Source organism: Mobula birostris, chromosome 5 (genome assembly GCF_030028105.1).
Source record: "Mobula birostris isolate sMobBir1 chromosome 5, sMobBir1.hap1, whole genome shotgun sequence".
NCBI classification, from domain to species: Eukaryota; Metazoa; Chordata; class Chondrichthyes; order Myliobatiformes; family Myliobatidae; genus Mobula; species Mobula birostris.
The window spans coordinates 199,732,841-200,021,198 of record NC_092374.1 but is presented as its reverse complement, the minus strand read 5'-3'; the positions used below and the strand labels follow the sequence as shown (position 1 = coordinate 200,021,198).

General features: G+C 45.3%; 4 protein-coding genes and 1 long non-coding RNA gene across 6 annotated transcripts; 1 reads left to right on the top strand and 4 right to left on the bottom strand.

Annotated features, from left to right (window-relative positions):
* Positions 1–41,729: 41,729 nt before the first annotated feature.
* On the bottom strand, positions 41,730–77,937 carry LOC140198468 (E3 ubiquitin-protein ligase TRIM11-like). The gene is made up of 8 exons (XM_072259553.1): positions 77,520–77,937; positions 77,345–77,440; positions 76,270–76,503; positions 62,575–62,597; positions 62,360–62,478; positions 55,173–55,996; positions 47,874–47,966; positions 41,730–41,840 (listed from the first exon to the last, which is right to left on the bottom strand). The coding sequence occupies exons 1-8, from the start codon at positions 77,928–77,930 to the stop codon at positions 41,730–41,732; spliced, it is 1,911 nt and encodes a 636-aa protein (XP_072115654.1). The 5' UTR covers positions 77,931–77,937.
* Positions 77,938–90,987: 13,050 nt separating this feature from the next.
* On the bottom strand, positions 90,988–145,951 carry LOC140198467 (uncharacterized). Its single transcript, XM_072259552.1, is given in 14 exon segments — positions 90,988–92,519; positions 105,549–105,667; positions 105,755–105,777; positions 107,077–107,310; positions 115,816–115,908; positions 115,988–116,439; positions 117,311–117,442; positions 134,526–134,574; positions 134,576–135,087; positions 143,563–143,681; positions 143,778–143,800; positions 144,871–145,104; positions 145,340–145,435; positions 145,519–145,951. Coding segments are annotated over 14 exon segments (3,030 nt in total). The 5' UTR covers positions 145,930–145,951; the 3' UTR covers positions 90,988–91,986.
* Positions 145,952–167,727: 21,776 nt separating this feature from the next.
* LOC140198466 (uncharacterized) lies at positions 167,728–287,477 on the bottom strand. Its single transcript, XM_072259550.1, has 19 exons — positions 287,061–287,477; positions 286,884–286,979; positions 285,846–286,079; positions 284,735–284,757; positions 284,520–284,638; positions 277,050–277,589; positions 275,218–275,285; positions 269,603–269,774; positions 238,951–239,420; positions 236,727–236,749; positions 236,516–236,607; positions 230,080–230,548; positions 194,737–195,062; positions 188,967–189,463; positions 188,783–188,878; positions 187,224–187,457; positions 180,332–180,354; positions 180,118–180,236; positions 167,728–168,336 (listed from the first exon to the last, which is right to left on the bottom strand). The coding sequence occupies exons 1-19, from the start codon at positions 287,469–287,471 to the stop codon at positions 167,804–167,806; spliced, it is 4,545 nt and encodes a 1,514-aa protein (XP_072115651.1). The 5' UTR covers positions 287,472–287,477; the 3' UTR covers positions 167,728–167,803.
* On the top strand, positions 207,661–219,617 carry LOC140198245 (zinc-binding protein A33-like). 2 transcript variants are annotated; one of them, XM_072259296.1, is made up of 6 exons: positions 207,661–208,080; positions 208,153–208,248; positions 208,632–208,865; positions 216,689–216,711; positions 216,804–216,919; positions 217,685–219,617. In XM_072259296.1, the coding sequence occupies exons 1-6, from the start codon at positions 207,670–207,672 to the stop codon at positions 218,269–218,271; spliced, it is 1,467 nt and encodes a 488-aa protein (XP_072115397.1). In that variant the 5' UTR covers positions 207,661–207,669; the 3' UTR covers positions 218,272–219,617. The 2 variants fall into 2 exon arrangements, with proteins under 2 accessions (XP_072115397.1, XP_072115399.1); XM_072259298.1 differs by lacking the exon at positions 208,153–208,248.
* Positions 240,680–258,623, bottom strand: LOC140198258 (uncharacterized). The gene is made up of 3 exons (XR_011886147.1): positions 258,102–258,623; positions 249,202–249,361; positions 240,680–242,151 (listed from the first exon to the last, which is right to left on the bottom strand). It is a non-coding gene; the product is annotated as an uncharacterized lncRNA (long non-coding RNA).
* Positions 287,478–288,358: the final 881 nt, after the last annotated feature.

Below are 288,358 nucleotides of genomic sequence, written 5' to 3'. Positions count from 1 at the left end.
CGATCCTGGGCAACACATCTTGATACAGTTCGATCCTGGGCCACACACATTGATACAGATCGATCCTGGGCCACACACATTGATAAAGGTCAATCCTGGGCCACACACATTGATAACGATCGATCCTGGGCCACACACATTGATGACGATCGATCCTGGGCCACACACATTGATAAAGGTTGATCCTGGGCGACAAACATTGAAAAAGGTCGATCCTGGGCCACACACATTGAAACAGATCGATCCTGGGCCACACACATTGATAATGATCGTTCCTGGGCCACACACATTGATAACGATCGATCCTGAGACACATACATTGATAACTATCGAACTTCTGCCACACACATTGATAAAGATCTATCCTGGGTGACACACATTGATACAGATCTATCCTGGGCCACACACATCGATAACGATCAATCCTGGCCCACACACATTGATAAAGGTCGATCCTCGGCCCCACACATTGATAACGATCGATCATGTGCCACACACATCTATAATGAACGATCCTGGGCCGCACACATTGAAAACAATCTATCCTGGGTCACACACATTGATAACGATCTATCCTGGGCCACACACATTGATACAGATCAATACTGGGCCACACACATTGATAACGATCAATCCAGGGCCACACACATTGATACAGATCTATCCTGGGCCAGACACATTGATACCGATATATCCTGGGCCACACACATTGATACAGTTCGATCCTGGGCCACACACATTGATAACGATCTACCCTGCGCCACACATCTTGATACAGATCGATCGTGGGCCACACACATTGAAAAAGGTCGATCCAGGGCCACACACATTGATACAGATCAATCCTGGGCCACACACATTGATAGAGATCGATCCTGGGCCACATACGTTGATAAAGATCGTTCCTAGACCACACACATTGATAACAATCTATCCTGGGCGACACACATTGATAACGATCGATCCTGAGACACATACATTGATAACGATCGATCCTGGGCAACACACATTGATAAAGATCTATCCTGGGTGACACACATTGATACAGATCTATCATGGGCCACACACATCTGTAATGAACGATCCTGGGACGCACACATTGAAAACAATCTATCCTGAGTCACACACATTGATAACGATCTATCCTGGTCCACACACATTGATAACGATCTATCCTGGGCCACACACATTGATACAGATCGATCCTGGGACACACACATTGATAACGATCGATCCTGGGCCACACACATAGACACAGATCTATCCTGGGCCACACACATTGATAACGATCGATCCTGGGCCACACACATTGATAACAATCTATCCTGGGCCACACACATTGATAAAGATCGATCCTGGGCCACACACATTGACACAGATCTATCCTGGGCCACACACATTGATAACAATCTATCCTGGGCCACACACATTGATAAAGATATTTCCTGGGTCACACACATTGATAAAGATCGATCCTGGGCCACACACATTGATACAGATCTATCCTGGGTCACACACATTGATAACGATCTATCCTGGGCAACACACATTGATAAAGATCGATCCAGGGCCAGACACATTGATAACGATCGATCCTGGACCACACACATCGATAAAGATCGATCCTGGGCCACACACATTGAAAAAGGTCGATCCTGGGCCACACACATTGATACAGATCGATCCTGGGCCACACACATTGATAACGATTGATCCTGGGCCACATACATTAATAACGATCTATCCTGGGCCACACACATTGATAAAGATCGATCCTGGGCCACACACATTGATAAAGATCGATCCTGGGCCACACACATTGAAAAAGGTCGATCCTGGGCCACACACATTGATACAGATCGATCCTGGGCCACACACATTGATAACGATTGATCCTGGGCCAGACACATTAATAACGATCTGTCCTGGGCCACACACATTGATAAAGATCGATCCTGGGAAAGATACATTGATAAAGATCGATCCTGGGCCACACACATTCATGACGATCGATCCTGGGCCACACACATTGATGACAATCTATCCTGGGCCAGACACATTGATAGCAATCTATCCTGGGCCACACACATTGATAACGATCGATCCTGAGACACACACATTGATAAAGTTCGATCCCGGGCGACACACATTGAAAAAGGTCGATCCTGGGCCACACACATTGAAACAGATCGATCCTGGGCCACACACATTGATAAAGATCGTTCCTTGGCCACACACATTGATAACGATAGATCCTGGGCCACACGCATTGATAACGATCGATCCTGAGACACATACATAGATAACGATCGATCCTGGGCCACGCACATTGATAAAGATCTATCCTGGGTGACACACATTGATACAGATCTATCCTGGGCCACGCACATCGATAACGATCGATCCTGGGCCACACACATTGATAAAGGTCGATCCTCGGCCCCACACATTGATAACGATCGATCATGGGCCACACACATCTGTAATGAACGATCCTGGGCCACACACATTGAAAACAATCTATCCTGGGTCACACACATTGATAACGATCTATCGTGGGCCACACACATTGATACAGATCGATACTGGGCCACACACATTGATAACGATCTATCCTGGGCCACACACTTTGATAATGATTGATCCTGGGCCACACACATTGATAAAGATCGATCCTGGGCAACACACCTTGATACAGATCGATCCTGGGCCACACACATTGAAAAAGGTCGATCCAGGGCCACACACATTGATACAGATCAATCCTGGGCCACACACATTGATAGAGATCGATCCTGGGCCACATACATTGATAAAGATCATTCCTAGACCACACACATTGATAACAATCTATCCTGGGCGACACACATTGAAAAAGGTCGATCCTGGGCCACACACATTGAAACAGATCGATCCTGGGCCACACACATTGATAAAGATCTTTCCTGGGCCACACACATTGATAACGATAGATCCTGGGCCACACACATTGATAACGATCGATCCTGAGACACATACATTGATAACGATCGAACTTGGGCCACACACATTGATAAAGATCTATCCTGGGTGACACACATTGATACAGATCTATCCTGGGCCACACACATCGATAACGATCAATCCTGGCCCACACACATTGATAAAGGTCGATCCTCGGCCCCACACATTGATAACGATCGATCATGTGCCACACACATCTATAATGAACGATCCTGGGCCGCACACATTGAAAACAATCTATCCTGGGTCACACACATTGATAACGATCTATCCTGGGCCACACACATTGATACAGATCAATACTGGGCCACACACATTGATAACGATCAATCCAGGGCCACACACATTGATACAGATCTATCCTGGGCCAGACACATTGATACCGATATATCCTGGGCCACACACATTGATACAGTTCGATCCTGGGCCACACACATTGATAACGATCTACCCTGCGCCACACATCTTGATACAGATCGATCCTGGGCCACACACATTGAAAAAGGTCGATCCAGGGCCACACACATTGATACAGATCAATCCTGGGCCACACACATTGATAGAGATCGATCCTGGGCCACATACGTTGATAAAGATCGTTCCTAGACCACACACATTGATAACAATCTATCCTGGGCGACACACATTGATAACGATCGATCCTGAGACACATACATTGATAACGATCGATCCTGGGCAACACACATTGATAAAGATCTATCCTGGGTGACACACATTGATACAGATCTATCATGGGCCACACACATCTGTAATGAACGATCCTGGGACGCACACATTGAAAACAATCTATCCTGAGTCACACACATTGATAACGATCTATCCTGGTCCACACACATTGATAACGATCTATCCTGGGCCACACACATTGATACAGATCGATCCTGGGACACACACATTGATAACGATCGATCCTGGGCCACACACATAGACACAGATCTATCCTGGGCCACACACATTGATAACGATCGATCCTGGGCCACACACATTGATAACAATCTATCCTGGGCCACACACATTGATAAAGATCGATCCTGGGCCACACACATTGACACAGATCTATCCTGGGCCACACACATTGATAACGATCGATCCTGGGCCACACACATTGATAACAATCTATCCTGGGCCACACACATTGATAAAGATATTTCCTGGGTCACACACATTGATAAAGATCGATCCTGGGCCACACACATTGATACAGATCTATCCTGGGTCACACACATTGATAACGATCTATCCTGGGCAACACACATTGATAAAGATCGATCCAGGGCCAGACACATTGATAACGATCGATCCTGGACCACACACATCGATAAAGATCGATCCTGGGCCACACACATTGAAAAAGGTCGATCCTGGGCCACACACATTGATACAGATCGATCCTGGGCCACACACATTGATAACGATTGATCCTGGGCCACATACATTAATAACGATCTATCCTGGGCCACACACATTGATAAAGATCGATCCTGGGCCACACACATTGATAAAGATCGATCCTGGGCCACACACATTGAAAAAGGTCGATCCTGGGCCACACACATTGATACAGATCGATCCTGGGCCACACACATTGATAACGATTGATCCTGGGCCAGACACATTAATAACGATCTGTCCTGGGCCACACACATTGATAAAGATCGATCCTGGGAAAGATACATTGATAAAGATCGATCCTGGGCCACACACATTCATGACGATCGATCCTGGGCCACAGACATTGATGACAATCTATCCTGGGCCAGACACATTGATAGCAATCTATCCTGGGCCACACACATTGATAACGATCGATCCTGAGACACACACATTGATAAAGTTCGATCCCGGGCGACACACATTGAAAAAGGTCGATCCTGGGCCACACACATTGAAACAGATCGATCCTGGGCCACACACATTGATAAAGATCGTTCCTTGGCCACACACATTGATAACGATAGATCCTGGGCCACACGCATTGATAACGATCGATCCTGAGACACATACATAGATAACGATCGATCCTGGGCCACGCACATTGATAAAGATCTATCCTGGGTGACACACATTGATACAGATCTATCCTGGGCCACACACATCGATAAAGATCAATCCTGGCCCACACACATTGATAAAGGTCGATCCTCGGCCCCACACATTGATAACGATCGATCATGTGCCACACACATCTATAATGAACGATCCTGGGCCGCACACATTGAAAACAATCTATCCTGGGTCACACACATTGATAACGATCTATCCTGGGCCACACACATTGATACAGATCAATACTGGGCCACACACATTGATAACGATCAATCCAGGGCCACACACATTGATACAGATCTATCCTGGGCCAGACACATTGATACCGATATATCCTGGGCCACACACATTGATACAGTTCGATCCTGGGCCACACACATTGATAACGATCTACCCTGCGCCACACACCTTGATACAGATCGATCCTGGGCCACACACATTGAAAAAGGTCGATCCAGGGCCACACACATTGATACAGATCAATCCTGGGCCACACTCATTGATAGAGATCGATCCTGGGCCACATACGTTGATAAAGATCGTTCCTAGACCACACACATTGATAACAATCTATCCTGGGCGACACACATTGATAACGATCGATCCTGAGACACATACATTGATAACGATCGATCCTGGGCAACACACATTGATAAAGATCTATCCTGGGTGACACACATTGATACAGATCTATCCTGGGCCACACACATCGATAACGATCGATCCTGGGCCACACACATTGATAAAGGTCGATCCTCGGCCCCACACATTGATAACGATCGATCATGGGCCACACACATCTATAATGAACGATCCTGGGCCGCACACATTGAAAACAATCTATCCTGGGTCACACACATTGATAAAGATCTATCCTGGGCCACACACATTCATAACGATCTATCCTGGGCCACGCACATTGATAAAGATCGTTCCTAGACCACACACATTGATAACGATTGATCCTCGGCCACACACATTGATAAGAATTTACCCTGGGCCACACACATTGATAACGATCGATCCTGGGCCACACACATTGATACAGATCGATCCTGGGCCACACACATTGAGAACGATTTATCCTGGGCCACACACATTGAGAACGCTTGATCCTGGGCCACACACATTGATACAGTTCGACCCTGGGACACACACATTGATAGCGATCGATCCTGGGCCACACACATTGATAACGATCGATCCTGGGCCACACACATTGATAACGATCTATCCTGGGCCACGCACATTCATACAGATCGATCCTGAGCCACAAACATTGATAACGATCGATCCTGGGCCACACACATTGATAACGATCTATCCTGTGCCACGCACATTCATACAGATCGATCCTGGGCCACACACATTGATAACGATCGATCCTGGGACACACACATTGATAAAGATCGATCCTGGGCCACACACATTGATACAGATCGATCCTGGGCCACACACATTGATAATGATCAATCCTGGGCCACACACTCCTGGGCCACACACATTGATAAAGATCGATCCTGGGCCTCACTCATTGATACAGATCGATCCTGGGCAACACATCTTGATACAGTTCGATCCTGGGCCACACACATTGATACAGATCGATCCTGGGCCACACACATTGATAAAGGTCAATCCTGGGCCACACACATTGATAACGATCGATCCTGGGCCACACACATTGATGACGATCGATCCTGGGCCACACACATTGATAAAGGTTGATCCTGGGCGACAAACATTGAAAAAGGTCGATCCTGGGCCACACACATTGAAACAGATCGATCCTGGGCCATACACATTGATAATGATCGTTCCTGGGCCACACACATTGATAACGATCGATCCTGAGACACATACATTGATAACGATCGATCCTGGGCCACACACATTGATAAAGATCTATCCTGGGTGACACACATTGATACAGATCTATCCTGGGCCACGCACATCGATAACGATTGATCCTGGGCCACACACATTGATAAAGGTCGATCCTCGGCCCCACACATTGATAACGATCGATCATGGGCCACACACATCTTTAATGAACGATCCTGGGCCACACACATTGAAAACAATCTATCCTGGGTCACACACATTGATAACGATCTATCCTGGGCCACACACATTGATACAGATCGATACTGGGCCACACACATTGATAACGATCTATCCTGGGCCACACACTTTGATAATGATTGATCCTGGGCCACACACATTGATAAAGATTGTTCCTGGGCCACACACATTGATAACGATAGATCCTGGGCCACACACATTGATAACGATCGATCCTGAGACACATACATTGATAACGATCGAACCTGGGCCACACACATTGATAAAGATCTATCCTGGGTGACACACATTGATACAGATTTATCCTGGGCCACACACATCGATAACGATGAATCCTGGGCCACACACATTGATAACGATCGATCCTGGGCCACACACATTGATAATGATCTATCCTGGGCCACATACGTTGATAAAGATCGTTCCTAGACCACACACATTGATAACGATTGATCCTGGGCCACACACATTGATAACAATCGATCCTGGGCCACACACATTGATACAGATCGATCCTGGGCCACACACATTGAGAACGATTGATCCTGGGCCACACACATTGATAACGATCGATCCTGGGCCACACACATTGATACAGTTCGAACCTGGGCCACACACATTGATAGCGATCGATCCCGGGCCACACACATTGATAACGATCGATCCTGGGACACACACATTGATACAGATCGATCCAGGGCCACACGCATTGCTAACGATCGATCCTGGGCCGCACACATTGATAACAATCGATCCTGGGGCACAGACATTGATAACAATCTATCCTGGGCCACACACATTGATAACGATCTATCCTGGGCCACACTCATTGATACAGATCGATCCTGGGACACACACATTGATAACAATCGATCCTGGGCCACACACATTGACACAGATCTATCCTGGGCCACACATATTGATAACGATCGATCCTGGGCCACACACATTGATAACAATCTATCCTGGGCCACACACATTGATAAAGATCGATCCTGGGCCACACACATTGATAAAGATCGATCCTGGGCCACACACATTGATAAAGATATTTCCTGGGTCACACACATTGATAAAGATCGATCCTGGGCCACACACATTGATACAGATCTATCCTGGGTCACACACATTGATAACGATCTATCCTGGGCAACACACATTGATAAAGATCGATCCAGGGCCACACACATTGATGAAGATCATTCCTGGGCCACACGCATTGATAACGATCGATCCTGGGCCACACACATCGATAAAGATCGATCCTGGGCCACACACATTGAAAAAGGTCGATCCTGGGCCATACACATTGATACAGATCGATCCTGGGCCACACACATTGATAACGATTGATCCTGGGCCACATACATTAATAACGATCTATCCTGGGCCACACACATTGATAAAGATCGATCCTGGGAAAGACACATTGATAAAGATCGATCCTCGGCCACACACATTCATGACGATCGATCCTGGGCCACACACATTGATAACAATCTATCCTGGGCCACACACATTGATAGCAATCTATCCTGGGCCACACACATTGATAACGATCTATCCTGGGACACACACATTGATAACGATCAATCCTGGGCCACATACATTGAGAAAGATCGTTCCTTGGCTACACACATTGATAACAATCGATCCTGGGCCACACACATTGATAAAGATCGATCCTGGGCGACACACATTGAAAAAGGTCGATCCTGGGCCACACACATTGAAACAGATCGATCCTGGGCCACACACATTGATAAAGATCATTCCTGGGCCACACACATTGATAACGATAGATCCTGGGCCACACACATTGATAACGATAGATCCAGGACAACACACATTGATAAAGATCTATCCTGGGTGACACACATTGATACAGATCTATCCTGGGCCACAGACATTGATAAAGGACGATCCTCGGCCCCACACATTGATAACGATCGATCATGGGCCACACACATCTGTAATGAACGATCCTGGGACGCACACATTGAAAACAATCTATCCTGGGTCACACACATTGATAACGATCTATCCTGGTGCACACACATTGATAACGATCTATCCTGGGCCACACACATTGATACAGATCGATCCTGGGACACACACATTGATAACGATCGATCCTGGGCCACACACATTGACACAGATCTATCCTGGGCCACACACATTGATAACGATCGATCCTGGGCCACACACATTGATAACAATCTATCCTGGGCCACACACATTGATAAAGATATTTCCTGGGTCACACACATTGATAACGATCTATCCTGGGCAACACACATTGATAAAGATCGATCCAGGGCCACACACATTGATAACGATCGATCCTGGACCACACACATCGATAAAGATCGATCCTGGGCCACACACATTGAAAAAGGTCGATCCTGGGCCACACACATTGATACAGATCGATCCTGGGCCACACACATCGATAACGATTGATCCTGGGCCACATACATTAATAACGATCTATCCTGGGACACCCACATTGATAAAGATCGATCCTGGGCCACACACATTGATAAAGATCGATCCTGGGCCACACACATTGAAAAAGGTCGATCCTGGGCCACACACATTGATACAGATCGATCCTGGGCCACACACATTGATAACGATTGATCCTGGGCCAGACACATTAATAACGATCTGTCCTGGGCCACACACATTGATAAAGATCGATCCTGGGAAAGATACATTGATAAAGATCGATCCTGGGCCACACACATTCATGACGATCGATCCTGGGCCACACACATTGATGACAATCTATCCTGGGCCAGACACATTGATAGCAATCTATCCTGGGCCACACACATTGATAACGATCGATCCTGAGACACACACATTGATAAAGATCGATCCTGGGCGACACACATTGAAAAAGGTCGATCCTGGGCCACACACATTGAAACAGATCGATCCTGGGCCACACACATTGATAAAGATCGCTCCTTGGCCACACACATTGATAACGATAGATCCTGGGCCACACAGATTGATAACGATCGATCCTGAGACACATACATTGATAACGATCGATCCTGGGCCACGCACATTGATAAAGATCTATCCTGGGTGACACACATTGATACAGATCTATCCTGGGCCACGCACATCGATAACGATCGATCCTGGGCCACACACATTGATAAAGGTCGATCCTCGGCCCCACACATTGATAACGATCGATCATGTGCCACACACATCTATAATGAACGAACCTGGGCCACACACATTGAAAACAATCTATCCTGGGTCACACACATTGATAACGATCTATCCTGGGCCACACACATTGATACAGATCGATACTGGGCCACACACTTTGATAATGATTGATCCTGGGCCACACACATTGATAAAGATCGATCCTGGGCAACACACCTTGATACAGATCGATCCTGGGCCACACACATTGAAAAAGGTCGATCCAGGGCCACACACATTGATACAGATCAATGCTGGGCCACACACATTGATAGAGATCGATCCTGGGCCACATACGTTGATAAAGATCGTTCCTAGACCACACACATTGATAACAATCTATCCTGGGCGACACACATTGAAAAAGGTCGATCCTGGGCCACACACATTGAAACAGATCAATCCTGGGCCACACACATTGATAAAGATCTTTCCTGGGCCACACACATTGATAACGATAGATCCTGGGCCACACACATTGATAACGATCGATCCTGAGACACATACATTGATAACGATCGAACTTGGGCCACACACATTGATAAAGATCTATCCTGGGTGACACACATTGATACAGATCTATCCTGGGCCACACACATCGATAACGATCAATCCTGGCCCACACACATTGATAAAGGTCGATCCTCGGCCCCACACGTTGATAACGATCGATCATGTGCCACACACATCTATAATGAACGATCCTGGGCCGCACACATTGAAAACAATCTATCCTGGGTCACACACATTGATAACGATCTATCCTGGGCCACACACATTGATACAGATCGATACTGGGCCACACACATTGATAACGATCAATCCAGGGCCACACACATTGATACAGATCTATCCTGGGCCAGACACATTGATACCGATATATCCTGGGCCACACACATTGATACAGTTCGATCCTGGGCCACAAACATTGATAACGATCTACCCTGGGCCACACACCTTGATACAGATCGATCCTGGGCCACACACATTGAAAAAGGTCGATCCAGGGCCACACACATTGATACAGATCAATCCTGGGCCACACACATTGATAGAGATCGATCCTGGGCCACATACGTTGATAAAGATCGTTCCTAGACCACACACATTGATAACAATCTATCCTGGGCGACACACATTGATAACGATCGATCCTGAGACACATACATTGATAACGATTGATCCTGGGCAACACACATTGATAAAGATCTATCCTGGGTGACACACATTGATACAGATCTATCCTGGGCCACACACATCGATAACGATCGATCCTGGGCCACACACATTGATAAAGGTCGATCCTCGGCCCCACACATTGATAACGATCGATCATGGGCCACACACATCTATAATGAACGATCCTGGGCCGCACACATTGAAAACAATCTATCCTGGGTCACACACATTGATAAAGATCTATCCTGGGCCACACACATTGATAACGATCTATCCTGGGCCACGCACATTGATAAAGATCGTTCCTAGACCACACACATTGATAACGATTGATCCTCGGCCACACACATTGATAACAATTTATCCTGGGCCACACACATTGATAACGATCGATCCTGGGCCACACACATTGATACAGATCGATCCTGGGCCACACACATTGAGAACGATTGATCCTGGGCCACACACATAGAGAACGATTGATCCTGGGCCACACACATTGATACAGTTCGACCCTGGGCCACACACATTGATAGCGATCGATCCCGGGCCACACACATTGATAACGATCGATCCTGGGACACACACATTAATACAGATCGATCCTGGGCCACACACATTGATAACGATCGATCCTGGGCCACACACATTGATAACGATCTATCCTGGGCCACGCACATACATACAGATCGATCCTGAGCCACAAACATTGATAACGATCGATCCTGGGCCACACACATTGATAACGATCTATCCTGTGCCACGCACATTCATACAGATCGATCCTGGGCCACACACATTGATAACGATCGATCCTGGGACACACACATTGATAAAGATCGATCCTGGGCCACACACATTGATACAGATCGATCCTGGGCCACACACATTGATAATCATCAATCCTGGGCCACACACTCCTGGGCCACACACATTGATAAAGATCGATCCTGGGCCTCACTCATTGATACAGATCGATCCTGGGCAACACAGCTTGATGCAGATCGATCCTGGGCCACACACATTGATAAAGGTTGATCCTAAGCCACAAACATTGATAAAGTTCGATCCTGGGCCACACACATTGATACAGATCGATCCTGGGCCACACACATTGATAAAGGTCAATCCTGGGCCACACACATTGATAACGATCGATCCTGGGCCACACACATTGATGACAATCGATCCTGGGCCACACACATTGATAAAGGTTGATCCTGGGCGACAAACATTGAAAAAGGTCGATCCTGGGCCACACACATTGAAACAGATCGATCCTGGGCCACACACATTGATAACGATCGTTCCTGGGCCACACACATTGATAACGATAGATCCTGGGCCACACACATTGATAACGATCGATCCTGAGACACATACATTGATAACGATCGATCCTGGGCCACACACATTGATAAAGATCTATCCTGGGTGACACACATTGATACAGATCTATCCTGGGCCACGCACATCGATAACGATTGATCCTGGGCCACACACATTGATAAAGGTCGATCCTTGGCCCCACACATTGATAACGATCGATCATGGGCCACACACATCTTTAATGAACGATCCTGGGCCACACACATTGAAAACAATCTATCCTGGGTCACACACATTGATAACGATCTTTCCTGGGCCACACACATTGATACAGATCGATACTGGGCCACACACATTGATAACGATCTATCCTGGGCCACACACTTTGATAATGATTGATCCTGGGCCACACACATTGATAAAGATTGTTCCTGGGCCACACACATTGATAACGATAGATCCTGGGCCACACACATTGATAACGATCGATCCTGAGACACATACATTGATAACGATCGAACCTAGGCCACACACATTGATAAAGATATATCCTGGGTGACACACATTGATACAGATTTATCCTGGGCCACACACATCGATAACGATCAATCCTGGGCCACACACATTGATAACGATCCATCCTGGGCCACACACATTGATAATGATCTATCCTGGGCCAAGCACATTGATAATGATCGATCCTGGGCCACATACATTGATAAAGATCGATCCTGGGCCACACTCATTGATACAGATTGATGCTGGGCAACACACCTTGATACAGATCGATCCTGGGCCACACACATTGAAAAAGGTCGATCCTGGGCCAGACACATTGATACAGATCAATCCTGGGCCACACACATTGATAGAGATCGATCCTGGGCCACATACGTTGATAAAGATCGTTCCTAGACCACACACATTGATAACGATTGATCCTGGGCCACACACATTGATAACAATCGATCCTGGGCCACACACATTGATACAGATCGATCCTGGGCCACACACATTGAGAACGATTGATCCTGGGCCACACACATTGATAACGATCGATCCTGGGCCACACACATTGATACAGTTCGAACCTGGGCCACACACATTGATAGCGATCGATCCCGGGCCACACACATTGATAACGATCGATCCTGGGACACACACATTGATACAGATCGATCCTGGGCCACACGCATTGATAACGATCGATCCTGGGCCGCACACATTGATAACAATCGATCCTGGGACACACACATTGATAACAATCTATCCTGGGCCACACACATTGATAACGATCTATCCTGGGCCACACACATTGATACAGATCGATCCTGGGACACACACATTGATAACGATCGATCCTGGGCCACACACATTGAAAACAATCTATCCTGGGTCACACACATTGATAACGATCTATCCTGGGCCACACACATTGATACAGATCGATACTGGGCCACACACATTGATAACGATCAATCCAGGGCCACACACATTGATACAGATCTATCCTGGGCCAGACACATTGATACCGATATATCCTGGGCCACACACATTGATACAGTTCGATCCTGGGCCACACACATTGATAACGATCTACCCTGGGCCACACACCTTGATACAGATCGATCCTGGGCCACACACATTGAAAAAGGTCGATCCAGGGCCACACACATTGATACAGATCAATCCTGGGCCACACACATTGATAGAGATCGATCCTGGGCCACATACGTTGATAATGATCGTTCCTAGACCACACACATTGATAACAATCTATCCTGGGCGACACACATTGATAACGATCGATCCTGAGACACATACATTGATAACGATCGATCCTGGGCAACACACATTGATAAAGGTCGATCCTGGGTGACACACATTAATACAGATCTATCCTGGGCCACACACATCGATAACGATCAATCCTGGGCCAGACACATTGATAAAGGTCGATCCTCGGCCCCACACATTGATAACGATCGATCATGGGCCACACACATCTATAATGAACGATCCTGGGCCGCACACATTGAAAACAATCTATCCTGCGTCACACACATTGATAAAGATCTATCCTGGGCCACACACATTGATAACGATCTATCCTGGGCCACGCACATTGATAAAGATCGTTCCTAGACCACACACATTGATAACGATTGATCCTCGGCCACACACATTGATAACAATTTATCCTGGGCCACACACATTGATAACGATCGATCCTGGGCCACACACATTGATACAGATCGATCCTGGGCCACACACTTGAGAACGATTGATCCTGGGCCACACACATTGAGAACGATTGATCCTGGGCCACACACATTGATACAGTTCGACCCTGGGCCACACACATTGATAGCGATCGATCCCGGGCCACACACATTGATAACGATCGATCCTGGGACACACACATTAATACAGATCGATCCTGGGCCACACACATTGATAACGATCGATCCTGGGCCACACACATTGATAACGATCTATCCTGGGCCACGCACATTCATACAGATCGATCCTGAGCCACAAACATTGATAACGATCGATCCTGGGCCACACACATTGATAACGATCTATCCTGTGCCACGCACATTCATACAGATCGATCCTGGGCCACACACATTGATAACGATCGATCCTGGGACACACACATTGATAAAGATCGATCCTGGGCCACACACATTGATACAGATCGATCCTGGGCCACACACATTGATAACGATCAATCCTGGGCCACACACATTGATAAAGATCGATCCTGGGCCTCAATCATTGATACAGATCGATCCTGGGCAACACATCTTGATACAGATCGATCCTGGGCCACACACATTGATAAAGTTCGATCCTGGGCCACACACATTGATACAGATCGATCCTGGGCCAGACACATTGATAAAGGTCGATCCTGGGCCACACACATTGATAACGATTGATCCTGGGCCACACACATTGATGACGATCGATCCTGGGCCACACACATTGATAAAAGTTGATCCTGGGCGACACACATTGAAAAAGGTCGATCCTGGGCCACACATATTGAAACAGATCGATCCTGGGCCACACACATTGATAACGATCGTTCCTGGGCCACACACATTGATAACGATAGATCCTGGGCCACACACATTGATAATGATCGATCCTGGGCCACACACATTGATAGACATCGAACGTGGGCCACACACATTGATAACGATCTATCCTGGGCCACACACATTGATAACGATCGATCCTGGGCCACACACATTGATAGAGATCTATCCAGGGCCACACACATTGATAACGATCGATCCTGGGCCACACACATTGATAAAGGTTGATCCTGGGCCACACACATTGATAAAGGTCGATTCTGGGTCATACACATTGATAACAATCGATCCTGGGCCACACACATTGATAACTATCTATCCTGGGCCACACACATTGATAAAGATCGATCCTGGGCCACACACATTGATAGACATCGAACGTGGGCCACACACATTGATAACGATCTATCCTGGGCCACACACATTGATAACGATCGATCCTGGGCCACACACATTGATAGAGATCTATCCAGGGCCACACACATTGATAACGATCGATCCTGGGCCACACACATTGATAAAGGTTGATCCTGGGCCACACACATTGATAAAGGTCGATTCTGGGTCATACACATTGATAACAATCGATCCTGGGCCACACACATTGATAACTATCTATCCTGGGCCACACACATTGATAAAGATCGATCCTGGGCCACACACATTGATACAGATCGATCCTGGGCCACACACATTGATAACAATCGATCCTGGGTCACACACATTGATAAAGGTTGATCCTGGGCCACACATATTGATACAGATCGATCCTGGGCCACACACATTGATAAAGATCTATCCTGGGCCACACACATTGATAACGATCGATCCTGGGCCACACACATTGATAGAGATCGAACGTGGGCCACACACATTGATAACGATCGATCCTGGGCCACACACATTGATAGAGATCGAACGTGGGCCACACACATTGATAACGATCTATCCTGGGCCACACACATTGATAACGATCCATCCTGGGCCACACACATTGATAGAGATCGAACGTGGGCCACACACATTGATAACGATTGATCCTGGGCCACACACATTGATAAAGATCTATCCAGGGCCACACACATTGATAACGATCGATCCTGGGCCACACACATTGATAGAGATCGAACGTGGGCCACACACATTGATAACGATCGATCCTGGGCCACACATATTGATAACGATCGATCCTGGTATCACACACATTGATAAAGGTTGATCCTGGGCCACACACATTGTTACAGATTGATCCTGGGCCACACACATTGATACAGATCTATCCTGGGCCACACACATTGATAATGATCAATCCTGGGTGACATACATTGATAACAATCGATCCTGTGGCACACACATTGATAAAGATCGTTCCTGCATCACACACATTGATAAAGATCGATCCTGGGACACACAGATAGATAAAGATCGATCCTGGGCCACACACATTGATAACGATCGATCCTGGGCCACACACATTGATAAAGATTGATCCTGGGCCACACTCATTGATACAGATCTATCCTGGGCAACACACCTTGATACAGAGCGATCCTGGGCCACACACATTGATTAAGGTTGATCCTAGGCCACAAACATTGATAAAGTTCGATCCTGGGCCACACACATTGATACAAATCGATCCTGGGCCACACACATTGATAAAGGTCGATTCTGGGCCACACACATTGATAACGATCGATTCTGGGCCACACACATTGATAAAGGTTGATCCTGGGCCACACACATTCATAAAGGTCGATTCTGGGCCATACACATTGATAACGATCGATCCTGGGCCACACACATTGATAGCTATCTATCCTGGGTCACACACATTGATAAAGGTTGATCCTGGGCAACACACTTTGATAAAGATCGATCCTGGGCCACACACATTGATAAAGATCGATCCTCGGCCACACACATTGATAATGATCGATCCTGGGTCACACACGTTGATAAACATCGATCCTGGGCCACACACATTGATAACAATCGATCCTGGGCCACACACGTTGATAAACATCGATCCTGGGCCACACACATTGATAATGATCGATCCTGGGCCACACACGTTGCTAAACATCGATCCTGGGCCACACACATTGATAATGATCGATCCTGGGCCACACACATTGATAACAATCGATCCTGGGCCACACACGTTGATAAACATCGATCCTGGGCCACACACATTGATAATGATCGATCCTGGGCCACACACGTTGCTAAACATCGATCCTGGGCCACACACATTGATAATGATCGATCCTGGGCCACACACATTGATAACAATCTATCCTGGGCCACACACATTGGTAACGATCTATCCTGGGCCACACACATTGATAACGATCGATCCTGGGCCACACACATTGATAGAGATCTATCCTGAGCCACACACATTGATAACGATCGATGCTGGGCGACACACATTGATAACAATCGATCCTGGGCCACACACATTGATAAAGATCGATCCTGGGCCACATACATTGATTATGATCGATCCTGGGCCACACACATTGATAAAGATCGTTCCTGGGCCACACACATTGATAAAGATCGATCCTGGGCCACACACATTGATAAATATCGATCCTGGGCCACACACATTGATACAGATCTATCCTGGGTCACATACATTGATAACGATTGATCCTGGGCCACTCACATTGATAACGACCTATCCTGGGCCACACACGTTGATAAACATCGATCCTGGGCCACACACATTGATAACGATCGATCCTGGGCCACACACATTGATAGAGATCTATCCTGAGCCACACACATTGATAACGATCGATGCTGGGCGACACACATTGATAACAATCGATCCTGGGCCACACACATTGATAAAGATCGATCCTGGGCCACATACATTGATTAAGATCGATCCTGGGCCACACACATTGATAAAGATCGTTCCTGGGCCACACACATTGATAAAGATCAATCCTGGGCCACACACATTGATAAATATTGCTCCTGGGCCACACACATTGATACAGATCTATCCTGGGTCACATACATTGATAACGATTGATCCTGGGCCACTCACATTGATAACGATCTATCCTGGGCCACACACATTGATAAATATCGATCCTGGGTCACACACATTGATAACGATCTCTCCTTGGCCACACACATTCATACAGATCGATCCTGGGCCACATACATTGATAACGATCGAACCTGTGCCACACACATTGATAAAGATCGTTCCTGGACCACACACATTGATAGCGATTGATCCTTGGCCACACACATTGATAAAGATCGATCCTGGGCCACACACATTGATGAATATCGATCCTGGGCGACACACATTGACACAGATCTATCCTGGGTCACATACATTGATAACGATTGATCCTGGGCCACACACATTGATAACAATCTATCCTGGGCCACACACATTGATAAAGATCGATCCTGGGTCACATACATTGATAACGATTGATCCTGGGCCACACACATTGATAGCGATTGATCCTGGGCCACACACATTGATAACAATCTATCCTGGGCACTCACATTCATAACGATTTCTCCAGGGCCACACACATTAATACAGATGGATCCTGGGCCACACACATTGTTAACGATCGATCCTGGGCTACACACGTTGCTAAAGATCGATCCTGGGCCACACACATTGATACAGATCGATCCTGGACCACACACATTGATAAAGATCTATCCTGGGCCACAGACATTGATGCAGATCGATCCTGGGCCACACACATTGATAATGATCGATCTTGGACCACACACATTGATAGAGATCGAACCTGGGTCCCACACATTGATAACGATCGATCCTGGGCCACACACATTGATAATGATCCATCCTGGGTCACACACATTGATAAAGGTTGATCCTGGGCCACACGTATTGATACAGATCGATCCTGGGCCACACACATTGATAAAGATTGATCCTGGGCCACAAACATTGATACAGATCGATCCTGGGCCACACACATTGATACAGATCGATCCTGGGCCACACACATTGATAAAGGTTGATCCTGGGCCACACACATTGATAAGGGTCGATTCTGGGCCACACACATTGATACAGATCGATCCTGGGCCACACACATTGATACAGATTGATCCTGGGCCACACACATTGATAACGATCTATCCTGGGCCAGACACATTGATACAGATCGATCCTGGGCCACACACATTGATAAGACACAGAGGATGCAGAAGGGGATCAGAAAGTCGAGGAAATAGGACCGGGTCGAGACAACAGAGACTTATGGAGAAGAGGAGTTCGGTGGGTAATAAAATGGACGAGTTCACGACACTAGCCAGGCGTCAGAGAACATTTCAGGATTGGAGTGTTATGTGTTTCACTGGAACGGGGCTGCACGAGGACATACCCGATCAAAACTTCTCCATGGATGGCTTGGGAGTCCTTGTACAGAATTCCCTTAAAGTTAACCTCCAGGTTCAGTCGGTAGTGAAGAAGGCGAATGCAATGTTGGCATTCATTTCTAGAAGAATAGAGTATAGGAGCAGGGATATGATGTTGAGGCTCTATAAGGCGCTGGTGAGACATCACTTGGAGTACTGTGGGCAGTTTTGGTCTCCTTATTTAAGAAAGGATGTGCTGACGTTGGAGAGGGTACAGAGAAGATTCACTAGAATGATTCCAGGAGTAAGAGGGTTAACATATGAGGAACGTTTGTCCGCTCTTGGACTGTATTTCTTGGAGTTTAGAAGAATGAGGGGAGACCTCATAGAAATATTTCGAATGTTAAAAGGCATGGACAGAGTGGATGTGGCAAAGTTGTTTCCCATGATGGGGGAGTCTAGTACGAGAGGGCATGACTTCAGGATTGAAGGGCGCCCTTTCAGAATAGAAATGCAAAAAAATTTTTTAGTCAGAGTGTGGTGAATCTATGGAATTTGTTGCCACGGGCAGCAGTGGAGGCCAAGTCATTGGGTGTATTTAAGGCAGAGATTGATAGGTATCTGAGTAGCCAGGGCATCAAAGGTTATGGTGAGAAGGCGGGGAAGTGGGACTAAATAGAATAAAATATATCAGCTCATGACAAAATATCGGAGCAGACTCGATGGGCCGAATGGCCTACTTCTGCTCCTTTGTCTTATGGTCTTATGGTCTTATGGCTTCCAGACCATTCCGGCTGACCGGAAGTGCACTGAGAGCGGTAAGTGAAAGGGAGTTGGGTGCTTACTGTTCTGCTTAGCAACAGATGGTGCAATCCAGGTCATATTATGATCGAGGAACGTGTTTGTAGACCGGATATTGAACTTTTTACTGTTGAACTTCGGTCACATTCCACCGAGATTCAACACTGGGCGGCACAGGAGGTCATTCCTGCCTGTGGCCATCGAACTTGCAGCTCCTCCCATGGAGGGTCAGACACCCTGAGCCAATAGACTGGTCCTGGACTTATTTCCATTTGGCATAGTTTGCATTTTGTTGTTTGATTGTTTGTGGTTTTTGTATTGCTATGTTTATGCTCTATTCTTGGTTGGTGCGGCTATAACGAAACCTAGTTTCCCTCGGGATAAACAAATTATATCTATCTATCTATCTATCTAAAGATCTATCCTGAGCCACACACGTTGATCACGATCGATCCTGGGCCACACACATTGATAAAGATCGTTCCTGCACCACACACATTGATAAAGATCGATCCTGGGACACACACATTGATACAGATCTATTCTGGGTCACACACATTGATAACGATTGATCCTGGGCCACACACATTGATAACGATTTATCCTGGGCCACACACATTGAAAAAGATTGATCCTGGGCCACACACATTGATAAAGATCGTTCCTGGGCCACACACATTGATAACGATCAATCCTGGGCCACACACATTGATAACAATCGATCCTGGGCCACACACATTGATAACGATCTATCCTGGGCCACGCACATTGATACAGATCGATCCTGGGCCACACACATTGATAACGATCAATCCTGGTCCACACATATTGATAACAATCTATCCTGGGCCACACACATTGATAACGATCTATCCTGGGCCACGCACATTGATACAGATCGATCCTTTGCCACACACATTGATAACGATCGATCCTGGGCCACACACATTGATAAAGATCGATCCTGGGACACACACATTGATAAAGATCGATCCTGGGCCACACACATTGATACAGATCGATCCTGGGCCACACACATTGATAACGATCGATCCTGGGCCGCACACATTGATAAAGGTTGATCCTGGGCCACACACATTGATAAGGGTCGATCCTGGGCCACACACATTGATACAGATCGATCCTGGGCCATACACATTGATAAAGGTCGATCCTGGGCCATACACATTGATAAAGGTCGATCCTGAGCCACACACATTGATAAGACACAGAGGATGCAGAAGGGGATCACAAAGTCGAGGAAAGAGGATTGGATTGAGACAACAGAGACTTATGGAGAAGAGGAGTTCAGTGGGTAATAAAATGGACGAGTTCACGACACTAGCCAGGCATCAGAGAACATTTCAGGAGTGGAGTGTTATGTGTTTCACTGGAACGGGGCTGCACGAGGACATACCTGATCAAAACTTCTCCATGGATGGCTTGGGAGTCCTCGTACAGGATTCCCTTAAAGTTAACCTCCAGGTTCAGTCAGTAGTGAAGAAGGCGAATGCAATATTGGCATTCATTTCTAGAGGAATAGAGTATAGGGGCAGGGATGTGATGTTGAGGCTCTATAAGGCGCTGGTAAAACCTCACTTGGAGTAATGTGGGCAGTTTTGGTCTCCTTATTTAAGAAAGGATGTGCTGACGTTGGAGAGGGTACAGAGAAGATTCACTAGAATGATTCCGGCAGTAAGAGGGTTAACATATGAGGAACGTTTGTCCGCTCTTGGACTGTATTCCTTGAAGTTTAGAAGAATGAGGGGAGACCTCATAGAAACATTTCGAATGTTAAAAGGCATGGCAGAGTGGATGTGGCAAAGTTGTTTCCCATGATGGGGGAGTCTAGTACGAGAGGGCATGACTTCAGGATTAAAGGGCGCCCTTTCAGAACAGAAATGCGAAAAAATTTTTTAGTCAGAGTGTGGTGAATCTATGGAATTTGTTGCCACGGGCAGCAGTGGAGGGCAAGTCATTGGGTGTATTTAAGGCAGAGATTGATAGGTATCTGAGTAGCCAGGGCATCAAAGGTTATGGTGCGAAGGCGGGGCTGTGGGACTATATAGAATAAAATGGATCAGCTCATGATAAAATGGCGGAGCAGACTCGATGGGCCGAATGGCCTACTTCTGCTCCTTTGTCTTATGGTCTTATGGCTTCCAGACCATTCCGGCTGACTGGAAGTGCACTGAGAGCGGTAAGTGAAAGGGAGTTGGGTGCTTACTGTTCTGGTTAACAACAGATGGTGCAATCCGGGTCATATCACAATCGAGGAACGTGTTTGTAGACCGGATATTGAACTTTTTACTGTTGGACTTCGGTCACATTCCACCGAGATTCAACACTGGGCGGCACAGGAGGTCGTTCCTGCCTGTGGCCATCGAACTTGCAGCTCCTCCCATGGAGGATCAGACACCCTGAGCCAATAGACTGGTCCTGGACTTATTTCCATCTGGCATAGTTTGCACTTTGTTGTTTGATTGTTTGTGGTTTTTGTATTGCTATATTTATGCTCAATTCTTGGTTGGTGCGGCTGTAACGAAACCCAGTTTCCCTAGGGATCAATAAAGCATATCTATCTATCTATCTAAAGATCTATCCTGGGCCACACACATTGATAGAGATCGAACCTGGGCCACACACATTGATTAAGATCGATCCTGGGCCACACACATTGATACAGATCGATCCTGGGCCACACACATTGATAAAGGTTGATCCTGGGCCACACACATTGATAAGGGTCGATCCTGGGCCACACACATTGATACAGATCGATCCTGGGCCACACACATTGATAAAGGTTGATCCTGGGCTACACACATTGATAAGGGTCGATCCTGGGCCACACACATTGATACAGATCGAACCTGGGCCACACACATTGATAAAGGTCGATCCTGGGCCACACACATTGATAAGACACAGAGGATGCAGAAGGGGATCACAAAGTCGAGGAAAGAGGACCGGGTCGAGACAACAGAGACTTATGGAGAAGAGGAGTTCGGTGGGTAATAAAATGGACGAGTTCACGACACTAGCCAGGCGTCAGAGAACATTTCAGGAGTGGAGTGTTATGTGTTTCACTGGAATGGGGCTGCACGAGGACATACCTGATCAAAACTTCTCCATGGATGGCTTGGGAGTCCTCGTACAGGATTCCCTTAAAGTTAACCTCCAGGTTCAGTCAGTAGTGAAGAAGGCGAATGCAATGTTGGCATTCATTTCTAGTGGAATAGAGTATAGGAGCAGAGATGTGATGTTGAGGCTTTATGAGGCACTGGTGAGACCTCACTTGGAGTAATGTGGGCAGTTTTGGTCTCCTTATTTAAGAAAGGATGTGCTGACGTTGGAGAGGGTACAGAGAAGATTCACTAGAATGATTCCGGCATTAAGAGGGTTAACATATGTGGAACGTTTGTCCTCTCATGGACTGTATTCCTTGGAGTTTAGAAGAATGAGGGGAGACCTCATAGAAACATTTCGAATGTTAAAAGGCATGGCAGAGTGGATGTGGCAAAGTTGTTTCCCATGATGGGGGAGTCTAGTATGAGAGGGCATGACTTCAGGATTGAAAGGCGCCCTTTCAGAACAGAAATGCGAAAAAATTTTTTAGTCAGAGGGTGGTGAATCTATGGAATTTGTTTCCACGGGCAGCAGTGGAGGGCAAGTCATTGGGTGTATTTAAGGCAGAGATTGATAGGTATCTGAGTAGCCAGGGCATCAAAGGTTATGGTGAGAAGGCGGGGAAGTGGGACTAAATAGAATAAAATGGATCAGCTCATGATAAAATGGTGGAGCAGACTCGATGGGCCGAATGGCCTACTTCTGCTCCTTTGTCTTATGGTCTTATGGCTTCCAGACCATTCCGGCTGACCAGAAGTGCACTGAGAGCGGTAAGTGAAAGGGAGTTGGGTGCTTACTGTTCTGGTTAACAACAGATGGTGCAATCCGGGTCATATTACGATCGAGGAACGTGTTTGTAGACCGGATATTGAACTTTTTACTGTTGGACTTCGGTCACATTCCACCGAGATTCAACACTGGGCGGCACAGGAGGTCATTCCTGCCTGTGGCCATCGAACTTGCAGCTCCTCCCGTGGAGGGTCAGACACCCTGAACCAATAGACTGGTCCTGGACTTATTTTCCATTTGGCATAGTTTGCATTTTGTTGTTTGATTGTTTGTGGTTTTTGTATTGCTATATTTATGCTCTATTCTTGGTTGGTGCGGCTGTTACGAAACCCAATTTCCCTCGGGATCAATAAAGTATATCTATCTATCTATCTATCTATCTAAAGATCTATCCTGGGCCACACACATTGATAGAGATCGAACCTGGGCCACACACATTGATAATGATCGATCCTGTGCCACACACGTTGATAACGATCGCTCCTGGGCCACACACGTTGATAAAGATCGATCCTGGGCCACACACATTGATAACGATCGATCCTGGGCCACACACATTGATAAAGATCTACCCTAGGGCACATACATTGATACAATCACATACGACACTGCAGCGCTCTACTTCATTTGGAGTTTGAGGAGATTTGGATTGTCTCCAAAGACCCGTGAAGATTTCTGCAGGTGTAAGGCAGAGAGCATTATGGTCAAATGTGGAGTATCGAAAAAGTTTGCAGACTCGACCAGACCCATCACAGACATGAACCTCCCCACTAACGATGTGTATTGAAAAGGCGGAGCCTTACATGCCGTCTTCTCATTACTACCATCAGAGTGGAGGTACGGGAGCCTGACGACACACAGCCCATATTTAAGAAACAGCGTTTTCCCCTCCGCCATTAGGTTTCCATACAGCCCATGAAAATCATGAACACAACCTGGTTATTCCTCCTTCGCAGTATCTATCTATTTATCTAACTGCTTACTTACTTCCCTATTGACTTCTCCATTTGCCGATTTATTTTTCGTTGTTGTAACCTATTCAGTGTTAATGTATTGTACTGTGCTGTACTGCAGCCACCGCAAAACACTATGTATGACACTGCGAATAAACCCGATTCCAGTTCCAGTTCTCTCTCTCTCTCTCTCTCTCTCTCACACACACACACACTTAGGGAAATTAATTTAATTTGCTAAGGAAAATCGATTGAAGTTGGTTGCAAGTAAATTCGAACTAAAGTCAGTTCTATTCACGATATCGTGAGGAGTGGAACCTCGAACAGTGGGTTTCGGACTCCAGATAATACAGAAAGCACCACTCCTTTATGCGTGTACAAATCGGTTGCAAAAGCAAAAGCTGTTCGATGAACCTTGTGAATTAGAAAAGATGAGCTAGGTTCACATGCAGTTCTCTTGTGATAAACTATACCCATAGCAAACGCCAAAAATTAAAAAATCAGTCCTGTATACAACTTTGTGTTAACAAACAGCTTGCCTCATATCGTTGAGTCTAATTCTTACAAGATAAGGTATTTTTCTAAGAATCGTCTCTGTTGAAAGAAAAGGCCATAACTCAGCTGCAAACTGCTTTCCATATTCAAAAAGCCTTTGTCTATGAAAATAATTAGCTCACAATATTTTCCTCCACTCAGACATCCTCCGAAATCTCCGTCAAGTGGTAATTCTGTCCAAACGGGTTTCCTGTGCTGAGATAACCTTGCGTCGCCCCAAGGGCGCTGGTTGAACGCCACAGTTGGGCTCATACAAATTTCCGGTCGCTTTCACAGTGCATTGCCCTCGTTTAGCAGCGGGATCTCTCTCTCTCTCTCTCTCTCTCTCTCTCTCTCTCGTTTACAGCGAGAGTGCGATTAAGGAAGAGCGTGAGAAAGTAGCTGCAGGAACTTCCAGCTATTCTGACAACAAAGGAACAAACTCCGCTCTTCCATCCGACTGACATCTCTCGCTCCCGCCCCCAGGCACACTTACGCCCAATCGGTGATCCGGTTCTGGAGCGGCCGTCTGTGATTGGTTGAATCGTGAGCACCGCGGTTCGCTGAGCGCTCGGAGCTTGGAACCGGGAGCTGCTCCTCGGGCAAAGGCTGCAACACCGGCCGGGGCTGCGAAACCTCTCAGAGGCGCGGCGAAGAGAATCTAGCCGAGAATCCGTAAGATGTTTCAGCGACACGGAGGGTGCCCGGCTTTCCCCACCGAATCGTGGCCTGTTTGGCTGCAGCTGCCGCCGCCTAATTCCACATCCTCCTGCTGGGAGTCGGGAGCTGCACCGCAGCAGCTGCCGACGGATCTCTGGTGCTCTCACCGCTGCCCAGTGCGACCCGACAGGCGGAAGGCCAAGGGAGAACAAGGCGCAAAGGTAAACTCGTGTTTAAGAAAATAAGAAATAGTAGCCTTCGGCCCCTTCACTCAGAACATGGCTGATCTTTGACTTCAGCGCCACTTTCCTGCATTGTCCCCATAATCGCTGTGCCCCTAAAATTCAGAAATCTTGTAGAGAGAATTCGAAAGTTTTACCGCACTCTGGATAAGGAAATTTCTCCTCATCTTACTCCTGCTGAGATGACCCCATATTTTCAGATTGTGAACCCTTTGTCTCAGAGTCAGGTTTACTATCACCTGCAGGTGTTGTGAAATGTGTAAACCTAGCAGCAGCAGTTCAATGCCATACATGATAATATAGAAATAAGTAAATTACTTTCAATATATACGTACATTGAATGGATTAAAAATAGTGCAAAATCAGAAATAATATACTTTTAAAAAGTGTGGTAGTGTTCATTGGTTCAATGTCCATTCAGAAATCGGATGGCAGAGGGGAAGAAACTGTTCTTGAATCGCTGAGTGTGTGCCTTCAGGCTTCTGTACCTCCTTCCTGACGGTAACAGTGAGAAGAGGGTATTCCCTCGGTGATAGGCATGAAGGATGTCATCGCTCTGCGGCACCGCTCCATGAAGATGGATGCTGGTACCCAAGAAGTAGCTGACTAAATTTTACGAAATTCTGTAGCTTCTTTTGGTCCTGTTCAGTAGCTGCCCCATCATCCCTCTGTACCAGACAGTGATGCAGTCTGTCAGAATACACTCCATGGTACATCTATAGCAGTTTTTGAGTGTTTCAGTTGACAGACCAAATCTCTTCCATCTCCTAATGACATATAGTCGCTGTATTCCTTCTTTATAGCTGCATTGATATGTTGGGACCAAGTTAGATCCTCAGAGCTCTTGACACCTAGGAACTTGAAATTGTTCACTCTCTCCACTTCTGATCCCTCTGAGGACTGGTTCATGTTCTTTCGTCTTACTGACGTTGAGTGCAAGATTGTTGCTGCAACACCACTCACCTAGCTGATATCGCTTGCTCTGTATGCCCTCTCATCTCCGTCTGATATTCTAACAAGGATTGTATCATCAGCAAATTTATAGATGGCATTTGAGCTGTGCCTAGCCACACAGTCATGGATGTAGAGAGAGTAGAGCAGTGGGCTAAGCACACACCCTGAGGTGCACCAGTGTTGATCATCAGCGAGGAGGAGATATTATCAACTTTAAGGTAAGGGGTGGGAAGTTCAAGGGGGATATTAGAGGAAGGTTTTTTACTCAGAGAGTGGTTGGTGCGTGGAATGCACTGCCTGAGTCAGTGGTGGAGGCAGATACATTAGTGAAGTTTAAGAGACTACTAGACAGGTATATGGAGGAATTTAAGGTGGGGTCTTATATGGGAGGCAGGGTTTGATAGTCGGCACAACATTGTGGGCCAAAGGCCCTGTACTGTGCTGTACTATTCTATGTTCTATGTTTATATATGCACTTACTTTTTCTCTCTCTCCTTTTTCTCCCTCTGTCCCTCTCACTATACCCCTTGCCCATCCTCTGGGCTTCCCCCTCCCCCTTTTCTTTCTCCCTGGGCCTCCTGTCCCATGATCCTCTCATATCCCCTTTGCCAATCACCTGTCCAGCTCTTAGCTCCATCCCTCCCCCTCCTGTCTTCTCCTATCATTTCGGATCTCCCCCTGCCCCTCCCACTTTCAAATCTCTTACTCACTCTTCCTTCAGTTAGTCCTGACGAAGGGTGTCGGCCTGAAACGTCGACTGTACCTCTTCCTAGAGATGCTGCCTGGCCTGCTGTGTTCACCAGCAACTTTGATGTGTGTTGTCTGAATGAGGATTGAGAGACTACCTCTTATTCTTATAATTTTGAGACAGACCCAGTCAGTACAATTTCTCCAATGACACTACCTCTCCCCACACCCCCAATCAATCTTGGAAATCTTCTCTTCATTGCCTACGTCCCACAGGCTGACTCTGGGAGGGAGATCAGACCTGCGCACCATGTTCCATGTGCATTCTCACCACAACCCCGTATATCTTCATAGGAGGTCCTTATTCTTGTATTCAAACCTTCCTTCACCTTCAACGCTCTTCGTTTAATATCAAACAGTGAGCAGATAAAACACATCCTCAGTGATGAATGTAAATGGGGTAGGTGTTGCAACATCTCAATCTGTGCACCTGGACTGTACCAAGCAGAAAGAAAATCCCACTGGGTCGGCTACACAATCCTTGTTTAGGTCACTCGTGTCGCAACGTCGTTGGAGTGAGTCTGAGTGAAAGAGACAGAGGAGAAAAGGCACTGGAAAATTTGGGTGGTGGCGGGGGGGAGTTGTAGAATGAAATCCAGACTGGGATTGGTGTGTGAGGACCTTTGACCCTTTGCTCTCTGGTGGGGACTTTTCAGTTCCCAATGAGATTCACCGAGCTGGAGACTGAGTGAGTGGAAAGGACTGAGGTGGACAGTCACATGGAGGAGGGGTGAGAGAGGGAAGGGGGTAGTGCTGATGCAGAGAGGCCAGTGATGGGAAGGAGAGATCTCTGCGGGAGAGGGCCACGTAGCAAGCAGGGGCCAGTAAATGGAGGGGTGTGAAAGTGTTGGAGGTCTGGAAGATGTCTGAGGAAAGGTAGACTGAGGGGAAGCAGCAGGGGAAATCCCAAAGGACAGGAAACACAAGGATGAGGAGGATCAACGGTGAGAGAGTTCCAGGTGAGGCAGGGTGGAAGTGAAGAAGAGGCAGTGGAGAAAGGTAAATATCCGAGCCCTCTGTGAGTATTTGTGTGTGGTGGAGACAGAGAGAGAGCCTGAGACTTGCTCCAGGCTCCCCAAGTAGATGCAGGGATGATGTTCCTGGTAACGGGGGTGTCAGGATGAGGAGGCACAATGAGGGGACGACCATTCAGAGGTGAATAAATATATTTACCCAGCTCATAATCTAATGGTGCTCTGCACATTTACACATCGACTATGTTGAAGAGAGATGTGGATGGAGTTTTGGATACAAAGTGAATCAGTAGAAAGAGCATTAGTACAGGGAAGTGGATTTAATCTTGTCTAATGGGAGAGCAGGTTCTGTTTCTGTTTCTGATGTTCTTCAGAGCAGTGTACAGACTGACCAGAGGGAGGATAGAAGGGTCTGGGGAATAAATGGAGGTGTAAAGCAGGAGGGTGAAAAGGTGATTAAGTATCAATTATTTAAATTGTCAGGCAAATATCTTTGACACTGAAATGGGAGATCTTAATGCAGCAGAAGATTGTGAGGTGTCGGATACACTGGGATTACTCAAACACGGATGCAGGATAACTTCCTGACCTCACCCCTGTACAGCCATGCTCTGATGTGTGGTTCCACTCCACAAGACTGTGGGAGGGAGACCAGACCTGTGCACAATGTACCATGTGCACTCTCACCACAACCCCATATATCTTCATAGGAGATCCTCATTCTTGTATTCAAGAATAGCCATGGGTACCCGTATGGGTCCCAGCTATGCCTGCCTTTTTGTTGGCTTTGTGGAACAGTCCATGTTCCAGGCCTATACTGGTATCTGTCCCCCTCTTTTCCTTTGCTACATCGACGACTGCATTGGTGCTGCTTCCTGCACGCATGCTGAGCTCGTTGACTTCATTAACTTTGCCACCAACTTTCACCCTGACCTCAGGTTTACCTGGTCCATATCCGACACCTCCCTCCCCTTTCTTGACCTTTCTATCTCTGTCTCTGGAGACAGCTTATCTACTGATGTCTACTATAAGCCTACAGACTCTCACAACAACCTGGACTATTCCTCTTCCCACCCTGCCTTTTGCAAAAATGCCATCCCCTTCTCGCAATTCCTCCGTCTCCACCGCATCTGCTCTCAGGATGAGGCTTTTCATTCCAGGACGAAGGAGATGTCTTCCTTTTTGAAAGAAGGAGGCTTCCCTTCCTCCACCATCAACTCTGCTGTCAAACGCATCTCTCTCATTTCACGCACATCTGCTCTCACCCCATCCTCCCACCACCCCACTAGGAATAGGGTTCCCCTTGTCCTAACCTGCCACCCCACCAGCCTCCGGGTCTAACATATAATTCACTGTAACTTCCGCCACCTCCATCGGGATCCCACCACTAAGCACATCTTTCCCTCCCCCTCTTTCTGCTTTCTGCAGGGATCACTCTCTTGTCCATTCGTCCCCCCATCCCTTCCCATCGGTCTCCCCACCAGCACTTATCCTTGTAAGCAGAACAAGTGCTACACATACAACAGGAATTCTGCAGATCCTGGAAATTCAAGCAACACATATAAAAGTTGCTGGTGAACGCAGCAGGCCAGGCAGCATCTATAGAAGAGGTGCAGTCAACGTTTCAGGCCGAGACCCTTCGTCAGGACTAACTGAAGGAAGAGTGAGTAAGGGATTTGAAAGTTGGAGGGGGAGGGGGAGATCCAAAATGATAGGAGAAGACAGGAGGGGGAGGGTTGGAGCCAAGAGCTGGACAGGTGATAGGCAAAAGGGATACGAGAGGATCATGGGACAGGAGGTCCGGGAAGAAAGACAAGGGGGGGGGGACCCAGAGGATTGGCAAGGGGTATATTCAGAAGGACAGAGGGGGAAAAATGAGAGTGAGAGAAAGAATGTGCGTATAAAAATAAGTAACAGATGGAGTACGAGGGGGAGGTGAGGCCTTAGCAGAAGTTAGAGAAGTTGATGTTCATGCCATCAGGTTGGAGGCTACCCAGACGGAATATAAGGTGTTGTTTCTCCAGCCTGAGTGTGGCTTCATCTTTACAGTAGAGGAGGCCGTGGATAGACATGTCAGAATGGGAATGGGACGTGGAATTAAAATGTGTGGCTCTGGGAGATCCTGCTTTCTCTGGCGGACAGAGCGTAGGAATATAATATAAGAACACTTTATATTCCGTCTGGGTAGCCTCCACCTCCAACCTGATGGCATGAACATTGACTTCTCTAACTTCCGCTAAGGCCCCACCTCCCCCTCGTACCCCGTCCCTTATTTATTTATTTAATTTTAAAAAATATATTCTCCCCCCCCCTTTTTTTGTCTCTCTCTTTTTTCTCCCTCTGTCCTTCTCACTATAACTCCTTGCCTGCTCTCCACCCTCCAGGCTCCCCTCCCCCCTTCTCTCTCTCCCCAGGCTTCCCATCCCATGATTCTCTCCCTTCTCCAGCTCTTGGCTCCATCCCTCCCCCTCCTATCATTTTGGATCTCCCCCTCCCCCTCTCACTTTCAAATCTCTTACTATCTCTTCTTTCAGTTAGTCCTGATGAAGGGTTCCAGCCCGAAACGTCGACTGTACCTCTTCCTATAGATGCTGCCTGGCCTGCTGTGTTCCACCAGCATTTTGTGTGTGTGTTGCTTGAATTTCCAGCGTCTGCAAATTTCCTCATGTCTTGTATTCAAACCTTCTTTCACCTTCAATGCTGTTCCTTTAATATAGACCTCAAACAGTCAACAGATAAAACACAGATAGAGGGGGTGGGTGTCGCAACATCTCGAGCTATGTAGCTACACCCATGTACCAAGCTGAAAGAAAAATCCCACTGGGTAGGACACATAATCCTTGTTTGGGTGACGAGTATCCCAACTAGCATCTGAGCAAGGGTAGACTAGGGTAAGGAGCAGCGGAATTCCAAAGGATGGGAAACACAAGGAGGAGGAGCATCGGGGTGAGAGAGTTCAAAAGTGAGAACTTAACCTAGTAAGCGGGATAAGTGCCACACCTGCCCCTACACCTCATCCCTCACTACCACTCAAGCCCCAAACAGCCTTTTCAGGTCAGGCGATGCTTTACCTGCGAGTCTTTTGGGGTCATCTCCTGTCTCCGATGCTCCTGGTGAGGTCTGGCGTAGATTGGGAGACCACTTCATCCTTCTCTCCGTCTGCCTCAAAAAGCCATATTTTCCGGTGGCCACCCATTTCAATTCTACTTCTCATTCCCTTTCCGACATGACAGTCCATGGCCTCCTCCACTGCCACACTCAGATTGGAGGAGCAACATCTTACATTCCATCTGGGTAGCTTCTAACATCGATTTCTCAAACTTCCGGTATCTACCAACACCCCCCCCCCCTCCCCCCACCTCACCATTCCCCATTCTTGTTTCCCTCTCACACCTTCTCTTCTTCCCTGCCAATCACCTCCCTCTGGTGCTCCTCCCCCTTCCCTTTCTTCCATGGTCTTCTGTCCTCTCATATCAGATTCCCTCTTCTCTACCCCTTTTCCACCAATCAACTTCCCAGCTCTTTACTTTACCATCTCCCCCTCCCGGTTACCACCTTGTGCCTCTTCTCACCCTCCCTCCCCCCCACCTTCTTGTTCTGACTTCCTTTGCAGGCCTGATGAAGGGTCTCCGCTCAGAACCTCTCCTGTTTTTTCCCATCGATAGGTGCTGCCTGATCTGCTGTGCTCCTCCAGCACATTGTGTACTGCTCTAGATTTCCAGCATCGGCAGTGCCTCGGTGTATGTGAGGGGGTTCCAGGCAAGGCTGGGTGGAAGTGAAGAAGAGGAAGTGAAGAAAGGTAAATGGCTGAGCCCTCTGTGTGTATTTGTGTGTGGCGGAGATAGAGAGAGAGTCTGAGACTTGCTCCAGGCTCCCCAGGTAGATGCAGGGATGATGTTTCTGGTAACAGGGGTGTCAGGAAAGTTGAGCCACGGGTGAGAGGATGGCCATTAAGAAGTGAATAAATGTATTTACCCAGCTGTCTCTTGAACGTAGAGTTTTGGCTAAGAGGAATCAGCGGAAATAGTACAGTGGTATTAATATTATTTAATGGGAGAGCAGGTGTGAGGGGCTGAATGGCTACTTGCTTTAATTCCTGATGTTTTTCGGAACAGTGGACAGACTGATCAGAGAGAGGATAGAAGGGTCTGGGGAATTAATTGAAGTGGAGGGCAGGAGGGTGAAAAGGTGGTTAAATACCAATAATTTAAACTGTCAGGCAAATATCTTTGACGCAGAAATGGGACATCTTGATTCAGTGGAACATTAGAGGTGTCAGATACACTGGTAAGTCCTCAGGGATGGCTGTAGAAAAACTTCCGAACTTCACCCCTGTACTGCCCTGCTCTGATGTAACACTCCCCAGCGTCCTGCCATTCACTGTGCATGTTCTGCATTGGTTTTAACTTCTCGAAATACAATTCTTCACACTTGATTGAGTTAAAGTTCTTCTTCATCCCTTTGCCCACAGTCCTGGATTGACGTCCTGTTGTACCTTTAGACAATCTTCACTGTCCACCACATCACCAATTTCAGTGTCAATCACAGTTTACTCCTCATGTCACCTACATTCTCATTGAGAAAGACTCAAAGATACAATTATGTGATTCATTACTAGGTGAATATAATTTCAGTAAGGTATCTATCAATTCAACTTGGAATAAATACCCACCGACTCTCAAACTTCCCAATTATTACTCTCAGTTTTAATTTGAAATCTCGGTCTGAAGGCCTGAATTACATTCATTCACCCTGTAACCATATAACCATATAACAATTACAGCATGGAAACAGGCCATCTCAGCCCTACTAGTCCATGCCGAACTCTTACTCTCACCTAGTCCCACCGACCTGTACTCAGCCCATAACCCTCCATTAATTTCCTGTCCATATAGCTATCCAATTTTACTTTAAATGACAATATCAAAACTGCCTCTACCACTTAAGCTGGAAGCTCGTTCCACTCAGCTACCACTCTCTGAGTAAAGAAGTTCCCCCTCATGTTACCCCTAAACTGTTGCCCCCTAACTCTCAACTCATGTCCTCTTGCTTCAATCTCCCCCACTCTCAATGGAAAAAGCCTATCCACGTCAACTCTATCTATCCCCCTCATAATTTTAAATACCTCTATCAAGTCCCCCCTCAACCTTCTACGCTCCAAAGAATAAAGACCCAACTTGTTCAACCTTTCTCTGTAACTTAGGTGCTGAAACCCAGGTAACATTCTCGTAAATTTTCTCTGTACTCCCTCTATTTTGTTGACATCTTTCCTATAATTCAGTGACCAGAACTGTACACAATACTCCAAATTTGGCCTTACCAATGCCTTGTACAATTTTAACATTACATCCCAACTCCTATACTCAATGCTCTGATTTATAAAGGCCAGCATACCAAAAGCTTTCTTCACCACCCTATCCACATGAGATTCCACCTTCAGGGAACTATGCACCATAATTCCTAGATCCCTCTGTTCTACTGCATTCTTCAAGGCCCTACCATTTACCATGTATGTCCTATTTTGATTAGTCCTACCAAAATGTAGCACCTCACACTTATCAGTATTAAACTCCATCTGCCATCTTTCAGTCCACTCTTCTAACTGCTTAAATCTCTCTGCAAGCTTTGAAAACCTACTTCATTATCCACAACGCCACCTATCTTAGTATCATCTGCATCCAGAATGAGGGGAAGCCTTTTAGGACTGAGATTAGGAAAATCTTCTTCACACAGAGAGTGGTGAATCTGTGGAATTTTCTGCCACAGGAAACAGTTGAGGCCAGTTCATTGGCTATATTTAAGAGGGAGTTAGATATGGCCCTTGTGGCTATGGGGATCAGGGGGTATGGAGGGAAGGCTGGTACAGGGTTCTGAGTTGGATGATCAGCCATGATCATAATAAATGGCGGTGCAGGCTCGAAGGGCCGAATGGCCTACTCCTGCACCTATTTTCTATGTTTCTATGTTTCTATACTTACTAATCCAATTTACCTCCCCATCATCCAGATCATTAATGTATATGACAAACAACATTGGACCTAGTACAGATCCCTGAGGCACACCACTACACACTGTCCTCCAATCTGACAAACAGTTACCCCACTATCTGGCATCTCCCATCCAGCCACTGCTGAATCCATTTTACTACTTCAATATTAATACCTAACGATTGAACCTTCCTAACTAACCTTGTGGGGCCGTGCTGTCTCATCGGGACCCCCATGTACGAGATGGATTAAGCTCACCTGCATTAAAATTAATAGGCTGACTATTGCCTAGTTTTGTTGTCAAATTTTAATCCTCATTGATGTTAATTCAGTAGAAAACTCAGACTGTGTACATATAAAGCACATCCAGGATCCAGTTGCAGAGGGAGATACTGAGGCCCAGGTTTTGTAGATTATTGATTGGAACTGCAGGTATGATTGTGTTGAACGCTGAACTGTAGTTGATAAATAGCAGCCTGATGTAAGTATTACCATTCCCTGGTGATCCAAGGCTGAGTGGAGAGCCAGTGAGACTGTATCTGCTGTTGAGCTATTGTGGCAATAGGCATTTGCCGTGGGTCTAGGGCTGTGCTTAGGCAGGAGTTGATTCTGGCCATGACCAACTTCTCACGATACTTGAGAGTGCTACTGGGCGATGGTCATTAATGCAGCTCACCTTGCTTCTCCTGAGCACTGGTAAGATCATTGCCCTTTTGAAGCAGCTGGGAACTTGTGACTGTAGCAATGAGAGGCTGAAAACATCTTTGAACGCAGCTGCCAGTTGGTTGGCACAGGTTTTCAGAGCCCTGCCAGATACCCTATTGGGTACTCTGATATGAGGCTCCACTCTCCGGAGCTAGACGAATGGAGATAGACAGCATGAACACCGGCCCTTCGGCCCAACACATCCCTGCCAACCAGGGTGTCTTCCTCAGCATATTCCTGTTTGACTGCATTGGCCTGCGCCCCTCAATATATTTTCTATCAAGATTGTATCCAAATGTCTTGAAAATGTTTCAATTCTCTCTGCCTGTACCATTTCGTCTGGCAGCTCCTTCCACTTACCGACCACCATCTGTGTGAAACACTTGCTGTTAATCTTTGCCCTCTGAGCTTAAATCTATATCCTCTAGTTTTAGACTTCCCTACCCTGGGGAAAGACTGTGTCCATTGACTTCATCACTGCCCTGCAGGATTTCATAAGCCACAATATTCTGCATTGGTTTCAAGTTCTCGAAATACAACACTTCACATTTTTTCTGCCATTCCTTTCCCATATTTCCAGTTGATTGAGGTCCTGTTGTAACTTCAGACAATCATCACTGGCCTCCACATCACCAATTTTGGTGTCGTCCACAAGATTAGTCATCATGTCACCAGCCTCCTCATTGAGAAAGGCACAAAGGAACAAGGATGAGAAAATCTGCAGATCTGGAAATCCAAGTAACACACACAAATTGCTGGAGGAGCTCAGCAGGCCAGGCAGCATCAATGGAAAGATTAAACAGTCGACGTTTCGGGCTGAAACCCTTCTTCAGGACTGGGAAAAAAGGATGAGAAATTAGACAAGAAGGTTGATTATCTGATTCATTATTGGGTGAATATAATTTCAGTACGACATTTACTCAATTCCACTTGCAATAAATGCCCACAGATTCTTAACCTTCCAATTATTACTTTGACTTTAAATTTGAAATCTCGGTCTGAAGGCCAGAATTACATTTATTCCCCAGCTGGGGCCATGTTAGGTGTTCCATGTGTGGTCTCATCGGGACTCACATGTTTTTCCTTGGATTAAACATGCCTGTATTAAAGTTATCAGGCTGATAATTGCCTGATTTTTCTTGTCAAATGTCAATCTTCATTGAAATTAATTCAGTAGGAAAACTCAGACTGTGTACATATATAACACACCACTTCCCCATTATTTATACCAGCTGGTGTTGCAATATTTTAATTTCCATCCCTGGGTCTGGACCGTGCCCTGCACACAGAACACACACCATCACACTTGGGAAACCGTGCTGTCCTCATTGAGGTGACTGATGTCCCAGTTTCCCAAGTGACTGATGGAGAGTGACAGATTGATTCTGTTTGTTTTATGTTTGAGATGTAAAGCATGGAAACAGGCCCTTCGGTCCCACTTCTTCAAACTAACCCAGATGCTGTTCTGGGCATTGGTCTGTATTTGGCCCCGATCCCTGTAAACCAGGGGTTCCCAACCCGAGGTCTATGGCATTAAAATGGTTGTGAACCCTTGCTCTAAACCTTTCCTATCATTGTACTGTCAATTTAGCTATTAAACGTTGTCATTGCACCTGTCACTACCTCCTCCTCTGACAGTTCATTCGATTCACACCCACCGCCTTTGTGTGAGAGTGTTGCACTTTAGTTCCCTGTTAAATATTCTCTTGCTCACTGACTAACAATGCCACCTACATTGTCCTCCAAATTAGTAATATAAATCACAAACAATGATGGACACAGCACTGAACCCACGGCTCAGCACTGGTTACAGGCCTCCCATCAGCAAAACAACCCTTCACTACCACCCTCGGCTTCCTACCACAAACTGATTTAGTACTGAGTTGGACAGCTCACCTGGGACCCCATCCAGAAAGCCTGTACCTGTGAATCAGAATCAGAATCTGGTTTAATATCACTGGCACATGTTGTGAAATCTGTCATTTTGCAGCAACAGCACCTTGCAATACACAGTAATAAAACATGTAAATTATTGCAAGAAGTAACTATAAAAAATAAATTATATTAATTGTGCCAAAAGAGAGGGGAGAAAGACACTGAGGAAGTATTCATGGGTTCATTGTCCATTCAGAAATCTGATTGTGGAGGTGAAGAAGCTGTTCCTGAAATTTTGACTGTGTATCTTCAGGCTCCTGTATCTTCTCCTTGATGGTTCCAGAGAGAAGAGGACATGTCCTCTGTGATGGGGGTCCTTCATGATGGAGGCCACCTTTCCGAGACATCGCGTGTTGAAAGTGTTCCGGATGCTCGGGAGGCTATTGCTCTTGATGGAGCTGGCTGAGTTTACAACTTTCTAAAGCTTTGTACGCCTTTACCAGTGAACAGCCTCGACCAACCAACCATTACATGTTCCTGTCTGATACCATCAACATCAGCCTTGTTCCAATTCAGGACAAGTCCACAAGTATTTCCATAACTATTTTATATCTGACAAAATGATGATCACCGGTCCCAATGTGCACCCCCCCCCCCACATTGTCATGTCAAACACTTGTCCAGACTCATGTTCTGAGAGGAGGTTAACTGTGACCCCTTCTCTAGTGGAGAGCTACACGTTGCTTGTGAAACCATTCCAGACCACACTTCACAAATTCTACCCTGTCAAATCCCTCAGCACTATGTCTGTCCCAGTCAATATTAGGGAAGCTGAAGTCTCTGACTATCACAACCCTGATATTCCAACATTTATCCATATTCTCCCTACACATGGGCTCTTCTGATTCTCACTGACATTTGGGATCCTAAAGTACAATCCCAAAAGTGATCATCTCCATATTTCTAACTCCTACCAATATACTCCCACTGGCCGTTCCCCACAAGGATCTCTAAGTGCTGAGGTGATGTTCTCCCTAATCAACATCACAACTCCCCCTCCTCTCTGACCTCCACCTCTGTCACGTCCTTTGCATCTGTAGCACAGTGAGGTGGTTTAGATCTTATCCTATGGGACAGCAGGTGTGAGGGGCCGAACAGCCTCCTCTTGCTAGTATTTCTGATGTTCAGGGCAGTGAACAGACTGAACTGAGGGAGGATAGAGTCGTGTATCAGGGGAAAGCAGCTGGGATCAATCAAATCCCTTGAGCAGTAGAAGCCTTGAAGGAGTACCTGAGATGGAAATCAGGAGGGTAGAATGCGGACATGAAATAGTTTGGTAGGTAACATAACAGAGATTCTACAAAAGATTCTATAAGTCTGTGAAACAAAAGAAAACGAATGTGGGAATATGTCCATTGAAAAATTTGTGTGTGAAGACGCAGCAGACGGGCGAGGTCTGAAATAAATATTTCTCATCTGTATTTATTGTGGAGAAGGTGATGGAAGCTGGGGAATTCAGGGAGGGGAATAATAATGTCCTGAAACATGCTGACATTACAAAGAAGGCTGACCAGCTTAAACACATAAAGCTGAATAAACCTGGGGGTCTGACCCAGTGTACCGTCTGACATGGTGGGAATCCAGGGAAGAAATTGCTGTGTTCCGTGCTGTGATATTTCAACACTGAACAGAGAACAGTTCAGCATAGGAACAGGCCGTTCAGCGGAACATGTACTATTCTTCTAATTTTGAGTAATTCTCCACAACCCCGGCTGGACAGGGGGAGCACTGAGTGTGGGCTGGCATATAGTATATCACATTCCGTCCCGACTGGGTGAAAGCAGAGTGAGAGCGCGAAAAACTGGAGCAATTCCGCCACCTGCTGGCCGCACAGGGTATAAAAATGATATTTAAGATTCGTTATGTGTTATTTTCTGATTCAGCTCAGGGTATTCACATATGCATTCACAGATAAAGCTGATGCTGCACACGTGTTCAAGGCCAGAAGAAAACTCGTTGTTAGAACCAGCACAAATGCAGCACAGAAAGAAAAACAAAAGTCTGCAGTAATAGTACAGAAATCAAAATAATACTTAGCATTCACTGAGCCTATCTCTGCAATGTCAAAGGGCAGTCACAGATCCGACAATCTTTCATACAGCTCTCTCTCTCTCTCTCTCTCTCTCTCCCTCTCTCCCCCCTCCCTCCCCCCCAACTCTTATCACTAACACCAGTGGTGATGTAGCCTCAGACAAAACTCTCCCACTACACAAAGAAAATGCCCCTTTTTATACCATTTAAGATTCCATCAAAGCATAACATAATTAACACCCCCGTATTTTTCCGTAGCTTGGTACCAGCTGCACCCTTTTATCTCTTATGACATTCAGCTCAGACACCTAATTTCAGAAGAAGGAGACAACCTGTCTGTAAGGAGGAAAACATTCTTCATCAGTATTTCACCTTCATGATGTGTATTCAAAAGAGACAAGACATTGGTCAATACCAGGGAGAACAGACTATTATCACATCCTAACCTGACACCATTTTGTCTTTGAACCTCCATTTTATTTCGACGTGTACCAAGGAGGAATCACAATTAACTTTCCTTATGCAGGGAAATGCACCATCTTCTCCAGCAGTCTCCCAGAACGGAGGTGACTGATGAGGCCAATCTGGGAGCCACACTGTCAGATTAGTGGAAGTGGGTGTTTAATGGTTGGTGGGTCTTGCTGGCTGAAGACCTGTATCTGAGCTGCATTTTGTGTATCAAAAGTAAAATTTATTCACAATAAAAGTACATACGAAAGACGAAACAGTGCAAAAAAATTGCATTATTAATGTCACATAGTCAATACATTCAGTCAGGTAAACAATGTTGAACCATTGCCACACATTACACTGTGGATGATTTATTGTTTTAGTGGTTGAGGGCCTTCCTCACCCGGCTCAACGCCTCCGTGTACAGTAGCAGAAGGGTCTCGACCGTGGTCTGGTCCTAAAGAGCCTTTACATTGGCTGCACTGAAATTCAGTTCATCTCTCAGCTCATCCTCCTGCAATCTGGACTGTGCCAGTCGGCAGCGTTCCCTTACAGGCATCTCGCTGTGCTGGGAGACCCACAGATTTCAGGCAAATCCAAAGAGCGTCCCTCACTGAGCTGATGATCTTCCAGCAGCAGCTTCCATGCTGAATGACTCAGTGACAGTGAGATCACCAGAAAGAGGGACATCAGCACTGAGGGAGGCATGTCTGCTGTCCCTGCTTCTAAGAGGGAGTCTGAAGTGTTGTACCCCGCAGCAGTACTGGCCTTACGTTAGTGTCCTGCTTTCTGCAATATCCCACCTTCGAGGGGAGGGATTTGGATTTAAGAGTTGTGCAGGGAGAGTGAGGGGTGGAGGGGATCGGAGGGACATACGAAGAAATAATCACGTATCTGGGAAGGTGAGATGGTGTTGGAGCAACTGGGGGGTGTGGGTTCAATGGTTTGTTTAGTGAGGGTCAGGGGAACAAGAAGATCATTCGTGGAGTATGAGGAATGCCAGACAGCCGACACATGGGTCTGGAAGATTACCCAACTTTTTCTGATCAGAGACCAGGTAACTGGGGAAGATGCTGGACAAATAATTGGAGAGGGGTTTGAGGATATTGGTAGCAAGGAGGATGGGGGCAGTCAGTAAGGTTGGAAGGTGAGATTAGACAACTTCTACCTTTCAGTTAATACCATTGTGGTCCTGTATGTGTGATGGAAGTCCAGTCAGGATCAGTCACACAGCCCCTCTGCCACCTGTCTCCCCAGTAAACAAGGGAAACGACCTGGCAGTATTTTACATTACCAATGTTTAACAGGGCTTTGCAATCATAAGAGAAATGTTCAAGACAATCGCTCAATGTTGGATTGCATGTCACCTTCACACACCGACTCCTGTGCCTTTCTGTAGCAGACAGTAACACAGTCCGCACCAAGTCCAGCTCGTTCATCAACGAGCAGTTCACTGACCTTGTAGTTTTTCATGCCCAGTATTGTCTTGTGACTGTAAAACAGATGTTTAAAAAAGACTAAGACACCTTTTGTTGTCTCTGGAATGGCTGCTGCATCCACTCTTGGCACCATTTTACAGGAGGTCCAGAAGGGGCAGTATTCAGAATAAGGATTGAAGCTGAGCTGGAGCCTGGTCGTACATGCTTTCAGGCTTTGATATCTTCTGCCCGAGGGGAATCGGGTGAAGAGAGAATGTCCAGTGTGTGCTGGGTCATTGATTATGTTGGATGCTTTACTGAGGCAGTGAGAAGTGTAGACAGAGTCCATGGAGGAAAGAATGCTTTCTGTGATGTGAGCTGTGTCCACAACTCTTTGCAGTTTATACAAGAGAGTGAGGAGATAGTCAATCTCCTCATTATAGGGAAGTAGTCTCACCCGAAGTTGCAGGAGGTGAGCAGCTGGGTGACTCTCAGGAGAAATGGAAATGTGAATAGGCAATTGGTGCAGAGCTCCCTTGTGGCCATTCCCCTCAAAAATAAGTATATCGCTTTGTGGATCCCTTTGTAGGAGATGAGCTGCCAGGGGGATGCCACGGAGACCATGTTACAGGCACTGAACAGTGTGCTGTGGTGCAGAAAATAAAGGGGAGAGCAGGAGAGCAGTAGTGATAGGGGACTCAGAAGTCAGAGGAACAGACAGGAGATTCTGTGGATGTGAATGGGGCACCCAGATGGTATAGAACATAGAATAGTACAGCACAGTACAGGCCCTTCGGCCCACATTCTTGTGCCGACCCTCAAACCCTGCCTCCTTAAATTCCTCTGTATACCTGTCTATTATGTTGTCTCACAGGTGCTAGAGTCAAGGATATCTCAGATTGTGTCCACAGCGTTTTGGAGTGGAAGGGAGAACAGCCAGCTGTCTTGATACATATTGGTACCAATGACGTAGGAAGGAAAAACAATGAGGTCCTGAAGAAAGAGAGCTCGGCAGAAAGCTGAGTAACAGGACTTCCAAGGTAGTTTCTGGATTGCTACCTGTGCCACGTGTCACTGAGGGTAAAAACAGGATGATTTGGGAGATAAATGTGTGGCTGAGAAGCTGGTGCAGGGGGCAGGGCTTCAGCTTCTTGGATCATTGAAATCTCTGCTGGGGAAGGTATGACCTGTACAAAAGTGATGGATTGTTCCTGAACCCGAGGGAGACCAATATCCTTCTGGGCAGGTTTGTGTTTGTTAGAGCTGTTGGGGAGGGTTTCAAACTAATTTGGTGGGGGAGTGGAACCAGAAAGAGGGGACTCAGGACAGGATGGATGGTAAAAACAAGCAAAGATAATGTGCAGTCAGACTGTCAGGAAGGACAGCCATTTGATAGGACAAGATTGCAGCCACCAGTGTAAAATCAAAAAGGGTAGCAGATACAGCACTCGAAGTGTTATATCTCAGCGCATGGAGTATAAGAAGTAATCTGGATGATCTTGTTGCACTATTACAGATTGTCAGGTATGGTGTTGTGGCCATCACTGTATTCTGATAACAGTGTAATTAGGAGCTGAATGTTCAAGGTTATACATTGCATCGGAGGGATAGGAAGGTAGGCTGAGCGGGTGGAAAGACACACAGGGCAAGATAGCATGAAAGGGAAAATCCTGCCTGATAAACCTGTTGGAATTCTTTGAGGAGATTACAAGTAGGATGGATAAAGAAGATGCAGTGGATGTTGTATGTTTAGACTTTCAGAAGGCCTTTGACAAGGTGCCACACATGACGCTGCTGACCAACTAAGAGCACATAGTATTACAGGAGAGTTACTATCGTGGTTAGAGCATTGGCTGATTGGGAGGAGTTAGCGAATGGGAATATAATGATCCTTTCTGGTAGGCTGCAAGTGACTAGTGGTGTTCCACAGGAGTCAGTGCTGGGACCACTTCTTTTTATGCTGTGTAGCAATGATTTAGATGATGGAACAAATGGCTTTGTTGCCAAGTCTGCAGATGATACAATGATTGATAGAGAGGCAAGTAGTGTTGAGGGAACAGGTAGGACGCAGAAGGACTTCGGCAGATTAGGAGTATGGGCAAGAAAGTGGCAAATGAAATACGATGTTGGAAGATGCATGGTGATGCACCTTGGTAGTAGAAATAAATGTGCAGACTATTTTCTAAATGGAGAGAAAATCCAAAAATCTGAGATACAAAGGGACTTGGGAGTCCTTGTGCAGAACACCCTAAAGGTTAACTTGCAAGTTGAATCAGTTGTGAGGAAAGCACTATAGATTCAGGATCAGGTCCTGTGGATTGGAGGATGGATAATGTTGTCCCTCTCTTCAACAAGAGAGGAAGAGAGAAAACAGGGAATTATAGACCCGTTAGCCTGACGTCGGTGGTGGGAAAGACGCTGGAGTCAACTATAAAGGATGAAATTACGACACATCTGGATAGCAGTAACAGGATCGGTCCGAGTCAGCATGGATTTACAAAGGCGAAATCGTGCTTGACTAACCTGGAATTTTTTGAAGATGTAACTATGAAAATGGACAAGGGAGAGCCAGTGGATGTAGTGTACCTGGACTTACAGAAAGCCTTTGATAAAGTCCCACAAAGGAGATTAGTGGGCAAAATTAGGGCACATGGTATTGGGGGCAGAGTACTGACATGGATTGAAAATTGGCTGGCTGACAGAAAACAAAGAGCAGTGATTAACGGGTCCCTTTCGGAATGGCAGGTGGTGACCAGTGGGGTACCACAGGGTTCAATGCTGGGACCGCAGCTCTTTACAATATATATTAATGATTTAGATGAGGGAATTAAAAGTAACATTAGCAAATTTGCCGATGACACAAAGTTCGGAGGCAGTGTGAAATGTGAGGAGGATGTTATGAGAATGCAGAGTGACTTGGACAGGCTGAGTGAGTGGGCAGATGCATGGGAGATGCAGTTTAATGTGGATAAATGTGAGGTTATCCACTTTGGTGGTAAGAACGGGAAGGCAGATTATTATCTAAATGGAGTCATGTTAGGAAAAGGAGAAGCACAACGAGATCTAGGTGTTCTTGTACATCAGTCACTGAAAGCAAGCATGCAAGTACAGCAGGCAGTGAAAAAAGCTACTGACATGCTGGCCTTCATAACAAGGGGAATTGAGTATAAGAGCAAAGAGGTCCTTCTGCGGCTGTACAGGGCCCTGGTGAGACCACACCTGGAGTACTGTGTGCAGTTTTGGTCTCCAAATTTGAGGAAGGACATTCTTGCTATTGAGGGAGTACAGTGTAGGTTCACAAGGTTAATTCCCGGGATGGTGGGACTGTCATATGTCGAAAGATTGGAGCGACTGGGCTTGTATACTCTGAAACTTAGAAGGCTGAGAGGGGATCTTATTGAAATATGTAAGATTATTAAGGGATTGAACCCGCTGCAGGCAGGATGCATGTTCCCGCTGATGGGTGAGTCCAGAACTAGAGGCCACAGTTTAAGAATTAGGGGTAGGCCATTTAGAACCGAGTTGAGGAAAAACTTTTTCACCCAGAGAGTGGTGGATATATGGAATGCTCTGCCCCAGAAGGCTGTGGAGGCCAGGTCTCTGGATGCTTTCAAGAAAGAGATGGATAGAGCTCTTAAAGATAGTGGAATCAAAGCCTATGGGGATAAGGCAGGAACTGGATACTGATAGTGGATGATCAGCCAAGATCACAGTGAATGGTGGTGCTGGCTTGAAGGGCAGAATTGCCTACTCCTGCACCTATTGTCTATTGTCTATTTCAAGAGGTCTTGAACACAGGAGAAGGGATGTGATGCTGAGACTTTATAAGGCACTGGTGAGGCCTCACCTTGAGTATTGCGTACAATTTTGTGCTCCCCATCTTAGAAAAAGTGTGCTGGCTTTGGAGAGAGACCAGAGGCAGTTCACAAGGATGATTCCGGGAATGAAAGGGTTGACATGCGATGGACGTTTGATGGCTCTGCATCTGTACTTGCTGGAATTTAAGACAATGAAGTGGAATCTCATTGAAACCTTTCGAATGTTGAAAGGCCTAGACAAAGTAGATATGGAAAGAATGTTTCCCATGGTTGGGGAGTCTAGGACAAGAGGGCACAGCCTCAGGATAGAGGGGCGCCCTTATAAAACAGAGATGCGGAGGATTTTCTTTAGCCAGAGGGTGGTGAACTTGTGGAGTTTGTTGCCACAGGCAGCTGTGGAGGCCAGGCCATTGGGTGTATTTAAGGCAGAGATTGGTAAGTTCTTGAATGGACATGGCATCAAAAGTTACGGGGCAGAGGCCGGGGAATGGGGTTGATGAAGGGGGAAAAGGATCAGCCATGATTGAATGGTGGAGCAGACTTGATTGGCCAAATGTCCTAATTCTGCTCCTATGTCTTATGGTCATTTGGACTTATGGTTTTCTGTGGTCTTGGGCAGAGCAATTCACCAATCAAACTATGCATCTGGGTAGGCCCCGATCTGATAAATAGGCGGGAAGATCCTGAAGGGCTGAATAGCTTCCTCAAAGTACTCTCATTGTATTTCTTGGGTTGTGTAGAACATAAGAACATAAGAAATACGAGCAGGAGTAGGCCATCTGACCCATCGAGCCTGCCCCGCCATTCAATAAGATCATGGCTGATCTGTCCGTAAGCTCAGTTCCATCTACCTGCCTTTTCCCCATAACCCTTAATTCCCTTACTATGTAGTTTAATATTTGTCATTCTACGCCATGTGAAAAATAAATTGAATTTTTGCTGGTCATCCTTCAATGAAAGAGATTTGATCTCACTTGAACTTTCACTTTCTGGGATCAACTGGGAGTGGGATTTCCACATTGTGGTCTTCTGGGCCTTGCTTGGTTTGGCTGACACATAAAGTCAGCGAGACTTCTGTCTTTTCTCCTTTCAGTTCTGCAGTTGAACCAAGAAACAGCATAAAATTGGGAGGTTTGGTCGGAGGGTATCTCTGAGACGGATTGTGGGTTCATTTCGGACATTTACACACTTCATTGCCTTGCTGGGCGGGGGTATATGTCTCAACTCCTAGCAGGAATTCCCTCTAAACAGCACTTCCTCACACACTGCCCCCACACCTATGCAGATGCATGTCAACTTCCTGAGTTTCGAACAGTTCTTTCCAAAGGCTGGTTTTACTTTGGTGCCAGGTTCACCCACGCTTACCTGACCTTGTCCTTCTGCAGAACCAACTCCTGAAGCTGTGGATGACCTCCTGGTGAAGGTGAGCACCAGAGGCCAGAAACACAGCTCACAAACCTGAGGAGGTGAGGGTGACACAGTCACGTAACAGCTCGCGTAACGCTCCAATCTGCCAGCAGTCAGTGTGTTAATCCCACCGCTGTCTGTGAGGAGTTTGTACGCTCATGTGTGACCGCGGGCTTCCTTCGGGTGCTCCGGTTTCCTCCCACAGTCCGCAGACGGGCGGGAGAGGGTGAGTAAGTTGTGGCCATGCTACGTGAGTTCCAGAAGCATGGTGTCACTTCTGGGCTGCCCCTAGCATTCTTGAACTGTGTCGGTCATTGACGCAAATGAACCATTTCAAAGTTTTTTTCAATGTGACAAATAAAGCTGTTCTCACCTTCACTTGGAATAAGGCTATGGACTATTTTCTAAAGAAAGAGGGAAATAGGAAACCAGAGATGCAAATGGACTTGAGAGACAAATAAGTTAATAGGCTGTAATTCAAAATGCATGTGAAGTGTGCTGAACAGGTAAACAGTGGATGGCTTTCCATCCTAGTGACAAGACCTTAGTGGAGGCAGGGTATTCATTAGTCTCACAGCCTGAGGGTAGAAATTGTTACCTAGTCTGGCAGTCCTAGTCCTCATGGTCCTGTACGTCCCTCCTGGTGGCAGTGAGTCAAACAGATTGTGGGATGGGTGGTAGGGATTCTCAACAATGCTTTGAGCCCACCATGAACAACCCTCTCAGTAAACGTCACAAATAGGGGACTGGGGTAGTGGAGACCACAGTGATCCTCTCGGCAGTTTTCACTATCCTCGGTTGGGTCTTGTGATCCGATGCCTTGCAGCTTCCATCTTCCAGATTCCACATCGAATGACAGAACAGACTCGATGGGCTGAATGGCCTAAATCTGTAGCTGGTGGAAATCCTGAGCAACACACACACACACACACAGACACACACAGAATACTGGAGGAACTCAAACTTCAAAGCAAAATTATTAGCAAGATAAATTTCTGTTCACTATATACTACCCTGACATTCATTTTCCTGCAGGCATTCATGGTAGATACAAAGAAGCGCAATAGAACAAATGGTAAACTGCACAGAAACAAACAACATACAGACAAATAATCAAAAATAACAAGCCTGACTGTGGTTACAAGAAAAAAATTAATAATAATAAAGTAATTTGTTCATAAATGATACTGAGAACATGAGTTGCAGAATCCTCGAAAGTGATTGTGGAGTCAATTTAATTGTTGAGAGACATGAACTTATCCACACTGATTCAGGAGCCTGATGTTTGAAGGTTAATAAATACTCCAGAAACTGTTGGCATGGTACTTTAAGCTCCTGTGCCTCCTTCCCAATGGCAGCAGCGAGAGGAGAACATGGCCTGGGTGGTGGGGATCCTTGATGATGGACGTAGTTTTTTTGTGACAGCAATCCTTGTAAGATGTGCTCAAAGGTGGGAAAAGTTTTTCCTGCCATGGTCTTGGCCATATTCACCATGGGCATTAGTGTTTCTATACCAGCTTGTGATGCAGGCAGTCAGGATACTCCCCACTGTGCATCTATAGAAGTTTGTCCAAGTTTTAGAAGGCAGGCCGAACTTGCTCAAATTTTGAAGACAGTGGAGGCACAGCTATGTCTTCCATGTAATACCACTTATGTGCTGGTCCCAGGATAGATTATTTGAAATGATAACACCAAGGAATTTAAAGTTACTACCCTCTCCACCTCTGATGAGGACTGGCTCATGGACCTACTGCTCCTTCCTCCTTTAGTCGATAATCAGATTTTGCTTTTGCTGACATTGAGTGAGACGTTTTTTGGTGGCACAATTCGGCCAGATTTTCAGTGTCCCTCCTATATGCCAATTTGTCGATACCTTTGATTCAGCCAACAATAGTGGTGCTGTCAGCAAACTTACTATGTCATTGGAGCTGTGCTGAGCCTCAGGGTCAACAGTATAAAGTGAGCAGAGTGCTAAGCACAAAGCCTTGTTGTGCAAACATGCTAATGGTGATTGTGGAGGAGATAGAAGCATAGAAACATAGAAAACCTCCAGCACAATGCAGGCCCTTCATCCCACAAAGCTGTGCCAAACATGTCCTTACCTTAGAAATTACCTAGGGTTACCCACAGTCCTCTATTTTTCTAAGCTCCATGTATATATCCAGGAGTCTCTTAAAAGACCCTGTCGTATCCGCATCCACCATTCCATTCCATGAACTCACTCACCACTCTCTGCGTAAAAAAACTTACCCCAGACATCTCCTATGTACCTACTTCCAAGCACCTTAAAACTGTGTGCTCTCGCGCTAGCTATTTCAGTCCCGGGGAAAAGCCTCTGACTATCCGCACGATCAATGCCTCTCATTATCTTGTACACCTCTATAGGGACACCGCTCATCCTCCGTCGCTCCAAGGAGATAAGGCCAAGTTCACTCAACCTGTTTTCATAAGTCATGATCCCCAATCCCAGCAACATCCTTGTAAATCTCTACACCCTTTCTATGGTTTCCACATCCTTCCTGTAGTGAGGCGACCCGAATTGAGCACAGTACTCCAAGTGGGGTCTGATCAGGGTCTTATATTGCTGTAGCATTACCTCTCGGCTCTTAAACTCAATCCCGCGATAGAGGAATGCCTTCTTAATGACTGTCAATTGCTGGATTCCAACATCTGAAAAATGCTCAGGCTGATGGTTTGAGATGTGTCTATTTTAATGCAAGGAGTATCATGAACAAAGCGGATGAGCTTAGAGCCTGTTTCAATACTTGGAGCTATGATGTTGTGGCCATTACAGAGACTTGGATGGCTCAGGGCCGGGAATGACTACCTAGAGTGCCAGGCTTTAGATGCTTCAGAAAGGACAGGGTGGGAGGCAAAGGAGGTGGGGGCGTGGCGTTGTTGATCAGGGATAGTGTCACGGCTGCAGAAAATGAGGAGGTCATGGTGGGATTGTCTACTGAGTTTCTGTGGCTGGAAGTTAGGAACAGGAAGGGGTCAATAACTCTACTATGTTTTTATAGACCACCCAATAGTAACAGAGACGTCAAGAAGCAGATAGGGAGACAGATTCTGGACAGATGCAATAATAATAAGGTTGTCGCGTTGGGAGATTTTAATTTCCCTTATATTGACTGGCATCTCCCTAGAGTGAGGGGTTTGATGGGGTAGAGTTTGTGAGGTGTGTTCAGGAAGGTTTCCTGATACAATATGCAGATAAGCATACAAGAGGTGAGGCTGCACTTGATCTGGTATTGGGAAATGAACATGGTCAGGTGTCAGATCTCTCAGTGGGAGAGCATTTTGGAGATAGTGATCACAATTCTATCTCATTTGCTGTAGCACTGGAGAAGGATAGGAACAGACAAGTTAGGAAAGCATTTAATTTGAGTAACGGGAAATATGAAGCTATCAGGCAGGAAGTTGGAAGCATAAATTGGAAACAGATGTTGTCAAAGAATTGTAATGCAGAAATGTGCCAAATGTTCAGGGGATATTTGCGTGATGTTCTCCATAGGTAAGCTCCAATGATTCAGAGAATGGATGGTAGGGTACAGCAGGGGTCCCCAACCTTTTTTGTACTGCGGACCGGTTTACTATTGACAATATTCTTGTGGACCGGCCAACCGGTGGTTGGGGGGGGGTGCGGGGGTAGGGTTGCCAACGTATAAGAGTAGCATCAAATACGTTGTTTACCCTGAGAAAGACTACCATGACCATGAAGCCTTGCGCAGGCACCTGTGTGCGCATGCGTGACATGCGCATGCGTATACGTGCTGATTTTTTTCTACAAATCATTTTTGGCCACTCTGTACCGGGGGTGGGGGGGGGGAGTGTAAATCACAACCGGAATATAGTGGCTAACACACTCAATTTCATTTCTAAAAGGGTTTATCGAATGAATTTAATATTAAACACAGAGCATATTTTCCTCGCATGAACACAAAATAATCTGCAGATGCTGTAAAAGATCAAAGCAACACTTTCAGTATGCTGGATGAACTCAGCAGGTCGGGCAGCATCAGTCAGAAACGATGAGTCGACCTTTCGGGCCAGAACTCTTCGTCAGGACTGAAGAATGAAAGATGGGGAAGGATTTGAAGAATGCTTGTAGCGTCAGTTGAAAGACCAGTAATTTGAAAGACAAAGGGGTGGGGGAGGGTAAGCATTGACGTCATAGCCCTGAAAACAATGGGTAGTAGAAGAAGGAGGCGGAACCATGAGGGAGCTGGGGGAGGGGGTAGAGTGAAATAGGGATAGAGGAAGGGAGGGGGAGGGAATTACCGGAAGTATGTTCATACCAAGGGGCTGGAGACTACCTAGACGGTATATGAGGTGTTGCTCCTCCAGCCTGACTTTAGCCTCATCATGGCAGTAGGGGAGGCCATGTATGGACATATCTGAATGGGAATAGGAAGCAGAGTTGAAGTGGTTGGAGACTGGCAGGCGACAGTTCACCTGCAAGTCTGTCAGGGTCAGCTAGTGTACCTGATGCTTCCTGTGCAACCCCTCCCTCTACATCGGTGAGATCCAACATAGGTTGTGGGTGAAGCTTCTTCAAGCACCTTCACTTTGTCCAACACGAAAGCCAGGGTTTCCCAGTGGTTACCATTTCAAAATTGGTTCCAATTCTCAATCCCATTCCTACAAACATACATGCCAGCCCATGGCCTCCTCCACTGATATCATCATGAGGACACACTAAGGTCAAAGATGAAACACCTCTGGGTAGCCTCCAAACTGGTGGCATGAACATCGATTTCTCTAATGGTCCACTCTCCTCTCCTATCAGATTCCTTCTTTTTCAGCCTCTTCAAAAGGAACTTAGACTGCACTCTACTTTTTTCTTGACTCAGATGCTTGAAGAACTAAAACAAAACAGAAAATGCTTGCAATCCACAGCTGGACAGGCAGCGTTTGAGAGGTTTTGGGAGAGGTCATCGACGTGGAATCCAAATGTGTTCCTCTCTCCACAGATACTGACTGACCTGCCGTGTTTTTCCTGCATTTTCTGGATATAAACTGTGTCCAAAACTGAGTATCTGATTCAACGTAGAGCTTCCGGTTCTACTTGTCTTGAAAAATGGAGGAAGCGCTCCTCGTGTTCCGCCAGGGCAGTCTGAAACATGCCGGCATGGACACTGAATTCTCAGATTTCCGGTAGTCACCCACCCCTCATCACTTCTCCTATTTAATTTTTCGGTCTCCTCCTGATCGATCAGCCCCCATCACCCTATCTCTTTCCCCTCTTCCCCACACTCTCTCCATCTGCCCATCACCCCCACTCTTCCCCACTTACCCCCCCCCTTATACTGGGCTCCACTTTTCCCTATGTCAGATTCCAATCTCTTCAGCCCTTTGTCAGTGACAACTCTCACCTCCCAACTTCTGACACATTTCCACAGTCCACCCCTCCTTCATCTACACATCACCCCATCAACTGGATCCACCAGCCAGCTCTTTCTCCATCCTTCTCTCCACCATCCTGCACTAGTCATCTGCTCTATGACTTACAGAGCAGATGAAGGGCTCGAGCTGAAACGTCAACTGTCCGTTTTCCTCCACAGATGTTACCGGACATGCCGGGAGTCTCCGGCACTTTGCGATTTGCCACCACGACAGGTCACGTGCTACCAAGATTCACCTCAGAAAAATAGGAACATAGAAAACCTACAGCACAATACAGGCCCTTCGGTCCACAAAGCTGTGCCGAACATGTCCTTACCTTAGAACTACCTAGGCTTACCCATAGCCCTCTTTCTTTCTAAGCTCCCTGTACCTATCCAGGAGTCTCTTAAAAGACCCTATCGTTTCCGCATCCACCGCCGCCGCCGGCAGCCCATTCCAAGCACTTGCTAATCCCTGCGTAAAAAACATACCCCTGACATCTCCTCTGTACCTACTTCCAAGCACCTTACAACTATGCCCTCTTGTGCTAGCCATTTCAGCCCTGGGAAAAAGCCGCTGACTATCCACACGATCAATGCCTCTCATTATCTTGTACACCTCCATCTGGTCACCTATCATCCTCTGTCGCTTCAAGAAGAAAAGGCCGAGTTCCCTCAACCTATTCTCATAAGCCATGATCCCCAATCCAGGCAACATCATGGTAAATCTCCTCTGCACCCTTTCTATGGTTTCCACGTCCTTCCTGTAGTGAGGCGACCAGAACTGAGCACAGTACTCCAAGTGGGGTCTGACCAGGGTCCTATATAGCTGCAATATTACCTCTCGGCTCTTAAACTCAATCCCACGATTGATGAAGGCCAATGCACCGTATGCCTTCTTAACCACAGTCAACCTGCACAGTAGCTTTGAGTGTCCTATGGACTCGGATCCCAAGATCCCTCTGATCCTCCACACTGCCAAGAGTCTTATCATTAATACTACATTCTGCCATCATATTTGACCTACCAAAATGAACCACTTCACACTTATCTGGGTTGAACTCCATCTGCCACTTCTCAGCCCAGTTTTGCATCCTATCGATGTCTCTCTGTAACCTCTGACAACCCTCCACACTATCCACAACACCTCCAACCTTAGTGTCATCAGCAAAGTTACTAACTCATCCCTCCACTTCCTCATCCAGGTCATTTATAAAAATTGCAAAAAGAAGGCTAGAACATATCCCTGAGGCACACCACTGGTCACCGACCTCCATGCAGAATACAACCACTCTTAGCCTTCTGTGGGCAAGCCAGATCTGGATCCACAAAGCATGTCCCCTTGGATCCCATGCCTCCTTACTTTCTCAATGAGCCTTGCATGGGGTAACTTATCAAATGCCTTGCTAAAATCCATATACACTACTTCTACATCAACCACCTTGATCTCCCTCTTCCACTCAGCACAACCACCACTTGCCCCAGTTAACTCTGCCGGTGGACTTTAGAACCCGGGGTTATCAGGACCCGCCGCCTGCGGCTGCTGTTGAATCCGCAGTGTTTCTCTTCCGTTGACGTATGAAGTGAACAAGTTAAAATTAATGGATCGATAATTCTCACATCGTGTTTATTTCACTCTCCACACATTTATATTCACACTGACTTACTCCTGACGCTGGTCCCGGACCCGACCCATTTACAGACCCGGAGTGGAACCGGAGCAGATTCTCAGCCACTTGTTTTCATCCCAAGTCGCGAAGAAAGGATACAGTTTCTCCGTGAATTTATTCCCAGTGAAGGTGTGGAGATGGGACTTGGTCTCCGCATTGTAAAATGAAACTGTCCCGGACTCGTAACTAAGATAAACTCCCACCCTCCCGGGGATGGGACCGGCAGGGAGACGGGACACAGGGGAGGTGAGAACATTGATCATGTGATCATCCCGCCTGATGATCCAGAATCCAGTCTCCGGTCTCAGTCCGACCCATCTTTTCCTCTCAACGGACTCTGCGGCGACTCCCAGACTCCAGTCACCATTCCCCACCACCTCCACCTCCCAGTAGTATCTCCCCAATGTGAATCCCTCCAATCCCAGCACAGTTCCCCCCACTTGCGATGCCTCATTCCCTTTCAAGTCCACCACCCCCTCTGACTCCACATCCTCTTCCAACTCCACATCCCCCTCTGACTCCACATCCTCCTCTGACTCCACATCCCCCTCTGACTCCACATCCCCCTCTGACTCCACATCCCCCTCCGACTCCACATCCCCTTCCAACTCCACGTCCCCTTCCGATTCCTCATTCCCTTCCGATTCCTCATTCCCTTCCCACTCCACATTCTCTTCCCACTCCACATTCTCTTCCCATTCCACATTCTCTTCCCACTCCACATTCTCTCTCCACTCCACACCCCCTTCCGACTCCACGTCCCCTTCCGACTCCTCATTCTCTTCCCACTCCTCATCCATTTCCGACTCCTCATCCCCTACCGACTCCACATCACCTTCCAACTCCACATCTCCATCCAACTCCACATCCCCTGCTGATGAGTGCTCGGAGCGGAGGCATTCATAGTCTGTGAACCTCTTCCTGGTGTCAGGGAGCTCCCTCCAGGTCCCGGTGAATCTCACACTCTTCCGATCCTCAGACACCTCAAGCGCTGGATGCGCAGTTTCCACATCCAGGGTGACAGAGACTGGGGGGAGAAGCAGAGGATTAGAGAGTCCCCGGGGATTCGGGGGAGACCCATGCAGCGCGGCCCCAGGACTGGGGGAGGGGCCGCTGGGCCTCAGGTCACAGTCGGGTAGCCAACAGAAACCATTCCCGGACATTCACCCCACCTATAGCGAATGCACAATCAACATTTTCCCGGTTTTTCCTCCAGAATGGAGAGCGGAGTTTTCCCATTCAACACACACTCACAGTTCTGGAGGAGGTCGAGCAGCATGCATGGAGAGAGATGACAACTGATGTCTCAAGCATCAAGAATGGAAAAAAAGATGGGAGATAGCCAGTAGAAACGGGTGTGAGGAAGGAATGGAAGAAAAGCCAGATGCAGATAAGGATGGAGTGACTGAATAAGTGAGATGTTTAAAGCGGAAGTCAGGGAGGCTTTTCAGCCGAATTCAGCAGTGCTGACCAAAAGGAGAAACTGGATAAGTTGGGGATATTTCCCTGGATCGTTGGATGTTGAGAGGTGACCCGTTATTGAGGTATATAGTATCATGAGGGGCAGAGGTAAGATGTCGATTCATCTTTTTCCCCAGAATGGGGAGTCCAAAACCAGAGGGCATAGAGTGAAGGTGAGAGGGCAACGTGTTTAAGGCATCAACAGGGCAACTTTCTCACTGTGAGGGAGGTGGGAATATGTGGAATTTGCAGCCAGCGGAAGCCATAGAAACATGTGTCATTAAAGTAATTTAAAATAAATTTAGACATGTACAATGATAGGAAATAGTTAGAAGGATATGGGACAAACACATGGAAATCCCTGAACTCCTCCATCCTGATCAAAAAGGCGCAACAGCGCCTTTATTTCCTGCGGAGCATGAAGAAAGCTCACCTCTGTTCCAGGATACTGACGGACTTTTACTACTGTACCATTGAGAGCACCAACTGCATCTCAGTGTGGTATGGCAATTGTCCCGTATCGGACCGCAAAGCACTCCAGCGTATGGTGAAAACTGCCCAGCGGATTATTGGCACCCAATTGCCCACCATTGAGAACATCTACCATAAACACTGCCTGGGCAGGGCGAAAAGCATTATCAGGGATGCATCTCACCCAACCATGGACTTTTTACTCTCCTCCAGCAGGCACAGGATGAGCTTCTTCCCTGAGGCTGTGACACTGCTGAACCTCTCATCACAGCGCTAAGCAGTATTGCATCCGTATTGTACAGTCTCAGTACTTTTATATTTGTGTGCTGTAGCACTTTTTTTATTCTCAGTTATTTTGTAAATAACATTATTCTTTGCATTTCTGGTCAGATGCTAAATACATTTCATTGGCTTTGTATCTATACTTGGCACAATGACAATAAAGTCTAATCTAATCTAAATGGGCCTCTCTCAGGAACATAGAAGTCTTCAGCACATTACAGGCCTTTCGGCCCACAATGTTGTGCCTACTCTAGAACTGCCTAGAATTTCCCTAGTGCATAGCCCTCTATTTATCTAAGCTCCATGTACCTATCTAAGAATCTCTTGAAACAGGGGTCCCCAACCTTCTTTGCACCGCGGACCGGTTTAATATTGACAACATTCTTGCGGACCGGCCGACTGGGGGTGGGGGGGGGCTGGTGTTCAAGTAGGGTTAAACTCACCTCAACATGTCTTTTACAGTTAGGGTTGCCAACTTTCTCACTCCCAAATAAGGGACAAAAGTAGCAGTCAAATCCCGGGACACTTTACCCCGGGAAAAGACTACCATGACATGAATCCTTGAGCGGGCACCTGTGTGCGCATGCGTGATGAGCACATGCACGTACGTGCCGATTTTTTTCCCCACAAATCGGTTTTGCCTTCATCTTCCTGACTATACTATACATTCATTATTTTTGCTATATATAGGCTGTGTATTTATCATATCATTCCTGCTTTTACTATATGTTAGTGTTATTTGGTATGATTTGGTAGGTTTTTTTTGGCTCTGGGAACACTCAAAAATTTTTCCCATATAATTAATGGTAATTGCTTCTTTGCTTCACGCCATTTCGGCACAAAAGGTTTCATAGGAAAGCTCTACCTTAGCGGGGAAATACGGGACAAGGGTGATCTGGTATGGGACAAACCAATTTAGCCCAATATACAGGATGTCCCGGCAAATATGGGACAGTTGGCAACCCTATGTTCAAGTTCAACAGTGCGTGACCAGGAATGAGGAAATGTGCAGCTGACTCATATCATTTCATATCGCCAAATCATATCGTTTCCTCGCGGCTCGGTAGCACATGCTCTGCGGCCCGGTACTGGTCCGCAGCCCGGTGGTTGAGGACTGCTGTCTTAAAAAACCCTATTGCATCCGCCTCCACCACTATCGCCGGCAGTATATTCTGTGCACTCACCACTCTCTGTGTGAAAAAATAACCCCTGACATCCCTTCTGCACCTACTTCCAAGCACCTTAAAATATACCCCTTATGTTAGCCATTTCAGTCCTGGGGAAAAGCCTCTGGCTATCCTTATGATCAATGCCTCTTATACATCTTATGCACCTGTATCAGGTACGTTCTGATCCCCTGCTGCTCCAAGGAGAAAGGGCCAAGTTTACTCAAACTATTTTCATAAGGCACACTGGTCGCCGACCTCCATGCAGATATGAACTATCTACAACCTCCCTTTCCCTTCTGTGGGAAAGCCAATTTCGGATCTGCAAAGCACAGGGTCTCCTTGGATTTCATGCCTCCTTACTTTCTGAGTGAACCTGGCATGGGGAACCTTATCAAATGCCTTACTGAAATCCATATACACTACATCTACTGCTCTACCTTCGTCAACATATTTTGTTACATCCTTAAAAAATTCAATCAGGCTCGCAAGGCACGAGCTGCCCTTGACGATGCCATGCTGACATCAGATTATGTCTTTCTAAATACTCATAAATCCTGCTTCTCAGAATCTTCTCCAACAACTTGCCCACCACTGAAGTAAGACCCTCTGGCCTATAACTTCCAGGGTTATCTCTACTCCCTTTCTTGAACAAGGGAACAACATTTGCAACCCTCCAATCCTCCAGTACTTCTCCTTTCCCTATTGATGATGCAAAGATCATCACCAGAGGCTCAGAAATCTCCTCACTCACTTCTCACAGTAGTCTGGGGTATATCTCCTCCGGTCCCAGTGACCTATCTAACTTGATGCTTTTCAAAAGCTCCAGCACATCCTCTTTCTTAATGGCTATATGCTCAAGCATTTCAGTCCACTGTAAGTCATCCCCACAATTGCCAAGGTCCTTTACCCTGGTGAATGCTAAAGCAACTCATTCATTAAGTACCTCCATGGCTTCCTCCAACTCCATGCACATGTTTCCACCACTGCACGCGATTGTTCCTATTTTCACATGTCTCATCCTCTCGCTCTTCACATACCTGCAGAATGCATTGGGGTTTTCCTTAATCCAGCTCGCCAAGGTCTTCTAAGACCCTCCTAGCTCTCCTGATTTCATTCTTAACCTCTTTCCTGATTGGTAAGTTTGTGGCCTACGGTAGATGGAGATGAGTTATTAACTTCAAACTTTCTGCATAATCACTCAAAGAGCTGACCTGCATGTGCATGTAACGAGAGCTGTATAACTCATCACCTTCTACCTTAGGTCACAAACTTATCAATCACCCCTGCTGTGGACACTTCCTGGAGGTCCAAGATCTGTATTCTCCACGACCGCTAGACTAAGTGCGTAAATGTTGGAGGGGACTATGTTGAAAAATAAATGTGCTAGGTTTTCTAAAATTGACTCCTTCTACCTTAGGCCAGGAACCTATCAATCACCCCTCGTAACTGGATTTTCCACATCCTTTGTACACCATGGTTCTTTTACCCTCCCTCAATGGAAGATACCTATGTAGAACGCCATGTAAATGTTCCCTGAACATTTGCCACATTTCTGCCGTGCATTTCCCTGAGCACATCTGCTCCCAAGATCCTGCCTAACAGCATCATATTTCCCCCAACCCCAATTAAATGTTTTCCCAAATCGTCTGCTCCTATCCCACTCCAAAGCTATGGAAAAGGAGATAGAGTTGTGATCACTACCTCCAAAATACATCCCACCAAGAGATCTGACACCTGACCAGGTACATTTCCCAATACCAGATCAATTATAGCCTCTCCTCTAGTTGGCTTATCTACATATTGCATCAGGAAACATTCCTGGATATACCTAACAAATTCCACCCTATCTAAACCCCTTGCTGTAAGGAGATGCCAGTCAATATTTGGAAATCACAATCACAACAACCCTATTATTATCGCACCGTTCCAGAATCTGCCTCGTTATCTACTCCTCGATGTCCCTGTTATTATTAGTGGGTCTATAAAAAACACCCAGTGGATTTATTGCCCCTTCCTGTTTCTAACTTCTACCCACAGGGACTCAGCAGATAATCCATGACTTCCTCCTTTTCTGCAGCCGTGACACATGATTAGCTCTGCCACGCCTCCACCTCTTTTGCCTCCCTCCCTGTCCTTCTTGAAACATCGAAAGCCTGGCATACTCAGCGGCCATTCTTGCTCCTGAGACATCCACGTTTCTATAATCGCCATGACATCAGAGTTCCTCATATTGATCCACGTTCAAAGTTCGTCCGCTTTGTTTATGATACTACTTGCATTAACTTAGACACATCTCAAACCATCAGGCTGGGTGCACGTTTGCTCTATCATCTGCCTATTCCTCCTCACAAACTCTCTACAAGGTCTCTACTTGAGCACCAACTGCCCCATCCTTTGCCTTTCCACTTTGGTTCCCACCCCCCTACAAATCTAATTTGAACCCTCCCCAATAATATTAGCAAACCTCCCTGCCAGGATATTGGTCTCTCTTGGATTCAAGTGCAACCCGTCCTTTTTGTACAGGTTGCACCTGCCCCAGAAGAGGTCCCAATGATCCAGAATCTGAATTCCTGTCCCCTTCTCCAATTCTTCAGCCACGCATTTATCTGCCACCTCATTCTGTTACTATCCTCACTGTCGCGTGGCACAGATTACTACCTTTGATGTCCTGCTTCTCAGCTTCCTTCCTAACTCCCTGTACTCTCTGGATTTCTCCCTTTTTCAACCTATGTCATTGGAAACAATATGTACCATGATCTCTGTCTGCTCACCCTCCCATTTCAGGATATTGTGGATGCACTCAGAAACATCACAAACCCTGGCGCCTGGGAGGCAAACTACCATCCATGTTTCTTTCTCACACCCACAGAATCACCCATCTGTCCCGCTAACTATACAGTCCCCAAGACATCTTAGTCCAGATGGATGAGATGGGCCGTGGGTTCATCATCTGCCAAAACCCCTTCCATATTATCCTCCTGAGGAATCTCACCCTGGAGTCTGTCTGTGAACTGTAGATGTGATGCCAGTTCAGAGGACAATTCAGTGCCACAAAACAAGCACATTGGATAAAGGCAGAACATTTCATTCTTAAATGTAAATTTGCGTCTATGTCTCTGACAATGTTTCCCAGTCTGATGATGCATTTGGATATGTCATCGTGGTTTTCTCTATGTGTGTGTGTTTTGACTGAGGAAAATATCAGTGTGTACATATTGAAGGTGAGTGTGCACAGAAGTATTTATGTTACAGTGTGTCATCACATGTCCAGTGTGTGTTCACAATGTATGACATGTGTGAATTGCTCAAGTAAAATTGTTCACTCTGTCTGAAGAGAATGGCTTCCACGTTACTGAGGGAACTAACAATGTGCAATGCTGAGGCTCTGACTACAATCTATCAATCGTCCTTGTGCATGTGTGTGAGGGAGATTTGCCAGGCTGGTTACATGATCTTCTCCCATCGTTCACCGAGGTCAATGCTGATCAATGTGTCCGGGCTCAGTCTGACGATGCGTCAATGTGGTGGTTTGATAACAACAGTGAGACTCGCGAGTCCTGCAGGGGGCAGAGCTGAGTCAATCAGACTGCAGTCACGGACAGGTCAGACACGGTGAGCGGCACGAAGGACTGGTGTATTCTGACAATCCCTGTCACCACAGTGATACCAGCTTTCCTCTCCTTTAATGCCATTAACTGAATATTAACTCCAGAGCTACTGTTTCAGAATTCAAACTTATGCTTTAGCGTGTTTGTCCAGTGCGAATGGGATCATGATGCAGTGGTTCGCCTCACAGTCCCATTAATTGGTTGTATTTTGCCCCAGTGTTGGTGTGGGCAGGGGTCTGACATCTCCAGCTGACCACGTGACAATGATGCCACCCAGCAGGTGGGGTTGGTGCCGAAATATACTTCACTTCCCCTTCAGCCTATTATTACAGCCAAATTTTGTGTCTAATTATAACTTAATTGTGTCTCATAAAGAAGGAGAAATGAATTTCACTTTACCTCGTTTAATGCCGTCAATCAATTCTCCTAATTCTGTGCTGAACAAATAGGGGTGATGGAATTTTTCAGCCAGTAGGGCACCATCTGTCACTGACAATGTCCGTTCTTCATCACTGATCCTGTAAATATTATACAGCTGGTTATAAACTGAGCATCAGTGATATTTGAACTATTTTACAAATCCATACAGAGTTTCAGTGAAGACCATGTCCTACCTCCTCTTCCGACGAGCCTCCTCCTGAAATAAATAAAACACAGATTGAGACTGACAGTCAGTATCCTGACAGCAGGAATTTGAGCTAAGTTTTTACAAGCTCCTGAAAATTCCCACCTAACTCATTCCCACTGACACAAATGGTGAAAGAGGGACACAGAACCACTGGAGAAAGTAAAAGGAATGTTTATGAAAATTATACCGTAACTCAGAGGATGGAACTTACAGGAGAGACTGGACATTTTGTGCGTTCTTATCTGGATATGATGTCAGGGAGGATCAGGCATAGGAATTTGGCATTCCGAATGCATTTGATGGGGTGGGAGTGGAGAAAATGCTTCTGCTTCTGTGGAGACTAAGTGTGACCCAGGTAAATTGCATCCAAAGTTGTAATGTTAGAAAGTTCGTCCTGTGGAGGAATGAAAACGAGGTTTACCAATTTTAAAAAAGAAGAATTTGGAAAAAAAATGCTACACGAGGGTGAGGCGGGCTGGACACAGGACGGACAAGGAGAGAAAAGCAGCAACGATTAGAAGCTGAAGACATGAACTGTTAAGTGGAATTAGTAGTCAGTATATTTACCCTTCTAATTTGAAACCCTCAGGGTGAAACACCTGGAGGAGAGACAAAAGCGATAAAAGATTTATTGAAGCTACAGCTATGACATGCAGCAGTTTTAATGAGAATATATCGGCAGAGATTAGTGTCCAACATCCCTGCCGTGTAGTCTGGAATTAGTTCTGCAAAATCATACCAAGAGATTTGGTCAAGTTTTTGTACAAGTTTGTGAACTGACTTACTGTGGATGATAAACTATTTCATTCCAATGAAACAAGAAACAAGATGGCGAGCCACCCAAGGATGAAGAACCAGCGCAGGAACGAAATGTGTAATGACGCAGAGGATTTAATATGTTTGGATGTATAAGTTATTTTCATTCGAAGAATCCGAATTTGATTTTAAGACTATAAGACCATAAGTCATAGGAGCAAACACAGGCCATTTGGCATATCGAGTCTGCTCCGCCATTTAATCATGGGCTGAACCAATTCTTCCAGTCATCCCCACTCTCCTGCCTTCTCCCCATATCCTCTGATGCCTTGGCTAATCAAGAACCTATCTATTTGTGCCTTAAATACACCCAATAACTTGGTCTCCACAGCCGCTCATGGCAACAAATTCCACAAATTTACCGCCCTCTAACGAAAGTATCTCCGCATCTATGTTCTAAATGGACGTCCTTCAATCCTGAAGTCATGCCCTCTTGTCCTAGACTCCAGTACCATGGGAAATAACTTTGCCATATCTAATCTGTTCAGGCCTTTTAACATTTGGAGTGTTTCTATGAGATCCCCCTCATTCTTCTGAACTCCAGGGAATACAGCCCAAGAGCTGCCAGACGTTCCTCATATGGTAACACTTTCATTCCTGGAATCATTCTCGTGAATCTTCTCTGAACCCGCTCCAATGTCAGTATATCCTTTCTAAAATAAGGAGACCAAAACTGCACACAGTATTCCAAATGTGGTCTACTGGGGGCTTGTAGAGCTTCAACATCACATCCCTGCTGTTATATTCTATACCTCTAGAAATGAAGGCCAACATTGCATTCGCCTTCCTAACCACCGACTCATCCTGGAGGTTACCCTGCACAAGGACTCCCAGGTCCCTTTGCATCTCTGCATTTTGAATTCTCTCCCCATCTAAATAATAGCCTGCCTATTTATTTCTTCCAGAAAGTGCATGACCATACACTTTCCAATATTGTATTTCATTTGCCACTTCTTTGCCCATTCCCCTAAACTATCTAAGTCTCTCTGCAGGCTCTGTTTCCTCAACACTACCCGCTCCTCCACCTATCTTAGTATCATCGGCAAAATTAGCCACAAATCCATTAATCCCACAGTCCAAATCATTGACATACATTGTAAAAAGCAGTGGTCCCAACACCATCCCCTGTGTAACTCCACTGCTAACCAGCAGCCATCCAGAATAGGATCCCTTTGTTCCCACTCTCTGTTTACTGCCAATCAGCCAATGCTCCACCCATGCTAATAACTCCCCTGTAATTCTACGGGCTCTTACCTTGCTAAGCAGCCTCATGTGCAGCACCTTGTCAAAGGCCTTTTGAATATCCAAGCATGGCACATCTACTACATCTCCTTTGTCTACCCTGCTTGTAATTTCCTCAAAAAATTGAAGTAGGTTCGTCAGGCAGGATTTTCCTTTCAGGAAACCATGCCGGCTTTGGCCTATCTTGTCATGTGTCTCCAGGTACACTGTAATCTCATCCCTAACAATTGATTCCAACAATTTCCCACCCACTGATGTCAGGCTAACAGATCTATAATATCCTTTCTGCTTCCTCCCACCCTCCTTAAATAGCGGTGTTACATTTGCAATTTTCCAGTCATCCGGTACAATGCCAGAATATATTGATTCATGAACGATGATTGTTATTTCCTCCGCAATCTCTCCAGCTACTTCCTTCAGAACCTGAGGGTGCATTCCATCAGGTCCAGGAGATTTATCCACCCTCAGACTATTAAGCTTCCTGAGCATCTTTTCAGTAGTAATTTTCACTGCACATACTTCACTTCCCTGACACTCTTGAATGTCCAGTATACTGCAGATGTCTTCCACTGTGAAGACTGATACAAAATACGCATTGAGTTCCTCTGCCATCTCTGTGTCTCTCATTACAGCTTATGGGGTGTTAGCTTTCATAAATCAAGGGATAGAGTTTAAGAGTCGCGGGGTAGTGATGCAACTCTATAAAACTCTGGTTAGGCCACACTTGGAGTACTGTGTCCGGTTCTGGTCGCCTCACTATAGGAAGTTATGTGGAATCATTGGAAAGGGTACAGAGGAGATTTACCAGGATGCTGCCTGGTTTAGAGAGTATGCATTATGATGGAGAGAAGGAGAATGAGAGGAGACATGATAGAGGTAAACAAGATATTAAGAGGAATAGATAGAGTGGACAGCCAGCGCCTCTTCCCCAGGGCACCACTGCTCAATACAAGAGGACATAGCTTTAAGGTAAGGCGTGGGAAGTTCAAGGGGGATATTAGAGGAAGGTTTTTTACTCAGAGAGTGGTTGGTGCGTGGAATGCACTGCCTGAGTCAGTGGTGGAGGCAGATACACTGGTGAAGTTTAAGACACTACTAGACAGGTATATGGAGGAATTTAAGGTGGGGGGTTATATGGGAGGCAGGGTTTAAGGGTCGGCACAACATTGTGGGACGAAGGGCCTGTACTGTTCTACGTTTTATAAGCTCCCAATAAAAAAAAGCCCAGGCAAATCATTTCTGTGTATAAAAGAAAAAAAATAATCGGAGCATTCAACCCCACAGAGCTGTAAATATTTATAAAATAAAAGAAAATATAATGCCGACTACCAAAACTATAATGTAATTCACAACAAAAAACCATAAAAAATTGAAGGAGGAGTTATGAAAGAATTCAAGAAAATGTCCCCACACCTTATGAAACTTTATGTCCGAATTAAGAAGTGAATAATGAATCTTTTTAAAGTCTAAACAGGACATAATATCACTAAGGGTGGGGCAGCATCTTTCCACCTAAGAAGAACTAACTGTCTAGCCAAGAGAGAGGCTAAAGAAAATGTTCGACGTTTAGTCTGACTCGAGTGCATGTCTACTTCACCCAAAGTGCCAAAAAGAGCAATCAGAGGGTTAGGTTCTAAGTGGCAATTAAAAATATGAGATTTTTTCCTATTTTCTTATTTATTTGTTTGGTGGTTATTTATTTATTTTTTACTTTTTTTTATTTCAAAATATACTTTATTCAAAAATAAATATATACAATAAACCATTCAATAACTTCTCCTCCTTTACATACGTTTCCATTATACTCAGTAAAATATCCGTATTAATAGCCACCCACGTGGCACTCCAGTAGTTCAGCTTAGCATATCATTGTTGAGGGGTATACTCCCCGCCCACCGACCCCTCCCACTCCCACGGGTGGAGAAACCAATACTGTGGTCCTTCCCCACCGGGCCCTTGCGGTGGCTGCACCGAGTTTCAGCGCGTCCCTCAGCACGTACTCCTGCAGCGGAGAATGTGCCAGTCGGCAGCATTCTCCCACGGACATCTCCATGTGCTGGTAGATCATCAAGTTTCGGGCCGACCAAAGAGCGTCTTTCACCGAGTTGATGATCTGCCAGCAGCACCGGATGTTGGTCTCCGTGTGCGTCCCCGGGAACAGCCCGTAGATCAGAGAGTCCTCTGTTACGCAGCTGCTGGGGATAGAAACATAGAAACATAGAAAATAGGTGCAGGAGTAGGCCATTCGGCCCTTCGAGCCTGCACCGCCATTTATTATGATCATGGCTGATCATCCAACTCAGAACCCCTCCCCAGCCTTCCCTCCATACCCCCTGACCCCCGTAGCCACAAGGGCCATATCTAACTCCCTCTTAAATATAGCCAATGAACTGGCCTCAACTGTTTCCTGTGGCAGAGAATTCCACAGATTCACCACTCTCTGTGTGAAGAAGTTTTTCCTAATTTCGGTCCTAAAAGGCTTCCCCTCTATCCTCAAACTGTGGCCCCTCGTTCTGGACTTCCCCAACATCGGGAACAATCTTCCTGCATCTAGCCTGTCCAATCCCTTTAGGATCTTATACGTTTCAATCAGATCCCCACTCAATCTTCTAAATTCCAACGAATACAAGCCCAGTTCATCCAGTCTTTCTTCATATGAAAGTCCTGCCATCCCAGGAATCAACCTGGTCAACCTTCTTTGTACTCCCTCTATGGCAAGGATGTCTTTCCTCAGATTAGGGGACCAAAACTGCACACAATACTCCAGGTGTGGTCTCACCAAGGCCTTGTACAACTGCAGTAGTACCTCCCTGCTCCTGTACTCGAATCCTCTCGCTATAAATGCCAGCATACCATTCGCCTTTTTCACCGCCTGCTGTACCTGCATGCCCACTTTCAATGACTGGTGTATAATGACACCCAGGTCTCGTTGCACCTCCCCTTTTCCTAATTGGCCACCATTCAGATAATAATCTGTTTTCCTATTTTTGCCACCAAAGTGGATAACTTCACATTTATCCACATTAAATTGCATCTGCCATGAATTTGCCCACTCACCCAACCTATCCAAGTCACCCTGCATCCTCTTAGCATCCTCCTCACAGCTAACACTGCCGCCCAGCTTCGTGTCATCCGCAAACTTGGAGATGCTGCATTTAATTCCCTCATCCAAGTCATTAATATATATTGTAAACAACTGAGGTCCCAGCACTGAGCCTTGCGGTACCCCACTAGTCACCGCCTGCCATTCTGAAAAGGTCCCGTTTATTCCCACTCTTTGCTTCCTGTCTGCTAACCAACTCTCCACCCACACCAATACCTTACCCGCAATACCGTGTGCTTTAAGTTTGCACACTAATCTCCTGTGTGGGACCTTGTCAAAAGCCTTCTGAAAATCCAAATATAACATGACACTAGCCCGTCCATCCTCCTCCACACCCTCTTTGCGAACTGGCAGTGTGCAAAGAGGTGGGTCACAGACTCCTCCTCACTGCAGTCGTCCCGTGGGCAGTGGGGTACGGAGACGACATTCCGGGCGTACAGGGGGGCTCTGACTGGGAGGGCCCCTCTCGCCGCCAGCCAGGCGAGGTCTTGGTGCCTGTTGGTGAGATCCGGCGATGAGGCATTTTGCCAGATGAACTGGACAGTCTGCTCAGGGAACCACCCCACTGTGTCCATCACGTCCTTCTCCTGCAGTGCCTGCAGGACACTTCGTGCCGACCACTGCCTGATGGCCCTGTGGTCAAAGGCGTTCTCCTGAAAGAACTTTGCTACGTAGGACAGGTATGCCGGCAACGACCAGCTTTTTTAAAAACGTCTTTCCAGAATTTCTCTAGACTAGGACAGGCCCAGTACATATGGATAAGAGAAGCCTCACCCCCTTTACACTTATCACAAATGGGACTAGTGTCAGGGTAAAACCGCAATAATTTAGTTTTAGACATATGAGCCCTGTGTACAGCCTTAAACTGCAAAAGGCAGTGGCGAGCACATAAAGAGGTTGAGTTAACTGACTTAAGAATTGAATCCCACACCGCATCAGGTAAGGAGATATTTAAATCATGTTCCCAGGCAGTTCTGATTTTATCGAAAGAGGCACACATCAAGATCACTAACTTATCCCGAATAACAGATATTAAACCTTTACCCAATGGATTGATACAAAGAAACAGGTCCAGAACGTTTTTCTCAGGCTTCTCAGGAAAGTTTGATATTAAAGGGTTAATGAAGGGTTAATGAAATGTCTAATTTGAAGATATCTAAAGAAATGAGCATTAGGTAGGTTAAACTTTACAGACAGTTGTTGAAAAGTTACAAAACAATTACCCATGAAAAGAGCTTCAAAGCGCCTAATACCCTTTCTATACCAGTCATAAAATGTTGAATCCTACATGGAAGGTAGGAAAAGATGATTGTGTAAAATAGGGTAGAGAGGGAGAGAAACCATGAAGGTCGTTATATTTTCTGAACTGAGCCCATATTCTCAGAGTACAGTATGTCTAATAACAGGATTTACAATTAGTCTCAGCAAATGACAGGGAAGCGCGGATCCGAGAAGTGCAGAAATGGAAAGATCCTTACTAGAATTCAACTCCATTTTGGGCAGCCAGACTGATTATGGAAGACAGACCAAAAAATAATACAATGAACATTGGCTGCCCAATAATATAAACAAAAATTATGCAAGGCCATACCCCCTTCCTTTTAGATTTTTGAAGGTGAGCTTTATTAAGTCAAGAGCGTTCACCCTTCCATAAATAGGATGAAATAATAGAATCTAATGCATCAAAAAAAGCTTTAGAAATAAAAATTGGTAAAGACTGAAATAGATACAAAAATTTAAGAACGATATATGTTTTAATAACATTAATTTGACCTACAAGACACATGGACAAGGGTGACCACTGTGTCAGATTCTGTTTTGTAGAGTTTAGAAGATTGGTAAAATTTCCTCAAAAAAGATTCTTGAAGTTCCTTGTTACTGTAATACCAAGATAAGTGAATTGATTGTTAACTACTTTAAAAGGGAGGTCATGGAATATTAATGCTAGTGCTTCTCTGTTGATTGGAAAGAGTTCGTTCTTGTGTAAATTAAGTTTATAACCAGAAAGCTGACTAAATTTATTAAGGAGTGAAAACATTGGGGGTAAGGAGGTAGTCGGGTTTGATATAAAAAGTAAAAGATCATCAGCATAAAGGGAAACTTTATGCTCCACACATCCCCTCCAAATCCCCATCAATTCAGCACAGCTACGAAACACAATCGCCAGTGGCTCGATAGCCAAATCAAAAAGTAAGGGACTTAGAGGTCAGCCTTGACGGGTGCCACGTTTAAGGCTGAAAGACTGGGACTGCCGAGAGTTGGTCAAAACAGAAGTGGTGGGACATGAATATAACAAAATAATCCATGTAATAAAGCTTTGTCCAAAATCAAATTTTTCTAAAACCGCAAAAAGATAATTCCATTCCACAATGATCGAACGCTTTCTCCACATCTAGAGAAATAACACATTCAGGAGTCCAAAATGAGAGTGAATATAAGATATTAGATAAGCACCGTATATTGAAAAAGGGAAGGCGATTTTTAATAAAACCATTTTGATCTTCAGAAATAATAGAAGGTACAATGTTCTCTAATCTACGAGCCAAAACTTTAGCCAAAATATTAACATCGACATTTAACAAAAAAATCAGTCTACAATCAGCTTATATCTCTGTTGGATCTTTACCTTTTTTGGCTAAAAGAATGATACATGCCTCGTTAAATGATGCCGGCAATTTGCCGTGTTTAAACAAATCAGACAGAACTAAAAATAATTGAGACAAAAGTAGTGAAGAAAATGATTTATAAAACTCTACAGAAAAGCCATCAGGTCCAGGAGATTTACCCGACTGCAATGCAGAGATGGCAGATGATATTTCCTCTACTGATAATGGCTCATTGAGTTTTGCTTTAAAGTCGGAGGAGAGCGAAGGAATATTTAAACTGTTTAAAAATGCTCAACATTTAAAGATTCAGAGGTATAAAGTTGAGGATAATAGTTCTTAAATGTATCATTAATATCAGAATGATTCAAAGTAATGTTCCCATTTCCCATTCGAATTTTTGAAATTTGTTGTTTAGCTTTAGAGCATCTTAGTTGGTTAACTAAAAACTTACCGGAATTATCACCATGAATATAAAATCGACTCTTACTTTCAAGAAGTTGGCGTTCAACTGGCTGAGTGGAAATGAGGTCAAGCTTAGTTTGAAGTTCTACTCGCTTCTTATACAGTTCGGGATTTGTAGTCTGGGCACATAATTGGTCTGTTGCTTTAATTTGACTAATCAAGTCTAATCGCTCTAAATATGTCTTTCTTTTAAGTTTCGCAGTATATGAAATTATTATATGAAATATGCTTTCATAACATCCCAGACAGCCTGGGATGAGATTTCAGATGACATATTAGTACTGAAAAAAAAGTTATCTGGTCCTTCATAAATTTTACAAAATCATTATCCGACAACAGGGTCGGGTTAAAATGCCAATGTTCATTCATTTGAAGAAAACCAGGGAAATTTATTGACAGGGTCACATAATCAGAAATCAATATACTCTGATATCGCAAGAGCGAACAGATGGAATCAGCTGATTATTCATTAGGAAATAATCAATTCTAGTAAAAGTATGATGGACATGTGGAAAAAAAGGAATAATCTCTCTCAGTAGGATGGAAAAAAACACCACACATCAGAGATACCATAATTAGAAAGGAAAGGAAAGAGTGAATAGATAGAGTAGATTTACCTGTGAGTCTAGGAACAGCGAGGGATTGATCCAATACTGGATCTAACCAGCAATTAAAATCACCACCCAATATGAGGGAATATAAACTCAAGTCAGACAATAAAGAGAAAAAATGATCAAAAAAGTGCACATCATTTGAGTTGGGAGCATAGAGGTTAGCCAAGACCACCATATTATCAAACAATTTCCCAGAGACAACAATAAAACAACCATTTGTATCCAAAACTTTGTTGTGAAGCTCAAAGGGAACATTCTGATTAATAAGGATTGAAACCTCCCCCTGGCTTTAGCCGAAAAAGCAGAATGGAAGTGCTGTCCCACCCACCTAGACATAAGGCGATAGTTATCAAAACTACGAATATGTGTTTCTTGCAAAAAAACAATGTTAGCTTTGAGCTGCTTAAGATGTGAAAACACCTTCCTTCTTTTTACAGGGTGGTTCAATCCCTTAACATTCCAGCTTATAAGATTCAATGGGCTAACCATTGTCATATAAAAAAGCATAAAGGGTAGTAGGCATAAATATGGACAAACATCCTAATAACAGCTCTGGGGCAAAAGTATAAGACAAGAAAATCAGGACAAAAAAGAGTCCTGAGTAACAAAGAATAACTAAGGGTTGTATAAATATTATTGGCACTGGGGAACCCTCCCCTCCCTCTAATCCCAAAGCAAGAAAGCTACCAAAGAACAGCAGCAAGCTCTTCAGAAAAAAACTACCCCTAAACCCAACTTCCAGTTTCTGAATATCTTCATAAGCTCTGTTTAATTAACAGTTCATAAAAAATAACCAGAGAACTTATGCACTACGAATTAAAATTGTACATAAAGAAAAAAAAGAAACAGTACCATCAGAGTATTAGACCTAACTCAAAGTCATAATCCAGAGTACCATACCTGCGAAAAACTATAAAAAAAAGAATTCAGTAATTAAAATTTTAATTTAAAAAGAAAACAGGGAAAAAAAAACCAAAGAGAGAAAAAAAAGTACTAATTGGCCATTTTAAATAGTCAAATCGAGTCTGAAGGAGTCGCCATGCATATCCAGAGAGACTTTGGATAAATTCCTGAGCTTCTGTAACAGAGTTGAACCATTTTTTGTCCCCATTAGAAAGAGTTATTTGGAGATGGGCAGGATAATGCAGAGAGGGCCTGAATCCACAATTGTAGAATTCTTTCATAATGACTTTGTACTCGGTGTGTTGCCTCAAAACTTGAGGAGCATAATCTTCAACAATATGAATGGAATGACCCTTATAATGCAATTTTCCTCTCCAACGTGCTTCCATAATCAAAAGGTTTTTCACCTGATTTCGATGAAAACAGAGTATAACTGGGTGTGGCCAAGAGCCTAACTTGGGCTTGGCCAGAAATGTACAGTGAGCTCTGTCTAACTTGGGTAAAGTCGGAAGAGTATCTTTCCCAAAAATCTCACAAAGTAAAGAAGAAAAAATTCAATAGGAGATCCACTTTCGATAGCCTCTGGCAGACCAAGGATTCGTAGAATATGCCTTCTGCTCCGAGCTTCAAAATCAGTTATCTTAGATGATAACTTGGTGTTATACTCACTCAGATTAGAACAAATGGCTTCCAGCTGCTGAACACAACATTTTAAATCTTCGGTCTCTGAGCCAACATGAGAGAGACGTACGGCATAATCCTCCAGTTTTGAATTAATTTGATCCAATTTTGACTCCAACAAACTGAAAGAAGACTTATATTCGGACTGAAATTGAGATGAAATCTCTTGTCGGTGCTGATCCAAAATGACGATAATGTTGGTGGAGGAGCTGGAGACAGTCGCAGAGACTTCTTTTTTCCCAGATTTAGAGGGCTTGAAAGCCATTGTAGGACAGGCGTATTCGCAGGCAGGTAGGAGAACAAAAAAAAATTAGCAGTTTGGTGTAAAAAAAGATAAGAAGTGCGGAGGTAAAAAATAAAACAGAGCAACAGTTTTAAGCGATTAACCTATCGCCACCCTAGCAGAAGTCCTAAAAGTTTTTAAAAGCTTCCCAATCCTCTATCTTCCTACTAGCTTTGGCTTCCTTGTATGCCCTCTCTTTTGCTTTTATTTTGGCTCTGACTTCAATTGTCAGCCAGGGTAGTGTCCTTCTTCCATTCAAAAATTTCTTCTTATTTGGAATATATTTGTCATACACTTCCCTCATTTTTCACACAAACTCTAGCCCTTGCTGCTCTGCTGTCCTTTCTACTAGTGTCACTTTCCAGTCAACCTTGGCCAGTTCCCCTCTCATGACATTGTAATTTTCTTTATTCCACTGAAATACTGACATGTTGGAATTAGTTTCTGCCTCTCAAATTTCAAAGTGAACTCAATCATATTGTGATCATATTGTTCCCCAAGATTTCCTTAACCTTAAGCTCTCTTATCACTTCCGAATCATTGCAGAACACCCAATCCAGCACAGTCCAGTACTGTCCACAAGAGAGAGAACTGCAAGAACTGATTATTTTTGCAAAGACTTTGATAAGTTACTGAATGAGATTTACTTTGTTTAAAAGTTGTGATGTTGGAGAATTGTCGTGAAAGGAGTTTAAACTGTGTATATATAGGTTTTGAATTTGAAGTTAAAGTAGAAAAACTGCGTGGAACTGAAACTGAAGTTAACTATGATAGACATAGAAGACATTGAAAACCTGCAGCGCAATACAGGCCCTTCGGCCCACAACGTTATGCCGAACATGTCCCTACCTGAGAAATTACTAGGCTTACCTATAGCCGTCTATTTTACTGAGCTCCATGTATCTATCCAAAAGTCTCTTAAAAGACCCTATCGTATCCGCCTCCACCACCGTTGCTGGTAGCCCATTCCACACACTCACCACTCTCTGTGAAAAAAACGTACCCCTGACATCTCCTCTGTACCTACTCCCCAGCACCTTAAGCCTGTGTCCTCTTGTGGCAACCATTTCAGCCCTGGGAAAAAGCCTCTGACTATCCACACGAGCAATGCCTCTCATCATCTTATACACCTCTATCAGGTCACCTTTCATCCTCCGTTGCTCCAAGGAGAAAAGGCCGAGTTCACTCAACCTATTCTCATAAGGCATGCTCCCCAATCCAGGCAACAACCTTGTAAATCTCCTCTGCACCCTTTCTATGGGTTCCACAACCTTCCTGCAGTGAGGTGACCAGAACTGAGCACAGTACTCCAAGTGGGGTCTGACCAGGGTCCAATATAGCTGCAACACTACCGCTCAGCTCCTAAATTCAATTCAATGATTGATGAAGGCCAATACACCGTATGTCTTCTTAACCACAGACTCAACCTGTGCAGCTGCTTTGAGCGTCCTATGGACTCGGACCCCGAGATCACTCTGATCATCCACACTGCCAAGAGTCTTACCATTAATACTATATTCAGCCATCATATTTGACCTACCAAAATGAACCACTTCACACTTATCTGGGTTGAACTCCATCTGCCACTTCTCAGCCTAGTTTTGCATCCTATCAATGTCCCACTGTAACCTCTGACAGCCCTTTACACTATCCACAACACCCCCAACCTTTGTGTCATCAGCAAACTTACTAACCCATCCCTCCACTTCCTTATCTAGGTCATTTATAAAAATCATGAAGAGTAAGGGTCCCAGAACAGATCCCTGAGGCACTCTACTGGTGACTGACCTCCACTTGACTTGAGGATAGGAATTATAGTTGGTTTTCTAACTGATGAGGGATAAGTAAAAGGAAAAGTTTAGTCTGTAAACTTTTAAATAGGGAATAACAGAAGATTTGGTTAGTTAGAGAGTTTAGAGTAATAAAGGAATCTGACTGATTCTAACTAAAAAGGAATTTTTTGTCATTTTATAAACAGAATGTTGGAATTTTGAATTGTTCTCGCTCATGTAAATATTTTCCTTTTTTATTATAAAAATAAACCTTATTCCCAGAAGTGTGTGGTTTCTATTCACTGCCTCCTTTCGATACCTAGAACATTCTGATGGCCTATTAGCAGCTAGTGTGATTTTAGTTTCTCAAAAGAATGCGGTAACTAGTCGCTCACAATAAGACTGGTGCTGCACAGGTGTTACACTTAGTCAAAGATAGAACATCAGTTGGTCGTTAACAAATCTCACAAGAAATGTGGTGAGAAAGAATGTGGAACTCACTGCCACAGGAGTGGTTGAAGTGGAACAGCAGAGACTGAATGTAATGGGGAAGCTGGATAAACACATGAGGGACCATGGAGTTCGGGGCTCTTTTGCAGGGTGTGGTGAGTAGGTGGGAAGAGGCTTGTGCAGCAGGGAGATTGATAGGAGAGAATGGGCCGAACGACCTGACTACGATGTAAAATGAAATATAATCCAATGAAGAAGATATCTGAAAAAGAAAACAGCCAGTGCAAAATTCTCTAAAACAATGAACCTGATATAAACCGATATTGATGGTAAATCTGATGTGTGGGTCACATTCTGCAATTCAATCTCAGTTCCTACTGATTGACAGAGAGACCCTCTCACCCACCGCACCAGACACACTCACAGTCTGTGACTGTAACTGGGTGTTACTCTGAGTATCAGGGGATATTATACATGGGAATCACAGAAACGATCACCAACTCAGTGCTCTGATCAGAGTATCTCATTCAGGAGAAAGCTGCAGGCTGTCTTGGGAGGTGCAGATGTTGTGGGAGGCCGGATTGGGGCAACAAGAATCCTGATCAGTGAAAACATTTGTCTGGTTTAAATCAGTTTACTATTTCAATAACAATCAGTTTACAACTACAGTACTGGTAAATACCACATTGACTTAAACTAAGTCATTTTGTGACTATGCACATTTACGGAACCAAACTGAAATCTCTCACCATGAGAAATATCACACTGTCTTTCCGATCCACCCGTTCCTGTAAGCTCGAGATTTCCTGCTGAATAGAATTCAGATTTTCTTGAATCACTTGAAGATTTTTCTCCATTGGATTTAGTATCCTCTTCTCTTCTTCCCTGAGATCTCTGAGGACACGCTGCTCTCTCTCAATAAAAATGTGGTGCAGTTCAGCAAAATGGGAAGTGATCTGGGACTGAACACTTTGTGACTGTTCCTGTCAAATGAAAGGAGAAGCTAGTTTATTATTTGGCCCTGATGGATTTCCTTATGACATGGAAGGGTCTATCCAGCCCATTAAATTCAATCCTTCTTCTCAGATCCTCCAAGCGGACCTCAACCATTCGTTGCGTTTGGAGGCTTGTGTGCCTCAATGACCTGAAGAACTATGTTGACTGGAGTCAGGACTTTAAGGTTTGACTCTTGGTAGGATGACACATGCCAAACAGGTCAAAGGGTAGAGGCCAGAGTAAGAGTGGTCCATCGGTCCTCCTGATTGGGAGGGTCAGCTCAGGGCTAACAATCCTGACTGGTAAAACGAACTCGTTTCTGAAACAGCAATGACGAATCCTTCTGAATGTGATGGTATTCCTGAGTCTCTCCGGCCAGGACTTGCATGACTGACAGTAGTGAAAACCAAGAAGTAGCTCCTGGCATGATAAATGAAGCCCTGAACACTTCCAGAGATGGGGGACCTTCATTGCTGTCTGAGACACCAGTGCTATAATGGACAGTGAGTAAGTAGTTCTCAGATCTTCGATCACGTTCCATCACATTTGCCTGAAACTGATTCTTTCACATTGACCCATTAACTCCCACCTGCTTCACACACAACCCACCTCCACGGGGTTAATTACAGTAGGGAATTAACCATTTATTCAGGGTTTCCTGGCAATGTTAGCCCATTGTGGTCACAGGGAGAACGTGCAAACTCCACGCGGACAGCACCAGTGTTCAGGATCGATCCCAGGTCACTGGAGCTGCGATACTCAGCTATTCTACATTAAAAGGAACAAACCTACACAACAATATTGGAATTTATGCAGAGGAAGCCTTACCCGAACTCCGGAAATCTTCTCTTTCTGTTTCTGCTCCATTTTCTCGAAATCTGATTTCTTTTTTGTGAGAGAGTCTAAGGAAGATTTAACCTGACCCTGGGAATTGAAAAGTAAGTGTGTTAGACAAAAAAGATTACACAATATAAACAGACGATCTAAAGCGGGTCACTTTTACCTTGCAAACTTCAACGGCTTCTTTAACCGGCATGAAGTTGTGAGACTTGTGTTCCCGCGCAGTTGCACAGATCAGGCAGATCAGTGTCTTGTCCGTCTCACAAAACAGCTTCAGTTCTTCTTCATGTTCCTCACAGTGAAGTTTACTTTCCTTCTCTATCGGATTCTGGTTTAGTTTTCGAGCTTTCTCAGACAGATTTGCTAAGGCCCAACTGACCCTGAGTGTGCGGTCTGCAAACTCCTCTCTACATTCCGGGCAGGAGTTTCTCTCCTCCCTTTCCCAACACCGTGTGATACAGGAGCGGCAGAAGTTGTGTCCACACTCCAGTATTACCGGATCGGTGAAGAAATCCAGGCAAATGGAACAAATTACCTCCTCGGTTAAACTCTCGACCTGTCGTTTCGAAGCCATGTTAAATCCCCGTACTTCCGGATTCAGGATCCTTTTACTTTCAGGGAGCTGCTGGACCCTGCAGTACCACGATTGTCCTCTACACGCGCTGCTGTCTCAGGGAGTGAATGTTCATTTGCTATTCAGAGGGAAGGAATCGCCGTCGTTTCCACACCAGTTTGTGATCAAAAACACTTTAAACGGGTCTGAATATAAGTGAATTTGGGGAGAATAGCCTGGTTCGGTGTAAAGCAGGACTGAAAGGGACATGTCCTGAAACAGAGACAGACAGTTGATATTTCAGATCAGGGGTCTCGACCCGAAGTTTCGGCTGCCCACCTCCTTCTCCAGATGTTGCCTAACCTGCAGAGTCCCTACGGTATCTCATCCACCTGTCTATTTATTTGTTTGTTCATCTATTTATGAATCGAGGGCGAAAGAGAGCCAGACAGGGATATAATGCCATGAAATTGTGTATGTGGAGAGAATGTTGTGTTGCGAGGAGAGAGGTGCGGTGACGATGACCAACATGTGGCTGCAGAAGGTCCTGATTTCCACCGGCCTTCGGATGAAGAAGCGTTCTGACTTTTCCCCGATGTCCGTCTCGGCTCCAATGGAAGATCCTGTCTCCCTCACACTGGACACTGTGTATTAAAATACACTTTATTCACAAGAATACTGTAAACCGTGCAATATCTTTACCTATCGATTTACACAGTTATTGCGACAGGCAGTTTTCTATTACTTTCATTAAAACCATTTGGGCTGTCGTAACGCAAGTGGCTTCCTGGGGTCGTTCCTGTGGCTGCTCGGGATGAACTGTGACACAGGCCTCGCAGTTTTCTCCACTTCCTCTTAGCCAACCCACGGGAATCGACCATCCCTTCCCTACTAGAACATAAGAAATGGGAGCAGGAGTAGGTCATCTTTCCCGTCGAGTCCTGCTCTGCCATTCAATAAGATCATGACTGATCTGGCCATGAACTACTCTCCACCTACCTACTTTTCCCCCATAACCCTTAATTCCCCTACTATGCAAAATCTATCTAACCTTGTCTTAAATAAATTCACTGATGTAGCCTCCACTGCTTCATTGGGCAGAGAATCCATAAATTTACCACTCTCTAGGAAAAGCTCCTCATTTACCTCCTCATCTACATCCTAAAACTACTTTCCAGAATCTTGAGACTATGTCCCTTAGTTCTAGTCTCACCTGCCAGTGGAAACAACTTTCCACTTTTCTGCCTCTATCTTATCTATCCCTTTCATAATTTTGTACATTTCTATAAAGTTTTCTCTCATTCTTCTGAATTCCAGGTGACTCAATCTCTCCTCATAGTCTAATCCCCTCCTCTCTGGAATCCATCCGATGATCCTCCACTGCACCGCCTCCAAAGCCAGTATATCCTTCCTCAAATAAGGAGACCAGAACTGTACACAGTGATCCAGGTGCGGCCTCACCAGTGCCCTGTGCAGTTGCTATTAAGTATAATCCCTCTAGCGATGAAGGCCAACATACCATTTGCCTTCTTGATAGATTGCTACACTTGCAAATCAACCTTTTGTGATTAATACCAAGCACTCCCGATTTTCTGCACAGCAGAATGCTGCAATATTTTTACCATTTAAATAATAATCTGATCTTCCATTTTAACTTCCGAACTGGATGATCTCACATTTACCAAAATTGTACTCCATCTGCCAAACGTTTGCCCACTCACTTAGCCTATCTATATCTCTCTGCAGATACTCTCTATCTTCTGCACAATTTGTTTTTCCACTCAATTTAGTATTACCAGCAAACTTAGATCTCCTACACTTGGTCCCCTCTTCCAAATCGTTAACGTATATCGTGAACAGTTGAGGGCCCAGCACTGACCCCTGTAGCACACTGTTCACCACTGATTGCCAATCAGATTAGCACACAGAGGATCATGGGACAGGAGGCCCAGGGAGAAAGAAAAGGGGGAGGGGGGAAAACCCAGAGGATGGGCAAGGGGTATAGTGAGAGGGACAGAGGGAGAAAAAGGAGAGACAGAGAAAGAATGTGTGTATATAAATAAATAACGGATGGGGTATGAGGCGGAGGTGGAGCATTAGCGGAAGTTAGAGAAGTCAATGTTCATGCCATCAGGTTGGAGGCTACCCAGACAGAATATAAGGTGTTGTTCCTCCAACCTGAGTGTGGCTTCATCTTTACAGTAGAAGAGGCCGTGGATAGACATATCAGAATGGGAATAGGATGTGGAATTAAAATGTGTGGCCACTGGGAGATCCTGCTTACTCTGGCGACAGAGCGTAGGTGTTCAGCGAAACCCCATCCATTATTTATTTAGATACACACATTCTTTCTCTCATGCTCCTTTTTCTCCCTCTGTCCCTCTCACTATACCCCTTGACCATCCTCTGGGTTCCCCCCTTCCCCCTTTTCTTTCTCCCTGGGCCTCCTGTCCCATGATCCTCTCATATCCCTTTTGCCAATCAACTGTCCAGCTCTTGGCTCCATCCCTCCCCCTCCTGTCTTCTCCTATCATTTTGGATCTCCCCCTCCCCCTTTCAAATCTTTTACTAGCTCTTCCTTCAGTTAGTCCTGACGAAGGGTCTCGCCCGAAACGTCGACTGTACCTCTTCCTAGAGATGCTGCCTGGCCTGCTGCATTCACCAGCAACTTTGATGTGTGTTGCTTGGATTTCCAGCATCTGCAGAATTCCTCGTGTTTGGGTGAGTCAAGATGGATTCGGTCAATGGAAGACACCATTGTGTTGGTCGCTGGTTTAAACTTTCAGCAGCCCAAAAAGGGTGAGTTGAGATTGATCCTGAGTGTTGATAGATGACTCTCACAAGTTTTCTGCAACTAGAACAAGATTGCAGGAAGAGAAGAGGGGAGAGGAAGGTTTGAAACAGAAGAAACCTAGTGACAAAGAGGTCACTGTTTGGACTCTCTCCTAAGTAGCCCATAAGGGTGAGTTTGAGTTCCATTCAAATACGAAGGTGTGACTGTCACGTAGTTAATCCACAGGAGTGGGTTCTCTGGTGAGTGGGTGTACCTTTATGAATACCACGTGTGTGTTACCCTTGTTTGGGTGTGGTAGTTCACTGAAGTAAGGCACCCCTGTGGCAAGTCACTGTTGGAGTTATTTCGTATGTCATAGAACTGGATAAGCGACCATCACAGTTGTGTGTTTGGGGTAACCTTGTGTGGAAACTACCTGTGTGCGATAATTCTTGCCTGGGTTGGTAGTCCTACCACTTGAAGACGGTACCTTAGTGATAGACTGCTGTTGGTGATAATCCATATGTGGATTCTGTTGGAGTATGCTGTGGCCTCCACTTTGAGGTGTCCCGTAGCTGAATTCCGGTGTGGAACCATTTGTGTTGAAAGGATATTCATTGAAGATCACTGTCGGTGATATTTCATGTGTGGAGTAGAACAACTTCAGAGATAAAACCTACTACTATTGTTATCTTGTATTGCTGTCGTGGAATCTGTGGAATATCGACATAATTGCCTTCTCACAACATTCGCCTTTTGGATTACAAATATCTCTCATTAATTAACCTGAGCATTGAACTGAATTATCTTACATTCCATCGTAAGACTGTATCCAATTACCTCCTAGGCTTGAAGAAGCTTGGCTTATATATATTTCCACACTTATATATGCATGAACTTTGCTTACCTGTTTGATTTATCTGATTATATATTACTGTATTGCATAGTTACTAATAAAAATAGAATTAGTTAGCACCAAAACCAGACTAAAGGTGTTTCCCATTTCTGCTGGATCTTTAACCTGTTACAGGGTACATAACACTAGTTTCTTGAACCTTTTTGTAAACTTTTATTTTCTTCTTAGCCAGGTTAACTAGAACTAAATGGACATTATTTACTTGGATTTCCAGAAGGTGCTTCATAAGGTGCCACATAAAGGACTTATCCATAAGACAAGGCTGCATAGAGTTGAGGTGATGTAATAGCATGGATAAAGAATAGGTTAACCAATAGAAAGCAGAAAGTTGGGATACACGGGTTTTTCTCTGGTTGGCAATCAGTGGTGAGCAGTTTGCCACAGGGGTTGGTGCTGTTCATGATATACATTAACAATCTGGACGAGGGGATCGACTGTAATGTACCTAAGTTTGCTGATGACACTAAATTGAGTGGAGCAGCAAATTGTGCAGAGGATATGTAGAGTCTGCAGAGAGATATAGGTAGGTTAGTTGAGTGGGCAAGGTTCTGGCAGCAGAAGTACAATGTTGGTAAATGTGAGGACATCCACTCTGGAAGGAAAAATGGAAGATCAGATTATTATTTAAATGTTAAAAGAGTACAGCATTCTGCTATGCAAAAGGTCTTGGGAGTGTTTGTGCATGAATTGCAAAAGGTTGGTTTGCAGGTGCAGCAGGCTATCAAAAAGACAAGCGGAATGATGGCCTTCATTGCTAGAGGGATTCAATTTAAGAGCAGGAAGTTATGCTGCAACTGCATATGGTACTGGTGAGGCTGAATCTGGATTACTGCATGCAGTTCTGTTTTGCTTCCTTGAGGAAGGATATACTGGCTTTGGAGGCGGTGCAGAGGAGGTTCACCAGATTGATTCCAGAGATGAGTGGGTTAGATATGAGGAGAGATTGAGTTGCCTGGGATTGTTCTCACTGGAATTCAGAAGAATGATAGGATATCTTATAGGAACATACAAAATTATGAAAAGGATAGATAAGATAGAGGCAGGAAGGTTGTTTCCACTGGTAGGTGGGACAAGAACTAGGGGGCATAGCCTCAAGATTCAAGGTAGTAAATTTAGAATGGAGATGAGGAGGAACTGCTTTTCTCAGAGAGTGGTGAATCTGTGGAATTCTCTGCCCAATGAAGCAGTGGAGGCTACCCCAGTAAATATATTTACAACAAGGTAGGATAGATTTTTTGCATAGTAGGGTAATTAAGGGTTATGGGGATAAGTCCATGGTAAGATCAGCAATGATCTTATCGAATGACGGAGCAAGCTCAATGGGCCAGATGCTCTACTACCCCAGGCTATTTCTTATGTTCTTACGAATCAGTGAGCCCCAGGATTGGAGGCCCCGAGTTCAATGCCTTGTGATCATTGTGTCCTGAGTTGGATACCCCGAAGTTGGGGAATCTGGAGTTTGAAGTCAGACATCAAAAGCAAGCCTGGGTCTCGATGTCAGTGATTCTGTGAGTCCGGGGCCATGCACTTGAGTCAGAACCCTGGAGGCAGCCTTTCCTGGGTTTGGATGTCTGTCTGTGTGTGAGTGATAGGGAGGTACCTCATTTCGACTTCCTTTTGGGCAGTAAACATTGGTCCTGCTACCAATGCCACATTTCATAAACAAAAATTCTGTCCCTGTTCCAGCATTTTGAGTTACAGCATTTTGTTTCTGCTCTTTCTGCAGAACTGGTTTCCAGCAGCAGACAGGGCTCCTGCACCATGAAACTACATTTTTTTGTCCCTCCTTACTGATCTCCCTCCTGGCACTTATCCTTGTGAGCGGAACAAGTGCTACACTTGCCCTTACACTTCCTCCCTCACCACCATTCAGGGCCCCAGACAGTCCTTCCAGGTGAGACGACGCTTCACCTGTGAGTCAGCTGGGGTGATATACTGCGTCTGGTGCTCCCGATGTGGCCTTCTATATATTGGTGAGACCCGACGCAGACTGGGAGACCGCTTTGCTGAACGCCTACGCTCTGTCCGCCAGAGAAAGCAGGATCTCCCAGTGGCCACACATTTTAATTCCGCATCCCATTCCCGTTCTGATATGTCTATCCACGGCCTCCTCTACTGTAAAGATGAAGCCACACTCAGGTTGCAAGAACAACACCTTATATTCCGTCTGGGTAGCCTCCAAACTGATGGCATGAACATTGACTTCTCTAACTTCCGCTAATGCCCCACCTCCCCCTCGTACTCCATCTGTTACTTATTTATATACACACATTCTCTCTCTCTCCTTTTTCTCCCTCTGTCCCTTGCCAATCCTCTGGGTTTTTCTCCCCCTCTTCCATCTCCCTGGGCCTCCTGTCCCATGATCCTCTCATATCCCTTTTGCCAATCACCTGTCCAGCTCTTGGCTCCATCCCTCCCCCTCCTGTCTTCTCCTATCATTTTGGATCTCCCCCTCCCCCTCCCACTTTCAAATCTCTTTCTAGCTCTTCTTTCAGTTAGTCCTGATGAGGGGTCTCGGCCTGAAACGTCGACTGTACCTCTTCCTAGAGATGCTGCCTGGCCTGCTGCGTTCACCAGCAACTTTGATGTGTGTTGCTTGACTTTCCAGCATCTGAAGAATTCCTCATGTTTACGTTTTTTCGCTCATGTTATCTCCTTACCTGCCCATCGTCTCCCTCTGGTGCTCTTCCCCCTCTCCCCATATTTTCTTTCTTCCATGGCCTTCTGTCTCTTTAACCTATCAACTGCCCAGGTATTTGCTTCATCCCCACCCCTCCCTCATGTTTCACCTACCATCTGGTGTTTCTCTGTCCCGTCCTTTCAAATCTACTCCTCAACTTTTTTTTTCTCCAGTCTTTTCAGCCCAAAATGTCGACTGTTCTTTTTTCTCCATAGACGCTGCCTGGACTGTTGAGCGCCTCCAACATTTTCTCTGTGTGTTGCTCTGATTTTCAGCATCTGCAGGTCTTGTTTGTGATTTAAACCAGTGGTCCCCAACCACCGGGCCGCGGACCGGTACCAGACCGCAAAGCATGCACTACCGGGCCGCGAGGAAACAATATGATTTGGTGATAGGAGTCAGCTGCACCTTTCCTCATTCCCTGACACACCCACTGTTGAGCTTGAAAACATGCGAGGTCATTACGCACGCGTCATCCATGTCAGCGGGAAGGAGATCAACTCCTCGAGCTTGCAAACGACGGCGGGCTGAAAAGTATGTTTGATATAACATCTCTGCCGGCATTCTGGATCAAAGTCAAGGCTCAATATCCTGAGATAGACATGAAAGCACTGAAACGTTGCTTTTATTTCCAACATTTTTCTGCGAAGCGGAGTTTTCTGCAATGAATGCAACAAAAACCAAATTGCATAATAGACTGGACATAAGGAACTCCCTTCGAGTATCGCTGTCTCCCATCACCCCTCGATAGGACCGTCTTGTTGCAGGAAAACAAGCCCAGGGCTCCCACTGATTCAGCGATATTGGTGTGTTGCAATGATTTTATATGTTCATACGGGGAAAATATCTGCAGTGTGTTTAATATCCAAACGTTACTTAAAATGCTATGATGCTATTGACTTACTTATATAACCATGTAACAATTACAGCACGGAAACAGGCAATCTCGCCCCTTCTAGTCCATGCTGAACGCTACTCTCACCTAGTCCCACCGACCTGCACTCAGCCCATAACCCTCCATTCCTTTCCTGTCCATATACCTGTCCAATTTTTCTTTAAATGATAATATCAAACCTGCCTCTACCACTTCTACTGGAAGTTCATTCAACACTTACTTCAAGTCCTCCCCTGATAATTGACTTATCACTATATTCATGCGAGGAAAATATGCACTGTGTGTTTAATATTAAATTTGTTAGTTAAATCATTTTAGAAACAAAATTGAGTGTAGTAGCCACTTATCCCCTATAATCCGGTCGTGATTAACCCCTCCCCCCGAACAGAATCGCCAAAAACGATTTGCAGAAAAAAAATTGGCTGGTACACGCATGCACACTGGTGCCCGCGCAAGGCTTGATGGTCATTACTCTTGTCCGTTGGCAACCCGACCCGCGTGCCCCCCCCCCAGGTCGGCCGGTCCGCAAGAATATTGTCAATATTAAACCGGTCCGCAGTGCAAAAAAGGTTGGGGACCCCTGATTTAAACGACACAGATCTTTGGGCCACTCGTCGTCCCCATCATCTGGCTGAAAGTGGCACTACAATGAACTGAACAGTCTCATATCCATCAGCTGGATTGGCAAAGTCCTGAACTCAGGAGCGAGAATTAAATTACTGAGAGAACTCAGTGGGTCAAGCAATATCAGTGGAGACAAGAGATGGCTGAGATCATGCTTCAGGAGGAAATTAGACTGCACTGACTGTTCTTTATCAAATGAAAACTAAATTATCCCAAGAGCCCTATAGATTGTAAATAGTAAAAGACAATATTGTGGATTAAATTAAAATCACTTTCATAACTTAGTAACGTTTTTAAATGAAAACTGTCAACCCCCAAAGATAGTAGTACTCCCTGCATTTGCTTTCTTTCAACCTTATATGCTTCACCTTGTTAAAGAATGTGTTTGGCTGTTTCATCATGATGACACATCTGAGAGTGATGTTAGACATAGCATGCCCAATTCTAATTTGAGTCAATATAATTCCTTCTGTTCTTGTCTTACCGCGCCCCCCCATCAACCCAACAGTTTTATGCATTCTGTAAAGGTGTCTCCCATGTCTTGCCATAATCCCCCAATTTTTAGCCCCACCAACCCCTTAGTTCCAACTAGCGAGGCACTGTCTACACCACCGTGAGCTACCTGCCACCCTAGTCATCATATGGGAGCCCAAGCATGGGAGGAAGAACGGTGGACGCCCTCTCAAGACTATGGTCAACATGCTCCTAGAAGACAGCGGCGCGGCTAACGTAGATGAACTGAACACACTGAGGGACAGGGAGAAGTGGAGTGTCTGTCATTGTGCCCGACGCCGGCCCCCTAGGCCTGAGTCGACGTAGTAGTAGTAGTAGTAACCCCTTAGTTTCTGATTTGCTATGTGGAAGGTCTGTATCCACAGATGAAAGTTTAACAGCTTTTTTTGCCAAACAATCAAACCACTCATTCCCCTCGACACCTCTGTGTACAGGGACACATAAGAAGCAGAAATGAAGACCAATACTTCGAATATGAAATAAAGTTTGAAGAGTTTCCAGCAGTAAATCTGACCAACTACTAAAACGACCTGTTTTAAGACTAGTCAAAACCAAAAAAAAATCTGAACAAATTATAAATTTGCAAGGACAGATTTCCTCCACCCACTGTAAGACCAACATGATGGCAATCAACTCTGCAGTGAATACTGATAAATGCTAAAACATTTCATCATTGTTACCGGTAATTCTGACACAAAAAGAGTCACACTGACATTCCCTGTTAAATTATCGTTTGATCCATCAGTGAAAATGGTGAACATATCACAATAATTTCCCTTAACATATTGATGAGCCAACAGGTTCTCAGGCATAACAGTTCCTTAAATCATGCAACCTAAATTCAACTATAGCCATTGGAAAGAACCACAGTGGGATTACCAAAAAAAACTACAGTGGGACATACTGTGTAATCTAGCCAACCCATATTCCTAGTGAACTCAGCCACCCTAAGCTAAAAATGCTCTTCTTGTGATGTTCCCAACAGTCTTCCAGCACGCTTTTAACAGGGTGATCATTTCTCTGCCCCTCAAATTAATCCAGTATGTTAACAACAACTTCAACCTCAGAAACTGTAAGGGTAGTTGTCCCATTTCACCAATAAAGCTGCACCAGGAGACGACCTTACTGAACCTCAACACAGTCTGAAAGCCTGAGCTGGTATCACATCCAAACATTTTAAATTTGAAGATGAAGCTGAACCATAAACCACACAGCCAATATCAAGTACCAGTCTCATTAAACAAATACATATGGTCAACAGAGATTTTCGTGTAGCACCCCAAGGAGACCCACCTAAACACCCAAGGATATTTAATGCCCCTTTACATTTGTCAATTATTTTACCGATATGGTGCTTCCATGTCAGCTTCTTGTCCAGCCACATGCCAAGAAATCGTACTGCTGACACTTCCTCAAGAGTTTGACTATATAATTTCAAATTAAGTGCATGTCTATTGATCCTCTTTGTAAAACATATAACTTGTGTTTTAGCTACTGAAAGCATAAACCCCCATCTACTTGCCTATCATTTGACCTTATTAATCGCTAATTGCATCCTATATACAGTTATGTTGAAAGTTCTACGTCTGATCTATAAAGCCCCATCACCTAAAAAAAAGTGTTTTACCCAACCTGGTACCTATCTCAGAGAAAATATCATGAATCATAATATTAAATAATTAAGTGCTATATATACAGCCTTGTGGGTCCCATTTTCTATCTCATAGAAGCTTGAATGTACCTTATCTACCCTTACTTGCATAGACTGTCCAAATTAAAACTCAGAAAAATATTATATGACCTTCCTCTCACTCCTAATTTCCATGTTGCTCAAAAGACCTTCCCTCCATAACATATCATATGTTTTTTCTATATCAAAGAGTACTGCTATTACAACTTTATTTACCTGTGCTTTCCTAATATAATCTCCCAAACATAAAACTGAATCCACTGTCACTCTAAATGTTCAAAATCTGATCTGATAAAAAACTGCACCACCTCTTTTTTACAAAGTATAATTCAATGCTCTATTACCCTATGTTCCATAAGGTTATACACATGGGACATTAGTGATATTGGTCTATAACTAGAAGGATCCGACAGGGAATTTCCAGGTCTTAGAATAGGCACTACTGCTGCCATTTTCCATGTAGAGGGAAGATGGCTTAAACTCAAAATATGATTCAAAAATTTAATATTATCTCAGAAGATTTGTTAACCATATGTTTACCTGTCAATTACAATCTTGCTTGAAGCTTTCATTGCCAAGATAGGTGAGTAATGGAGCCAAACATGGGTTCACACTCCACCATTAAGCTGTACACTCCATTCTCAGCATCGCTCTCAACACACGGTTTCTTGGATTCAGGGCATTAACAACGGTGAACCAGAGAAAGAATTTTTTTTTAAACTTAGCTTTATTTGTTCCATGTACATGAAGTATGGAAACATGAAGTGAAAGGCATTGTTCTGCATCAACAGCCAACGTAGTCTGTCGGAGGATTGTGCTGAGATCAGCCCTCAAGCTTCCAGTGTCAAAATAGCATACCCATGTCTCACTGAGCCTAACTATAGCTCTCTGATAACCAGAGGGCCCAGGAATCGAACTCCTGTCTGTGCTGTAAAGCAGTTTCTCTAACAGTTATGCTCATGTGCCATCCAACTGCCATAAATATTTACACAAAGGGAGAACATCAGTGTTCCGTCTAATTTGTAAAGATCAAAATGTGCAAAAATCTTTTGCTATGCAATTTTCACCTCTGGGTTTGATTGTTTTCACTCTCGATCATCTGCACTCTCATGAAACTTGCGTAGCAGGCCTGTAGGATTTTAATCACTGTAACTTTTGCACATCGTCCATATGTGATTTGTTTACTAAACAACGCTTTCAAAAGTCAAGTTTTCCACTTCTTCCCACTTGCAAATTTCCAGCAACTTTTGGATTGTGATAATACACACAGCTAACACCATTTTCCATATTGTACTTAAATATTTTTCGTCGCTACCTGTTCCTGACCTCATAAGCTTTCGGTGTAGCCGTTTCTACTGTTTCATTAAGCAATACTGCTTTAAATGAACTAGCAGTTCTTTTGCACTTCACGCACTTTGCTTCTTTGGAATTCAACATAGTGAATTAATAATTTCTTCTACAAAAACAGTATTAATAAGCCAGTTTTTAAATCTGCAGACAAATCATTGCAAACTTCATGTTGTCAACACCATCCATTTTAGAAGCCAGAAAGAAATGTGATTGTGTACGATCATCAAATATACTTAACATGCCAATGAGGTAGAAAGTGTCAACCTATTGTGTGCAGGTTAAATTCATTTGTGCAATGGTAGCAAAAGGTGTGCGTGTGAGCATGCAAGCACACACCTTAGAGGGAACATTGGAGAACATCAAATTTCCATTGGGATCTTTTCCTCCACTTTCCATAGGGATTGTTCTCTCTTTGACTCCCCTGTCCACCCATCCCTCCCCAATGACTTCCATCCCGGCACTTATCCCTGCAAGCTGGGCAATTGCTACACCTGCCTGGCATGTCCTCCCTCAGCCACCATTCAGGTCCCAAAACAGTACTTCCAGGTGTTTAGGGTCATGAATGGTGGTGAGTTTGTCAGAGTCAGCCACTGTATCCAGTGCTCCCACTGCGGCCCCATCTGTATTGGTGAGATCCCATGTAAACTGAAGGACGCTTTGTCGCTCACCTCCACTTTGTCCACTAGGCAAGATTTCTTGATGACCACCCACTTCAATTCAACTTCCCATTCCCATTCCATCATGGTCTTCTCTATTGCCATGATGAGGACACATTAAGGTCAAAGAAACGACACCCCATATTCTGTCTGGGTAGTCTCCAACCTGAACACTGATTTCGGTAATGGTCCACTCTCCTCTCCTATCAGCCCCTTCAGGAAGAAATAAGGCTGCACACCCATTTTTTTTCTTAAATCAGATGCTTGAAGAATGAAAATAAAACAGAAAATGCTTGCAATTCACAGCAAGACAGGTAGCGTTTGAAACAATTCTGGGAGAGGTCATTGCTGAGGAACATGAAATCTGTTCTTCACAGATCCTGACAGGCCTGCTGTGTTTCTTATGTATTTCCTGGGTATAGAAAGGGTCCAAAACCAAATATCTGATTCAACATAGAGATTCCTTCTCTACTTGTTTCATAAATTAGAGGAATATCTCCTCACACTCCACCAGGACAGCCTGCAAACTGGCGACATGAACATCGAATACTCAAACTTCCTATAGTCGCTCCCCCTCTATCACCGTGATTCTCACAGCTACCTGGACTATACCTTTTCCCACCTTGTTACTTCTAAAACACCATCCCCTTCTCTCAATTCCTATTTCTCTACAGCATCTGTTCTCAGGATGAGGGTTTTCATTCCAGTACTAAGGAGATGTCCTCCTTCAAGGAAAGGGGCTTCCCTTCCTCCGCCACCAACTTCCCCTCACCCACATCTCTTCCATTTCAGGCACGTCTGCCCTCACCCCACCCTCCCACCATCCCACCAGGGATGGGGTTTCTTGTGTCCCCGTCTACCACCACACTAGCCTCCACATCCAGCGCATAATCCTCTGTAACTTTCACCATCTCCAACGGGATCCCACTACCAAGTATATCTTTCTCTCCCACCACCCCGCCCCCCCCCCCAACTTTCTGTTTTCCATAGTGATCTCTCCCTACAATACCCCCTTGTTCATTTGTTCCTCCTGGCACTATCCTTGCTAACAGAACAAGTGCTACACCTACCTCTACACCTCCTCCCTCACTACCATTCAGGGCCCCAAACAGCCCTTCCAGGTGAGGCGACACTTCACCTGCAAGTCTGTTTGGGTCATCTACTGTGTCTGGTGCTCCTGGAGTGGCCTCCTGTATATCGGTGAGACCCAAAGTAGATTGGGAGACCGCTTCACCAAGCACTTACGATCCATCTGCCAGAAAAAGCGGGATCTCCCAGTGGCCATGCATTTTAATTCCACTTCCCGTTCCCATTCCAAAATGTCAGGCCATGGCCTCCTCTGCTATCCCGATGGGAACACACTCAGGTTGGAAGAGCAAAACCTTATATTCCATCTTAGTAGCCTTAAACCTGATGGCAGGAACATCAAGTTCTCGAACTTCGGATAATGCCACTCCCTCCATGTCTCCATTCCCATTTTCCTCTCTCAACTTAACTCCTAACCCCTGCACATCGCCTCCCTCTGGTGCTCCTCCCTTCCCTTTCTTCCACAGCCACTTGTCCTCTCCTATCAGATTCCCACTTCTCAAGCCCTTTATCTCTTTCACCAATCAACGTCCCAGCTCTTTACTTCACCCCTCTCTCCTTTCACGTTTCACCTATCACCTCTGCCTTGTATTTATTCCTCGCCTCCCCCACCTTCTTATCGTGACATCATCTCTTTTTCTCCAGTCCTGATGAAGCGTCCCGGTGCAAAACATCGACTGTTCACCCTTTACAATAGATGCTGCCTGGCCTGCTGAGTTCCTCCAGCATTTTAAGCGTTGCTGCTGAATCCGCAGTGTTTTTGTTCCGTTGACAGATGCGGTGAACGAGTTAAAATTAATGGATCGATAATCCTCATATTGTGCTTATTTCACTCTCCGCACATTTATATTTACACTGACTTACTCCTGACGCCGGTCCCAGGACCCGACCCGTTTACAGACCCGGAGCGGAACCGGAGCAGATTCTCAGCCACTCGTTTGTATTTACAGTCCAGAAAAAAGGATAAAGTCTCTCCGTGAATTTATTCCCACTGAAGATGTGGAGATGGGACTTGGTCTCCGCGTTGTAAAATGAAACTGTCCCGGACTCGTAACTGAGATAAACTCCTACCCTCCCGGGGATGGGACAGTCAAGGAGATGGGACTCAGGGGAGGTGAAAACCCACATCACGTGATCAACCCGCCTGATGATCCAAAATCCAGTCTCCGGACTCTGTGTGACCCGTCCCTTCCTCTCCACAGGCTCTGCGGCGACTCCCAGATCCCACCACTGATTCGCCGTCACCTCCACCTCCCAGTAACGTCTCCCCGATATGAGTCCCTCCAATCCCAGCACAGAAACCCAGTTTGTGAACCTTGTCGCGGTGCCAGGGAGATTCTTCCGGGTCTCAGTCCGTCTCACACTCTTCCGATCCTCAGACACCTCGAGCCGCGGATTCGCCGTTTCCACATCCAGGGTGACAGAGACTGGGGGGGAGAAGCAGAGAATTAGAGAGTCCCCGGGGACCGGGGGGAGACGCGGGCAGCCAGTATCTTCACGAGATTTTTCCACCAGGATGGAGAGCGGAATTTTCACGATCAACACATACAAAATACCAGAGGATATCCTTGCATTGAGCAGAATATGTGGCGGGAGATGGACAGTCCATGTTTCAGGTTGAGACCATTCTCAATGAATGCAAAGAAAGATGGGAGATAGCCAGTGGAAACGGGTGTGTGGAAAGAATGGTGCTACAACTGGAGCCAGATGAGGATGGGGTGAGTGAATTCTGGAGGCATTTTCAGAGGAGGTCAGGGACGCTTTTCGACCGAATTCATTCATGCTACCCAAGTTGTTTTGATGAACTAGTCCCATTTGACTACATTTACCCATTATTCCTTGAGCTGAGTCAATCGAGTGTGGCTTTCACTCATTAGGCGAGGTAAAGTATCTAGTAACTTTCTTGTTTTGTTCTTATTTCTTCATTCCTCCTCTGTTAGGGTGTAGTAGTGCAGTGAGAATGGTTCCTGAGCAGTGTTTTGTACTGTGTGGGAGGTGGGAGATTTGGGAGACCTCCAGTCTGCAGCTCCTGAGAGAACGAATTAATGAACTGGAGCTGCAGCTCAGTGACCTTCGGTTCATACAGGGAGATACAGGGAGGTCGCCACTCCTAGGTTACGGTAGGCAGGTAACTGGGTGAGCGTCAGGAAAATGCACAGCCAGTGCAGAGTACGCCTGTGACCATTCCCCTCAATCATAAGTATACAACCTAGGTCTGCTGAGGGGGACGACCTACGGGTTGAGCCACAGTGACTGGGTCTTTGCCGTGAGTCTGGTGCTGTGGCTCAGAAGAACAGAGAGGTGAAGCTGGCTGCAGTGTTGACAGGCGATTCCATAGTCAGAGGGACAGAGATGAGATTCTGTGATGTTCCGATGGTGGGTGGCCTCCCTGGTACCAGGTTCGAGGATACGTCAGTTTGTGTCCATGATAAATTCAAGGGCGAGGGTGTGCAGCCAGAAGTTTAGGTACATATTGGCATCATTGACATAGTTAGACAAGGTGAGGAGCGAGATTTTAGGGAGCTAGTAGAAAGCTGAGAAACAGGACCTCCAGGGTAGTAACCTCTAGATTGCTGCCTGCGCCACGTGCCAGTGAGGGTAGGAATAGGATGATTTGGCCGGTGAATGCATGGCTGAGGAACTGGTGTAGGGGGCAGTGGTTCAGATTAATGGACCACTGGGATCCCTTCTGGGGAAAGTACAAAGTGTACAAAAGAGATGGGTTACACCTGAATCCGAGGGGGTCCAATTTCCTTCTGGGCAGGTTTGTAAGAGTTGTTTAAACTAGTCTGGCCAGGGGATGGGAACCGCAGTGCGAGTGCTAAAGATGAGGTTTACAAACAAAGGCAGTGTGTTGTGAGACTCCTAGCCAGGAGAGGCTGATAATAGGGCAAACTTGCAGTCAACAGAATGAGTTGCAATGTGAAAAGTTGACAAAAACTCCAGCACATCCTCTTTCTTAATGTCTATATACTCAATCTTTTCAGTCCACTGTAAGTCATCCCTACAATCGCCAAGATCCTTTTCCGTAGTGAATGCTGAAGCAAAGTACTCATTAAGTACTTCTGCTATCTCCTCCGGTTCCATACACACTTTTCCACTCTCACACTTGATTGGTCCTATTCTCTCACATCTTATCCACTTGCTTTAACATACTTGTAGAATGCCCTGGGGATTTCCTTAATCCTGTCCACCACGGCCTTCTCATAGCCCCTTCTGGCACTCCTAATTTCTTTCTTGAGCTCCTTCCTGCTGACCTTATAATCTTCTAGCTCTCTATCATAACCTAGCTTTTTGAACCTTTTGTAAGCTCTTCTTTTCTTCTTGACTAGATTTACAACAGCCTTTGTACACCATGGTTCCTGTACCCTACCATCCTTTCCATGTCTCATTGGAATGTACCTATTCAAAACTCCACGCATATATCCCCTGAACATTTGCCACATTTCTTCCCTACATTTCCCTGAGAACATCCGTTTCCAATTTATGTGTCCAAGTTCCTGCCTGATAGCCTCATGTTTCCCCTTACTCCAATTAAACGCTTTCCTAACTTACCTGTTCCTAACCCTCTCCTATGCTATGGTAAAGGAGGCAGAGTTGTGATCACTATCTCCAAAATTCTCTCTCACTGAGAGATCTGACACTTGACCAGGTTCATTTCCCAATACCAGATCAAGTACAGCCTCTCCTCTTGTAGGCTTACCTACATATTGTATCCGCCTTGAACACACCTAACAAACTCCACCCCATCTAAACCCCTTGCTCTAAGGACATGCCAATCGATACTTGGGAAATTTGGGAAAATCTTCCACCACGACCACTCTTATTATTATACGTTTCCAGAATCTGTCTCCCTATCTGCTCCTCGATGTCCCTTTTACTATTGGGTATCTATGAAAAAACACCCAGTAGAGCTATTGACCCTTTCCTGTTCCTAACTTCCACCCACAGAGACTCCGTTTCCAATCCCTCCATATCTTCCTCCTTTTCTACGGCCGTGACACCATCTCTGATCAACAGTGCCATGCCCTCACCTCTTTTGCCTCCCTCCCTGCCCTTTCTGAAACATTTAAAGCCTGGCACATGAAGTAAGCATTCCTGCCCCTGAGCCATCCAAGTCCCTGTAATGGCCACAACATTATAGCTCCAAGTACTGTTCCACGCTCTAAGCTCATTGGCTTTGCATTAAAGTAGACACATCTCCAACCGCCAGTCTGAGCATGTCCCTTCTTGATCACCTGCCTATCCTCCCTCTCGCACTGTCTCCAAGCTTTCTCTATTTGTGAGCCAACTGCCTCTTCTTCCGTCTCTTCAGTTTGGTTCCCACCCCCCAGCAATCCTAGTTTAAACTCTCCCCAATAGCCTTAGCAAACCTCCCCGCCAGGATATTTGTCCCCCTGGGATTCAATTGCAACCCATCCTTTTTGTACAGGTTGCTCCTGCCCCAGAAGTGGTCCCAATGATCCAGAGATCTGAATCCCTGCCCCCTGCTCCAATCCCTCAGCCACACATTTATCTCCACCACATTCTACTCCTATACTCACTGTCACGTGGCACAGGCAGTAATCCCGAGATTACCACCTTTGTAGTCCTGCTCCTCAGCTTCCTTCCTAACTCCCTGTAGTCTGTTTTCAGAACCTCCTCCCTGTTCCTGCCTATGTCGTTGCTACCAATATGTACCACGATCTCTGGCTGTTCTTCCCACTTCAGGATATCTTGGATGCCATCAGAAACATCCCGGACCCTGGCACCTGCGAGGCAAACTACCATCCGTGCCTTTTTCCTGCATCTACAGAATTGCCTGTCTGGCCCAGGTAGATTGGGAAAATTAGGTTGGTGCTGTATTCCAAAAGGGGGAATTTCTAGAGTGCTTATGAGATGGCTTTTTAGAACACTTCATACTAGAGACCACTAGGGAATCAGCTATTCTGGATTGGGTGCTGTGCAATGAATCAGAATTGATTAGAGAGTTTAAGGTAAAAGAATCCCTCGGGGCAAGTGATCATTATATGATTGAATTCACCCTGAAATTTGAGAAGAAACAGAAGTTAGATATATTAGTTTTACAGTGGTGTAAGGGGGATTACAGAGGCATGAGAGAGGAGTTGGCCAGGTTTGATTGGAAAAGAACACTGGTGGGGCTAACGGCAGAGCAGGAATAGCTGAAATTTCTGGAAGCAATTCATAAGGCACAGGATATATATATTCCAAAGAGAAAAAAATGTACTCTAAAGGAAAGCTGAAACAGCTGCGGTTAACAAGAGAAATCAATGCCAATATACATGCTAAAGAGAGGGCATCTGGTAGAGCAAAAATCAGTGAGAAGTTAGAGGACCGGGAAGCTTTTAGAAACCAACAGAACTAAAAAAGTCATTAAAAAGTTATTAAGAAGGAAACCATGGAATACAAAATTAAGCTAGCCAACAATATTAAAGAGGAAAAACACAAACAACAGGAATTCTGCAGACGCTGGAAATTCAAGCAACACACATAAAAGTTGCTGGTGAACACAGCAGGCCAGGCAGCATCTGTAGGAAGAGGTACAGTCAACGTTTCAGGCCGAGACCCTTCGTCAGGACTAACTGAAGGAAGAGTGAGTAAGGGATTTGAAAGTTGGAGGGGGAGGGGGAGATCCAAAATGATAGGAGAAGACAAGAGGGGGAGGGATGGAGCCAAGAGCTGGACAGGTGATTGGCAAAAGGGATACGAGAGGATCATGGGACAGGAGGTCCGGGAAGAAAGACAAGGGGTGGGGGGGACCCAAAGGATGGGCAAGGGGTATATTCAGAGGGACAGAGGGAGAAAAAGGAGAGTGAAAGAATGTGTGTATAAAAATAAGTAACGGATGGGGTACTGGGACTGACTGGGGCCACCATTTAGGGCCCCAAACAGTCCTTCCAGGTGAGGCAACACTTCACCTGTGAGTCGGCTGGGGTGATATACTGCGTCCGGTGCTCCCGATGTGGCCTTTTATATATTGGCAGACCCGACGCAGACTGGGACCACTATTCAGGGCCCCAAACAATCCTTCCAGGTGAGGCAGCACTTCACCTGTGAGTCGGCTGGGGTGATATACTGCGTCCGGTGCTCCCGATGTGGCCTTTTATATATTGGCGAGACCCGACGCAGACTGGGAGATCGTTTTGCTGAACACCTACGCTCTGTCCGCCAGAGAAAGCAGGATCTCCCAGCGGCCACACATTTTAATTCCACATCCCATTCCCATTCTGACATGTCTATCCACGGCCTCCTCTACTGTAAAGATGAAGCCACACTCAGGTTGGAGGAACAACACCTTATATTCCGTCTGGGTAGCCTCCAACCTGATGGCATGAACATCGACTTCTCTAACTTCCACTAATGCCCCACCTCCCCCTCGTACCTCGTACTCCTGCTTTCTCTGGCGGACAGAGCATAGGTGTTCAGCAAAGCAGTCTCCCAGTCTGCGTCGGGTCTCACCAATATATAAAAGGCCACATCGGGAGCACCGGACGCAGTATATCACCCCAGCCGACTCACAGGTGAAGTGCTGCCTCACCTGGAAGGACTGCTTGGGGCCCTAAATAGTGGTCCCAGTCTGCGTCGGGTCTCGCCAATATATAAAAGGCCACATCGGGAGCACCGGACGCAGTATATCACCCCAGCCGACTCACAGGTGAAGTGTTGCCTCACCTGGAAGGACTGTTTGGGGCCCTAAATGGTGGCCCCAGTCAGTCCCAGTACCCCATCCGTTACTTATTTTTATACACACATTCTTTCACTCTCCTTTTTCTCCCTCTGTCCCTCTGAATATACCCCTTGCCCATCCTCTGGGTCCCCCCCACCCCTTGTCTTTCTTCCCGGACCTCCTGTCCCATGATCCTCTCGTATCCCTTTTGCCAATCACCTGTCCAGCTCTTGGCTCTATCCCTCCCCCTCCTGTCTTCTCCTATCATTTTGGATCTCCCCCTCCCCCTCCAACTTTCAAATCCCTTACTCACTCTTCCTTCAGTTAGTCCTGACGAAGGGTCTCGGCCTGAAACGTCGACTGCACCTCTTCCTAGAGATGCTGCCTGGCCTGCTGCATTCACCAGCAACTTTTATGAATATTAAAGAGGATACCAGAAGTTACTTTAGATACATAAAGTGTAAAAGAGAAGTGAGAGTGGATATTGGACCACTGGAAAATGATGCTCGGAAGGAAGTAATAGGGGACAAGAAATGGCGGATGAACTGAAGAAGTATTTTGCATCATCTTCACTGTGAAAGGCACTAGCAGTATTGTGGAAATTCCACTGTGTCAGTTGAATATGTGGAAATCATGGATTTATGTGGCTGTGGAAGCCAAGACCGTATGAACATTTAAGGCAGAGGTTGTATGATTTTTGATTGGTCCACAGGTGACTGTGGACTGAGGAAGTGGGCAGGTTGTTCCAGGCAGGGAAGGGGTGGGGGTGTGTGCTGGAGTTGGGTGACCGTGCTGGAGTCAGACACAGAGGATGAAGTGAGAGGGCGGTGGAACAGGGAGGGTGTGAATGAATCTCATCAGGAAAGGAGGTGATAATGGGGACTGTTAGGAGAGAGGTGAATGGCGCGTGGAACCAGAACCAGATGGGCCGGGGTGAGAAGCGTGCAGGTGAACCATTAATGCAGCTCCCCACAAGCCCACCTCCAGCACCCCATCACCCACGTTCCACTCAGTCCTGATGCAGGGTGTCAGCCCATTCAGGATCAATGTGATCATTGATATCTGGAGTCACAGGAAATGACAGAGGCCGTTTATGTGTTTCCCATGGAGATAGGTATGGGGGATGGGGAATTAAAGCAAATGAGTCGTTATGTCTTGGAATGTATCCATATTACAAAAGAGGAATGTAGATTGGATTCACAATTGGCTTGGCCACAGGAGACAGAGGGCTGTGGTGGAGGAGTGTTATTCTGTCTGGACATCTGTGACGAATAGTATGGCACAGCGTTCAATGCTGGTAACTCTGTGGGCTATAAGATTTAAAAAAATGTGCAGATGCTGGAAATCCAAGCAACAGAAACAAAATGCTGGAGGAACTCAGCAGGCCAAGCAGCATCTATGGTGAAGAGTGTTTCAAACCGAGACCCTTCAACAGCACTGGAGAAAAAGGACTGGAAGTTAGACCAAGGGAGTGGTGAGAAGGGAGAAAGAAGTGCAAGGTAGCTGGTCATAGGTGAAACTGGGAGAGGGGGAGTGTGAAGTAAAGAGCCAGGAAGTTGATAGGCGAAAGAGGTAAAGGACTGGAGAAGGGGGAATCTGATGGGAGGGGCTGAAGGCCATGGAAGAAAAGGAAGTGGGAGGAGCACCAGAGGGAGGTGATGAGCAGGTAAGGAGATAAGCAGAGAGGGGGAAATGGGACTAGGAATGGTGGTGGAGAGGGGGGGCATTATCAGAAGTTCGAGAAATCGATGTTCATGTCATCAGGTTGGAGGCTACCCAGACAGAATATAAGGTGTTACTCATCCTGCCGGAGTGTGGCCTCACCACGGCAGTAGAGGAGGCCGTAGACTGGCATGTCAGAATGGGAATGGGAATGGGAAGTTGAATTGAAATGGGTGGACACCAGGAGATCCCACTTTTTTGCGGTAGGTGCTTGGCGAAGCAGTCTCCCAATCTACAGGATACCACACCAGGAGCACCAGATGCACTAGATGGCCCTAACAGACTCACAGGTGAAGTGTGGTCTTATCTGGAAGGACGGCGTGGGGCCCTGAATGGTAGTTAGGGAGGAGGTGTAGGGGCAGGTGTGGCACTTATTCCGCTTGCAAGGATAAGTAGCAGTAGGGAGATCAGTTTGGAGGGACGAATGGACAAGGGAGTCGCTTAAGGAGCGATCACTACGGAAAGTGGGGGGGGGGGGTATATATGCTTCATGGAGGGATACCTTTGAAGATGGTGGAAGTTATGGAGAGTTATGTGCTGGACATGGAGACTGGTGGGGTGGTAGGTGAGGGCAAGAGGAACTCTATCCCTGGCGAGCAGGTGGGAGAATGGGGTGACGACAGGCATGCGAGAAATGGAAGAGATCTGGCTGAAAGTAGCATGGATGAGGGAGGAAGGGAAGCGCTTTCTGTGAAGGAGGCCATCTCCTTAGTTTTGGAATGAGAAGCCTCATCCTTAGAGCAGATGTGGTGGAGACAGAGGAACTGAGAGTGACTGGGTGCAGGGAGCTCTGAACCAGAGAGTTTATAAAAGATATCAGTAGATAAACTGTCTCCAGAGACAGAGGCAGAGATCGAGAAAGAGGAGAAGGCTGTCAGAAGTGGACAAGGTAAAATTGACGCCAGGGTGGAAGTTGGAGGCAAAGTTGATGAAGTTGACGAGCTCAGCATGGGGGCAGGAAGCTGCGCCAATGCAGTCGTCAATGTAGCATAGGAAAAGTTGGGGAGTGACACCAGTGTAGGCATGGAACATAGACTGTTCCACGTAGCTGACAAACAGACAGGCATAACTGGGACCCATCCAAGTGTCCATGTCTACCTTTTGCTTGAAGGAAGTGGGAGTAGCCAAGGAGAAATAATTGTGAGTGGTGGGAGGACAAGTTCCAGTCAGAGGAGAGTGGTGGTGGAGGAGAACTGGTTGGGTCTGTTATCTAGAGAGAAGCAAACAGCTTTAAGGCCCTGTTGATGGGATTAGAGGTGTATAGGAACTGGATGTTCGGGGCCAGCTGGGGTGGGAGTAAGATGGAGTCTCCATGGACCCAAGAGCTGATGGTGGGACCTGAGATACGCAGGACTGCAGAGTGGTGGTGGGGGAAGGGGAGACTGAGGTTCCAGCGGAACGTGTGAAGTCTAATAATCTTGAGCAGATTCAGAACCCAGACTCCACCACCATCAATGTGGGTTCCAACAGCCTCAGACACTTTCAAAGTGCCTATTACACAGCCTCCAACTCCAACTACAGCCTGGCGGTGTGGTCGGTCAAGGTCCAGGCTGTAGTTGGAGTTGGAGGCTGCGTAATAGGCACTTTGAAAGTGTCTGAGGCTGTTGGAACCCACATTGATGGTGGTGGAGTCTGGGTTCCGAATCTGCTCAAGATTATTAGAACTGTTGGGGTCGGCAGTAGAGATTGCTGTCTGGGGATGTACATGGCTGCCGGCTTTGGAGTCAGCAGGTTCTGTGGTCTGTATGTGGGCAATCTTCCGATCCTTGCCTGTGCGTATATGTGGGCTGTACACTTACAATGATATCAATTTGGTGGAGTTCTGGATAGCAAGAATGTTGTTGAAGGAACAGTACATCATATAACAGTTGGAGATCTGGATGGAGAAACGGCTGATGGGAGTTTAACCTGGACTAGTGAGAGAGGTTACATTTTGGAAAGTTAAATGTGAGGGAAATTATAGAGAAGATGAGAGGACCCCAGAAGCATTGATGTCAGAGGGGTATCAGGGTCTAAGAGCACAGCTCCTTCAAGTGGCAGCACAAGTGTAGAGTGTGGTCAGGGAGGTGTAGGACAAGCTTGGTTCATGGGATTGAATTTGGAAGTTGGCAAGTCCTCTTGCAGCTGTATGAAACTTTGGTAAGGTCTCACTTGGAGTGTTGTGGAGACCACAAGAGACTACAAATGCAGGGTCTCCACCTGAAACTTAGTCTCTGCAGATGCTACCTGACCTGCTGAGTTCCTCCAGCAGCTTCTTTTTGGATTTGGAGTTAAAATAATAACAATATAAAATATACTTTGTCCTAATAGTAATATCTACAACTGGTATCATCCCAAAGTCACCACACAATAGCATTGAACAATTAGGCCTACACAGCAATATTTATGTAAATCTCCAGAAAGCCACAACACCTTATATTCCGTCCATCTGCTCTCACTCCATCCTCCTGCCACCCCACTAGGAATAGGGTTCCCCTGGTCCTCACCTACCACCCCACCAGCCTCCGGGTCCAACATATTATTCTCCGTAACTTCCACCACCTCCAACGGGATCCCACCACTAAGCACATCTTTCCCTCCCCCCCACTGCATTCCGCAGGGATCGCTCCCTACACAACTCCCTTGTCCATTCGTCCCCCCCATCCCTCCCCACTGATCTCCCTCCTGACACTTATCCGTGTAAGCGGAACAAGTGCTACACATGCCCTTACACTTCCTCCCTTACTACCATTCAGGGCCCCAAACAGTCCTTCCAGGTGAGGCAACACTTCACCTGTGAGTCGACTGGGGTGATATACTGCGTCCGGTGCTCCCGATGTGGCCTTTTATATATTGGTGAGACCTGACGCAGACTGGGAGACCGCTTTGCTGAACATCTATGCTCTGTCCGCCAGAGAAAGCAGGATCTCCCAGTGGCCACACATTTTAATTCCACATCCCATTCCCATTCTGACATGTCTATCCATGGCCTCCTCTACTGTAAAGATGAAGCCACACTCAGGTTGGAGGAACAACACCTTATATTCCGTCTGGGTAGCCTCCAACCTGATGGCATGAACATCGACTTCTCTAACTTCCGCTAAGGCCCCACCTCCCCCTCGTACCCCATCTGTTACTCATTTTTATGCACACATTCTTTCTCTCACTCTCCTTTTTCTCCCTCTGTCCCTCTGAATATACCTTTTGCCCATCCTCTGGGTCCCCCCCCCTTGTCTTTCTTCCTGGACCTCCTGTCCCATGATCCTCTCGTATCCCCTTTTGCCTATCACCTGTCCAGCTCTTGGCTCTATCCCTCCCCCTCCTGTCTTCTCCTATCATTTTGGATCTCCCCCTCCCCCTCCAACTTTCAAATCCCTTACTCACTCTTCCTTCAGTTAGTCCTGACAAAGGGTCTCGGCCTGAAACGTCGACTGTACCTCTTCCTAGAGATGCTGCCTGGCCTGCTGCGTTCACCAGCAACTTTGATGTGTATTACTAAACCCCACTAGAATCGTCTGAAAGTTCTTAGCAATTGCTAAATTGGCTATTCCCGTACCTCTGAGAAAGAAGTAAAAATACAATAAGAATAATAATAATAAGAATTTATTTATTGAGCAATTTTCATACAAATGATGTAACTCAAAGTGCTTTACAATGGGATAACGTGCAAACCTGAAACCTGTTAGTTAACCAGCAAATAAGTAGGAATAAGTAGAAATGGATACAACAGCCATGTTTGAGAGCCATTTCGACATACACAGGAAGGGGCAGGGAATGGAGGGATATAGAATGTGGGCAGACAGGTGAGATTAGTTTAATTAAGTCTCACGGTCGACACAGACACAGTGGGGAATGGTTTGAAAGGAATGTTTGCCATCTGAAGATCATAGAAACCAAAGCATTAAAGAAAATAAATCTGGGAAATTACATCTTCAAACATAAAACATTACAAAAGAGGAAGTGCTGGTGAAATCTTGACTGAGGTCAATGCTGGTTGGTGTGTCAGCTCAGACTGACAATGTTTCAATGTGCAAACACGAGGAAATTGCAGATGCTGGAATTTCAAGCAACACACACAAAAATTGCTGGTGAACGCAGCAGGCCAGGCAGCAACCCTAGGAAGAGGTACAGTCGACGTTTCGGGTCGAGACCCTTCGTCAGGACTAACTGAAAGAAGAGATAGTAAGAGATTTGAAAGTAGGACGGGGAGGGGGAGATCCAAAATGATAGGAGAAGACAGGAGGGGTGGGATGGAGCTAAGAGCTGGAAAGTCGATTGGCAAAAGGGATATAAGAGGATCGTGGGACAGGAGGCCTAGGGAGAAAGAAAGGAGGAGGGGGATGGGCAAGGAATATAGTGAGAGGGACAGAGGGAGAATAAAAAGAGAGAGAAAATATATAATAAATAAATAACAGATGGGGTACGAAGGGGAGGTGGGGCATTAATGGAAGTCAGAGAAGTCTTTCTCTCCCCCACCTCTCTGCTTTCCGCAGGGATTGCTCCCTACGCGACTCCCTTGTCCATTTGTACACCCCCCCCATCCCTTCCCACCAATCTCCCCCCTGGCACTTATCTTTGTAAGGAGAACAAGTGCTACACATGCCCTTACACTTCCTCCCTCACCACCATTCAGGGCCCCAGGCAGCCCTTCCAGGTGAGGTGACACTTCACCTGTGAGTTGGCTGGGGTGATAAACCGCATCTGGTGCTCCCGATGCGGCCTTCTATATATTGGCGAGACCTAACACAGGCTGGGAGACCGTTTCGCTGAACACCTACGCTCTGTCCACCAGAGAGAGCAGCATCTCCCACACATTTTAATTCCAAGTCCCATTCCCATTCTGATATGTCTATCCACGGCCTCCTCTACTGTCAAGATGAAGCCACACTCAGGTTGGAGGAACAACACCTTATATTCCGTCTGGGTAGCCTCATTGACTTCCCTAACTTTCGTTAATGCCCCACCTCCCCTTCGTACCCCATCTGTTATTTATTTAATATATATTTTCTCTCTCTCCCTTTTCTCCCTCAGTCCCTCTCACTATACTTCTTGCACATTCTCCCTCCCCCTTTCATTCTCCCTAGGCCTCCTGTCCCATGATCCTCTCATATCCCTTTTGCCTATCTCCTGTCCAGCTCTTGGCTCCATCCCTCCCCCTCCTGTCTTCTCCTATCATTTCGGATCTCCCCCTCCCTATCCTACTTTCAAATCTCTTACTATCTCTTCTTTCAGTTAGTCCTGATGAAGGGTTTCGGCCCGAAACGTCGACTGTACCTCTTCCTAGAGATGCTGCCTGCCCTGCTGCGTTCACCGGCAATTTTTGAGCGTGTTGTAATGTTTCAATGTGGTGGTTTGATGATAACAGTGAGCTCATGAGACCAGCAGGGGGCAGACCTGAGTCTGCAGTCACGAGCAGGGTAAGCGGCAAAGGAGGGACTCGTGTGTACCTTTCTGAAAATACCGGTCACCACACTGATACAAGCTTTATTTTATTTTATTTAGCGATACAGTGCAGAACAGGTCCTTCTGGCCCAACGAGCCTCACTTAACACTAGCCTAATCACAGGACAATTTACAATGACCAATTAATCTACCAACTGCTACATCTCTGGACCACCTGGAGCAAACCCATGCAGTCAAGGGAGAACGTACAAACTCCTTACATACAGCGTCAGAATAAAGCTCTGAGTACTGACACCCCGAGATGGAACAGCTTCACGATAACCGCTGTGCTACAGTGCCTGCCCTTTATTCCCTATAATGTTAGTAAGTGAATACTAATTCTCCAGCTTATGCGGTAGGATTCACACTCATGTCCTGTCGGGTTGTACAGTCTGAATGGGACCGGGATTCAGTGGTTTATCGAACAGTCCCGTGTATTGGTTGTATTGTGCCCCTGTGTCGGAGTGTTCAGGGGTCTGACATCTCCAGCTGAGCAACTGACAGTGGCATTTCCCAGCAGATAGGATTGAGACTGGAATAAAACTACAGTTCCCCTTCAGCTCATTATAACAGCCAATCTTTGTTTCTAATTTTAGTTAAAATTGTGTCTCATAAACAAGGACAAATGAATCAGTGTAAGTTTTACCTTGATTAATGGAATCAAGTGTTTCTCTCAATGTTGTGCTCAACAAATAGGGATGATCAAATTTTTCGACTGGCAGGGCACCATCTGTCACTGACAATTGTTGATAATGATCACTAATTCTGCAAATATAAAACTGTTAATTATAAACTGCAATGTTGAACTATTTTACAAATCCATACAGAGATTCAGTAAAGAACATATCCTACCTGTTCTTCTGATGAGCTTCCTCCTGAAATAAATAAAACACAAAACTGGATAGACTTCGACTTACTGTACACATCTGGAATTTCATCCAAATTATTAAATAGTGTTGGAAATTCCCAATCCTACAATCATGCATGCACTCATGCATGAATAATACAGAACCACAGGGTAAATTGGAAGGAATACTTCGGAAAATTAGACCATAAATGAGAGGATGAAACTTACAGGAAAGACTGGACAGTTTGTGCATTTTTATCTGGGTATGCTATCAGGGAGGGTCGCTTGGAGGAATTTAAGATTCTGAATGGAGTTAATGGGGTGGGAGTGGAGAAAATATTTCTGCTTGTGCAGAGACCAAAAGTCAAAGATAAAACATCAGTTGGTCGTTAATAAATGCCACAAGGAATGTGGTGAAGAGAACGTGGAACTCACTGCCACAGTGGTGGCTAAGGTGGAACAGCAGAGAAGGAATGTAATGGGGAAGCTGGATAAAGAAATGAGGGACCATGGAATTCAGGACACTGTTACTGGGTGTGGTGAGTAGGTGGGAGGAGGCTTGTGCAATATGCAAGTTGGTAGGAGCAGATGGGCTGAAAGGCCAGCCAATGATAGGGAATGGGATTTAATCCCGTGTAATCCCATATCTGCAAACACAAACAAGTGAAAATCTGCAGATGCTGAAAATCCGAGCAACACACACAAAATGCTGGCGGAACTCAGCCAGCCAGGCAGCATCTATGGGAAAAAGCACAGTCAATGTTTCAGGCCAAAGCCCTTCGGCAGGACAGAAGGATTTCAGCCCAAAACATTAACTGTATGTTTTTCCATCGATGCTGCCTGGCCTGCTGAGTTCCTCCAGAATTTTGTGTGTGATACAAAGAAACAGTGTAGGTTTCCCTTAAACTTCTAATCTAAGGGAAAGTGGATTTACCTGTTGATGATAAATCTGATGTGTGGGTCACATTCTGGATTTAATCCTTTGTTCTCACTAATTGACAGAGAGACCCTCACCCACAGCACCAGTCACACAGTGTGTGACTGGAACTGGATTTTATTGTGAGTTTCAGGGATATTTGACATCGGAATTAAGGCAACAATCACCAGGTCAGTGTTATATTCAGAGTAACTCATTCACAAGATTACAGACTGTCCTCTGATGTACAAACACTGTGGATGTCCAGTTTCAGGGACAACAGTCCTGAACGTCGAAACAAATGTCTGTCTTAAATCAGTTTACAACCACTTCTAAATGTCACGTTTACCTCAAGCATATTGATCCCAATTATGTCCATGTTTATAAAAACAAATTGAAATATAATCTTACCTTGAGAAATATCGCACTCTCTTTTTGATCCATCTGTTCCTGTAACCTTGAGATTTCATCCTGAATAGAATTTAAATTTGCTTGTATCTTTTGAAGATTTTTCTCCATTGGATTTAGAATTCTCTCCTCTTCTTCCCTGAGCTCTCTCAGTTTGCGCTGCCCTTTCTCGGTGAGAATCTGGTGCAGTTCAACAAACTGCACGTTGACATGGAACTGAAGGGTTTGTGACTGTTCCTGTCAAATGAAAGGTGAAGATTAATTTACTATATTACTTTGTTGTATTTCCTTCTGACATGGAAGGTGTCTGTTCAGCCCATCAAATCTATATTGTTTCTCAGAGCAATCACATCAACCCCGTTTCCTCACATTTTCCTGAATAATTCACATACCCCATCTCAAGGTCAAAGTTCAATGTAAATTTATTATCAAAGTACAAATATGTCACCGTATACAACCCTAACGTTCCTTTTCTTGCAGGTAATCACAGTAAATACAAGACACACAGTAGAATCAATGAACGACAGCACCCAATAGGACAGACAACAGCCAATACACAAAGAAAAATACAAACAGTACAAATACAAAAAGGAGGAAAAAAGAAATAATAATAATAATAGTAACAATAATAAATAAACAATAAGTATCGAGAACATGAGATGAAGTGGGACCAGTACAGTAATGGGGCAGTGAAGTTATCCTCTCGGGTTAAAAAGCCTGATGGTTGAGGGGTAATAACTGTTCCTGAACCTGGTGGTGAGGGTCCTGAAGTTTCAGTACCTTGTTCCTGATGGCAACAGCAAGAAGAGTGCATGGCCTCGATGGTAGGGGGTCCCTGATGATGGATGCTGTTGTCCTGTGACAGCGTTACATGTTGATGGGCTGGTGTGGAAGGCTTTACCCGTGATGGACTGGACTGTATCCATTACTTTATCATAGCTTTTCCATAAAAAAGGCATTGGTGGTTCCATGCCAGGCTGTGATGCATCCCCTCAATATAATCTCCACTACATATCTATAGAAGTTTGTCAAAATTTTAGATGCCATTCACAAACTTCTCAGAAAGCAGAGGTGCTACATGCTTTCTTCGCAAAGGCATTTAAGTGCTGGGCCCAGGACGGATCTTCTGAAATGATAACACCTTGAGATTTTATATTGCTGATGCTCTCCACCTCTGATACACCAATGAGGATTAGCTCATGGACCTCCATTTGCATCCTCCTGGTCAATAATCTCCACCTTTGTCTTGCTGATATTGAGGGAGAGGCTGTTGCTGGGGCACCACTCAACCATATTTTCAATCTCCCTCCTATATCCTGATTCGTCACAACCCTTGATCTGGTTAGTGACAGTGATGTTATCAGAAAACTTAACTATAGCATTGGAGTTGTGCTTAGACCCACATTCAGAAGTACAATGTGAGTAGAGCAGGGGGCTAAGCACACAGCCTGTGGGGCTCCTGTGCTGAGGGGAATTGTGGAGTTGTTTTTGCCAACCTGAACTGACTGAGGTCTGAAAATTGAGGATTCAGTCACACAATCAGGTATTGAGGCCTAGTACTGGAAGCTTATTGATTAATTTTGAGGGGACAGTAGTTTTGAATGCCGCACTGGAGTCAGTGAAGTGCATCCTGATGTATGCATCTTAATTGTCGAGATGTTCCAGGGTTGAGTGAAGAGCCATTGAAATGGCATCTGCTGTTGACCTGTTGTGAGATTAGGCAAATTGAAGTAGATCCAAATTGCTTCTCAAGCAGGAGTGAATATGTTTCATCAACAACCTCTCAAAGCACTTCATCACAGTGGATGTAAGTGCCACTGAGGATAGTGATTGAGACAGGTTCTCTGCTCTTCTTAGTTACTGGTGTTATCAGGTTCATTTTTTCCTGTGGACTGTCACTTTAAAAAACCGAGAGATTTCGGCTGACTGCAAAATTGCTTGGTTACTATGGTGAAAGAGGTGGAGTTGTTTGATGGACAATGAATGTTTATGGTTTCTCGCGGCTTGTTTTGAATAAGCAAGGTCAGATGATCCTTTTACAGACACACATAGAGAGACACATGCTCAGAGTCGAGATGGTTTCGATCAAGGAAAGACACCAGTGAGTGAGGTCGCTGGTTTAAACTTTCAGTAGCCCAAAAGGGGTGAGATGAGATCAATCCAGAGTATTGATAATTGACTCTCACAAGGTACTGCAACTAGAAGAAGTTTTCAGAGGAAGAGGAGGGCAGGGAAAGGTTTGAAACAGAAGAAGCCTAGTGATAAAGAGATCACTGTTTGGACTCTCTTCTAAGTAGCCCGTAAGGGTGAGTTTGATTCCATTCGAATACGAAAGTGTGATTGTCAGATAGTTAATCCACAGGAGTGGGTTCTCTGGTGAGGCGATAACCTTTGTGATTACCATGTGTGTGTTTACCCTTTGTGCGTGTGTTAGTTCACTGAAGAAAGGCACCCCTGTGGCAAATCACTGAGTTATTTCATATGTCGTGGAACTTGATAAGTGGCTATCACGTTGTGTGTTTGGGGTAACCGTGCGGAATCTACCAGTGTGTCCTCCCTTGCCTGGGTGGTGGTTCCCTTGAAGGTGGTCCCCTTTGTGATAAGCTACTGTTGGTGATACTTCGTGCGAGGATTCAGAGGACAATGGAGAAATCGACGACACATGCTTATTTGTTTTTCTCCTACCGTGGATTTCGCCTTGGATTACAAATATCTCCCTCATCACAACTGTGCATTTGAACTGAACTGAACTTTCTTACATACCATCGTAAGACTGTAACTCTTGCCACCTGAGCTTGAATAAGTTTGGGAACTTTATCTGTATACCTATATATGCATAACACTGTTAGCTCTTGATTTACCTGGTTTAAGTTACTGTATGATGTAGTTACTAATAATAGTGTTTTGTTAACAGCAAAACCAGACTCCAGATGTGTTCTATTGCTGCTGATACTTTTAGTGTTGCGTGCATGTAACTAGAACTTTCCCTAGGGTTGCGTGTACATAACACTGGTCAAGCCTGCCTGAAGCAAATGGGTACATCAGACTGCAGAAGTGAGAGGTTAAAGATATCGGTGAACACTCCAGTCGGTTGATTAGCACAGGTCCTTAGGTCTCAGTCAGGTACACGGTCCGGGCCAGATGCTTTCCGTGGGTTGACCCCCTGGAAGGACATTCTCATTCAAGCTTCAGAGACTGAAATGGCAGGATCATCGGGGGTTGTGGAAGTTCATGAAAATACTTACATATTTTGATGGTCAAAATGAGCATGAAAAGCATTGAGTTCATCTCGGAGGGAATTTTTGCTGTCACGTATGTGGTTTGGTTTCACTTTTTAAGAGGTGTCATCACTCAAGCCCTGCCACAACTAGCAAACATCCTTCAGTGATTCAAGTTTGGTCCAGAATTGCCATTTTGCAAGTTCGAGGGCTTCCTGGAGACTATACCTGGTTGCCCCACCTGAATACCACTGATCTGGTTCATCCAGGGTTGCTGGTTAGGGAAAATCCTGAATGATTTTGAGGGATAACTCGTTTACAACTGTTTTTATAAAGCCTGTAATAGCCATGATGAGTTCATTCAGATCCTTCCATGAGTCCTTGAAGCAATCGTGTAGCCTCTCCTTAGCCTCCTGCAACTACCCCTGTGTTGTCCTTATCTGTGGACTCTTGCTCTTTAGCCTCTCCTGGATGCAGGTAGGAGGAGGACAGCTAAGTGATCAGATTTCCTGAAATGCGGTCCAGGCATGGAATGATAAGCTTTCCTAATCATAGTGTAACAAAGTTCAGGAGTGTTGGGACCCCTGGGGGTGTAGGTGACACGTTGAAGATAATTAGGCAGAGTTATCTCCAAACAAGCCTGATTGAAGTCCGCAACAATTATTTGAAATGCATCGAGATAGACTGCTTCCTGTTTGCTAATTGTGACGCACAATGTATCGAGTGTTTTTTTTAATATCTACTTTTGGTGGTATGTAAATTGAGGTCAGGATCAGAGAGCTCTCTTGGTAAGTAGAACAGTCAGCACGTAATCATCAGGAGTTCCAGCCCATGGGAACAAGAGTGCGTCAAGCCCGCTGCATTGAGCACCACAAAGAGTCTGTCATGAAAAACAGACACCATCTTTTGCTTTGTCCAAATTAGCAGTCTGGTCCATATAGCGAATCAAGAAGTCTTCAGGTCTTACTGACATATCTGGTATGTGTGGAGTGAGCCAAGTCTCCATGAAACATGGAACGCAGCAATTCCTCATTTCCCTCTGATGCACCAATATGTCCTGAGATCCTCAGTCTTGTTCTCCGCCGACTACATATTTGCTGACAGCAGGCTGGCAGAGGGAGTTTCATTCCTCTGCGTTTAAGCCTGGATTGGTGTGCTCCCTGTCTCCGTCTCTTCTAGCCATGGCAATAAACCTTCATCTATTTAAACGTGCAGTAATTGCATATTTGAGAGTTAAGTCCATGAGTCCTTCAGAGGATCATGAAATTGCTAATTCATTAAGACTGCTCAAAAGTACATCGCTTAAAATGGAAATTACAGGCTATAGTTTGCAGGACAGTAATACATAGAAGATAGAAACATACTCCGTAGAACACAGAAAACCTACAGCACAATACAGGCCCTTTGGCCTATAATGCTGCGCCAAAAGTGTAATTAGTTTAAAAATTACCTTGATTTACCCATCGTGCTCTATTTGTCTAAGCTCCATGTACCTTTCCAGGAGTCTCTTAAAATACCCTATCGTATCCGCATCCACCAACTTTGCTGGCAACCCATTCCATGCATTCACCACTCTCGACATAAAAAAACTTACCCCTGACATCTCCTCTGTAGCTACCTCCAAGCAGTTTTTTGTGCCTTCTTGTGTTAGGCATTTCAGCCCTGGGAAAAAGCCTCCCACTATCCACATGATCAATGCCTCTCGTCATCTTATACGAGAGGTGACTGATAAGTTCATGGCCTAAGGTAGAAGGAGTCAATTTTAGAAAACCTAGCACATTTATTTTTCCTACATTTACACATTTAGTCCAGCGGTCTTGGAGCATACGGATCCCTTCTTTGTAGAAGTTGGAGTCTTGGAACTCCAGAAGTGACCCACAGCTGGGGTGATTGATAAGTTTGTGGCCTAAGGTAGAAGGCAATGAGTTATTAATTTCAAACTTTCCTCATTTTCACTCAAAGAGTTGAACTGCACGTGCATGTAATGGGAGCTGTAGAACTCATCTCCTTCTACCTTAGGCCACGAACTTATCAATCACCCCTGCTGTGGACCACCTGGAGGTCCAAGATGCTCTCGTTACATGCACGTGCAGTTCAACTCTTTGAGTGATAATGCAGAAAGTTTGAAGTTAATAACTCATCTCCTTCGACCTTAGGCCACAAACTTATCAATCACCCCTTCTGTGGACCACTTCTACAAAGAGGGGATCCATATGCTTCACGGCCGCTGGACTAAGTGTGCACATGTAGGAAAAATAAATGTGCTAGGTTTTCTAACATTGACACCTTCTACCTTAGGCCATGAACTATCAATCACCTGTCGTACACCTCTATCAGGTCACCTCTCATACTCTGTTGCTCCCAGGAGAAACGGCCAAGTTCACACAACCTATTCTCATAAGGCATGCTCCCCAATCCAGACCACGTGCTTGTAAATCTCCTCTGCACTCCTTCTATAATTCCACATCCTTCCTGTAGTGAGGCGACCAGAACTGAGCACAGTACTCCAAGTGGGGTCTGACCAGGGACCTATATAGCTGTAACATTACCTCTCAGCTCTTAAACTCAATCCCACGGTTGATAAAGGCCAATACACCATATGCTTTCTTAACCACAGAGTCAACCTGCACAGCAGCTTTGAGTGTCCTCTAGATTCGGACCCCAAGATCCCTCTGATCCTCCACACTGCCAAGAGTCTGACTATTAATACTATACCTGCCATCATATTTGACCTACCAAAATGAACCACCTCACACTAATCTGGGTTGAACTCAGATTTCATGTGCTATCTCTACTTCCTTTCTTGAATAGGGGAACAACACCTGCAACCCTCCAATCCTCTGGAACCTCTCCTGTCCCCATTGATGATGCAAAGATCATTGCCAGAGGCTCAGCAATCTCTTCCTTTGCTTCCCACAGTAGCCTGGGGTATATCTCGTCTGGTCACAGTGACTTACCCAACTTGATGTTTTCCAAAAGTTTCAGCACATCCTCTTTTTCTGCTGTACATTTCCCTGAGAACATCTGCTCCCAAATTATGCTTCCAAGTTCCTGCCTGATAGCTTCATATTTTCTCTGCTCCAATTAAATGACTTGTCTGTTCCTATCCCTCTCCAATTCTATGGTAAAGGAGACCACTATCTCCAAAATGTTCTCCCACTGAGAGACCTGACACCAGACCAGGTTCATTTCCCAATACCAGATCAAATACAGCCTCTTCTCCTGTCGGCTTATCTACATATTGTGTCAGGAAACTTTCCTGAACACACCTAACAAACCCCAACCCATCTAAACCCCTTGCTCCAAGGAGATGCCAATCAATATGGGGGATATTAAAATCTCCCATCACAACAACCCTGTCATTACTGCACTGTTCCAGAATCTGTCTCCCTATCTGCTCCTCGACATCCCTGTTGCTATCAGGTAGTCTATAAGATAACACCCATTAGAGATATTGATCCCTTCCTGTTTCTAACTTCCACCCACAGAGACTCAATAGACAATCCCTCCATGACTTCGTCCTTTCTGCAGCTGTGACGCTATCTCTGATCAGCGGTGCCACGCCCCCACCCCTTTTGCCTCCCTCCCTGTCCTTTCTAAAACATCTAAAGTCTGGCACTCTTCAGTAGCCATTCTTGCCCCTGAGCTATCCAAGTCTCTGTAATGGCCACAACATCATAGCTCCAAGTACTGATCAACACTCTAAACTCATCTGCTTTGTTCATGATACTCCTTGTATTAAAATAGACACATCTCAAACCATCAGGCTGAGCGCATCCATTCTCTATCACCTATCTATCCTCCCTTTCACTCTGGCTGCAAGCTTTCTATATATATGTGAGCCAACAGCTCCTTTCCCCATCTCTTCAGTTTGGTTCTCACCCCCCAGCAATTCTAGTTTAACTTCTCCCCAATAGCCTTATCAAACCTCCCCACCAGGATACTGGTCCCCCTCAGATTCAAGTGCAACTGTCCTTTTTGTACAGGTCACACCTGCCACAAAAGAGGTCCCCATGATCCAGAAATCTGAATCCCTGCCCCCTGCTCTAATCCCTCAGCCTATTCCAGGCCGGCTGGTTGTGTAGTGACATCAGCACCGGACTTCGGAGCGAAGGCTCCCGAGTGTGAACCCAGTTGGCTCCCCAGGCGTGCTTTCCATCCGTGCTGGGTTGAGCCTCAAGCTAGCAACTCGACCTCATAAAAAAGAAATTGCCTGCTACAGAAACATCAACAGCAAAAAGTTGATGGCCTATGCTCTCTGTGAGTTTAAAAGGCAATTTCCTATTTCCTTCACTCTATTTCTATGCTCACTATCATGAGGGCGCAATCCCGAGATTACTGCCTTAGAGGTTCAGCTTCTCAGCTTCCTTCCCAACTCCCTGTAGACTGTTTTCAGGACCTCCTGCCCGTTCCTACCTATGTCGTTAGTACCAATATGTACCATGACCTCTGGCTGTTTGCCTTCCCATTTCAGGATATCGTGGATGATATCAGAAACATCCCGGACCCTGGCACCTGGGAGGCAAACTACCATTGGCATTTCTTTACTGCATCCACAGAATCGCCTGTCTGACCCTCCAACTATAGAGTCCCCTATCACTGCTGCCATCCTCTTCCTTTCCCTATCCTTCTAACCCACAGGGCCAGACTCTGAGCCGGAGGCACAACCACTGTTGCTTCCCCCAGGTAGGCTCCCCACCCCCCCACCAACAGAACTTATTGTTAAGGGGTTCAGCCATTGGGGTATTTTCTCATATCTGACTCTTGCCTTTCCCTCCCCTGACTGTTACCCACTTATCTGTCTCTGGAGGACCCGGTGTGACTACTTGCCTATAGCTCCTCTCTATCACCTCCTGACTTTCCCTGACCAGACGAAGCTCATTGAGCTGCATCTCCAGTTCCCTAACCCAGTCCCTAAGGAGCTGCAGCTCAATGCTCCTGGCACACATGTGGCCATCTGGGAGCCTGGGAGTCTCCCGAACATCCCAACCTGACACCCAGTGCAGAACACCGGCCTCGCTGACATACTTCCTATTCCTATTCTTTACAAGTAACTTGCCTCGACCTGTTATCACCGAAGCCCCATTGAGCCAAAGCCCTCCTACTCCGACTCCTGCTCTGTAAGGCTGTCTTCTTTTAAGATTCTTCATCTGGTCTAACTCGCTGACGTCCACCCACCCACCCACGCAGTCATGCCTCAATCAAACCGCTGAAGAAACATTTAAATTCTTCCTGCCGAAGAAATATGTATTTAGATTTTTTTTCAGCAGCCTGCAGAATGTTGCTGAGGTTTTGAAGTAGTCATCAGGGTTAAATACAGAAAGCGATTACAGTAGCTATTCAATCAACATGCCCGTGGGATGCCAGTGAAATTGTCGTGGTCACAGGGAGAACATACAAACTCCACGCAGACAGCACCAGAGGTTAGGATTGAACCCAGGGCACTGCAGCTGCAGTACTCTGCTTTGTGCATTAAAGAGAATAAAACTACACAATACTGGAAATAATGTTCAGGAAGCCTCACCCGAACTCCGGAAATCTCTTTCTGTTCCTTCTCCATTTCCTCTAGGTCTGATTTCCTTTTTGTGAGAAAGTCGAAGGAAGATTTAACCCGATCCTGGGAATTAAAGAATGAATAGATTAGACAGAAAAAAAACACCTCAACATAAACACGATCGAAAGCGGGTTATTTTTACCTTGTAAACTTTAGCGGCTTCTTTAATCGGCAAGAAGTTGTGAGACTTGTGCTCCCGCACATCTCTACAGATCAGGCAGATCAGTTTCCCGTCTGTCTCACAAAACAGCATTAGTTCTTCCCCGTGTTTCTCGCAGTGAAGTTTATTTTCCTTCTCTTTCGGATTCAGGTTTAGTTTTCGAGCTTTCTCAGACAGATTTGCTAAGGCCCGATTGACCCTGAGGGTGCGGTCCGCAAATTCCTCTCTACATTCCGGGCAGGAGTTTCTCACCTCCCTTTCCCAATACCGTGTGATGCAGGAGCGGCAGAAGTTGTGTCCACAGTCCAGTATAACCGGATCGGTGAAGAAATCCAGGCAGATGGGACAAATTACCTCCTCGGTTAAACTCTCGACCTGTCCTTTCAAAGCCATGTCAACTCCCGCTACTTGCAGATTCAGGGTACTGTACTTTCACCTTCGGGGAGCTGCTGAACCCATGCAGTTCCGTGATTGTCCACTAGACGAGCTGCAGTCCCGGGTAACGAACGTTGTTTCTGCAAGTGCTCAGTGGGAAGGAGTTACGGCCGTTTCCACACCAGGGTGGGATCAGAAACACGTTAAACAGCCGGAGAGAAGAGCACGGCTCGGTGTAACACAGGGCTGAAAGGGGCGTGTCCTGAAAAGAGAAACAGACAGTTGATGTTCCAGTTGAAGGATCTCGACCCGAACTTTCGGCTGTTCATTTCCTTCCACAGATGCTGCCTGACCCGCTGATTCCCTCCAGTATCTCGGTTATTTACCTGTCCATTCATCCATCTATCTATCTATTCATTCATTCATGTATTCAGATCGAGGACTAAAGAGAGTCAGACTAGCAGGTAGAATTATATTGGGGATGTGGGGAGGATGTTGTGTTGCGAGGAGAGAGATGCAGTGACGATGGCCGACATGTGGCTTTAGGGAAAAGTACAGGACTGAACATTATCCGTTACAGGGTAGGAAAAAATTCAAATTTTCAGCGGAGTTTGATTTTCACCGCCCTTCCTGTGAAGAAGCGTTCTGGCTTTTTTCCCCCATGACCGTCTCGGTTCCAATGGAAGGTCCTGTTTCCCTCACACTAGACACTGCCCACAAGTTAAATTATTTTCTAGAAATAAACGTTATTCATAATAAAATATTCACAAGAATTTTGTAAACTGTTTCCTATCTTTACCTATGAATTTACATAGTTATTGCGTTAGTTAGTTTTCTATTTCATTCATTAAAACCAATTGGGCTGCAGTAACTGATGTGGCCTCCAGGGGTCATTCACTGCTGTATTAATTGGGTTGGGAGCTTCCTCACCCAACCCGGCCACTCTCTGTCCAGTAGCGGAAAACCCTAATGGCTTCAGAGCGTCCCTCACCACGTACTCCTGCAGCCCGGAACGTGCCAGACGGCAGCATTCCTTTACGGATGTCCTGATGACCAACAAGTCTAGGGCAGACCGAACGGCGTCATTCACTGAGCTGATAATCTTTCAGCAGCATTGATGTCCGTTTTTTTTGTACGTCCCTGGGAGTTCCTCCAGACTAGCACCTTTAAGAAGTCCATCAGGAAGTGGTCAGCACCGAACATGCTGCACACAGCGTCCTCTGTCACGCAGCTGCTCGGCATGAACCGTGACAGAGGCCTCGCATCTTTCTCCACATCCTCTTCCCAAACCCACAGTCGGCAACGTGGTGAGCGACCGTCCTTTCCTTGCTGCTGTCATCTCGGGCAGCGCGTTGTGGACTGATGCTCCCGGCATGCAGCAAGGAGCAGACTGGGAGGGCCCCTCCATCTGCCATCTCTCCACGCGTTTATGCAACTGGCCTATTTCGTGCTGTATTCTTTGCCAGTCTTCTACACTCTTCACAATTCCACCAATCTTGGTATAATCCGCAGATTTACTAACCTATTTATCTGCATTTTCATCCAGGGTGTATATATGTATACACATCACGAACAGCAGAGGTCTCTGCACAGATCCCTGTGGAACTCCAATAATTACAGACCTCCAGCTTGAATAAGTCCCTTCAACCACGACCCTTTGTCTTCGATGCACAGCCAGTTCTGTATCCAAACAACCATTTTGCCGCGGATCCCTTGAGTCTTAATCTTCTGGATTAGCCTCCCATGAGGGACTTTGTCAAATGCCTTGCTAAAATCCATGTAGACAACATCCAACTCTCTACATTTATCAATCTCTCACGTCACCTTATCAAAAATACCATAACTGACGTGAGACTCACCAGTCTATAGTTCCCTTTCTAAACAGAGGTACAACAGTAGCCACTCGCCAGACCTCTGGGACCTCGCCTGTGCCAAGAGAGGACACGAGCATACTGATCACGACCCAGCAATCCATCCCTTGCCTCCTTCAATAACCTGGGGACTCATCCACCTGAATATTCATCTGGAGATTCAACACTTCCTCCTCCTTGATCTCTACATGCCCTAACGTATTTATACACTCAGCCTGATCTCCTGGTCCTCCATATCCTTTTCCTTGGTAAATACTGAAACAAAGCACCTCACTCACATTCTCTGCACCCAAGCGAATGTTCCCCTCTTTATCATTGATCGGTCCCTCCCTCTCCCTAGTTATCCTCTTACTTTTGATGTAGGTATAGAATGCCCTGCGATTCACCTTAATTCTACTTGCCAAGGACTTTTCCTGGCCCTTCCTGGCTTTCCTAATTCCCATCTTTAGTTTTTCTCTTGCATCTTTATACTCCTCATGTGCTTTGTTTGATCCTAACCTCCAAAGCTTTAAATATTTTTCCCTTTTCTTCTTGATGTAATTCATCACCTCTCTGGACACCCAAGTTTCTCTCATCCTTTCCTTCTATCAGCAACATACCTTTCTTGTAGTCTGTGCAATTGATCTTTAAATACCCTCCACATATCTAAAGTGGACTTGCCAGAGAAAAGGTGTTTCCAATTAATTCTTCTTTGTTCCTGCCTAATGCCCTTGTAATTTGCCTTACTCCAATTTTAAACTCCCCTGCAAGGACCATACCTATCCTATCTACAGCTATCCTTAATGTTCAGGAGTTGTGGTCACTCTTCCCTAATGGCTCACACACTGAAAGGTCAGTCATCTGGCCAGGCTCATTATGCAACAGCAGGTCCAATACAGTCCCTCCTCCTGTTGGACCAGCCACATATTGATTTAAGAAACCTTCCTGGATACACTTAACAAAATCAGCCCCATCTAAACCTCTTACACTAAGAAGATCCCAGCTAACAATAGGGAAATTGAAATCTCCCATGACAACAACCCTATTAGTTTTACACATTTCCTTAATTGATTACATACCTGTTTATAAATATCCCAGAGGCTATCAGGGGGTCTGCAGTGCAACCCCATCAGTGTGAGTGCATCCTTCCTATTCCTGAGTTCTACCCAAATGGACTCCATGTCTGGCTCCTCCATTATGTCACCACTGAGTGCCAGTTGTGATATTATCCCTGAGTAGTAGTGCATCCGCTAGTCTTGCGAGACTATGGATCTGCACCTGGAAAGTCTTCACTCTCCAGGGCGCAAGCCTGGGCAAGGTTGTATGGAAGACTGGCAGTCGTCCATGCTGCAAATCTCCCCTCTCTATGACACCAATATTGTCCAAGGGAAGGGCATTAGGACCCATACAGCTTGGCACCAGTGTCATCGCAGAGCACTGTGTGATTAAGTGCCTTGCTCAAGGACACAACATGCTGCCTTGGCTGGGGCTTGAACTCACGACCTTCAGGTCGCTAGTCGAACGCCTTAACCACTTGTTAACCACGTGCCCACACTTAGTAGTGCAACTCCCTCCACTTTTCCCTCCTCCTCTACCTTTTCTAAAACTTTGAAAACCTGGTACATTAATCACCCATTCCTGTCCCTCTCTCAACCAAGTTTCAGTAATGGCTACAATATCTAGTTCCATGTACTGATATATGCTCTAAAATTCATCAACCTCACCCATAACACTCTTAGCTTTAAAATATACACACTTCAAATTATCCAACCCGTCATAACTGTGAATTCTATTTTGTCTTTCAATATCTTCTCTAACATCAACCTTCTAGTCCAATCCCTCCCTTACTGACTTGGGGCTGCGGTTCCCCGCCCCTGTTAAAATTAGATTAAACTCTCCCAAGGAGCATCAGCAAACCTTGTGTCCAGGATATTGGTTCCCCGCCGGTACAGCTGCAATCTGTCCCTCTTGCACAGGTCGTCCCTTCCCTAGAAAAGGTTCTAATGATCCAAGAACTTGAAACCCTGTCCCCCACACCATATCCACTCATTCATTAATAGTAACACCCCATTCCTACCTGCACTTGCCCATGATACAGGGAGTAATCTGAAGATTATCACTTTGCAGATCCTGCCCTTAAGCCTCTCTCCTAACTCTTTATACTCACTGCATAGGCCCTCTTCCCCTTTTATGCTGATGTCATTGGTGCCAATGTGCACCACAGCCTCTGGCTGCTCCCCATCCCCCCTGGAATATACAGCAGCCACTCCGATACAAAAGACCATAAGATATAGGAGCAGAATTAGGCCATTCAGCCCATTGAGTCTGCTCCACCACTCCATCATGGCTGAAACTGGATCCCACTCAACTCCATACACCTGCCTTCTTGCCATATCCTTTGATTCCCTGACTGATCAGGAGTCAATCAACATCTCCCTTAAGTATACCCACGGACTTGGCCTCCACCGCAGTCTGTACAGATTCACTACTCTCTGGCTAAAAAAGAATCCTAATTACCTCTGTTCTAAAAGGTCAACACTCAATTCTGAGGTGCCGCCCTCTAGTTCTGGATACCCCCACCATAGGAAACATCATATCCACATCTGCCTTATCTAGTCCTTTCAACTTTCGGTAGGTTTCAATGAGATCCCTACACATTCTTCTAAATTCCAGTGAATACGAGCCCAAAGCTGCCAAATGCTCCTCATATGTTAACCCTTTCTTTCCCAGAAGGATCCTCATGAATGTCCTCTACTCTCTCCAGTGACAACACATCTTTTCTGAGATATGGGGCCCAAAACTGTTCACAATACTCCAAGCGCAGCCTGACTAGTGTCTCATAAAGTCTCAGCATTATCTCCTTGTTTTTATACTCTATTCCCCTTGAAATAAATACCAACATTGCATTTGCCTTCTTTACCAGAGACTCAAACTGTAAATTAAACTACGGAGTCCTTTTGCACCTTTGATGCTTGAACTTTCTCCCCATTTAGAGAAGAGTCTGCATTATTGTTCTTTTTACCAAAATGCATTATCATACATTTCCCATCTCTGTATTCCATCTGCCTCCCTTTTGTCCATCCTTCCAATTTGTTTAAGTCCTGCTGCAGTCACCTTGCTTCCTCAGCAGTACCTACTGATTCACTTATCTTTATATCAACTGCGAACTTTGCCACAAAACCATCAATTCCATTATCCAAATCATTGACAAACAATGTGAAGAGCAGCGGTCCCAATACTGATCCCTGAGGAACACTATGAATCACTAGCAGCCAAGCAGAAAAGGCCCGTTTTATTCCCACTCAATGCCTTTGCCTGTCAGCCATTCCTCTATGCATGCCAGTATCTTTTCTCCATAGGATTTTATCCTGTTAATCATTTGAGAACAACTACTTCTGTGGGACATATCTATCCTGTGCCTTGTGAACTATTTCCAAAAACTGCAGCCATCCCTTTTCTGCTGTGATCCCCACAAGTATCCCCTTCCAATCCACCTGAGCAAGCTCCCTCTCATGTCTCATTCCATTTATTCCATTGTGAAACTGATATATGTGACTTATGCTTCTCCCTCTCAAGTTACAGTATGAATTCAATGATATTATGATCACTGCCCCCTAAGGATTCCTTTATGTTAAACTGACTAATACATTCTGGGTTATTACACAACACTCAATCTAAAATAGCCTTTCCCCGAGTAGGCTCGAGCACAAGCTGCTCTAAAAAGCCATCTTGTAGGTATTCAAAAAAATCCCTCTCCTGCGATCCAGCACCAACCTGATTTTTCCAATCTCCTTGCATGTTGAAGTCCACCATGACAATTGTGACATTAACCTTACTACAAGCCCTTTCCAACTCCCTTTGCAATCTCAACCCGACATCTTGGCTACTATTTGGAGGCCTATATATGATTCTCATGATGGTTTTTTCACCTTTGTACTTCCTTAACTCCACCCAGAAAGATTTGACATACTCTGACCCTATGTCACCTCTTTCTGAAGATGTAATTCTATGTCTTACATACAGAGCCACACCATCGCCTATGCCTTCCTGCCTGTCCTACCTTTGATGTTACTCCCAACTATGACCTTATTTCAGCCACGACACAGTGATGCCCACAACGTCATATCGACCAATTTCTAATTGTGCCACGAATTCAGCTACCTTATTCCGAAAGCTATATGTATTTAAATACATCACTTTCAGTCCTGCATTCCTCGCCCTTATGAATTTTGCCTCTGTTGTACAACTTAACTGTTTGCTCTGTCTGCAGTTGTACCCAATCATTGGCTTCTCCTTCCTTACGTTCATATTACATATTACATCATCTACTTGTATCCCTGCAGGCTCATCCTCAGCTCTATCATACTGTTTCCCATCACCCAACCATAAGCCGCTCCCAACTGCTTTAGCAAACCTGTCCACAAGGATAGAGGTCTCCCTCAGATTCAAATGCAAGCTGTCCCTTTTGTACAGGTCACACCTGCCCCAGAAGAGATCCTCAGCTCCAATTCTTCAGCCAAGCGTTTATTTGCCACCTCATTCTATTCCTATCCTCACTGTCCTGTGGCACAAGTAGCAATCCCGAGATTATTACCCTTGATGTCCTGCTTCTCAGCTTCCTACCTAACTCCCTGTGATCTGTTTTCAGGACCACGTCCCTTTTTCTATCTATGTCGTTGGCACCAATATGTACCATGACTTCAGGCTGCTCACCTCCCTTTTCCTAATCGGCTCACCATTATCTGAATGGTGGCCGATTAGGCAAAGGGGAGGTGCAACGAGACCTGGGTGTCATTGTACACCAGTCATTGAAAGTGGGCATGCAGGTGGTGAAAAAGGCGAATGGTATGCTGGCATTCAGAGCAAGAGGATTTGAGTACAGGAGCAGGGAGGTACTACTGCAGTTGTGCAAGCCCTTGGTGAGACCTCACCTGGAGTATTGTGTGCAGTTTTGGTCCCCTAATCTGAGGAAAGACATTCTTGCCATAGAGGGAGTACGAAGAAGGTTCACCAGATTGATTCCTGGGATGGCAGGACTTTCATATGATGAAACACTGGATCGACTCGGTTTATACTCGCTGGAATTTAGAAGATTGAGGGGGGATCTTATTGAAATAGATAAAATTCTAAAGGGATTGGACAGGCTAGATGCAGGAAGATTGTTCCCGATGTTGGGGAAGTCCAGAACGAGGGGTCACAGTTTAAGGATAAAGGGGAAGCCTTTTAGGACTGAGATGAGGAAAAACTTCTTCACACAGAGAGTGGTGAATCTGTGGAATTCTCTGCCACAGGAAACAGTTGAGGCCAGTTCATTGGCTATATTTAAGAGGGAGTTAGATATGGCCCTTGTGGCTAAAGGGATCAGGGGGTATGGAGAGAGGGCAGGTACAGGGTTCTGAGTTGGATGATCAGCCATGATCATACTGAATGGCGGTGCAGGCTTGAAGGGCCGAATGGCCTATTCCTGCACCCGTTTTCTATGTTTCTATGTTTTCAGGATATTGTGGATGTGTTCAGATATGTGGCAGGCCCTGACAACTGGGAGGTAAACTACCATGCATGTTTCCTTTTCACGTCCACAGAATCTGTCCTCCTAAGTATAGAGTCCCCTATTGCTGCTGCAATCCTCTTCAGTTTCCTGCCCTTCTGAAACACAGGACGAGTCTCAGTCCCAGAGGCAAGGCCGCTGTTGCTTCTCCCAGGCAGCAGTACTCAAAATAGAGTACTTGTTGTTGAGGGGTCAGTCACAGGTGTGCCCTCAGCTATCTGAGGTTCTCCATTCCCTCTCCTGACAGTCACCCATTTATCTGTCTCCTGTAGCCTTGGGGTGACTACCTCCCTGTAGTTCCTGTCTATCACTGCTTTACTTTCCCTATCATTCTGAAGGTCATCAAGCTGCAGCTTTAATACGGTCTCGAAGAAACTGCATCTCCACGAACCTGGTGCAGATTTGGCCTTCAGGAAGGCTGGAAGTCTTCTGGAAGTCCCGCATCTGACACCCAGAACAGAACCCTGGCTCTGTAGACATACCCCTATTCTCTCAAGAGTTAATTCAGGAAAAAAAAAGAAATAAGGAATTAACTTACCTACTTATTTTGATTCTGCCTGTTCTCACCGAAGCCTTGTTGAGCCAAAGCCTTACTACTCTGACAATGGCCGCTCCACTAGGCGGAACCCCTCTTTTTTAGAGACTGGGGATTTAAAGCTCTTCGCTGGACCTGCGTGGGAATGCTTCTGTTGTGTCTGCACAGTACTCAGTGAAACACTTTGGCCAGGGAATCTCCTTTTTGAGCCCCTAACTATCAAGTCCCCTATAACTACTGCCTTCCCTGACTTTACCCTTTCCTGTCAAGCCTCAGAGCCAGCCCCAGTGCTAACAGCCTGGCAGCTGCTGTAATATGATGTGTTATCCCCGGAGCAGTATCCAAAGGGATATAATTGTTGCTGAGGGGAAGAGGCACAGGGGAGTCCTGCACTGATTTTTTTTAATCCTATCCATCTACTGTCCAAAGCCTCTGACACCGACATACAGTCCTCTCACCTGAGCCATAAGACCATAAGATATAGGAGCAGAAGTAGGACATTCGGCCCATCGAGTCTGCTCTGTCATTCAATCATGGGCTGATCCAATTCTTCCAGTCATTCCAACTCCCCTGCCTTCTCCCCAATACCTTTTGATGGCTTGGCTAATCAAGAACCTATCTATCTCTGCCTTAAATACACTGAATGACTTGTCTTCCACAGCCACTTGTGGCTACATATTCCACAGATTTACCTACCTCTGACTAAAGTAATTTCTCCGCATCACTGTTCTAAATGGACGTCCTTCAAATCTGAAGTCATGCCCTCTTGTCCTAGACTCCCCTAGCATAGGAAATAACTTTGCCATATCTAATCTGTTCAGGCCTTTTAACATTCGGAATGTTTCTATGAGATCACCCCTCATTCTCCTGAACTCCAGGGAATACAGTCCAAGAGCTTCCAGACGAGCCAGCAAGAAAAGTTTGCAGACTTGCAGACCCCAGTCAGATCGGACAGGCAACAAATTTTCCTTCACAATTACCATTGGCATAAGTGTGCCACAAGTCTGTGTACACAGACACCTGCTTTACTCGCTTTATACTTCTGACTGTGGGACTAAGCAGAGTTCCAACTCCATATTTTCAGTTTGCTGATGACTGTTGTTAGCCGAAACAAAGGTGGTGAGAAATCAGCTTATGGGGGAAAGACTGAAAACCTAGCTGAGTGGTGCCACACCAACATTCAATGTCAGCAAGACCAAAGATATGATTATTGACTTCAGGAGGAGGAAGATGAAGGATCATGAGCCAATTCTCATTGGGGTGTAGGAAATGGGAAGAGTCTGCAACTTTAAATTCTTCAGTGTTATCATTTCAGAGGATCTGTCTTGGGTCCAGGACATAAGCGCATTACAGAGAAAGTATCTCTAATTTCTTAGAAACATAGAACATAGAACAGGATCAGGCCCTTCAATAATCAAGACATCCATGACTCTGAGTTAAAAAACTTACCCCTCACATCCCTGCGAACCTACACAAACCCACCATCACGTCCTGGAGGCCACATGGCTGGCAGTGGATGTGTGTGCCCACACTGTTGACGTACAGGATCCATCTGAACTGTGTTGAATGAGCGACACGACAAGTACAGACACAGACATCCATTCATACCTGCTCACATACAGAGGGCAAACGTGGACATGTTAGGCAGGCGCTGGAAATAATAATGATAAATAAATGAATTTGAATCTGAGCCATGCACTGTGAATGTTGCACCTGCACAGGTTTTCAATGAATAAAAATAAACTTGAAATAGCAAAATTGTGGGCCAAAGGGTCTGTTCCTGTACTATACTGTTCTGTGTTCTTTGTATTAAGGAAGTTATGAGTTTGAGACAGACCGTGGAAAGGAGGGTTTAGTTGTTAATGTAGTGCTGGGGGAGATTTGAGGTGTGGGAGGGGCCAGTACTACAGGATGGGGGGGAGTGAGGATGGGTGGTAATGACAGAAGGGTGGTAGTGAGAGAGGTTGGTACTGAGGGGCAAGTAGTACTGAGGGGGTTTTACAGAGGAAGGGTAGGGTGCTGAGCGGGTATTTAGAGGGAGGACATACTGCTGAGGGAGGGGTGATAATGATGGGGTTAGTTGTGGGAAAGTGTAAATGCTGACGTTGTGCTGTACTGTGGGAGGGTCAGTGTTAATGGTTCATCCCATTGTGGGAGGGTCAGTGTTAATGGTGCATCCTATTGTGGGAGGGTTATTTTGAAGGAGGGTGGGACTTTCCCACCCTGGTGCTCCACACTAATGTCCACTGCAGGAAATTTGCAAACCAATCCCTTGAAAGCAGCTTTCCCCCCTCCCCTCTCGTCTCCCCTCCCACACCCCCTCTCCCCCTCTGTGCCCATCTTCCTATTGCTTTCTCCTTTATCCTCTCACCCCTCACTCTGCCTACCTTCTCTCTCTCTCTCTCTCTCTCTCTCTCTCTCTCACACACACACACACACACACCAGGATCCCAGGAGTTGAGGTATCAGTCCTCTTTCCATCCCTGGAATGGGTTCTGTTCCTCATCACAGAGGTATACATCAGCAGTATCTACGGAGGGGAATAAACAGTTGACATTTTGAGCCAGAAGCCTTTATCAGGACCGGAAAGGGGAAGAAACCAGAATAAGAAGGTGAGGGGAGAGGAAGGACTACAAGCTGGCAGGTAATAGGTGAGACCAGGTGAGGGGTTGGTAGTGGGTGGAGGGGAGTAGGATGAAGTGAGAAGCAGGAGAGGGAGCAGGGGGATTTGCCAGCCTGGTGGACTCGGCCAATGTCCATTCTGCAGCTCCTGTTCTCACAGTCACAGGGTCTAACAGCACAGAAACAGGCCCTTCAGCCCAACTAGTCCATGCCAGCCGAGACGCCCATTTAAACTGGTCCCATTTGCCAGCATCGGTCCATAACTGTCTAAAACTTTCCTATCCAATAAAAATCATTGATAGAGTGGACAGCTAGCGTATTTTTCCCAGGACAGAAATGGTTAATACAAGAGGGCATAACTTTGAGGTGTTTGAAGGAAAGGGAAGGGTAGATGTTAGAGGTAGGATTTTTTTTCGCAGAGATTAGTGGTGACAGGGATGTTGGTGGAGGCAGATTCTTTAGGGACATTTAAGAGACACTTAGACAGGCACACAGATGATAGCAAAATGGAGGGAAGGGTAGATTGATCTTGGAGCAGGTTGAAAGGTGAGAACAACATTGTGGGCTGAAGGGCCTGCTGTGCTGTAATGTTCCATGTTCTATCCAAGTACCTGTCCAACCACCTTTTAAAAGTTGTTAATACAGCAGCCTCAACCACTTCCTCTATCAGCTCATTCCAAAAATACACCATGTTTTGTGTAAAAACTTGTGTAAAAAAGCATAAACACGAAGATTCTGGAAATCCTGAGTAACACACACAAAACGCTGAAGAAACTCAGCAGGTCAGGCAGCATTCATGGAGAGGAATAAACAGTCGATATTTTGGGCTGAGACCTTCGTCAGACTCAGGAAAGTCTTGTCACCTCACGCTGTCTTCTCACTTTAACCATCGGGCAGCAGGTACAGGAGCCTGAGACCCACACCACCAGGTTCAGGAACAGTTATTAGCCAAAACCATCAGCTCCTGAACCAGTGTGGATAGCATCACTCACCTCAACACTGAACTGATTCCACAACTGAGAGCCTCACTTTCAAGAACTCGACAGCTCATGTTCTCAGTATTGTTATTTATTTATTTGTTAATTATTTGCACGATTTGTCTCCTTTTGCACATTGGTTGTTTGTCAGTCTTTGTTTATGTGGAGTTCTTTATATATTCTACTGTCTTTATTTTCCAGTCAATGCCTACAAAGAAAATAAATCTCAAGATACTATCTGGTAACATACTGAAAATATGCCTTGACAATGAATTTTACTTTGTCTTTGACTTCTTTATAAGACAGGGATAAATCAGCCTGATTCTGAAAACTAGATCGGTGAACGGTGATATTAAACTTACTTCTGATCCTGACTTCGGACCTGAGTTGCCGTCACTCTGGAGCTCTCTCACTGAGCTGCTTAGATTTAGGTTCAGATTTATTTATTCAGATTCATTTATTTATCACAAATCCATTGAAACATACAGTGAAATGTACACCGTTTCCATTAAGACCCAACTCAAACTAAGGATGGGCTGACGGCAGCAAGTGTCATCACACATTCCAGCACCTACATGGGACGTCCACAATGTCAGCAGAACAACACAAGCAACAAGAAAACAACAGCAAAAAAAACTTCCCACCCATTCTCTCTCTATCTGTCTCTCTCTCTCTCACTCCACACACACACAAACACACACATACACACCTCCAACCCTAGGACAGGTCACCCCTAGGTCTTCAGTACTTAGCCCCCGGACTCTCAAACTTGACAGGGCTTCTCTGAAAGAACTCAGAACACTGTGTCCATAGCACTTCTCAAAGACAAGCTGGTTGGGGTGGCAGGAAACCAGGAGCAACAAGGTGCCTTTAATGCAACTTAAGTCAACGGTGTGAACACAGAGAAGCATGCATCCCCAAGAGGGAGTTCAGAACAAGGCAACAATTTCAACATTTATGACCTGTATTGATCACAGGACCCAGGCTGGTTGAGGGTTAAACCAGACGGAGCTTCTTCCGTGAGAAGCGACAGAAAGTGATGAAGGAGTGGGAAATGATGAGAAACAGAAATGTTTGCCCAGCGTGACAGTGGGATTTTTGAATATCGATGAGCAGAGGAGGGTGTGACTGTCAGTTTAAATATAAACTTCCCCTGTAGTCTTACAGCCTCCCCAGAGTAACTAAACCCCGTAGGTTCAGGGGAAATAAGGTGGCATTGATTTTCATCAGTGAAGTCATCAATCTCTCCCCTCACTACCTCCCTGGCATATTAGTCTCCAGGCATGATGGCAGGGTGTTCAGCTGTGTCTGAGGCTGTAAGATCTGATGATAACTGTGGATCAGAAGGTGTGAGTAAGCACAGTGATGGTTGAGCTGTGAGTGCTTAAATGGGACAGCCAATCTCCTCCACGTGCCAAAGTGAGTTGAGTGTGTTTGAGTGCAGGAGAGGGTAAAGAGGTACTGAGGAAGGCAGAGGACTCTCAGGACTTTCAGCTGCTGAGATGCAATTGGTTTATCATGGTCACATGTACTGATACAGTGAAAAATCTCGTTTTGCATGCCGTCCATACAATTTATTTGAAAATATACATACATCAAGTGAGTACAAAGTAAAAAGCAATAACAGTGTGGAGAATGTAGGGTTAGTTACCGAGCAAGTTTTTTTAAGAAAGCTTAACTTTGTCATGCGTACATCGAAACATCGAAACATACAGTGAAATGTGTTGATGACGCCAACTATCAACACGGTCCGAGGATTGTGCTGGGGGCAGCCCTCAAGGGTTATCTTGCTTCTGGCACCAACATAGCATACCCACAGCTTACTTACACTAAGCCCTAAGTCCTTGCAATATGGGAGGAAACTGGAGCACCCGGAGAAAAGCCACATGGTTATGGGAAGAACGTGCAAACTCCTTGCAGACACTGGTGTGGTCACTGGCGCGGTCACTGGCGCAGTAAAGCATTCCCCTAAATGGCATACTACTGCACCGTCTGTTGGTATTGGTGTATTATTGGCACAAGATGACACAAGAGGTACTGCAGATGCTGGAAATCTAGAGCGATACACACAATGTGCTGGAGGAGCGCAGAAGGTCAGGCAGCATCTACGGATGGGAATAAACAGTCAACATTTCAGATTCAGACACGTCATCAGGACTGGAAAGTGAAGGGGGAAGAAGTCAGAATAAGAAGGCGAGGTGGGAAGGGACATTCCCAGGCAGAGCAGTTACCGTGCCAAGCCGTGATACATCCGGATGGACCCTGATCTGACAGATTGGTAGGACGATCTTGAAGGGCTGAATAGTCTCTTCAAAGTCCTCTCATTTTATTTCCTGATTTGTGTGGTTTAATATTTGACTCTTTACTGCCTGATGGCATGGAAAATACTTTGAAATTCTGCTGGTCATCACTCGCAGAAAGAGACTTGAACTCACTTGACCTTTTACTTTCTGAGATCAGCTGGGGGAGGGATTTGAATATCATGGTCCTCTGGGCCCTACTTGGTTTGGGTGACATATAATGTCAGCTTAACATCTTCTCCCTTTGTCCTTTCACGTCCTCTGTTGAATCAAGAAACAGCATAAAACTGGAAAGTGTGTTCAGAGTGTATCTCTGAGATGGGTTGTGGGTTCGTCTCGGAGTTCTACACACACTTCATCACCTTGCTGGGGTGGGAAATATTTCTCGACCCTGAGCACGTACCTCCCACAGAACAGCACCTCCTCACACACTCCCCCCACACCCAAACCAGCACTCAGCATCTTTCTAATTCTCATAAACCTCTTTCCAGAGGCTGGTTTCACTGTGATGCCAGGGTCACCGATGTTTACCCAACCTTCTCATGCTGTGGAAACAACTCCTAAAGTTGCAGATGACCCTCTGGTGAAGGTGAGTACCAGAGACCAGAAGCACAGCTTACACTGCCTGAGGTGATAAGGATGTCACAGTCAATAGACAATAGGTGCAGGAGTAGGCCATTCGGCCCTTCGAGCCAGCACCGCCATTCATTGTGATCATGGCTGATCATCCACAATCAGTATCCAGTTCCTGCCTTATCCCCATAACCTTTGATTCCGCTATCTTTAAGAGCTCTATCCATCTCTTTCTTGAAAGCATCCAGAGACTTGGCCTCCACTGCCTTCTGGGGCAGAGCATTCCACATATCCACCACTCTCTGGGTGAAAAAGTTTTCCTTCAACTCCGTTCTAAATGTCCTACCCCTTATTCTTAAACTGTGACCTCTGGTTCTGGACTCACCCATCAGCGGGAACATGCTTCCTGCTTCCAGCGTGTCCAATCCCTGAATAAACTTATATGTTTCAATCAGATCCCATCTCATCCTTCTAAATTCCAGTGTATACAAGCCCAGTCGCTCCAATCTTTCAACATATGACAGTCCCGCCATCCCAGGAATTAACCTTGTGAACCTACGCTGCACTCCCTCAATAGTAAGAATGTCCTTCCTCAAATTTGGAGACCAAAACTGCACACAATACTCCAGGTGCGGTCTCACCAGGGCCCTGTACAACTGCAGAAGGACCTCTTTGCTCCTATACTCAATTCCCCTTGTTATGAAGGCCAGCATGCCATTAGCTTTCTTCACTGCCTGCTGTACCTGCATGCTTGCTTTCAGTGACTGATGTACAAGAACACCTAGTTCTCGTTGTACTTCCCCTTTTCCTAACTTGACTCCATTTAGATAGTAATCTGCCTTCCTGTTCTTACCACCAAAGTGGATAACCTCACATTTATCCACATTAAACTGCATCTGCCATGCATCCGCCCACTCACCCAGCCTGTCCAAGTCACCCTGCCGCGTTCCCGCTAGCGTAACACTCCACAGCGCCAGCAATCGGTGTAATCCCCACCACTGTCTGTAAGGAGTTTGTACATTCTCCCCACGACCACGTGGGAACTACAGTATCCTCTACATTCAAAAGACCTACCGGTTTTGGGAGTTGATAGAGCTGTTGGGAGTGGGATGGGAATAGAACTGAGAATGAGCTAGCAGGTTTACAAGAAGACGATGGGTGTAATATGAACATAAAAAAGGACAAGCCGATCACTGGGTACAAATGCAGACTGTGCAAAGGGTTCAATTGTACCACAGAGGCAAAAGAGAGGAAAGATTGCTGGACTGAAGCTGCAGTTAAATACATGTAGTATTCAGAATAAGGCGGATGAACTCGTGGTGCAATTAGAGATTGGTCAGTATGAAGTTATGTGCAGCACTGAGTGGATGAAAGAAGGTCATAGTGGGAGCTTAATATCAAAGGGTATACTTTGTATCAAAAGGACAAGCAGGAAGGCATCGGTGCTGGCGTGGCTCTGTTGGTAAGAGACGTAATTACATCTTTTAAAAGAATGACATGGGGTCAGAGAATGGCAAATCTTTATACGTGGAGTTAAAAAAACGCAAGGGTAAAAAAAAATATGGGAATCATATATAGGCCTCCAAATATTAGCCGAGATGTGGCGTTGAGATTGCAAAGGGAGCTGGAAAGGAAGGGTATGCAATAAGAGTAATGTCACAATTATAATGTAGACTTCAATATTCCAGGGATTGAGAAAATCAGGATGGTGTCAAATCACGAGAGAGCAAATTTTTTGAATGCCTACAAGATGGCTTTTTAGAGCAGCTTGTGCTTGAGTCTACAAGGGGAAAGGCTATCTTAGATTGGATGCTGTGTAATAATCCAGATTTTATTAGGGAGCTTAAGGTAAAGTAATCCTTAGGTGAAAGTGATCAAAATATGATTGAATTCATACTGAAATCTAAGAGGGAGAAGCATAACTCACATGTATCAGCATCACAATGGAATAAAGGGAATTCCAGAGGCATGAGAGAAGAGCTTGCCCAGGTGGATTGGAGGGGGATACTGGCGGGGATGACAGCGGAGCAGGGATAGCTGAAATTTCTGGGAGTAGTTCACAAGGAGCAGGATAGATATGTCCCACAGAAGTTATTCTCAGATGGTGGGGTTGGCAGACAAGGGAAGTTAAGGACTGCATAAAAGCCAAGGAAAGGGGATACAAGCTAGCAAAAGTGAGTGAGAAGTTGGATGATTGGGAAGATTTAAAATCTAACAAAAGGCAACTTAAAAAGCCATAGAACTGGAAAAGATGAAATACGAGGACAGACTAGCCAATAATATAATGCAGGATAACAAAAGTTTTTCAGTTATATAAAGATTAAAAGGGAGGTGAGAGTTGATATTGGGCCACTGGAAAGTGATGCAGGTGAGGTAGTAATGGGGGACAAAGAAATGGCAGATGAACTTAATCAGTACTTTGCATCAGTCTATACTATGGAAGACTGCAGCAGCGTGCCAGAGGTCCATGAGTGTCATGGAGCAGGAGTGAGTGCCATTCATATTACAAAGGAAAAAGTGCTAGGCAAACTGAAAGGTCTGAAGGTGGATAAATCACCTGGACCAGATGGACTACATTCCAGAGTCCTGAAAGAGGTTGCTGAAGAGATAGTAAATGCATTGCTTATGATCTTTCAAGAATCACTTAGTTCTGGAGGACTGGAAAATTGCAAATGTCACTCCACTCTTTAAGAAGGGAGGAAGGCAAAAGAAATTATAGGCTAGTTAGCCTAAACTCAGTGGTTGGGAAAGTGTATCTATTATTAAGGATGATGTTTCGGGGTACTTGGAGACTAACAATGAAATAAGTTACATGGGCCTTAGAAAAATAGAGGGCTGTGGGTAAGCCCAGATAGTTCTAAGGTAAGGACATGTTTGGCACAGCTTTGTGGGCCGAAGGGCCTGTATTGTGTTGTAGGTTTTCTGTGTTTCTATGTTTCTAAGTTAAAGTCAGCCCTGTTTCTGTGAAGGGAAATCTTGCCTGAAAAATATGTTAGAATTCTTCGAAGTAGTAACAAGTAGGAAGGACAAAGGATAGGCAGTGGATGTCATTTACTTGGATATTAAGAAGGCATTTGTTAAGATGCCACACTGCCACATCTCATCCAGCAGCTTCTGACACATTTCCACACTCCAGCCCTCCCTCATCTGGATCAGCTGCCAGCTCTTACTCCACCTCTCTGTACCGACCATCTCGTTATTTCTTTCAGACCAGATGAAGGGTCTGGAGCTGAAACGTCAACTGTCCACTTCCCTCCATAGATGCTACCTGACATGCTGGGAGTATCCGGCACTTTGTGTGTTACTACCACGACATGTCTCATCCTCCCAAGGTTCACCTTGACCTCTCCCTTCCAGTCAGCACCACCACCACTTGTCTCTGTTAACCCACGTCAGTGCCGGTGTACTTTAGGACCCAGGGGAGCTGGAAAGCTCAGGACCCACCGCCCACAGTGGCTGCGGAATCCGCATTGTTTCTGTTACATTGACAGATGCAACGGATGATTTCAAATTAATGGATCCATAATTCTCACATCGTGTTCATTTCACTCTCTGCATATTTATATTTACACTGACTTACTCCTGACATCGGTCCCGGACCCGCCGCCCGCGGCTGCTGCTGAACCTGCAGTGTTTCTGTTCCGTTGACGGATGCGGTGAACGAGTTAAAATTAATGGATCGATCATTCTCACATCGTGTTTATTTCACTCTCCGCACATTTATATTTACACAGACTTACTCCTGACGTCGGTCCCGGACCCAACCCGTTTACAGACCCGGAGCGGAACCGGAGCAGATTCTCAGCCACTCGTTTTCATCCCAAGTCCAGAAGAAAGGATAAAGTTTCTCCGTGAATTTATTCCCAGTGAAGGTGTGGAGATGGGACTTGGTCTCCGCATTGTAAAATGAAACTGTCCCGGACTCGTAACTGAGATAAACTCCCACCATCCCGGGGATGGGACCGGCAGTTAGAGAGGATTCAAGGGAGGTGAAAGCATTGTTCCCGTGATCATCCCGCTCGATGATCCAGAATCCAGTCTCCGGACTCGCTCTGACCGCTCCCTTCCTGCCCACAGACTCTGCGGCGACTCCTAGACACCAGCCCTGATTTCCTGCCACCTCCACCTCCCAGTAATGTCTCCCCGATGTGAATCCCTCCGATCCCAGCACACAAAGCCAGTATGTGAACCTCTTCCCGGTGTCAGGGAGATCCCTCCGGGTCTCGGAACACCTCATGCTCTTCCGATCCTCAGACACCTTGAGCCACGGATTAGCCGTTTCCACATCCAGGGTGACAGAGACTGGGGGGAGAAGCAGAGAATTAGAGAGTCCGTGGGGATCGGGGGGAGAGACTGCTATCCAGATGTCTTTTAAATTATTGTAGCTGTACCCATCTCTACAGCTTCCTCTGGCAGCCTCCAAACCTTCTGGGAAAAGTCCCCCATCCTATTCAGCATCTCCTTAAAACCTAAACACTCATCCTGGTAACATCCTTGTAAATCTGTTTTGCACTCTCTACAGTTTCATGACATCCTTCCCATAGCAAGGTAGCCAGAACTGTACACACTGCTCCAAATGTGGGACTACCAATGTCTTCTATGCCCATAATGTTTCAGCTCCTGTACTCAGTATTCTGACTGATGAAAGCAATCACCTCCTGTTGTCTCTGTTCCACAACACTCTCCAGCACCCCACCAATTGCTGTATAAATCCTGTCCCGGTTTACCTTCCCAAAATGCAACATTTCTCTGAATTAAAATCCATCTGCCTTTGAATGGCTAACTGGTCCAGTTGATCAAGATCCTGCTGTAATTTTGGATAAATTGGTGTAGTTCATGGGAGCCTTGATAACATAGTGGATAACATGACACTATTAAGGCTTGGGGCATTCTGGAGCTCAGTTCAGGTGCTGTCTGTAAGTGGGTTGTACGTTCTCCCCATAACCATGTGGATTCCCTCTGCGTGCTCCAGATTCATCCCACAAAACAAAGACATACGGATTACAAGGTTAATTGGTCATTGGAAATTGTTCTGTGATTCCGATAGTATTAAGTAGCAGACAGGGGAAAATCTGCAGATGCTGGAAGTCCAAGCAACACACCCAAAATGTGGGAGGAACTCAGCAGGCCAGGCAGCATTTTGTGTGCGTTGCCAGTATTAAATATCTAGGTTGCTGAGCAGTGTGGCTGGAAGGGCCTGTTTCACACTTTATCTTGAAATTAATGAAGCCTCTTCACTGCCCACTGTACCACCAATTGTAGAGTCCTCCACAAATCAACTAAATATGTCATCTATATTTCCTTCCAAATCATTCATATGAATGATGAAAAACAGTGGACCTGGCACCGATCCCTGCAGAACACCTCTGGTCAAGGGCTCCACCCAGCCAACTCTGCATTGAATTGGCCAGTTCGTAATGTATCCCATGTGACCTAACTCTGTGGAATAACCTACCATGAAGTACCTATGCACTTCCATCATTCTTCTTTTTCATCTATGCAGAAAGCCAAACTGGGTGTCCCTAATTAGCCCTTGCCTTTCCAAATGAATGTAAATCCTGTCTCTCAGAATCCCCCCCGTTATTGTTAGGCTCACCAGCAACGTTAGGCTCACCGGTCTGTACTCCCCAGGCTTTTCCCTACAGCCGATCTTCAATAAATGTTCAACGTTAGTCTCCCTCCAGTCTTCTGGCCCCTCACCCACAGCTATCGATGACACACATATCTCCAAAATGGGCTCCACACTTTCCTCCTGAGCTTCCCACAATGTCCTGGGATACACTTGATCAGGACCTGGGGATTTATCGAACTCTCTGCATGTTATGACCTGCAGCACATTTGCTTCTGTAATGTGGTAGAAAATGAGGTCGATCATCACCTGTAACACGGGGGAATTGAGGGCCCCGTGGAACTGGCACAGAAGAGGAGTTGAGACCCAGGACAGAGAAATGACGGCAGGGAAGGTTTGGAAAGAATCGGAATCAGAACCAGAATCAGGTTTATTATCATTGGCATGTGATGTGAAATTTGTTAATTTAGCAGCAGCAGCTCAATGCAATACATAATCTAGAAGAGATAAAAAAAATAAATAAAAAGTAATAAATAAACAAGTAAATTAATTACAGTAATGTATATTGAATAGATTAAAAAATGTGCAAAAAACAGAAATACTGTATATTAAAAAAAGTGAGGTAGTGTCCAAGGATTCAATTTCCATTTAGGAATTGGATGGCAGAGGGGAAGAAGCTGTTTCTGAATCGCTGAGTGTGTGCCTTCAGGCTTCTGTATCTCCTACCTGATGGTAACAGTGAGAAAAGGGCATGCCCTGGGTGCTGGAGATACAGGCCATATGCAGGTAAATGGACTGGGGGGTGGGGTTGATCTGACAGAAATATACAAGGTATGAAAGATGTAGATTGAGCAGATGGTTGAAATCTTCTTCCTACAGGAGGGGGGATCAAATACATGAGGTCACATGTCTCAAGTGAGAGGAAGGAGTTTAAAGGTGAATTTATTTGAACAGTGAGTGTTTGATGTTGGAACTTGCTGCCAGAGGAGGTGATGGAATCAGATATAATCACTGTGGTTACGAGAAACTCAGACAGACACTTCAATAGACAAGGCACAGATGGAAACTGAACAAATGCCGGCCAATGGGATGAGTGTAGGTGGTCAGCACAGAGGTGATGGGTCCCAGGGCCTACTTCTGTGCTGTACGGCGATGACTCTGTGACTTTAAATGAACTGAATGCCTGAGACCCCACAGCCTCCGGTGCAGAGAATTCCAGACACACCATCCTCTGAGGGTTCACCCCATCCTGAGACAGTGACCCCTGACCCTTGACTCCTCAGACAGGGGTAACATCCTGCCTGCATCCTACCTGATGAGTGCAGAGGGATTTTGTATTTCCCTGAGATCTCCTCGCTGATTCTTCCAAACAGGGAACAGAGAACACAGAATAGCACAGCACAGGAACAGGCCCCTCATTCTATATGATGTGACTGATCAATTCCTCTTCTGTACCAGTCCCCCAAAACCTCCATCCCTCAATCTTTGAAAATTTTCTCTGACTCCACCTCAAATACATTCAAAAATCAGGGCTCATTCAACCTGCTGGAGCAACTCAGCGGGTTGAGCAGCGCCTGCGTGAGGAAAGGGACCTTCGACACTTCGGGTTGAAACCATCAGGACTGAGAGGAGAAGGGGAGGGATAAGGCAGGAATCTGAGGTGACTGTGAACTTATGAGTGTTAAAAGATGGCGGGCCAGTTTCATGATGTGGGAAAAGGGTGGGGTGTGGGCTGGAGTTGGGAAGAGACTGGGAGGAGAATGACAGGTGGAGGCTGAAAAGTGTGAGGAAGATGGAGGGACGTTGTGGGGGAGTGTAAAGATGGAAACAGTTGCAAGAGGATGAAAAACAGGAGCACAAAGGAGGTGTTTTATCAGCGATGCGATAACGGGAACCGTTAGGGCAGATGGAAGCAGAAGCTGAGTGATTGGTGTCTCTTTTCCCACTTTCCCACAACTTTATATCCCCCCCCCCCCACAGCCCCTCATTAGGACAGGGTATGAATTTGCATGGATGTACGCAGATATATTTGCTTCACATTTCAGACCAGAGGAGCTGCAGAAAGTCTGGAGGGAGGTTCAGGTGGTGCCTTTGGTTAAGACGGGCTGAAGGTCATACCAGGGAACTCCAGGTTGCTGAGCCTGACATCAGTGCTGGGAAAGTTTCTGAAGGACAGGGTAAAGCAGCATTTGGAAAGGCAAGGACTGAACCCATTTGAAGTATTTGAAAGCATTCTGAAACCCCTTCCCAGATTACTCTCCTGAGGAATCTCAACATGGAGACTTTCCACGACTGTTGATGTGACATCATGTCAGAGGGCAGTTCACATCACTGACAGACGATGTGTCCCACTCTGATATTGTGTCTTTTGTGTTTCTTTTGTTGCTTCTATGTGGGTGCATTGATTGTCATAAGTATCAGTGAGTGTGTGTACACATTGTAGGTAAGGGTACACATTGAAGTATTTGTATGTTACAGTGTGTCTTCACATGTCCAGTGTGTGTCGGCAATGTGTGACACGTATGTGAGTTGCTCAAATAGAAAATGTTCACTGTGTCTGAAGAGAATGATTTCCAAGTTACAGAGAGAACTAACAATGTGCATTGCTGAGGCTCTGACTACAATCTACCAGTCCCTCTTGTGTATGTGTGTGAGGGAGAACTGCCAGGCTGGTTATGCTGTGTGGCCTTCTCCTGAGAGGAAACCTTGAACAGAGATCCTTACTGCTTGGTGTGCTTGGGCCATCTTGTAATATTTCAATGTGGTGCTTTGAACATGATACTTACGAGCATATTTCCCTCCAAGTCTGTTCTCTGTCAAGTAGGGGACCGTACACGATCCTGATTTGATGGAGACGGACGTGAGAGTATGGAGGAACATCTGGAACACTTCCGAAATGCCCGCTTCGCTGCCGCTTCTACTGTGTGGTAACCGGAATCTCCAGAGCAGAAGGCCCCGAAATCCTCGGCTTTGCATGTTTCAGCGGCCGGGGCAAGGTCGAAGGCGCTTGGCAGAGGATGGCGCTCGGGAGGCTGTATCAGAGGGGCTGGTCGGAAGCTCTAAGTTTTCGGACGGACGGAATCAGTGTCGGCTGTGGTCGGCTGCTTCCAAGGCATCGGCAAGTTGACGGTGCCTGAGGGTTTATGGCAGGGAGTTTTTCTCTTTTGCTGCCTGCTATCAGGGACTCCGGAGTCAATCAACTCAGGGACTTTTGAGATTTTATTTACCGTGCCCATGGCCTGTTCTTCAGCAAATTATGGTATTGCTTTGCACTGCTGTAACTATATGTTATGATTATGTGGTTCTGTCAGTGTTAGTCTTTGGTTTGTCCTATTTTCTGTGATATCACTCCAGAGAAACATTGTACCATTTCTTAATGCATGTATGCATTTCTAAATGACAATAAAAGAGGACTGAGTGTTCTCATAATCTAACCTAAAGCTATGCGCATGTGCACACACACACGTTTTTCAACCAGTGCACGAAGGAAATTAATGTGCGCACAAAAGGTTAGTTACCTAAAATAATGTAGTAGTTAATAATTATACTTATTGAAATTTTTTTTTACCTGTTTCTGTTAACTAGTTAGTCAGTTTTTCAAATACCACAATGCACGTCACTAATTTACGTCACCTCACCTTTCCTGTTCCAGTTTGTACAGCTGCATCACGGCTGCAACCATGTTTGGTGGACAATGTCCATATCGTAAGGTTTAAAAAGATCTGTTTCAGATCCTGTAGATAGCTTACTAAGTTTTTATTGGAAAAAACATTGATTCACTATGTCAAAGTCAAAAGAAGCGATGGGCGTGAAGTGCAAAAGAACTGCAAATTTGTTTAAAGTTGAATGGCTTAACAAAATAGTGGAAACTGTTCAACCAAAAGCTCATGAGGTCATGAACATTCAGCTACGAGAAATATTTATGCATGATTCAGAAACTGGAGTTATCTGTTTGTATTGTCGTGATGCGAAAGTTGCTGGAGAATTTGCTAGTGGAAAGAAGTGGGATGACATTTGGAAACTTGACTTTTTGAAGCGTCATTTGGCAAGTAAATCGCATTTGGACGGTGTACAAAAGCTCAGGCAACAGAACCCGTCATTACCCGTTACAGGAGTGCTACGCATGTTACAGTTGAGTGCAGGTGAGCGAGGGCGAAAACGATGAAACCCAGAGGAGATCAAAGTCGAGGTACAAGAATGGTCAGCTTTTGATTTCTCTGCAATTGCAGATTGTGACGTCGCATTTGGCGATAAACAAGTTAATGCCTTATGTCTAAAATATCATGATTTTCTAGCTGAAAATATTGTAGTAGTTAGACAGTTTAATGATTTCAAATTTTCCATGCAAGAAAAAATTAAATCCAAACCGATTTCAAACTTTGCTCAAATGATGGCATTTGTACTTCAAAATGAAGGGTTTTGCGACTATGCACAGTTGATGGACATTGGGGGAACCTTTCTTGTGTCTAGTGCAGACTGTGAATGAGGTTTTAGCCTAATGAATCAACTCAAAAACAAGCTGAGAAACCGTTTAGGTGAATGTCATTTGGATATGTTAATGAGAGTCAAAATCTATCAATGGGATGGAAGTTCTATTAGTCCAGATGGAGTTTACAAAGAATGGGTAAATGCCAAATACAGGAGAGAGAAAAAATAACTGAGTGACTTAAATATGATAAAAATTAAATATCTCCAACCTGATGGCATGAACATTGACTTCTCTAACTTCTGTTAATGCCCCTCCTCCCCTTCATACCCCATCCCTTATTTATTTATTTATTATGATTTTTTTTTTCTCTCTCTTTCCCCTTTTTTTCTCTCTTTTTTCTCCCTCTGTCCCTCTCACTATAACTTCTTGCCCATCCTCTGGGCTCTCCCCTTCTTTCTTTCTCCCTAGGCCTTCTGTCCTATGATACTCTCCCTTCTCCAGCCTCGTATCCCTTTTGCCAATCAACTGTCCAGCTCTTAGCTCCACCCCTCCCCTCCTGTCTTCTCCTATCATTTCGGATCTCCCCCTCCCCCTCCCACTTTCAAATCTCTTACTAGCTCTTCTTTCAGTTAGTCCTGACAAAGGGTCTCGGCCCAAAACGTCGACTGTACCTCTTCCTATAGATGCTGCCTGGCCTGCTGTGTTCACCAGCATTTTTGTGTGTGTGTGACTTAAATATGTATGTTATTTTGTTGTTATTCTGTGCAGTTTTATGTCAAATATTTTGTAAACCTACATAAACTGTCTCATGTGTGCATTCAGTGCGCACATACTTCTGTCACAGGAAAAAAATTTGCACGAGATTTTTGCGCACACTGACTACTAAAAATTAGAGGGAACATTACTTACGAGTCCAGCTGGGGGCACACGAGTCAACTAGAACAGCGGTCCCCAACCACCAGGCCGCGGACCAGTGCCGGGCCGCAAACCATGTACTACTGGGCTGCGAGGAAACGATATGAGTCAGCTGCACCTTTCCTCATTTCCAGTCATGCACTGTTGAACTTGAACATAGGGTTGCCAACTGTCCCATATTTGGCAGGACATCCCGTATATTGGGCTAAATTGGTTTGTCCCATATGGGACCGCCCTTGTCCCATATTTCCCCGCTAAGGTAGAGCGTTCCTATGAAACCTTTCGTGCCGAAATGGCGTAAAGCGAAGAAGCAATTACCATTACTTTATATGGGAAAAATTTTTGAGCGTTCCCAAACCCAAAAAATAACCTACCAAATCATACTAAATAACACATAAAACCTAAAATAACACTAACATATACTAAAAGCAGGAATGATATGATAAATTCACAGCCTATATAAAGTAGAAATAATGTATGTACAGTGTAGTCGGGAAGATTAAGCCAAGACTGATTTGTGGAAAAAAAAATCGGCACGTACGCGCATGCGCACATCACGCATGTGTGCACAGGCGCCTGTGCAAGGCTTCATGGTCATGGTAGTCTTTCTCAGGGTAAACACAAGTGTCCTGTATTTGACTGCTACTTTTATCCCTCATTTGGGAGCGAGAAAGTTGGCAACCCTAACTGTAAAAGACATGTTGAGGTGAGTTTAACCCTACTTGATCACCCCCCCCCCCACCCCCAGTCGGCCAGTCTGCAAGAATATTGTCAATATTAAACCGGTCCGCGGTGCAAAAAAGGTTGGGGACCCCTGGACTAGAATCTGCAGTCGCTGACAGGTCAGAGAGGGCAAAGCAGAGCACGAAGGACTCGTCTATCTTTCTGGCAATCCCTGTTACCACCACTTCTATTCCTTATAATGTCATGAATAAGAAGGCGTACCGTGTAATGGCCTTCATCAACTGCGGGATTGAATTTAGGAGCCGAGAGGTAATGTTGCTGCTATATTGGACCCTGGTCAGGCCCCACTTGGAGTACTGTGCTCAGTTCTGGTCGCCTCACTACAGGAAGGACATGGAAACCATAGAAAGGGTGAAAGGAGATTTACAAGGATGTTGCCTGGATTGGGGAGCATGTCTTATGAGAATAGATTGAGTGAGTTCGGCCTTTTCTCCTTGGAGCGACGGAGGACGAAAGGTGACCTGATAGAGGTGTATAAGATGATGAGAGGCATTGATCCTGTGGATAGGATCCCAGGGCTGAAATGGTTGCCACAAGAGGACACAGGTTTAAGATGCTGGGGAGGAGGTACAGAGGAGATGTCAGGGGTAAATTTTTCACTCAGAGAGTGGTGAGTGCGTGGAATCGGCTGCCAGCAACGGTGGTGAAGGCGGATACGATAGGGTCTTTTGAGAGACTTTTGGATAGGTACATGGAGCTTAGACAAAATAGAGGGCTATAGGTAAGCCTAGTAATTTCTAAGGCAGGGACATGTTCGTCATAACTTTGTGGGCCGAAGGGCCTGAATTGTGCTGTAGGTTTTCTATGTTTCTATGTTTCCCCAGCTGCAATGTAATATTCAAACTCATGTCTTGACATATTTGTCCAATAAGAATGGGATCACGATGCAGTGGTCCATCTAACAGTCCTGTGAATTGGTTGTATTTTCCCCTGTGTTGGTCTGTTCAGGGGTCTGACATCTCCAGCTGACCATGTGACAGTGATGCCCACCAGCAGGTAGGGTTGGTGTCGGAATTAACTTCACTTCCCCTTCAGCTCAGTATTACAACAAATATTTGTGTCCAGGTATTTGTTAAAGGTATCTCATGCACAATGACAGACAAATCTATACAACTTTTACCTCGCTTAATGCTGTCAAATGGTTCTTCCAATGCTATGTTGAAGAAATAGGGGTGATTGAATTTTTCAACCAGTAGGGCACCATCTGTCACTGACAATGTCTGGGTACCATCACTAATCCTGTAAATATTATACATCTAGTTATAAACTGAGCATCAGTGATAATTGAACTATTTTACAAATTCATACAGAATTTCAGTAAAGACCACGTCCTACCTCCTCTTCTGACGAGCTTCCTCCTGAAATAAATAAAACACAGATTTCAATGGACTGAGACTGACCGTCAGCATCCGAACAGCAGGAATCTGAGCCAAGTTATTACAAACAGCTGAAAATTCCCACTAAACTCAGTACCACCAACACACACGGAGAAAGAGGGAGAAAGTACAAGGAATGTTTATGAAAATTATACTATAACTGAGAGGATGGAACTTACAGCAGAGACTGGACATCTTTATCTGGATATGATGTCAGGGAGGATCAGATGGAGGAATTTAACATTCCGAATGGATTTGATGGGGTGGGAGTGGAGAAAATATTTCTGCTTGGGCAGAAACCAAAAGTTAAAAATGAAACATCAGCTGGTCATTAATAAATGCCACAAGAAATGTGGTGAAGAGAATGTGGACTCACTGCCATAGGAGTGGTTGAAGTGGAACAGCAGAGATTGAATGTAATGGGGAAGCTGGATAAACACAAGGGACCATGGAATTGGGGTCACTGTTACTGGGTGTGGTGAGCAGGTGGGAGGAGGCTTGTGAAGCAGGGAAACTGATAGGAGAGAATGGACTGAAAAACCTGACTGTGATGTAAAATGGGATATAATCCGATGAAGAATATAATTGAAAAAGAAAACAGTCAGTGCCTAATTCTCTGATACAAACAGGATATTGATAGTAAATCTGATGTGTGGGTCACATTCTGGAATTCAGCCTCAGTTCTCACTAATCAACAGAGAGACCCTCACGCCCACCACACCGGACACATTCACAGCCTGTGACTGCAACTGGGTGTTACTCTGAGTATCAGGGGATATTATACGTGGGAATCACAGAAACGATCACCAGCTCAGTGCTCTGATCAGAGTAAATCATTCCCGAGAAGGTTGCAGACTGTCCTGTGATGTACAGATATCGTCAGATGTCGGTTTGGGACAACAGATTTGCATAGTCAAAATACCTGACCGATTTTAATCAGTTTACAACTGCATATTTGTAAGTACATTGATTTAAAATATATGACTTTTTCACTGTGCACTTTTATAGAAGCAAACTATACACATTTATGGAACCAAACTGAAATCTCTCACCATGAGAAATATCACACTGTCTTGTTGATTCATCCGTTCCTGTAACTTTGAGATTTCCTCCTGAATAGAATTTAAATTCTCTTGAATCTCTTGAAGATTTTTCTGCATTGGATGTAGAATCCTCTCCTCTTCTTCTCTGAGATCTCGGAGTAAGCACTGCTCTTTCTCAGTGAGAATCTGGTGCAGTTCAGCAAACTGGGATGCGATGTGGGACTGAAAACTGCATGACTGTTCCTGTCAAACAAAATGAAAGGCTAGTTTATTATTTGGCCATGATATATTTCCTTATGACATGGAATGCAACCATTCAGCCCATTAAATTCTATGCTGGTTCTCAGGACTTAGATCACATTTCCCTGAAAACGAGTCTTCCTCACTGACCTATTAACTCCCACCTGATTCACAGTGATTAACCCTTCACCGGGTTAATTACAGTAGCGAATTAACGATTCTGCTCAGGAAGCCTCACCCGAACTTCAGAAATCTTCTCTTTCTGTTGCTGCTCCATTTCCTCGAAGTCGGATTTCCTTTTTGTGAGAGAGTCTAAGGAAGATTTAACATGATCCTGGGAATTAAAGAGTGAATGGGTTAGACCAAAAGATTAAACGACATAAAAAGACGATATAAAGCGGATTACTGTACCTTTACCTTGTAAATTTCAACGGCTTCGTTAACCGGCATGAAGTTGTGAGACTTGTGTTCCCGCGCAGTCGCACAGATCAGGCAGATCAGTGTCTTGTCCGTCTCACAAAACAGCTTCAGGTTTTCCTCGTGTTCCTCGCAGTGAAGTTTACTTTCCTTCCCTTTCGGATTTAGGTTCAGTTTTCGAGCTTTCTCAGACAGATTTGCTAAGGCCCGATTGACCCTGAGGGTGCGGTCCGCAAACTCCTCTCTGCATTCCGGGCAGGAGTTTCTCTCCTCCCTTTCCCAACACTGTGTGATGCAGGAGCGACAGAAGGAGTGACCACACTCTAGTGACAGCGGATCTGTGAAGAAATCTAGGCAGATGGGACAAATTACCTCCTCGGTTAAACTCTCGAACTGGCCTTTCGAAGCCATGTTAACTCTCGGTACTTCCGGATCCAGGTTCATTTCACTTTCGGGAGCTGCTCTCCCCGCAGTACCGCGATTGTCCACTAGACGCGCTGCAGTCTCAGGGAATAAACTTGACATCAAAGTTGCCGGTGAACGCAGCAGGCCAGGCAGCATCTCTAGGAAGAGGTACAGTCGACGTTTCGGGCCGAGACCATTCGTCAGGACTAACTGAAGGAAGAGCTAGTAAGAGATTTGAGAGGGGGAGGGGGAGGGGGAGATCCAAAATAATAGGAGATCCAAAATAATAGGAGAAGACAGGAGGGGGAAGGATGGAACCAAGAGCTGGACAGGTGATTGGCAAAGGGGATATGAGAGGATCATGGGACAGGAGGTCCGGGGAGAAAGACAAGGTGGGGGGAATCCAGAGGATGGGCAGGGGGTATAGTCAGAGGGGCAGAGGGAGAAAAAGGAGAGTGAGAGAAACAATGTGTGTATAAGAATAAATAACAGATGGGGTACGAGGGGGAGGTGGAGCATTAGCAGAAAGCTAATGCTAAGAGTCTTACCATTAATACTATATTCTGCCATCATATTTGAAATGACGTTTCAGATGAAGGATCCAGCCAGTCAAGCTCTTGGTGCCTGTTGTTAAGATCTGGCGATGAGGCATTCTCCCAAAATGTCTGGAGAGACCGCTCTGGGCAATTACCGCACGATGCTCTGCAGAATATTCCGTGGTCATCTCTGCCTGACAGACTTGTGGTAAAAGCGGAACAATTGCTACACCTTCTCCCATACTAGCATTCAGGGCCCGAAACAGTCCTGTTGGGGTCATATTCTGTGTCCGGTGCTCCTGGTGTGGTCTCCTGTATGTAAGTGAGACCCGACGTAGATTGGGAGGCTGCTTCATCGAGCACCTATGCTCTGTACGCCAAAAAAAAGGGATCCTCTAGTGCCCATTTACTTTAATTATATTTCCCATTCCTATATGTCTGTCCACAGCCTCCTCCACTGTCGTGTTGATGCCACATGATAAGCTGTTGTTGGAGGAACGCACCTTATATTTTCCTGATGAAGGGTCTCAGCCCGAAACGTCGACTGTACCTCTTCCTATAGATGCTGCCTGGCCTGCTGCGTTCACCAGCAGTTTGTGTGTGTTACCTTATATTCCGTCTGTGTAGCCTCTAACCTGATGGTATGAAGAGTGATTTCTCGAACTTTTGGTAATGCCCCACCCACCTTCATCATTCCCCATCCCCTTTTCCCTCTCTCATCTTATCTCTTTGCACCCATCGCCTCCCTCTGGTGCTCCTCCACCCTTTTCTTTCTTCCATGGCCTTCTGTCTTCTGCCAGACTCCCCCTTTTCCAGCCCTGTATCACTTTCACCAATCAACCTTCCAGCTTGTTACCTCATCCCCTCCCCTACAGGTTTCACCTATCAGTTTGTGCTTCTCCCTCCCGTCCCCCACCTGTTAAATCTACTCCTCAACTCTTTTTTTTGCTCCAGTCCTGCCGAAATGTTTCGGACTGAAACATTGACTGTACTCGTTCCTTATATGCTGCCTGACCTGCTGAATTCCTCCAGCACTTTCCGTGTGTTGCTTGTGGTCAAAAGGTGTTGGTCTGGAGGAACTGTGACCAAGTTCATTAACGCAATGTTCATATCCAGAGGGCGATAAACAGAGTTGCTGCCGAAAGCTTCCTGTGATTCTGAAGAACAAACATGGTGCTTCCATCAGACTTAAATCTCCAGCTCCCGGAGGCGGTCCGTCACACTGCTGGTGGGCAGGCACTAATTGCCAAAGGAGTGAGAACCGCCCAGTGTCAGTGGTAAGCCCCGGTCCGAAGTTTGCCCGGGAGAGGCTGTGCAAGGGAGAACAAGGCACAAAGGTAAACTTGTGCTTAAGAAATTAAAATTTATTCATAATAAAAATATCTACAAAAGACTTTTATTTACCAAAACATTTTACATTCTTAGTCATTTGGTCAATATGTGGAGTTAACCACGTTCTCAGAGTCAATTGAGAATGTGGAAGTGATGTTAACACTATTTAAATCATTGCCGCTCAGGTGGCCCCATGGGTGATGCAACATTTCAATTTTTGTCAGGCTTCTCCATCTCACTCAGACCCTCCAGGATAGCAGAATGAGCCTCGACTTGTGGTCCTACCCACAGAAATTGCACTGCCTGCATCGACCTCCACTGTGTCCCTCAGCACATCCTCCTGCAGACTGGACTGTGCCAGTCGACGGCGTTCCGATGCGGACTTCTCTCCGTGCTGGGAGACTTACAGGTTTCGTGAAGGTCTAAGAGCAACTCTCACTGAGTTGATGATCTTCCAGCGGCAGTTTCTGGGCTGAATGACTGAATAGAGGACGTGGTGTGGGTGGACGTGAGAAACAGCAAGGGAGCAAGTCCATTGAGCTACAGGATTGGGAAGTTTTTAAAGCAACAGAATGCAGCCAAAAACAAGAAGAATATAAAAGACAAAATATGAAATTAAGCAAACCAATCCTATAAAAAGAGGATACCAAAAGATTTTTCAGATATGGGTACAAAGGGAGGCGAGAATGGATATCAGACTGCTAGAAAATGACATTGGAGAGGTAGTAACGAGGGACAATGAATGGTGGACGATCTCAATAAGTACATTGTATCAGTCTTCACTGTGGAAGGCACAAGGATCGGTTCTGGGACCTCTACTTTTCGTGATTTTTATTAACGACCTGGATGTTGGGGTAGAAGGGTGGTTTGGCAAGTTTGCAGACGATACAAAGGTTGGTGGTGTTGTGGATAGTGTAGAGGATTGTCAAAGATTGCAGAGAGACATTGATAGGATGCAGAAGTGGGCTGAGAAGTGGCAGATGGAGTTCAACCCAGAGAAGTGTGAGGTGGTACACTTTGGAAGGACAAACTCCAAGGCAGAGTACAAAGTAAATGGCAGGATACTTGGTAGTGTGGAGGAGCAGAGGAATCTGGGGGTACATGTCTGCAGATCCCTGAAAGTTGCCTCACAGGTGGATAGGGTAGTTAAGAAAGCTTATGGGGTGTTAGCTTTCATAAGTTGAGGGATAGAGTTTAAGAGTTGCGATGTAATGATGCAGCTCTATAAAACTCTAGTTAGGTCACACTTGTCCAGTTCTGGTCACCTCACTATTGGAAGGATGTGGAAGCATGGGAAAGGGTACAGAGGAGATTTACCAGGATGCTGCCTGATTTAGCAAGTATGGATTATGATCAGAGATTAAGGGAGCTAGGGCTTTACTCTTTGGAGAGAAGGAGGATGACAGGAGACATAATAGAGGTGTACAAGATATTAAGAGGAATAGGTAGAGTGGATAGCCAGCGGCTCTTCCCCAGGGCACCATTGCTCAATACAAGAGGACATGGCTTTAAGGTAAGGGGTGAGAAGTTCAAGGGGGATATGAGAGGAAGGTTTTTTACTCAGAGATTGGGTGGTGCGTGGAATGCACTGCCTGAGTCATTGGTGGAGGCATATGCACTAGTGAAATTTATGCGACTACTAGATAGGCATATGGAGGAATTTAACGTGGGGATTTATATGGGAGGTAGGGTTTGAGGGTCGACACAACATTGTGGGCCAAAAGGCCTGTACTGAGCCGTACTATTTTATGTTCTACGTTCTAAAACATTGTCAAGTTGCCTCTGGATTGCCCTTATTATTGAGAAGACTGTTTCCATGAAAATTAAATTTTAGGAATTGCAGTTCCTCAAAGTTATATTTAACCACATTTTCAACCTCCTGCTCTTCCCCTCTATGTATACCCCGGCCCCTTCTATCCTCCCTCAGTTCAATCTGTCCACTGCTCTGAAGAGCATCAGGAATAGAAACAAGAGGAAGCTATTCAGTCCCTCACACCTGCTGTCCCATTAAATACTACGTTCCTGTGCTGATGCCATTTCCACGATTCCCTTTATTGAAAAGTCTACCCCTGTCCCTCCTGAACATATTGGCTCTCTAAACATCCACAGCCACCACACCACACCCAGCTTGAAATGTTCACTCCTGCTTGGTCAATTAATTTATTGTCATCCCCTCACTGGGACCCTCTCTTATCAGCCACGGCTCTTAGTATACTTCTTCCTGTTAGGGATGTACATGTGCTGTGCCTTCCGAATTGCTCCCAGAAATTCCAGTCATTGCTGGTCTGCTATCATCCAAGTGAGCTTTCTTCTCCAAATGACTTTGGCCATCAATCTGAATCTTAGAAACTTCTTCCTGACTTCTGAGGGAAGCGATGATGTTTCTGGTTCCTGGGAGGATAGAAGGGGCAGGGGTATACATAGAGGGGAAGAGCAGGAGAGTGAAAATGTGGTTAAACATAACCATGAGCAACTGCAAGTTAGAAGATTGGACAGCTTTTAAAACCAACAGAAGGCAACTGAAAAAGTGATAAAAAAGGAGAAGATGGGACACGAAGGTAAGCTAGCCAATAATTCTGGCATGGTTCCAGAGCAATAGAAATTTGCAAATGTCACTCCACTCTTCAAGAAGGGAGAGAGTCAGAAAAAAAAGGTAAGTGATAGGCCAGTTAGTTTGACCTCAGTAGTTGGGAAGATATTGGATAAGAGTATGGTTTTGGACTACTTGAAGGAAGATAATAGAATAGGCTGTAGTCAGCATGGTTTTCTTAAGGGAAAATCTTGCATGACAAATATATTGGAAGTTTTTGAAGAAATAACATGCAGGATAGACAAAGCAGAATCGGTAAATGTTGTATGTGGATTTTCAGAAGGGCTTTGATACATGGATGGCTTTATGACCATGTTTGCAGATGATACAAAGGCAGAGGGGCAGGTAGTTTTGAGGAAGTAGAGAGGCTACAGAAGGACTTCGATTAGGAGGATGGGCAGAGAACAGACTAAGAAGTGGTCAATAGAATACAGTGTCAGGAAGTGTACACTGTACACAGTGTCAGGTCATGCACTTTGGTAGAAGAAATAAAAACATAGAATTTTTTTTTTTGCAAATGGCGAACAAATTCAACAACCTGAGGTGGAAAGAGCTTCAGTAGTCCTTGTTTAATATTTCCTAAAGGTTAATCTGCAGGGCTGAGTTGGTGGTGTGGAAGGCACATGTGATGTTCGCAGTCATTTCAAGAGGACCAGAATTTAAAAGCAAGGATGTAATGTGGAGGCATTGATAAAGTTTAAGGGAATGGGGGATTCTCAGATTCCTGTAAACAATGGGTTAAGTACCGACTATGTCTGTGTATTTTGTGGGTGACTGCAATGGGTTTGAATAATGTCTCACAGCTGCTATCTTTGGAGCAAGATAAGGGTAAAAGTTCACCCAGATCCACATAAGATATCTCCTGGCTTTTCACACCTTTTGATTTTGACAGAAGGCAGTAGCTGATGGAAATTAGACAGGACATTCTTTTCTTAATTAAAATATAAATTTGACGGACGTTATTATCTTTGTAATTAAGTTGTGGCTCCAGCAAACCAGGTAGGACATTCCTTTCTTCAATTAAGGTGGCTGGAATGGTTATCAAACTGATTGTTCTTTTGTATCGGTGGCCTCATAACTTCTAACATTTCTGACATCAGGCAGTGAACTTGTTGAACCGCCGGTGAGGTGAAAACGTTTCTCTCCCTGGTGTCGGGACTAAGTTCACTCGCCGGCTGATCTCGAATTTTAAAAAAGGGTGAAAAGAGAAATAACGATCTTTTTGTGCTGTCGTTATTTGATCCAGCATATTTACGTTTACATTTGGTGCGGTGACTCGGATCCCAACATAGGGAACGTCTCTCTGGGCTGAGTAAGTGATAGGAGGCTTGAATCGAACACAATTGAGTAGCGGGCATCCCGAGGTATTTACCTCTGGCTACTCCCTGTGTCCGACCGAACAGTTTTGCCTCTCGCCCATCGAGACTGGTACCTTGACGGGATCAGACGACCCGTTTGGATACAGAATTTAAGGTAAGCTGTTGTCTCCTTTACATTGCTGCGGGTGACAGGATATGGCCGGTTGAAATTTGATCATTGGGAAAAGGGGTTGCGCATGTCTCCAGAGATGGCTGGTTGAAATTTGTAAATAATATGAGACTGGCAGCCCGGTAAAATTCTTACCTTGGCACCAGAAATATGGCCGGTTGAAATTTAATGAGACAAGTTCAGGATAAAGGAGGAAAGGCCTCCAGAGTACGTGAGAGTTGTTTTTTTTTCGCAAGTATTAGCGGAAAATAGGCTGGCAGTTTTTGTGAGAACTAAAGGCTGCGGGTGACATTGGGTATTCTGCATTGTTCCTAAGGAAAGAGTCGGGACTGGAGACCCCGGTCAGGAGAGGCGGACACCGCTACCTGATGGATTTGACCATATCAGCTGCCTCCTGATAATATGGCCGGTTGAAATTGATTAAGAGGGAGGCAGGCTGGCTAAATTTCTCACCCAGTGGCTTGTGCCTAGGCCCTTGTGTTGTGTATTTTGTGTCTATAAGATGTTTGCCTCGTTGGTTTGTCTGTGTTTCGTGTATTTGTGATTTTGGCTACTTGCTTTACTTTGTTCAGCACTTTGGTCAACGTGTGCTGTTTTTAAATGTGCTATAGACTTGACTCGATAAATAAGAAAAACTGATAAGGGCAATAATGGGACAGGCCCTTGATACAGCTATGTGTGAACGAATACCGGATAAGAAAAGGACCTCCGGATGTTAAGTGCAGCGCTAGCAAAGAAACTAGGGAAACACTGTGGCCACCAGGAAAAACAAGCTATATATTTAATTTGGGAAACGAATTGCACTAAAAAGTGGAAATTATTGATTAAAGAATGGAAAGGTAGAGCCTATACTAAATGGAATGGTATGTTACTGGCCAGCTGGAGGAATAATGCATGTGATAAAGGGATAGAGGTATGTACGGCAGAAGGGACTCCCAAGAGTTGGGAGACACTGCAGGCGGAGTGGAGTGCTAATGGGTAGAAGGGAGAAGAAAGAAAGAACGAGAAACAAAGAACTTAGGCAAAAGCAGATATGGACAGACAGGAAGGTTTAAAGTCGGCAGTGTCGCGCGCGAAAATCTAGGGCCAATACGGGATCCCGAACCCATATCTGGCATACCGACCCTGTTTAAGGACAGTGACCGCGATGAGAATTGGGCAGCCACCTTATCCCCCACCTTACCAGAGGCCGAGTGCACCCAGTGCTTCCGAACCCCAATCCTCCCAGTACTCAGGTACGGTGGCTGCTCGGGTAAAACAGCAGCGGCAGGGAAGGGAAGGTTCTCTATACAGTACCCTGAGATCCAGAAAGGGAATACCAGGGATTATTCCGAGACAGGGAGGAAAGAATCCAATAAACCCCCAGAGTTAATGGCTCCACGGAGAAAATTGCCAACCCAAGTGCTGCCCAGTCCACGAGCAGCCGAGGAGGGACAGCCCTTAATAAATCTTGTATGCACCCTGGAAGCCTCAAGAGATGCTAACGATCATGAATCAGGCCCCCGATAGAAAAGAAAAAACAGCACAGTTTGCTTAGTATGTCCGCAGTACTATACAAATGTATAATGCCACCCCGCAAGATTTATTTGGTCTTTGCTGCATGATTCTCTCATCTGATGAGGGGCGGAAATGGAAGGGCAGAACTACAATACCAAACCTATCAGGAAACACACATCAAAGTTGCTGGTGAACGCAGCAGGCCAGGCAGCATCTCTAGGAAGAGGTACAGTCGACATTTCAGGCCGAGACCCTTCGTCAGGACTAACTGAAGGAAGAGTTAGTAAGAGATTTATGGCCTGGACGGCGCTTTCGCAGGAGACCAAGCTAATAACGAGAATCCGCTCCCCCAGTTTAATGCCCTACTGCTCAAGTACTTACCAACTAAGTTAGCCAACAGGATTAAAACTAGTAATGTGGATTGGCCTGACAATGGCCTAAATCGAAGGTGACGTGCTTTGACATAATACTGGACCCAGCTTTCTAATCCCAATCAACCGCGAAGGGAACTAACATTAAAGGTGAATATGTTCAGCAGGAAGAAGGTTGCTTCCTACCGTGGGTACCACCCTTCAGGAGGAGCCCAATATAATACTGCAAGATGCTGCAATTCTAATTCCGTTTATGATGGTATAGGAAAAGGCATACCGGCTATCAGACGCTACGATCACTCTGGGTTCGAAGGCACGGAACATACGTATTCACGTACACAGCCACTGCAGGTGGAATTCCAGGGGACCTAGTGTGAGGTTTCATTTACAGTCACCACCAGTCTGTGTCATGGTCCGGTCCGTGAGATCCGCATTCCGGTTCACGGTCAGGTCCGTTGATCCGTATTCCAGGTTTTCCAGTTTTCCATTGTTCTGTTGGGTGCTCTAATTTAGGCACATGATTCTCGTTTGGGCAGACACATAAATGCCTCCGGAGACCAGGGCTTGACTGCTGCAACCAGTGCCTGAAGCCGTGCCTCGCCTGTAACCTCCGTCTGCACCGCTGTCAAGTTTAATCGCCAGAGCAAGATAAGGAACTGTCTATCATTGTTTTAAACTGTCTCTATGTCTTTCCTAGGTAGATCTGGCTGTTTGCTGCTACGTAGTGTTGGGAACCGTCTCGTCGTGTTCAGCATTCTGTGTATGAGTCCCGGGCTTACGTCCTGTTCCCAAGGAGAGGGCCCGGCTCTATGCTCTGTGTTCCTGCCTCTCTCGACCAAGTCAAGGCTTTGTGTTCTCGTCCTGTCCATGTGCCTTGCCCAGGCTGGTGCTGGGGTTCCCTCATCCTGTGCATTAGGGTGTTGTTCCTCCAACCAGAGAAAGCAGGATCTCCCAGTGGCCACACATTTTAATTGCACGTCCCATTCTCATTCCGATATGTCTATCCACGGCCCCCTCTACTGTAAAGATGAAGCCACACTCGGGTCGGAGGAACAACACCTTATATTCCGTCTGGGTATCCTCCAACCTGATGGCATGAACACTGACTTCTCAAACTTCTGCTAATGCCCCACCTCCCCCTCGTACCCCATCCGTTACTTATTTATTTATATACACACATTCTTTATCTCTCTCTCCTTTTTCTCCCTCTGTCCCTCTCACTATACCCCTTGCCCATCCTCTGGGTTCCCCCCTCCCCCTTTTCTTTCTCCCTGGGCCTCCTGTCCCATGATCCTCTCATAGCCCTTTTGCCAATCACCTGTCCAGCTCTTGGATCCATCCTTCCCCCTCCTGTCTTCTCCTACCATTTTGGATCTCCCTCTCCCCCTCCCACCTTCAAATCTCTTACTAGCTCTTCTTTCAGTTAGTCCTGACGAAGGGTCTCGGCCAGAAATGTCGACTGTACCTCTTCCTAGAGATGCTGCCTGGCCTGCTGCATTCACCAGCAACTTTGATGTGTGTTGTTTTCCCAATATACCTGCAAGTTAAAATCTCCCAGGACTATCATAACATTGCCCTTTTGACACTCGTTTTCTATTTCCCATTGTAATCTATAGTCCACAACCGAGGTACTGTTTGGAGGCCTGTATAGTATATAATTGCCATCAGCATCCCTTCACTCTGTTCTTGTTCTGTTTCCTGTTTAGAAGAAGAAAAAGTGTGTAGGTGATCCTAAAATTGCTGGCATAGAGATTGTCCGTGATGGATTTGAAACCTGTAAGAAAATGTGAACTCAAATGGGTCAAGGACAGTGAAAGCAAACGGATCAATTGAATTTCCTAATCTAGTTCTATTGACGAGTGCTGAACTGTATAGTGGACAGTGACGAGGTTCTCTCAGATGACAATGGCTCCTTGATCAAATGAGCCAGTGGAACAGAGGAATGGCAGATGGAGTTTAATTTAGAGAAACGTGTTCTGGGACAAAAACAAACAACAGGGCAGGACCTACAGTGGTTGATGAGCCCCAGGAGAGCGTTATAGAACAGAGGGAGGGGGTGGGTGGGTGGGTTGGGTTTGCCACCTTCACCAATCAAAATGCTGAGTACAGGAGCTGGGACGTCATGTTACGTGTGTACAATATGTCGGTAGGGCTGCATTTGGAGCATTGTTTACAGTTCTGGTTGCCTGCTGGAAAGCAATACTGCAGGAAGAGCAGAATCCAAATGCTGCAACTCCACTGGAGAAAGTGCTAGAATATCTGGTTTACGGAATGTAGGCACCGGCAGCAGAACCAACATTTATTGCCCACCAACAGCCCTTGAGAAGTTCGAAACAAGTGTCTTCAGCTGCTGCAGTCCGTGTAGTGCCATCAATTTAAAAATAGTGTTTATTGATGTTGGCATTCTGTCAACGTAATATGTGATTGAATAACTAACAAGACTATTCATGCAAATTATTACCCCAACTTCAAAACCCAATCAGCGTGAAGATCCCCACCGACCAACTGGGGGAGCCTGGATGAAACCCACGCGATCATGTGAAGAATTTGCCAAGTCCTTCCAGATAGCTGCAGGAATCGAACCCCGGTGACTGATCGCAGCCGCTGTAAAGCTATTGCTCCACCCACTATGCTGCTCAGCTACCTTAATGTTTACGCAGCGGCAGAACATCAGATTTCTGTAGCGATCTTTTCCTCCGCTTTCCGTCTACGCGATTCCATTATCAATCGGTGAGAATGCGAGACTGCTTCATCGAGCACCTTCGCATCACCCGCCACAAAAGGCAGGATATCTCAGTGGCTGCCCATTTCAATTCCACTTCCCATTCTGACACGCCAGTCCATGACATTTTCTACTGCTACGATGAGGACACACTCGGGTCGGAGGGAAAACACTTAACTCCGTCTGGTTAGCTCCAACATGACGATATGAACATTTATTTCTCCAATTTCCTGTAATTTCTCCCCCCCCCCCTCTTTTTGCACTCCCTATTCCGTTTCCGCTACCACCCCCTCTATTCTCCTCATCTGCCCATCACCTCCTCTGGAGCCCCTCATCCTTTCCTTTATTCCATGGTCCACTCTCCTCTCCCATCAGATTCTCTTCAGCCCTTTACCACTTATCACCTCCCAGCTTCTTCGTTCATGCTCCGTCCCCCACTCAACTGGTCTCACCTATCACACGCCTCTTTTACTCCTTACCCTGACCTCACTTTATCCCGACTTCATTCCCCCTCCATTCCAGTCCCGATGAAGGTTCTCAGCGGGAAGCATCGCCTGTTTATTCCTTCCATAAATGCTGCCAGACCCGCTGAGTTCCTCCAGCATTTTGTTGTTTTTTTTTAATTTTCAGCATCTGTAGAATCTCTTCTGTCAGATCCAGTTGTTGTTGTTGTTGTCTGTTTGTTTGAATCAAATGCTCGGGAAAAAAAACTTAAAAATAAACAGAAAATGCTTGAAATCCACAGAGGCCAGGCAGCAGTTACATGAATTCTGGAAGATGTCATCAATGTGGAATGCAAATTCTGCTTCATTCTCCGTAGATCCTGATGGACCTCCTGTGTTCTTTTCTGCGCTTGCTGGGAATAAAGTGGGTCCAAAACACAATAAGTGATACATTTGCAGACCAGTTGGGATCCCGGTTCTATTTGTCTTGTAAATTAAAGGAACAGCTCCTCAAACTGGCGACAGGAACATCGAATTCTTAAACTTCTGGTAGTCACTTGCCCTCTTTCATATTTCCTTTTCCACCATCCACTATCACCCTATTTCCACCCCGCCTCATCTACATTTGCTCTTCTTTGATCCACTTCATTCACCAGCCCCATCACCCTATCTCTTTCCCCTCTTCCCCCACTCTCCCCATCTGTCCATCACCCACACACTCCACCCCACCTCGCTCCCTTCGTTCCACACTCCACTTTCCTGTCCTACCAGATTCCATCATCTTTGTCACCTCCCGGCTTCTGACACGTTTCCACACTCCACCCCTCCCTCATCCGGATCAGCTGCCAGCGTTCACTCCCCCTTCCTTCCACCTTTCCCTACACCTTTCCCTACCGACTATCTCCCCTCTTTCTTTCAGCCGAGATGAAGGGCCTCGAATAGAAATGTCAACTGTTCATTCCTCTCCATAGATGCTGCCTGTCTCGCTGAGAATCTCCGGTACTTTTGTGCTTTCACCACTGGCTGTCCCATTCCCTAAGATTAACCTTCCAAGCAGCAGCACCACCACCACTTGTCCAACTTAACCTGTTACTGTGTCTGTGGAGTTTAGGACCCAGGAGAGTCGGGGAGCTCCGGACCTGTCACAGACGGCTGCTACTAAGTACTGTACCCAGTATTGCTGTTCCGTTGTCGTATGCAGAGAAGGCATTGAAATTAGTCAATGACAGTTCTTGGCCACTAGTTTTTATGCTAATTTATCATTGATAGTTCTCGGCCACTGGTTTTTATGGTTAAGTCTAGAAGAAAGGATAAAGTTTCCCATTGAAAATGTGGAGATGCGACGTGGTCTCCGCGTTGTAAAATGAAACTGTCCCAGAATCGTAACTGAAATAAACCCCCGACCGCTCTCTTCCTTTCCACAGCTGTTCCTGAAACTGTTGGTACAGGACCCTGGGATGCTGTACCTCCTTCCTGATGGCACGAGGGAGAAGAGAGTGTGGCCTGAAAGGTGGGGGTCCCTGATGATGTATGTTGCTCTCTCCTGGCAGCGCCCCTTGTAAGATGTGCTCAATCCTGGGGAAGGCTTTTCCTGCGATGGTCTGGGCTGTTTTCACTGGGGGCATTTGTGATTCCATAACACTCCGTGATACAAGCAGGCATGATGCCCCCCTCTGTGCATCTGTAGAAGTCTGTAAAACTTTGAGATGACATGCTGAACGCAGAGGTGCTCCCGTGTCGTCTTTGTAATGACACTTAGATAGATAGATAGATAGATAGATATTGATCCCGAGGGAAATTGGGTTTCGTTACAGCCGCACCAACCAAGAATAGAGCATAAATATAGCAATACAAAAACCACAAACAATCAAACAACAAAATGCAAACTATGCCAGATGGAAATAAGTCCAGGATCAGCCTATTGGCTCAGGGTGTCTGACCCTCCACGGGAGGAGCTGCAAAGTTTGATGGCCACAGGCAGGAACACCCTCCCATGACGCCCGGTGTTGCATCTCGGTGGAATATGGCCGGAGTCCAACAGCAAAAAGTTCAATATCCGGTCTACAAACACGTTCCTCGATCGTAATATGACCCGGATTGCACAACCCATTGTTAACCAGAACAGCAAGCCCCCAACTCCTTTATGCTTACCGCTCTCAGTGCACTTCCGGTCAGCCCAAATGGTCTGGAAGCCATCCATAGAAAAGTTTTGACTGGGCTGATCCCAGGACAGATCCTCTGAAATGATACGCCAATGAATATAAATCCTCTGAAATGATAACGCCAATGAATATAAATCCTCTGAAATGATAATGCCAATGAATATAAAGCTACTCGCCCTCACCAACTCCCATCCCTTGACGTCTTTCTCATGGACCTCAGGTTTCTTCCCTCTGTAGTCGATAATCAGCTTTTGGTTTGCTGACATTGAGTGAGAAGTTATTGTTGTGGCACCAATCAGCCAGATTTACAATTTCCCTACGATGTACTGATTCCTCACAATGTTTGATTCGGCCAACAATAGTAGCGCTGTCAACAAACTTAAATATGAAATTGGAGCCATGCTTAGCCTCAGAGTCACAAGTATAAAGGAAGCAGATCAGAGGGCGAAGCACGAAGACTTGTCATGTGCCTGACAGGGGAGGAGATGTTGCCAATCTGAATTGACAGATTATTTCTGAGGGGATGATAGTGTTGAGAGAAGAGCATCCCAACGTCTGACTCTTCACTTTTGAGATGTTCCTCCAATCACTTGAGGAAGTTCTGCTCATGGGCCCCAGGTTTCTTTCTCCTGTAGTCGATAATTGGCCTTTGGTTTTGCTGACATTCAGTGAGAGGTTATTGTGGCATAATTCAGCCAGATTTCTAATCTCCCTCCTATCATCGCTTCCTTTGATCTGGCCAACAATAGCGATGCCGTCAGCAAACTGAAGCATAACATTGGAGCTGTGCTTAGCCTCAGAGTCATAAGTATAAAGCAAACAGGGGGCTAAGCATAAATCCTTGCTGTGTTCCTGTGCTGATGGTGATTGTGGAGGAGATGTTGCCAATATGACTGGGCTCTGCAAGTGAGGGAATCAAGAATCCAGTTGTACAAAGAGATATCGAGGCCTCCGTCTTGGAGCTTTTGAGGGGCTGATAGTGTTGAATGAAGAACATCCTGGTGTATGTATCTCCACTGTCCAGATGTTAGAAAGCTGATCGAAGAGTCAATGAAATGGCATCTGCTGTTGATGTGTTGTGACACATGGGCAGTAGTCGCTCCTCGGGAAGGAGGAGGTGCTATGTTTCATGAGCAATCTCTCAAAGCATTTCATCACAGTGGATGTAAATGCAACTGGACAATAGCAGGTCAGGCAGCATCTGTGAAGGGGAATAACTAGTAGATGTTTCAGGGCTAGACTCCATCGACTGGAAAGGAGGAAGTTGCCAGAATAAGGAAATAAGGAGGGAGGGTGTTATGGGAATGAAAGAGTATAAGCTGCAGCTGATAAATGAAACAAAGTGAGAGAACGTGGGCGGGGGAGATATAAAGCCGGGAGGAGTTAGGTGGAAGAGCTAAAGGACTGGAGGATGGGAGTGGACAGTGGACTCCAGCAGAAAAAGAAAAAAGGAGGGGAACCAGAATAATAACAACCATAACAGAATTAATACGTGCAAAGGACAACAAGCTGTGCAAACACAAAAGGCAAACAGTACCATTAATAAATATATAAGCAATTCATATCGAGGTTCCTAAGGTTGTCAAGCCGAGGAGAGGTAGTGGGGATCAGCTCCCACTACCTAAAAGTGCTCCTGACGGCATGCGACTCAAATAGCTTTTGACAACCAAGTCCAACTCCTGGCCTTCTCGTGTGGCTTAGCTTCTAAGCCCGGCGGAACTGTTTCTACTGATAGAAGGGGCGAAGGCGGGTTCTGGCACCTTAAAACCAGTGCTTCGGGTAGATGGAGCTCGTCAGCCTGGGAAGGCAGTCCATCTAAGAGAGGGAAAACTCTGATTTCAAACCTCCGCTGCCTTGCGGCCATACCCACTCATGGGAAAGGCTTTGGGAGTAAACCCTGAGGACAAATCTGGAGTCCCTAAGGCAGTCCGACGTGGCTTTCAACCTCGCTCTGGCAACTCCTGCGACGACACTGGTGCCAAGCTGTATCGGCCCTTGCCCTTCCCTTCGACAACATCGGTGTCATGGAGAGGAGAGACTTGCTGGATGGGCAACTGCCGGTCTTCCATACAACCTTGCCCAGGCCTGCGCCCTGAAAACCGTCCAGGCGCGGATCCATGGTCTCACGAGACTAACGGATGCCACCGCTAAATATCGAGAACAGGAGATGAAGACTCATTGAAAGTGAGTCTGTAGGTTATGGGAGCAGTTAAGTGATCTGACAAGTGAGGTCGAGTGTGGTTATTCCCTTTTGTTCAAGAACCTGATGGCGGAGGGGTTCTTGAACGTGGTGGTGCTCGGCCTTTGTCCTGACAACAGCAGCGAAAAAGTGTATGTCCAGGGTGATGGGGGGGGGGGGGGGGGTCCCTGATGGTGGATGCTGCTTTCCTGCGACCGTGTTTCATGTCGATATGCTCAATGGAGTTGAGGACTTCACTCGTGATTGACTGGACCATATCCACTATTTGTGTATAATTTTCCGTTTAAAAACTTTGGTGTTTCATGCCAGGATGTGATGCAGCAAATCGATATACTCTTTGCTACTCATCCTTAGAAGTTTGTTAAAGTTTTGGATATCATGACAAATCTCTGCAAACTCCTTTTCTAGAGGTGCTGTCGTGCTTTCTTCACAATTGTACTTAACTGCTTGGCACGGTACAGGACCTGCAAAATAATAACTCCAAAGAATTTAAAGTTGCTGACTCCCTCGACCTGTGATTATCCAATGATGGCTCATGGACCTTTTGTTTCCCTCTTCTACAGTCAATTATCAGCTCCTTGGTCTTGCTGACATTGAGTGAAATGTTGTTCTTATGTTGTTAAGATAAGGGGTGACAGGGGAGCCAGAGTGGGGAATGGAAAAAGAGGGAAAGATGAGGAGATGAGTAACTGCCCGAAGTCGTAATTGTCTATTGTAATTACCCTGCGTATTGTCTTTATGCCTCTGTATCTGCCGGTGTCAGCGTCCCTTTCTCTCACTTTCGGAAATGCACCATCGGCACTTTCTTACTGACGGGCTTGACTTACCGAGGGTGCTTCGCCATTGTCGATTTCCTTCAGTGACACACACAGACACACCCACACACACACCATCCCGAGACACTGTCAGACTCGGAGGGGTTCCCAACAACGTCTCCTGGTCTCATTGCTGTCGAGACGAATCCAATGTGCAGAACAGTCCCTCATCGCCCCCTTGTGGTGACAAGTAGTCATGATGAGAGTATGATCAGATGAGAGTAGTTCCGACCGTCAGACAAACCAGACTTCCATCCCCAAAGACGGTGAGCAAAGCAGGAAGCTTGAGAGAAAATGGTAATAGAGGGAACAATAGTACTGTGTTAGGTCAGTGGAAGCTATTTGAGGTACAGGGGATATGGCTGAGAAAGTGCAGCAGCGCCTCTTCTATCTCAGTAGGCCAGAGAAATTTGGCCTTTCCTTTCAAGTGCAAGTTTATTGTCAGCTGACTGACTATAAATACAACCAAATGAAACAAAATTCCTCTGAACCATGGTGTACCCACAAAACATCTATCACACACAACACATAAACCAAAATATTATACTACAATAAAATTAATAAAATATAATTCAAAATGAATGCAGTAGACCACAGCACATGTAAACAGCTCTCCGTCCTAGTGACGAGACCCTGGTGGTGACAGGCTATTCATTAGTCTCACAGCCTGACGGAAGGAGCTGTTATCCAGTCTGGTAATCTTAGTCCTGAAGCTTCTTATCTCCTTCCTGCCGGTAGTGGTTCAAGAAATTGTGAGATGGGTGGTAGGGATGCTCAACGATGAGCACACCTACATGGAGCGCTGCCACAAGAAAGCAGCATCCATCAGCAAGGACACCCACCATCCAGGCCATGCTCACCTCACTACTATCATCAGGCTGAAGTACAGAAGCCTTATGCAAAGGACAAAATTGGCCCTCTGGAAGATCACATGTGTGGAGCCAAAACAGATGGGAGATATATTAAATAATTCTTTGCATCTGTATTTATTTAGGAGACAGACACAGAGCCCAGAGAAGTGAAGCAAAGCAGTTTCAACTTCATGGACACCACACAGATTACAGAGGAGGAGGTGTTTGCTATCCTGAGGCAAATCAGGTGGATAAATCCCCTGGGCATGACAAGTTGTTCCCTCAGACCCTATAGGAGGCAAGTGCAGAAAATGTCAGGGCCCTTGCAGAGATATTTAAATAATCGTTAGTGTCAGGAGAAGTACCAGAGGATCGAGGATAGCCCGTGTTCTGCTCCTCTTATATATAAAAAAGGCTCCAAACATAAAGCAGGAAATTATAGACTGGTGAGTCTGACATCAGTTGTGGGAAGGTTATTGGAAGTTTTTCTAAGGGATTGGATATACAAGTATTTAGATACACATGGACTGATTAAGGATGGTCAGCATGGCTTCATGTGTGGCAGGAAGTTACCAGGACAGTGGATAAAGGCAAGGCAGTGGTTGTTGTCCACATGGACTTTAGCACGGCATTTGAGAAGGTCCCACATGGGAGGTTTTTCAAGAAGGTTGAGTCGCTCAGCATTCAAAATGAGATTGGAAATTTGATTAGGCACTGGGTTTGTGGGAGAAGCCGGCTGCCTCTCTGACTGGAGGACTGTGACTAGTGGCGTGCCACAATGACCTTATTCCTTAGAACACAGAAGAGTGAAAGGAGAATTGATAGAGGTATATAAAATTATGCAAGCAGGCTTTTTCCATTTGAAGTTTGGAGGGACAATTAGAGGTCATCTCTGGATATCCATCCCACAGGATGATGATGGCTCCTTTCACTCAGTTAGTGGGGTTGACCCCACCCCTCAGAAAGGAACAGCGTGTGCGTGAATGGAATATAGGTGAGTAGGGGGTTGCACAGGTCCAGACCCACCCCCTCGACATCCCCTCCTGGATCCAGTGGCATGGTGGGGTCCAAGACGGCTGAGGGAAGTTCCGTTGCAGTGAATGGCCAGACCAAGCTTCGATGCAAGGGATGCCCTTTCCGCACTTCACGGCACCTGTTTGCTAGATGGCCGTTGACCCTACGAGAGGGTTCATCCGCCCTTTGACAGGTCTTGTTTTTCGTTCTGCAGGGTGTCTAGCCACCCTCCTCACCAGGCAAGCCTGCTGGTGGAGCCGGTTTAGTCGCCGTCCACCCGACCATGCGACAGGTAGTACTGGGTTACATGGAACCAGTAGCACTCAGACGAGTGACCTGACTGAGTGACCTGAGTGACCAGAGGTCATAGGTTAATGGTGAAAGATGAAAAGTAGAGGGGAACATGAGGGGAAAACAATGGCACTGGAAATTACAAGCAAGCGGATCATCTCCAGAGCTGAGCGATAGTCAGGGCAACAATTCTGGGCACCACGTTACAGGAAGACAGGATTTCCTTGTGTGGATCAAGGATTACAATCCAGAATCAGGTTCATTATCCTTGACATATGTTGTGAAATTTATTGTTTTGTGGTAGCAGGACAGTGCCATAAATAATTTTAACATATTTTAAGAGAATATTTGACGTGGATAGGCTTTTTCCATTGAGAGTGGGGGAGATTCAAGCAAGAGGACATGATTTGAGAGTTAAAGGGCAAAAGTTTAGGGGTAACATGAGGGGGAACTTCTTTACTCAGAGAGTGGTGGCTGTGTGGAACGAGCTTCCAGCAGAAGTGGTTGAGGCAGGTTCGATGTTGTCATTTAAAGTTAAATTGGATAGATATATGGACAGGAAAGGAATGGAGGGTTAAGGGCTGAGTGCAGCTCGGTGGGACTAGGTGAGAGTAAGAGTTCGGCACGGGTTAGAAGGGCCGAGATGGCCTGTTTCTGTGCTGTAATTGTTATATGTTATATGGTTAAAATAAATACATAGCACAAAATAGTGAGGTAGTGTTCAGAGGTTCATGGTCTGTTCAGAAATCAGTTGGCAGAGAGGAGCCCAGTGATCCTCTTGTGTTAGAGAACTGGACACCATGTTAGGGAAAGTGAAGAGATGATAGAGAGGAGCTACAGGGAGGTAATCACCACAGGGAGGTAACTACAGGAGACAGATAAATGGGTGGCTGTCAGGAGAGGGAAGGGAGAACCTCAGATAGTGGAGAGCACCCCTGTGGCCATCCCCCTCAACAGGAAGTACCCCATTTTGAGTACCATTGGAGGGGGGCACAACCCATCTGGAAGAAACAATGGAGGCCCTGCCTCTGGCACTGAGTCCGGCCCTGTAGCTCTGAAGAGTAGGGAACTGGACAGGATGGTAGCAGGGATAGGGGACTCTATTGTCAGGGGGACAGATAGGTGCTTCTGTGGACACAAAATGGAAACACAGATGGTAGTTTTCCTCCCAGCTGCCAGAGTCTGTAATGTTTCTGAACGCATCCACAATATCCGGGATCAGCAGTGTGCCAGAGCTCCATGAGTGTTAGAGAGCAGGAGTGAGTGCCATTGCTGTTACAAAGGAAAAAGTGCTAAGCAAACTCAAAGGTCCTAAGGTGGTCAAGCCACCTGAGCCAGATGGACTACATTCCAGAGTCCTGAGAGAGGTTACTGAAGAGATAATGGATGCATTGGTCATGATCTTTCAAGAATCACTTGATTCTGGCATGGTCCTGGAGGACTGGAACATTGCAAATGTCACTCCACTCTTTAAAAAGGGAGGAAGGCATAAACCAGTTAGCCCAACCACCGTGGCTGGGAAAGTATAATTAAGGATGAGGTTTCAGGGTACTTGGAGACTAATGATAAAATAAGTCGAAGTCAGCATGGTTTCTGTGAAGGGAAATCTTGCCTGACAAATCTGTTAGAGTTCTTCGAGGAAGAAGCAGGGTGGACAAAGGAGAGGGAGTGGATGTCATTTACTTGGATTTTCAGAAGGCATTTGATGAGGTGCCACACATGAGGCTGCTTGACAAGATAAAATCCTATGGCGTTACAGGAAAGATACTGTGAAGTATATAGGAATGGCTGACAGGCAGGAGTCAGTTAATGGGAATAAAAGTGGCCTTTTCTGGTTGGCTGCCAGTGACTAGTGGTGTTCCTTAAGGGTTGGTATTGGGACCGTTACCTTTCACATTGTTTGACAATGATCTGCATAATTGTATTGTTGGCTTTGTGGCAATGCTTGTGGATGATACAAAGATAAGTGCAGGGGTAGGTAGTGCTGAGGAAGCAATACCATTGCAGCAGGATTTATACAGATTGGAAGAATGGGCAAAAAAGTGGCAGATGAGATTATGATAATGCATTTTGGTAAAAGGAACAGTATTGCAGACTACTATCTAAGTTGGGAGAAGGTTCAAACATCAGAGATGGACTGAGTCCTTGTGCAAGATTCCCATAAGGTTAATTTGCAGGTTGAGTCTATGGTAAAGAAGGTAAATGCAACGCTGACATTTATTTCAAGGGAAATAGAATAAAAAGGCAAGGAGAAAATGCTGAGCCTTTATAAGACACTAGTCAGGCCACACTTGGAATACTGTCGACAGTTTTGTGCTTCATATTTCAGAAAGGATGTGTTGTCATTGGATAGAGACCAGGATGTTCATGACAGGAATGAAGGGGTTAACATGTGAGGAGCATTTCACAGCTTTGGACCTGTACTCACTGGAATTTAGAAGAATGCACTGGGATCTCAATGAAACCTACCAAATGTTGAAAGGATAGGGTGGATCTGGAGAGGATGTTTCCTAGAGGAGGTATCCAGAAATAGAGGGCACAGTCTTAAAGTTGAGGGGCGACCTTTTAGAACAGAGGTAAGGAGGAACTTTTTAGCCAGAGAGTAGTGAATCTGTGGGATGCTCTGCCACAGACTGCTGTGGAGGACAAGTCTGTGGGTGTATTTAAGGCAGAAGTTGATCACTTCCTGATTGTCAGGGCATCAAAGGATGTGCAAGAAGGCAGGTGTATGGGGTTGAGTGGGATCCGGGATCAGCCATGATGGAATGGCAGTCAGACTTGATGGGTTGAATGGCCTAATTCTGCTCCTATATGGTCCCTAAAACATAAATAATACATTTTTGTCCCTGTACCCACCAAAAATTACAGAATTTTGCTTCTGCTCTTCCTCACTCCCCGTGATCTACCAGCCCCCACCACCTTGTCACTTTTCCCTGCTCCCCCACTCTCTCAATCTGTCCATCACCCACACACTCCTCCCGTTATTCTGGGCTCCACTTTCCTCTCCAACCAGATTCCAAAATCTTCAGCCCTTTGTCACTGACACCTCTCGCCCCCCAGTTTCTGACACATGTCCACACTCCACCCCTCCCTCATCTGGATCAGCTGACAGCTCCTAATTTACCATTCCTTCCACCTTTCTATACGGAATACCTCTGCTCTTTTGGTTGAGATGAAGAATCTTACGCCGAAACGTCAACTGTCCATTTCCCTCCATAGATGCTGCCTGATTCCCTGAGATTCTCTGGCGCTTTGTTTGTTACCACCATGCCATGTCCTGCCGAACCAAGATTCACCCTGACCTCCGTCTTGCAGTCAGCACCACCACCACTTGTCCCAGTTAATTCACGCTTGTGCCGATGGACTTCAGGACCCGGGGAAGCCGGGGAGCTCAGGACCCGCCGCCCACGGCTGCTGCTGAATCCGCAGTGTTTCTGTTCCGTTGACGGATGCCGTTAACACATTAAAATTAATGGGCCGATTATTCGCACATCGTGTTTATTTCATTCTCCACACATTTATATTTACACTGACTGACTCCTGACGCCGGCCCAGCGACTCGACCCGTTTACAGACCCGGAGCGGAACCGGAGCAGATTCTCAGCCACTGGTTTGTATATCCAGTCCAGAAGAAAGGACAAAGTTTCCCCGTGAATTTACTCCCAGTGAAGGTGTGGAGATGGGACTTGGTCTCCGCGTTGTAAAATGAAACTGTCCCGGACTCGTAATTGAGATAAACTCCCACCCTCCCGGGGATGGGACCGGCAGGGAGACGGGACTCAGGGGAGGTGAGAACCCTCATTACAAGATCATCCCGCCTGATGGTCCAGAATCCGGTCTCAGGAATCAGTCTGACCTGTCTCTTCCTCTCCACAGACTCTGCGGCGATTTCCAGACCCCAGTACCGATTCCCTGTCACCTCCACCTCCCAGTAATGTCTCCCCGATGTGAATCCCTCTGATCCCAGCACACAAAACCAGTGTGTGAACCTCTTCCCGGTGTCAGGGAGATTCCTCCGGGTCCCGGTCCGTCTCACACTCTTCCGGTCCTCAGACACCTCGAGCTCCGGATGCGCCGTTTCCACATCCAGGGTGACAGAAACTGGGGGGAGAAGCAGAGAATTAGAGAGTCGCCGGGGATCGGGGGGAGACTCGGGCAGCGCGGACCCGGGACCGGGGGAAAGACCGATGGGGCTCGGGCACAGTCGGATGGCCGACAGAAATCTTTACCGCGTTTTATCCTACTACAGCGGCTGGACAACCAGACCTTTCCTGAGATTTTCCCAATCAACGCACACAAAATTCTGGACGAGCCCGATAGGTCAAGTATCATGCGTGGAGGGAGATAGTCGATGTCTGAGGTCGAGACCTTTCCTCAGGAATGGAAGGAAAGATGGGAGATAGCCAGTGGAAGCGGGTGTGTGGAAGAGGTAGAACAACAACTGGATCCAGATAAGGAGGGGGTGAGTGAATACTGGAGGCATTTAAAAAGGAGGGAAGGCAGGCTTTTCAGACAAATTCTTTCCTCGAAAAACTCTGTAAAAATGGTTAGATATGACCTATCATGCATGACGGTCAAGAAAGAAATGCTCTAAAAATATCCAGGAAATTATAGTTCAGTGAGTCTGATATCAATCATAGGAAAGTTATTGGAAGGTATACGTGAACTGATTAGGGATGGTCATGCTGACCATCCCTAATCAGTTCACGTATACCTTCCAATAACTTTCCTATGATTGATATCAGACTCACTGAACTATAATTTCCTGGATATTTTTAGAGCATTTCTTTCTTTCTTTCTTTTTAAATCTTTTTATTAATTTTTCAAAATTATAAACTCAATAACAAAGTTGGTACAAAGAGATTGGAAAAATGTTCATCAGCTATATAAAATGAATTTTAAGTAACATAGAAATAAAAGACTTCCAAACTCATAATGAGATTAAACCTTACAAAGAAATAAAAAGAAAAAAAAATATGAACAAAAAAAACCCCAGAAGACAAAGAGAAAAAAAAAACCCAAAAAAAGGCAAAACAGGGCTAGACCAACAACTTGTATCAGACAAGATCCAAAATGTCGCTCACTCCGCTCCTTAGAGAAAAGATTCGGAAAGGTCGGATTACATCATATGAAAATGTTGCATAAAAGGTTTCCAGGTATCTTCAAATTTAACCGAAGGGTCAAAAATATCACTTCTAATTTTTTCTAAATTTAAACTTAATATGGTTTGAGAAAGCCATCGAAATGTAGTTGGAGGATTAATTTCCTTCCAGTTCAACAAAATAGATCTTCTCGCCATTAAAGTAACAAAAGCTATCATTCGAGAGGCTGAAGAAGATAAAGATCTATGTTCTACCATTGGCAATCCAAAGATAGCCGTAATAGGATGGGGTTTTAAATCGAAGCATAGAACTGTTGAAATAATATCAAAAATGTCTTTCCAATATTTTTCCAAAAGAGGACAGGACCAAAACCTATGCATTAAAGAAGCCACTTCAGAGTGACATCTTTCACAAGTAGGGTTTATATGGGAATAAAAATGAGCTAGTTTATCTTTGGACATATGAGCTCTGTGTACTACTTTAAATTGTATTAAAGTATGTTTAGCACATATAGAAGAAGTACTAACTAATTGAAAAATTTTATCCCATTTCTCTGGTAGGGAAAGTTGAAGTTCCCTTTCCCATTCATTTTTAATTTTATCAGATATATCTGGCTGTAATTTCATAATTATATCATAAATTATTGCTATTAATCCCTTCTGCAAAGGATTAAAACCTAAAATTTTATCAAGAATGCCAGAAGGATTTGAAGTCGGAAAGATAGGCAACATAGTATTTAAAAAATTTCTTATTTGTAAGTATCTTTAAAAAAATGGAATCTAGGCAAATCAAATTTCTCAGATAGCTGCTCAAAAGACATAAAGCAGTAATCCAAAAATAAATCACGAAAACATATTTTGCCTTTCGTTTTCCATATCAAAAAGGCTTGGTCCATTACCGAGGGTTGGAAAAAAAATTAGATATAATAGGACTTGACAACATAAATTCATTCAGGCCAAAAAATTTACGAAATTGAAACCATAATCGCAATGTATGTTTAACTATAGGGTTGAAAATTTGTTTATTCAATTTAGATAATGCAAAAGGCAATGAAGTTCCTAAAATGGAGGCTAAAGAAAATCCTTGTACAGAATGGCCTTCAAGGTTTACCCAATGTGGGCTTGGAGTTATATTCCAATCTTGTGTCCAAAATATTAAGTATCGGACATTAATTGCCCAGTAGTAAAATCTTAGGACAGGCAATGCCAAACCACCCTCTTTCTTAGATTTCTGTAAGTATTTTTTACTTAATCTGGGATTTCTATTTTGCCATATATAAGAAGAAATTTTAGAGTCAATAGTATCAAAAAAAGATTTAGGAATAAAAATCAGTATCGCTTGAAATAAATATAAAAATTTGGGTAAAATAATCATTTTAAAAGCATTAATACGGCCAATCAATGATAGAAACAAAGGGGACCATCTAGTAATCAGTTGCTTAACCTGATTAATTAATGGTAAAAGGTTGAGATTGAATAGATCCTTATGTCCCTTAGTAATTTTAACTCCCAAATAAGTAAAATAATCAGTAATCAGTCTAAATGGAGAATTTCTATAAATAGGAACCTGCATATTTAATGGAAAGAGTTCACTCTTACTTAGGTTCAGTTTATAACCAGAAAAGCTACTAAACTGAGCAAGCAAAGTTAATACTGCTGGAATAGATTTTCCTGGGTTAGAAATATATAATAGTAGATCATCTGCATATAGTGATAATTTATGAGTCTCATTTCCATGGGTAATACCAAATATATTAGGGGAGCCACGAATGGCAATAGCTAGCGGTTCCAAGGCAATATCAAATAGTAATGGACTAAGAGGGCAACCCTGCCTAGTACCACGGAATAAATGAAAAAAAGGGGATCTTTGGTTGTTAGTAAATACCGAGGCCAAAGGGGTAAAATATATCAGTTTAATCCAGGAAATGAATATCGGACTAAAATTAAATTTCTCAAGGGTATTGAATAAATATACCCATTCAACTCTATCAAGAGCTTTTTCAGCATCCAATGAAATGACACATTCTGGAATTTTGGGTGAAGGCGTATAAACGATATTCATTAATATAATATTAAAAAAAGAGTAACGGTTTTTAATAAATCCAGTTTGATCAGCAGAAATAATTTGGGGTAATACATTCTCCAATTTCATTGCCAATATTTTAGAAAAAAATCTTAGAATCAACATTCAGCAGAGATATAGGTCTATAAGATGCACATTCAGTAGAATCCTTATCTTTTTTAAGAATTAGGGAAATAGAAGCTCGATAGAAAGATTGTGGTAACTTACCTGTTGAAACTGCATCCCTAAAAACACTACGTAGCCAAGGAGTTAGTGTAGTTGAGAAAAATTTTAAAAATTCTACTGTAGAGCATTTCTTAAATAGTGAAACAACATTAGCTATACAGTACTCCAATCCCTCGGTATCTGACCCATTAAATATCTCTGCTAGGGCCCCTGCAATTTCTGCATTTGCCTCCTACAAGGTCCAAGGGAACACCTTGTCAGGCCCCAGCAATTTATCAACCCTAATTAGCCTCAAGACAACAAACACCTCCTCCTCTGATCTGTATAGGTTCTGTTGGAAACCACTGTTTTTTTAAATAATACTTTTAATACAATTTGTACTTTTTAACAAACTCATGTATTTTTCACAGTATGTGGTGGTTTGGCAGAAAGCGGTAACCTGACATTTATCACCTTTCTCATTTTTATTGGCTAAGTATCAGCACATTACTTACGTGATCTAATTGTTTTAACTATGTAGCCTATTAACTAATTTATTTCTGTCCAAGGAATTTTGGTTATCTAGATTATAATAGGTGCCATCTTTCTCTTTTTTTTTGTTTTCACATTCTTTGCTCTTAATCTCTTAATTTACCTCTTAGCATTGTTTCTCAACTCTTCTTTTAGTTTGCCTAGTATTTGTATGTTTGATTGTACTTTAAAATAAATGATCATTGTAATTAAGACTGCACATCATTCCTGACTCCTGGAAGAACCCTATCGATCAGAAAATAAACTGAGATTCAACAGGTCCATGAAGCTGATGCCACCTTCCCTCATTTCTACAGACTCTGCGTCCATCTCCTGAGTAAATACAGATTCAAAATATTCATTTAATCTCTCTTTTGGCAACACACATGGATTACCATTCTGACTTCCAGAGGACCAACTTTGTCCTTTCAATCTGTTTGCTCTTAACACATCTCTAAAATCCCTTAGGATTGTCCTTTAACTTGTTTGCTAGGGCAACTCATGCCTTCTTTTAGCCCTTCTTAACTGTTCCTTTGCATTTCTTATACTGCATAAGCAACTCATTTGTTCTTACCTGCCTTTTCCTGCTATGTACCTCCTTTTTTTTAAAATGAGGGCCTCACTATCTCTTGAAAACCAAGGCTCTCTAAACTTCTTTTCGTTGCCTTTTATTCTGACAGTCACATACAAGCTTTGCACTCTCAAAATTTCACTTTTGTAGGCCTCCCACTTACCAAGTACACATTTGCCAAAAGCGGCCTCTTCAAACCCACATGCCAGATCAATTCTGATACCATAAAAATTGGCCTTTCTCCAATTTAGAATCTCAGCCCACAGACCAGACCTAACTTTTAGCATAATTGCTTTGAAACTAATGGCATTGTGGTCAATAGATGCAAAATGTTCCTCTACACAGATTTCTGTCAACTGCCCCATCTCATTCCTAAATAGCAACTCTCTCTTTGGGACTTCTATGTTCTGATGAAGGAAACTTTCTGAACACATTTGACAAACTCTCTCCCATCTAGTCCTTTTACAGTATGGGAGTCCCAGTCAATATGTGGAAAGTTAAAATCTCCTGTTATAACAACCTAATATTTCTTGCAACTGTCTGTGCTCTCTCTGCAAATTTGTTCCTCTAAATCCCTTGGACTGTTGAGGAATCTGTTACAGTACAGAGGAGTTGCTTTGTGTGCCAATGTCGAGGGCACCTAGCAAGGAAGATGTGGAGTACTTCGCCATGTATTCAACCTGAGCCTGAGGCTCCAGAGGGTTCCTGTACTGTGGAAGATGTCCTGCCTCGTCCCTGTGCCGAAGACGCCGCGCCCCAGCAGCCTCAATGACTACAGACCGGTGGCATTGACCTCCCACATCATGAAGACCCTGGAGAGACTTGTACTGGAGCTGCTCCGGCCTCTGGTCAGGCCACACTTAGATCACCTCCAGTTCGCCTACCAGCCCCGACTAGGAGTTGAGGATGCCATCGTCTACCTGCTGAACCGTGTTTACGCCAACCTGGACAAGCCAGCGAGCACTGTGAGGGTCATGTTTTTTGACTTCTCCAGTGCGTTCAACACCATCCGCCCTGCTCTGCTGGGGGAGAAGCTGACAGCGATGCAGGTGGATGCTTCCCTGGTATCATGGATTCTTGATTACCTGACTGACAGACCACAGTACGTGTGCTTGCAACACTGTGTGTCTGACAGAGTGATCAGCAGCACTGGGGCTCCACAGGGGATTGTCTTGTCTCCCTTTCTCTTCACCATTTACACCTCGGACTTCAACTACTGCACAGAGTCTTGTCATCTCCAGAAGTTTTCGGATGACTCTGCCATAGTTGGATGCATCAGCAAGGGAAATGAGGCTGAGTACAGGGCTATGGTAGGAAACTTTGTCACATGGTGTGAGCAGAATTATCTGCAGCTTAATGTGAAAAAGACTAAGGAGCTGGTGGTAGACCTGAGGAGAGCTAAGGTACCGGTGACCCCTGTTTCCATCCAGGGGGTCAGTGTGGACATGGTGGAGGATTACAAATACCTGGAGATAAAAAATTGACAATAAACTGGACTGGTCAAAGAACACTGAGGCTGTCTACAAGAAGGGTCAGAGCCGTCTCTATTTCCTGAGGAGACTGAGGTCCTTTAACATCTGCCGGATGATGCTGAGGATGTTCTACGAGTCTGTGGTGGCCAGTGCTATCATGTTTGCTGTTATGTGCTGGGGCAGCAGGCTGAGGGTAGCAGACACCAACAGAATCAACAAAATCATTTGTAAGGCCAGTGATGTTGTGGGGATGGAACTGGACTCTCTCACTGTGGTGTCTGAAAAGAGGATGCTGTCCAAGTTGCATGCCATCTTGGTCAATGTCTCCCATCCACTACATCATGTACTGGGTGGGCACAGGAGTACATTCAGCCAGAGACTCATTCCTCTGAGATGCAGCACAGAGCGTCATAGGAAGTCATTCCTGCCTGTGGCCTTCAAACTTTACAACTCCTCCCTTGAAGGGTCAAACACCCTGAGCCAATAGGCTGGTCCTGGACTTATTTCATAATTTCCTGGCATAATTTACATATTACTATTTAACTATTTATGGTTCTATTACTATTTATTATTTATGGTGCAACTGTAACAAAAATCCAATTTCCCCCAGGATCAATAAAGTATGACTATGACTATGACTATGAAAGGTAAAGGAGATGATCTGGTACAGCTGAGACCTCTTAGGCATGGTTGGAGGCAGTGTCTTGAGAGACTATATGAATCTCTCACTAAAGCAGACAGAATTCATGTGTGACAGTGGAAAAGCGTGTATGGAAACAGCGGAGATTGCAGAGGTACTCACTAGCACAAGAGGGCATAGTTTTAAGGTGCTTGTAAGTAGGTACAGAGGAGATGTCAGAAGTAGGTTTTTTTACACAGAAAGTGTTGAGTGTGTGGAATGGGTGTGAGGGTGATGGTGGAGGCAGAAATGACAGGGTCTTTTAAGAGACTCCTGGATATGTACATTGAGCTTAGAAAAATAGAGGGCTATGTGTAAGCCTAGGTAGTTCTAAGGTAAGGACATGTTTGGCACAGCTTTGCAGCCGAAGGGCTTATATTGTGCTGTAGGTTTTCTATGTTTCTAGAATCCACAGCAGTGCCTTCTGTTTCTGATTTGACTGTCCTCCAAATTATAGAGCTGGTGAGGTTAGCATCCAGGTCAGTTAAATGACTGGTGACAGCCTCTATTGCCGGTGGTGGTCATCCATGGATGTACAAAAGAGGCTTATGAGGGGAACAGCAAAGTGAAATGTTAGTGGATGTGGGGTCATTGATGTCGATAACTGGAGAGGCAATTTATATTATCTGTGCAGGAGCTGAAACAATGAGGGCAGAGAGAAGTCAGCCCCAGATACTTGAGTTCAAGCGAGTGCAGCTTCCTGTAGATTCCTGGATGTGCCCAAACAATGAAAGTATTACTGTAGGGATAGGCACACTGAGCAAATAGAAACACTTTTATACCACCAGCACTATCTTTCTCTGGTGGCTTTCACTGACAGTCACAACGCCATTCCTCCTTTAATCCCTCCCACTCAGTTGCATCCAAAACAACTGAACCCCAGAATGTTGAGTCCTGCCCCTGCTGAAGCCAAGTCTCACTAATAGCTATAATATCATAATTCCACCTGTTGATCCACACCCTGAGCTCATCTGCCTTTCCTACGATACTTCTTGCATTGAAATATATGCCGCTCAGGACATTGGTTTCACCGCGCTCAACCTTTTGATTCTGAGCTTTGACTGAGGTCTTAACAATATCTGTCTCCACAACCTCTCCATTATCTAGTCTGGCATTCTGGTTCCAATCATCCTGCAACTGTACTTTAAACCTCACCCACTCCGCACTAGCAAACTTTCCCACTAGGATATTACTCCCCCTCCAGTCCAGGTGCAAACTGTCCCTTCTGTACAGGTCCTACATTCCCTGGAAGAGCACCTAATGACCCAGAAATCTGACCCCTACACCAACCCCTTAGCCACATGTTAAACAGTATAATCTTCTAATTTTTGGCCTCAGTAGCACATGGTACAGATAGCAATCCCGAGATCACAAGGTCCTGCCCTTTGACTTAGCATCTGCCTCGCTGAAATCACTTTGCAGAACCATGTCACTTTTCCTACCTATCTCATTGGTACCTACATGGACTGCAGTCTCTGGCTGCTCACTCTCTCACTTCAGAATGCTATGGACTCAATCTAAGATATCCCAGAACATCTGAGAATCTCATTTTCGTCCACAGAACCTCCTTTCTGTTCCCCTAACTAGTAAGTCCCCTATCACCACAGCTTGCCTCTTCTCCCCTCTTCCCTTCTGAGTCACAGAGCCAGAGACTTTCCTCGGCAAGGTCATTCCCCCCCCCCCCCCGCCCGCCCGGCAATATGCAACAGTATCCTGTTGTTGCGGGAGATGGTCACAGACATACTCTGCACTGTCTGCTTAACCCCGTTCCCTTTCCTGACTGTCACCCAGATTCCTGTGTACTGCAGTTTGAGTGCAAGTGTAGTCATCAGGGACACTGCAGGACTCTCTGTCTTCCTACATCCCACAAGAGGAGCATTTAGCTCTCCTGCCTGGCATCCCTATTGTTCTAAATGAGGAAATATACAGAAGGACAAATCTATCTACAGCTTTTCAGTTGCCCTCACTGAAACCTCTCTTTGGTGAAGCCTCAGAGAGCTAAAGCCTCAAAATCTCAACTCTGAATCTGTCCACTCCAACAGCGACCACTCCAGCAGTGGTCACTGCACTTGCCCTGCCTTATTTCAATTTGTTGTTTCCAATACATCCCCATCGCTGACTGGACACTGCTCAAAACACCAAACTGCCACCAGTCAAGCCTTATCTACTGAATCTGCATTCCTGAGTGAGCCACGTCTTCTCAGCCTTTGGATCTCTGACTGGCCACTGCTCAGAAGTCCAAGTTGCTGTGCGTTGCTGCCTTATCTACTCAATCGCTATGTCTCTGATCACCGATTGGCCGCTGCCCAAAAATGCAACACTACATCTCTCTGCCATTCAATGGCTCACTGGCCAAGTTGATCAAGACCCCATTGTAATATTTGCTAAGCAATGGGCAGCAGGACAATGTAGTTCAGAGTTCAATTCTGTCATTGTCTGTTAGGAGGTTGTACATTGTCTGCATGACTGTGTGGGTTTCTGCCAGGTCTCTGGATTCCTCCCACAGTACAAAGGTTACAAAGATCATTGATCACAGTGAATTGCTAATATCATTTTTATTACAGTTTGTATTTTTATTGAGATACAGCATGGAATAGGCCCTTCCAGGCCTTCGAACCACGACATCAACCAATATCCTGATTTTAATCCTTGCCTAAACACAGGGCAATTTACAGTGACCAGTTAACATCCCAACCAGTATGTCTTTGGACAACTGGCACACCCAGAGGAAACCCATGGGGTCACGGGGAAAACATACAAACTGCCTGCAGGCAGCAGTGGGAATTGAACCTGGGTCATCTGTACCATAAAGCGTTGTGACAATCACTACGCTACTATGGCACCCTGTGATTAGCCTAGTGTTGAATAGCCAGGTTGCCAGGCATTTTGTCTCGTTGGGCTGGGACAGCAGGTTTCACGCTGTATATCTATTAAATGAATATGTAACACTCCTCACTGTCCACTATGCACCCGATTTTAGAGTCTTCCGCAAACCTACTAAACACGTCACCTACATTCTCTCCAAATCATTCATATGAATGAGGAAAAACAGTGGACCCAGCACCGCTCCCTGCAGCACAACCGCTGGTCACAGGACTCCACCCAGACAATTCTGTATCCTATTCCAGATCGTACTGTATCCCATGTGATCTAACTCTGAGGAACAGCCTACCATGAAGTACCTTGTCAAATAGCTCACTAAAGTCCATGTAGGCAATGTCCACTGCACTTCTATCATCCATCTTCTTTATCCATGCTGGAAATCTCTAATTAGTCCTTGACTTTCAAATGAGCATAGATCCTATCTCTCAGAATCACCTCCATTAATTTACCCTCCACCACTGTTATGCTCACCAATCTGTACCTCCCAGGCTTTTCCCTTGCTGTCCAGGATAAATAAAAGTACATTAGTCCCCTTTCAGCCTTCTGTGTCACAACCACGGATTCAGCAGCGCAGTAGATACGGCAATTTCACTTGTGAATATGCATGTGCCTGCTAATTATTACTTCATTCTGATGGTATTTAATTGAATTCATTCCTTCGTAGTATTTGTCGAAACTTGAACCCAGCACAGCAACGCTTCGCTGCCTGTTTGCTTTCGGCCTCGCCTGAGAAATTGGACTGTCGAGTCAACTGACTCTGAAGGTGGTATTCACTTTATATTTAGTTGTTCTTTCTAGCTGCAGAGTAGGCTTCATTTTCCAATTGAGAATTTTAGTTAACAGCCCTGTTTGGCCTAGCGTTTATTGTATTCTTTTCTGCTTTAACACTGTTCACATTAAAGTCTGTGAGCTATTGACCCACTTCAGGGTCTCTCACTCCGCACTTGGGCCATCCAAACCAGGTGACATTCTGGCTCATCACTAGTAGCAATAGATGACACACTTATCTCTGAAAGGTGCCCCACAATTTCTTCCTCAGCTTCCCACAATGATCAGGACCTGGGGATTTATCTCCCTTTCTGCATTTTAGGGTCTGCAGCACATTTGCTTCTGTAATGTGGTTGAAAATAATCATCTTCTGTAAGACGGAAGAATTGAGAGCCCTGTGGAATTGGCACAGAAGAGGAGTTGAGGCCTGGGACAGAGAAATGATGACAGGGAAGGATTAGAAGGATATGGGCCAAGTGCAGGTAAATGGGTCAAGAGGTGATCTGACAGAAATATATAAGGTTATGAGGGGTTAGATTGAGCAGGTGGTTGAAATCTTCTTCCCAGAGGAGGGGATCAAATACAAGAGGTCACGTTCCTGAGGTGAGAGGAAAGTGTTTAAAGGTGGGTTTATTTGAACAGTGGGTGGTTGATGTTGGAACTTGCTTCCAGAGGACTTGGTGGAATCAGATACAATCACTGTGTTTAAGAGTCACTTCAACAGACAAGACACAGGAGACTGATCTAATGCCAGCCAATGGGATGGTAGATGGTAAATAGGTCACACAGAGATGATGGGTAGAAGGGCCGGTTTCTGTGCTGTATGACAATGACTCTGTGACTTTAAAAGAACTAAATGACCGAGACCCCACAGCCCACCGGTGAAGAGAATTCTGGATACACCATCTTCTGAGGGTTCACCCATCCTGAGACAGTGACCCCTGACCCTCGACTCCTCAGAGAGGGGAAACAGTCTATCTGCATTCTGTCTGTTGAGCACGTGAAGAATGTTACTTGAATTTGTTATCATACCCAGCACAGGCATCATTGGACCAGTTTACTGAGGGAAATGAGAAAATCCGGATGGAGGTTCTGGACATAATTTGCTAATCCTCCTTGCGTACATGTGTGAGAGGAAATCTGCCAGAGTATATAGTGTCTGTGTTGATCAGAGGTGAATTCCGCTTGGACTGTCCGGTCTCAGTCTCACAGTCCCATGTGGTTGTTTGATAATAACTGTGAAACCCGAAAGGCCAGCAGGGGGCAGACCTGAGTTCCCCTGACCTATCCAGGTGCATTTGTCTGATGATCCCAGCTTTTATCCCTATGGCATCATCAAAAGAATATTCATTCCGTAGCTATTGTGTTTGTATTCAACATCGTCTCATGGGGAGTTTTTGCAGAACGGAAGGGATTAGGATGTGGATGTTCATTTACAGTGTGTCAACTGGTTGTACTGTGCTCCAGCCAGTGTGTTCAGGGATCTCCAGCTGACCATGTGACAGTGATGTTTCCCAGCAGATGGGTTGGAGCTAAAATATAATACTTATAAATGTTCACTTTCAGTCTATTATTATAGCGATCTTTGTGTCTAAGTCTTACTTAAAGATGTCTCATGCACAATATCAAAGGAAACAGTACAAGTTTTACCTCGATTAATGGCATCAAATGATTCTCCCAAAATGTTTTTCAATAAAAAGAGGCAATTGAACTTTGCAATCGGCAAAGCACCATCTGTCACTGACAGTGAAACTTCTTCATCACAGATCCTGCAGGAGCAACACAACCCGTTATAAACTGAGCAATGGCAGGTTTTGTGCACTTTCACAACGCAGACAGGGTTTCAGTGAAGAGCGTGTCCTACCTTTTCTTCTGTTGAGCTTCCTCCTGAAAGAAATAAAACAGAAATCTGAATTGACTTAAACTGACCATTCAATCCTGATGACAGGAATTACAACCAAAATATTTCAATCTTCTCAAAAGTCCCATTGACCAAACCTCACTCACATTGACACAACCAGTGGAAATGGATACCGTAGGACAGAGAATGACGGGAGAAAGTACAGAGACTTTTAAATGAAAATTCTACCATAACCAAGAGAATGCAGATTGCAGGGAAGGTTGGACTGGTTGTGTATGTTTACCTGGAGAAGATGTCAACGATGATCAGTTTAAGGTTATCAATAGATTTGATTGGGTGAGGTGGAGAGAGTATCTGTACTTGTGGGGAGACTAAAAGTCAAAAATAAAATGTCAGGTGGTCTTCAATGTATCCCATAAGGAATTCAGTAAAGAGAACAGGGAACTGGCTGCCACAGGCGTTCTTTAAGCCAACAGCAGAGATAAATAGAAGGGGAAGGTGATAAAGATCTGGGGAACCATGGGATTTGAGCCATTGCTGATGGGTGACTGGTGGATGGAGGCTTGTGTGGAGCAGCAAAGTTATTAGGAGAAGATGGCCCAAATGGCCTAACCACGATAAGGAATGGGATGTAATTTAACATTGAACAAAGCAAAATAAAATGGTAAATTTCCCACAAATGCCTCCCACCACCAATGGAAACTGGCCAGAGATAACCAATTATTAATCCCAGTTAAATCTGATATACGTGTGTCAAATTCCGGATGCCAATGTTAGTCCCAAATCATTAGCACAGTCCCCCTCGCAATCAATACAACACGGAGAAAGGAGCAGGGGGAGACCATCAAACCCCTCAATGGCTGATCTACCTCTCATCTCCTCTCCTCTTCTTTGCTGGGTTCCAAATGTTTGCAATTCCCTATTTTGTTTTCAAATTTTATCCACCTCTACTTTAACATCAAGCCAGTTAACCTCTCCACCTATGTTGTGCAAAGAATTCTGGAGATTCACTGCTCATGGTGAGAAGAAATTTATAAAGATCTCAGTATTAGATGACCAGGTGTTTGCCATGAAATTATGTCCCCACTTTCCAGACCCTCCCACACATAAAACCTTGAGATGGAGGAGCAGAAGTAGGCCATTTGGCCCATCGAGTTTGCTCTGCCATTCAATCGTGGGTTGATCCACTTCATCCAGTTATTCCTACTCCCCTGCCTTCAGCCCATATCCTTTGATGCCCTGGCTAATCAAGAATCTATCTATCTCTGTCTTAAATACACCCAATGACTTGGCCTCCACGGCCGCTTCTGGCTACAAATCCACAGATTTACCACCTTCCGATTAAATCAATTTCTCCGCATCTCACTTCTAAAAGGTCACCCTTAAATCCTGAAGTTGTGCCTTCTTTCCAAGAATCCACTACCATGGAAAATAACTTTGCCATATCTAATCTGTTCAGGCCTTTTAACATGCGGAATGTTTCTATGAGATCCCCCCTTCATTCTCCTGAACTTCAAGAGCTGCCAGATGTTCCTCATATGGTAACCCTCTCATTCCTGGAATCATTCTCATGAATCTTCTCTGAACCCTCTCCAATGTCAGTATATCCTTTCTAAAATAATGATCCCAAAACTGCACACAATTCTCCAAGTGTGGTCTCATGATTGCCTTATAGTGCCTCAACATCATAACCCTGCTCTTATATTCTGTACCTTTAGAAATGACTGCCAACATTGCATTCACCTTCTTCACAACAGACTCAAACTGGAGTTTAACCTTCAGGGTATCTTGCACAGGGACTTCCAAGTCCCTTTGCATCTCTGCATTTTGAATTCTCTCCCCATCTAAATAATAGTCTGCCCATTTATTTCGTCCACCAAAGTGCATGATCATACACTTTCCAACATTGAATTTCATTTGCCACTGCTTTGCCCATTCCCCTAAACTAATCTAAGTCTCTCTGCAGACTCTCCATTTCCTCAACACTACCCACTCCTCCACCTATCTTTTTATCATCAGCAAACTTAGTCACAAATCCATTAACACCATAGTCCAAATCATTGACATTCATCGTAAAAAGCAGCTGTCCCAACACCGATCCCCGTGGAACTCCACTGGTAACCTGCTGTCAGCCAGAATAGGATCCCTTTATTCCTACTCTCTGTTTTCTGCCAACCAGCCAATGCTCCACCCATGCTAGTAACTTCCCTGAAATTCCATGGGCTCTAATCTTGCTCAGCAGCCTCATGTGTGGCACTTTGTCAAAGGCTTTCTGAAAATCCAAGTACACCACATCTATTACATCTCCTTTGTCTACCCTGCTTGTAATTTCCTCAAAGAGTTGCAGTAGGTTTTTCAGGCAGGATTTTCCTTTCAGGAAACCATGTTGGCTTTGCCCTATCTTGTCATGTGCCTCCAGGTACTCCATAATCTCATCCCTAACAATCGATTCCAACAACTTCCCAACCACTGATGTCAGGCTAACTGGTCTATAGTTTCCTTTCTGCTGCCTCCCACCCTTTTTCCAGTCATCCGATACATTGCCAGAAGTTATCAATTTTTGAAAGATCATTGTTAATGCTTTCACAGTCTCTCCAGCTACTTCCTTCAGAACCCACGGTTGCAATCCACCAGGTCCAGGAGATTTATCCGCCCTCAGATCATTAAGCTTCCTGAGAACCTACTCAGTCATAATTTTCACCGCACAAACTTCACTTCCCTGACACTCTTGAATGTCCAGTACACTGCAGATGTCTTCCACTGTGAAGACTGTTGCAAAATTTGCATTCAGTTCCTCTGCCATCTCTGCATCTCTCATTACAATATCTCCAGCGTCATTTTGTATTGGTCCTATATCTGCCCTTGACTCTCTTTTACCCTTTATATACTTAAAAAAGCTTTTAGTATTTTCTTTGATATTAGTCCTCAGCTTCCCCTGATAATTCATCTTTTCCTTCCTAATGACCTTCTCAGTTTCCTTCTGCAAGTTTTTAAAAGCTCCCCAATCCTTTGTCTTCCCTCTAGCTCTGGCTTCTTTGTATGTCCCCTCTCTTGCTTTTACTTTGGCTCTGACTTCACTTGTCAGCCACGGTCATGTCCTTCTTCCCTTTGAATATTTCTTCTTATTTGCAATATATCTGTCTTGCCCTTTCCATATTTTTCAGTGAAACTCTGCTGTCCTTCCTGCCGGTGTCCCTTTCCAGCCAACTTCGGCCAGTTTTCCTCTCATGTCATTGTAATTTCTTTTATTCCACTGAAACACCGACACATTGGATTTTACTTTTTCCCTCTCAAATTTCAATGTGAACCGATCATATTGTGATCACTGTTCCCTAAAGGTTCCTTAACCTTACGCTCTCTTATCACCTCCGGATCATTGCACAACACCCAATCCAGCACAGCTGATCCCCTAGTGGGCTCAACAACAAGCTGTTCTAAAAAGCCATCCCTTACAACTTCTACAAATTCTCTCTCTTGAGGTCCAGTACCGGCCTGGTTTTCCCAATCCACTTTCATGTTAAGATCCCCAATGATTATCATGACATTGCCTTTCTGACACACCTTTTCTATCTCCTGCTGTAATCTGTAATCCACCTCCCAGCTGCTGTTTGGAGCCCTGTATACTACTGCCATTAGGGTCCTTTTATCATTGCTATTTCTTAACTCAATCCATAGAGATTCTACACCTTCCGATCCTATGTCATCTCTTTCCAATGATTTAATATTTCTTATACACAGAGCCCCACCACCGCCTCTGCCTACTAACCTATCTTTCTAATACATCATATATCCTTGGACGTTCAGCTCCCAATGGCAGCCACCTTCTAGCCAAGTTTCAGAGAGGGCCAAAACATCGTACTTGCCAATCTGTGGTTGAATTTGAAGAACATCCATTTTATTCCTTATTCTGTGTGCACTTATATTAAGTATAACACTTTCAGTCCAGTATTTGTTGCTTTCTGTTTTAACTGCACCAGGCCTCTGTTTCCCTGTAATTTATGCCATTGGCTGTGATTAAAACTCCTCTCCAGCCTATTCTTTCTATTATCTCTGTTGCGTGCTATCTTTGATTTATTTCTGTTTTCCCCTTCCTCAACCATTTCACTCCAGTTCCCATCACCCTGCCAAATTAGTTTAAACGCTCCCTAACAGCTCTATTAAATGTGCCCGCTAGGATGTTGGACCCCTTTGGGATCAGGTGTAACCCGTTCTTTTTGTACAGGTCATACCTCCCCCAGAAGAGGCACCAATGATCCAGGAATCTGAAGCCCTGCCCACTACACCAGTCTCTCAGCCAAACATTAATATGCCGAATCATGCTATTCTTGCACTCGCTAGCATATGGCACAGGCAGCAATCCTGAGATTCGTACTCTAGAGGTCCCGTTTTTCAGCTTCCTACCTAACTCCCTGAATTCTCTCTTCAGGACCTCCTCCCTTTTTCTACCTATGTCATTGGTACCAGCATGTACCAAGAAATCTAGCTGGTCACCCTCTCCCTTCAGAATACTCTCCACCCGATCCGAGACATCCTGTACCCTGGCACCTGGGAGGCAACACACCATGCGGGTATCTCTATCAGGCTGACAGATCCTCCTGTCTGGTCCCCTCACTATGGAATCCCCTATGACTGCTGCATTCCTCATCTTCCTCTTTCCGTTCTGCACCACGGAACCAGACTCAGTGCCTGAGATCCGATCACCATGGTCATCCTCAGTAATCGTTTGAGGTTGGAGGTGACATTGGATGCATGCAACTCTGGCAGGGCTTGCAATACATTACTTCCTACAAAGCAAAACCCAATAGCATGAATGGCAGCGATGTTTCACTACCAGATGAGCTCAATGCCTTCTATGCCTGCTTTGAAAGGGAGAATAAAATTACAGCTGTGAAGATCCCTGCTGCACCCAGTGACTCTGTGATAGGGCTCTGAAAAGTTGTGCCAACCAACTGGCGGGAGTTTTCAACAACATTTTCAACCTGCCACTGCTATGAGCAGAAGTTTGCACTTGCTTCAAAAAGGCAACCAGTGCCTAAGAAGAATAATGTGAGCTGCCTTAATGACTATTGCCCAGTAGCATTCACATCTACAGTGATGAAAACCTTTGAGACATTGGTCATGGCTAGACCAAACTCCTGCCTCAGCAAGGACCTGGACCCACTACAATTTGCCTATCGCTGCAATAGGTCAACAGCAGACGCAATCTCAATGGCTCTTCACGGGGCCTTGGACCGCCCGGACAGTGCAGACACCTGTGTGAGGGTGCTGTTCATCGACTATAGCTCAGCATTTGACACAATCATTCCCACAATCCTGATTGATGGGCTGCAGAACCTGGGCCTCTGTACCTCTCTCTGCAATTGGATCATCGACCTCATAACCGGAAGGTCACCATCTGTGTGGATTAGCGATAAAATCTCCTCCTCACTGACACTCATCACTGGTGCATCTCAAGGGTGCATGCTTGGCCCACTGCTCTACTCTCTCTGCCCGTGACTGTATGGCTAGACATAGCTCAAATACCATCTATAAGTTTGCTGATGATACAACCATCATTGATAGAACGTCAGGTGGAGATGGGAGGGTGTACAGGAGCAATGTTTACCAACCAGTGGAGTGCTGTCATGGCAACAGCCTTGCGCTCAACGTCAGTAAGATGAAGGAGGTGATTGTGGACTTCAGGAAGGGTAAGACAAAGGAACACATACCAATCCTCATAGAGGGAGCAGAAGTGGAGAGACTGAGTACTTTCACATTCCTGGATGTCAAGATCTCTGAGGACCTAATACATCGATGCAGTTATAAAGAAGGCGAAACAGTGACTATACTTAGTCAGGAGTTTGAGGGGATTTGGTATGTCTACAAAAACACTCAAAAACTTCTGTGGGTGTGCCGTGTAGAGCATTCTGACAGGCTGCATCACTGTCTGTTATGGGGGGGGGGGAGCTACTGCACAGGATTGAGAGAAGCTGCAGAGGGTCTTAAATTCAGTCAGCTCCATCTCGGGTGCTGGCCTACAAAGTACCCAGGACATCTTCAAGGACTGGTGTCTCAGAAAGTTAGTGTCTATTCTTAAGGACCCCCACACCCAGGGCATGCCGTTTTCTCATTGTCGCCATCGGGTGGGGGATGCGGGAGCCTGGGGGCTCACGCTCGGTGATCTAGGAGCGGCTTCTTCCCCCTCTGCTATCCAATTCCTGGGTGGACGTTGAGCCCATGAACACTACCTCACATTTTAAAAATACGTAATATTTCTATTTTTACATGATTCTTAATCTATTCAATACACATATACTATAATGTATTATTTATTCTTCTATATTATGTATTGCATTGAATTGCTGCTGTTATGTTAATAGGCGAATCTGATTCTGATTCTATATTTTAAGTACAGGTTGATAGTTTCTTGATCAGTCAAGGTGTCAAAGGTTACAGGAAGAAGGCCGGTGAATGGGGTTGAGAGGGAAATAAATTGGCCATGTTGGACTGCTGGAGCAGATTTAATGGGCTGAAAGGCCTGATTCTGCTCCTATGTCATTTGGTTTAAACATACTAACTCCAGTTTAGCCCTCACAGCAGTGCAACAGCCACACCCACTGCATTTAACCACAGTGACTGGTATAAACAGCTTGCAGATATGAAACAATCACAATCTCATTGTCAAGATCACAGCAACTCATTCACAGGCAGTTTGGAGAAAATCCTCTGGTTGAACAGATATTAAAGAGGCCACTTATTTTGGAAAACACCATCAGCTCAGCCCTGGAAAAGGCGAACATGTTCCAATTTCTGAATCATTAGCAAATGCTGCATTTATTTCAGAAATGCCACCCAGCATTTTGTGATTGTGTATGTTCACTGAATCAATCTGTAGGAATGTAATGTAATCTCTCACCTTCAGAAATTTCACACTGTCTTTTTCATCCAGCTGTTTCTGTAACATTGAGATTTCTTCCCGAATTGAATTTAATTTCTCTTGAATCACTCGAAGATTTTTTTCCATTGGATTTCTAATCCTTGCCTCTTCTTTCCTGAGATCTCGGAGTAAGTGTTGCTCTTTCTCAGTGAGAATCTGATGCAGTTCAGCAAACTGGGATGTGATGTCTGACTGAAGGCTGTGTGACTGTTCCTGTCAAATGAAAGGTGAAGTTCAAAATGTTATGTTATTGTATTGTGGATCCTTTCAACAGGGAAGGTGACCATTCAGCCCATCAGTCTTGAGCACAGACTCATCAAGCACAAGAAGTCTTTCAGCCCAGCCAGTTGGTGTCACCATGATCTGTAAGGAGATTGTATGTTCTCCCCATGATTGCATGGGTTTCCATAAGATATAGGAGCAGAATTAGGCCATTTGGCCCATTGAGTCCATGTCACCATTTTATCACAGCCGATCCATTTTGCCTCTCAGCCCCAATTTCCTGCCATCCTATCTCTTCATGTCCTGGCCTGTCAAGAATCTATCAACCTCTGCCTTAAACATATATAAGCACTTGGCCTACACAACTGCCTTAGCAACGAATTCCACAGATTCACCACTCTCTGACTGAAGAAATGTGTTCTCACCTCCATTTTAAAAGGACGTCTCTCTATTCTGAGGCCATGTCCTCTGGCCTTCCACCATGGGAAACGTCCTCTCTACATCTACTCTATCAAAGCCTTTCACCATTCAATTGGTTTCAATGAGGTCGCTCCTCATTTTACTGAATTCCAGTGAATATCCGCCCACAGCCATCACGCGCTCTTCATAAAACAAGCCGTTTAATCATGTTCGTGAACTTCCTTTGAACGTTCTCCAGTCTCGGCACATCCTTTTTTAAGACAAGGGGCCCAAAACTGCGAACAGTACTCCAAATGAGACCTCGCAAGTGCTTTATAAAGCCTCGACGTTATATTCTCCGGGTGCCCCGGTTTCCTCCCAGAGACCAAAGACTCTTTGGTAGGTAGGTTAAATTGCCCTGTGATTAGGTTAGGGTTAAAGCGGGAGTTCGAAGGGTCTACTTCACGGTGTGTGTCTCAGTACTTAAGTAGATTCTACCTGCAGTATAACATACACAAAATGCTGGATACCGACCCTGAAGACGTTTAAATATTATTACTCTGCCTACGGTATTACATTTTAGCTTGTCGCGATGCTTGTGAAAGGAAGTTGATTATCCCATCATTCCCACTCCCTCATTATTCTCCTGTAGCCGATTCCCTATCACACGCCCGTTGACTCTCGTTGATTCACCACCCACTTTCACAAGGATAACTTACGGCAGACAATTGACCATCCAACCACAGTGTCTTTGGGATGAGGGAGGAATCCCAAGCGGTGACGCGGAGAACAGAGTTCAGGATCCAACCAGCTCACCAGGTCTCCGTGACAATAGCACCGATTGAGAAAAGCACCGCCCCAATAATGACCCGCATTACACCGATCAAATCTACACAGATCAGGAAATCGAAACTCACCCGAACTCTTTCAATGTTTTGTTTCTGTAGCTCCGCCATTGCCTTGATCACTGACTTCCTTTTTGTGAGAAGTTCGAAGGATGATTTAACCTGATCCTGGGTGGTTTCGAGAATCAGAAAATAAAAGCATTAGACAAGAAAGAAACAAATAAACAATCACGGTATCAAAATCTGTTGCCTTTACCTTGTAGACTTCAAACGCTTCTTTAATCGGCAGGAAGCGGTGCTCTTTGTGTTCCCGGGCATCTCGACAAATCACACAGATCAGCTTCTTGTCCGTTTCACAAAACAGCTTCAGTTCTTCCTCGTGTTTCTTGCAGTGAGGTTTCCTTTTCTTCTGTCTCGACTTCAGCTGTACTTTTCGAGCTTTCTCAGTCAGTCTTGCTAGGAGCCAACACGGTCTGAGAATCCGGTCCGCAAACTGCGCTCTACACTCCGGACAGGTGTTTCTCTCCTCCCTTTTCCAATGTCGTGTGATGCAGGAGCGGCAGAAGTTGTGTCCACACTCCAGTGAAACTGGATCGGTGAAGAAATCCAGGCAGATGGGGCAAATTGCCTCGTCCGTCCAACTTTCGACCTGCCCTTTCGAAGCCATGCCCGGTACCTCCTGATTCAGGGTCCTTTCAGTTTCGAGGAGCTGCTGCACCCCTGCAGTACCGCGATTGTCCACTAGACGCGCTCCTGTCTCCGGGAACGAACGGGACGTTACAAGCGTTCAATGGGAAGATAACCTGGCAGTTGCCGATTCCTCTCGCATAAAAGGGTGAGGAAACCAATCCTGAACGTAGATAAAACTAACTGAATAAAGATGCAGATACAATAGTGGCATTTAAGAGACTTAGAGATAGATACGTGATTCTTCAGGGTATTGATCGGCAGAAGAAATTCATAGTCATATTCATAGTCATACTTTATTTTTGATCCCGGGAGAAATTGGTTTGATTTGGCATCCTGTTCGACAGAGACATCGTGAGGCGGAGAGCCTCTTCATGAGCGGTTCTGTTCTCTTCTGTGTTCCGTGAAACTGGTAACGTGAGGTTGGAGGGAGGTCTCTGTCCATCCTGATCCGAGATTCAAGATTGTATAATGTCACTTCGAGTACACAGCGACACAGGTAGGAAAAGGGAGGAGATCGTGAAAACAGACTACAGGCGTTAGGAAGGAAGTTGAGAAGCAGGACCTCAAATGTAGTAATCTCGGGATTACTGCCTGTGCCACGTGACAGTGAGACTAGGAATAGAATGAGGAGGAGGATAAATGTGTGGCTGAGGAATTGGAGCAGGGTGCAGGGATTCAGATTTCTGGATCATTGGGACCTCGTTTGGGGCAGGTGTGACCTGTACAAAAAGGAAGGGCTGCACTTGCATCCGAGGGGGACCAATATCCTGGCGGGGAGGTTTGCTAAGGCTATTGGGGAAAGTTTAAACTAGAATTGCTGGGGGGGGGGGGGGGGGACCGAACTGAAGAGACGGAGGATGTGGTATTGGGAAATGAACCTGGTCAGGTGTCAGATCTCTCAGTGGGAAAGCATTTTGGAGATAGTGATCACGATTCTGTCTCCATTGCCATCGTATCGGAGAGGGATAGGAACAAGCAAGTTTGCAAAGCGTTTAATTGGATTAAAGGGAGATATAAAGCTATCAGACAGAAATTTGAAAGCATAAATTGGGAACAGATGTTCTCAGGGAAATGTACGGCAGAAATGTGGTAAATATTCAGGGGATATTTGCGTGACGTTCTGCAGAGGTTCCAATGAGACAGAGAAAGGATGGTAGGGTACAGGAACCGTGGTGAATAAAAGTTGTTGAAAAATCTAGTCAAGAAGATAAGAAAATATTATAAAAGGTTCAAAAAACTAGGTAATGATAGAGATCTAGAAGATTATAAGGCGAGCACGAAGAAGCTTAAGAATGAAATTAGGAGAGCCAGAAGGGACCATGAGAAGGCCTTGGCAGGCAGGATTCAAGAAAACCACAAGGCATTCTACATGTATGTGAAGAGCAAGAGGATAAGATGTGAGAGAATAGGACCAATCAAGTGTGACAGTAGAAAAGTGTGAATGGAACCGGTGGATATAGCAGAGGTACTTAAAGGAATACTTTACTTCAGTATTCACTACGGAGAAGGTTCTTGGCGATTGTAGGGATGACGTACAGCAGACTGAAAAGCTTGAACATATAGATATTAATAAATAGGATGTGCTGGAGTTATTGGAAAGCATCAAGTTGGATAAATCACCGGGACCGGACGAGATGTACCATAGGCTACTGTGGGAGGCGAGGGAGGAGATTGCTGAGCCTCTGGCAATGGTGTTTGCATCATCAATGGGGACCGGGAGTAGTTCTGGAGGATTGGAGGATTGCAGATGTTGTTCCTTTATTCAAGAAAGGAAGTAGAAATATCCCAGGAAACCAGTGTGTCTTACTTCAGTGATTGGTAAGTTGATGGAGAAGATACGGAGAGGCAGGACGTATGAACATTTGGAGAGGCATGATATGATTAAGAATAGTCAGCATGGCTTTGTCAAAGGCAGGTCGTGCCTTACGAGCCTGACTGAATTTTTTGAGGATGTGATTAAACACATTGATGAAGATAGATCAGTAGATGTAGTGTAAATGGATTTCAGCAAAGCATTTGATAAGGTACCCTATGCAAGGCTTATTGAGAAAGTAAGGAGGCATAGGATCCAAGGGGACATTACTTTGTGGATCCAGAACTGGCTTGCCCACAGAAGGCAAAGTGTGGTTGTAGACGGTTCATATTCTGCATGGGGGTTCGTGACCAGTGGTGTGCCTCAGGGATCTGTTCTCTTCGTGATTTTTATAAATGACCTGGATGAGGAAGTGGAGGGGTGGGTTAGTAAATTTGCTGATTACACAAAGGTTGGGGGTGTTGTGGATAGTGTGGAGGGCTGTCAGAGGATACAGATGGATATCTATAGGATGCTAAACTGGACTGAGAAGTGGCAGATGGAGTTCAACCCACACTCCCAGTCTTGGTCAAATATGATGGCAGAATATACAAACTTGTAGTATTAATGGTGAGATTCTTGGCAATGTGGAGGATCAGAGGGATCTTGGAGTATGAGTCTATAGGACACTCAAAGTTACTACGCAGGTTGACTCTGTGGTTAAGAAGGCATTCGGTATGTTAGCCTTCAACAACCATGGGATTGAGTTTAGGAGCAGAGAGGTAATGTTACAGCGATATATGACCCTGTTAAGACCCACTTGGAGTACTGTGCTCAGTTCTGGTCAGCTCACTGCAGGAAGGATGTGGAAACTATAGAAAGGATGCAGAGGAGATTTACAAGGATGTTGCCTGGATTGGGGAGCATGCCTTATGAGAATAGGCTGAGTGAACCTGGCCTTTTCTCCTTAGAGCGATGGAGGATGAAAGATGACCTGATAGAGGTGTATAAGATGATGAGAGATATTGATCGTGTGGATAGTTAGAGACTTTTTACCAGGGCTGAAATAGCTAGCATGAGAGGGCACAGTTTTTAGGTGCTTGGAAGTAAACCTTCTTCTCTTCACCTTCCCAGACACACCCACATAATCTCCCTGACAACTCTGAATGATCCGTCTGATTCATCCTCTTCCAATTAGGTCATGATCCCCTCACAACACCCTGATGATCTCTCCATCCACCCCTCCCATCCTCTCCACCCCTCAATACCTGACCCCTGCACAACTCCAAACCCAAATATCTCCCTCCACAACGATGGGATATTACAGAAGGCAGGATCCTCAAATAAGGCTAGGGCTTCTGCGGGGTGCAGTATTTCAGCCTCACTCTCAAAACGAGACAGGTTACCTGCCTCCCTCAATGCTAATGTTCCTGTTTCTGGTGATCTCAGTGTCACTGAGTCATTCAGCATGGAATCTGCTGCTGGGGGATCATTAGCTCAGTGCCAAATGAACAGTCCAGGCTGCAGGAGGACGTGCTGGAGAATGAGCTAAAGCTCAGTGCAGCCAATGCAAAGGCTCCGTGGAGAAGAAACACGGATTGAGATGGATGGGGAAGTTCCACAGGCATTGAAAAGTTACATCACTTCTGTGACAAACTGAGTTTTAAACAATGTTAACATGACAGAATGTTCTAAAATGTAAAACTGTATTTAGTCTTTTGTACATACATTTACTGTGAATAAAGTGTACTTTTGAAATACAAATTGCAGCTCAGATACAGACCTTTTGGCCTTCGAGTCTCATCAACCACTTACACTAATCCTACACTGCAGATCCCTCATTGGCCTCTTCAGTCACCTCAGTTCTGGAGCGAGTGATCCTCAACTCCGGGAAACTGCTGGAGAACGTTCATTTCCCTGTGTAAGGAAAGAGTTAATTGTGATTCCTTATTGGTACATGGCGAAATAAAATGGAAGTTTAAAGACAAAATGGTGTCAGGTGGAATGTGGTAACGACCTGCTTTTTCTGATATTGACCAACATCTTGTCTCAACTTTGAAAGCACATTATTCAGATGAAATACCAAAATGTCCCCTTCGTCCTCAATTCTGTGTCTGGGCTGAAGGTTGTATGAAATAAGAGGGTGCAGCTGGTACCACCAAGGTATTGGAAAATACTGGGGTGATAATTGTGTTATGCTTTGTTAGAATCTCAAATGGTGTAAAAAGGGACATTTTCTTTGCGTAGCGGCAGAGTTTTGTCTGAGGCTAGGTCATAACCAGTGTTGGTGCTAGGGGTTAAGGAAGATACTGATAAGTTAGAGTCAGAAGGGGAGAGGGGAAAGCAAAAGGTTGCTTGAAAGATCGTTGGATCTCTGATTTCCTTCTGACATTGCAGAGATCGGCTCAGTGAATGACAGGTACTATTTTGATTTCTATACAGCTACTACTGCAGACTTTTATTTCCCCTTCTGTATTGCATTTGTGCTGGTTCAAATAAAATCTTTTTTTGTTACCTTGAACACGTGTGCAACATCTCTTGTGTTTGTGAATGCATATGCGAATTCCTTGAGCTGAGTCAGAAACGAATGCGGAGTGGATTTTGTTACATCCTGTGTGGCCAGCAGGTGGCGGAATTGCCTCAGTTATTCGCCCTCACGCTCTGCTTCACTCGGAGTTCACCACTGTCCAGCAGGAGTTGTCGGGAATTTCTCTGGTCCTCTGCCCCTGTCCTTACCCTGGAGGGAGCATCACGGACTGAGGGGATCACAAGTTACGGAAGTCTGAGAAAACGGTGCTTCAGCAGCTGTCGAGGAAACAGTCAATACAACAGACACAGGCAGAGTCTGTTTATCCTCAGAGTGGGAATGTCAATTCCTACAGGGAGTAAATATAAGGTGAGAGGGGAAGGTTTAAAGGAGATTGATGAGGCAAATTTTTTTAACCTTGAGAATGGTCGGTGCCCGGAACGTGCTGTCAGGGGAGGAGGTGGAAACAGATACAACAACAACATTTCAGTGACATTTAGACAGACGCATAGACTGTAAAGAGCATCCTCTGTACCCCGTGTTGACTGTATTTGTTGTATCCATTGTTTCTGTATCCAGTGAGAAACACATCTGTGTAAGCGCCCGGGTCAATTTAATGCATTTACACAGCGACTGTACCGAAATACCAGTTGTTGTTGTTGACTGCTGCATCCACAACTGCTGAACATAGAACATTGAACAATACAGCACAGGAACAGACCATTCGGCCCGCAAGTCTGTGCTGAATATTGTGCCAGTTCAATCTCATCCCATCTGACTGTTCATGGTCCAAAACCCTCCATTCCCTGCCTGTTTATGTGTCTGTCGAAATTTCACTGAAATTTTGCTGTAACATCTACTTCCACCACCTCCCCTCACGGTACCTTCCAGGAACCTACATTCTCTGTGTAAAAAAAAACTTGCTTCATCAATCTCCTTTAAACTTTCTCCTCTCACCTTATGTTTAGTCCCTGTAATATTTGACATTCCCACGCTGATGATGATTCCCACACTGACTGTCAATCCCGTCTGTGTCCGTTATTGTTGTTGACCGTTTCCCCGACAGCTGCTGAAGTACCATGTTCCCAGTCTTTGTGATCCCCTCCGTCTGTGATGCTCGCTCCCTGGTATCGAGACGGGGGCTGTTGACCAGAGTAATTCTCCACATCTCCTGTTGGACAGTGGGCAGCTGCGACACATTCCGTCCCGGCAGGTGAAAGAAGAGTCTGAGAGCAAATAACTGGAGCAATTGTCCCATCTGCTTCTGCATCTGTCTCCCGGAGTTAAGCATGACTCGCTTCCACTGCAGACTGATGTGGCTGATGAGACCAATGTGGAAGCCGCTATGTAAGATTAGTGTAAGTGGGTGAGGACCCTATGGGCTGAAAGGCTGAAAGGTTGAGTGATATGGAGGGTTAGAGGGGATCGGAGGGATGGTCAGGTAGATCATCGGAGCGTTGGGAGGGTGTCATGCACATGATTGGAAGAGATCGGATCAAACAGATCATTGGGAGATTGTCAGAGATTAAGGGGGTTGTGTCCAGGAAGGTGAGATGGTGATGGAGAAAACGGGGGCGGGCTTCAGTTATTTGTTTGGGAAGGGTCAGGTCATAGAGGAAGTGGCCGGAGAAGATCATTTCGGGAGTGTGCGGCTCGCCAGGTAGATGACGAATGAGTATGGAAAATTAACTTTGTCCAGCGACCAGGTTACCAAGAATGATGTCAGACCAATAGAAATAGCATACGATATTGGAGCAGATTTAGGGAACTTGGCTCATCAGGTCTGCTCCACCACTTCATCATGGCTGATCCATTTTTCCTCACAACCCTAAAGCCTTCTCTCCGTATCGCCTCACGCCCTGACTAACCAAGAATCTATCAGCTTCTGCCATTAATATACCAAAAGATTTGTGTTCATTTCCAATTAATTTTGGCCAGCTCCTGTCTCATATCTCTGTAATTCCCAAGAACAGCGCTTACTCCGAGATCTCAGGGAAGAAGAGGAAAGGATTCGAAATCCAATGGAGAAAAATATACGAGAGATTCAAGAGAATTTAAATCCTTTTCAGGAGAAAACCTCAAACTTGCAGGAACAGATAGATCACAAAGACAATATAGTATTTCTGACGGTAAGAGATTACATTACAGATTGATTCAGTGAAAATATAGTCACAAAGTTGTGAGTGGTATTTCTGAAATAAATGCAGCATTTATCGATAATTCAGAAATTGGTGAATGTTCTGTCTAGTTCAGGGCCGAGCTGGTGTTCTTTCCGAAATAAATGGATTCCTTTAATATTTGTACATTCAGAGGATTTTCTCCAAACTACTTGGAAGTGAAATATTGTGATCTGGACTCTGAGTTCGTCGTTGTTTAATGTCTCCGCAGTTCACGTTAATCACAGTTGCATGCAGTTTGTGTGACTGGTGCAGTGGCGTAAAGGTGCATGGTGCCGGAGGGAAAATGTAAACAGGGATTTAAACTGATTTTATGGCACTACGCTCCACTTTCTTGATCTCTGGAGACAGATTATCCACAGGCATCTTCCACGAAATTTCCGATTCCCATGGTTATCCTGAGGACGCCTTTTTCTACCGTTTCTCCTTTAAAATGCTATTCCATTTCTTGCTTCCTTCATCTCTGCCACAGCTGCTCCCAGGGTGAGGTTTTCCTTTCCAGGACACCAGAGATGCTCTCCTTCTTCAAAGAATGGGGTTTCCCTTCGTCCAACATTGATATTTCCCTCACCCACATCTTCTCCATTTCCCGAATGCCTTAAGAGTAATACAGTTCCTCTTGTCCTTACTACCACCCCTTGACCCTCCGCATCCAACACATCATTCTGCACAACTTCTGCCATCTCCAAAGGGATCCTATCACCAATCACATCTTTACCTCCCCACCCCACCTCCGAACTCTTTCTGCAGGGATCGCTCATTCTGTAATTCCCTTCTCCGTTCAGCCCTCCCCACTACTCTCCAGCTTAGCACTTATGCCTGCAAGCAGCAAAAATGCGACGAAGTGCTAAGCCTGCCCATTCGCCTCCTCTCTCACTTCAGTTCAAAGCCCTAAACTGCTCTTCCAGGTGGGGCAACACCGCCTGTGAATCTGCTGGGGTTATCTATTTTATCGGTGCTCCCAATGCAAGCCTCCTCTACGTTGGTGAGATCCATCATAAATTGGGGCACCATTTCTTCGACCACCTCCGCTCCATCTGCCTAAAGTGGAACTTCCCGGTGGTCAAACATTTTAATTCCATTCCCATTTCCATTCCAATATGTAGGTCATGGCTTCCCCGTGGCACGATGCGGCCACCCTGGGGGTGGAAGAGCAACATTTTATATACCATCTGGGTAGATTCCAACCTACTGGCATGAATATCGATTTTTCCTTCCGGTACAAAAAAATTGCCCCTCCTCGCCTTTCCTTCTGTTTCTTGCGCTGGCTTCTCACCTCTTCTTGCATGTCGTGCAGTTGCTAACAGGAGGGGCATAGTTTTAAGGTGCTTGGAAGTAAGTACAGAGGGGATGTCAAGGGTAAGCTTTTCACACCACGGAGTGGTGGGTGCGTGCAATGCACTGCCGTCGACGGAGGTGGGGGCGGATACAATAGGGTCTTTTAAGAGACTCTTAGATAGGTACATGGAGCTATGAAAAGGAGAGGGCTATGCGGTAGGGTAATTCTAGGCAGTTCCAGGAGTAGGTTACATGGTCGGCACAACATTGTTCTCCAGCTTTTGACCTTTCCCACCCACCTTGCTTCACCTATCACTTTCCAGCTATCCTTTCTGAGCAAAGCGGATGAGCTTAGACCGCGGATCAATACTCGGAGCTATGGTGCTCTGGCCATTACAGAGACTCGGATGGCTCCGGGGCAGGAATGGCTACCTAGAGTGCCAGACTTTAGATGACTCAGAAAGGACAGGGAGGGAGGCAAAAGAGGTGGGGGCGTTGCGCTGTGATCAGAGATAGTGTCACGGCTGTAGAAAAGGAGGAAGTCATGGAGGGATTGTCTACTGAGTCTCAGTGGGTGCAAGTTGGGAAGAGGAAGGGGACAATAACTCGACTTGGTGTTTTCATAGACCACCCAATAGCAACAGGGACATCGAGGAGCAAGTGGAGAGACAGATAATGGAACGGTGCAATAATAACAGGGTTGTCGTGATGGGGAATTTTAATTTCCCCAGTAATGATTAGCATCACCCGAGAGAAAAGGGTTTAGATGGGGTGGAGTTTGTTAGCTGTGTTCAGGACAGTTTCCTGGCCCAATATGTAAATAAACCTACAAGAGGAGAGGCTGTACTTGATCTGGTATTGGGGAATGAACCTGGTCAGGTGTCAGGTCTCTCAGTAGAAGAGCATTTTGGAGATAGTGATCACAATTCTATCTCCTTTACCATAGCACTGGAGAGGGATAGGAACAGACAAGTTAGGAAAGTGTTTAATTGGAGTAAGGGGAAATATGAGGCTATCAGGCAGGAACTTGAAAACATAAATTGGGAGCAGATGTTCTCAGGGAAATGAACACCAGAAATGTGGCATATGTTCAGGGGATATTTGCGTGGCGTTCTGCATAGGTACGTTCCAATGAGACATGGAAAGGATGGCAGAATACAGGAACCATGGTACACAAAGGCTGTTGAAAGTCTAGTCAGGAAGAAAAGAAAAACTTACGATTAAGGAAAACCCCAAGGCATTCTACAAGTATGTGAACAGCAAGAGGATAAGGCATGCGAGAATAGGACCAATCAAGCGTGACAGTGGAAAAGTGCGTATGGAACCGGAGGAGGTACTGGAGGTAATTAATGAATACTTTGCTTCAGCATTCAGCGGATTGAAATGCCTCAGCATATAGACGTTAGGAAAGAGGATGTGCCGGAGCTTTTGGAAACCATCAATTTGAGTAAGTCACCAGGACCAGACTAAATATAACCCAGGCTAATGTGGAAGGCGAGGGCGGAGAATGCTGAGCCTCTGGCAATGACCTTTGTATCATCAATAGGAATGAGAGAAGTTCCGGAGGATTGGAGGTGTTGTTCCCTTATTCAAGAAAGGGAATAGAGATCGCCCAGGAAATTATAGACCAGTAAAGTCTTACTTCAGTGGTTAGTAAGTTGATGGAGAAAATCCAGAGAGGCAGGATTTATGAACATAAGAGGCATAAGATGATTAGGAATAGTCAGTGTGGCTTTGTCAAGGGCAGGTCATGCCTTACAAGCCTGTCTGAATTTTAAGAGGATGTGACTAAACACATTGATGATGGTAGAGCAGTGAATGTATTGTACATGGATTTCAGCAAAGCATTTAGTGAGGTACCCCATGCAAGGCTTATTGAGAAAATAAGGAGGCATGGGATCCATGGGGATGAATTGGCTTGTCTACAAAAGGCAAACAGTGGTTGTAGATGGGTCATATTCTGCATGGAGTTCAGTGGCCAGTGGTGTGCCTCAGGGATTTGTTCTGGGACCCCTTCACTTCGTGATTTTTATAAATGACCTGGATGAGGATGGGTTAGTAAATTTGCTCATGACACAAAGGCTAGGGGTGTTGTGGATAGTGTGGAGGGCAGTCAGAGGTTACAGCGGGACATCGATAGGATGCAAAACTGGGCTGAGAAGATGGAGTTCAACCTATATAAGCGTAACATGTTTCTTTTTGGTAAGTCAGATATGATAGCGCAATATAGTAATAAGATTCTTGGCAGTATGGAGGATCAGAGAGATCTTGGGGTCCGAATCCATAGGACAGTCAAAGCTGCTGCGCAGGTTGACTGTGTAGTTAAAAAGGCATACAGTGTATTGGCTTCCATCAACTGGAGGGTTCAGTTCAAGAGCTGAGAGGTAATATTACAGCTTTTTAGGTCCCTGATCAGACACAATTTGGAGTACTGTGCTCAGTTCTGGTCACCTCACTATGGAAGGATGTGGAGCCTATAGAAAGTGTGCCAAGGAGATTTAAAGGGATGTTGCCTGGATTGGGGAGCATGCCTCATGAGACAACATACATAAAAGTTGCTTTTATGTGTGTTTCTTGAAATTCCAGCATCTGCAGATTTCCTCGTGTATACTTCCATGAGAATAGGTTGAGTGAACTTGACCTTTTCGCCTTGGAGCGACGGAGGATGAGAGGTGACCTGATAGATGTGTATTAGATGATGGGAGGCATTGATCGTGTGGATAGTCAGAGGCTTTTTCCCAGGGCTGAAATGGCTAGCACGAGAGGGCACAGTTTTAAGGTGCTTGTAAGATCAGTGGAGATGTCACGGGTAAGATTTTATGCAGAGAGTGGTGAGTGCATGGAATGGGCTGCCGGCGACGATGGTGGAGGTGGATACAATAGGGTCTTTTAAGATAGGTACATGGAGCTTAGAGAAGGAGAGGCTATTTGTAGCCCCAGGTAATTTCTAAAGTAAGTACATGTTCGGCACAGCATTGTGGGCTGAAGGGCCTGTATTGTGCTGAAGTTTTTCTATGTTTCTATGCTTCCTCCCCTCTCCCCAACTTTTCATTCTTACTCATTCCTTTCCAGTCCTGAAAACCATTTTGGGAGAATCGTATGATGCCATGAAGCGAAGTAAAACGTATACTGTTCCCTTTGTTATCGTGTAAGAGATATCTCTAAATAAGACTTAGACGTAAAGACTGCTATAATAGTAGAGAGAAAGAGGTACAGATATTTTATTCCAGTAGCAAACCCACCTGCTGGGAAGCATCACTTGTCCCATGGTCAGCTGGAGATACCTGAACACACTGACACAGGGTACAACACCGCCAGTTCATGGAAAACTACATCCTAATCCCTTCCACCCTTCAGAACCACCCCATGAGATGAAGATGCATATGAGCACAAGAGCTATTAAATGAAAAATCCTTTTGGGTAACCATTGGGATAAAAGCTGGGACAATCACACAAATACAGGTAAACACAGGTCTGCTTCCTACAGAACTTCTGGGATCCCACAGTTGTTATCAAACCACCACACGGAGATCCTGAGACTGCGTAGACCAAGCAGCATTGACCTCGTATCAATCACACGGACCCTATTTGATCTGGCAAAGTTCCCCTCACGCGAAGTCTCACTAGTTCCACGATGTCTGTGCTGGCTGTCATACTAAATTAAACCACTTTTATCTGTCTGAGGACATTTTATCTTCCATCTGTCACAACTCCCCTGTGAACCAAGCACCTTCAACTCCTGTCTCATAGCTTTTTTTCCCCTCTGTATACCCCTGAACATGAAACCTTGACAATCTCTTTCCTCCACAGATGGTGCTTGACTCGCTGAGATCCCTCAGCAGATTGTTTGATGCTCCAGCATCCAGGCTCTGTAATTTTTTTGTGCCTCCGGTCATCCTCGAGAAGATCATATACTCTCCCTCGTTACATTTGTACCCTTAATATACATGTAGAATATTTATCACCAGCAGCACAATTGTCTCTGATGTAAATAAAACAACTGTGTTATCTTTAACTTCCAGAAATGACCAACACAATCTAAAATGGGGCGCAGATATTTTCAAACACAACCTCAGCATTCAATAAGCAAAATATATATTGTAGATGCATCATGCAGGTCAGACAGCATCTGTGCAGAGAGGAGTATGGTCATCGGTTCAGGTAGAGGCCGGTTTATCAGAACTTTTATGCAGGGTTGTTAACCTGAAACTTTGGTTCTGTCTCTCGGTCCACAGAGCGTCTGAGCTCCAGTCTGTGATTTGGCAGGCAATTGTATGGCATCTTGGTGAGAGTCACCTGGAGCACTGTGTGCAGTTTGTTCTCCCGACCCATAGGGGGCTCTAGAAGCACTGGAGCATGAGAATTCAGATGCAAAAAGGGCTTGACCGGGCAGATGTTGAGACGTATTCATAAATGAGGGAGTCACAAACAAGTGAACATAGATATATCTAAAGGGGCTGGTCATTTAAAACTGAGATGTGAAGGATTCCACAGGAGTCTGCGAAGATTCGGCCTGTCATGAAAAGAAAACCTTAACAAACTTCTATAGATGTCTGGTGCAAAGTGTGCTGACTGGCTGCATTATGGCCAGCAATGGGAGCACCGATGTCTCTGAGTGGAAAATCCTACAAAAGGTAGTGGATTTGGCCCCGTACATCATCGATAAACCCCCCCCCCCGCCCCAAGCATTGAGCACATTCACATGAATCGTTGCCATAGCATCCATCATCAAAAATCCTCGCCACCCAGGCCATGCTCTTTTCTCGCTACTGCCATCAGGCAGACGGTACAAGTACCTCAGGACTTATACCACCAGGTTCAAGAACAGCTACTACTCCTCAACCATCAGGCTCTTGAACGAAAAGTGGCGGATGGAGCGATGGCGCTCGACGAAGCGGTTCCCAATCTGCGCGGGCCTCGGCGACGTAGAGGAACCCGCACGAAGAACACCGGATATAGTGGATGATCCCGGCAGACTCGCAAAAGAAGTTTCGCCTCACCCGGAAGGACGCTTTGGGGAGCTGAATGATGGTGGGGGAAGAGGTATAGGGGCATGTGTAGGACTTGTGTCGCTTGCAGGGATGGGTGCCAGGAAGGAAAGCCGTGGAGAGGGATGAGAAAACCGGGGAGTCACACAGAGAATGATCCCTACGGAAAGCGGAGAAAAAGGTCGGAAGGCAGGGTAGCGTAGCAGTTCGTGCAATCACTTTTCAGCGGCAGTTATCACCAACCGGAGTTCGATTCTATAGTTTCTTCCGGATGCTCTAGTTTCCTCCCACATTCCAATGACATACAATTAGGATCAGTGAGTCGTAATTATGCTATTTTGGCCCCGGAAGCATGGTAAGCCTTGCAAATACCCTCCGCACAATCCCCGGACAGACTGTGTTGATTGTTGACTCCGATTGACACCTTTCCCTGTGCATTCCGATATTTCTGTGTCACTCAGGCCCTCGTCGGTCAGGGCCAACCACGTACATTGCGTCCTGACTGTCAAGTTGCGCGCCTGGGCAGCTCAATATGGAAAGCAAGACGTGCCCATGTAGCAAGCTGCCCTCTCCGAAGATTAACCCAATGAATGACGGAGATCGATACAGTTTGGCACCAGCAGCATCGCAGGAGTTGCCAGTAAGCTTTGAACTCAACGTGCAACTCCGGCTCCGAATGTGTCCGTTGGGGTCTACTCCCGAAGCCTTCCTCATAAATGGGTATACAGTATCCGCAGGGCAGCGGGGTTTTGAGACCAGAGTTTTCCTTCTCCTTGATGACCAGCCAACCGTGCTAACGAGCCCCATTTGCCAGAAGCGACTGGATTAAAGGCGCCAGTAACCCTCATTTGCCCCTTCCTCTGACAGAGTCACGGTTTCACTGGACTTCGTTGCCAAGCCACACGTGAAGGCCAGGAGCTGGACTTGGTTGTCAGAAGCTATTTCAGGTGCCCACCATTCGCAGCATTTAATAGGCAGTGGGTGCTTGTCCCCGTTACAATCCCTGGCTCTAACAACCTTTTGTATACGTGACAAAGGATTTTTTTTCTCTTTTCTGTCTTTAGTTCACAGTCGTTAAAAGAAGATCGCATGGATGAACTACAACAATTGTTCATCCCAGTTTGGCAAAAGAATAAACCAGGGAAGGTAGTGCACCCGTGGCTGACAAGGGAAATTAGGGATAGTATCAATTCCAAAGAAGAAGCATACAAATTAGCCAGAAAAAGTGGCTCATCTGAGGACTGGGAGAAATTCAGAGTTCAGCAGAGGAGGACAAAGGGCTTAATTAGGAAAAGGAAAAAAGATTATGAGAGAAAACTGGCAGGGAACATAAAAACTGACTGTAAAAGCTTTTATAGATATGTGAAAAGAAAAAGATTGGTTAAGACAAATGTAGGTGCCTTACAGACAGAAACAGATAAATTGATTGTGGGGAGCAAGGACATAGCAGACCAATTGAATAACTACTTTGATTCTGTTTTCACTAAGGAGGACATAAATAATCTTCTGGAAATAGTAGGGGACAGAGGGTCCAGTGAGATGGAGGAACTGAGGGAAATACATGCTAGTAGGGAAGTGGTATTTGGTAAATTGAAGGGATTAAAGGCAGATAAATCCCCAGGGCCAGATGGTCTGCATCCCAGAGTGCTTAAGGAAGTAGCCCAAGAAATAGTGGATGCATTAGTGATAATTTTTCAAAACTCTTTAGATTTTGGACTAGTTCCTGAGGATTGGAGGGTGGCTAATATAACCCCGCTTTTTAAAAAAGGAGGGAGAGAGGAACCGAGGAATTATAGACCAGTTAGTCAAACATCGGTGGTGGGGAAAACGCTAGAGTCAATCATCAAAGATGTGATAACAGCACATTTGGAAAGTGGTGAAATCATTGGACAAAGTCAGCATGGATTTGTGAAAGGAAAATCATGTCTGACGAATCTCATAGAATTTTTTGAGGATGTAACTAGTAGAGTGGATAGGGGAGAACCAGTGGATGTGGTATATTTGGATTTTCAAAAGACTTTTGACAAGGTCCCACACAGGAGATTAGCGTGCAAACTTAAAGCACACGGTATTGGGGGTAAGGTATTGATGTGGATAGAGAATTGTTTGGCAGACAGGAAGCAAAGAGTGGGAATAAATGGGACCTTTTCAGAATGGCGGGCAGTGACTAGTGGGGTACCGCAAGGCTCAGTGCTGTGACCCTAGTTGTTTAAAATATATATTAATGACTTAGATGAGGGAATTAAATGCAGCATTTCCAAGTTTGCAGATGACATGAAGCTGGGCGGCAGTGTCAGCTGTGAGGAGGATGCTAAGAGGATGCAGGGTGACTTGGATAGGTTAGTTGAGTGGGCAAATTCATGGCAGATGCAATTTAATGTTGATAAATGTGAGGTTATCCACTTTGGTGGCAAAAACAGGAAAACAGATTATTATCTGAATGGTGGCCAATTAGAAAAAGGGGAGGTGCAATGAGACCTGGGTGTCATTATACACCAGTCATTGAAAGTGGGCATGCAGGTACAGCAGGCAGTGAAAAAGGTGAATGGTATGCTGGCATTCATAGCAAGAGGATTCGAGTACAGGAGCAGGGAGGTACTACTGCAGTTGTACAAGGCCTTGATGAGACCTCACCTGGAGTATTGTGTGCAGTTTTGGTCCCCTAATCTGAGGAAAGACATCCTTGCCATAGAGGGAGTACAAAGAAGGTTCACCAGATTGAGTCCTGGGATGGCTGGACTTTCATATGATGAAAGATTGGATCGACTAGGCTTATACTCATTGGAATTTAGAAGATTGAGGGGGAATCTTATTGAAACATATAAAATCTTAAAGGGATTGGACAGGCTAGGTGCAGGAAGATTGTTCCCGATGTTGGGGAAGTCCAGAACGAGGAGTCACAGTTTGAGGATAAAGGGGAAGCCTTTTAGGACCGAGATGAGGAAAAACTTCTTCACACAGAGAGTGGTGAATCTGTGGAATTCTCTGTCACAGGAAACAGTTGAGGCCAGTTCATTGGCTATATTTAAGAGGGGGTTAGATATAGCCCTCATGGCTAAAGGGATCAGGGGGTATGGAGGGAAGGCTGGTACAGGGTTCTGAGTTGGATGATCAGCCATGATCATACTGAATGGCGGTGCAGGCTCGAAGGGCCGAATGGCCTACTCCTGCACCTATTTTCTATCTTTCTATGTTTATGCTGTCGAGATGAAGCAACACTCAGGTTGGAGGAACAACACCTTACATTCCATCCTGAATTCAGGAGACTGAGGTGGCAAATGCTGGAATCCGGCGGTGCAGCCCAAATTCCTGCAGAAGCAGGATCCCGACCCTCCTCTTGGCTCCACTGACACTGCTTAACCCATTGAGTTCTTCCAACAGATTAACTTGCGCTCCGGATTTCAGGACTCCGCCAACCCAACTGACTGATGTGAGAAAGTTCAGATTATTGCAGAGCCGCTCTCACCCATAAGGTGAGGATGGCGAACTAAGACACAGAAGATGCGGGAGGAAATCAGCAAGTCAGGCTGCATTCACGGAAATGAACAAACAGTCGACGTTTCGGTCCAAGACCCTTCCTCAGGATCAGAAATGAAGGAGGAAGACACCAGAATAATAAAAGTGGAGGAAGGGGAAGGAGGATAGAGGAAAATAAGGTGCATTTCCCTGTGCGGCCAGCAGGTGGGGGAATCGCTCCAGTTATTCGCTCTCACCCTCTACTTTCACACTGTCGGGGCAGAATGTGCATCAGATGCCGAGTGTACACCCAAAGCTCCTCCCCTGTCCCACGGAGGTTGTGGAGAATTACTCTGGTCCACACGCGCCCGATCTCCTTACCAGTGAGAGCGCATCACAGACTGAGGGTATCACAAGTTTCAGAAGTCTGGGAACACGGTGCTTCAGCACCTGTCGAAGAAACAGTCACCAACAACAACTGACACAGACATGATATACAGTCAGAGCCCCTTTATCCCCAGCGTGGGAATGTCAAATACTACAGGGAGTAAATATAACGAGGCAGCAGAAAGTTTGGAGGAAATTGATGAGGCAAGTTTATTTTACACAGAGAATTCTAAGATCCTGGAACGCCAAGGGAGGTGATGGAAGCAGATAAAACAGCAACATTTATGAGGTATTTAGATAGACACATACAGACAGGAATGGAAGCAAGACACACAAAATGCTGGAGGAACTCAGCAAGCCATACAGCATCTATGGCAAAGAGTTAATAGTCGACACTTTCGGCCAAGGTACTTCATCAGGTCTGAAATAAAAAGATGAGAAGTCAAGTGGCGGGGCGGAGGAGGAAGTACAAGGTAGTAGGTGACAGGTGAAACCAGGAAAGGAGGAGGGGTGACGTGAAGAGCTGGGAAGTTGATTGGTGAAAGAGATAAAGGGATTGTGAAGGGGAATCTGATAGGAAAGCACTGAAGGCCATGGGAGAAAGGGGTGGGGCACCGGAGGGAGGGGAGGCGCACGTAAGGAGATAAAGTGAGAGAGGGAAATTGGAATAGGGAATGGTGAAGGAGAGGTGGGGGGGGGGAACAATGACAGGAAGATCGAGAAATTGATGTTCATGCCATCAGGTTGGAGGCTACCCAGACGGAATATAAGGTGTTGCACCTCCAACCTGAGTGTGGCCTCATCGCGACAGTAGAGGAGGCCATGGAGTGACATGTCAGAATGGGAATGGGAAGTCGAACTGAAATTGGTGGTCACTAGGAGATCCCGGCTTTTCTGGCCGACGGAGAGTAGGTGCTTATATTCCATATGGATATCCTCAAAGGTTGAAGACCAGGACTGAATATTTCAGATTAATTTCAGATTTCAATTATTTACAGAAAGTGATGTTTTTACATCTGTTTTTTACGCAGAGAGTGCTAAGTGTGTGGAATGGGCTGCCAGCAGCGGTGGTGAAGGCGGATACGATAGGATCTTTTAAGAGACTTTTGGATAGGTACATGGAGCTTAGAAAAATAGAGGGCCTTGTGTAACCCTAGATAATTTCTAAGGTTAGGACATGTTTGGCACAGCTTTGTGGGCCGAAGGGCCTGCATTGTGCTGTAGGTTTTGTATGTTTCTATGTTTGTACATTTAACCATTCTTTTACATCCTAGTCAAAATAATTATTTCAGTTAGTCCTGACGAAGGGTCTCGGCCTGAACCGTCGACTGTACCTCTTCCTATAGATGCTGCTTGGTCTGCTGCGTTCACCAGCACTTTTTATGTGTGTTGCTAATTATTTCAGTTCCTTTTCATTTTTCCATATGCCCTGGTCGGGCACGGATATTCCTTCCGGTTTCTTTCACATTCAGACGTGCTTGTTCTCTTTCTGTTCCCTTCGTTTTCTCTGATTAGTCAGAAGAAGCCAGGAAAGCTATTTGCAGCAAAGAACACTCATACCCGATAGACTGCAGCGCCTGCAGTGGACAATCACGGTAGTGCATGGGTTCAGCAGTCCCTCGGAAATTGAAATGATCCTGAATCAGGAAGTGCCGGAGTTTAACATGGCTTCCAAAGATCATTTCGAGAGTCTAATCGAGGAGACAATTTGTCCCATCTGCCTGGATTTCTTCGCTGATCCAGTAACACTGGAATGTGAACACAATTTCTGCCGCTCCTGTATCACAGGCTGTTGGGAAAGGGAGGAGAATAACTCCTGCCCGGAATGTAAAACAAAGTTTGCGGACCGGACCCTCAGGGCAAGTCGGATCTTAGGGAGACTGGCTGCGAAAGCTCGGAAACTATACCTGAAGCTGAAAGAGAAGGAAAATAAACTTCACTGCGAAGAACACGAGTTAGAATTGAAACTGTTTTGTGAAACTGATAGGAAATTGATCTGCGTGATTTGTGCGACTGCGCAGGAACACAAGTCTCATGACTTCATGCCGATTAAAGAAGCTGTTGAAATCTGCAAGGTAAAACATACTGAACACGCATTCTCCTAATTGTATCTTTATTTTCTGATGGTCTTATTTACTGATTCCTAGGATCGGGTGAAATCTTCCATAAAATTTCTCACAGAGAAGAAATCAGTGCTCCTGGAAATGGAACGGCAACAGAAAGAAAAGATCTCCCGAGTTCGGGTGAGGCTTCCTGAGGAGAATTCCGATACTCTCGTGTGGTTTGGTTCCATTTCATGCACAATTGCAGTTTTGCAGCAGGTAGTCCCGTGGTTTCACAGATTCTATGACCTATTTCGAGCCTGCTGACTGCGTTGAGTTTACGCTCTTCTGTGTCCATGACAGGGCTCATCCAAAAGTATTTCTGGGTCAACTGTTAAATAGTCACTTCAATTAACCTTGTGACTTACATTGGGTGGTATGTGAATCATCAGGGAGATAACGTGGGGGAGAAAAGGGATCAGGAAAGTGTGAGGAAATGGGATAGACTTTAAATGGAGGAACAGTCATCTTTCATGGTCATAACGCCACCATAAATATATTAATCTTTGTCTTTCATTTGACAGGAACAATCCAACAGCCTACAGTCCCACATCACTTCGCAGTTTGCTGAAATGCACCAGATTCTCAACGAGAAAGAGCAGCACTTACTCAGAGATCTCAGAGAAAAAACGGAAAGTATTCTAAACTCGATGCAGAAAAATCTTCGAGTCATTCAAGAGAATTTGAATTCTCTTCTGAAGGAACTCTCGAATTTACTGCAACAGTTGGATGAAAACGACAGTGTGATGTTTCTGCAGGTGAGAGGTTACATTAAAGTTTGGTTCAGTAAAAGCGCACAGTCAAAAAATGCGAGATCTGTTCCAAATGGGGAGTGATATATTTTAAATAAATGAAATGTTGGCCAATTGGTAAAACTCTTATTTAAAGCTAATAAACACATGGTCTTTTCTCAGGCTGTTGTTGTCCCCAGATTAGCCTCTAAAAGATTTGGACGTTGTTTCAACCAAATATACTGCATATTTCCTGAATCTCGCACTCAGTTCCAGTAGCCATCATATCTAATAACTTCTGAAGCAGTGAGTGTCTTTTCATTGGTCAGTGGGGACTGAGGTTAAATTCCAGAATGTGATACACACCTCTGACTTATCACCTTTATTCAGTGTGCATTAGCAGTAGTGAGTTACACACAAAGATAAAGGCTCTCAGCCAGAAACGTCAGCTGTGTATTTCCCTCCATAGATGTTACCTGACCTGCTGAGCTCCTCCATCATTTTGTGTGTGTTCTCAATATTCCCAGCATGTGCACCAAGCCCATCATAAGTTATTGGAATTACACTGCCCTTCATGTACTGAGCTTTCCCATTCCAGGTGGCCTCTGCTGTCTGCTGCCACCACATTCGCAGTTTCACGTCCTCTTCACTGACACCTGAAATGTTGCATTAAAACCACCTTATATTTTCACTTTGCTTTTTGCTCTCCCCAGAACAGGACATGCCCTTTGACTCACGATGTGGTGCTGAACTAATTAAATTAGGAATCAAATTCCCAACCAAACTAATTCCTTCTGCCTACATAATATCCACGGCCCCCTGGCACATTCATCTGCCTAAGGGCTTCTTGCACATCTCTGTCCTCCACCACCACCCTAGGCAACACAATCTGAGCACTCATCATCCTTGTGCCCGCCCCTCTCCCACATCTCCTTTGAATTTACCCCTTCTCATCTTAAATGCTGTCCTCCAATATTAAACATCTCAACCATGTGAAAAGATAACAGCTGCCTACACTATCTTTTCCTCTCATAACCTTAGAAAGCTCTATCAGATCTCCCCCTCAACACCCTCCACTCCAGATAAAACAACATGAGTCTGTCCCACCTCCCCTTGTAGCAAGTGCACGCTCATCTGGGAGGCATCCTGTCCTGGTGAGGTGCCTCTGCAGGTTCTCCACCGGGAAGGCACCAATGGAGCAACCAGATTGAATAAAAGACTAAATTGGTAAATAGTGATGTAAATTACTTACTTCAGACATCACTGACATTCTCTGCCCCCAAGCACGTGTTTCTCCGCTTTATCCTTTTCCTCCTTTATTCTGCTCCATTGTTATCACTTGCTGCTGATGTTTGTATAGAATGTTTTGAGATCCTAATTCATCTTATTTGCCAAAGACTTTTCATGGCCCTTCCTGGCTCTCCTAATTTCCTTCTGGAGTTCTTTGCTGGCTTCTTTGCAAACATCAAAAGCTCCATTGAATTTAGTTTACAAGACTTTACATATAATTCTTTTATCTTCTCTCTCGTTATCCAGTGCCATCGTTGTCCATCATTCCTGCTGGAACGAAGCTGTCCTATACTCTGTACAATTGTTCTGTCAACACTCTCCACATGCCAGATGTGGATTTACCAAATGACTACTGTTTCCAATTAACTCTCCCTTAGTCCTGCCTAAAATTATTGTAACTTCCCTGCTCTCCTGTAATGTCTGTACTTATCTTTATCTATAGCTGTCATAAAATTTAAGGAGCTGTGCCTACTGTTCTCTAACCATGCTCCCACCAAAAAAAAACATTCAATTTGCTAGGCTCATTACTGAACACGAGGTTAAGTTCTGTCCTTCCCCTCGCTGAACTGTCTACATATTGATTTCAGAACCCTCCTAGATGCATTCATTGTTGGACTAGGGAACTCCCAGTCTATGTTAGGGAAGTTGAAGTCACTTACCACAATCTGGTTGTGTATACAGCTTTACACCTTCTGCCTGCATAGCTTTTCCACACTGTCACATTGCTTGTCGCGGAGTGTTGGGTGTGGGATCTGTCGTATAATCCCACCAGCGTTTCCTATTGTGAAGTTCTAGCCGTGGTTGAGCCCCCTGTTATGGCTGGACTGGGTGCAGCTGTAATTATGTCCCTGATTAATAGCATAATGCACCCACTTCTATTTATCTCCTACTCCATTCTTTCTTACAACATCAAATCCTTGGAATGTTAGTATCTATTCCTGTCCCTCTCTCAACCACATCTTTGTAATGGACACAACATCTTGGAACATATGCTGTTCCATGCTCCAAGTTCACCTCCCTTCATACACACACTTTAACCCATCCATCCTATTGTGTCTATTATCTTGCTGCTCTCTGTTCTTACTGGTCATTATATCTATTGTTACGTACCCCGTAACTGGGTTGCCAAACCAGCAGAAATGGACCGCTTAGTTGGAGTCTGGATTACTGGAACTAAGAAAGTTTTATTAAAGAAATAAATAACACAGTACTCTAATCGTAAGGATATAAATGCAACAGGTTAGCAATGATAAAACACACATGTACACAGAACTAGGATAAATGGGAATCAGTCCAGCTCTATCGCAGTCTAGGGGTAAAATGATCAGTCTCAAGTGACGCAGAGTTCAGTTCAGCTGAGTACAGTTTGCAGTAATCGCTGTTGTGCCATTGGAGAGAGAGAGAGCGAATGCAAATTTCAATTCAACAGACCTTTGATGTTCCCCGCAGTTAGCTTTCGGGCGAGCCCTTTTTAATGTCTTCTGAGGTCACCGACTGTGACCCCTCCATTCCGGATACGATCGTTCTTCCGTGGTGAACCCGGAACTCAGGCAAGGGCAGACACACACACCAGGCTCCCGCCGATCGTACCTTTTCACCCTGTGCCCCTATGGTCGGTCCCGCAATCAGACCTCCAAACTCCCACCAACTTGTGGGGGGGGCACACCGCACTTCCAGGGTCTCGCTATCTCGGGATCTCGTGGTGTCTGTTGTGCCTTAGCAAACCTGTTCCTTTTATCCCCCTACTGGGGTATCGCCAGTCCATCAAACTTCAAACAGTTCAGGTTCAAAGCAACCGGTCTGTCAATACTCGGAACTGTGTCTCTTTTCGTTAATCTCTCTCCTCTCTAATTAACATGTTGAACGCTTCTCCCTTTGTCTCTCTTATCTCTCTCATCAGCATCAATCTTCTGATAACTTGGTTTTTCGTCACACCCCTACCCTTCAAAGGATTTTTACCGGGGTAAAAATTATAGGCACGAATACATTATTAGATACACACTAATATACAGGGTCATCAGCTATTTGGCTAATACAGAGAACGTTAAGTTGTCAACACCTTGACAGACAGTCAGCAATCACCTTTCCATTCCTTTTATATGTGTTATTTTAATAATCCTCTGAGACCAGGCTCCAACTTAGCAAACTTCATGGTGGTCAAAAACACTAATGAGTTGTGATCAGTGTAACTTCTCAGTGGTTTCCGTCCCGGACAAATATAACAAGGGTCGTCCCCACACAAACTTCGCATTCTTTTGCAGGAGCTTAGTAAGAGGGAGGGTAATATCCGCAAAGTTTTTGCAAAACTTCCGGTAGTACCCCACCATCTCCAAGAACCTTCTCAGGGCTCTCTTGTCTGTCAGGGTGGGGACTTCAGAGATAGCCCGCACCTTAGCCTGCATCGGAGCCAGCTGCCCCTGTCCTACCACATACCCCAGATAAGTGACCTTCACGTGGCCGAATTCACTTTTTGCGAGGTTCACTGTCAAGCTGGCTTCAAACAGCCATTTAAACAGTGCCACAATGTGCTCTTCCCACGTGTCACTCCAGACCACTAAATCGCCAATATACGCTTCTGTGTTCTTTAGCCCTTTTGTCACTGAATTAATCATCCTATAGGGGTGTTGCTCACTAGGCTGACCTGATGTGACAACAACACCATGTCCCGGCTCTTTGCATCACCTCGGGACATCCAGACATACGTGTGCATGCTGTTTAATTAGCTTTATTGTCGGCTCACTCTGTTCGGGGGTTATGTGAGAGAGCTCATCAGCAAAGTTGGCCAAAACAATAGAATTCTCCCATCTGGTCGGCACCATACTTACCTTTTCAAAATGGATTTCCCCTTATCAGGTGGCACCCTAGCCTCAGTAATTTTCATGATAACACTGACTAGGTCTGTTTTCTGATCGTGGTAAGCTTTTAACATGTTAATAGCTTGTAACCGTGTTAGCTCACGTCTACAATAGTCAATAGTATCCTTCCTCCTGTGCAGCCAGTAAAACTCTTTCATGATCCTACCGACTGTTTTCCTCCCCACAAAATGTCCACCGAGGGGTATCTTGTGGACCAGGTTAAGAATCTCATCTCCATAAATTTTCGACACTATCACCCCCCATTCCTCATCTGCGGGCACGGTACTTGGTCTCCATTTCCTCCTTAGTACTCCCTCCTTCACATAATAGCCCACTGGCTCCCTTTTTAATTCTGCTTCAGAGAGAGCTGTCTCCGCCAAAACCATCAGCTCCTCATCTCGCTCCTGTGCTTGTATAAATTCCTTCCTGGCTAATGATAAGTCTACCTTAACTTCCATTTCACTACGCCCCTTCTTTTCACTTTCTAACCCCTCCTGGTACAAGGCTGGTAAAAACGTCTCCGCTAAATCTACATTCGCTTTGGCAGCCTTTCTGGACATGTGCCGAGTCACTGCGCAAATGGGATAAACCTGTGAGTCCTTGGGCGGGGCCTCAATGCTGGCAGGCTGGCTTGTCAATCTTACTACTGGGTACACCTCTCCGCCGGCAAGGTCATTACCGAGTAAGACCTCCACGTCTTTCATCGGTAGTTCGGGCCTCACCCCGATCGTGACCGGTCCGGAGACCAAGGCGCTTTTTAGGTGTATCTGGTGCAAAGGTACTGCTTCAGTCCCTTTCCCAATGCCTTTTATCACCCTGACCTCCCCAGTCTGGGTCTCTGAACTAAAGTCTAACACACTCTTTAATATCAATGACTGACAAGCTCCAGTGTCTCTCCAGATCCGTACTGGAACCGGGTTTAACCCCTCCTTCACCGACACCAATCCAGCCGAGATAAACCTCTCGCACCCTTCCTGAACTTTATCAGACCTCTCCTCCCCCAGCGGTTTGTTTACCAGCTCAATACAGCCAGTCGGAACCGTCGTTTTTCCTTTCCCCGTCTCCTTCTTTGGGGCAAAGCACCTGGACGCAAAGTGTCCGGCTTTCCCACAATTATAGCATACGACCCCAGGAGACTTCCTACCAAACTGCTCCTGGTCTACCTTATCCCTCTCGCTAGTCCCCGGCTTACTTTCTGACTTTTCTGGCAGACTCTCCCCGCCCTCTTGACTACCCTTCTGGTAGCCTTTACTCGGGGTAAACTTCGCTTTGTGTGTTAACGCGTATTCATCCGCTAACTTAGCAGTTGCGGCTAAAGTGTTTGCCTCTTTCTCATCTAGGTGGGTCTCATACCTTCAGGGACACAACCTTTAAACTGCTCAATCAGTATTAGCTGTAGCAGTCCGTCATAATCCCCATTGACCCCTTTTGAGGCGCACCAACGCTCACAATACATCTGCATCTCACGGGCAAGCTCCAAATACGTGCGGTCCCACTGCTTCCTCACATTCCGGAACCTCTGCCGGTCTGCCTCCGGGACCAACTCATAAGTCCTGAGTATCACCTCTTTCACCACCTCATACCTCTGGGCATCTTCTGCGGACAATGCCGAGTAAACTTGTTGGGCTTTTCCTTTAAGTACACTCTGAAGCAAAACAGCCCACTTATCCCTCAGCCAGTCCTGACTTGCAGCAACTTTTTTCAAAATGGAGAAGGTACCAATCAACATCGGCCTCCTCAAATGGGGGAACCAGACTAACCTCCTGGGTCGCCCTGAACCCTCCACCTTGGTTCGGCATTGGCCCCTGCACGAGCCTCATCTTTAACTTCTCCAGCTCAAATTCCCTTTCCCTCTGTTTCTCCCTCTCTTCTCGCTCCATCTGCCTGTCCCTCTCCTCTCGCTCCAGCTGTTTTACCCGGAACTCGTGCTCGAGTCTCAATTTTTCAATCTGCAGCTGTACTGCTTCTCCACCAGGTTTGCCCATAGATACCACCTCCAACTCCCCTTGGGAAACACACCTTTAGATACATAATGCTCTATGATAGCTCTGTGCATCTCCGCTCTCCTCATTGTCGACTTCCCCTTAAAAAGATTCAACCGTTTGGCCACAGTTGCCAATTCTGACTTCCTGGCATCCTCTAATGCCTCCAAGGTTGGCGCCTTTAGTAATTCCTCAGCCTCCATTTCTGCTGTTTGTCTTTTCTTTCTTTTGGGAATTTTACCCAATCAATTTACCCAGTCCCAAATTTGGCGTTCAAAATCGCAGACGAGAACCCTACTTATGTTATGTACCCCGTAACTGGGTTGCCAAACCAGCAGAAATGGACCGCTTAGTTGGAGTCTGGATTACTGGAACCAAGAAAGTTTTATTAAAGAAATAAGTAACACAGTACTCTAATCATAAGGATATAAATGCAAGCAACACACATCAAAGTTGCTGGTGAACACAGCAGGCCAGGCAGCATCTGTAGGAAGAGGTGCAGTCGACGCTTCAGGCCGAGACCCTTCGTCAGGACTAACTGAAGGAAGAGTGAGTAAGGGATTTGAAAGTTGGAGGGGGAGGGGGAGATCCAAAATGATAGGAGAAGACAGGAGGGGGAGGGATAGAGCCAAGAGCTGGACAGGTGATAGGCAAAAGGGGATACGAGAGGATCATGGGACAGAAGGTCCGGGAAGAAAGACAAGGGGAGGGGGAACCCAGAGGATGGGCAAGAGGTATATTCAGAGGGACAGAGGGAGAAAAAGGAGAGTGAGAGAAAGAATGTGTTCATAAAAATAAGTAACAGATGGGGTACGAGGGGGAGGCGGGGCCTTAGCGGAAGTTCTTCTACTTCTACATCTACTTCTCTAACTTCCGCTAAGGCCCTGTCTCCCCCTCTGTCAATACTCAGAACTGTGTTTCTTTTTGTTAATCTCTCTCCTCTCTAATTAACATGTTGAATGCTTCTCCCTTTGTCTCTCTTATCTCTCTCATCAGCATCAATCTTCTGATAATGTGGTTTTTCATCACACTATATTCTTCTCATCTCCTCCACGTTCTAACCTGGTGTTCTGGATCTCCCTTCTAAACTGGATTAAACCCTCCCGAGTGGTACTAGAGATCCTCCTGGCCAGGATATTGGTTCCACTTCAGTTAAGGTGCAACCCCTCCCTCTTGTACAGATTGCCCCTGCCCCAGGAGAGGCTCCAATGATCCAAGTATTTGAAACTCTACCCCCTGCACCAATTCATCATTCTGTATTTCTTTTCTTTCATCCCTATACTCATTACATCGGACCTCATCCCACTTTTTACCTAGGTCATTGGTGGCGAAATGCAACATGTCCTTGAGTTTGAGACTGTTTGGCAGACGATCCAAGACATCTTCCACTCAAGGTAACACCAGAGGTAACATGCCATCCTGGCATAAAAGTAGAAATATTCATACCCATCCAAACCAAGTTAAATCCATCAATAATTTTAAATTCAACTTTCTGATCATCACTGACAACCTGTCCATATTGCAGTGTCCAACCTCCTTGATCTTCACTGAAGTTTTATCCTCTGAGTTATAGACTCCAATATCCCTTTTCCCAGCTGAGTGTCATGATGACTGAGAGTTGGGAAATGGGAATGTTCAGGGGCTTGAATTTGAATGAGACTCCTGCTGTTAAGATGTGGACAGTTAGTCAGTCAGTTCAGATTTTATGTTTCATTTGTTTCAGGAGGACTCTCGCCAGAAGACCAGGTAAGACATGGTCTTCACTGCAGCTTTTCTTTTTTTTTGTAAAATGATTTGTGAATTGTTGCTGTTTATAACCAGCAGTTTAATATTTGCAGGTTTAGTGATGAGGCCCTGACAGTGTCCGTGGCAGATGCTTCCTTGCCGGTAGAAAAAATTGACCAGCCCTTATTGTATACAGCGTGGAGAGGATTGTTTGATGCCATAAAGCAAGGTAAATTTGACACAAATTTGGTGTCCTTGTGCTCCGTAATTTTAAGCCAGCAATAAATTTCCAGCTTGGATCCCATGTGGTTTCACCCTCTGGGCCAGCTGAACATCTTGTCAAATCCCTCACTGACGTCAACCAGTTGAATCCATTCTTGGTTGCACACATTCCATCTTTTCCATGCGTGAATCATGTCTCCCTCAGTGACCCTCCAAACTTTCAGTCTCCACTCACAGTATTTCACACTCGACCATTCATCTGTGGCTTCCATGGTCGAAGCAATACCCTTTCAATCTGAATATAGGGCAGGATCAGGTCACCTGGCCCCTCACCACTGCCTCCAGTTAATGTGATCAGGACTTCTCCACTTAAAATCTCCAATACCCACGTCACTCCACCACCCCTCCCCCCTTAATCTGTCTCCATCCCCACCCTTTCCTTTCCAGCCGGAGCACTTAAAATCCGGCTCCACATCTCTACCCCGCAATCTCCTGATCCTTCTTGTACTGCCACTGCCTGTCCCATCCGCCCGTCTGCATGCTGCTGCCCATCTCGACAACCCCAGGAGACTCTGCTCTCCAGCTAGGAGAAGACCCTGAACAGAGGATTGTTATCCCTCTGATATGCTTGATTGAAACCCGAGAAAGTTATTTTATTGGTTGGCCATTCGATTGTGTCTGAGGTCGAACGGTATCTCACCTGGTGTTGGGGTCGCGCAGCCCAAGTTTTCCCTGATACTGCGGACTCCCTAATTCTCTGTTTCGCCCCCAGATTCTGTCACGTTGGATGTCGAAACAGCGAGCCCATGGCTTGACGTGTCTGAAGATCGAAAGGGTGTGAGATGCACCGACACTTGGAAGGATCTCCCTGACACTGAGAAGAGGTTTAGAGACTGGGAATGTGTTCTGGGATCGGAGGGTTTCACATCGGGGAGACATTACTGGGAGGTGCAGATGACGGGCAGTCGGGTCTGGAGGCTGGGAGTCGCCGCAGAGTCTGTGGAGAGGAAAAAGTGGGTTGCTTTAATACCAGAGACTGGAGTATGGACCATCGAGCGAAACGAAAACCACCTTTACGTGAACACCTGCCCTGAATCCCGTCTCCCTACCCGTCCCATTCCCCGGAGGGTGGGAGTTTATCTCAGTTACGAGTTTGGGACAGTTTCATTTTATGATGCCGGCACCAAGTCGCATCTTTACACCATCACTGGGAACAAATTCACGGGAAAACTTTATCCGTTCTTCGCAACTTGGGACAAAAAGTGGCTGAGAATCTGCTCTGGATCTGTGAAAGAGGGTCGGGTCCCGGCACCGGCATTGCAGTGGGGGTTAGACGCTGTGACGCAGATATCCTGTTGACCAGCGGTCCCCAACCACCAGGCCGCAAAGCATACGCTACCGGGCTGCGAGGAAACGATATGATTTGGCGATAGGAGTCAGCTGCACCTTTCCTCATCCCCTGTCATGGCCACTGTTGAGCCATTATGCATGCGAGGTCATTACCCGCGCGTCATCCATGTCAGCGCGGGAAGAAGATCAACTCCTCGAGCTTGCAAATGACGGCGGGCTGAAAAGTATGTTTGACATAACATCTCTGCCGGCATTCCGGATCTCAAAGTCAAGGCTCAATATCCTGAGATAACCATGAAAGCACTGAAAATATTGCTTCCATTTCCAACATATCTCTGCAATGAATGGAACAAAAACCAAATTGCAGAATAGACTGGACATAAGGAACCCCCTTCGAGTATCGCTGTCTCCCATCACCCCTCGATAGGACTGTCTTGTTGCAGGAAAACAAGCCCAGGGCTCCCACTGATTCAGTGGTATTGGTGTGTTGCAATGATTTTATATGTTCATACGGGGAAAATATGTGCTGTGTGTTTAATATCCAAACGTTACTTAAAATGTTATGATGGTATTGACTTATTTATATAACCATATAACAATTACAGCACAGAAACAGGCCATCTCTGCATTTCTAGTCTGTGCCAAACGCTACTCTCGCCTAGTCCCACCGAACTGCACCCAGCCCATAACCCTCCATTCCTTTTCTGTCTCTATACCTATCCAATTTTCCTTTAAATAATATCGAACCTGCCTCTACTTCTTCTACTGGAAGTTCGTTCAACACTTACTTCAAGCTCCCCTGTCCTTCCCTGATAATTGACTTATCGCTATATTCATGCGAGGAAAATATGCGCTGTGTGTTTAATATTAAATTCGTTAGATAAACCCTTTTAGAAACGAGATTGAGTGTATTAGGCACTTATCACCTATATTCCGGTCGTGATTAACATCTCCTCCCCCCGCAACAGAATCACCAAAAACGGTTTGTAGAAAACATCAAAGCACGCATGCACACTGGTGCCCAACGCAAGAGTTCATGGTCATTGTAGTCTCTCTCTGTAAACAACGTATTGGCTCTACTCTTGTCCGATGGCAACCCTACCCCCCCCCCCCCCGGGTCAGCCGGTCCGCAGGAATATTGTCAATATGAAACCGGTCCGCAGTGCAAAAAAGGTTGGGGGACCCCTGCTGTAGACAATAGGTTGGCGCAAAAGGGTTCCATTCGATCCCCAATTCCGTGTTGTAAAACCCCAATGATCCTGAGCATAAATCCGATGGAAATGTAAAGGTGGGGATAGTTCAATAAATACGAATTGATATCAGACTGCCGACGTGTTAATTATGCATCAACTGCATCCGTCAACGGAACTGAAATACTTTTGTAAAAATACTGTGATTGAAACAATTACCTTCGCGGGTTCACCAGCGGCCGTGGGCGGCGGGTTCTGAGTCCCTCGGCTTGTCCACTCCGACGAATTATAGTGAATCGCACAAGTGTTGATGGTGAAGGCAGGAAAATAAAGATAAAGGTGACTCGGGGTGGTTGGGAGATGCGTGGGTGTAAATAAAACGCGGAGAAACAAATCGTAAATTGTCTGAATCGAGATGAATGGAGCATGATTCCCATGTTGAACCTGTATTCAATTGTGGACTAATGTTTTTGAAAAAACAAAGTTCGGTTCTAAAGAAAATGAATTTGATGTTAAAAAAAGGAAAATAGCGGAAAAGCACAACAGGTCAGACAGGATTCCTGGAGCTAGAATCTGAGTCGATAATCCCTTGTGGAAGTGATCCAACGTTTCGATGTCTCGAGTGGGTTTAGACTCCGTCCGTCGAACTTATATAATCAGGCATTACTAGCTTGAGCTCAGAAAACTAATAATAAAATTAATCATAATAATCAATATCGACAATCTGAGATGAAGAGTCCTTGGAAGTGAGTCCATAGGTTGTGGGAACAGTTTAGTGATGGGGCTCCTGGTTCAAGAGCCTGCTGGTTGCGGGGCAATAACTGTTCCTGGTGAAGTAAGTCCGGGAGGTTCCTGTACTTCCTTCCTGACGGCAGCAGCAGGAATAGAGCATGCCATGGGTGGGAGGGCTCTTCGATGATGGGTGCTGGTTTCCTGCGACAGCGCTCCGTGTAGACGTGCTCAATGGCGGGGACGGCTTTACCAGAGGTGGACCGAGCCGTATCCACGATTTTTTAAATTGGATTTTCTGTTCATGGGCATTGGTGTTTCCATAGCAGGCCTTGAAGCAACCAGTCTGCACACACTCCACCTCAAATCAGTCGATGTTCGTCAAAGGTTTAGATGCCATGACGAATCCTGGCAAACTTGCAAGGAAGTAGAGGAGCTGTCGTGCTTTCTTCATAATTTCATTTATGTGCTGAGCACAGGACGGTTCCTCTGCAATGATAATAACGATGGATGACAATGCAGTCGTGCTGAGCCGAACTCGTCACAGGGCATCTGCAGAAGTTTGTGCGCTGACAATCCATATCTCCCCAAGTTTTCAGGCACGTAGCAGTGCTGGCCTTCTCACGGACGTGAGACACAAGAGAATGCAAACACTGGAATCTGGGGTAACACGCAAGCTGTTAGAGAAACTGGGCGTGTCAAACAGTGACTGTGTAGGGAAGTCAATAATTAAATCGAGATACGGCCTGACAACCAACCGCAACCCCTTTGTTGCGATTCTTTATTTCCATGCATTATCGATCCTTCAGTCAACATTACACTACCTGCAAACCCCTGCGCTCTAATGTATTCTGTAATATTCACTGGCTCCTTACAGCGGCATTCAGAGGCAAAATGCTGCGTGTGTTCTGATCTTTGCATTACATCCATGCCTCCGGATACATTCCAACAGATGTGTGAAACGTGACTTTCCTTCAATAGATCCGTGCCGACCCTGCCATATCTCATTATTATTTTCTAAGTGCCCTGTTACCACTTCCTTCATAACACTTCCCATTATTTCCCCACTCTTGATGCCAGACCAGTTGGTCTGTAGTTTCAAAGAATATCTCTCCTTCCTTTCTGGAGTACTAAGATTAAACTTGTAACCCCGACACCGTGTGATCTACTGTTTCCACACAGAAGTACCTAGGGGATTGAGTTAAATTCTGCCGTGTTTGGTACCATAGTTCAGGATTGTTTAGACAAGGGAAAAGAGGAAAGGAAAGGGAGATTTACATTGTTGTAGCAACACACATCAAAGTTGCTGGTGAACGCAGCAGGCCAGGCAGCATCTCTAGGAAGAGGTGCAGTCGACGTTTCAGGCCGAGACCCTTCGTCAGGACGAGGTGAGTCGACAGTCTGACTAGCCGTCGAAGTCGTTCTGTCAGCACAGCCGGTCAGTTCTTCTGGCAGCGGCTCTGCGTTACCACGGAGCCCACTGTTGAGCTGGGGGCAGTATCCTGATGGACGACTTCTCCCGGGAGAAGCTGGGGGGTAGGGTGGGGGAACAGTTCAGTCCTAGACTACGGAGCCTCGAGTATTCTGACTCCATGTTTAATGGCAATGGAACCGAATGTCAGGGCACTGTGACATAACCGAGGTGTATAAAATGATGGGCGGTCTCGACAGAGTAAATAGGAAGAACCTGTATATCATTTCAGCAGGGTTCTAAACCAGGGGCAGAGATTTGAAGCAATTGTCAGAAGAATTAGATTGGAGAGGGGAAAATGTTTTTACCCAGAGGTGGGTGAGGGATGGGAACTCACTGTCTGAAGGGGCGAGAGAGGCACCAGTCCCGCGTACTTGAAAAGCCGAGACCTGGAATGGTACCAGGTACTGCGGGTGGTTACAAATGTACGCACTGTGGAGTCATTTGGAACGTTTGCGAATGAAGGGACGTTTCTGGGGAAAGAAAAAGCAATGGTGACTGATCCAACTGTTGTACATCCTATGCAATCGATAAATTCACTGCGCCGTCCCAAACACAAACGCGGTTCTGGCTAGCACACTGAGACAGTTAACACAGCTGCTGTCTTTTAGCTCCGGCGACCTGGATTTGATCCCTCCGCTCGGTTATGCCTGAGCTGCTAGGGTTCAAATCGTGGGATTCAACCTGATTGTAAACTGAAGAACCGGAATCCATTAGGAGTTCGCAGCAGCATTAAATCGAGGTGCGCTGATGGGCATCGATTTAGATATCGATCGAAGAGTCCAATGGGCGGACTAACAAGCCACAGACAGAATCTCAAATCTTTTCACAGTGATCATCTCATAAATTTTAAAACGTTGTTCGGATATTTGAGCATCCTTCTAATTTAACTCTCAAACAAAAGATTTAAAGTGTTTACCAAGGCTAGTATTTTATTAAAATAAAAAGTTACTGAATAATTAACAAGACTATTAGTACAATTTACTATCCCGTTCTACATCCAGTCAGCTTGAAAATCCCCATCGACCTATCAGTTTGCTCACATTCCTGTTCTTTTCCCTCGAAATCCCGAATTGTGTTCCTGACACCGTCGCTTCTTCCAGGTGGTTGAGGTACCTGACATTAGAATCTGCTAATTCTCTCTGCTCCAGGCTCCCTTTCTTCCCGGCTGTAAACATATCCGCTGTTTCTTTATGGTTGTGGAGTCCAGATCTCGCTGCCCGGTAGCACATGGACTGCCGCAGCTGAAGTCTCTCGTTTCCAACTTCTTAAGTGCAGCCTGTGGGCGGTAAATGCCGGCCTTACTGCCGATACCAAAATTCCATAAACAATAAATTCCTTCTCCTGTTCCAGCCTCGTGTGTATTTTCTGTTACAGAAGAGATTTTGCAGATGCAGGAAATCCAGAGTTATACGTACAAAATGCTGACCTAACTGAGCAGGTCAGGCAGCATCTGTGGAAACGAATAAACAGTGTACTGCAGGGCTGGAAAGGAAGAGGGAAGACGTCAGAATAAAAAAGTGGGGGGAGGGTAGGGAGGACTAGTTGGTAGGTGATATGTGAAGCTCTGTGGGTGGGAAAGGTAAAGAGCTGGAGAGGAAGGAATCTGATAGGCGAAGAGAGAAAGAAAAGGAGGGGCACTAGGGGAGGAGAAGAGGGAAGAGACCAGTACGGAGAAAAGAAGAGGGAAAGGGGGAGACAAAAAAATTCACTGGAAGGAGAGATCAGTTTTCACGCCATCAGGTTGGAGGCTAGCTAAACGAAATATGAGATGTGGATCCTCCGCTCTGAGAGTGGCCTCATCGTGGTAAAAGAGGAGGCCACGGACCGACATTATTTCTGCTCTTCCTGCAGTACCCATGTCCAGCGGCAGGTGGGGGCCCTGCATCGTGAAACTGCACAGATCGCGTTTGAAAGCGGCACTCAGTGTACAGAATTTCCTCAGCCTTCGGCTGGATTGGAGGAGTTCTCAATTCACGAGCGAAAATTAAGCTCTTGGACTAACTCAGAGTGTGGAGCAGCATCAGTCGAGACAAAGGGATTGTCGAATTTTCGGGCCGAGACTTCCCTCCAGTAATTCGGATTCGGCCGTCTCACTCTCTTGAATTAAGAACCTTAAGAACTGCCATAAAAGCTTGTACAACAGCATAACGTCGGACTCAAAACTCAGATGCTCGAAGAATTGAGGTGAATAGAAAAACATTATTTGAAGTGCGCGGCACATTATGCAGATTAGCACCACAATCACCGAGTCAGTGGATTCGGTGAGAGGTTATCCATGTGAACTTGCCGCCAGCTTTCACAGTTTTCTGGGGATAAAATGGGCCCATAATCGAGTGGTGTGTTTCACGCAGAAGCCGTTAGATCCTGACTCAAGTTCCTTGCAATTTAGAAGTACAGAACCTCCTGATCCTGAGGCCCGATTCCCCGCTCTCTTTCCCCTCCTCCCCAACTCTCCATCTGCCCATCGCCCACACACTCATCCCACTGGTATCCACAGCACCCACCCCCCCAGCTGTTCCATGCTGTGCTTTTCTCTTCCATCATCGTCAGTCCTTTGTCATTTCCACCTATCACTTCCCAGTTCTGACATCATTTCTACAATCCCTCCGCTCCCTCGTCTGCCAATCCTCCCACGTGAATTCGCCTATCACCGTTCAGCTCTTACTCCACCTTTCCCTGCACCTTACTATGCCAGTCACCTCCCCTCTCAATTTAATTGCAGATGAAGTTCAACTTCAAGTTATTGTCATCTGACTGTACATGCAGTACATCGAACCAGACGAGGTAGGTCTACCTGTGTTAATCGCGGAAAGGAAGTATGTGTGTGAGGCCGGTGTTCTGTGCTCGGTGTCAGATGTGGGAGGTCCTGGAGTCTTCCAGCCGCCCGGATGGCCATACCTGCACCCGATATGTCGAGCTGCAGCTCCTAAGGGACCGCGTAGGGAACTGGAGATGCAGCTCGATTACCTTCGTCTGGTCAGGGAGAACAAGGAGGTGATAGAAAGGCGTTATAGGCAGGGGGGTCACGCCGGGGCCACGGGACACAGACAGACAAGTGGATAACAGGGGAAGAGTAAAAGTCAGGTACTAGAGAGCACCCCTGTGACTGTACCCCTTGACAATAAGTACTCCTGTTTGAGTCCTGTTGGGGGGTGGAGGTGGAGACAGCCTACCTGGCGGAAGCAACAGTGGCCGTGCATCTGACATAGATCCCGGCTCTGTGGTTCAGAAGGGTAGGATCTGACACAGAGTCCGGCCCTGTGGCTCAGAAGGGTAGGGAAAGGAAGAGGATAGCAGTAGTGATGGGAGAGTCTATAGTCAGAGGGTCAGACAGGCGATTCTGTGGACGCCGGAAAGGAATGCCTCCCAGGTGACAGGGTCCGGGATCGCGTCCACGATATCCTGCAGTGGGAGGGAGAACAGCCAGAGGTCGTGGTGCATACAGGTACCAACGACATAGGTAGGAAAAGGAGGAGGTCTTGAAAACAGCCTACAGGGAGTTAGGTAGGAAACTGAGAAGCAGGACCGCAAAGGTAATAATCTCGGGATTAATGCCTGTACCACGTGACAGTGAATATAGGAATAGAATGAGGTGGAGGGTAAATGCGTGGCTGAGGGATTGGAGCAAGGGGCAAAGATTCAGATTTCTGGATCATTGGGACCTCTCTTGGGGCCAGGTGGGACCTGTACGAAAAGGATGGGTTGCACTTGAATCGCAGGGGGACCAATATCCCGGGGGGAAGATTTGCTAAGGGTACTGGGGAGTTTAAACTAGTAACGTTAGGGGATGGGAACCGAACTGTAGAGACTGGGGAAAAAGCAGTTGGCTCACAAATAGAGAAATCTTGTAGACAGTGCGAGAGGGAGAATAGGCAGGTGACAGAGAAGCGACGCGCTCAGACCAACAGCTTGACATGTGTTTATTTTAACACAAGGAGTATTGTGAACAAAGCGGATGAGCTTAGAGCGTGGATCAGTACTTGGAGCGATGATGTGATGGCCATTACAGAAACTTGGATGGCTCAGGGTCAGGAATGGTTATTTCAGGTGCCGGGTTTTGGATGTTTCGGAGAGGTTTTGAGACAGGGCGTGGCACTGTTGATCAGAGACAGGCTACGTCCAGACTACGCGGATAATTTTGAAAACGAAGCTTTTTCTCTTCGTTTTACCCTCCCGTCCACACTGAGCCGGCGTTTTCAGCCCCCGAAAACGGAGATTTTCGAAAACACTCTCCAGAGTGAATAAATCTGAAAACGCTTAATATCCAGCGTAGTGTGTACGGGGTAAACGGAGAGATTTAAAAACGCTGTCATGACAACACCACAACAACAATGTTTTTTCAGCGTCTGCTTGGTACTGCGCAAGCCGTTATATGGCTGTTATAACGCGCAGTCGGTGTGAACGGCGTGAGAGTTAAATTGTAAAGTGAGCTTTTTTGACTATTTAAAAACGCTGTCATGACGTGCCGGAACAGATAGCCGCAGCGCGGCATTTCGTTGTTTTCTTGTACGCAGACCCCCACACAACCTAACAATTTCAGAACAGACGGCAACGAGACTGAAGCCAGAAGGGTTAGAAATGTACTCATCACATACTTTGGCCCTGAGCTTACTGAATAAATAAGTATAGGGGTCTCGGCCTGAAACGTCGACTGCACCTCTTCCTACAGATGCTGCCTGGCCTGCTGCGTTCACCAGCAACTTTGATGTGTGATACTCACTTTGCCCTGTTTTCTGTCCTTGCTTGTATGAAGGTGGTTTACCTATTTATGCAAGTACTTCTCTGACAATAGATGTGTAACAGCCTAAGGTAACATTGTATGGAAATACAAGATAACACTGATGCAGACATTTAACAAGGTGCTTTATTAATGCAACAGAGTTAGTCAGTTTTTCAATGTTCGTCGTCAGCCGGGTCGTACTGTCTGTGAACTCCCTGTCGGTTGCCTCCATACACTCCAGTATTTGTTTTTTTTAGTCTTAAGTCCTCCTGCGCGAGAGCCAAAAGCAATTCCTTTTAGGTTTTTTTTACTCTGTAACTGGACAAACGCGCACTAAGTATACCATTTCCTCTTCGCTTGTTCTCCGTGTCCTGCGCATGCCCAGTAGAGCAGATTCGCCCAAATATCCATCTAATGTGGACAGAGATATTTTGAAAAACGCTTAGTGTGGACGCCTACCGTTTTTACTCGAAACCGGCGTTTTCAAAATTGTCCGGCGTAGTGTGGATGTAGCCTAGTGTCACGACTGCAGAAAAGGTGGACGTCATGGAGGGATTGTCTACGGAGTCTCTTGTGGATGGAAATTAGGAACAGGAAGGGGTCAATAACTCTTCTGGGTGTTTTTTATAGGCTGCCCAATAGTAACAGGGATATCGAGGAGCAGATACGGAACAGATCCTGGAAAGTTGTAATAATAACAGAGTTGTCCTGGTGGGAGATTTTAATTTCCCAAATATCGATTGGCATCTCCCTAGAGCAAGGGGTTTAGATGGGGTGGAGTTTGTTAGGTGTGTTCAGGAAGGTTTCCTGACACAATATGTAGATAAGCCAACAAGAGGAGAGACTGTACTTGATTTGGTATTGGGAAATAAACCTGGTCAGGTGTCAGATCTCTCAGTGGGAGAGCATTTTGGAGACAGTGATCACAATTCTATCTCCTTTACAATAGCATTGGAGACAAGTTAAAAAAAAGTGTTTAATTTGAGTAAGCAGAATTATGAGGCTATCAGGCAGGAAATTGGAAGCTTAAATTGGGAACAGATGTTCTCAGGGAAAAGTACGAAAGAAATGTGGCAAATGTGTGGAGTTCTGCATAGGTAAGTTCCAATGAGGCAGGGAAGTTATGGTAGGTACAGAAAATTCTTCTTTGCAAAAGGCTTCTAGTTCTGTGAGATTCTTGGGCAGTCTTGCATGCACTGCTCTTTTGAGGTCTATTCTTGATGAAGTTTAGATCAGGGGACCGTGAGGGCCATTGCAGCCAAAATGTTCTTTTCAAAAGGTTCAAAGGAACATCTAAACCATGCAAGGCAGTGGTCCCCAGGCACCAGGCTGCGGACCAGTACAGGGCCGCAAACCATGTGCTACCGGGCCATGAGGAAACAATGTGAGTCAGCTGCACATTTCCTCATTTCCTGTCATGCCCTGTTGAACTTGATCATAGGGTTGCCAACTGTCCTGTATTTGCCAGGACATCCCGTATATTGGACTAAATTGGTTTGTCCCATATTTCCCCCACTAAGGCAGAGCATTCCTATGAAACCTTTCAAGCCAAAATGGCGTGAAGTGAAGAAGCAATTTCCATTAATTTATATGGGAAAAATTTTTGAGTGTTTCCAGACCCAAAAGATAACCTAACAAATCATACCAAATGACACATAAAACCGAAAATAAATAACACTAACATATAGTAAAAGCAGGAATGATATGATAAATACACAGCCTAAGTAAAGTAGAAATAAAATAGGTACAGTATAGTCAGGAAGATGAAGGCAAAACCGATTTATGGGGAAAAAAATCGGCATGGATGCGCGCACGTCGCGCATGTGCACACAGGTGCCCGCGCAAGGTTCCATGGTCACAGTAGTCTTTCCTGGGGTAAAGTGTCCCGGGATTTGACTGCTACTTTTGTCCCTTGTTTGGGAGTGAGAAAGTTGGCAACCCTAACTGTAAAAGACATGCTGAGGTGAGTTTAACCCTACTTGAACACACCTCCCCACCCCGGTTCGGCCGGTTCGCAAGAATATTGTCAATATTAATCTGGTCCACGGTACAAAAAAGGTTGGGGACCCCTGATCTAAACAAGCCTGATGCATTTTGGAAACAAGTCCTGTGGACTGATGAAGTTAAAATAGAACTTTTTGGCATCAATGAGCAAAGGTATGTTTGGAGGAAAAAGGGTGCAGAATTTCATGAAAAGAACCCCTCTCCAACTGTTAAGCATGGGGGTGGATCGATCTTTGAGCTTGTGTTGCAGCCAGTGGCACAGGGAACATTTACTGGCAGAGGGAAGAATGAATTCAATTAAACACCAGCAAATTCTGGAAGCAAACATTACACCATCTGTAAAAAAGCCAAAGATGAAAAGAGGACGGCCTCTACAACAGGATAATGAACCTAAACACACCTCAAAATCCACAATGGACTACTTCAGGAGGCACAAGCTGAAGGTTTTGCCATGGCCCTCACAGTCCGCTGACTTAAACGTCATCGAGAATCTGTGGATAGACCTCAAAAGAGCAGTGCATGCAAGACGGCCCAAGAACCTCACAGAACTAGAAGCCTTTTGCAAGGAAGAATGGGTGAAAAGCTCCCAAACAAGAATTGAAAAACTCTTAGCTGACTACAAAAAGCATTTACAAGCTGTGATACTTGCCAAAGGGGGTGTTACTAAGTACTGCCATGCGGGTTGCCCAAACTTTTGCTTCGGGCCCTTTTCCTCTTTTGTTATTTTGAAACTGTGAAAGATGGAAATAAAAAGTTTTCTTGCTTTAAAAGATTAAAGAAATGTATCATCTTTAACGTTATGCCTTTTGGAAATCAGTTCATCTTTTACTGGCTTAGCTATTCACAGTAACAGAAATTTTGACCGGGGTGCCCAATCTTTTGCATGCCACTGTACATGTTCAGCACAGCATTGTGGGCCAAAGGGACTGTATTGTGCTGCAGGTTTTCTATGTTTTTTCTGTGTTTTCAAATGAAACAACTTTCTGCCGGACCATAATACACTTGCAAAAGAAATATCACACATAGCACATAAAGCAAAATATTACCATAAATAATTTAATTAAAATATAATTTTAAATGTATGTAATGCACATCACTGGTAAACAGTAAACTGCTCGCAGTCCTAGTGCCGAGACCTCGGTGGTGGCAGTGTACCCATTGGTCTCAGAGCCTGATGGAAGAAGCTGTTAGCCAGTCTGGCGGTCCCAGTCGTGATGCTTCTGTACCTCCTTCCTGACTGTAGTGGGTCACAGAGATTGTGGGATGGGTGGTGGGAATCTGCAATAGTGTTTCGGGCCCTTCGTCTACAGTGCTCAGGGTAAATGCAACAAATAGGGAGAACGGAGAAGCCTGTGGTCCTCGCACTGGTTTTTATTATCTACGAAGGGTCAGTTTACTATGAAGTTTCGATAGGAAACGTCAGCTGTGCTTATTCCTTGATGAATGTTGCCTGACCTGCTGTATTCCTCCAGTGCTTTGCATGTTACTACCACACCAATTCAGTGGATTTTAGGGTAACCTGGGGAGCTCAGAACCCACAGTCCCACACTGCTGCTGGAGACGTGGGAAGAGCGATTATTTCAATGTTTATATATTTGCAAAAGTATCGCTGTTCCATTGACAAATGAAATTAAAACTAATGGGTTGACAGGTTGAATATCTATTTTTGATCATCGCACCGTCCCCATATTTATAATTACCTGGACGTACTCCTGACGCTGGCCCCGGGACCCCAACCCTTTATGGCCCAGGAGAGGAACTGCAAATTCTCAGCCACTGGCTTCCATCCCAAGTCCAGAAAGAAGGACAAAGTTTCTCTGTGAATGGGACCGGCAGCGAGACGATATGGAGGAGAGGTCAGAACATGAAACTCGTTACAAAGCCGCTGGACTGTCCAGAATCCAGTCTCTGGGCTCAGTGCGATACCACCCTTCCTCTCCACAGACTCTGCGGCGACTCTCAGAATCCAGCGCTGATTCCCCGTCACCTCCACCTCCCAGTAATGTCTCCCCGATGTGAATCCCTCCGATCCCAGCACACAGAACCAGACTGTGAACCTCTTCCCGTTGTCGGGGAGATCCCTCCGGGTCCGAGTCCACCTCACACTCTTCCGATCCTCAGACACCTCGAGCCACGGATTCGCCGTTTCCACATCCAGGGTGACAGAGACTGGGGGGAGAAGCAGAGAATTAGAGAGTCCCTGGGGTGGAGGTGGGCGGAGGGCTTGAAAAGCACAGCCCCAAGCAACTCAGAACGCCTTCCATTAACGTACCCACTACTGAACAGTCTGAAGTTCCCCGGATTCTCCTGCAGCATTCCCTCTCTGCCATGTACCAAGTATAGTATTTTGAAAATTGCACAGAATATAAGGAGGCAATAAGGAAGCAGGAGTTGGTCACCAGGTTCCTCAAACCAACCCTATCATTCAATACAGCCATAATTAATCTCTGTTGTCATCAAATCCTCTTCTGTGCCAATCTGCCAAAGCACTCACTTCCATGAACGTTCGAGCATTTCTCTATCTCCAACATAAAGATTTCCAATAAACAGGTCTCTACCACCCTCCTGGGCTGACAGTTCAACAGATCGACCACCTGCCATGAAAAGAAATTTGTGCGCACCTCAGTTATAAATAAATGACCCCTAACTTGTAAGTGCTCTTGCTCATGACTGTCATACTTGAGAAAACATCTGAACATCTACCTGGCTAAGTCAAGTCCCTTAGGATCTGTTATGTTTAAATAAGGTCCACCCCTCATTCTTCCAAGCTCATCTAGACCTTAACCATGCAGCATCCCTTGATAGGACATCCCTCTCATTTCAGGAACGAGCTGGTAAATCTCCTTCCAGTGGCATTATGTTTTTTTTTTCAGTTCAGGAGGTCAAATCAAACAGAGTACTGTAGGCAACACACATCAAAGTTGCTGGTGAACGCAGCAGGTCAGGCAGCATCTCTAGGAAGAGGCGCAGTCGACGTTTCAGGCTGAGACCCTTCGTCAGGACTAACTGAAGGAAGAGTGAGTAAGGGATTTGAAAGTTGGAGGGGGAGGGGGAGATCCAAAATGATAGGAGAAGACAGGAGGGGGAGGGATAGAGCCAAGAGCTGGACAGGTGATAGGCAAAAGGGGATATGAGAGGATCATGGGACAGGAGGTCCAGGAAGAAAGACAAGGGGGGGGGGGAACCCAGAGGATGGGCAAGAGGTATATTCAGAGGGACAGAGGGAGAAAAAAGAGAGTGAGAGAAAGAATGTGTGCATAAAAATAAGTAACAGATGGGGTGCGAGGGGGAGGTGGGGCCTTAGCGGAAGTTAGAGAAGTCGATGTTCATGCCATCAGGTTGGAGGCTACCCAGACGGAATATAAGGTGTTGTTCCTCCAGTACTGTAGGTGCGTTCTCACCAGTGCACTGTACAGCTGCAGCTGGTCACCATTATGCCCATACTTGCAGAATATTATCCATATGAGGAATGGACTGGACAGAATGGAACAATAAAAGGAACGGTTTGCATCAAATGTTTCTCACAACATTATTGTATTATAGAGAAATGCTGCTCCAACAAGTGCAGTCTGACCAATGCCTTATAGAGCCTCAGTTTTGCATACATAACGGTAAAACTTGTCTGAGAAATCTGTTGGAACTTATTGATGAAATAACAGACAGGATAGACAAGGGAGATTCGGGAAAGGTTGTTCACTGGGATTTTCAGAATACATCTCACGAGGTGCTGCTGCTAAACAAGATAAGAACCCACGACATCACAGGAAAGACACTAGCAATGGCAGGAGAATGGCTGACTAGCAAAGAGTGGGAATGAAGGGGGCCTTTTCGAGTTGGCTGCCAGTGACTAGTAGTTTTCCAAGGGTCAGTGTTGTAACCATTTCCTTTCACATTCTATGTCAGTGATCTGGATGACAGAATTGAAGTCTTTGCGGCCAAGATTGCGGATAATACAAAAATAAGTGGAAGGCAGTTAGTGTTGAGGAAGCAAGGAATTAGCCGAAGGAACTCAGCAGATTAGGAGAATGGGCAAAGAGGTGGCAGATGGAATTCAGTTTTGGGAAGTGTATGGTAATGCATTTTAGGAGAAGATATAAAGATGTAGAATATTCTTGAAAAGGGGAGAAAATTCAGAAACAGGAGGTGTAAAGAGAATTGGGATGCCCTAAAGGGTAACTTGCAGGCTGAGTGAGGAAAGCAAGTGCAATGTTAGTATTCCTTTCAGGAGAACTGGAATATAAAACCAATGGTGTAATGCCGAGGCTTTGGAAGGCATTGGTCAGACCACATTTGGACTATTGTGAACTGTATTGAGCCTCTTGTCAAAGCAAGGATGTGCTGGCATTGAAAAGGGTCCAGATGAGGTTCTGGTTGATGTCCTGGAACATACCACAACACGAAAAGGAGGAGTTGGCGAGATGACAGAAAGGACAGGCAGGAGATGAGGCATGATCATAGCCAGTGGGATAATTTACAGGGCAATGGAGGCATGGTGCAGTTAAAACAGAAAGCAACAAATACTGGACTGAAAGTGTTTGAATGCATGCAGCATAAGAAATAAAACAGACAATCTTGAAATTCAGCAACAATTTGGCAAGTATGACATTCTAGCCATTTCTGAAACTTGGCTAAAGGGTGGCTGCCATTGGGAACTGAACGTCCAAGGATATACGGTGTATCAGGAAGATAGGTTAGTAAGGAGAGGACGTGGTGTGGACCTGTGTATAAGAAATAATATTTAATCATTAGGAAGGGATGATATAGGTTTGGAAGGTGTAGAATCTCTATGGGTTGAGTTACGAAATGACAAGGGTAAAAGGACCCAAATGGCAGTTGTATACAGACCTCCAAACAGCAGCCGGGATGTAGATTAGAAATTACAGCAGGAGCTAGAAAAGGCATGTCAGAAGGGCAATGTCATGATAATCATTATGGATTTTAACATGAAAGTGGATTGGGAAAACCAGGCCAGTACTGGACCTCAAGAGAGAGAATTTGTAGAAGTTGTAAGGGATGGCTTTTTAGAACAGCTTGTTGTTGAGCCTGCTAGGGGATCAGCTGTGCTGGATTGGGTGTTGTGCAATGATCCAGAGGTGATGAGAGAGCTTACGGTTAGGGAGCAGAGATCATAATATGATTGAGTTCACTTAGAAATTTGAGAAGGAGAAACTAAAATCCAATATGTCAGTATTTCAGTGGAATAAAAGGAATTACAATGGCATGAGAGGGGAACTGGCCAAAGTTGACTGGAAAGGGACACTAGCAGGAAGGACAGCAGAGTTTCTGAGGACAAATGAGGGAAGTGCAAGACAGATATATTCCAAATAAGAAGAAATATTCAAATGGAAGAAGGACACTACTGTGGCTGACAAGTGAAGTCAGAGCCTAAGTAAAAGAATAAAAAAAGGTCATCCAATGAAGCCAAAGCTAGTGGGAAGATAGAGGATTGAGAAGCTTTCAAAAACTTGCAGAAGGAAACTAAGAAGGTCATCAGGAATTATGAAGGGGGAAGGGATTATGAAAGGGAGCTGGCAACTAATTTCAAAGAAGATACTGAAAGCTTTTTTAAGTATATAAAGGGTAAAAGAGAGTTGAGGGTAGATATAGGACCAATAGAAAATGACACTGGAGGTATCGTAATGAGAGATGCAGAAATGACAGAGGAACTGAATGTGTATTTTGCATCAGTCTTCACAGTGGAAGACATCTGCAGTATACCAGACTCAAGAATGTCAGGGAAGTGAAGTATGTGCGGTGAAAATTATGACTGAGAAGGTGGTCAGGAAGTTTAACGGTCTGAGGATGGCTAAATCTCCTAGACCTGATGGAATGTACCCTCGGGTTCTGAAGGAAGTAGCTGGAGAGACTGTGGAGGCATTAATGATGATCTTTCAAGAATCAATAGATTCTGGCATTGTTCCAGATGACTGGAAAATTGCTAATGTTACTCCACTATTTAAGAAGGGTGGGAGGCAGCAGAAAGGAATCTATAGACCTCTTAGCCTGACATCGGTGGTTGGGAAGTTGTTGGAATTGATTGTTAGGGATTACGGAGATTACGGAGTACCTGGAGGCAAATGACAAGATAGGCCAAAGCCAGCATGGTTTCCCGAAAGGAAAATCCTGCCTGACAAACCTACTACAATTCTTCGAGGAAATTATAAGCAGGGTAGACAAAGGAGATGCAGTAGATGTGGTGTACTTGGATTTTCAGAAGGCCTTTGAGAAAGTGCCACACATGAGGCTGCTTAGCAAGATAAGAGCCCATGCAATTACAGGGAAGTTACTAGCGTGGGTGAAGCATTGGCTGATCAGCAGAAGACAGAGAATGGAAATAAAGGGATCCTATTCTGACTGGCTGCCGGTTACCAGTGGAGTTCCACAGGGGTTGGTGTTGGGACCGCTGCTTTTTACGATGTACAGTATGTTAATGATGTGGACTATGGGGTAATGGATTTGTGGCTAAATCTGCCGATGATACAAAGATAGATGGAGGAGCGGGTAGTGTTGAGGACAGAGAGCCTGCAGAGAGACTTAGATAGTTTAGGGGAATGGGGAAAGAAGTGGGAAATGAAATACAATGTTGGAAAATGTATGGTCATGCACTTTGGTGGAAGTAAATGGGCAGACTATTATTTAGATGGGGAGAGAATTCAAAATGCAGCGATGCGAAGGGACTTGGGAGTCCTTGTGCAAGATACCCTGAAGGTTAACCTCCAGGTTGAGTCGGTGGTGAAGAAGGCAAATGCAATGTTGGCATTCATTTCTAGAGGTATAGAATATAAGAGCAGGGATGTGATGTTGAGACTCTATAAGGCACTTGTGAGACCACACTTGCAGTATTGTGTGCTGTTTTGGGCTCCTTATTTTAGGAAGGATATACTGACATTAGAGAGGGTTCAGAGAAGATTCAAGAGAATGATTCCAGGAACGAAAGGGTTACTGTATGAGGAACGTCTGTCAGCTCTTGGGCTTTATTTTCTGGAGTTCAGTAGAGTGAGGGGTATCTCACAGAAACATTCCAAATGTCAAAAGGCCTGAACAGGTTAGATATGGCAAAGTTATTTCCCATAGTATGGGAGTCTAGGACAAGAGGGCACAACTTCAGGATTGAAGGACGTCTATTTAGAACAGAGATGCAGAGAAATTACTTTTGTCAGAGGGTGGTAAATCTGTAGAATTGTTTGCCACGAGCAGCTGTGGAGGCCAAGTCATTGGGTGCATTTAACGCAGAGATAGATAGGTTATTGATTAGCCAGGGCATCAAAGGGTACAGGGTGGAGGCAGGGAAGTGGGAATGACTGGAAGAATTGGATCAGCTCATGATTGAATGGCGGAGAAGACTGGATAGGCCGAATGGCCTACTTCTGCTCCTATACCTTTCGGTCTTATGGTCTTATAAAGCATATTAATATGGATAAATCCCTGAAGCCTGGTGGAGTGTATCTGAGAGCATTAGGATTTGGGAAGGACTTGCAGGGGCTCTGGCAGATGTATTTACAGTACTTGGCATTTAGCCACAGGTGAGACGCCAAAGACTGAAGATTCAGGTTGTGCTTTTCGGTAAGAAGGACTAGAAGGACAAGCCAGGGAATGCCAGGCTGCTGAGCCTAACATCAGTGACTGGAATGGATTCTGAGAAACAGTTTTGCCAACAATTGAAAAGGTAAAGAATGATTAGAGATAGTTAACATGCCTTTGTGGGTAGAAAATCGCATGACGTATTTCATTAGGTTGATTGAAGAGGTGACAGTAGCAATTGATCAGAAGAGTTGTAGATATTGCCATCCTAAACTTCAGCAAGGTCTATGACAAAAGTTTTTTTCTGTCATTTAATTTAATGAATGTTAATCCCTCAGCAGCCATGATAGAATTGAGCCTCAGCTCATGCAATATTTTGTAGTCTAGATGGATTCAGGATGAAGTAGTTAATGTAACAGCCCATGTACCACTCTGTTGGTTCTTTTCAGGGATCTGACCTCGGCAGCTGATGATATGAAAGTGATGCTGCCCAGCCAGTGGGGTTTTTGCTGAAATTAAACTCAAATCACCCACCAGTTGGTCGCTAAATTCAATCTTTACATCCCATTAGTACATAAATTTCTCTCAAAGACAAGGATAAAAAATTAGACTTACTCAACTTAGTGACATGAAACATATCTCTCCACACTGTATGCAATAGAGGCTGATCAAATTTTTCAACCAGTAGTGTACCATCTGCCACTGACAATAATTATTTCTCTTCAATACTCCTGCAATTATTAAACAGTTGGTTATAAACAAATCATCAACAATCCATGAATCTTTTCACAAAAACATGCGTAATTTCTGTTAAGAGCAGACGTACCTCTTCTTCCGACAATCTTCCTCCTGAAAGAAATAAAACAGAGATTTGACTTCATTGAAATCTTCCATATCCCGACAACAGGAATTTTAGCCAAGTTATCACAGCTGCTAAAAGTCCCATTTCCAACTGTCTAGCTCACACTCCTAGAGACACACAGAGAGAATGAACACATGGAAGTTTCTGAAAAATGCATTTTAATTCAGTGGAAGAAATCTTCAGGAAAGATTAGAAGAGGATTGACACTTTGATAAAATGTCACTGACGATCAGATTGCAGAGGTTTACATTTATCAATGTAAGTGATGGTGTTGAGGTTGGAGAAAGTATCGCTGGTTGAGAGGATAAAAATTGCAAGGTAGTCTTTGATAAATCCCATAAGAAATCTAGTGAAGAAAGCTGCCACTGTGTGGCTAAAGCAGACAGAAGAGATTCAATGTAACGTGGAAGGTAAATGAACAGATAGAGTTTGGGACACTGTTGATGGGTGTGGTGAACAGATAGGAACAGGCTTGTGCAGAGTAGGAAATGACAGGAGATCATGGGCTGAATTGCCTGATGTGATGCAGAATGGGATAGAATCCCTTGTGGAACATATCTGAAGAAGAAAGCAGGCTATATGTTTACCTTATGCAGTTCAGCCTTTGTTCCCACAGACCAACAAAGAGACCCTCACACTGGTCATTCCTGACAAACTTAGAACTTGAGACTGTAACTGGATTTTAATGTGAGTTTCAGGGAGCATACTGCAAGGTGAATCACAGACACAGTTGCTGCTCAGTGCTCAGATCTTAGTAACTCATTCCCCAGAGACTGAAGTAAGAGATGAAACACATTTGCTTTCGTTGTCACATGTATATCAAAACATCAAATTTACAGAAAAATGTGCCGTTTTCCATCAATGACTAACAGGGTCCACATATGTGCTGAGGGTAGCTCGCAAGTCTTGCCACCCTTTCAGAGCCAACACAGCATGACCACAACTTGCTAACCTTAACCTGAAGGTCTTTGGAAAATGTGGGAGGATACTGGAGCACCCAGAGGAATCCCACGCTCTCAAGTGTAGAAAGTCCGAACTCCTTACGAACAGTGGCGGGAACTGAACCCCGATCACTGATTGCTGGTACTCTATTTCTAATGCATTACGATAATCACTATGCTGTGCTACCGTGCAGACTTTCTTGTGACGTGCATATATTGTGGGAGGCCATTTTGGAGACAGCAACAGTCAAAGCATCTTTCAAGTTAAATTAGTTTCTAACTATCGGGAAATGCTACATTAACTTTAAATATATCACTCGCCACCTCATGCCTGTGAACTTTCTTAGAATGAAATTTACATGTAACCCCTCACCTTGAGAAATATGACACTATCTTTTTGAGCCATCTATTCCTGTAACTTTGAGAGTTTCTTCTGAATAGAATTTAAATTCTCTTGAATCCATTGAAGGTTTTTCTCCATTGGGATTAGAATTCTCTCCTTTTCTTCCCCGAGATCTCTGAGTAGATGCAGCTCTCTCTCAGTGAGAATCCGGTGCAGTTCAGCAAACTGGGAAGTGATGTGGGACTGAAGACTGTGTGACTGTTCCTGTCAAATGAAAGTTGAGTATTAATAAATACTGTTACTGCATTGTATTCCCTTATGACATTGAAGATGACCATTCGGCCCATCAGAGTATATACTGGTTATCAGAGAAATCTTATTGATTCTATTCTCTCACATTTCCCTTAAATCTATTCTCCCTCAATATCTGTTAACTCCAGTTTAATTCACATACCATCCACTTTCACTGGATTAATTTGGCATCATTAATATTTACAGCCAGCGCGGAGGATATGGCTGAACTGCAGAGTTCACAGGAGGATATGTAAACATCATGCAGACAGCAGCAGAAGTCAGGATCGGAGCCAGGTCAGTGGAGCTGCAAGCATCTGCTATTGTGTTTCAAAGGAGCAAACGTACACAACAAGATCAGAAATTCCGCAGAGGAAGGACTCGCCCGAACTCTTGAAATCTTCTCTTTGTGTTGTCGCTCCATTTCCTGGAAGTCTGACTTCTTTTCTGTGAGAGATTCTAAGGAAGATTTCACCCGATCCTGGTATCAGAGAGTGAATGAATTAGACGACAAAGATACAGCACCATTCAGGTCAGTTGATTGTCATATCGAGAATTTAAAAAATAAAGAGGCAGCGAAGTATTCAGGTGATCAAAATCTGTTTGATTTTACCTTATAGATTTCAACTGCTTCTTTAACCAGCATGAAGTTGTGGTACTTGTGTTCCCGTGCATCTCTACAGATCACACAGATTAATTTCTTGTCTGTCTCACAAAACAGCTTCAGTTCTTCCTGATGTTCCTCGCAGTGAAGTTTATTTTTCTTCTCTCTCGGATTCGGGTTTACTTTTCGAGCTTTCTCAGCCAGTCTTGCTAAGGCCCAATTGACCCTGAGGGTCCGGTCGATAAACTCCTCTCTGCATTCTGGCCAGGTGTTTCTCTCCTCCCTTTTCCAACACCTTCTGATACAGGAGCGGCAGAAGTCGTGTCCACAATCCAGTGACACCGGATCGGTGAAGAAATCCAGGCAGATGGAACAAATTGCCTCCTCGGTTAAACTCTCGACTTGGCCTTTCAAAGCCATGTTAAATCCCAGCACTTCATGAGTCACGATCCTTTTACTTTTGGGGATCTGCTGAACCCCTGCAGTACCGCAATTGCCCACTAGACGTGCTGCAGTCTCAGGGAATGAACATTATGTTGCTGCAAGTTTATTATTCCACCGCATACATGCACACAGTTGAACGAAACTACGTTCCTCAAAGATCAAGGAGCAAAACACAGTACATGCATCACATACGTCACATAAAATAATATTAACACAATATTAACAGATAAAATATGCAGTCTGTAGTTGAACAAGTTAACACAAAATGCATATATAACTATAGTGCTACTGGCACCTTTTTAGATAATGTGTGCTGGGTGGCAGCAGGATGTGAGAAGTCTAACGACCCGAGGGAAGTTGCTGTACCCAGCCTAGCAGTCATTGTTCTTATACTGTGGTGCATCGTTATACTGTGCCTGATGGTAGGAGGTCTAATATATTGCGGGACAGATGGGAGGGTTCCTTGACAATGCTGGGGGCTCTGGCGGTGCACCAATTCTGATATATGCCTTGGATGAGAGTGAGGAAGAAAGACTCTGATGATTCCCTCAGCTGTCCTCACAATCAGTTACAGGGTCCTGTGGTCCAATTCCTAACCGGTCAGTGATGTAGATGGTCAAAACATTCTAGATGGCAATCCTGTATTATGTGGTTAGAACAGGGGTGAGGAGAACTCCTCAGGAACAGGAGGCACTGTTGTGCCTTCTTGACTAAAGAGGTGCTTTTGAGAGACCAGGTGAGATCATTCATGGTGTGTAATCCAAGAAACGTGGTGCTCCTGACTCTGTTCACGGAGGAGCCTCTGATATGCAGTAGGGAGTGGTCAGTCTGCAATTTCCTGAAGTCCACAATCAGTATTGTCCACTCTGAGGCTCAAGAGAGACATGAAATCACTGAAAATAAACGTCGAGAGGTGGGAGGACATCGCAAGCGATCGCTCTCGCTGGAGGTTAGAACTACGCAGAGGTCTAAAAAGAGGACAAGAGAAGCTAAGGCTTGCTGCTGAAGAAAAGCGCACTCGTCAGAAAAACAGCACCAAGACAACACTGGAGGACAGTGCCTTCAAGTGCAGTCGCTGCAGCCGAGACTGTCACTCCCGTGTGGGCCTCTACAGCCACAACAGACACTGCTCTAACACAGACGGAAGCAAGACTTTCCAGGCACAGATCCATGGCCTCGCGAGACTAACGGATGCCACCACGAGGCTCAAGTCATTGAGTTCACACCAGCCCACAAGATGCTACACCTCATCCCTCTATGTTGATTCATCATTGTTGCAGATTAGGCAACAGTGAACAAAGATATGGATAGAGCTAACTAACTTCCATGGATAGGGCAAAGTTCAATATTCAAAGTAAATTTATTATCAAAGTTCATACAAGTCACCATATACAATCCTGACAATTACTTTCTTGTGGCACACTCAGTAAATCCAAGAACCATATTAGAATCAATGAAAGGCCGCATCCAACAGGGTGAACAAACAAACAAGGTGCAAAAGACAACAAATTATGCAAATGACAAGGAGAAAATAATAACTGCTCCTGGACCTGATAGTGTGAGCACTGAGAGTATTGGTTTTCCATACGAGGATGGGATGCAATCACTCATCTATTGAAGTTTGTCAACGTATTAAATGTCATGCCGATTCTTCTCAAACTCTTAAGGAAGTAGAAGCGTTGCCATGGTTTCTTTGTAATTGCACTTATGCGTTGGGCCCAGGCCAGGTCCCCTGAAATGAGGTTCACTGAGGAATCACAGTACAGTCATGCATCAGCACTGTCAACAGCAGCAGACTGAGAACCGGGGCTGGGGGAGGCACCAGCGCTCAGCATGATGAAGTTAGAGATGTTCCTGCCAACATGGTCTGTCTGGGGTTTCCCTGTCAAGAAGTCTATCAAAAAGAGAGAGGGCACAAAGTACTGGCTTCCCCGGTTACACCCGGCCTCATACTGACCATCAGGAGGCTTCCACAACAGTGGCTCGATCCATAGGGGGTGGGGGGTGTAGTGGGGTCAGTCTGCTGCTTAAATACAGTTCAGATCAGGAGAGCACAGATACAACTTCCCAGTCAGCAGTGGTGAGTTTCTTGAACAAGTCATCTTATTCAGACCCTGTTACAGTAAACACAGGGTGGTAGTTCAACTGTCAGCATCATATAGTATCCTGTTACAATGATTAAGTACACCAGTGACTCACAACGACATCTTGCAGACAGCTTACAAAACTACTGGATACTCTCCTTTTCCTAGATAAACTTCTTCTGAACTGCATGTAATTTCTCTTTCAGTACCATCAGCTTTTGTTTTACCTGTCTCCCTAATGCTGCTATCAGTGGAAGTCTTGGGTCTTACATTGAAACGTTCAATCACCTCGGCAGATCGTGTCGTTGGACTCACTTTTGCCTGTGGTTTGTTGATTATTATCCTCAGTGCTGAACGCAATTTACTATTTGTGTGATTTGATCGAGGCACTTCAGCGTGGGACTGGATCTGCGGCTGTGGCTGCTGCCGTCAACACAGTGCTGAACTGACCGACTCAGTGGTGGTTGCAGCCCTCGACTCCTAGACCAGCTTCACTCGCCTCGGCACCTTGTGTACATGGACTCACTTTTGCGGATTCTGCAGTTTGATAGTTAATGTTTTGAGTGCTATTTTTTCGCTTTTTGTTGTTTGCGTGATCTGTTCTTTTTCTCGCACATTTGATGGTCTTGTCGTGTGGGTTTTTTCTTTAACTGGGTTCTGTGGTGTTTCTTTGTTTTTGTGGCTGCCTGCAAGAAGACAAATCCCAAGGTTGGATACGGTATACACACTTTAATAATAAATGTGCTTTGAACTGTGAAAAGTGGATTTCACAATTTGACAATAATTCACCGCTAGCCTACATATCTCTGCAGTATTCGACCTTTGGATGAGCTCAGGGATGGATCAACACCTGGAATTATGACATTGTAGCTATTAGTCAGACTCGGTTGGAGGAGGGCAGGACTGGCAGTGCAGTATTCTGGGGTTCGGTTGTTTTAGACATGACAGAGCGGGAGGAGCAGTGGTGTAACTAGTCAGGGAAAATGTCACAGCAGTGCTCAGTCAGGACAGACTGGTGAACCTACCCTAGTGAGCCATTATATGGGACTGAGAAATAGAAACATAGAAAATAGGTGCAGGAGTAGGCCTTTTGGCCAAATCATGCAAACAATAAATAGCGTTCAGTACAAAAGTGAGTCCATAGACACGACTCCCAGAGCAGGCCGGCAGCCTCGGGCTCAGTTCAGTGCAGAGGCAAAGAACTGGCCTCAGACATCGTGCCTGGAGCAGCTAGAGAAGGCCACAGCCCCAGGCTCAGTTTAGCGTAGAGCAGAGTAAGTGACATGGAGCAGTAAACAGAACTGGTCCTTGCCTTTGCAGTCCATCTGCCCGGTGTTTAAATTGTACAAACGTAGGTTCATTCCTTACACGAGGAACCGGTACTTGCCGCATCAATACGCTCTGCGCTAGGACCCCGCCGCCACATTTCGGCCTTTACCAAACCTCTGGAAGAGGGGACTGAGTGTAGTGTGTCACAGACAAAATGTTGGAAGAACTCAGCAGGACAGGCAGCATCTATGGAAAAAAAGGACAGTCGACCTTTTAGGCCAGAATCTGTATTTTTTTCCCATAGATGCTGTCTGGCCTGCTGAGTTCCTCCAGCATTCTGTGTGTTGCTCGGATTTCTGGCATCTGCAGATCCTCTCCAGTGTAGTGTATAAGTTTGCTGATGATTCTAAATTAGTGGAAAAGCAGAGGATACGGAGAGCCTGCACAGAGATATAGATAGGTTAAGTGAGTGGGCAAGGGACTGGCAGATGGAGTACAATGTTGGTAAAGGTGAGGCCAATCACTTTGGAAGGAAAAATTAAAGACCAGGTTATTATTTTGATATTTGAGGAAGGATATACTGGCTTTGGAGGTGGTGCAAAGGAGGTTCACCAGGGTGATTCTGGAGATGAGGAGGTTATACTATGAGGAGAGATTGAGTCGCCTGGGGCTGTACTCGCTGGAACTCAGAAGGATGAGAGGAGATCTTATAGAAACATATAAAATTATGAAAGGGCTAGATAAAATAGAGACAGGAAAGTTGTTTTCACTGATAGGTGAGACTAGAACTAGGGGACATAGTCTCAGGTTTCAGGGAGTAAATTTAGGACGGAGATGAGGAGGAACTGCTTTTCCCAGAGGGTAGTGAATCTGTGGAATTCTCTGCCCAGTGAAGCAGTGGAGGCTACCTCAGTAAATATATTTAAACCATAGAAACCATAGAAACTACAGCACAGAAACAGGCCTTTTGGCCCTTCTTGGCTGTGCCGAACCATTTTCTGCCTAGTCCAACTGACCTGCACACGGACCATATCCCTCCATACACCTCCCATCCATGTATCTGTCCAATTTATTCTTAAATGTTAAAAAAGAAGCTGCATTTATCACCTCATCTGGCAGCTCATTCCATATTCCCACCACTCTCTACGTGAAGAAGCCCCCCCAATGTTCCCTTTAAACTTTTCCCCCCTTACCCTAAACCCATGTCCTCTGGTTTTTTTCTCCCCTTACCTCAGTGGAAAAAGCCTGCTTGCATTCACTCTATCTATACCCATCATAATTTTATATACCTCTATCAAATCTCCCCTCATTCTTCTACGCTCCAGGGAATAAAGTCCCAACCTATTCAACCTTTCTCTGTAACTGAGTTTCTCAAGTCCCGGCAACATCCTTGTAAACCTTCTCTGCACTCTTTCAACCTTATTTTTATCCTTCCTGTAATTTGGTGACCAAAACTGAACACAATACTCCAGATTCGGCCTCACCAATGCCTTAAACAACCTCATCATAACATTCCAGCTCTTATACTCAATACTTTGATTAATAAAGGCCAATGTACCAAAAGCTCTCTTTATGACCCTATCTACCTGTGATGCCACTTTTAGGGAATTTTGTATCTGTATTCCCAGATCCCTCTGTTCCACTGCACTCCTCAGTGCCTTACCATTAACCCTGTATGTTCTACCTTGGTTTGTCCTTCCAACGTGCAATACCTCACACTTGTCAGTATTAAACTCCATCTGCTATTTTTTAGCCCATTTTTCCAGCTGGTCCAAGTCCCTCTGCGGGCTCTGAAAACCTTCCTCACTGTCTACTACACCTCCAATCTTTGTATCATCAGTAAACTTGCTGATCCAATTTACCACATTATCATCCAGATCATTGATATAGATGACAAATAACAATGGACCCAGCACTGATCCCTGTGGCACACCACTAGTCACAGGCCTCCACTCAGAGAAGCAATTCTCTACCACCGCTCTCTGGCTTCTTCCATCGAGCCAATGTCTAATCCAATTTACCACCTCTCCATGTATACCTAGCGACTGAATTTTCCTAACTAACCTCCCATGCGGGACCTTGTCAAAGGCCTTACTGAAGTCCATGTAGACAATATCCACTGCCTTCCCTTCATCCACTTTCCTGGTAACCTCCTCGAAAAACTCCAATAGATTGGTCAAACATGACCTACCACGCACAAAGCCATGTTGACTCTCCCTAATAAGTCCCAGTCTATCCAAATGCTTGTAGATTCTGTCTCTTAGTACTGCCTCCAATAACTTACCTACTACCGACGTTAAACTTACTGGCCTATAATTTCCCAGATTACTTTTCGATCCTTTTTTAAACAACGGAACAACATGAGCCGCTCTCCAATCCTCCGGCACCTCACCTGTAGATAGCGACATTTTAAATATTTCAGCCAGGGCCCCTGCAATTTCAACACTAGTCTCCTTCAAGGTCCGAGGGAACACCCTGTCAGGTCTCGGGGATTTATCCACTTTAATTTTCCTCAAGACAGCAAGGACCTCCTCCTTTTTGATCTGTACAGTTTCCATGATCTCACTACTTGTTTCCCTTAATTCCAAAGACTTCATGCCAGTTTCCTCAGTAAACACAGACGCAAAAAACCTATTTAAGATCTTCCCCATTTCCTTTGGTTCCGCACATAGCCGACCACTCTGATCTTCAAGAGGACCAATTTTATCCCTTACAATCCTTTTGCTCTTAATATACCTGTAAAAGCTCTTTGGATTATCCTTCACTTCGACTGCCAAGGCAACTTCATGTCTTCTTTTAGCCCTCCTGATTTCTTTCTTAAGTATTTTCTTGCACTTCTTAAACTCCTCAAGCACCTTATTTACTCCCTGTTTCCTATACACGTCATACAACTCCCTCTTCTTCTTTATCAGAGTTGCAATATCCCTTGAGAACCAAGGTTCCTTATTCCTATTCACCTTGCCTTTAATCCTGACAGGAACATACAAATTCTGCATTGTCAAAATTTCTGCTTTGAAGGCTTCCCACCTACCGATCACATCTATGCCAGAGAACAACCTGTCCCAATCCATGCTTTTTAGATCCTTTCTCATTTCTTCAAATTTGGCCTTCTTCCAGTTAAGAACCTCAACCCTAGGACCAGATCTATCCTTGTCCATGATCAAATTGAAACTAATGGTGTTATGATCACTGGAACCAAAGTGCTCCCCTACACAGACTTCTGTCACTCGTCCTAACTCGTTTCCTAACAGGAGATCCAATGTTGCATCCCCTCTAGTTGGTCCCTCTATATATTGATTTAGAAAACTTTCCTGAACACATTTTACAAACTCTAAACCATCTAGACCCCTAACAGTATGGGAGTCCCAATCAATGTATGGAAAATTAAAATCCCCTACCACCACAACTTTATGTTTCCTGAAGTTGCTTGCTATCTCTCTGCAGAGTTGCTCTTCCAATTCTCGTTGACTATTGGGTGGTCTGTTATACAATCCCACTAATGTGGCCATACCTTTCCTGTTTCTCAGCTCCACCCACAAGGACTCAGTAGACAAGCCCTCTAATCTGTCCTGCCTGAGCACTGCTGTAATATTTTCCCTAACAAGCAATGCCACTCCCCCACCTTTCATTCCTCTGCCTCGATCACATCTGAAACATCGGAACCCTGGAATATTAAGCTGCCAGTCCTGCCCCTCCTGTAGCCAAGTTTCACTAATTGCTACAACATCATAATTCCACATGTCAATCCACGTCCTCAACTCATCCGCCTTCCCCACAATACTCCTAGCATTGAAATATATACACCTCAGAAGATTTTTACCACCACTCACAACCTTTCTATTAGTGGATTTGCTTGAACTTTTATCATCATTTATTTTCACCCCAGCCACACTGTCAGCTCTGGTACTGTGGTTCCCATTCCCCTGCAAATCTAGTTTAAAGCCTGCCCCTTTGAGACGAGGTTGGATAGATTTTTGCATAGTTGGGGAATTAAGGGTTATGGGGAAAAGGCAGGTGGGTGGGGATGAGTCCATGGCCAGATCAGCCATGATCTTAATTAATGGCAGAGCAGATTTGACAGGCCAGATGGCCTATTCCTGCTCAAATTTCATATGCTCTGTCAGTCCCTGGAGTTGTGGAGATATTCTGGCCCCTCTACCGCACAACACCCAAGTGTGCTGGACATTTCCGCACCACCTGTCCTTTGTGGAATAGTTCTTCTAGGCAAACACCTTTAACCACATATTCATCAGGCAGTGTTCAGGGTAGGGTGTCCTGTAGGGACCCTATAGTTATGGTGGGGCGCTTCCCTGAGCAGACTGCCCAGAATCTGACATCTAATAGAATGCCTCAGCACCAGCAAGTACAAAGACATCACTTGGCTGGTAGTGAGACATCCCCTCACAATCAGATCTTTCGCATGCAGACAAAACATCACTCCCAATGACACTGTGCTCAGGACAACTGTGGCATGGAAGAGACAGTCACCTACCATTTTGGAGGTAGTGCATTTGCTAAGAGGGCATGGAGACAGATGTAAAGGTCTATATCCCAGTTCATCCTGAGGATTTGTGTGATAGAGGGATCTGATCCAGGAACTTTCCCCAGGGACACACACACACAGAAGGATGTCAAGTGCTGCAGGAAGATATCAACTTCACAAAAGATGCTCTTAGCTCTATCCAAAGCCTGATGGTTTGCCAGCACAGTGAAAGTGAGATGTCCGTAAGGGAATACTGCCAACTGCTACATTCCAGGCTGCTGGATCATGTGCTGAGGGAAGTTTTAAGCTAATACAGAGGCTCTGTGGGGAAGGACCACAGTCAAGGCTTATTCCACTACCACACATGGAAGGATTGAGTCAGGTGGAGAAGCCTGTCAAACATTGTCATTACCCACAGGGCAACATGAGCAGCAATGGTTTAAATAGTGTTGAAACTACTGAATGTAATGACCATATGGAGCCATAGAGAAGTACAGCACAGGAACAGGCCCTTTGGCCCATCTAGTCCCTGCTGAGACAACTTAAACTGCCTACTCCCATCCACCAGTACCAGCACCATAGCCCTCCATACCCTTACCATCCATGTACCTATCCAAACTTCTCTTAAACGCTGAAATTGAGCTTACATGCACCACTTGTGCTGGCATACATTCACAGTCCTTTGACTGAAGAAGTTTTCCCTTGTATTCCCCTTAAGCATTTCACCTTTCAGGTTTAACTCATGACTTCTGGTTGTAGCCCTACCCAACCTCAGCGGAGAAAGCCTGCTGCATTTACCTTATCTATACCTCTCTTGATTTGGTATGCTGCTATCAAATCTCCTCACTGTGTTATACATTCTAAAGAACACAGAACAAACCTATTCAATCATTCCTTTTAACTCAGGTTGTCTAGAACCGGCAACATCCTTGTAAATTTTCTCTGTACTCTTTCAACTTTGTTTACATCTTTCCTGTAGGTAGGTGGCCAAAACAGCATACAATATTCCGAATTAGGCCTCACCAGTGTACTGTTCAACTTCAACATAATGTTCCATCTCCTGTACTCAGACATTGATTTATGAAGGCCAATGTCACAAAAGCATCCTGTGACACCACTTTCTCTACCTGTGACACCACTTTCAATGAATTATGGACTTGGGTTCGCAGACCTTTTTGTTCTATCGCTCTCCCTAGTGCCCCTCCGTTTACTGTGTAAGAACTACCCTAGTTGGTGCTACTGAAGTGCAAAACCTCACACCTCTCTGCAATAAATTCCATTAGTCATTTTTCAGTTCATTTTTCCAGCTGATGAAGATCCTTCTGCAAACCGTGATAACCTTCCTCTCTGTACAATACACCCACAATCGTGGTGCCTTCTGCAGATTTCCTGATCCAGTTAACTACATTATTGTCCAGATCATTGATATGGATGACAAGCAACAATGGACCCAGCACTGACCCCTGCCGCACACCACTGGTCACTGGCCTCCGGTCAGAGAGGCAAACATCTACTACCACATCCCAGCTTCTCCCACAAAGTCAATGTCCAATCCATTTTATTACAGTACCTCATCCTGAATGCCGAGCAACTAAACCAGCTTGACCAGCCTCTACTGTGGGCCTTGTCAAATACCTCACTAAAGTCCATGTAGACAACATCAACTGCCTTACCTTCTCCCACTTTCCTGGTAACTTCCTTCAAAACCTCTATAAGATTGGTTAGACATAACCTACCATGCTGACTATCCTTCACCAGCCCATGTCTAGGTAAATAGTTATGTATCCAGTCCTGTAGAGTACTTTCCAGTAAATTTCCTACAACTGATTTCAGACTCACGGGCCTATAATTTTCTGGTTTATGCTTAGAGCTGTTTTTAAAACAGTGGAATAACATTGGCTATCCTCTAATCCTCTGGTACCTTTCCTCTCACCAAGGATCATTTAAGTATCTCTTCTAGTGCCTTGGCAATTTCTGCACTTGCCTCTCATAGGGTCCAGGTGAACACCTTGTCAGGCCCTGGGGATTTATCCACCCCGATTTGTCTCACAGTAACGAAAACCTCCTCCTCTGTAAGCTGTACAGGGTCCATGAAGTTGATGCTGCTTTGCCTTCTTTCTGTAGACTCTGTGTCCATCTCCTGTGTAAATACAGATGAAAAAAAAATTACGATCTCCCCATCTCAAAAATTCGTTTTTGAAGGCCTCCCTCTTACCAAGTACACCTTTGCCAGGAAATAGCCTGACCCAATTCACACTTGCCAGATTATTTCTGATACCATTTAAACTGGCTTTTCTCCAATTTAGTATCTCAACCCGTGGACCAGACCTATCATTTTGCATATTTACTTTGAAACTACTGGCACCGTGATCGCCAGATGTAAAGTGTTGCCCGAAACAAACTCCTGTCACCTGCCCTGTCTCATTTCCTAATCGCAGATCCAGTGTCGTATGCTCTCTGGTTGGGGCTTCTACATGATAAAGGAAACTTACCTGAACACATTTGACAAGCTCTGTCCCTTCTAGTCCGTTTAAGGGATGGGATTCATTCCCAGTCAATATGTGGAGAGTGAAATTCACCTACTATAATATGACGTTTCTTGCACTAAGAACATAAAACAATTTTGAACCATATATTGTATATATTTTTATTATGAATTTTTTTATTTTTATAATACAAAATGCAGCTCAGAAGCAGGTCCTTCGGCTCACCAGTCCTCACCAACCATTACCTATCACTCATCCTACACTGCAGCTCGTTGGCCTCATCCGTCACGGCGGTTCTGGAGTGAAAGCGCGCCCTCCTCAACTCGGGCAGACTGCTGGAGAAGGTGCAGTTCCCCGATTTGCCAGCAGGTGGGGGAATTGCTCCAGTTATTCACTCTCACACTCTGCTTTCACCAGTCCGGATAGAATGTGCCAACAGATACCAAGTGCACACTCGGTGCTCACCAGTATCCAGCAGGAATTGTGGAGAATTACTAGTGTCCACACACCCTGAATCCTTATCCGGCATGGAGCTCAGACTGAAAGGGTCACAGGGTACAAAAGTCCAGGAAAACGGTGCTTCAGAAGATCTCGAGGAAAGAGTCAACACAACTGATACAGACATGATAGACAGTCTCTTTATCCTCGCCGTGGGAATGTTTAATACTACAGGGAGTAAATATAAGATGAGAGCAGAAGGTTTAAAGGAGGCAAGTTTAATTTTACACAGAAAATTCTGAGATCCTAAACGTGCTGCCAAGGGAGGTGGTGGAAACAGATAAAACAACAATTAAGAGGCATTTAGACAGACACATGAACAGACAGGGAATGGAGGGTTGTCGACCGTGTACAGGCAGATGGGATGAGATTGAATTGGCACGATGTTCAGCACAGACTTGTGGGCCGAATGGCCTGTTCCTGTGCTGTATTGTTCTATGTTCAGTAGCTGTGGACGAAGCTGTCAACAGGGTCCATGAAGTTGATGCAGGTATTTGGTATTTGGTAACTGGTATTTCGGTACAGTCGCTGTGTAAATGCAGTAAAGTGTCCCCAGCGCTTACACAGTTTCTCACTGGATACAAGAACAATGAATACAACAAACTCTGCAGACTGTTACATGCATTGGAGACAGTGGAATACGGTCAACACGGGGTACAGAGGATGCTTTACACAGAGTGCATTGGTTACCATTCCCTTGTGTAACCTAACAGAATGAAGACCAAAAAATTAAAAGACACAAATGTAGATTTGTGTTTTAAGAATATAAAAAACAGGTGCAGACTGTAGCCATTCATCCCCTTGTACCTGCCCTGCCCTTCCCTTCACTCAGAACATGGCTAATCTTTGACCACAGGGAAACTTTCCAGCGCCATCCCCATTATTACTGAGCCATGAACATTCAGAAATCTTGTGGAGGGAATTCCAAAGTTTCACTGCAGTATGGGTGAGGAAATATCTCATCCCGGTCTTGCTAAGGAGACCTGTTATTTTGAGTCTGTGACCTCTAGTTCCACGCACCAGCCAGGTGAAACATCATTCCTGCCTCTGCTCTGTCAATACCCTGTGAGATTGTGTCCATCTCAGTCAGACCACCTCTTATTCTTCTAACTTTGAGACAGGCCCAGCCAGTGTGATCTCTTTGAGGACAATACCTCACCCCCTACAGCAATCTGGGAAACTTTCCCTTCATTCCCATTATCCAATAGACTGACTCTGGGAGGGAGACCAGACCTGTGCATAGATTCCACCAGGACCCCAAAGAGATCTTTATTCCTGTATTCACACCTCCCAGCATTGAAGTCTACAATTAGATGGCTGCAACACACATCAAAGTTGCTGGTGAACGCAGCAGGCCAGGCAGGTCTCGGCCTGAAACGTCGAATGTACCTCTTCCTAGAGATGCTGCCTGGCCTGCTGCATTCACCAGCAACTTTGATGTGTGTTGCTTGAATTTCCAGCATCTGCAGATTTCCTGTTGTTTGCGTTTTTTAAAATTAGATGGCTGCTTGATTTTGTTACTCAAAGTTTAATCTTCAGTAATGTGAGTCCAATGTAGATCTCAGACTGTGTACATGTAAAACACACCCGTAACCCATTATTTCAATTGACAGGTGTGGCTCCTTGTCAAAGGCATTTCCATATAAACAACATTTACCGCCCTTCCCTCAGGGATCCTCTGGATCATGTGAGTTCCCACACACAAAGTCATGCTGAATAGCCCTAATTAGATTGGAGACACATCTTTCATTGTGATCCTCCTCCCAGACAGCTCAGTTACTGAAAACAACATTCCTGCATCAGCCCTGTGATGTGTAGAAGTTATTTGTATCTTCCACTTTGACAGTCATAGAGAGGTACAGCACAGAAACAGGCCCTTCAGCCCATCTAGTCCATGCTGAAGCTATTTGATCCACCTATTCCCATTGACCTGCACTGGGACCATCACCCTCCATATCCCTACTATTCATGTACCTATCAAAACTTCCCTTAAATGTTGAAATTGAGCTCGCATGCACCACTGGTTGTAATGTTTGATCATCAAACATTCCTTTAAAGTTTGCATTGTGAGACTTGATCGCTGACAGTCACAGAGAGAGAGGTACATTTGCATGTATTGTGTGCACTCCCTTACCAAACTGTACTCCCCCCGTCTCTCTCATGCACACAGACAGACAGACATACACACAGACAGACAGACAGACACACAGACAGACAGACAGACACACACACACACACACACACACACACACGCACAGCTGGGCTGAGACACAGTAATTATTACCCACTGCCACCTCCTCACTTTGTTCTGGCCTGCCAACGACTTCACCTAATCTCAATCCATCTCTTTTTCAGGGTCTCCCCTACCCCTTAACCATGACACGGCAGCCCTTGGACCCTCTCTCCTCCAAAGCTTTCACTGCAAACCCGACTTATTGTTCCTTCATTTCTTTCACAGAACACTCCTTCCCACTCCATCCTCTGAGCCTTGGCACTTACTCTCGCTGCAGCGTCTCTCCTCACCTCAATGTAACCTCTCAGTCTTAATCCTTTCCACTACCGTGAACCCCACTCCTTTGCCAAAAGACCCCCACCAGAGAGTGAAGCATCAAAGAACTTAACGCATTCCTCCGATTGTCGATTTCTTTCTTCCCCTCAGACTCTCAGGTTTCCAGTGTCTCTTTCTCTCCATCTGGGACTGTGGCACATGGGCTTATGATATTGCAGACATTACTGAAATCTGGTCAATGGATGTACAGGACAGGCCGCTCAGTGTTCTGGAGTACAGGTGGGACTGGCATGATAGAAGTGGAGGTGATAGAGGAGGAGGTGTCATGATGTTGATTAGGGGGAGCATCACTGCAGAAATTAGAGAGATATTCCTGGGGGAAAAGGCCAGTCAGATAGGTTATAAGTTGGGAGCGTACACTTAACTGGTATTTACCATTGAACCCCAAAAGCCAGTGAGAATCAGAAGCATCAGTATGTAGGGAGATTGCAGATAACTGTTGGAATATTCGGGTTGTGTTAGAGAGCGACTTCATCTTCCCTAATATTGACTGGGACAGATATAATGCTGAGGGATTTGACAGGGTAGAATTTGTATAGTGTATCTGAGAGCTTTCACAAGCAATGTGTAGATGCCCGACTAGAGAGGGGGGGTCACACTACACCTCTCCTCAGGATCTGAGGCTGGGCAAGTGTTTGACGTGTCAGTGGGGGAGCAAGTTGGGATCAGCGATCATTATACTATTTGTTTTAGAATAGTTATGGAAATACATTGTGGATTCATTTTTAATGGAGCAAGGTGAATGTTGATGGTATGCAACAGGAGCTTGTCACATTAAGGCAGGTTGTATCATGCAAATCATTGAGCAGTACGAAGGACAGACTGGTAAATTGAGAGGGTAATCAGGTGGGGACAAAGGAGACTGAATAGCTTTGGTAATAGGGAGAAGGGGGTCTCCTCAAGGATCAGTGTGATAATCACTGTTGGAGATCTGGCAGATGGTAAGGTCAGACTCCTCGTCTGTATTTACTGTGGACAAGGGCATAGAAGCTGGGGGATTCAGGAAGGAGTAGGGTAATGTCCTGAAGCATGACGAAAGAGGAGGTACTAACTTTATATCTTAAACCTGGACTTAAGTCTTAAACACATAAAGCTGTACAAATCCCTTCGGCATGACTTTGTCCATCCTCGGACCTTGTGAGAAAACAGGGAAGAAATGGGTGGGGCACCAGATGAGACATTTAAAATATTAAACACAGAATAGTACAGCACAGTAACAGGCTGTTCAGCATGGGATCCCGGGTGCACTGGTTAAATGGATAAAAACTTCGCCTGTGGTCGGAAGCAGTGGTCGTAGTGAAGGATTTGTATTTCAGGCTACATCCACACTACGCCGGATAATTTTGAAAACGCCAGTTTCGAATAAAAACGATAGGCTTCCACACTAAGCATCTTTCAAAATATCTCTGTCCACATTAGACGGATATTTGGGCGAATCTGCTCTACTGGGCACGCGCAGGACACACAGAAAACAAGCGAAGAGGAAATGGTATACTTAGTGCGCGTTTGTCCAGTTACAGAGTAGAAAAACTGAAAAGGAATTGCTCTTGGCTCTAGCGCAGGAGGACTTAAAACTAAAAAAAACAAATACTGGAGCGTATGGAGACAACGGACAGGGAGTTCACGGACAGTATGACCCGGCTGATGACGAACATTGAAACACTGACTAACTCTGTTGCATTAATAAAGCACCTTGTTAAATGTATAAAACATGTCTGCATCAGTGTTATCTTGTATTTCCATACAATGTTACCTTAGGCTGTTACACATCTATTGTCAGAGAAGTACTTGCATAAATAGGTAAACTACCTTCATACAAGCAAGGACAGAAAACAGGGCAAAGTGAGTATACTTATTTATTCAGGAAGCTATGGGTCAACTGGCTTCAGTCTCATCCGTCTGTTCTGAAATTGTTAGGTGGTGGCGTTCAAGAAAACAACGAACATCTGTTCCGGCACGTCATGACAGCGTTTTTAAATAGTCAAAAAAACTTGCTTTACAATTTAACTGTCACGCCGTTCACACCGACTGCGCGTTATAACAGCCATATAACGGCTTGCGCAGTACCAAGCAGACGCTGAAAACACATTGTTGTTGTGGTGTTGTCATGACAGCGTTTTTAAATCTCTCCGATTACCCCGTACACACTACGCCGGATATTAAGCGTTTTCAGATTTATTCACTCTGGAGAGTGTTTTCGAAAATCTCCGTTTTCGGGGGCTGAAAACGCCGGCTCAGTGTGGACGGGAGGGCAAAACGAAGAGAAAAAGCTTGGTTTTCAAAATTATCCGGCGTAGTGTGGACGTAGCCTCAGAATGGAGGCCTGTGGCCAGTGCTGAATCGCACTTTTGTTATTCATATTAGCTCTTTGCATGAGAAAGTAGGTGCAATAATTAGTAAGTTTGTGGAAATGAGGCAAGGAGGCAAACTGCAAAGGGGACCTGAGGGGCAACACTTACACAGAGCAGTGGGTGGGTTATTGAACAAGCTGCCCCAGAAGATGACAGCAGAAGGTACAATTTCAACATTTAAAAGGTATTTTTACAAGTACACAGTGAGGAAATGTTTAGGGGGATATGAGGGAAAGAAAGAAAAATTGGACTGACTGAGGTAGAGATCCTGGTTGGTGAGGAGGACTGAAGGGTCGAGTTCCATGCTGTCAATCTCCAAACAAAGTAAAACAGAAATAATCTGTCACTCAACCCCAGTCACTTGGGACAACAGGACATCAGTGTCCTCAATAAGACTGCATGGTCTACCCAGTGTGATTGTTTGTGTTCTGTGTGCAGGGCTTGTTCCGGGCCCTGGGACGGAAATCAAACTATTGCAACACCATCTGCTTTATTGGTTTTGGTTTTTATTGTCACTTGGACCAAGACAGCTCATGTTGTTTGAGCTCACACATGACAGCAACACTGCGTTGTGATAGGCAGTGAAGGTTGTCTAAATTTACACCCGGATCCATATTAACTGGGTGAATGGCGGGAGGAAGGTGTGGAGTGATGGATTTTGGCAAGTGAAGACAGTGCAGGGCATACAGAGGGAATGACAGGGCCCTGGGGAGTGTAATAGAGCAGGGTTACCTAGGGAAGCAAGTTCACAGATCATTGAGAGTGGAGACACAGGTTGACAAAGGGGCAAAGAAGGCTTATGGAGCAGTTGCCTTCATCGGTTACAGCATTAACTACATGAGTTAGCATGTCAAGTTACAGCTAGCTGACACCACTTTAGGATATTGTATGCAGTTCTGGTTGCCCAACTAAAGAAAGAAAGGAATTAAATTGAAATGAGTGTGGGGAGATTGACACTGATGTTGCTGCGACTAATGGGCTGGATTTATAAAGAGAAACTGGATCAATTTGAGCTGTTTTTCTCCAGAGTGAAGGAGGCTGAGGGGTGACTGTATTGATGTTTGTGAAGTTGATAAATCAAATGGTTACAGTCTTTTACCAGGATTTATGGTGACAGGGAAAGATTGAAATGGGACTTGAGGGGCAAATTTGTTCACAGAAGATGGTGCTGACATAAAATGAGCTGCCGGAGGAAAAGTTGGAGGCAGATATGATAATAATTTAAAAGACAGTTCCATTGTTTTTTTTTTCCATTGCCCACATTCCGATGTGGCCTCTTATATATTGGCGAGACCAATATATAAGAGGGCACAGTCTCAAAATTGAGAGGTGACTTTTTAAAACAGAGGTAAGGAGATTTTTTTTTTTTGCCAGAGAGTGATGAATCTGTGGAATGCCCTGCCACAAACTGTGGTGGAGGCCAAGTCCGTGGGTATTTTTAAAGCAGAAGTTAATTGTTTCCTTTTTGGTCAGGGCATTAAATGTTATGGTGAGAAGGCTGGTGTATGAGTTTGAGTGGGATCCGGGATCAGCCATGAAGGAAAGGTGCAGCAGACTCGATGGGCTGAATGACCTAATTCTGCTATCACGTGTTATAGTCTTATGGACAAGTTAGTCTGAGGGGCCTGTGTCTGTGCTGTCTCTCTACAAGTCTCCTAGTGAAGGGCAGGGCCTCACGTCAGAGCAGGTCTGTACAGGGTTGAAGTCAGGAAGCTTTCCCGCAAATGTGACTGATTAATCCCAGTGTATCCGGCACCTTACAATGTCATGCCGCATTAAACCCCACCCCCACCCTACCTTATTGCGGCCGGCCGGTGGCGGATTGGCATCTGCACTGGACTCGAGCCGAGTGGTCCTAGGTTCGAATCCAACTGGCTCCTTGCACGCTTTTCACCCGTGCTGGGTCGGCCTCGTAAACACAGACAAAAATGCTAAATAAACATCCAGGTTGCTGCCCGATGTGCCACAAGGTGCAGAAAGAACAACATCCTATTCTCCATCTTGATCTATCTCGCCACCATATCTCCTCTCCTTCAGGGGTTTCTCTGCCGCTTCTCCTCTTTCAAGCTGTCTTCAGATCCCTCACCTCCAAACGCTCTCACAACCCTCTCTTTGCTGCACCCCACCCACATGTCACATGCTACCTTCCTGTCACCCCCGCATAGAGCTCTCCTTCCCACTCACTCCTCTGGGAATCAGTATTCCCTCCTCTCCTTCATGTTAACTGTCAGCTCATTTCCTTTCCATTCAGCCTCACTCTCGGTAAACTGGACAGCCGCCACCTACACAGGGATTTTCTTTCTACCTTGTGCATGGCCCCCGGGAAATCTATTACAACACCTGCCCTTTAAATTCATGGGTGAAGTTGTGCCTTATCCAGTCACTGTTTGAGTTCTTTATTACCTGAAGAACATTGAATGGGAAGGAAGGTGTGAATAGAAGAATAACGATCTGCTCTGAAGTTGCATGTGGTCCTGGTGAGATCGTACATAGAACACTGTGCACAGGTCTGGTCTCCTCCCAGAGTCAGCCTGTGGGATGCAGGGAATGAGGAGATTTCCCAGCTTGATTTGGAGGGCTGTGGTGGTGCCCTCGGAGAAATTACACTGACTGGGCCTGTTTCGAACTTGGAAGAATAAGAGGTGGTCTGACTGAGAGAGACACGGTCTCACAGAGTATTGACAGAGTAGAGGCAGGAATGAGAACCTGGTTGGGGTGTTGAACCAGGGGATCACAGATATAAAATAAAAAGTCGCCTGAGACGAGGAGAAATTTCCTCACTCAGAGTGCGGTGAATCTTTGGAATTCTCTCCACAAGGTTTCTAAGGTTTAGGGGCTCAGATATAATGGGGATGATGCAGGAAAGTGACGCTGAGGTTGAAGTTCAGCCTTGTTGTGAATGAAGGGCAAATCAGCTGCGAGAGGCCGAATGACCACACCATCTCCTATTTCTCATTTTCTAAAACACGAGCTTACCTTTGAGCCTTGTTCTCCCTTGGCCTTCAGTCTGTTGGAGCGGTGAGAGCACCAGAAATCCACCAGCAGCCGCTGCGGCACAGCTCTCCTCTCCCAACAGCATGAGACAGGTTTAGGAGACGGCTGCAGACAACAGGCTCCGATCCTCGGCAGGGAAAGACCGGGCACCCTCCATGTAGCTAAAGTATCTCACGAAATATCCGCCAGATTCTATTCACCCCCACCACGAAAAGTTTGGCGGCACCGGCCTGTGTGGCAGCCTTTGCCCGAGGTGAAGCTCCCACGTCCGGTCTCTCCCCCGACCCACTCGTTCCGGGTTCCGAACTCCCGGCCCGCGTTCAATTCGCCGAGTGATCTGCGGGACGCCCAGTGACGCTAGACGGGGCTAACACCGCGACCAATGAAAAGTAGCCTCTCCCCGCATTAATCGCTGATTGGCTGACATTGTGATGGAGGGGCGGTTTGTCGCTGGGCGACGTCAACTGATGGCAGCGCCGAGTTTCAAAGTTGGAAGTAAAAATTTGTTATCAGAGTGCGTACCTGTCACCACATACAACACTAAGAATCTTTTTCTGCGGGCATACTTCTCAAAGCTATAGAACAGTAAACTGTAAACATCAGGAACTGTTAACTGTAACAATCTGCAAATGCAGATATCAATAAATAGCAATAAATAATATAACATGATATAACAATACAACATCCATCAATATAACAGAGTCCTTAAGTGAGTGTGTCGTCCCCTTTTGTTCAAGAGCCTGATGGTGGAGAGGTAGTAACTGTTCTTGAACCTAGCCGTGCAAGTCCTGGGGCAATTGTACCTTCTACCTGATGGCAGAAGTGAGAAAAGAGCGTGGCCTGGGTGGCGAGGGTCTTTCATTATTGACGCTGCTTTTCTACCGCAACATTTAATGCAGATGTTCTCAATGGTTAGGAGGGTTTTCGGCGTGATGTACTCAGAACATTCCACTACCTTTTGTAGGAATCTCTGCTCAAAGGCATTGGTGTCCCCATACCAGGCAGTAATGCAGCCAGTCAGCACACATCTAAAGAAGTTTGCCAAGGTTTTCGATGGCATGCCGAGCCTCCGCAGACTCCTGTGGAACTAGAGGTGCTGTCGTACCTTCTTCGCAATGATATTTATATGATGGGTCCAGAACAGGTTCTCTGAAATAGTGGCACCCAGGAATTTAAAGTTACTGACACTCTCCACCTCCAATGATTACTGGCTCATAAATCGCTGGTTTCCCTCTCCTGAAGTCCACAATCAGTTCCTCGGTCTTATTGACATTGAGTGAGATGCTGTTGTTAAGACACCACTCAACCAGGTTTTCAATCTCCCTCCTGTATGCTGATTCATCACCTTCTTTGATATGGCCCACAACAGTGATGTCACTAGCAAACTTTTAAATGGTGTTGGAGCTGAATTTAGCCACACAGTCACAGGTATAAAGTGGGTAGAACAGAGGGTTAAGTACACATCCCTGTGGTACTCCTTTGCTGATGGAGATTGTGGAAGAGATGTTTTTGCCAAACTGAACTGACTGGGGTCTACAATTGACAAAATGCAGGATCCATTTGTACAAGGGGGTATTGGGGCCCAAGTTTACTGATTGGTTTTGAAGGGATGATGGTGCTGTAATCCTGATGAACGCATCTTTGCTATGCAGTTGTTCCAGAGTTGTGTGAGGAGCCAATGAGGTAGCATCTGCTGTAGAGCTGTTGCATCCGGAGGTGAACTAGAGCAGATCCAAGTCACCATTTGGACAGGAGCTGATTGTCTTCAACAGCAGCCTCTCAAAACACTTCATCACTGTGGATGTATGTGTCACTTGGTGATAGACATTTTGACAGGTTACCATGTTCTTCCTGATCGAATCCTGCCTGAAACAGATGGCACCACACACTGTTGGAATAAGACATTGAAGATATCTGTGAATACACCAGCCAGTTGGTCAGCACAGGTCTTCAGTACTCAGCCAGGTACTTCATCTGGACTGGATGCTTTCCTTGGATTCATTCTCTTGAAGGCAGTCTGCATGTCATCTTCAGATACTGAGACCAAAGGATCATCGGGTGACATAGGGGTGCACAATTGTTCCTCCCTGTTCTGGTGGTCAAAGGCGAGTGTACAAGGCTTTGAGCTCATCTGGAAGCAAAGCACAGCTATCCAATATGTCACAAGATTTAGCTTTGTAGGAGGTTATGGCATTCAAACAGTGCCACAACTGTCGAGATCCCACTTTGATTCTTGTCCAGTCTGGAATCTCCACTTCGCCTGAGAGTTGGCTTTCCGGAGATCATACCTGCACCTCTGTAGCATTGCTGATCTACTTGAATGCCTCTGATCTGGCTGTCAGCATGTTCTGGGTTTCATTGTTTATCCAGGACTTCTGATTGGGGACACACTCATCCACAGCTGTTTTAATAAAGTCTGGAAGCACCCTGGTGTAGTCATTTAGGTCCTCAGATGAGTTCTTGAACACGGCCCAGTCCACTGACTCAAGGCAATCCTGTAACCGTTCCTCTGCCTCCTGCGACCTTTTGGCTGTCTTGATCTCTGGAGCCTTGCTCTGGGTGCAGGTAGCAGGAGTACGGCCAAATGATCTGACTTGCTGAAGGTTTCCTCTCAGAATCAGAATCAGGTTTAATGTAAATCAGAGCAGCGTTCACAAAATGCTGGAGGAACTCAGCAGGATAGGCAGTATCTATGGAAGAGAATAAAGAGTAAATTCTTTGGGGCAAGACCCTTCATCAGGACTGGAAAGGAAGGGAGTGGGGGAAAGCCAGTATAAGAAGTTGAATGGGGGAGTGGAAGGAGTACCAGCTGGCGGGTGATCGGTGAAGTCAGGTGAGGGGGAAAAGTGGGTGAGTGTAGAGGGCAGTTTGCTTGGGAGAGCATGCGCAGAGTCGCCAGTTACCGGCGCCATCTTTTTCATCAAGTGGCAGAGGTGTTAACCCATGCTGAGTTCAGTGCAGACTGGCAACTCCTGCAACACTGCTGCTGCCAAACCATATTGGTCTCTGCTGTAGTTTTGGATCGATCAGTGGCGGAGCCTGATACAGAGGCATCATTGTGCTCTCCATATTGTGTTGTCCCGGCTTGTGTATACCCTGTAGATAGCCAGGACGCATCATTCATGGCAGACCCCGATCAACGGGGACTCTCCTACATCTAAGTGCAATGAAGTGTGTCATTTACCTTAACTACCAACACACCACAGGATGTGCTGGGGGCAGCTCACAACTGCTGCCACACATACTGGCACCAAGACAGTCTGCTCACAATGCCCAGGTAATACAGAACACAACAAGCAACAAAACAATAACAGCAAAAACAAGCCTCCTTCCTCCCTCGCACAAATGGGCTTTAACGCAGCACAGGCCTTCAGCTACAGCCCTGCAGACACGGGATGTCTGTGATGTGAAAAGCTGGGTAATTATTCTCCAGTTCAATATCAAGAACAGTGAGGTACGGATACAGTGAAAACTCTCTTGCAGCAGCATCACGGACAATATAAATGATATATAAATTATACACAAATATTTCAGCTTCCTTTTCTGCAAAACCAACTGAAGGTGTTACTTACTGGTCAATTGGCAAGACAAAGTCTTTATTTATCAGTCTGGTTTGCATTTCTATCCAATCATCTCTTTTTATGCTAAGCATCATCGTTATCTGTCATTCATCTGCCCAAGAGAAATGAATACAAAAAAAGTGAGATACTTGCTTTGGTTATGTCAGCCATTGTTTATACCTTCAGTTCAAATCTCTTACTAGCTCTTCCTTCAGTTCAAATCGCTTACCAGCTCTTCCTTCAGTTCAAATCTCTTACTAGCTCTTCCTTCAGTTAGTCCTGACGAAAGGTCTTGGCCTGAAATGTCGACTGTACCTCTTCCTAGAGATGCTGCCTGGCCTGCTGCGTTCACCAGTAACTTTGATGTGTGTTTCTTGACATGCTTCCTTTCTTTCAAATTTCCAGCATCTGCAGACAGACAGGACCAAAGCCCATTAATACCACACTGCCCATCCATCAAGCACCATGCCATGCTTCCCATACTCCTTCAGACGAGAAGAAGCAGGGGCAGAATTAGACCAGTCAATTCTGGCTGATTTTGTTTTTCTTTAACCCCATTCTGCCTGTTACCCTCAAACACCCCTCATCAATCAAGAACCTGCCTTGATCTCTTTCCTGCTCTCTTCTTGCACTACTTATTGAATTTAATCGTCTATGTACATTACTAGTTGTAATTTATATAATGTTTATGTATTACACTGTACTGCTGCCATAAAACAACCAATATCACAACATATGCCAATTACATCAATTTAATTTTATTTAGAGGTACAGCACAGAACTTGCCATTCCCACACAACAATCTCCACCGCCCAGCAACCCAACAACTTAATCCTGGATGAATCACAGGACAATTTACAATGACACTTAGCCTTCTAACCAGCAGATCTTTACACTGTGGGGGGAAAACCATGCACACATGGGAAGGAGCATAAAAAGTTTCTTTCAGAGAATACTGGGATTGAACTCTGAACTCTGATGCCCCGAGCTGTAATAGCATCATTCTAGCTCTATCGTGGTGTACTGATTCTAATTCTAATCCACCAATCTTTGCCTTATATAAACACATTCACTTGATCTCCATAGCACGCTGAGACAATGAATTCCACAGATTCACCACACTCTCTAAGAGTATGTCCTTTTATCCTGAGACTGTATCCTCTCCATGTTCACTCTGTCTAAGCCTTTCAGCATCCTGTAGGATTCAATGAAATCCCCCTCTATATCTGTCTGAACTCCATTGAGAACAGGCGCAGAGATATCAAACACTCCTCATACATAAGGCATTAAATTCCTGGCATCAATCTTGAGAACCTCCTCTGGACCCTCCCCAATGCTTTCCTGAGATACAGGACCTGAAATTGCTCACAATACTTCAATTGCAGTCTGACCAGTGCCTTAGAAAGCCTCTGTGTTACATCCTTGCTTTTATATTCCAGTCCTCTTAAAATGAATGCCAACATTGCATTTGCTTTCTGCACCACTGACTCAACTTGAGTCACAGTCTAGTGCTTGGTCAGCTCGGAGTTAAAAACCTGAAGGTGCAAGTCAGGAGGTCGAGGCCTGAAGGAGTCGTGAGAGCCCATCATGCGCCCAGATTACGGGTGTCAGAAGTCAGTGCGAGTCGAGGCCCAAAGGTCAAACACATGATTGGCGAGTCGAACTTCAACTTCAACCCTGTCCTAATATCCACTCGAACCAAAGAGTTCTTCTGGTAGGCTGTGAAAGAACTCTCTTATCATCTCTATTCCTTCTTTCCCAGCATCCACACATCACTAGCTCGGCGAGCACTCACTACCCACTCACACTTGAACGTATTAAGGAACCCCCCAACCAGGACATTGCTACCAGCAGTGAGGAAGTACAGGAGCCTGAAGACCCACGCTTAACATTTTAGAAACAGCTTCTTCCCCTCCAACATCAGATTTCTGAATGGACAATAAAGGCACAATTTTTAAAATCTTTTTGTACTACTGAATTATTTTAATTTTTATACGTTATATACAGGAGACTGAAGAGCCGTACTCAACATTTAAGAAACAGTTTATTCCTCGATTCCACCTAAATAGAAAATAAACTCACTATTTCTGATCACTTTTCGCACCACAATTTAATTTACAGTTTTCAAGCTCAAATCAAAGTTTAGTTACCATTCAACCATGTATGAACATAATGAAACCAAACAGCTTTCTAAGGGGCCAATGTGCAAAACAGATTACTGACAGCACACAGCACTGCACATACAGTTATGATTTCAGAAAAATATAGAGTCATGCAGCCACACAAAAAGTAATGTTCCCGAATTCCTGAGTGGGCTGGCCTGTAGACTGATGGTGGACGGGACGCTGTCCTGGTCCAGCTTGTTTCGGAGCGACAGCACTGACGAGAGGGTTCCAACCCCAACCCAGCATGGATTCCAGCACACCCACACCCTGCTCTCTCCCACACCGCCTCCCGTGTCTCCTCCCACGTGCAGCTGCAACGCGTATTACACTGTACTGCCGTGCAATACAACAAATTTCATGATATATGCCAGTGATATTAAAGTTACTTCTGATCCTGACTTCGGATCTGAGTTGCCGTCACTCTGGAGCTCTCTCACTGAATCGCTGAGATTCAGGTTCGGATTTATTTATTCAGATTCATTTATCTATCACAATTACATTGAAACATACAGTGAAATGTGCTGTTTCCATTAATACACAACTCAAACTGAGGACGTGCTGAGGGCAGAGAGCAAGTGTCACCACACATTTTAGCGCCAACATGGGATGTCCACAACGTTCAGCAGAACGACACAAGCAACAGCAACAAAAACAACCACAAAACATACTCTTCCTACCTTCACACCCACTCACCCACTCAGACACAAATACACTCACACACACACACCCCTCCAACCCTAGGACAGGCCACCTCCAGGCCTCTAGTCCTTGAGCCCAGACTCCCAAACTTGACAGGGCTTCTCTGAAAGAACACAGAACACTGTGTCCATAGCGCTTCTCGAGGGCAAGCTGGTTTGGCTGGCAGGAAGGTGTCGGAGCAGCAAGGTGCCTTTAATACACCTTTAGTCAACTGTGTGAACAAGGAGATGCATGGTTCCCCGAAACGGAGTTGAGAACAAGGCAACAATTTCAACATATATCGATCTGGTTGAGGGCAAAACCAAACCGAGCTTCTCCTGTCAGAAGCGATGGGGAGTGATGAAGTTTCCCCTTCGGACAAGGCAGAATGGGAAATGATGAGAAACAGAAATGTTTGCCCAGCGTGACAGTGGGATTTTTGAATATCAATGAGCAGAGGAGGATGTGACTGTCAGTTTAAATATAGACTTCCCCTGTAGTCTTACAGCCTCCCCAGAGTAACTAAACCCCGTAGGTTCAGGGGAAATAAGGTGGCATTGATTTTCATCAGTGAGGTCACCAATTTCTCTCCTCGCCTCTGGGCACGATGGCGGGGTGTTCAGCCATGACTGAGGCTGCAAGAGCTGATGATAATTGTGGATCAGGAGGTGTGAGTAAACTGGGCGATGATTGATCTCTGAGTGCCACCCTCCTCCAAAGGCCAAAGCGAGTTAAATGTGATTGAGCGCAGAGAAAGTATTTCTACGACAGCTTAACTTTGTCAAGTGAACATCGAAACATACAGCGAAATGTGTCGTTTATGTCAACAATTACACAGCCCAAAGATTTGGCTGGGGAAGCCCTTGCTTCTGGCACCAACATAGTGTAGCCACAACTTACTAACACTATGCCCTAAGTCCTTGCATTGTGAGAGGGAACTGGAGCACCCAGAGGAAATCCACATGGTTATGGGCTGAACATGCAAACTCCTGACAGACAGTGTTGGGGAATGAACCCCAGGCACTGGTACAGTGAAGTGTTACCCTATCTGCTATACTACCACGCTGCCCTGCAGTAGACAATGTTGGTATTGGTGTATTATTGGCACAAGATGACACAAGAGGTACTGCAGATGCTGGAAATCTAGAGCGATACACACAATGTGCTGGAGGAGCGCAGAAGGTCAGGCAGCATCTACGGATGGGAATAAACAGTCAACATTTCAGATTCAGACACGTCATCAGGACTGGAAAGTGAAGGGGGAAGAAGTCAGAATAAGAATGGCAGGTGGGAAGGGACATTCCCAGACAGAGCAGTTACTGTGCCAAGCTGTGATACACCCGGATGGACCCTGATCTGATAGATAGGCTGGACGATCTCGAAGGGCTGAATAGTCTCTTCCAAATCCTCTCATTTTATTTCCTGCTTTGTGTGGTTTAATGTTTGACGTTTGACTGTCTGATGATGTGGAAAATAGTTTGATGCCTCACTGAAAGAGACTTGAACTCACTTGACCTTTTACTTTCTGAAATCTGGGCCTTGCTTGGTTTAGCTGACACATAGGACATTCTGACTGAAGGCCTTACTAATGGCGGGGTATGCGTTAATCTCACGGCCTGAGGGAAGAAGTTGTTACCCGGTCTGGCATTCATAGTCCTCATGCTCCTGTACCTCCTTCCGGGTGTCAGTGGGTCAGTGAGATTGTGGTAAGGATCCTCAACAAAGCTTCGGGCCATTCGTACACAACCTTTCTGGTAAATGTTACAAATTTGGGGAGCGAGACATCACTGATCTTCTCGATGGTTTTTACTATCCCCTGTAGGGTTTGTGGTCCAGCATCGAAAGGCAAAGCAGACTCGATGGACTGAATGGCCTCATCCTGCATCTGCCTCTTATTGTTCTTGAGATTCTGCAGATGCTGAAAATCCTGAGCAACGCACACACATGAAATGCTGGAGGAACTGAAAGTTCAAAGTAAAATTATTATTATTACATTTTTATCACCATATACTACTCTGAGATTTATTTTCTTGTGGGCATTCACAGCAGATACAGAGAAACACAATAGGATCAATGAAAAACTACACATAAACAACGAACATACAGACAAATAACCAGTGTGAATAGAAGACAAACTGTGCAGTCACAAGAAAACACAATTAATAACAATAAATAAATAAATGTGTAATAAATAACACTGAGAACATGAGTTGTACATTCTCTGAAAGTGAGCCCACAGGTTGTGGAATCAGTTCAGTTCTGAGATCCATGAAGTTATCCACACTGATTCAGGATCCTGATGTTTGAAGGTTACTACTGTCCCTGAAGCTGTTTGTGTGGGACTTTCGGCTCCTGTGCCTCCTTCATGATGGCGGCAGCGAGATGAAAACTTGGACTCCATGTTGGGGTCCTTGATGATGGACCTTCACGTCTTGCGGCAGTGCTCCTTGTAAGATGTGCTCAATGTTGGTGAAGGCTTTTCCTGCGATGCTCTGGGCTGTGATCACTCTGGGCATTTGTGTTTCCATACCAGGTTCTGATGCAGGCAGTCAGGATACTCCCCACTGCGCATCTACAGAAGTTTGTCCAAGTTTTCAATGGCAGGTCAAATCTGCGCATACTTCAAAGAGGTAGAGCACTGTTGTGTCTTCTTTGTTTTTACAGTTTTGTGCCGCAGCCAGGACAGATCATCTGAAAAGATAATTCAAGGAATTTGAAGTTTCCGACCGTCTCCACCTCCAATCCTCTGATGAGGTCTGGCTCATGGACTTCCGGTTCTCCCTCCTGTACCCAATAATCAATCTTTGGTTTAACTGACATTGAGTGAGATGCCATTGTTGTGTCACTACTCAGCCAGATTTTCAGTCTCCCTCGTAGGTGCCAATCCATCATCACCTTTAATCCAGCCAACAACGGTGATGCTGTCAACAAACTTGCTATCATATTGCAGCTGTGTTTAGCCTTGGAGTCACAAAATAAACTGAGCTGAACAGGGAGGCTAAGAACAAAGCCTTGTCATGCACCGGTGCTGATGGTGATTGTGGAGGGGATGTTGTTGCCAATCTATAATGACTGGGGTCTGAAACTGAGGACATCAAAGATCCACTTGTACAAGGAGGTTTCAAGGCCTTGGTCTTGGAGCTTATTGATTAGTTCTGATAGGATGATAGTGTTGAAAGAAGAGCATTCTGATGTATGCACCTTCACTGTCCAAATCTTCCAGGGCTGTGAAGAGCCAATGAAATGGCATCTCCTGTGACTGTAGATAAATTGGACAGCAGTCACTCCTCAGGGAGGTGTTGGTATGGCTCATGACCAACCTCTCAAAGTGCTTCATCACAGTGGATGGAAGTTCCACTGGATGATAGCAGGTCAGGCAGCATCTGTGGAGCGTTCGATATTTTGGGCCGAGACTGAGCCAGGATTGGAAAGGAAGGAAGAAGATGCCAGAACATGGTGGGGGGGGGAGGGGAAGGAGTAGAAGGTGACAAGTGGTAGATGAGACAAAGAGAGAGGGAAGGTGTGTGGGTGGGAAGGACGGATGAAGTATGAAGCTGGGAGGAGTTAAGTGGAAGAGTATGTTCAGTTCTGGTCACCTCATTATAGGAAGGATTTGGTAATGGTAATCCAAATGGTAATTTGGATTTGGTAATTAAAGGTAAAGATGGATTGATGCAGTTTTGGTCTCCAAATTTGAGGAAGGACATTCTTGCTATTGAGGGAGTGCAGCGTAGGTTCACAAGGTTAATTCCCGGGATGACGGGACTGTCATATATCGAAAGATTGGAGCGACTGGGCTTGTATATTCTGGAATTTAGAAGGCTGAGAGGGGTTCTTATTGAAACATATAAGATTATTAAGGGCAAACAACAGGAATACTGCAGATGCTGGAAATTCAAGCAACACACATCAAGGTTGTTTGATTATTAAGGGATTGGACATGCTGCAGGCAGGAAGCGTGTTCCCACTGATGGGTGAGTCCAGGACCAGAGGCCACAGTTTAAGAATTAGGGGTAGGCCATTTAGAATGGAGTTGAGGAAAAACTTTTTCACCCAGAGAGTGGTGGATATATGGAATGCTCTGCCCCAGAAGACTGTGGAGGCCAAGTGTCTGGATGCTTTCAAGAAAGAGATGGATAGAGCTCTTAAAGATAGAGGAATCAAAGGTTATGGGGATAAGGCAGGAACTGGATACTGTTTGTGGATGATCAGCCATGATCACAGTGAATGGCGGTGCTGGCTCGAAGGGCCAAATGGCCTACTCCTGCACCTATTGTCTATTGTCTATTGGATGTGGAAGCTATGGAGAGGGTGCAGAGGAGATTTACCACGGTGTTGCCTGGATTGGAAAACAAGTCTTATGAGCCAAGGTTAGCAGAGCTGGGACTTCTCTCCTTTGGAGCGTAGAAGGATGAGAGGGGACTTGATAGAGGTCTACAAGATTATGAGAGGCATAGATAGGGTGGATAGCCAGTACCTCTTTCCCAGGGCACGAATAGCAAATACCGGAGGGCATATGTACAAAGTTAAGGGAGGGAGGTTTAGGGGAGACATCAGGGGTAAGTTTTTTACACAGAGGGTTGTGGGTGCCTGGAATGACTTGCCAGGGATGGTGATGGAGGCTAAAACAGTCGGTGTATTTAAGAGCCTCTTGGACAGGCACATGGATGAAAGAAAAATAGAGGGTTACGGGGTAGTGTGGGTTTAGTACGTTTTTTTAAGGAATATATGGGTCGGCACAACATCGATGGCCGAAGGGCCTGTACTGTGCTGTAGTATTCTAGTGTCTAGTGTCTAGTAAAGGGGTTGAAGGAAGAGTACGATAGGAGTGGACTGTGGACTATAGCAAAAAGGGAAGGAGGAGGGGAATCAGAGGAAAGTGATGGGTAGTTGAGGAGAAAGGTGGGGGGGGGGGGGTTAGAGGGGAGCTAGCCTGCCAAATTGAAAAAGAGAGAAGGGTGAACGGATGAGTAATAATCAGAATTTGTAATTGACTGTTGTAATTGCCCTGTGTCAGCGTCTCTTTCTTTCACTTTTGGAAACTGAGGGGCTTGACTTACGGAGCGTGCTTCACTGTTACCGGCATCCTGCGGTGCAAAGAACCACAGGATGCCGGTAACCCACCCCAAGAAGTAGTCATACTCGGAGACTTCCCTGCAGCGTCTTCTCTGGTCCCCATTGTTGTCGAATGGTCCATCATCGCCCCCTTGTGGTGACTGACAGTAGCTCCGAGCGTCAGACAAACTAGATTTCTGTCACCAGAGACGGTGAATGGAGCAGCAAGCTTGAGAGAAGGAACAATGGTAACTGGGTTAGCTCAGTGGAAGATACTTGTGGTACAGGGGAGATGGCCAAGAAAGTGCACCAGCAAGTCTTCCTCCACAGGAGGTCAGAGAATTTTGGCCTGAAACTTCAAGATGAAGTTTATTGGCATCTGACTGTACAGCTGTACAACCAAACAAGACTACGTTCCTCCGGACCACAGTGCACCCACAAAACATATATCACACACAGCACATAAACCAAAATATCATATCACAATGAAGTTAATAAAATATATTTCAAAATGCATGCAGTAAACCACAGGACAGGTGAACAGTGAACAGTAAACAGATTGCTGTCCCAGTGACCAGACCTCGGTGGTGACAGGGTATTCATTAGACTCACAACCTGAGGGGAGAAGCTGTTACCCAGTCTGGCTGTCCTCCTCCATTTCTATACCTATTCCTGACTGTGGTGGGTCAAAGAGATTGTAGGATGGATGGTAGGGATAGATTCATAGAGTCATAGTAAAGCAGAGCACTGAAACAGGCCACTGGGCCCATCTAGTCTGTGCCAAACAGTTAAACTGCCTACTCCCATCAACCTGTACCGGGACCATAGCCCTCCAAACCACAACCATCCATGTACCTATTCAAACTGCATTATAACATTGAAATTGAACTTGCATACACCACCTACTTGGGCAGCTCGTTCCACACTCTCATGACCCCGTCAGTGAAGAAATTTCAGAATCAGAATCAGGTTTATTATCATGGCATCTTTTGTGAAATTTGTTAACTGCACATGTTCAACTTCAACTTTTCACCTTTACCCCTTAACCTATGACCTCTAGTTGTACTCCCACCCAATGTCAGTGGAAAAAGCCTGCCTGCATTTATCCTATATATTCTCCTTATAATTTTTCTACCTCTATCAAATCTTCCCTCAATCTTAGATGTTCCAAGGAATAAAGTCTTAGCTAATTCAATCTTTCCATATAACTCAGGTTCTCTAGTCCCGGCAGCGTTCTTGTCATTTATTTTTTGTATTCTTTCAACTTGGGAACTGGACTGAAGAGACGGAGGAAGGGGTGGTTGGCTCACAAATAGAGAAAGCTTGTAGACAGGTGATAGAGAAGGGATGCGCTCAGACTGATGGTTTGAGATGTGTCTAGTTTAATGCAAGAAGCATCATGAACAAAGTAGATGAGCTCACAGCATGGATCAGTACTTGGAGCTATGATGTGGTGGCCATTACAGAGACTTGAATGGCTCAGGGGCAGGAATGGTTACTTGGAGTGCCACACTTTAGATGTTTCATAAAGGACAGGGAGGGAGGCAAAATTGGTGGGGGCATGGCACCCACCAATTGTTGATCAGAGATAGTGTCACAGTTGCAGAAAAGCAGGAAGTCATGGAGGAGCTGTCTACTGAGTCTCTGTGGGTGGAAGTTAGGAACAGGAAGGGGTCAATAACTCTACTGGGTATTTTTCATAGACCTCCCAATAATAACAGGGAAATCGAGAAGCATATAGGGAGACAGTTTCTGGAAAGGTGTAATAAAAACAGGGTCGTGGTGGTGGGAGATTTTGATTTCCCAAATATTGATTGGCATTTTCCTAGAGCAAGGGGTTTAGATGGGGTGGAGTTTGTTAGGTGTGTTCAGGAAGGTTTCTTGACACAATACGTAGATAAGGCTACAAGAGAAGCTGTACTTGACCTAGTATTAGGAAATCAACCTGGTCAGGTGTCAGGTCTCTCAGTGGGAGAGCATTTTGGAGAGAGTGATCACAATTCTATCTCCTTTATCATAGCTTTGGAGAGAGATAGGAACAGACAAGTTAGGAAAGTTTTTAATCTGAGTAAGTGGAAATATGAAACTATCAGGCAGGAACTTGGCAGCATAAATTGGGAACAGATGTTCTCAGGGAAATATACGACAGAAAAGTGGCAAATGTTCAGGGGATATTTGCTTAGGTTCTGCTTAGGTATGTTCCAATGAGACAGGGATTGGATGGCAGGGTACTGGAACCATGGTGTACAAAGACTGTTGTACATCTAGTCAAGAGGAAAATAAAAAGCTTACGAAAGGTTCAAAACTAGGAAATGATAGAGATCTAGAAAATTATAAGGCTAACAGGAAGGAGCTTAAGAATCAAATTAGGAGAGCCAGAATGGGCCATGAGAAGGCCTTGGTGAGCAGGATTAAGGAAAACCCCAATGCATTCTACAAGTATGTGAAGATCAGGAGATTATGATGTAAGAGTATAGGACCAACCATGTGTGACAGTGGAAAAGTGTGTATGGAACTAGAGGAGATAGCAGAAATACTTAATGAATACATTGCTTCAGTATTCACTACGGAAAAGGACCTTGGCAATTGTAGGGATGTCTTACTGCGGACTGAAGAGCTTGAGCATATAGACATTAAGAAAGAGGATGTTCTGAAGCTTTCGGAAAGCAACAAGTTGGATAAGTCACCGGGTCTGAACAAGAAATACCACAGGCTACTGTGGGAAGCGAGGGAGGAGATTGATGAGCCTCTGGCGATGATCTTTGCATCATCAATAGGGACGGGACAGGTTCTAGAGGATTAGAGGGTTGCGGATGTTGTTCCCTTATTCAAGAAAGGGAGTAGAGACAGCTCAGGAAATTATAGACCAGTGAGTCTTACTTCAGTGGTTGGTAAGTTGAAGGAGAAGATCGTGAGAGGCAGGATTTATGAACATTTGGAGAGGCATAATATGATTAGGAGTAGTCGGCATGGTTTTCTCAAAGGCAGGTCGTGTCTTATGAGCCTGACTGAATTTTTTTGAGTATGTGACTAAACACATTGATGAGGATAGAGTAGTAGATGTAGTGCATATGGATTTCAGCAAGGCATTTGATAAGGTACCCCATGCAAGGCTTATTAACCAAGTAAGGAGACATGAGATCTAAGGGGACCTTGCTTTGTGGATCCAGAATTAGCCTGCCCACAGAAGGCAAAAGGTGGTTGTAGATGGGTTATATTCTGCATGGAAGTCAGTGACAAGTGGTGTGCCTCAGGGATCTATTCTCAGACCTCCTTTCTTCATTATTTCCCTACGTACCATTTCTATAATTGAAAAGTCCTGACTTTCAGTGATTTCCGCACCTGACAGAGTTTGGTGTAGATGGTATGTTGAGTACAGGTACAAGGTGTAAGATGGATTCCAAGTGTGATCAAGAACAGTATCTTGGGATGCTGTGTCAATGTCAAATGGTGTTGTGAAGATGGGAGCTTGTTAGAAGCTATATGGCACTTAATAGATATGCAGTTCTTAGGCCTGCCCACCTGTCCCACAGGGTGGCGCAGTTGATATGTGGGGCCATGTGTATGCCACCCCAGTGCCCTGAATGAACACCTTGACCATGCTGGTTGTTAAGAGGACTATTACAAAGGTAGGTGCTTTAAATGATAGCTGTTCTCAGCAATGTACGGCCAAACTGTCTCAGGTACTAAGTTTGATGGCCTTGGATTACCTGCTCACAAAGGAAGGTGACATTTGCACTGTTATTGGTCAAGAATGCTGCACCTACATTTGTCGGGTCGGGTAACATCACTCACCTGGTTGGTGATATCTCAGCGTCAGTGTGTGGGGTTAAGTGAGGGATCAGCTCAGCAGCCACAACACTCCAGGGTAGGGCTGGTGGCCTTTTGGGGCACAGGGAGGCTGGTGGACTGCTGTGGTACACTGGGAGGTGACTATTGGGTTTACAGTACTGGGTATTGTACTCTTGTGATTTATGTATAACATGTTCATGAGGGTCATACCAGTCTGAGTGTTGGATTGTCACGTTCGCAACTTTCGAGGGGTGGAGCGTCCTGTGGGGGCGTGTCTCACTCTGATTGTCGAATGCCATTTCCATTGTGATTGGTTAGTTTAGAAGGTGCAGCTGCTTTTCCCATTGGATAGAAGTCTGGTGTCCAGTTTCTGATATCCTGAGTATATAAAGTAGCAGGTGGAAGGGACTTGCTCTTTTCATCCTTTGTTTAGGACATGCCCATTGGGAAGGTATGTTCTGCGCGCACTTTTAGCCATGTTTATTGAATATTCAGCTTTGAATTGTCTGTAACTTGGAGAACAGGAATGTTTGGTCGAATTTTTACTGTTTGTAAATAAATGATTAATATACCAATTTAAAGTCAGTGCATTTCCTGTCTCACTTACCGGACCTGCAATCCTGGTTGCATATTATACCCACTGACTCTCACAGCTGTCTTGACGATACCTCTACCCACCCTGTCACTTGTCAAAATGCCATTCTCCTTTCTCAGTTCCTCCGTCTCCACCGCATCTGTTCTCAGGATGATGCTTTTCATTCCAGAACAAGTGAGATGTCCACCTTCTTCAAAGAGAGGAGCTCCCCTTCCTCCACCATCAATGCTGCCCTCGCCTTCATTGTTTCCATTTCATGCACATCTGCCCTCACCCCATCCTCCTGCCATCATACCAAGAATAGGGTTCCTCTTGTCCTCACCAACCACCTCCCAAGCCTTCGCATGCGACACACAATTCTCTGTAGCTTCTGCCATCTCCAAAGGGATCCCACCACCAGGAATATGTTTCTCTCTCCCCAACTTTCCACTTTCCGCAGAGATTGCTCCCTACGTGACTCTAATGTCCACTCATCCCTCACCACTGATCTCCCTCTTGGCACTTATCCTTGCAAGCAGAACAAGTGTCACACCTCCTCCCTCACTATTATTCAGGGCCCCAAACAGTCCTTCCAGGTGATGCAACACTTCACCTGTGAGTTTGTTGGGGTCATATACAGTATTCAGTGCTCCCAGTGCAGCCTCCTGTAAGTCAGTGAGACCCGACATAGATTGAAAGACGGCTCTGTAGAGAACTGTCATTCCATCTGCCATGAAGAGCAGCAATTCCCAGCAGCCACCTATTTCAATGTTACTTCCCATTCACATTCCGACATGTCAGTCCATGACCTCCTCTACTGCCATGAAGAGGCCACACTCAGGTTGGAGGAGCAACATCTTATATTTCATCTGCGTAGCCTCCAACCTGATGGCCTCAACATCAATTTCTTGAACTTCTGGTAATGCCTCTCTCCTCCTCTGCTTCACCCATTCTTATTTCCCCCTCCTACCTCTGTTTTTACCTCCCCATCACCTCCCTCTGGTGTTCCTCCCCTTTCATTTTCTTCCATGGTGTTCTGACCTCTCCTAGCAGATTCCCCTTTCTCCAGTCCTTTATCACTTCCACCAATCAACTTCCCAGCTCTTTACTTCACTCTCTCCTCCCTCCTGATTTCACTTACCACCTGCCACCTTGTATTTCTTTGTCCCCTGCCCCCAGCTTCTCAAGTCCTACACCCTTGCTATTCAATGCTAATGAAGGGTTTTGGCCCAAAATGCCGAATGTTTAATTCTCATCCATGGATGCCGCCTGACCTGCTGAGCTCCTCCAGCACATTGTGTGTAGTGCAAAGAAATGGCTGGCGAGCCCTGGGATTGGAGGTCTGCAAGAGAACAGAGGTCGAGGCCCCAAGGTCCATGTCCGGTGATCAGCAAGTGTTGAGTTGGATACCTAGAAAATCTGTGAAATCCAGAGTTCGAAGCCAGAGCTCGAAGTTCAAGGCTGGAAGTCGAGGCCCAAAGGTCAAAGACTGAACCCAGGTAGCCTAGAGACTGAGGCTTGATGTCTGCGATTCTGTGAGTCCAGGGCCAAGTTCTGGGGCCAGAGGCTTGTCCAGGGGTTGTAGGTCAGTCTGTGTGTGAGTGAGTAGGATGTGTCTCATTTCGACTTTCCTTTGGGCAGTTGATGGGCAGTAAACGTTGGCCCTGCTACCAATGGCCACATTCCATAAGCAATAAATTCTTCTCCCTGTTGCAGCATTTTGTTTCTTCTCTTCCTCTATCCTATTGATCAACGAGCCCCCATCACCCTATCTCTTTCCCCTACTCCCCCACCCTCTCCAACTTCCCACACCCCACACACTCCTCCCCACCTCCCTCCCTTTATTCCACGCTCCACTAAAGTGCTTATGTCTCAGCAAGATCTAGAAAAATTCGTCCATACATTTACTTTTAGTGGGCTTGACTACTGTAATAGCATTTTCACACATCCCTGTAAAAAATCACCCAGCTAGCTGCAGCTTATTCAGAACGCAGCTGCTACAGTCCTCACTAAAACCAAGAAAGCAGAACATATCACTCCAGTTCTCAGGTCGCTGCACTGGCTTCCTGTCCATCGGAGGACTGACGTTAAAATGTCACTGCTGGTTTATAAAGCACTGAATGGTCTTGGGCCCAAATACATTACTGATCTCCCGCTGCATTATGAAATTTCCTGGGCTCTCAGGTCGTCTGGAGTAGGTCAGCTTATCATCCCCTGAGTCAAAACTAAACATGGTGAAGAAGCTTTTAGTTACGATGCTCACATATCTGGAATAAACTTCTGAGGATCTGAAGTCTGCCCCAACTTTAAGCTCTTTTAAATCGAAGCTTAAAATTTTTCTTTTCTTTGTAGCTTAGAATCTCCTGCACTGTAAGTTCAATTTATCATATCAATTTTTGTGTGATTTTATTGTTATATATTGTCTGAAATTTGATGTTTGAATTTTATATCTTGTTCTATGTAAAGCACTTTGAATTGCCTCATGCCTGAAAAGTGCTCTATACAAATAAACTTGCTTTTTTGCTCCACTTCCCTCTCCTTCCAGATGCCATCATCGTTGTCACTGCCACCTCTCAGATCCCAGCTTCTGACACATTTCCACACTCCACCCCTCCCTCATCTGGGTCTGCTGACAGCTCTTACTCCACTCTTCCTTCCACCTTCCTATGCTGCCTCTCTGCAGTCTTTCTTTCAGTCCAGATGAAGGATCTCCAACCTAAACGTCAACTGTCCATTTCCCTATATAGATGTTAACTGACTCGCTGGGAGACCCCGGCGCTTTGTGTGTTACCACCACTACATGTCCCATGTTACCAAGATTCACCCTGACCTCCCTTTTCCAGTCAGCACCACCACCACCGCTTGTCCCAGTTACCCCACACTATTTCAGGTGGTCTTTAGGACCCGGGGGAGCAGGGAACTCAGAACCCGCTGCCCGCGACTGTTGCTGAATCCGCAGTGTTTCTGTTCCGCTGACCGATGCCGTTAACACATAAAAATTAATGGATCGATAATTCTCATATCGTCTTTATTTCACTCTCCGCATATTTATATTGACACTGACTTTCTCCTGACACTGGTCCCGGGACCCGACCCGTTTACGAACCCGGAGTGGAACCGGAGCAGATTCTTAGCCACTGGCTCTTATCCCAAATCCATAACAAAGGATAAAGTTTCCCTGTGAATTTATTCCCAGTGAAGGTGCGGAGATGGGACTTGGTCTCCGCATTGTAAAATGAAACTGTCCCGGACTCGTAACTGAGATAAATTCCCACCCTCCCAGGGATGGGACCGGCAGGGAGACGGGACTCAGGGGAGAAGCGAAGCTTGGTCACGTTCGTATTGAACACGTCATCATCCCGCCCGATTATCCAGATTCCGGTCTCTGGAGTAGTTCCGACCGCTCTTTTCCTGTCCACAGAGTCTGCGGCGACTCCCAGACCCCAGCCCCAATTCCCCGCCACCTCCACCTCCCAGTAATGCCTCCCCGATGTGAATCCCTCCGATCCCAGCACACAAAGCCCGACTGTGAACCTCTTCCTGGTGTCACGGAGATTCCTCCATTTCCCAGTGTATCTCACACTCTTCCGATCCTCAGACACCTCGAGCCACGGATGCGTCGTTTCCACATCCAGGGTGACAGAGACTGGGGGGAAGAAGAAGAGAATTAGAGAGTCCCCGGGGAACGCGGAGAGACTCGGACAGCGCGGCCCGGGGCTGGGGGAGCGGCCGCTGGCCTCAGGCGCAGTCAGACCCCGACAGGAACCCTTCCCGGGTTTTTACCAGCTACTGCGGTTGGACAATCAGTATCTTCCCGAGGTTTTCCCTCGGGGATGGAGAACGGAGTTTTCCCAATCAACACACACAAAATGCTGAAAGAACTCAGTGGGTCAAGTAGCATATGTGGAGGGAGATGGACAGTAGATGTTTCAAGTCGAGAGCTTTCCTCAAGAATGGAAAGAGAGACGGGAGATAGCCAGTGGAAACGGGTGTGTGGAAGGGGCGGAGTATCAACTGGACCCAGATGAGAATGGGGTGAGTGAATATTGGAGGCATTTAAAAAGGAGGTCAGGGAGGCTTTTCTGCCAAATTCATTCGTGCTGACCAAGTAGCTTTAATGCGCTAGTCCCATTTGCCTGTATTTGTCCGTTATTCCTTTTAGCCTTTCCTATCCGCTAACCTGTCCAGATGTCGTTTAAATCATGGTAAATGCATCCTCCTGTACAACTTCTTTCGGCAGCCTCCTGAGCTACAGGGAAAAAGTCCCAGCCTATCCAGTCTCTCCTTATAACCCAAACCCTCCAGTCCTGGTAACATCCTTGCAAATCTGTTTTATACCCTCTCAGTTTAATGACATTCTTCCTGTAGAAAGATCACCAGAACTGTACAGAGTGATCAAAATCATAAAGACGAGAAATTCTGCAGATGCTGGAATTCCAAAGCAACATAGACAAAACCTTGGCCCAAATCATCCACTGTTAATCCATATCCATAGTTGCTGCCTGACCTGCTGATTTCCTCCAGCAGTTTGTGTGTGTTACTCTGCTCCAAATGTGGCCTTCCCAGTGTCTTGTACACTCATAACGTGACGTCCCAGCTCCTGTACTCAGTATTCTGACTGATGAATGCAATCACTTCCTGGTCTCTCTGTTCCACAACACTCCCCAGGGCCCCACTGATTCCTGTGTAATCCTGCTCTGGTTTGCCTTCCAAAATGCAACACCCTCATGTCTGAATTAAAATCAATTTCCATCCAATGGCCCAGAGACCCAATTAATCAAGATCTCATTTTAATCTTGGATAAACAATGAGCAACAGGGTCATGTAGCAGATAACAATAATGTAATAGCAACTACACTCACTTCTCTTTCTTCACACACTACAATATCTGGCACACTGCTTGTATCTTCCACAGTGAAGACTGATGCAAAATACTCATTTAGTTCATCAACCATCTCCTTGTCCCATGTTATTATTTCTCCTGCCTCATTTTCTAGCGGTCCTATATCCACTCTCATCTCTCTTTTATTTTTTTACATACTTGAAAAAGCTTTTACTATCCACTTTGATATTATTTGCTAGCTTGCTTTCATATTTCTAATGATTTTTTTAGTTGCTCTCTGTACATTTTTAAAAACTTCCAAATCCTCTATTTTCCCACTAATTTTTGCTTTGTTGTATGCCTTCACTTTTGTTTTTTATATTAGCTTTGACTTCCCTTGTCAGCCAAGGTTGTACTATTTTGCCATTTGAGTATTTCTTCATTTCTGGAATACGTATGTCCTGCAGCTTCCTCATTCCTCCCAGAAACACACACAATTGCTGCTCTGCTGACATCCCTGCCAGCAGGTCTTACCAATTTATTTTGGCCAACTCCTCTCTCATAAAACTGTAATTTTCCTTACTCACTGAAATACTGCTATGTCAGATCTTACTTACTCCCTATCAAATTTCATGTTGAACTCAATCATATTGTGATCACCGGTTCTGAAGGGTTCTTTTACCTTTAGCTCCCTAATCACCTCCAGTTCACTTCATAACACCCAGTCAAGAATAACTGATCCCCTAGCAGGCTCAATGACAAACTGTTCTAAAGAGCCATCTCTTGGGCATTCAAGCAACACACATCAAAGTTGCTGGTGAACACAGCAGGCCAGGCAGTATCTCTAGGAAGAGGTGCAGTCGACGTTTCAGGCCGAGACCCTTCGTCAGGACTAACTGACGAAGGACTAACCAGTTAGTCCTGACGAAGGGTCTCGGCCTGAAACGTCGACTGCACCTCTTCCTAGAGATGCTGCCTGGCCTGCTGCGTTCACCAGCAACTTTGATGTGTGTTGCTTGAATTTCCAGCATCTCCAGAATTCCTGTTGTCTTGGGCATTCAGCTCACTCTCTTGAGATCCATTAGCTGCTGCAACTTATTTTCTGTTACTTATCTATTTAATACTGTTTTTCTATCACTGTCTTCTTTTTATCTACCGCTTTATTTAATTGCCTGAGAGGAAGTCAAACAGAGTTTCATTGTACCTATGTATAATGACAATAAAGATCATTCAATTCAATTCAATTATTTTCCCAATCGATCTGCATGTTAAAATCTCCCATGACTACAATAACATTGCCCTTTTGACATGCTTTTTCTACTTCCTGTAGTAATCTGTGGTCCACATCCCAGCCACTGTTGCGAGGCCTGTATATCACTGCCATCAGAGTCCTTTTACCCTTGCAGCTTCTTAACTCAACCCACAAGGATCTTCCAGTCCTAGGTCACATCTCTTTCTACTGATTTGATGCCATTCTTTACCAGTAAAGCCACACCACCCCCTCTACCTACCTTCCTATCCCTCCGATATAACATGTAACTTTGGGCATTCGGCTCCCAACTACAACCATCCTTCAGCCACGATTCAGTGATGGCCACAACATCACACCTGGCAATCTGTAATAGTGCAACAAGATCATCCACCTTATTTCTTATACTCCTTGTGTACTGTATTTTCTACCCTTTTAGATTTTGCATCCCTAATATGCTGATACTCACCCTGATGGCTGTGACTAAGTCCCATCACCTGCCTGCCCTTCCTGATAGTCTGACTGCCCGCTATCTTTACTTTTTTACCATCCGTCCTATCCTGAGTCCCTTCATTCTGGTTCCCAACATCCTGCCAAATTAGTTTAAACCCTCCCCAACAGCTCTAACAAACCTGCTGCAAGAATATTGGTGCCCCTCGGGTTCAGGTGCAACTTGTCACTTTTGAACAGGTCATACCTCCCACAGAAGAGATCCGAATGATCCAAGAACCTGAAGCCCTGCCCCCTCCACCAGCTTCTCAGCCACGCATTTAACTGCGATGTTTCTACCCTCACTGATGTGTGACACAGGCAGCAATCCAGAAATTATTGCCCTGGAGGTCGTACTTTACAGCTTTCTACCCAATGTCACAATTGGAATGGGAAACTTCAATATGCAAGGGGACTGGGAAAATTAGTGAGGGAATTTGTAGAATGCCTACAGGATGGCATTATCCAGCAGCTTGCGTTTGAGCCTACTCGGGGAAAGGTTATCTTAGATTGGGTGTTGTGTAATAACCCAGATCTTATAATGGGGCTTAATGTAAAGGAACCCTAAGCAGGCAGTGATCATAGTATGATTGAATTCATACTGCATTTTGAGAGGGAGAAGCACATGTCATGTTTATCAGTATCACAATGGAATAAAGGGAATTAGAGAGGCCTAGTAGAGGAGCTTTCCCAGGAGGATTGGAGGGGGATGATGGCAGAGCTGAGATGGCTGAAGTTTCTGGGAATTGTTTACAAGGTGCAGGATAGAAGCCCACAGAAGAGGACATTCTCAAATGGCCAGCACAGGCAGCCATGGCTAACAAGGGAAGGTTAAGCACTACACAGCAGCCAAGGAAAGGGCATATAAAGTAGCAGAAGTGAGCTGGAGGTTGGATGATTAGGAAGCTTTTAAAATCAAATAAAAGGCAACTAAAGTGCTTTAAGAAGGGAAAAGATGAAATACGAGGGCAAACTAGCTAAAAATATAAACCAGGATACTGAAAGTATTTTCAGTTATATAAAGAGTAAAAGGGTGGTGAGAGTTGATATTGGACCACTGGAAAATGATGCTGGTGAGGTCTTAATGGAGAACAAAGAAATGGCAGATGAACTTAATGGGCGCTTTGCATCTGTGGAAGACACTAGCCATGTGCCAGATGTCCATGAGTGTCAGATGCAGGAGTGAGTGCCATTGCTATTACCAAGGAATAAGTGTGAGGCAAACTCAAAGGTCTTAAGGTGGATAAGTCATCTGGACCATGTAGACTACATCCCAGAGTCCTGAGAGAGGTTACTGAAGAGATAATGGATGCATTGGTCATGATCGTTCAAGAATCACTTGATCCTCACATGGTTCCAGAGGACTGGAACATTGCATATGTCACTCCACTCTTTACGAAGGGCAGAAGTTCAAAGAAAGGAAATTATAGGCCAGTTAACCTAACCTCAGTGCTTGGGAAAGTGTTGGAGCCTATTATTAACAATGAGGTTTCGGGATACTTGGAGATTAATGATAAAGTATGTCAAAATCAGCATGATTTCAATAAAGGGAAATTTGCCTGACAATCTGTTAGAGTTCTTTGAGGAAGTAACAAGCAGGGTGAACAAAGTTGAGACAGTAGATGTTATTTACTTTGATTTTCAGAAGGCATTTGATAAGGTGCCACACATGAGGCTGCTTAACATGATGAAATCCTCTGGCATTACTGGAAAGATATTGGCAAGGATAGAGGAATGGCTGACAGGCAGGAGCAGCAACTGGGAATAAAAGGGGCCTTTTCTGGCTGGCTGCCAAAGACTAGAGGTGTTCAGTATTGGGTTAGCTACTTTTCACATTGTTTATCAATGGTTTGAATAATAGAATTGATGGCTTTGTGGCAAAGTTTGTGGATGTTATGAAGATAGGTGGAGGGGCCATGTGGTGTTGAGGAAGCAATCTGATTGCAGCAGGACTCGGAAGAATGGGAAAAGTAGTGGCAGATGGAATACAGTGTACGGAAATGTATGATAATGTATTTTGGAACAAGAGTGTGGACTATTAACTAAATAAACTTGGAATATTGTCAACAGTTTTGGCCCCATATCTCAGAAAGGATGCGTTGTCCTTGGACAGAGTCCAGAGGAGGTTCACAAGGATGATTCTGGGAATGAAAGGGTTAACATATGAGGACAATTTGGCAGATTTGGGCCTGTGCTCACTGAAATTCAAAAGAATGCAGTGGGATCTCATTGAAACCTTCCGCATGTTGAAAGAATTAGAAAGGGTGCATGTGGAGAGAATGTTTGCTCTGGTGGGGGTATCCAGACATAAAGGGCACAGCTTGAAAATCGAGGGGTGATCTTTTAAAATGGACACAGGGAGGAATTTTTAGCCAAAGAGTGGTGAATCTGTGAAATGCTCTGTCAGTGATTGTGGTGGAGGCCAAGTCTGTGGGTATACTTAAGGAGGAAGTGATACTTTCCTGATCAGTCAGGTATCAAAGGATATGGAAAGAAGGCAGGTGTATGGAGTTGAGTGGGATCTGGGATCAAACATAATGGAAAGGCAGGGCAGAGTTGGTGGGCTGAATGGCTTATGGTCCAAATGGGACTTCCTCAAAAAGACATCTTATTTTGGAAGGACAAGCTGGACCCAGATTTCAACATCTGCCAAACTCCTTCCCAGATCCTCCTCCTGAGGAATCTCACCCTGGATCCGGTCTCTGAACTGCTGAAGTAAGGTCAGATCAGAGGGCAGTTCAGTACACAAAACAGACCGGATCATACCTAACCGGAGATTTGTGTCTGTGTCCCACCCTGATGATTCGTCTGGGTATTTGTAACTGTGGCTTTGAGTGTGTGTGTGTGTGTGTGTGTGTGTGTGTGTGTGTGTGTGTGTGTGTGTGTGTATGTGTGTGTGTGTGTGTGTATGTGTGTGTGTGTGTCTCTCTCTCTATGTGTGCACGCGCACATGTTAATGGGGGGAATATCAGCTGGTATGTGTACATACTGAATGTGATTGTGCGCATTGAAGATTTGATGTTACAGTCTGTTTTCACATGTCCATTGTGTATTGACAATGTGTGTGAGTTGCTCTAATAAAACATGTTCACTGTGTCTGAGAGAATATTTTCCAGTTGCTGGGGGAACTAGCAATGTGCAATGCTGAGGCTCTGACTACAATCTGCCCATTCTTCTTGTGAATGTGTGTGAGGGGGCTTTGCATGGCTGGTAACACTGTGCCTGCTTCTCCCGAGGTGAATTAATTGACCGAGGTCAATGCTGTTGGTGTGTCCGGGCTCGGTCTTGCAATGCTTCAATGTGCTGATTTCATAATGGTGAGGCTCACCAGCCAGCAGGGGGCAGACCTGCGTCAACTAGTCCGCAGTCACGAACCGGTCAGACCGGCTGAGCAACGCACAAAGGATTTCCAACCTTTCCTGTCACCACAGTGATACCAGCGTTTATCCCCTTCAATGCAATTAACTCCAGAGCTGCTGCTAGGATTCAAAGTCATGCATTGGCCTATTTGTCCAGGGCAAATGCGATCAGTATGCTGTGGCTCACCAAACAGTACGTGTTTTCGCTGTATTTTCAAGATTCAAGATCACAAGACAAAGGAGCAGAAGTAGGCCATTCGGACCATCGAGTCTGCTCCGCTACTCCACCATGAGGTAAACTATACGGTACTCCCATCTAGTTCCAATTTCAGGTATGTTGTCATGCCAACTGGCTTCAAACTCCTAATAAAGTACAGCCGCTGTCTTGCCTTCCTTATGACTACATCATTATGCTGGGACCAAGTTAGATCCTCAGAGATCTTGACGCCCAGGAACTTAAAGGTTCTCACTCTCTCTACTTCTACCAGTGTTGGTGAGTTCAGAGATTTGACATCTCCAGCTGATGCCTCCCAGCTGGTGATGTTGCTGTCGGAATAAACTTCAGCCCCTTCAGCCTCTTATTACAGCCAAATTTTGTGTCTAATTATAACATAATTGTGCCTCTTAAAGAAGGACAAATAAATCTGCATGATTTACCTCGCTTAATGCCATCAAACTTGTCCCCAAATGCTGTGTTGAACAAATAAGGGTGATAGAATTTTTCAACCAGTAGGGCACCATCTGTCACTGACATTGTCTGGGTATCATCACTGATCCTGTAAATATTATACAGCTGGTTATAAACTGAGCATAGTGATATTTTGAACTATTTTACAAATCCATACAGAGTTTCAGTCAAGACCATCTCTTACCTCCTCTTCCGACGAGCTTCATCCTGAAATAAATAAAACACGGATCTCAATTGACTGAAACTGACCATCGGCTGCTTGACAGCAGGAACCTGAGACAAGTTATTACAAGCTGCTGAAAATTCCCACATAACACTCTTCCACGAACACACACTGGGAAAGAGGGACACAGAGCCATGGGAGAAAGTACAAGGAATGTTATGAAAATTATGCCATAACTGAGAGATGGAACTTACAGCACAGACTAGACAGGTTATGTATTTTTATCTGGATAGGATGTCAGGGAGGATTATATGGAGGAATTTAAGATACCGAAGGGATTTGATGGGGTGGGAGTGGAGAAAATATTTCTCCTTGTGTGTGACCAAGAGCCAAAGATAAAACATCAGTTGGTCATTAGTAAATGCTACAAGAAATGTGGTGAAGAGAACGTGGACTCACTGCCACAGGAGTGGTTGAAGTGGAACAGCAGAGACTGAATGTAATGGGGAAGCTGGATAAACACAAGGGACCATGGAGTTGGGGTCACTGTTACTGGGTGTGGTGAGCAGGTGGGAGGAGGCTTGTGAAGCAGGGAAACTGATAGGAGAGAATGGACTGAAAAACCTGTCTCTGATGAACAGTCGGATATAATCTGATGAAGAATATATTTGACAAAGAAAACAGTCGGTGCCAAATTCTCTAAAACAATGAACCTGATACAAACCGATATTGATGGTAAATTTGATGTGTGGGCCACATTCTGCAATTCAACCTCAGTTCCCACTGATTGGCAGACAGACCCTCACACCCACCACACTAGACACACTCACAGCCTGTGACTGTAACTGGGTGTTACTCTGAGTATCAGGGGATATTATACATGGGAATCACAGAAACGATCACCAGCTCAGTGCTCTGATCAGAGTAACTCATTCCCAAGAAGGTTGCAGACTGTCCTGTGATGTACAGATGTTGTGAGAGGCCGGTTTTGGAAAATGACAATCCTGAACAGTCAAAACATCTGTCTGGTTTAAATCAGTTTTACAACTACAGTATTTGCAAATACCAATTGATTTAAAAGACAACATTTTGTGGCTGTGTACCTTTACAGAGCCAAACTGAAATCTCTCACCATGAGAAATATCACACTGTCTTTCTGATCCACCCATTCCTGTAACTTTGAGATTTCCTCCCGAACAGAATGCAGATGTTCTTGAATCTCTCGCAGATTTTTCTCCATTAGATTTAGAATCCTCTCCTCTTCTTCCCTGAGATCTTTGAGTGTGCACTGCTCTCTCTCAGTAAGAATCTGGTGCAGTTCAGCAAAATGGGATGTGATCTGGGACTGAAGGCTGTGTGACTGTCCCTGTCAAATCAAAGGAAAGGCTAGTTAGTATTTGAGGCTATTGTATTTCTTTCTGACATGGAAGGGCCTATTCAGCCGATTACACTTGAACCTGCTTTCAGATCCTCTGTGGACCTCAACGATGAGGCTTTCATGCCCCAAGTGACTCAAAATGCGATGTTGGCTGGAGTCTGGGCTTTGTGCTTTGGTTCTTGCTAGGGTCACCCATGCCAAACAGGTCAAAGGGTAGAGGCCAGACAAAGAGTCCTCCAGGTTGGGGGTTCAGTTCAGGACCAACAATCCTGCTTGATAAAACTAATTTTCTAAAAAGAAATCATTCTACACTTGAGAGCGACAGGATTCCAAAGTCTCTGCAGCAGGGACTCGCATGATCGACAGTAGTGAAAACTGAGAAGAAAACATTGACATGATGAGTGAAGCCCTGGACACTGACAGAGATGGAGGACCTTCATTGCTGCCCTAAACGCCAGTGGCGTAACAGACAGTAAGTAAGTGGTTCTCAGATCTTCGATCACATTCCAACACATTTCCCTGAAACGGATTTTTCCTCACTGACCCATTAACCCCCCACCCCCCACCGATTCACATACAACCCACATTCACTGGGTTAATTACGGTAGGGAATTAAACATTGAATCAGGATTCCTCAGCAATGTCGCCCACCGTGGTCACAGGGAGAACATGCAAACTCCACGCAGACAGCATAGAGAACTCAGGTCACTGGAGCTGCGATACTTTGCTATTCTGCACTCAAGAGAGCAAAACTACACAACAAGATTGTAAATTCTGCTCAGTTAGCCTCACCCGAACTCCAGAAATCTTCTCTTTCTGTTCCTGCTCCACTTTCTCGAAGTCCGATTTCCTTTTTGTGAGAGAGTCTAAGGAAGATTTAACTCGATCCTGGGAATGAAAGAGTGAATTGATTAGACAATAAAAAAGATGACACAACATAAACAGACGACCGAAAGCGGGTTATTTTACCCTGTAAACTTCAACGGCTTCGTTAATCGGCAAGAAATCATGAGACTTGTGTTCCCGCGAATCTCTACAGATCAGGCAGATCAGTGTCTTGTCCGTCTCACAGAACAGCTTCAGTTCTTCCTCATGTTTCTCGCAGTGAAGTTTATTTTCCTTCTCTTTCGGATTCAGGTTTAGTTTTCGAGCTTTCTCAGACAGATTTGCTAAGGCCCGATTTACTCTCAGGATGCGGTCCGCAAACACCTCTCTACATTCCGGGCAGGAGTTTCCCCCCTTCCTTTCCCAACACCGAGTGATACAGGAGCGGCAGAAGTTGTGTCCACACTCCAGTATAACCGGGTCGGTGAAGAAATCCAGGCAGATGGGACAAATTGCCTCCTCGGTTAAACTCTCGACCTGTCCTTTCGAAGCCATGTTAACTCTCGGGACTTCCTGGTTCAGATTTCTTCCACAGACGTGTAGCTTCTGAACCCTTGAAGTACCGCGATTGTCCACTAGGCGCGCTGCAGACTCAGAGAATGAACGTCTTGTTCCTGCAAGTGCTCAGTGGGACAGAACCACGGCAATTTCCACATTGGGGTGGGATCAGAAATATATTAAACATGTCTGAATATAAATGAAACCCGAGAGAAAAGCCTGGTTCGGTGTAAGACAGGAGTGAGGAGGACAAGTCCTGAAAAACTAAACAGGCAGTTGATGTTCCAGATCAAGGATCTCGACCCGCTGTCCATTCCCTTCTACAGATGCTGTCTGGCACGCTGAGTCTCTCCGGTATCACAGATATTTACTTACTTACTTACTTCTTTGTTTGTTTATTTATTTATCTATTTTGATCGAGAAATAAAGGGATTCAAACTAGAATGTAATTGCATGAAATTAGGGACGTGGAAAGAACATTGCGTTGCGAAGGGAGGGATGCAGTGGCTGCAGGACAAAGCACAGGACTGGACATTATCCATCAGGGTGAAAAAAATCAGTTTTTGGTGAAGTCCTCATTTCTCCGCCCTTCCTGTGAAAAAGCTTTCTGACTTTTCCCCCATGTCCGTCTCGGCTCCATCGGAAGGCCATGTCTCCCTTATACTGGACACTGGCGACAAGTTAAATTATTTTATCAAAATGCACTTTATTCAAAATAAAATATTCACAAGAATACTCTAAACCGTTCCAGATCCCTGCATACATAGTTACTGTGTTGCGTAGTTTTCTATTACATTCGTTAAAAATAATCGGGCTGTTGTATCTCACGTGGCTCCCTGGGGTGCTCACTCCTGCAGTAATTAAGGTGCTTCCTCACCCAACCA

Bases quoted from the DNA above. Each gene is read 5' to 3' on its own strand.
- LOC140198468 (XM_072259553.1), bottom strand. From the start codon at position 77,930: ATGGCTTCGAAACGACAGGTCGAGAGTTTAACCGAGGAGGTAATTTGT. The intron at 77,441-77,519 runs GTAAAAGTGACC...TTCAATTCCCAG, and splicing joins AAGCCGTTGAAGTTTGCAAG to GGTCAGGTTAAATCTTCCTT. The intron at 76,504-77,344 runs GTAAGGCTTCCT...TTCATTTGACAG, and splicing joins AGAAGATTTCCGGAGTTCGG to GAACAGTCACAAAGTGTTCA.
- LOC140198245 (XM_072259296.1), top strand. From the start codon at position 207,670: ATGGCTTCCAAAGATCATTTCGAGAGTCTAATCGAGGAGACAATTTGT. The intron at 208,249-208,631 runs GTGAGGCTTCCT...TTCATTTGACAG, and splicing joins AAAAGATCTCCCGAGTTCGG to GAACAATCCAACAGCCTACA. The intron at 216,712-216,803 runs GTAAGACATGGT...TAATATTTGCAG, and splicing joins GACTCTCGCCAGAAGACCAG to GTTTAGTGATGAGGCCCTGA.
- LOC140198466 (XM_072259550.1), bottom strand. From the start codon at position 287,471: ATGGCTTCGAAAGGACAGGTCGAGAGTTTAACCGAGGAGGCAATTTGT. The intron at 195,063-230,079 runs GTAATTATAAAT...AATCTTACATAG, and splicing joins AGCGTCAGGAGTACGTCCAG to CGGCTTCCACATTGGTCTCA. The intron at 187,458-188,782 runs GTGAGTTTCGAT...TTCATTTGACAG, and splicing joins AAAACATTGAAAGAGTTCGG to GAACAGTCACACAGCCTTCA.